The sequence below is a fragment of the Diadema antillarum genome, unplaced genomic scaffold (assembly GCF_040938485.1).
Source record: "Diadema antillarum isolate AM-2024a unplaced genomic scaffold, OU_Dant_1.0 seq00001129_RagTag, whole genome shotgun sequence".
In the NCBI taxonomy this organism is placed as follows: Eukaryota; Metazoa; Echinodermata; class Echinoidea; order Diadematoida; family Diadematidae; genus Diadema; species Diadema antillarum.
In genome coordinates, this window is record NW_027271942.1 from 1359 (window position 1) to 289716 (window position 288358).

General features: G+C 38.2%; 7 protein-coding genes and 1 long non-coding RNA gene across 8 annotated transcripts in view; 4 read left to right on the forward strand and 4 right to left on the reverse strand.

Moving 5' to 3' along the window:
• Nucleotides 1-39815: 39815 nt before the first annotated feature.
• Nucleotides 39816-45812, reverse strand: LOC139744014 (uncharacterized). The gene is made up of 7 exons (XM_071654479.1): nucleotides 45681-45812; nucleotides 44989-45078; nucleotides 43255-43442; nucleotides 42105-42258; nucleotides 41440-41547; nucleotides 40656-40774; nucleotides 39816-39819 (listed from the first exon to the last, which is right to left on the reverse strand). Exons 1-7 carry the CDS (start codon nucleotides 45810-45812, stop codon nucleotides 39816-39818), a joined length of 795 nt encoding a protein of 264 aa, XP_071510580.1.
• A 10480-nt stretch (nucleotides 45813-56292) lies between these two features.
• On the forward strand, nucleotides 56293-104220 carry LOC139744027 (reticulon-1-A-like). Its single transcript, XM_071654491.1, has 8 exons — nucleotides 56293-57007; nucleotides 60844-60879; nucleotides 92094-92301; nucleotides 93260-93398; nucleotides 94806-94875; nucleotides 97188-97234; nucleotides 99131-99189; nucleotides 101509-104220. The coding sequence occupies exons 1-8, from the start codon at nucleotides 56539-56541 to the stop codon at nucleotides 101549-101551; spliced, it is 1071 nt and encodes a 356-aa protein (XP_071510592.1). The 5' UTR covers nucleotides 56293-56538; the 3' UTR covers nucleotides 101552-104220.
• A 3785-nt stretch (nucleotides 104221-108005) lies between these two features.
• Nucleotides 108006-120629, forward strand: LOC139744015 (L-asparaginase-like). The gene is made up of 12 exons (XM_071654480.1): nucleotides 108006-108204; nucleotides 109609-109729; nucleotides 110662-110980; nucleotides 111476-111602; nucleotides 112524-112636; nucleotides 113318-113503; nucleotides 115075-115311; nucleotides 116571-116666; nucleotides 118577-118740; nucleotides 119193-119279; nucleotides 119706-119805; nucleotides 120417-120629. Exons 1-12 carry the CDS (start codon nucleotides 108006-108008, stop codon nucleotides 120627-120629), a joined length of 1962 nt encoding a protein of 653 aa, XP_071510581.1.
• Nucleotides 120630-134027: 13398 nt separating this feature from the next.
• Nucleotides 134028-135533, reverse strand: LOC139744016 (uncharacterized). The gene has a single exon (XM_071654481.1). The coding sequence runs from the start codon at nucleotides 135531-135533 to the stop codon at nucleotides 134028-134030; it is 1506 nt and encodes a 501-aa protein (XP_071510582.1).
• A 19744-nt stretch (nucleotides 135534-155277) lies between these two features.
• LOC139744028 (carbohydrate sulfotransferase 14-like) lies at nucleotides 155278-175718 on the forward strand. Its single transcript, XM_071654492.1, has 4 exons — nucleotides 155278-155501; nucleotides 170833-170954; nucleotides 171727-171761; nucleotides 172551-175718. The coding sequence occupies exons 2-4, from the start codon at nucleotides 170840-170842 to the stop codon at nucleotides 173484-173486; spliced, it is 1086 nt and encodes a 361-aa protein (XP_071510593.1). The 5' UTR covers nucleotides 155278-155501; nucleotides 170833-170839; the 3' UTR covers nucleotides 173487-175718.
• A 12295-nt stretch (nucleotides 175719-188013) lies between these two features.
• Nucleotides 188014-198655, reverse strand: LOC139744017 (degenerin del-1-like). Its single transcript, XM_071654482.1, has 9 exons — nucleotides 197679-198655; nucleotides 197141-197247; nucleotides 195367-195530; nucleotides 192934-193135; nucleotides 192145-192217; nucleotides 191467-191524; nucleotides 189948-190021; nucleotides 189088-189163; nucleotides 188014-188283 (listed from the first exon to the last, which is right to left on the reverse strand). The coding sequence occupies exons 1-9, from the start codon at nucleotides 198653-198655 to the stop codon at nucleotides 188014-188016; spliced, it is 2001 nt and encodes a 666-aa protein (XP_071510583.1).
• A 12393-nt stretch (nucleotides 198656-211048) lies between these two features.
• Nucleotides 211049-288358, forward strand: part of LOC139744019 (gamma-aminobutyric acid type B receptor subunit 2-like) — a 77966-nt gene continuing 656 nt past the window's right edge. The window contains exons 1-18 of the mRNA XM_071654483.1: nucleotides 211049-211312; nucleotides 262558-262695; nucleotides 265892-266062; nucleotides 270533-270634; nucleotides 272086-272151; nucleotides 272992-273195; nucleotides 276666-276923; nucleotides 277517-277577; nucleotides 277983-278214; nucleotides 279839-280053; nucleotides 280506-280583; nucleotides 280920-281085; nucleotides 283209-283341; nucleotides 283925-284032; nucleotides 284906-285028; nucleotides 285658-285804; nucleotides 286707-286895; nucleotides 287749-287913. Of these exons, the coding sequence (XP_071510584.1) occupies nucleotides 211049-211312; nucleotides 262558-262695; nucleotides 265892-266062; nucleotides 270533-270634; nucleotides 272086-272151; nucleotides 272992-273195; nucleotides 276666-276923; nucleotides 277517-277577; nucleotides 277983-278214; nucleotides 279839-280053; nucleotides 280506-280583; nucleotides 280920-281085; nucleotides 283209-283341; nucleotides 283925-284032; nucleotides 284906-285028; nucleotides 285658-285804; nucleotides 286707-286895; nucleotides 287749-287913 (2820 nt within the window). The remainder of the gene's footprint in view (nucleotides 211313-262557; nucleotides 262696-265891; nucleotides 266063-270532; nucleotides 270635-272085; nucleotides 272152-272991; nucleotides 273196-276665; nucleotides 276924-277516; nucleotides 277578-277982; nucleotides 278215-279838; nucleotides 280054-280505; nucleotides 280584-280919; nucleotides 281086-283208; nucleotides 283342-283924; nucleotides 284033-284905; nucleotides 285029-285657; nucleotides 285805-286706; nucleotides 286896-287748; nucleotides 287914-288358) is intronic.
• On the reverse strand, nucleotides 246983-253053 carry LOC139744021 (uncharacterized). The gene is made up of 3 exons (XR_011711797.1): nucleotides 252547-253053; nucleotides 250257-250342; nucleotides 246983-247147 (listed from the first exon to the last, which is right to left on the reverse strand). It is a non-coding gene; the product is annotated as an uncharacterized lncRNA (long non-coding RNA).

The window sequence follows — 288358 nt, forward strand, 5'->3', positions numbered from 1 at the left end:
AATTGATTTGGTCCAGAGTATGCTCAAGTACTATAACTTGTCATACATTGTTAATTATCGCACTTTTCTCAGTGTGCGATATCAAGAAGTTCCAACCAAAGAGACATGTGTTATGGGTTAGAGGAATCAAATACAAGAGACACGAAAAAGGTGAAAACGGTGACGTCAGAACTGTAACATAAATTCTATGTTAATTGGAGGTTATTTGTTACCATTGCCCATTAGGAAGAGTGCAACTTTAATATAAATTGTTAGTGTACCAATGTCACGGTCAAAGCTGCTTTCGTCATGCATCCTTGCCGCCTGCTCTCGAAAGTCTAAAGCTGCCCTTCTGCTACCCAATGGGAAATTCGGCTCGTTAATGAAAGGATTTATCGAATGGAGATTATCTCTATAGTTCTTGCCAATTCAAGACCGTGCATCTTTGGAGCTATAAAAATTTACTACTTTGCTTGGTCATATTCTGGGAAACTTATTCGTCGGAAAATTTATATTAAAAATTCTAACCCAACTGCATTAATTATCTCTTTGAAGAAACTCTAGATATCGCACATTGAGAAACGTAATATAACGGAAATACAATGCAATTCTAAGCATATTCAAGGCAGAATTGGTTTTGTTACCGTAATAATATTTTATTTACAACTTTTTCTTGTATCTAAAACGCATGTTCAGAATCACAACATACAATCATAATGATCTCATGTCAGGTAGACAACAAAATGGTAAATAGTTTATTCCTATCGCATATTGAGATTGATGTAATTCTGACAAAAGTGTCCATATTCTGGACGAAACTGACTTTGTCACCCCATGTGAAGGATTTGGGTTCCAAAAGGGTTGTGTCTCGGTAATGGTGATTTTTTTTTTTTTTTTATGCCTCCACCACGAAGTGTCGCCGGAGGCATTTAAATGTTTTCGAGTTGTCCGTCCGTCCGTTTGGAATCAATTTTGTGGACAGCGCAACTAAAAAACTGTTTGAGGTATGAGACTTGGCATGTATATTTATGAGTAGGTGAAGTTTTGCCTATCAACTTTCTGGGCGCACATGCTCAAGGGCAAAGGTCAAAAGATCAAGGTCAAATGCACAAAATTTCACTATTTCCCCCATATCTATGCAATGACTGAAGGTATTTTCTTGAAACTTTTTGTATACATGAACTACCAAATGAAGATTCCCCAGGGGGAATTTTGTGTCGTAAGATCAAAGGTCAAAGGTCAAAGTTCAAGTGAAAATGTTTAAATTTCACTTTTTTTCTCCATATCTCACAAACAGTTGAAGACATCCTCATTGAACTTATGCATGCACTGACTGGCAGTGATTATGTATGGAATGTAGGGGTCATGAGTTAAAGGTCAGGGGTCAAAAATCAAGGTCAACTCCTCAAAATTTCACTATTTGCCTCTTATTTATGAGATGCCTGCAGGATTTTTCTTGAAACTTAGTGTATGCAAGTACAGTATTACCAAATAGAGATTCTCTTGGAAGTACCTTGCCATAAGGTCAAAGGTCAAGTCAAAGTGCTAAATTGCACTTCTTACTCAGACTTACAAAATGGTCAAAAGTTAAGTAAAAATCCTCTGACAGATCTTCACAAATTTGTATAAACGTAATCACTGGCAATTCATGGCTTTCCTCTAAACGAGATGTTTCTCGTGAAAATGGTCCCAGACGCTTCAGGTGAGCCACATGGGTCTTTTCTGGCGCTTTTGACGTGGTCATAGATTTTGTGTGTTGTGTTCTAGTTTCGTAATATGTCGTGTTTTTGTTCAGTCTGTGTGTATGTGTGTGTGTGTATGTGTGTGTGCACCATCGACATAGGTTATTAGCTCGTTAATGTTATTTAATTCATCTTCACATTTCCTACATAGGCATGCATTTTAAATGGCCAGAAGTGTGTCCTTATCTACATTTGAGTTCAAAAATGTTAATCAGTATCTATGTAGACTGACATTTCATGATTGCAAAGAAATAGAATGCACCATATTCCTCTGGCGCTTTGGCATTGCAGGAATCCTTTTGTGTCGCAAATCCTCTCTTTTCCCTTTCACAGGAAATGTACCACGGACGAGTTTTCCCGTGACAGTGTGATCACCCAAGAAAATGCCAGTTGAATGTCGATGGTGCATGGCAAAAGAGATTGTTATCTTGACTGCCAATTTTATTGATATTTAGCGAACATCTTAATAGATTTAATCTGAAAATATAGAGTATTTCGAAGTGACAAAATTGCCAATGGGAGAAATATAATCAATTAAACTGTCAGAACTGACAGTCATAGTGAATATCTCGTAGACTTTATAACAGTGAAAGGTTTGCATTCGGCAGTAATTTTTGAGTAATTTCCACGTGCAGAACCCTCATGAATGTTCACATGCATGTAGTTGCTTTGACTGCTATTATTCTTTTATTTGAAGTATAAAGGTAAGATGTTATACACCTCAAAATGAATGAAAAGAATGTCAAAATACTATAATAATGTGAAAGAGAAAGGGAAATTCTGTTTTCATTGAAAGATAATCTGTATTATGCCCAGGAGAGTAGACTAGAATTCGTTCAGGCTCTGTGATGTGTTTTGATTGACACTGGTGCTCAGCCAATGAAACTTCGAGATTTGTTAACAGACAACTGTCTTTCCACAATCAAGGACTGATTTAGGCTAAAAATACGTTGCCTGCTAGACTAGGTGGTTTGCTGCTTATTCACATCTACCTTTTTTAGTTAGGCAAACTCGAAAATTGCGATGGCCCTTGCCTTCTAAAAACTTAAATATGCCTTTACAGTGATAGTTTCTATGCTGGGCACTGGTATAGCAGCGTTTTGTGCCACCTTTGCATTCGGAAAGTATCCCAATTTCCCAAATTCGAAGAAAGTTAACCTCTTCTTCAGAATCACTGAAAGCACTTCAGATATTTGTTTCAGCTATGATTCGTTGTATGCTGCTGTTCGATTGGTCCATTTATTATGCCAATAAAAAAGATTCGTCAGATTTTCCCGAATTATAACCAAGTGTTTTCACTACCGGAGACATCGTATGAATTTACTCTTTGATCTTGGTGTATTGAGCAAAAAATCTTTCATTTTGTCATTTCCAAGATTGTAGCATAATCACAGCATTCAATTTGTGCCGAGTTATAATTTTCTGAGAATTTCCACTTTAACACGAGAATTCCTAGAGTTTTTGCCATGGAAAAAAATTATCAATTTTGTCCACTTTCTATTGTAATCTTACCAACCCATGCAAAGTGGGCCTAAATCTATTTGTTCTTCTTGCCCTCAAAGGTTATGGCAACCTAGCACCGCGGACAAACTTCGGGCAGGTGTTCTGTGTCCTCTTCGCCGTCATTGGCATTCCGCTGGCCGGTGGTCTGATGTTCTCTATCGGAGAACTGCTTAAGGCCACTTGGCGACGCTACGTCAAATTCGTGCACAGGGTCAGCGAAAAGATGTACGTCAGTATCATCGGTAGAGTGGTGATCATCATCAGTTTCATCGCACCAACGTACTCTATTATGGTCTTGGTGCCCAGCGTGCTCTTCCACTTCACGCAGGACTGGACGTACACGGAAGCCCACTATTACGCCGTCATATCACTCACCACTGTGGGACTGGGCGACTTCGTGCCGAATAACGACTACCTGGGATCCTCAGCGAAAAAATGGATCTTGAGGGTAATACACTTATCTATTACATTGTATTATTACTTCCTTGGGGGGGGGGGGGGGGTTCCAAAGTAATGATCCTGACGAATTGCACAGACTGCACTGTATGTGAGTGAGTGATGAGAGATTTACAAATAAGATAAACACGAGGTATCAAATGCGGATGAAAAAGTGAAGTGGCGTAGTATAATCTGCTATGAATAATTAAGAAGCAAACTTTTTAAATGTTGACATGTCCAATGGGTATGTCGGTTTGATTGCGAATGCAAACCCGCATGTGAATTCTTTACAAGAAAGAGAGGGAAAATTAAGATGAGGTATAAGATACCGAGGAAGAAAGAAAACTCAAATTAGATTGTTGCGAGCTTTTCGTAAACTGAGACAAGAACTTCTGACTTGTCTGATAACCAAAGAGAATTAGACAACCCTTTGGACTGCTCTTCTGTCTTCTTATTCGCCTTTTTATTTCTTGGCTCAGTGATTTACAGATTTATAGACTAAAATATAATTATCACTTCTTTCGTGCTGTTTTATCTGTCACTCTTGATCTTTCATCGATATTCAGATCCATTGAAATGTCATGCCAATCTTTAATCTCCAGATTATCATGTGTGTCTACTTCTTCGCTGTTATTGGGGCACTCTCCACAATAATCAGCCAGGTGGTCAAGAAACAACAGCGCGCCACCAACAGTATCTCTAGGACAGTCGAGCAAGCCGTGCGAGTGCGAGTGCCGAGAGTTCGGCATGGTAACAGAAAGAGCCCTAAGTGCGACGATGAAATGCTTACCAAAAGGACAAGAGACGGCGCTAAAAGCAACGAGTTAGAGAAGGGTGATGCAGGAACCCCGGGGAGTTCGAAAGGCATCGACGAGGGGAAGGGACGTCATCGCCAACAGCTTTGTATGACGGTGAATCCGACAATCGCCGAAGAGTCAAACGAAGCGGCATCGGACACCAGCGCCTACACCGACAGCTACACAACCCAGGAGATTCCGCTCGAAGGAAGCGCGATAAATGAGGATGTAGCGGGAACATCAGGAATAAATTTTACTGAAATCGTCTAGACCCATTGTTTGCCCACCTATTTAGACCTTAAGTTTGTTGTGGGACCCTTAGTATAGCTACCTTTATCACTTACTCCTGCGGTTTCGGTTACTTACTGGCGAAATTGAACAGAAGTATATTGCAACTGTAGAGAGCATGCAGGACTTAAATGCAAAAATACTGAATGAAGAAATTACGGCAAATGCCACTTAATTCCCCAAATGTACCGCAATGTCATCAACTGAACGTGAAAAAAAATAATAACGGGGAAAAAAAGAAACAAACAGGCACATTTTTTATTGTCAAACTTTCACGGTGGTCGTCAGTACGTGGTTGCATAATATCGAAAGGAGTGTAGGGAACGGTGAACTTGATTCCACAAACCTGAAGATGCTGACATTAAAATCCAGCACAATTGGCCGCATATACTGGAGAGATTTTTTTTTTTTTAAATTAAGGAAATTAATGCAAAGATGTTGAATGTCGCTCATAAAGAGAACAGGACTTACAACACAATGGTGTACTAAAATAATCACTTTTGTTGTGCTGACCTTAAGAATCAAGAAACAATAAAGTTCCACGCTGTCCTTGTACAAATAGTCATTGCATGCTGTGGACCGTGGACCGCATCTTGTGACACCACATTTGCGACACCTGGGCGAGAGGTTGTGATGGTACTCATATATAATTCTGTACATGCATGTCGCAACAAAAATTGCTCAGAAACATTGTGCTCTCAGTCAAATTTCATGAAATCATTAAAGGTGATATGCATAACATGCATATCACCTATTGTATTGGTATCGGATCTTTATTTATTTTCCTTTATTTGTGTACATTCTATGTCACCGTTTTTCTCCAAAACTACTGATCCAATCCCAGTCAAATCTTTACAGTATCTTCATCTTGCAGACTTGTCTGACATTTTCTCCATTCATTTTGGTCAGTCAACCGTGACGTCATCTAGACGCCATTTTGTATTTTGACCATGAAAACATGTTATCAATGATATCTTCAATACTAATCATCAAAAATCCATGAAACTTGGTATAGTGAGGTGCCCGCACCTCGTCAGGGGCCCGAATACCGTCACCCCACTTAAAATTGTTTTGAGCGCACTAAGCAAAAAATGTATGCCCGGGACTGTGTTCTGTACGCTTGAAACTTGGCAGGGCTACCACAATCAAGCAAATTGTGGTGAAAACCGAACAGTTTTTCGCGAAAATCTGAAATTTTCATAGGGCTATAGGAATACGTGTTATAAGTCACCCTCACGCATCTTTTACGTGTATGTCTATGGGAACATCACTGTCACCCGCACACGTCTTTTACGTGCTAAGTCTATGGGAGAGCGGGTGACGAGTTGCGGGCCCCTTCCTTAGCGCGCAACTTTTTCGCATCGTTCGCGTTCGACGACGATAGCTGCAAATTTTCCATATCGATCAGTGAACTTGTGATTCCATTGGAATTTTCAGCATTTTTCCTGTATGTGAGTTGGATTTCAAATAATTTCAGTGACGAAATGTGATTCATATATGGGCAAACATTAACTATGACGAGGTGCGGGTCACCCAAGTATACTGGTAATCATCATGTCATTATCTATCAGATGATGTCACGTGACTTGGCGTACGCCCGTCAAAATTTCAAAAAATGCTCAAAATCAACTTTTGACATGTAATGAGTACGTTTCAGACCATTTTGAGCATTTCAAAAATGTCTGCGCGTAAGCGTGCGCGCGCGCGTTTCCGCGCGCACAGCACGTATACGGAAGCCAGAAACACTGTTTTCAACTGTTTTGGATTCCTGACACCATAATCTTTCAATTCACTAATTTTCAGTCATTTTATTCAAGAACAAGGCCGTATGCAAGCATTAAACGTAAACATCCGCGCGCGTCTATGGCCATATGCAGTCAAAATGTGCCAAAATGAAGCCTACTTTCGATCACTTGTAGCTACTTAGGATGCGTGGTAACCACCATTTATTGTTACAAAATCTGAAAGCATATGAGTTGTAGATATGATTTGACGCGTCAAAGTGGCCGATCAGTCATTATTTCATGTGGAGATCACCCCTTGTTTGAGAATGATGTGTAAAGGAGGAGTGGGAGATCATAGTCTTCCAGGGGCAGAAAAAACAGGTTTTTGAATTCCTTGCTTGTTTCATTTCTAATAACAATTTTGATAAGTATTTGAAAGGAAAGATCAGTGATGTATAATTATGTTTTGTAGAGTGTTTTTTTATTCCTACAACATGTGGTCAGACTATGTATTATGTTCAGGAAATTTCTGATATCATGTTTTTGTCACTCTTACTGACCAATGTTTTCATTTCAGCCACAGTACTGTTTTTTTGTTGACACTACCTTTTACGTTTTACTCCGTAATATGGAGAGTATATTTGTGTTAAAAGATGTTTGGGTTTGTATAGCAGTCTTAGAAAAGGGAAATTTGCTCAAATTATAAGGATACTGAAATAAGTAAGTAAAATTACTGGTGTGCAATATTTATGGGATGGTATCTGTAGACAGAAAATTATTAGGAAGGATGAGTATAATGATATCATGCACAAATCATCCCCTGTCTAGATAGCATGCTCGGGTGTGTGTACATGTACTTCACCACTCGCATTCTTGTTTGTGCTGTAGCCGTAGCTGTAGCTGTTACATTCTTGTATGCCCTGAACCTGGCACATTCTTGTGTGTGCTGTTTCAGCCACGTTCTCTGTGGGATGTTGTTCCATTTGTTGGGTCTCTTTAAGAAGAGTTTTATGCAGGTAGTAACTCTTTTATTCATTGTAGTGTTTCAGGTTTTTTAAGATGATATATCAGTATTTGTTTGTATGTGCTGCATCAGCCTTATTTCCCCCCCTATATTTCATTGTGTTTTACAATTGATAACTATATATATACATGTATATATAATGCCTGGACAGATATAAAAAACAAAAACAGGTGCAATGCTGGATGTCATGGATGTATATTTTGTTACTGAGTGTTAAGTTTCTCTGTGTTACTTTATATGAATTAAGGATGTGTGTTGTTGTATTTTCTGTACTCCATTCTGAAATGTGTATGTTATATATGTGTATCTATGTACATTGTATGCCACTTGAATCACAAAAAATTTCCATTTTATGGACAATAAATAAATGAAATGAAATGAAATGAAATGAAATATTGGCGTTTGAAATAAACAATTTGAATTCTCATGTGTGTATCGATTTTGTACTTCATTCGTGCTTATGTCGCTTATCCTTGGTCGATTTTCTCCCAAATTTCAGTATGTTATAGCTGAGACAATTTTTTTTCGTTACGTAACAACCATTTTGCAATTGAATGACGTCGTCATGGTCAAAAGGTTCGATTAAAGGAGACATTGCAAAATTTACCTGGTTTACGTGTTATGCCTATGGGAGGAGAATTTTTCTCAAATCTGGATCTTACATTGCATTTTTTTTTAGCTGAATCTCGGTTATCTAAGCTCGTTTTCCTTCTAAATTGTAATATGTTATGGCTGAAACCACAAGCTTTCGAAAGAAATACCTTCCATTTTTCAATCATACGTCGAGATCATGGAGTAAATTTCGATTGAAAATTGGACTTCAGAAGTAGTCAAAGCTCACGTTTTAAGTCTATGGGGGAATATTTGGTGAAGTGGTCGAGTGGTCTGCCTGTCATTTTCTCATGTGTACCCTCATAAATTTTGAACTCATCCATAAATTTGTCGCTTGTACTTGGCCACTTCTCCCCCAAATTTCACTATGTTACAACTCTTTCAGAGACATAGGATGCATTCCAAAATTCGATGACATCATGACGATGATAACATATTGCGAAATTTACATCATTTACGTGTAATATCTACGAAACGACAGCTCCTCGCAAATCTCGATGCTGCATTGCGATATTCTTCGAGCAATTTCTCAGTCATTTCAACTAAGTTCTCTCCCAACTTAATTTTTTAAATCACTTATTTCATAACTTTCATAAATATGCCCTTCAATCACAAATTATTATAATCCTACGAAATGGCTCACTTTCTTATTTCAATCGAATAAAGACACTATTTACTTAATCCAAGTTACACTGAATATACATTTTCCTCCCTACAACATAATACCACTCTTTATAATTATTTCATTTCTCATATTTCTTATTCTATTGAAATTGGGAAAAATGATGAACAATAGTATCTATTGCACAAATTGATAAAACCGTGTAGGTATTAGTCATTGAGTAAAATTATTTCTCGCTATAAAAAACACACATATCATAATCTACTTTTGAACAAACCTAAGTTGGGGAAACATCGTGTCTCTACACCCACACATATCATAGTCTACTTTTTAACAAACATATAAGTTGGGCGAATATCGTGTCTCTAATGGCAAGTTATTCCAGTGAGATACCGCTGTGCACATAAATGATCTCCTGTAAAATTCGGTATTACATCTCGGGATCTCAAGTTTGCACTGATGCGAGTTGCGTGTTACGCGTTGCGCTACTGTATCATGCATAACAAACTTATTTACTGATAAAGAGGGTGCAAGGTGGTGCAAACATTTAAATGTCAAGCATGCCATTGCTTTTGAATACAATTCATTGTAGCGGTTGCCAATTAAGTTGATTGAGCACTTGCTCGGATGGGGTTTCCCGTGAACAGCCAGTTATAATGTAAGCGGCTCGTTTGTGTAACCTGTTGATGACTTCATAATTTTGTTGTGAATTGTTGGTCCATACATTGCAACAATACAAGGCATGTGTGAGGATATAGCCCCAATAAAATAGGCTGAGATAATGAGTGTTGAACGTTCCCTTGAGCCTTCTAAGAATACCTAATTTTTGCTTTACTTGCAGGGCGACTATATGAACATGCTTAGTGAACTGTAAATTATCGTCTATCATAATTCCAAGACATTTATACTGAGAAACACATTCGATTGGAATTAATCTAATCTGTACATATAATTTGCTACCATTTAAGGTTTGGACTTTTTGCTTAGACCTAATTACCATCATTTAAGTCTTATTAATATTCAGAAGCAGTTTGTTTTGGGGGGTCCATGTGTAAACCTCATTAGGAGCATGGTTCAGTTTTGACTGAATTTCATCCATGCTTCTCCCTCGCACAAAGTCGCGTCGTCTGCGAAAAGAAACATTTCTCCATTGTGGATATTGATTTATACTCATGGGTAAATCATTAATGAATATGGAGAAAAGTAATGGCGCCAACACTGAACCCTGTGGGACTCCATGGTGTATTGCTCTGAGGTATGGTGGATGACTTTTTCCCCTTTACACATACAAATTTACTTCTACCATTTAAATAAAAAGTAAACCATCTTACACTTCTATTTGTGCAACCTACAAACTTCAATTTCAGTAACAATATTTCGTGGTTCACTGCATCAAAGGCTTTTCTCATGTCAATAAATGCAACACCATTTAAGTATCCATGATCTACATTCTGAGACCATTGATCAACCATACAAAGAGAGGCGGCTTCTCACGAATGATTTGGTCGGAAACCGAATTGTCTATCTGGTAATACCTTGTTTTTGATCAGATAATCTTGGAATGATACATTAACAACTTTTTCTAGTTTCTTAGACAATATTGATAGCAATGAGACAGGTCGATAATTGTCAACAATTGATTTACTTCCTGCTCTGTGTATGGGTTGAACTCGTGCGATTTTCCAATCTTCCAAAAATTCACCGTGATCCAGTAATAGATTGAGTATATGCGTTAATCTTTGAATTACATTCGGGGCATTGCAAGCATATTTCAATAATTTTATAGAAACGCCATCAGGACCAGCAGCCTTTTTAACTGGAATACGGTTGATTTCTTTAATAACAAATTCATCTGTTACATCAGGGAGATCAAAATATGAGATGTCAGAGGGAACATAACCGACAGCCCCTCCATTATGAAACTGATTAATGTCACAGCTATTTTCACAAATATCAAAATTTGTTGGATTAAACAACATCAACTGTATTTACAAAGTAATCATTGATTTGCTGAGCTATTTCTTCTGCATCAGACACTTCTTCACCATTTGCTTCAAGCTTAATCTGACTGTCATTCTTCGATGATGAAATAAGCTTTAATGGTTTCCACATGGCGGTCGGAGTACCAACATTTTCACTTACAATTTACATAATGATTTTTGGCTTCCTTGATTTTAGTGGAAATTTAATTCCTCAGGGATTTATTCATGAGCCAGAAATGAGAGTTTTGTGGACTGCTGACTTTTTTGACATCTTGTAGTACCAGTCACGCTTATTCATGGTGTCTATTAAGTCGCCAGTCACCCACGGACATAACTTTGACCTAAGGCGCTTCCTCTTCAGAAGAGCGTGTTCATTGACAGCTGTCACATACAAGTCATACCACATTTTAAAAGCATTATTCGGATCGGTATCATCTACAATGTCTAAAAAAAAGGAAAGTTTCGTAACATATTGACAAAATTCTCTTGTGAAAATTGTCTGTAACATTTATACTCAATTACATTTTCAAAATGTTTGGTCTCTACCTTCGTAGTACCAAAAAAAGTAAAAATCAGATAATGGTCACTTATATGTGTCTCAAAAACCCAAGTCACCTGGTGTTCTTCGGGGTTGGATGAGTATACACGTGATCGATCAATGTCTTAGAGTTAGGCGTTACGCAAGTTGGTACATCAATAAGCTGATGTACGAGATTAGTATTCATAACTGACAAAAAAACTGCGGGAAGGAGATCGCAGTTTAAATCACCAACCATTATGATTTCTCCTTCATTTTCGCTTATACAGTGAAGCATGCCTGATAATATTACAACAAAAAAAAAAACAACAACTACTGGATGAGTTTCGAGGTCGGTAGATTACACTTACAAACACTGGATTTATTCGTTTTAATTTAACTTTAATCCAGATGACCACCAAATCATTTCCCCAGATATTCATTTGGCAGAAATTTAAGCTATTTCTTACATAAAGCGCGACTCCTCCCCCATGTCTTGATCGATCTTTATATACGTATCACAATAAAATTGTCTATAAATAAATCCGTATCTGAAATTGTTGCATCACAATGAGTTTCGCTAATAGCCACAATATCAAAAGGATCATTACCTAACAACGAACTCAATTCATCTGTTTTATTCGGAAGAGAGTTTATGTTAACATGACATATTCTTAACGTAGAAGAACAAACTTTGGGAATTACACCATCAATGAGTTCGTGATAACTGTCTTTGCTATTCACAGGTTCTGTTTCATTACGTTGAATCTCTTCTATGTTCTCTTCGTTCGCGACATAATTCAGTGATTCTGCTGAACTAATAGTGTCTTCGCGGTCTGCAGGCAGTCCATCCAATCTCGCGGAAAAACCCTGCCCTTCGGAGTCTTCTTCCTGCGATGCCAGTCTTGCCGTCGGCGAAAAGGCGATGCATCGTCACTGATTGTCGACCTAATGTGTTGGACAAGGTTTTGCGCGAAGACTTTTATCCCGTGTGCGTTTAGATGTACGCCATCTACGGCGATTCGGGTATTGGTATCTATGCAGTCGTTGTCAATGATGTTCTATGCTCGCTGATTGGCCAGAAGTTTGAGGTCAGCGTCTAGCGATGGGTCTTCCAGGAAATTGTCTGCGGGGCCTGTCTACGATGGATTATCGTTGAGATTGTGATTGTCTTGAGCTCTGCAAATGACTTTTGCATGTAGTCGCAGAGTGATGCCAATTTGGTGACGATTTCATTTGGCTCGTCATCAGCTATGTTATTGGTGCCAAGATGGAAAATGATTTCCGACACGTTGTGTTTCCCAGCTAGATCTTTGGCTATTTCAAAGGCATCATCAATTCTAGCACAGGAAAAAGATCTGCACAATACCACTTTCCTTCGTGATAGTTTTTTTTTTCGAGTCTATGTATTTGACCATTGAGTCTCCAACTAGTAGGATATATGCCTTGAAGTCGCTGTTTGGTTGACGAGATGCGTCATTGTAAACTAAACCAGTCGCTTCTGTTTGGCATTCTTGAGTGGTATTGTTTGATGGATTGACAAACATTTTGATTTCGTCATCCGCCAGGGTGTTGTTTCACTTAGCAGAATTCACTGGCTTGTTTTCCGTATCTGTCTGGGGTGCCTGAACACTCAAGCGGAGATCTTCAATAGCATGAATAGGATTCGATTCCGAAATGGAACAAGAAGCCGTGAACACTTGTTTGTGTTTCCTCCTGTATTCATCCAGCTGTGAACAGAGTAACCCGTTTACGTCGTTCGTTGGAACATCGTAAGAATGGTGTGTGCGTTCCGCGACAGGTGATGATGATGGTGACGTGTGACTATGGTCATCGTCACACTCCAATTGCTCCTCATTGTGACCCGCGCAGAGCTAGGGGGGGGGGGGGGGTTCACAGTATGTTTCAGCACAGATGTAAGAGATGGCTCGATTGTGAGTATTCATGTTTTCTTGGCTAAAACTCGTCCCGCTCACACTGCGCGATTGTTGGAGATTGGAAGTCTGCTTTTGACCTGTAACGTGAAAATCAATTTGGCCAACCAGCAGACCATTTCTGCCAGTCAATGGAGAACTTTGAAGATCATCGAAGCAAAGGTGGGTGAAAAGAACAAACAATTTAAGGGACGCTAGTTGCTATCACTCCAAAACGTATCATCAATATTTTGCACAATTCTAGTTACAAAAAGTGTGAATAAATGAAGTCACGTAATCTAAGGTAATTTGCATACGTATTTGCAACTAATATTACTATAATCCATGAAAACGTGCAAAGAAACCCGTAAGAAGTTATTTCATGTCTCTAATTTTCTTAAAACAATTACTACTCTGTTTGTCTTAATTCACTTTATTTTGTGAGTCGTTTAACCTGAAAACCGTAAACATGGTGGAGTTGCACTGCAATCTGAAATAGATACATTACATTTTGTATGATCCAACAGATGACTTCTCACTAATGTATAGTATAGACTTATTCCCTGACCTGCCACTTGGTCGGAGATGACAGTAGGTGGCGGCCTTGTCCCTTTACTCAGACGACATGATTTTAACCCTAACTAGGTTGCCCCCCCCCCCCCTTGGCCCCCTCGATATTACGCGCGATACGTCGCCATTGCTAAAAGCTATCGCCGTGTGGTTTTTTACAACTTTTGTTTTTCTTTGGAGTCTTCCGCATCTTGTGGCACCAAATTTGCGACACCCGGGCGAGAGGTTGTCACGTTACTCATAAATAATTTTGCACATGCATGTCGGAATAAACATTGCTCAAAAACATCGTGCTTTCCGTCAAATTTCATGAAATCATCTTTTTTTTTCTTTTTCGTTGCTTAAAGTTAATTAATAATAAACTTTCATGATCGGAACAGCGTCGCCATAAATCATATGGAAAGAAACAATAAAAACGAAAGTAAAAAACAAAAACTAAAACAGAGAATTAGGTACCATAATATCCCGGCCTACGGTGTTGGTGTAAGATAGCTGGACTCTGGGGTACCAGCACAAATAACGATCCTTGTGCTTGTCGTAACATACAAGTCCCATCAGTACTATGGGTGTAAACATTCGGCTACGTTTAAACGAGGAAATCCTTCAGATTTTTTTCCACTAACATAATCATGCTAAGGACACCAAAAGGCATATGTAAAAAAAAAACCTGCAATTTTGGATTTTTACTGTGTTTTCTAGCAAATAGTCCAATTGCACGTATACGTAATACCTAGATAAGCATAAATTAGGTTAAATGACATTTCTTTAAAGAAGACAACCACAGCCAATGTGTGTGCAGATTTTTGTCGCGATTGCGTAAGTGACAGCCGAGATCTGGGTACCAGCACAAACAGCGAATGTGCTTGTCGTAACATACAAGTCCCATCAGTATTATAGGTGTAAACATTCGGCTACGTATAAACGAGGAAGCTTTTTGAAGCTATGTTCACAGTACGTTTCAGCACAGATGTAATAGATGGCCCGATTGTGAGTATTCATGTTTTCTTGGCTAAAACTCGTCCCGCTCACACTGCGCGATTGTTGGAGATTGGTATCGCTTTTGACCGGTAGCGAGAAAATCAATTTGGCGAATCAGCAAACCGTATTTCCTGCCCAGCCTGTCAATGGAGAACTTTGAAGATCATCGAAGCAAAGGTGGGTGAAAAGAACAAACAATTTAAAGGCTTCCATTTATGTCTGCAAAGACAACTCTGACATAACAATTATAACTGCAATGTGATATTTGCATGACATACTTAATGATATAATCGTTTGCGATCCTGTCCACCAGTTCGGCTGATGAATGAGCTTCTTTCTCATCAAGAAGGCAAGGCATCATTCAAGGAAATCAACACAGATAATTTGCCAGCCTATACCGAGTCCTGAAACATTATATTGAAATGTTGTGTTGCAAATATCCACCGCACACTTAAATCTTTCAAGAAAAAAAAAATCTGTGGGTTCAATGACATTGCATTATTAGGTCGTTGACATTGATAGTAAAAGCGATGAGGAAGATGATGAATGCTCTCGAATCAGACGAGTCTTGTAATGAGGGAACTCAGTCAATGCCCGACAAGCCGCCAACTACTACCACAAAGGAAGTCGCTAAAAAGAAAAGACGGTCGAGTGCGATATCAAGGTTGCCGATTACGGGTCCATGGGCGAAGAGCTGTATTCTCCTGTTTATCCTCATCGTCTACCTTTTCGCTGGCGCTTTTGTGTTCCGTCACCTCGAGCGTCCGATCGCTGTCAGCAATGCCGAGCGGTTTACCGACGGTCTGAAGCAGCTTATCGAGGACTATGACTGCATTAGTGAGGCCGATGTACGTGCGTTGATGGATGTCGTGACTCGTGCAATAGGCGAGGGTGGTTTCGACGCCGACCGAGCTATCGACGTCGTCATGGATGGGGGAATCAGCAATCAGACGACTATCCCCAGCACGTGGTCGTTTGAAGCCACCTATGTCTTCACATTCTCCATCGTCACTACTGTAGGTAAGGTTTTTGCCGCGATGTGTGTGATAAGTATGATTCAGAAACTACAAGTATTTTTTTTTTTTGCATGCATGTTGCATATGTTTACCCAACTCCATATTTTAAGAAAAACGAACAAAATTCGAACATTCTGGCCAGGGAGAGTCTTCACTTAATGCGATCTAATTCTCAGTTCTTAAAGGAAATGTAGGGCCTACACTGAAGTTCTTGCGAGTATCTGAGTGGCAAGCTACATATGAATATTAACAGGTTAATGTATCAATAGATTATAAAAAACACAGACATGTTTTTGTAAGATCATTAAACTGAATTAAAATATATTCGCTGATAACAAACATTGCAAAGCTAAGGTTAATGGAGTATCAAATACTGGTTGAGAGTTGTTGCAATTTCCTTATGTCAAAGGTCGTCAGGTCGAGACAGCACAACGCCATACAATATACTTCCACAGGGTGCTTCGCATGTGGTTATGCATTCAGGAAATTGTCGGAAACGAGGAATGCCGCAAACCTTTGTAATGTCAAATTCATCCAAATTATTGAAGTATGATTTGCATTTCTCATTATTCATGGTAACATTTCTTATATTTCTGTTTTATTTCTAACACGGAATGGTACATATCCAATAAAAGACATCCCATTCCTTTACATCTGACGATCGGGGAAGGGGGGTGGGATGCAAGTGTTCCTGTGTCCTTCTTTCATCGGCCATGGTTCATCAGTCACTCATAATACACTATCATTTTATGTACCCGCACAACTTGTTCATGAATAAAATATACTGTATAGTTGCATACCCTTATAATGTGTGCATGCCATATCTACAGACAATGGTATTATCACTTGACCAATTCCCAGAGATGCGAATACATATTGTAAAGTACAAGTACAACACTATTCAGTATTGGTCACTTGCGTCTCACAGAGACTCCAACTCTCCCGCCGAAAACCCATTTTTGCAAAATCTCCCGTTCTCCCGCCCTGGCTCTGTGTCTCCCGTTGGAAAGGATTTCTTACTTATTGCTATTGTATGTTGAAGAAATAAGCCTTAGATAGCACCAGAGAGCATCTACAACCCTAGGAATTTCGCGCTTCGCACACATCAACTTGGAGTCTCCCGTTTGCTAGGGGTTTCAGGCGGGAGAATCTCCAGATCAGAAGGTGCTTTGGGTTGGAGTCTCTGGTTTCAGTGTCCACATGTTGCCAACGATAGCATAGTATACGTATAATTTCCTATATACGACATGTCCTATTACTTATCTGAATGTTTCAGAGTTAACTGATCATCAGTTTATCATACTCTTATCGAGATTGATCTACATACATCCTGTAGTTAAGTTTTAAGTATGGTAATACGTGAAATCTCCATTAACCGCCTAACCATCATCGCTTTACACATGCAGCATCACACGTCAATACTAGCTCTTCGTATGTGGAGTGGGGAGGGTAATGGAGTATAAAATGTGACCATGCATCATAAAAGAAACAAAAAGTTGATGCACATGGATTTCTAGTTAAGGGCAGGTTCTGAAAGATAATGATGAATAACTCAATTCAAATGGCACTCCTTACCTATCTACATGTTGGAAGAAAAGCACACACTCTGGAAAAGTGTTTACTGAGAAAAGAGGCTCTGAATTGGATAGGGTTCTGTGCATTTGTGTTCAATGAATGTGACAGAAAACGAGATGTAAAACAGTGCCAACATTGCAACAAAAATGAAGGGATTGTAATTAATAAGTTGGAATTGATCATCTTGTGTTCTATGAACACATTTCTACTCATGACTAAACACCGCTCTACCAACTTTATCCTTTCAAAAGTTTTGACTTGATATTGGAGAGTACGTGTGATGTAAAGGAGTTTTAAGAAAAGAAAGGAGGCCTATAAGATATACCTAATCACACTATTTAACAAAAAGTGTTCTAGAAAAAAAAATACAAAATCATTATTTGTTTTACGACTGTCATGTAGCATATGAGCGTTGCATGAGCGATGTGTGAGCGTTGTACTGAAATTCAGCCGGGATAAAATGCTATACCGATGCAAAGCAAATGTAGCGCCTTTCCATTTAATCTGAATAATCTGCTATTAAAAAAAATCTACTCGTATAGTAACGACAAGCTGTCAAAAACAAAAAATGGTGAAATTTCAGGTCTCTCATGCACTTGCCCGCCCCAAACACTTTGACCAAATAACACCATCACTGGAAAGACATTATGAAGTTCAGCAAGGCCAAGCAAATGATGACAATGACTGTGGTCAAAGTGTTTGGGGCGGGTGGTTTGCTGCTTATTCACATCTACCATTTCTAGTTAGGCAAACTCGAAAATTGCGATGGCCCTTGCCTTCTAAAAACTTAAATATGCCTTTACAGCGATGGTTTCTACACTGGGCACTGGTATAGTAGCGTTCTGGGCCACTTTTGCTTTCGGAGAATATCCCAATTTCCCCTATTCGAAGTAAGTTAACATCTTCTTCAGAATCAATGAAAGCACTTCAAGATATTTTGTTTTAGCTATGACACGTCGTCTGCTGCTGTTATAGGTCCATTTATTATGTCAATAAACAATTCTTCAATTTTTCCAGAATTAACACGAAGTGTTTTCACTACCGCAGAAATCGTATGAATTTTCTCTTTGATCTTGGTGTATTGAGTAAAAGTCTTACATTTTGTCATTTCCAAGATTGTAGCATAAACACAGCATACAATTTGTGCCGAGTACATGTAGTAATTTTCTGAGAATTTCAACTTTAACACGAGAATTCCTGGAGGTTTTGCCATGAAAAAAAAAAACAAATATCAATTTTGTCCACATTCTATTGTATTAAATCTTTCCAATCCATGCAAAGGGGGCCTAAATCTATTTGTTCTTCTTGCCCGCAAAGGTTTTGGCAACCTAGCACCGCGGACAAACTTCGGGCAGGTGTTCTGTGTCCTCTTTGCCGTCATCGGCATTCCGCTGGCCGGTGGTCTAATGTTCTCTATCGGAGAACTGCTTAAGGCCACTTGGCGACGCTACGTCAAATTCGTGCACAAGGTCAGCGAAAAGACGTACGTCAGTATCATCGGTAGAGTGGTGATCATCATCAGTTTCATCGCACCAACGTACTCTATTATGGTCTTGGTACCCAGCGTGCTCTACCACTTCACGCAGAACTGGACGTACACGGAAGCCCACTATTACGCCGTCATAGCACTCACCACTGTGGGATTGGGCGACTTCGTGCCGAATAACGACTACCTGGGATCCCCAGCGAAAAAATGGATCTTCAGGGTAAAACACTTATTCATTATATTGTATTCTTGCTTCTACGTCTTCTTTTTTGCGGGGGAGGGGGTTCCAAAGTAATGATCCTGACGATCTTACACAGCTCGGGACTTTCCCCGCGTTGCGGGGACCAATGTGAACGCGGGGATAAATGATGAGAGATTTACAAATAAGATAAACACGAGCTATCCAATGCAGATGAAAGTGTGAAGTGGCGTAGAATAATCTGCTATAATAATGAACAAGCAATGTTGGCATATCCGGTGAGTAGTTTTCATTGCGAATGTAAACCCGCATATGAATTCATTAAAAGAGAGGGGAAACTTAATACGAGGTATAAGATATCGGGAAAAGAAGAAAACTCATAGGCCTATTAGATTGTTTCGAGCTTTTCGTAAATGGAGAGAAGATTTTATGATAATCAAAGAGAATTAGACAATCCTTTTGGACTGCTTTTCTGTCTCCTTATTTGCCTCTTTTTTCTTGGCTCTGTGATTTGTAGACTAAAACCTAATTATTACTTCTTTCGTGTTGTTTTGTCTGTCACTCTTGATCTTTCATCGATTTTCAGATCCATTGAAATGTCATATCAATCTTTAATCTCCAGACTATCATGTGTGTCTACTTCTTCACTGTAATTGGGGCACTCTCCACAATAATCAGCCAGGTGGTCAAGAAACAACAGCGCGCCACCAACAGTATCTCTAAGACAGTCGAGCAAGCGGTGCGAGGGAGGGTTCGACATGGCAACAGAGAGAGCCCTTCGTGTGACGATGAAATGCTCAATGAGAAGCCCAGAGACGGCGCTAAAAGCAACGAGTTTGAGAAGGGTGATGCAGGAACCCCGGGGAGTTCGAAAGGCACCGACGAGAGGAAGGGACGTCATCGCCAACAGCTTTGTATGACGGTGAATTCGACAATCGCCGAAGAGTCAAACGATGCGGCATCGGACACCAGCGCCCACACCGACAACTACACAACCCAGGAGATTCCGCTCGAGGGAGGCGCGATAAATGAGGATGTAGAGGGAACATCAGGAATAAACTTTACTGAAATCGTCTAGACCTATCGTGATTAAAAACTCTCTCTCTGCCAATGAGTCAAATGTGCAGATATTTCATTCAAAAACCTATGCGTAGGTAATTAATGTGACATACAGAGGGTTAAAGTTTGCTATGTCGACTCTGTACAATGTATAATGTAGCTACTTTTATCTCCTAGTCCTGCCGTTTTCGCTTAATTACTAGCGAAATTGAACAGAATTATTCCTTGGCACTGTAGAGGGCATGCGGGAGTTTAAATGCGAAAGTAGGGCCTACTTGTATGAAGCAACTGCGGCAAATGGCACCGCCTTCCCGAAATGTACCGCAATGTCATCAACTGAACGTGAAAAAAAAAATGACGGGGGGAAAAACAGGCACACTTTATTGTCAAACTTTCACGGTGGTCGTCAGTACGTGGTTGCATGATATCGAAAGGAGTGTAGGGAACGGTGAACTTGATTCCACAAACCTGAAGATGCTGACATTAAAATCCAGCACAATTGGCCGCATATACTGGAGAGATTTTTTTTTTTTTAATTAAGGAAATTGATGCAAAGATGTTGAATGTCGCTCATAAAGAGAACAGGACTTACAACACAATGGTGTACTAAAATAATCACTTTTGTTGTGCTGACCTTAGGAATCAAGAAACAATATTGCGTCAAAGTTCCACGCTGTCCTTGTAGTCATTGCATAATATATGCTGTGGACCGTGGGCCGCATCTTGTGACAACACATTTGCGACACCTGGGCGAGAGGTTGTGAAGTTACTCATGAATAATTCTGTACATCCATGTCGGAACAAAAATTGCTCAAAAACATGAGCTTTCAGTCAATTTTCATGAAATGATTTTTGCTTTCATTATTTAAAGTAAAATTTTCATTATTTAAAGTAAATTGATGATAAACTTTCATGATCATAACAGCGTCGCCGACAGATTTTATCCAAAAAAACAAAAACAAACCCAACAATAAAAACAAAAGTAAAAATAATGCCTCCGGCACCACTTCGTGGCGGAGGCATAACAAAACATTAAAAGAGAGATTTAGGTAGATGATAGAACCCTCCAAGCTCTATCGTTTACCAAATATCCTGACTTACCGTATAGGGTTAAGATAGCTGGACTGTGGGGTACCAGCACAGACAACGAATGCGCTTGTCATAACATGCAAGTCCCATCAGTACTATAACTATGTGTAAATATTCGGCTAGGTTCAAACGAGGAAATTCTTCAGATTTTTTCCCACTGTAACATAATGCTAAGGACACCCAAAGGCATATGTACACAAAAAATGCAATTTTGGAGTTTTACTCGGTGTTTTCTAGCAAATTTCCGATTGCACGTATACGTAATACCTAGAAACGCATACTTAATTAGGTTAAATGACATTATTTTTTAAAGAAAACAACTCAGCTTTATAGTTTGCACCGCAGCCAATGTGTGTGCCAATTTTTGTCGCGATCGCGTGAATGACAGCCGAGATCTGGGGTACCAGCCACAAACGACGAATGTGCTTGTCGTAACATATGTCCCATAAGTATTATAGGTGTAAACACGATTCGGCTATGCATAAACGAGGAAGCTTTTTAAAGCTTTGTTCACAGTACGTTTCAGCACAGATGTAAGAGATGGTTCGATTGTGAGTATTCATGTTTTCTTGGCTAAAACTCGTCCCGCTCACACTGCGCGATTGTTGGAGATTGGAATCGCTTTTGACCGGTAGCGAGAAAATCAATTTGGCGAATCAGCAAACCATATTTCCTGCCCAGCCTGTCAATGGAGAACTTTGAAGATCATCGAAGCGAAGGTGGGTGAAAAGAACAAACAATTTAAAGGCTTCGATTTATGCCTGCAAAGACAACTCTGACATAATATAACTGTAATGTGATATTTGCATGACATATGATACAAACATTATGCGATCTTGTCCACCAGTCGAGCTGATAATTGAGCTTATTTCTCTCCAAGCATGCAAAACATCATGCAAATAAATCAACACAGCTAATTTGCCGGCCAAACCGAGTCCTGAAACATTATACTGAACTGTTGTGTTACAAATACAGTGTATCCACTGCCCGCACTTAAATCTTTCAAGAAAAAATTCCATGGGTTGAACGACATTGCACTATTAGGTCGTTGACATTGATAATAAAAGCAATGAGTGCTCTCGAACCAAACGAGTCTTGCAATGAGCGAACTCAGTCAATGCCCCACAAGCCGCCAACTACTACCACAAAGCCAGTCGCTAAAAAGAGAAGACGGTCGAGTGCGATATCGAGGTTGCCGATTATGGGTCCGTGGGCGAAGAGCTGTATTCTCCTGTTTATCCTTGTCGTCTACCTTTTCGCTGGCGCTTTTGTGTTCCGTCACCTCGAGCGTCCGATCGCTGTCAGCAATGCCGAGCGGTTCACCGAGGCTCTGAAGCAGCTTATCGAGGACTATGACTGCATTGGTGAGGCTGATGTGCATGAGTTGATGGATATCGTGACTCGTGCAATAGGCGAGGGTGGTTTCGACGCCGACCGAGCTATCGACGTCGTCATGGATGGGGGAATCAGCAATCAGACGGTTATCGCCAGCACGTGGTCGTTTGAAGCCGCCTATGTCTTCACATTCTCCATCGTCACTACTGTAGGTGAGGTTTTTGTCGCGATGTGTGTGATAAGTATGATTCAGAAACCATTTTTTTTTTTGCATGCAAGTTACGAATAGTATTTGCCAAACTCCAGAAATTAAGAAAAACGAACAATAATTCGAACATTTGGTCTGGGAGAGTGTTAACTTAGTGCGATCTAATTCTCCGTTTTTAAGAAAATGCACACTGAAGTTCTTTTGAGTATCAAAGTGACAAGTACAGATTATTAAGAATTTAACGTATAGATTAAAAGAATACAAGCACATCTTTGTAAGACCATTAAATGAACATGCTTGAAACATATACTGATAACAAGCATTGCAAACTTGAGTTTAATGGAGTGTTAAATACTGGTTAGGAAGCTTGCAATAAAGGTCGTCGCTACAGCATAACGTCGTACAATACTTCCAAAGGGTTCGTCGCAGCCATGTGCCTATGCAGTCGGGATATTTCCCGAAATTGGGAAAAATACCCTCACTGGCACAAACCTTTGCAATGTCAAATTCATCCAAATGAATAGTATGATTTTCATTTCTCATTATCCATGGTTACATTTCTGACACTTCTGTTTTTTTTTTCTAAAACGGAATGGTACTTGTCCAGTAAAAGACATAGGCCTATATTTGACAATGGGGGGTGGGGGGGGGGTGTGGGGGGGGGGGGGCGCAAGTGTTCCTGTGTCTTGCTTTCATCGGCCATGGTTCGTCAGTCATAATAAACTATCATTTTATGTACCCGCACAACTTGTTCATGAATACAATATATACTGTAGTTGCATACCCTTATAATTTGAGCATGCAATATCAATATAGACAATAGTATTATTACTTGACCAATTCCCCAAGATGCGAATACACTGTACATGTAAAGGAACAAGTACAAGCACAACGCTATTCAGTAAATGTTCACTTTTGTCTCAGTGTTCTCATGTTTCCAACAATATTATACGTATGATATCCTACCCTATCCGACATGTCCTATTACTTACCTGAATGTTTCAGAGTTAACTGATCATCATTTTATTAATACCCTTACAGAGTTTGATCTACGTGTAGTTTAGTTAGAACATGCACGATGATACGAGAAATCTCCATTAACCGCCTAACCATCATCGCTATACACAGGCAGCATCACACGTCAATACTAGCTCTTCGTTTGTGGAGTGGGGAGGGTAATATTTAAGGGAGTATAAAATGTGACCATGCATCATAAAACAAACAAAAATTCTATAATATACATGGATTTCTAGTTAAGGGCAGATTCTGAAAGAGACAAACAAAAAAAAAACAACAATGAAGGGATTATCACATTAATAAGATGATATTGATCATCTTGTGTTCTATGAACACATTCTACTCATGACTAATACCGCTGTACCAATTTTATCCTTTCGAGAGTTTTGACGTGAAATTGAAGAGTAAGGGTATTTAACATTAAAAGGGCCGGGGGAAGGGGGCGGAATCCGCCCCCCCCCCCCCCTCCTCGACGTTTCGCGCTATAATTCTGTAACGCGAGAAGGCCTCGTCGCGAGGCTTCTTGACTTTGTTTGTTCAAGTCTCGCGCAACTTTTGAGACCAAATTTGCAACGTCCGCGCATATATACTTTTGCAAAGCCACGCCCATTTTTGTAACGGAATGTCGCCCCAAAACGGGCACAATTTTGTGATTTTGTGTACATTTCTAATGGGTAACAGTGCTCTGTCATGAAAGTCATAAAAACCTGATTACATGTATTTTTACAATTAATCACTTTCATTGATCAATTTTATACTAATTATGGTAGAAAAGTGGTCAGTGACAATTTCCAAAAAAAACAAAACAAAACAAAGAAAAAAACAAAAGTTGAAAAACAGAAAAACATAAGAAATTCTGAAAACAATAAAATACATAAGAATTGAAATGACTTTTGGAAGTTTTTGTGATGTACAATAGTTGAATATACTAAAACAGATTTACAGATCAAAAATTAGACTCTCAATGCTTTTTTTAGGCTAAAATATGATCTTGAGTTTAATTTGCATGAAAAATTAGAAATTGATTGTTTCAAGAAATCTTATGACACAATCTTGTAGATTATGACGTGGGTCTCACGCATGCAAAATTTCATCGCAATCGCACAACCGATGGCCGAGATCTCGGGGGAGGGGGAGGGCGGAATCTATCCCCCCCCCCCCCCCCCCCCCGGTCTTAGCATAGCCAAAAAAGCCGGCCCTTTTAGGGTTAAGAGATGAAAAAAGGCCTACAAGACATAATCTAGTCACACTATTTAACCAAAAGAAAAGTGTTCTAGAAAAAAAAAATACAATTCATCACTTGTTTTACGATCGTCATGTAGCGTATGAGCGTTGCATGAGCGTTGTACTGAATATTAGCCGGGATAAAATGCTATACCAATGTAACGTAAATCTAACACTTTTCCGTGTCATCTGAAATCTGCTATAAAAATATCTATAGTAACTGTAAGCTGTCAAAGAAAAGGTGAAATTCCAGGTTTCTCATGCACTTGCCCGCCCCGAACACTTTGGCTAAAGTCATTGTCAGCATTCGCTTGGCCTTATTGCTACACCTACATGATAATAGTATACCTTTCCAGTGATGGTGTTAAACGTTCAGCCGGACGATTTGCGGCTCATTCACATCTACCATTTCCAGGGGCGGATCCAGGAATTCTGTAAAGGGGGGCGTGACTAATATTTCTGGTGCCACTTCCGGGTTTCATTTCCATTTTTTTCTTTTTATTTCTTTTGTTTTCAACGAAAAATAAAGGGGGGGGGCGTGCGCCGGTTGCGCCCCCCTCTGGATCCGCCACTGATTTCTAGTTAGGCAGACTCGAAAATTGCGATGGCTCTTGCCTTCTGAAAACTTAAATATGCCTTTCCAGTAATGGTTTCTATACTGGGCATTGGTATAGCAGCGTTCTGTGCCACCTTTAATTTCGGAAAATACCCCAATTTCCCAAATCCAAAGTAAGTTAACCTCTTCTTCAGAATCAATGAAAGCACTTCAGGTATTTGTTTTAGCTATGACACGTCGTCTGCTGCTGTTCGATTGGTCCGTTTTTCATGTCAATTAAAAAAGATTTGTCAAATTTTTAACGAATTAACTCGAAGTGTTTTCACTACCACAGACATCGTATGAATTTACTCTTTGATCTTGGTGTATTGAGCAAAAGTCTTACATTTTGTCATTTCCAAGATTGTAGCATAAACACAGCATACAATTTGTGCCGAGTTATAATTTTCTGAGAATTTCCACTTTTACATGAGAATTCATGGAGTTTTTGCCATGGAAAAACAAATATCAATTTTGTCCACCTTCTGTTGCAATCTTACCAACCCATGCAAAGTGGGCCTAAATCTATTCGTTCTTCTTGCCCATAAAGGTTTTGGCAACCTAGCACCGCGGACAAACTTCGGGCAGGTGTTCTGTGTCCTCTTTGCCGTCATCGGCATTCCGCTGGCCGGTGGTCTGATGTTCTCTATCGGAGAACTGCTTAAGGCCACTTGGCGACGCTACGTTAAAACCGTGCACAGGGTCAGCGAAAAGATGTACGCCAGTTTCATCGGTAGAGTGGTGACCATCATCAGTTTCATCACACTGACGTACTCAATCATGGTCTTGGTACCCAGCGTGCTCTACCACTTCACGCAGAACTGGACGTACACGGAAGCCCACTACTACGCCGTCATAGCGCTCACCACTGTGGGACTGGGCGACTTCGTGCCGAATAACGACTACCTGGGATCCCCAGCGAATAAATGGATCTTGAGGGTAATACACTTATTCATTATATTGTATTCCTACTTCTTCCTCTTTTTTTTGGGGGGGGGGGGGCTTCAAATTAATTATCCTGACGAAATGCACAGACTACACTGTATGTGAGCGAGTGATGAGAGATTTACAAATAAGATAAACACGAGGTGAATGCGGATGAAAAAGTGAAGTGGCGTAGTATAATCTGCTATAAATAATTAACAAGTAAACTTTTTGAATGTTGGCATGTCCCAGTGGGTATGTCGATTTGACTGCGAATATGCAAACCCGCATATCAATTCTTAACAAGAAAGAGTGGGGGAAATTAAAATGAGGTATATAAGATACCGAGGAAGAAAGAAAACTCAAATCAGATTGTTGCGAGCTTTTTGTAAACTGAGACAAGAACTTCTGATAACCAAAGAGAATTAGACAACCCTTTGGACTGCTCTTCTGTCTTCTTATTCGCCTTTTTTTTTTCTTGGCTCGGTGTTTTACAGATTTATAGACTAAAATATAATTGAAAGAAAGATATTATTCAGAGGGGTGAAGGCTCAAGTTTGAGTTTCTTCAGTTTGTCTCCCTCTACAAATGAAAATTTGTTAAGATCGCAACTGCTGATCTGTAAATTAACAAACATGTCGGAAAAAAAGGAACCAGTGGGACTCGAACCTGTCATCTACTGCTTTCCGGGCAGCGACACTACCACCAGGCTGTCCCTGGTTGCCGGCAGTGACATGATGAACATGGAACAAATTCCCAAGCTCCGAAATTCCGACATTGTTAGTTAAGTAGTCCAAGGCGGACAAGGCATAGGATAAATGAAAGAAAGATATTACATTATTCAGAGGGGTGAATGCTCAGGTTTGAGTTTCTTCAGTTTGTCTCCCTCTACAAATGGAAATTTGTTAAGATCGCAACTGCTGAATATAATAATATATTATAATATAAAATATAATTATCACTTCTTTCGTGCTGTTTCGTCTGTCACTCTTTCATCGATATTAAGATCCATTGAAATGTCATGCCAATCTTTAATCTCCAGACTATCATGTGTGTCTACTTCTTCGCTGTTATTGGGGCACTCTCCACAATAATCAGCCAGGTGGTCAAGAAACAACAGCGCGCCACCAACAGTATCTCTAGGACAGTCGAGCAAGCCGTGCGAGTGCGAGTGCCGAGGGTTCGGCATGGCAACAGAAAGAGCCCTTCGTGCGACGATGAAATGCTTACCAAAAGGCCAAAAGATGGCGCTAAAAGCAACGAGTTCGAGAAGGGTGATGCAGGAACCCCGGGGAGTTCGAAAGGCATCAACGAGAGGAAGGGCCGTCATCGCCAACAGCTTTGTATGACGGTGAATTCGACAATCGCCGAAGAGTCAAACGATGCGGCATCGGACACCAGCGCCCACACCGACAACTACACAACCCAGGAGATTCCGCTCGAGGGAGACGCGATAAATGAGGATGTAGAGGGAACATCAGGAATAAACTTTACTGAAATCGTCTAGACCTATCTTGATTTAAAGTTGGCTGTGTCGATCTTTACCACTTACTCCTGCGGTTTTTGGTTAATTACGATCGAAATGGAACAGAAGTTTGTGCATATTGACAATAGCTGTATAAATAGATAGCATGCTAATACTGGTAATGAAGCAATACGGCAAATGCCACCGACTTCCCGAAGTGTACCGCAATGTCATCAACTGTGCGTGAAAAGGGAAAAAATAACGGGAAAACTAAAACAAACATGCACATTTATTGTCGAACTCTCACGGTGGTCGTCAGTACGTAGTTGCATTTAAAAATTGATAGTGAAAGGGGTGTAAGGGCAACGCTGAACTTGATTCAACAAACCTGAAGATGCTAAACATCTAACTCCCGCACAACTGCCTGTATATCCTGAAGAGGATAATTTCTTGAAGGAATTTGATGCAGTTATATTACCATGACCACCGCATCTGCAAAGATGATAAATGGGTTGTGATAGATTTTTGGGTTTATTTTGATGGGATGATTAAAACCAGGGTTACGATAATATGTTTATGGGTAGAATTTATGTTTGGCGTAGCGTGCAGATATTTCATGGGAGCAATTGTCGCAGGAGCAAATGTCATGGAACCCAAAATTTCCGGGCCTGGCATAATGAATTCAACGACCCCACGTACACAGATAAAGAGTACACGGTTGTCTACGAAGACCAGCTCGTCATAGCTCTACCACGGAACGTGAACTCGTAAGTTACTTGCAGATCGTTGATATTTGTATGTTCAAAGGAAACGGACATGAGAATTTAACTCATTACATCGGTGTACCAATGCATGGATACAGTCATTGCCGTTTAAAGTATTTCTTGAGATGAGAGACTCTAACATTTCATCTACAGTTATATTCTCCAAGACCTATAATTGGGCCTCATGACAAGAACGGAAGAAGCGTCACCGTTTAGCAAGCCTTTTTATTGTTTAAGGCAATGATATATATATATATACACACACACCTAAAATGGCATTAAAACGCTTTATCCTGGCGAGGAAAGCGCATGTTTTAGAAACAAGACACCAAACAGGTTAGTCATCGCATTCTTCATCAGCGACCAGGATGCGATGTGATGTCGCTGATGAAGAATATATATATATATATATTTATATATATATATATATATATACATATATACATATATGTATATACGAGGTGTGTCAAAAAAGTTCCAGGACTGGTGTCATAGCAAATTTATTTTAAACCCAAACTTCAAACTAAGAGGTTTCACCTTCAAAGTAATTTATCTTGAGTATGTAACTGTGATCTTAGCTCTCTGCAGCCATCAGAGTTTTTTACACAATTTTATATATACACATCGTATGTTTCACATCGTTCAGCAATGAGCACAGAGCAATGAACAAAGTTGAAATTTCGAGTAGGGTTGGGAACTCTGTCAAAAGCACTGAAAGTGCTGCAGCAAGCTAAGTCTACGGAAATGAGTGTCACACACATCATGTGTTTTTGAGTGGTGCAAGAGGTTTAAACAAGGATGAGAGGACAAGGAAGATGACCCCAGGAGCAGAAGGCCCTCAAAGACCAGGACAGAGATGATGACTGGCCATGACTCTTCCTAGCAAGTTTGGTTCGGTTTCAAGTTTCAAGGCGCTCGATGATGTCATGGCAAGGTTGCATGCGTCGATTCTTCTGGTCATCACTAGGGAGTTTTGACACTGTCTTTGCGCAGATTTTCCGCATGTCTGGATCTTCAGTAAGAATCTTCCAGACACTGTCCCGATTCATGCCTAGCTCATTTGCCATCATTCGAACGGTCAGCCAACAATTGCCACGCATCTGCCTCATGCGCTCAATGTTGATCTCAGTCCTGTTCGTTGAGGGCCTTCCGCTCCTATGGGGTCATCTTCCACGTTTTTCTCATCCTTCTTTAAACCTCTTGCAACACTCAAACGCATGTATGTAGGACTTCATATCACCTCCGTAGACTTGCTGCAGCACTTTCAGCACTTCTGACAGAGTTCCCTAACCCTGCTCGAAACTTCACGTTGGTTCATTGCTCTGTGCTCATTGCTGAACGACGTGAAGCAGAGGATGTGTATATAAAATTGTGTAAAAAAAAAAAATCTGATGGCTTTAGAGAGCCAAGATCACAGTTACATACTCAAGATAAATTACCTTGAATGTGAATTCTCTTAGTTTGGAGTTTTGGTTTGAAATAAATTTTCTATGATACCAGTCCTGGAACTTTTCTGACACACCTCGTACATATACATGTATATATATACATGTATACATATGTATATATTTAAAGATATCAAGTATGAAAGATTTCTCGAACCAAAAGTTATTCGAGCCAAAAGAGGTCATTCGCAGCAATGCCTCTAGAAACACACAAGATTAGAAGCAACTGCCGATTAACTTTCTAACCGTGGATGCCTTCAATAGAACAGAAGACACCAACAGAAACATTCAAAAATGCCCTTTTTGCGGACTCGTCGACAAGTATGCTTAAAAACACACACACACACACACACACACACACTGACACACACACACACATACACACACACACAAACCGTAGCTCACTCTTGGCGATGCACCTCCAGTTAAAACTCCTACCATGAGTATTTTGGAGGGAAATTACCATGTAGCAAGTATCAGTAATCCGTGAGCTAAGGTCACCACTCCTCACGTTCCGCAGTTCTGCCATCACAAGCCTTTAATTTGATCTACCCATCAAGCCAAACGGCAGCATCCACTCTTTGTAGCGACCAGATGCGATCCTTGGTGAAGTTCACGCAAAGAAAGAAAGCAACCATATAAGGGACATTCTTTATCCTCAAACTGTCAAAAAATCTTTCAGTCTCATTCAATTTTCACCAAATATGAAGTTACTCTTTAACATCACAACAGTTACTTGGATCACCATGTCCTCCTGGAAAAGTAAGATCTTGCGAAGACGCATTTTTTTTTTTCCTGTTTTGGCATGGGGGTCATATTTGATACTTGTACTTGTGATGTATTTGATGTACAGATTTAGTGCAGACCATGCTGCTATCCCGGGGCTGTGTATCTGAATCTTCCTTCATCGGCAGAAATGTGACATGAACAAAATTTGATTTTATGAGGTCTCATTTAATTCAAATTAGTACGGAAAATTTCGTCTCTGCAGACACAATTTGATACAATATTCCATTTAAAGTGATCTTTCATTGATTTTGAAATGTGCCAGGGGATGAATTTCTCTTCAGAATGATTTGGAGCATCACGGGAAATCTTCCCCATTTCATCTTTGTCTGTGGAGTTAATCCTTCATAATGCCTTTTATAAACTGATGAAGCAGATCCTAATTAAATGATTAGATGAGAGCATACACGAGACCAGGCATTCATTTTGCCTGACATATAATTTTGCAAATGACCGGTCATTAGCAAATAGCTTGTACACTTGTAATGATCGGTCAGCACTTTCATTTACATGCATGGTAAGCCTACACAAATGGGCGAGATGTCATAGATTTATTTACTTATGAAAATGGCTGGCATGCAATGTAATTTTTTCAAATGACATGGATCTGCTTTATAATTTTATAAAGCCAATAATACTCTTCATTTTGTTACGGCATTAGTATAATTACCCACATTTAGTACCTCCTAAATAGTCCAAACACCCTAGGCTTTTGCCTCAGGAGTGTTTGACTGTTATAAAAATATCTTGTGCAGTAATTCTTATTATATACCTCATTTCTAGAATCCTCTCATCTGATTGGTTAAAAGGGGAGTCATGAAAATAACTGTGCCCTATTTTTGAGTTACTGTGACCGGAGCCCGGGCACAGTTAGGAAATAGGTTTTAGAGACAGTCGCAACCCCGTACACGTAGATCGCTCATATGTACGCACCAATGATACGACCGCGCGCATTCAATCAGCGTGCTGTAAAAGAGACTAGCGGACTGGTTTGGAGACAATCGCAACCCCGTAGTACACGTAACGTACACGTAACTGTACACATCACTGTACGCACCAATGATACGACCGCCGCGCTGTCGATCAGCATTGATTACGAGTGCTGTAAAAGAGACTAGAATCTATATTTTCGGTATATAAAACAAATAATGACTGCTTGATATTCGGGGTACAGTTAAAATTACGTAGGCCCTCGGTGATGTGAAAACCGTAACCATGCCCTCAGCATCGCTTCGGGCATAGTTACGGTTTTTACATCATCTTGGGCCCATAATTTTAACTGTGCCCCTCATAGCAGTCATTATTTGTATACTAATGCCCTCACAGATGCGTATTACAACTGTATTTGCATTACATACTGTACCACACCCACCCCATGATACAAATGGATCATTCTGACTGACTCAAGAAAGAGACTTTACAATGTATAGGATTCCTCAGCTTGGCATACCACACATTTGGTGGGTGCTTCACTTGTTGCCTTTAATACTTTCGCTGCAATCATCGCATTACATGTGCCTGCTACATACATTTGTACATGAGTCTAAAACTTAAAAGACCTAGATATACAATGCACTCCCATTACAATGAAATTCAAGTTACAATGAAGTAAAATTTCAGGCCCCAGCATTAACCACTCTTATGTTTCTTGCTGTTATTTGTTTGGTTATAACAAAATTTCAATATATAATGAAAAGAAACTGCTGGTCCCAAGAATATTGTTATAACAGGAGCCAACTGTATATGCTATGACGATATTTACACAATGGATATAAACTTGGAATGCTTGAGGATGGCCTTCTTGAGAATTTCAAATGTAATAATTGCAGTCTTCAGAATATCAGTATTAGTGCAAGCATAATTGATGCTTTCACTAAGCAAAAGTATCTTATGCACAAATCTAAGCCATTTCAGTATGTGTAACATAACAAGATTGAGAGAAGAAGGAATGCATGCAATGCAATAAATATTCACCCTAATTACACACAAATAAGTATTAAATCTTATTCACTGAAGTTTCATCAAATTGCACAATTGTGTTATTTGTCTTGTCTCTTTATTAACATTAGAATTGGTAAAGTTTGACTCGTATGACCTTTGACAAGATTTGATTACATGTTTATGTACCTAATTTTACCCTTAGAGTCAACAAAATAAATTACATTTCTCTTCAATTACCCATTCATAACATAAATGTGTTATTAAAAAAAAGAAAAAGAAAGAAATACGAGGGTCACACAATGGTTAGCATGACCACTGCATTGTACACAGCACCAGTAGCAACGTGGGCAAGGGATGAATATACTGAGAATGTGGGCTCTTGGAGCTTCTCATGATCATGTAGGGTACAGCATTGGATGGATTATTTTCTTGCTGACACAGGTTCAATCAGTTATGTTTTTCTTTGTTTGGAAGTTACAAGATTCAGCTTGTTTCAGTATTTGTTTCAGTATACCCGGTGTTGTCATAGGAATCCTGCAAAACTTATTTGTAGAAAGGAAAATCTGAGCTACAGAAATTTTCTTTAACACTATTTATCATGTTATAAACTGTAAACTGTTAATTATGCAGTCAACCTTGCCTAAGTCGAATCTATTTGGAGTGAAAAAATAGCTTCAACTTAAAGAAAATTCAACTTATGAGGGATTAAATCAATAGAATATAAAACAGAAGAGGACATGAAAAGACCTTCGACTTAAAGTCCCAGTCACATAGACATGTCAGATCACCCCGGATCTGATCCGGGGAGAGATCCGTGTTGACGCCTTGGGCATCCTTGGACATCCAGGATGCCAACATGGCAACTTTTGGAGGTCATAAACATCCAGCGTCATCCAGGGACTGCCTTGTTGGCAAAGCAATCTGGGATGGTCCCTGTGGCTGCTTTGTAGCTGCCGTGTTGATCCGTGTAGCTGCCGTGTTGGTCTGTGTAGACGCCACGCTCTTCCAACATGGACAGTGTAGTTGCCGGGTGGGTCTGGCATGGTCTGTGTAAGCGCCATGCAGATGCTGTGTAGATGCCTTGCTGTTCCGGCCTCATCTGTGTAGCTGCTGTGTTGATGCTGTGTGTACAGTCATCAAAACTTGTAAATGATCCATCCAGGGCAAAACTATCCCGGAACTCCCTGGATCATCGTGTAGAACCTTGAGGTTCCGTGTTTACACGTGACTTGGGCTTTAGCGATTATTCAACTTATGCGAGGTTGACTTAAGCCAGGTTGACAGTATATCTAGTTTCCCCTGTATCACCTCTCCATATTTGACCATATGAGTATAGCTCAATCAGATATCATTAGAGGATCACTCCAAACTTTCACTGGTACTAAACATAAATTAGTACAGGTACATGTGTCTATGGACATAATCTAAACGCTTCATGTGATACTGTAAAACATGATATATTCACGGCATGAAATTTTCGCGAATTGGAGCCGACGGCCTTTTTCGTGGTATTGAATTTTCGCGAATTGCCACAAGCGTTCAATGCATATACAGTACATGCAGTGTAGACAAGAACTTTTGCATGCATTTTAATTTCACAAATCTTGGCGCTCACAAAATTTGTGAAATTGAAATGCATGCAAACATTCCTCATTTTACAGTACTCACTTTGCTATAAAAAAAGAAAAAAAATCATGCTTTGGTATTTGTTCAAAAATATCACTTAGTTACAGCTACATGTCACACACAATACCTCTCGCATTATATCTTGATATACCCGTTCAAATACTCCATAATTCACAGCTGATATTCCAACAGCTGAAGGAAATCAATCATGATATTCTAAAGTCCATTTAGGAAGTCCTTTCAGTTACTGGCAGCTCCAGACCTGAAACAATATACTAATACATGAATTGCACAAACCACTTCCCAAAAATTGCAGTCTATATCAATCACAGATGAATGTTTGAATAAAAATATGATTTCATTTGGAATAAAGTGGAATACCCTCTGTGATTATATATATATATATATATATATATATATATATATATATATATACAGTCAAACTCGGATACCTCGAAGTCGTCGGGACTGAAGAAATTGGTTCGAGGTACGCGAATTTCGAGGTACGCGTACGTCGAATTTTCTTCGACTTATCCGATTTTTGTCGATGTTCAACATGGTATCTGTTACAGTGCCTACCGATTGTTTGTATGCTTGTCAATTGGATTTGAATCTACTTTAATATGAATGAATTGAATGAAAATCGATGTTCTTCTTTCATCAGTGTTTTCTGGTGAACAATTAAATGACTTATCACCATAAAAACAAAAAGAAAATACCGGTACGTAATCGAGTGCAAGACAGGGTTGCAGAACATGCGTGCTGAATGTACATTGTCGCGTCGGCGTAGGTACCCCCTCGATCACTATTCGTTTTTCCTCCTTTTCTCTCTCTAAGTCATCATCTCTTACACAATATCCAACACAAGAATCAGTCTTAGCTTTGCAAACTATCAAAATTCCGCACAACTATGGGTGTATATGTAGCTCACCAAGACTGTTTAGAGCTACAGGGAGCGACGGCAATGTCGCACCGCTACGCACCGGTCTTCCATATGTCTACCAGCGGCACTCACAGTCAGCAAACGATACCGTTAATCATTTCCAAATGTAAAAGCAACAATCAGTAATTTATTTTAGTATGTATCATACGAGGAAGAATATTACTGTTATTCATTTCTAAATTTCCAAGCAAACATCCGACATTCGTTTTACTATACCATACGGAGCCCAATATTACTGCTGTCCACTTCCAAAAGTGAAATGAATTATCTGACAATCATTTTATCATCGAATGGAGCTGAATGTTACTGTTATTAATTTCGAAATGTATAATAGCAAATATCCGACATTTATTTTAGCATCGTATGGAGCAGAATGTTACTGCTATTCACTTCCAAATGTAAAAGCAATCATGACTGTGATATTTATTTTGGAATCTTCCGGAGCCGAATGTTCTTGCTATTTACTTTCGAAAGTAAAAGCAAACATCCGACATTTATTTAATCATCGTACGGAGTTGAATGTTATTGTTATTCATTTCCGAACATAAAAGGGATCATTCGACATTCATTTTAGCCTATTCCGGAGCTCAATGTTATCGCTATGTACTTTCGAACGTAAAAGCAAACATCCGGCATTCATATCATCATCGTACGGAGTTTAATATTATCATTTATTTCCGAACGTCAAAGCAAACATTCGAAATTTATTTTAGCATCTTCCGGAGCCGAATGTTGTTGCTATTTACTTTCGAATATATAAAAGCAAACATCATACGGAGTTGAATACTATTGTTATTCATTTCCGAAAGTCTTAGGGATCGTTCGACATTTATTTTTGTATCTTTCGGAGTCGAATGTTATCCTTGTTTATTTCCAAACGCAAAATCAAATATCTGACATTAATTTAAGCACCGTACAGAGCTGAATCTTACCGTTATTCATTTCCAAAAGTATAAGCAAACATCCGACATTTATTTTACTATCGTATGGAGTCGAATATTACTGTTATTCATTTCCAAAATCAAAAGCAATCATCCGACATTCATTGTAGCAACTTTCGGGGCCGATTGTTACCGCTGTTCATCTCCAAAAGTAAAGGCAAACATCCGACTTTTTTTGGTGGCCCGACGTGCGTTTTGGTGGCCTCGGGCCACTGTAAGTGTCGAGCCCTGAATAAGTGCAGCACTGTACATTAAGGATGGGCTACTTGAGTAGTGAGTAATATCGCAAGATCAGATTCCGGCTATGGCTTCTGAGGACAGTGCTATTGCTGTAATCATAAACATTTACCGAAGAGGATTGTTCGCATTAAAAAAAAAAGTGAAACAATCTTAGGGGGCCTTGACGATTGTGCTAGAAAAGAAAAGAAAAAAAAGTATCGAAAACTCAAAAAAGATTCAAGTCAAAACAGGGGTAAAATACATGATGATTTCTTTCTTTTTTTGTCTGAAAATCGTAAAGCGTATTATTCCGTTACTTCGAAATTTATCAGAATAAATTGTTGTTAAATCATATCTATACTATTCTTTATTATGCTAGGCCTATACTTCCAGATCATATACCACACTATGCTTCATAGTCGCATTGCTGGAAAAAAAAATATTCAGAGCTTGCGTTCTCGGGGAGAATTAATGAAACAAACTTCGTGAAAGGAAAAAAGTAAAAAAAACACACACACTAGCGGGAGATTGATGTTTGGACAGTGGACCTTGATTAATGCCAAAGATATAACTGTCAACACCTAAGCAGGTGCGCCACGACGATTAAGAAATGTACGCGCACGGCATGACTATCACGATCGCAAATCAAAACAGAGTGGTCAAAGAAAGATGATGGGCAGAGCGTATAGTGCTATTGTAAGCACTCCATTTGCACGGCTGTTATATGCATAAACCGTGTACGTGTGTAGGTACAGTAGGTGTTGGGGATGCTATATGCATACCGTGTACGTGTGTAGGTACAGTCGGTGTTGGGGATTTTCCTTGTCAGCTGTGTACCGGGTATTTCTTTGAGCGCACGATCGTTCTGGGGCTCAGAATACAGTCTGTATTTACAATCGAGTGTACTTTTGTGACATGTCTTCGCTGTCCACGCGCGCTTCATCGGAAATGCTGAGTGATGTTTGCAATTTCAATTCGAGCAACATGCTGGGAAAAACAATAAGTTAATTAAGATCGGGACATGAGATTTCCCTTCGAGGTAACCGAACTTCGAGTTATCTTTTTCGAGCTACGCGAATTTTAACACACGAAAACTCCATAGGAACAATCGGGACTTTCATTTTGCCTTCGAGGTAAGCGATATTCGGCTTATCCGAGTTCGAGGTATCCGAGGTTGACTGTATGTATATATATATATGTATATATATATATTCTTTTTAAGTAACCAGCACACACAGAAATGCACCTAAAATGAACTTGTTGGACACACCTCATCCTAAGTCCAAGACAGGAAAACTTTCTTCCTCTCTTGAAATGTAGTACATCCCCAAGCCATCCTCGTCACAGTCGTACCTGGCGATCTCAGACAAAGTCACCTTTGTTGCTGGCATGGGATGGTGCAGCATTGTTCTCCGAACTAAATCAAATACTGTGAGGGCGTCTGTGCAGTCAGTGGAGTTGGAGAGTTTCTCCTCTGATATCTCTATCTCACGATTGGTGTGCATACTCTTTCCATCATCTTCTGTCTCAGCTGCCAGTGGTGGAAGGTCATCTACTCCTGGGGCCAAGTGACCATCACTCTTGCTCTGCTCATCCTGGTATGGTGCCTGAGGAGGACACTGTGATAGTTTTTCTGCATTGCCTTGGCAACAGACCACCTCACTTTGTGCACACTTCTGGGTACTTTTCACCGTTTCTATGGCAACTGCTCCTTCAGATGAGTTTGCCAACATTTCACTATCTTTACCAGAACTCTCTTGTTTAAGCATAATACCCAACTTCTCCTCATTTTCTGACCAGTTCTCCCTGCCAGAATCGTTGGCCTCAGAATCACCACTGCTACATCCATCACTGTCCCTGGATGCAAACTTGGCATCATGGCAACCATCACTGTCTTCATCACTGGTAGGCATTGCACATTCCTCCACTATGCCAAGCTTAATGCTGTGCAGATGTCCTAGCCTTGTAACAATTCCAGCATACACTTCTGCAATCTGAAATTTTGACATACAGAAAGTGACAACTGTAAAAGGTCTATACATCTCCGAAGACCATGCATTCTAACCATCATACATTAACTGATGAGTGTGCTTCTAGTAATTTAGTAAGTTATGTGCAGAATACAAACATAAATTAAATCTCTCAGTGGAACTTGGTCATTCTATCAAAAGAAATTGTAAGTGGAGAATCATGGAAATATGCCAAGTATTCATCCAAGCAATTTAGTAAACCACATAAATACACCACAAACCTCTAACCTACACAGTCATCAATCTTTCCATTGGCACTGCCTTCTTTTTATTCAAAATCTACCATACCTGATATTTGCTGAAATATCTTCAAAGGGCAATTTATCGAGATGAATGATGTCACTGTAGACTGTTAACTTATGCTGTGACTTACATCGCTGCTTCTATGACACTCTGCACCAGATCCAAGGATTTCTTGTACATAGGGCCAAACCTCTAGGTCTTCCAGACATGGCATGCTTGACAGAATGCTGCCGATTGTCTTTGGCACGGCGCAGAGACGGAGGGTCAGCCTGGTTAAGCTTTTGATCAAATCACACACAGAAATATAGAGGTGAGAGGAGAAAGCAGGATGTAGCAGCAATATACATACAGATAGAGCGAATGCAGCAATATTAGCAGAATACATCTGTCAAGTCTGAGGAAAATCAGATAATCCGTTCAAAAGTTATTAATTTCTAAAGTTTTGGTGCTGCCACTGCTAAATGAGAAGACTACAACAGTTGGTGACACCAGAGCAGTGATAATAAAGTAAATATTAAGAGAAAAGAATTGTAAGCATAAAATTCTATTTCTCTAGCACAATGAAAGAGCAATTGACTTATCTCTTTCAGAAAGCAGGGGGAATGATATATCACCCTTGACATTACATCAGTAACAAGTAAAGGAATATGTATTTTTTTTTTTTACAAAATATAATTTTGTGGAATTATCTTCATTTTTTGTTGTTCTGCAGTGATGCCACGGTTATAGTCTTCTCATCCAGCGATGGTGTCACACAAACTTTACAAATTCACAAATTTTGAACACAATGTCTTATTTTAAGCTTCACTGATGTTTTCTTCTAATAATGCTGCATTCACTCAGGGGAAAATTCCCCTTTAATTACACATGTATTATACATAGCAGAAGTCTGCTTACCACATTTATTCCAGCAAAGGCAACTCTCTTTCAAGGCATTAATAGGACATTTTTAATCCTCTTTTCACAACATTTTCATTGAACATTTAAAGGACAAGTTCACCTTCATAAACATAAGGATTGAGAGAATGTAGCAATATTAGTAGAACACATCATTGAAAGTTTGAGGAAAATCAGACAATCCGTTCAAAAGTTATGAATTTTTGAAGTTTTTGTGCAGTACCCGCTGGATGAGAAGACTACTGCAGTGTATGAATAACTTAGATGTCACATGCGTACAACAATATAAGGAAAATATAAAGAGAATATCACAAAATTCCATCTTTTGAAAAAAGTACACATTCCCCTGACTCGTTACCGATAAATGTTATGGGTAATATTACTCCCCCTGCCTTTAGAAAGAGGCAAGTCAATTGCTCTTTTATCATACGAAAAAAGTGAAAATATGTTGAATTTTCTTTTATATTTTCTTAATACTGTTGTACGCATATGACTCACAAGCTGTAGTAGTCTCCTCATCCAGCGGTTCCAACACAAAAATTTAAAAAATGAATAACTTTTGCATCGATTGTCCAATTTTCCTCAAACTTTCACTGATGTGTTCTACTAATATTGTTGCATTTTCTCAATCCTTATGTTTATGAAGGTGAACTTGTCCTTTAACATCAAAGTGCAGCAAGACCAGCAGATGGCAAGTTATCATCTTAGCCATCCAATGGTCAGTATTCAAATAATAATAATACATTCTGCTTATATAGTGCATGTTACACTGAAGTCTCTATGCGCTTTTCAACAATTCCTATATATGATAAAAAAACAAAGAGAAAATATATATGTAATACAATACAAATAATAAGAATAAAAAGGACAGGTCCATTTGAAATACACACTGCACAGAAGCCCATTTGAAATACATGCTGCAAAGAAGGGTACACATACCTCTTCAGTTTTTGCAGCAGTAGACCAATGCATTCACAGGATTCCATGTGGCAAGAACAGTGTGCTTCCGTCAGACTCAGGGATTTCAGATTCTTCAGGCTCTGTAACTCAACATAAGTCTGAATAACAAACAATAAACAAAATACAAAATCACACATAAAAGCCAAAAGAATTACATAAACAATAAAGACAAGACAAACACACTTTAGATATCCATTCTAAAATAAGAAGATATGTAAGACTGAACAAATGTTTCATTATGCATATATTTCAATAAGGCCAAATTTTGACAGAATTAAAAGATCACTACTGAGTATTCCCTTAACTATGCAATTTCCCACAAATTTTCATCTTTGTCATTCCTATTTCCCATAATAATTTGAAGCATAATCACCTATCAAGCCTTAAACTGATATACGACAACCTGACATAAAACAGATAAACTGATATATAACAACCTGACATAAAACAGATAACACACACTCTCTCTATAAAGCTTTGGTTCCAGGCTCGCTCTCTCTTTCTCTCTGTCACAATTATCTCTGCTAGAAATTAGTCAGCATCAGTGACCATTGCACTCCTGTTATAACGAACATGATTACACCAAAATTTACAATGAAGTGAAAATTCAGGTCCCAAAATTATTGTCTGTATACCTCAATACACTTAATTGTTCAGTTTTAGTGAAATTTTAATACTATTAAAATGAAAGAGAACTGCTGTTCCTGAGGATTCATTAGAATGGAAGTCGCCTGTATCACCGAGCAAAATGCAACAACTTTACCAGCGGTATGAAATGTGAGCAGCTGCCAAGCTCAAGGTGTTCAAGGTTTTGAAGGGCTCCAAGAAACTGAACAGAGCCTGTGTCCAGGTTTTTGAAGTTTGTCAGCACCTAAAAAAGGAGTGAATTTAATGGAAAAAAAAAAAGAAAAAGACATGAATATATCACTGAACACTGTATGTAATGGTCAGACTGATGACAAGTACAACACACATATCGTATGTACCAAATAATAGCTGACACATAATCAGAATTCTGTGTACCTGATTAAACTGAAAAACAAGTGAACACAGTATGTGGAAACTAACAGCATATTTTTTTATCTTGCAGATTAAGCCTTGAAAAAGGTTATCAGTTTTTCTTCAGAGGTGACTCTTTTAACAGAAAAATGGTTTTACATGCATATTACAAACTGTAAAAGCAAATATGTAACTTCTTGTGACATTGTGAAAACTTTAAGGCTGTTTTCACACTGTAAGTATGAAAGCAAAAACCATGCCTTGTGAATGATGAAACGGGGGCATATAGTGGACCACTGCATAACAAGATACTTTTGATGTAGCCCAGCAGAAAGTCTGCTTGATATTCATTGTCAAGACTGTGGAGTCAGCTTTCGTCTAGAATAAAATCTCTATAAAATATATCCAAGAACTTCAATCATGCCTTACCAGTTTCTTCATCCTCCGTAGCTGTCCCAGGTGTTCCGTTCCCCCAGACAAGGCGATGGCGGGGAGGCTGAGAGCATAGACTGAGCTTATCTTCAGTTCCACCAGGCTCTTTAGGGCACCAAAGCAGCCAATGTCACACAGGATTTCCAGCTCCCTTTGGGGAAACGGATAAGGGTATGGAGCTGGGCAAGTTGAGGGGGATGAGAAGGTCATCACATGCGGACATAGCCAATCTTGAGTCCATTCTTTAGAAGAATGTACCCGGTAATTAAACTTGCTATATGTCTTCTTGTAATCAGTGTTTGACTTTTCTCTCTGATTAAAAATATTTCTTTTTCCATGGAAAACTAATTGTTACCACAGATGATATGGAATCATTTGTTCTTTTAAATGGAAATGTACTGCTTCAAGAAATTGACACTGGAAATGTTCTAACATAAAATTTTAAACAACAAAAAAGCATTCCTTGCTGATCAAGAGAAGTAATGTGGAAGAAATGCTCATCTATTCACCTTTCATGTAATCACTTCACACTGAGATAAATCAATTCAAAATAAAATTATTTTATGCAGATTTTCAAACATTATATCACAGTTGGTCTCTAAATTAATCACTGTAATTCTGTTCACAGAATTGACATAAGTTACACAAAAAATACCAACAAATTAAACTCATAGAAAAGGCAAGAAACATTCTGGCAATGTAGATAATAGTTACGTTCAGCTACGTATGTTACGAGGATAGCTATCTTTGAGGATAAGCTCTGGCCCCCTAACTATGACAGGCATTCACACGACGAAGCTCATCCTTGAAGGTAGCTTTCCTCAAGGATAGGCTCACTGCCCCCCCCCCCCCCCCCCCCCCCCCGTAACTACACTTATCTACAAGTTCCAATCAACAAGTTCTGTCTACACAATGCTTAACTACGAGTGGGACCCCCACATGGCTCGTTGATGGAGCACTAACCCTGAGATATCACATCTTCGAATTAACAGCAAGCTAGATATCAATGACTGCGTCTACATGGTGCTTGACTACGAACTTATCCTCAAAGACAGCTATCCTCAAGGTCAAGGATCATCGTCTGAATGTAACTAATGTTTCTGAAAGGTATGAACACTGGATGAAATGTGTTTGGGGTTTGACGTACCTTGAGGGGATTGAGGGTAATATACATGTAGCATGAAGAATTTTCAGCTGCTGCATTCCTGCCACGATGGGCCACAAATCCTGCTTTTCGATGACACCAAAGTAGAGAGCCACCACATTCTTCCTCTTGCATATGAATGGTATTGCTTTTCTCGGAGAAAAGTTGGGATCCACACATGCATGGAAATCCTAGCACGCAGAAAACAAAAGGCATCATTGCTTCAGGTGGCATATGTTTACATTTATCTATAGGCATAAATCATACAAGGTACATGTATGTACATAGAGGCTAATCATCGATAATAAAAGCTCACCCCTTAACCTTAATTAGGCCGGGCTATGGGTAGATGATAGAGCCGGGGCGGGGGCCTCCCAGGCCCCCCCCCCAGATCTCTGCCGTCGACCATGGGATCGTGACGAAAATTGGCACACACATTGCCTATGACATAATCTAAAGTACCATGAAGTTAATTTTTTTTTTAATTATCATTTATGTTAAATTATGCTAATTTATGCATAATGATGCATGAAATCAGACAATTTGGTATAAATCACTAAACAATAATGAAGGTCAAAACAGGCACATTTTTTGTGTAAATATTCTTTTTAGTGTCATTAGCAAATGTAAGAGAAAAAAATTGTGCAATCAGAAAAAATTTCTTAAGTATCTTATTGTTTTTTTGAATTTCTTATGTATTTTTCTGTTTTTTCGACGAAATTTGTCCGCGACATTGTTCCGAACAAGAAAATATGTTATTAATTGATTTTAATCAATAAAACCCCCACATAATCATGCTTTTATGAAATTTGCCAGTAAACACAGTTTGCATTGAAATTGTACACAAATTCACGTTTTTGAGCAATTTTTGGTCTGACATGCACGTACATATTTTTTCGCAACTTCGGAACCGCGTGCCCAGGCATCGCAAATTTGGAGTTAAAAGATGTGGGAGACTCGAAAGAAAAAAGTCATGAAATGTTACAGCGATAGCTTTTCGCGATAGCGATACATCGCGCGAAACGTCGAGAGGCCCCGGCCTGGTTAAACTACGAGCATCCACACAACACCCAATCTTTAAAAGTGAGAGTCTCACTTAACCCGTTGAGGACGAGTCCCGAGTATACTCGGGCAGGTGTCTATGGGAAATACGTGTTGTGTCAAAATCAGTCCGTCCTCAACGGGTTAATGACTAAACCACAGAACAAGAAGAAATACATTCATGCAGCACCACTGATAAACCCAATGATGAGCAACAATACAGAAGTGCAATTAATAGCTGTACACACTGAAGGTTGACCCAGAAGCTAAGAGAGAATGAAGTTCATTGAGAGGTTATGCTAACTTTTTATGTTTGTTTATTAATGTGTCAACACATGGGTTGTACATACATGGGTTTCAACTTGTCAAGAATATCAAAATTCATTTCCAGCAGCATTTCCATTCTATGATTTTAGTTCAAAATGCCATTTACTTTTACCCAAGCAAATAGCTTCTTCCATCGAAAGCAATGACAGAAAATATACATTTTTGAAGAAAAAAAAATTGAATAAAACGAAAACTGTTGAAAACCTAGGCTCAAATGCCAGGAAATCATCTAACAGAGTGTCCAACATGGACAGCTAGAGTCAGCCACATTGGTGATTTTGTCACTTGCAACAGAACTCTCTTGATATATTTGTTCACGACATACAATTGTAAGATACCACTACAAATTCTCTACATGTTCAAGCTCACCAGACATGTTGTCCCAAGTCTGTCCAGTTTCTTCCACAGGCTTCTAGGCAGATTATCCACTATGGTTCCCTCAAAAGACACTGTTCTCCACTGGAGTCATGGAAACAGAAACAAAAAGATCAATGCAGACAGAAAGGATGTCAAGTTCTGTTGTAAGAGGACTGCCAATTTAATATGTGAAATAAGACAATCTTGCCTATTCATTACGTTCATATCATGTTTTGAATCTGTGCTTGTTGGGTAGCCTCAGCACATGGAAAAGACAGAGCTCATAGCCACACTGTTCTGAGAGGAAGGTCAAGCCTTGGAACTGGATCTGAGCTTGGGTTTTCATGAACACTATATGACATGCATTGTGCACATGATCACAGTGGACTGTGCACATGATCACAGTGGACTGTGTCAGAAGACAATCTGGAGAGAATATATCATTTTTATGATGTATATACGACTTTGTTGTTCTACTTCCACAAGAGAATTCCAGCCTAAAATCAGTGAATTTCTGTTCTACGGGGATGCCAGTTAGAATGAAAGTGAGGGCCTGAAATGTATCTACATGAAGCTACTTTGAACACGAAAAAGCCTGAACTTTGATACTACCAGGGTCTGAAGTCAGGCTTTTGCCTGAAAACTGGCATCCCTGATTCTATTATTCAACAGACAAGGCCAAACAGTATGCTTTGGGTACTGACCAAACAAGGAGTCTTCGATAATCTTCTCCACTGCTTGCTGACACCACTAGCAGCAACAAGATCCTTGAGTGGAAGGTGTCCCAGAATGCTGAAGACAATCTCTGCTGCAAATTCCTGCAATGAGGGACCCATATTGACTCCTGTCAGTGTTGGTAGAGGTAGCACCGATGCTTCCTTTGAAGCATTGGCAATAACCTGACTGTTCACTGTGATCTGATGGAGATATGTACACACACATACACACAAACATGCAAATAAGAACAAAAGAAGAGAACAGGATCATTACTATTTTTAATTCCTTGCAGAAAGGTAGAGTCACTGGAGACAAGATAAAACACCTGCAACAATCTTCTTTGTGTGAGATCATAGTAAGTTGACAAAGTTCATTTCGGGGAAGACTTCCTTTTGCGGCAGCCATCCAATTTGAAAAAACAAAACAAAACAAAACAAAACAAAACTTAAATGATGATACCATTCACATCAGAAATTGACAGATCCTGTCAACTGCAGATTTCCTACTCGAAATTGTGGGCCCAGATCATATTCCCACGTAAGAGTTTATGAAGAATGAAATCTGTCACCAGGACAACCACTGTGGTTACAATAAGACTACCACTGAGACAGTTTTAATGGTAACTTTAGTTAAAAGTAAAACACTGAAATAATGAATACATGAATTCTAGTCAAAAGTCAAATACTGAAAAAATTAACACATATGCAAAACTGACAAGCATGCAGCCATTTAGCTATACAAAGTACTGTCACAAAATGCTGTGCAACAAAGCATGGTGCCTGGTCAGGTTAGGAAACACTTCTCTTTCAGCTCTGATCTCTCCTTTGATTAGCTTAGCATTTGATAGATACAGAAAATCTAAGTGTCATTTATCAATTACGCCAAAAGAATTAAAACACTTAAAGTCACACATCATTGTTGGTATGTTGCTACGTATATGGACCTACCTTTGTTGATTCATTCCCAAGTTGTACTTCTGCTTTCATCTCCATTGCATTTTTTGCTCTTTTTCCTTTATATGCACAGCTCCTTTATCACTGAAGTCACCTCTGCCATCTACCACAAACTAAGAGACAAAACACAAAGAAGTAGTATGAAATCATTTGATTACCAAAGGCATCCCCCACTGCAATACAGTCCTATCATCGTTTTTCAGAAACAAAAACAAACAAAATGAGTTTTGAAAGAAAAAAACAAAGAAAAGCTTCTACTTTGTGACGATTCAATTCAACAGAAAGTCATCATATTCAATGTGTGTACACTAAGTCAGGGTTAGATATGAAAACTTGAGTAAAATATTTGAGCAGTGCTTCGAATTTTTACCAACTCAAAAAGAAAGTTCCAATCCAAAGTGCTAGACAGTTTTACCTAGCCACCTGGACAAGATAGTGCACACTCCATACTGGCCCCATTATGAAGCAGGACCAGGACAATCGCATGAAATGAAGTCACACTGGATGTCTATTAAAGGACAAGTTCACCTTCATAAACATAAGGATTGAGAGAATGTAGCAATATTAGTAGAACACATCATTGAAAGTTTGAGGAAAATTGGACAATCCGTTCAAAAGTTATGAATTTTTGAAGTTTTTGTGCAGTAACCGCTGGATGAGAAGACTACTGCAGTGTGTGAATAACTTAGATGTCACATGCGTACAACAATATAAGGAAAATATAAAGAGAATTTAACAAAATTTCATCTTTTGAAAAAAGTACACATTCCCCCGATTCGTTACCGACAGATGTTATGGGTAATATTATTCCCCTTACCTTTAGAAAGAGGCAAGTCAAGTGCTCTTTTATTATGCGAAAAAAGTGAAAATATGTTGAATTTTCTTTACATTTTCTTTATACTGTTGTACGCATATGACTCACAAGCTGTAGTAGTCTCCTCATCCAGCGGTTCCAACACAAAAATTTTAAAAATTCATAACTTTTGCATCGATTGTCCAATTTTCCTCAAACTTTCACTGTGTTCTACTAATATTGTTGCATTCTCTCAATCCTTATGTTTATGAAGGTGAACTTGTCCTTTAACCAAACTAATTACAAGAGAATCTTTTATAGTTTCTCTAGAAATAAGATGTCCTCAGGAAGATCTCACTCGGGTTTTGATGACAGAATGGTTTTAGTTTATAAGTTATCATTCTATTTCAATGGCACATGTATCTGATTTTAGCCAAAACTTTAGATTGTGTATGGCTGCATCTTCAGCTACATCTAATCTGTAAAATTATGTTCCAAGTCCTTTAGCCCCCCCCCCCCCCCCATATATTCATTTGACTTCACTGGTGCTTATTAGTTAATAACACATATTTGTAAATAATAACATCTACTACATTCTACACTCACATGAACACAATTTAAAGAAAGATCACAATGATTTCATATTCAAATGAAGAAAGTGTTCTGACGTCCCCTAAAATTATAGAAATACTCAAACATTTCTTTGAAGTTTTATTGATGATGAAAGTTTAGAATCTACACTGTCCACCAAAAATCCTCAATGTTTGGTGCAATCTTTATGACATTCGACAATTTCTACCACAGCTAGAGAGCGGACGAAAAACACTCAGTAGGGACTCAAACTGTTTTAGTCAACTATGATTGCAGCTTGCAATTGGAGGACTAAAGAAGAGGTCGCAAGATGTCAGCTTAAACTCAAGCCCTGGCTGTTTTAACAGACCTTACCCTGATAACATAGGAGCAATGTTCGGAGAACAAAATCCCTTGCCTCTGGCAATAAAACTGCAGAAGAGAGCGAGAGGCACCAAAAATCTTCTCTGGCCAGGTTTCCATAAGAACCTGCCAGTTCGATCATGTACGAAGGGGGTCTCTGGTTAAGATCCATGCAAATGATCGGTTAGTGGTGTGTTTGGACTATTACACTATTGGGTGTCGAGTGTATGCAAGGAAAGTTACTTCGAGAGCATCTTGCAGAAGGGCCGTCAGAGTAATGTCGGGGTAAATTACTCTAGATGCCCACTCCCCCCCCCCCCCCCAGGCGGTCAACCATACACATAATGATATGCTTGTTCCAGATTCCTACAAATACACCCTTCAAGGAGGGAAATGGGTTAGGATTTTGACCCCCTATCACAGGCTGTTGGAAGGGGAGCCATCAAAATTACCCCCCTATTTTAAGGTTTTGGAAGGGAGGCCAGCAGAATTGCCCCCTAAACACATGCTTTTGGAAGGGAACTAATAAAATTACCCCCTAAATAAAGGAAAAAGCACTTAGATAAAGTATGTCCACAATTTCAGCACCTGCATGGACAAGAATAATATTTAGAGACATTCTTCTGCTGAATGAACCAGAGATCTACTTCCTGTAGCACTTTTCCTTCACTCAGGGTCCAGGCTGGAATTTCCACAACCCCAGGGCACTCCTTCACACAGTTCAGGCTGATCGCAGTTAGGATTTCTATAGACCGATGGTATCTGTCTCTTCAAAGTGGGCTTCTTATCCAACATTGGGACATGTACATAATGGTGAGCCCTAGGCCTGTCCCAATGTCAGATAAGAAGCCCACCGTGAAGAGACAGATACCATCGGTCTAGAATTTCTACAGATTGACATGTACGTCTGAAAGATGTTGGGGAAAGATTTGTAAACTAGGTCCTAAAAAATTAGAAATATTTCAGGGGGAAATGATAAAAGACCCCCATTCCAAGGAATTTTCAGATATTTTTCCCTCAAGCTGACCCCCAAAATATACCCCTTTCCCGAAAAATAGGGAACATGCATGCGGTATGGATGTCCATCTGAGTGGGGGTAAGAGGTTAGCGTTAGATGGCTGATGGGCGGAATTTGGCATAAGTTATGGTGACAACAATCAAGCAATTACAGAATTACATTTTCTGGGGACCGTTTTAATAGGTGGAGTAGGCCTAAAAGAGATCACCCAGATATTGTCATAGATACGGTACTTTGGTTTGAAAGGCTCTGGAATAAAAACAGGGCTTTAATAATTAAGTTGTGTTAATTGTGTCTGATCAGTGCCACCTAATCGTTAAAAAAAGGCATTAAGACTAACCAGTGGACATCTAACAAACCCTTGGGCCTGAATGCTTCACATTCTCGTTCGCGCTTTTTTTTTAGAAGGCACAGATTGGGGCATGGTGCGTATTAAACCTATGGGAAACACGGGTTTAGGGTTAGGGTTAGGTTTAGGGTTTGATGGTTAGGGTTGGGGCTAGGGTTAGGGTCCCCAATCTGTGCCGTCTAAAAAAAACACGCTTCCCGTTCGGGCCAGCAATATGAATGATTATTAGGCAATACTCTTAGTCTTAAATTCTTCAGTCTCTGCACCGTTTCCCCTAGCAGCCCTATTTAGATCCTTTGCCTGGCCACATCCTCCTGGCAATATTGATATTGAATGTTATAATCCCCCATAGGCCTATGCCATATCATAAAGAAACAAAAGTCCTCATTCGATTGCAGACAATGCTCTAACGTTACAACTCTAATCAGTACAGTCTGTAGATTCTACTTTAGACATAGAATGCTAGTATATACAAAGATTCTACCCAGTCCTTGTTGATCAAAACAAACGCAGTAGTTCTAGAGTCTAAACGGAATGCGGAATCGATCAGGACGACATTTCTATTTAGGATATTAACTGTTAACCAGTTATTAGACCTAATTAAAATACTAACGGGTTAGCTCTTTTGTCTGTGTTGCCTTTCCATGTAATAGCAGAGAGAAATCTCCCAGAACACACACTACACAGGTTATAGAAGCTGAGAGGTTGATGCAGTCTAGTGAGTGACTCTGGTCGTCCTGGAGTCGACAACTCGCCGGTCGGGCCGGGCGGTCTGTATCTGGTCGTCGGGGATATGTTCCGCGGAGACTGCGTCTGGCTTCACGGACCCCCTCTTGTCTCCGGAGGAGAGCGATAACGTCAGAAAAATAAAAGACTCCTCCGGACAGACTGATCTTTCTGTCTAGGCGGAATCCACTACCATGCCATCGAGCAGGTCCACATCCTAGATCTTTTGTCTGTCTTGCTTGTGACTTGATACAGCAGTCGAGTCACACCTCCGCAGCGAATGAAGGTGAGGTTGGAAAGGCTTGAAAGACCCGCCCGCCGCTCGTTTGATGGCCCACCATTGCCGCCGCATTGACGATGTTCTTTTCTCGTGGGCCATATGCATGCATGGTATGGGCGCTGTATATACTATCATAACCAGCAGACGCCGTGCTTTTGTCGGTCTCTGTTTTTGTTGTTGTTGGTATCGCGTTTTTCTCTTGCGCCCTCTACCGCCATGGCTGTAGAGCGGGGGCACTTGCCCCTCCCAGAATAAAATTTTTGGGGGCAAAACGAGTTTTTGCCCCCCTCCCCCCAATGCCCCCTGTGACAAATAATTAATCAATTATTTAATGACAAAAATGAACAATAAAGGCACTTTTCTTGTCTTAAAGTTATCAATTTCATAACTGAAATTCATAATACACTGATAATATAATTTATTATATCTATACACTAATATTTACTTATGAGTAAATTTAGTGTATAGATGGTAGCCTCGCGTCCTCAAGTGTCCCCTCTGAAACATATCTTTAGTAAATCTTGAATTTGTCCTTTTCTTCTATGCTTTCTAGCAATATAAGAATAATTTTCATTGCTCGAACAATACGATCACGTTTAAGCTTTTAATTAATACATTTAAGACGAATGGCAAAGTGAAAGTGACTCTCTCGCTCAGCCCGTACTTATAGTGAAATGAATAGTTTTTATAAGTTATGATCAAAGTCCTTCGCAGTAATTTTTTTTTTAATTCCATAGAAGTTTGATTTAAAATGCTCTATAAACGCGACTTTAAACTCTGTTTTACAAAGTCAAGTCCTTACCGTGGGAGGGGAGTATCCCCCTCCCACACCTTCCCCCGCTCGGTTACTTCCCTCCCTCGCCGAGGATCTCACACCGCCACATACGCCATGGTCCTCCGTAGTTTTTTTTTTTTTTTTTTTTTTTTTTTTTTTTTTTTTTTTACTGTGTTTGATTCCCTTGACATTTGATTTCAAATGTTCTATAAACGCGACTGTAATACTCTGTTTTTTGTGGGTTTTTTAAATACAAAAAGTCCCTACCGTGGGGGGGGGGGGGTATCCCATATAATCCCTCGCCGAGGATCTCACACCGTCACGTGAATATACCCCCTTATATGTTATAATCATAGTCCTTAAATATCGCACTGATTTTTTTCACTATGTTTATTTCCCTAGAAATTTGCCTTTCTCTATAAACGCGACTTTTGCACTCTGATTTTACAAGAAGTCCCTATAAGGGGGGTATCCCTCTCCCACACCCTCTCCCACACCCTCTCCCCGCTCGGTCGCTTCCCTCCCTCGCCGAGGATCTCACATTAATTAATTAATGTGAATTAATGTGCCCCCGTCGAGATTTTGCCCCCCCCCCAAAAAAAAAACACCCAACAAAACCAACAACAAAAAACAAAAACAAAACAAAACCGAAGTGTTCCGGCGCGCTTGATCGGGATGTAAATTGCGGCACAACTGAGTTTCTTCAGCCAGATGCAAACGAATGCAGATGTGCAGAATATATTTTCACTGCATGCATGCCTTCCTCATTATTCTTATCAATCTACATCAACATCAATTAGAACTTGGTGTGGAATTGTCATTCATCATGAAGAAGTTTATATGTAAGCCATGTCAAGGAACCGGGGCCCTGTTTTATGAAGAGTTATGATAATATTGATGATATCGTATGTTGCCTTATGATATGCGCAGCCTGTGTGGTAAAGAAATTTATAATCGATCATTATCTTTTGATAAAACGATAAAACGTTGAATCCCTCTTGAAATTACATGGGAGCTGGGCACCTTTGAATGTTGTTATAGATAATGTCGCTCATGTTTCATCCAATCATCATTACGTCGCGCTTTGTCAATTTTGACTGAGGATAGTAGCAGAATCGCTGGCTAATGAGTAGGAGGTGTATATGGTAGACCCTGCATATAGGTATCTCACTGAGCGACGAATGTTTGCGAACGTATATAGCGAATTTTCATTCATTCATTTTCATTCATTCATTCATTCATTTATTTTTCATTTCCAACAAAAACATATAAATATATTACAAATATCGAATACAGTACATAAATTTCATTATACAAAGTAAAGGATAAGTTTACAGAAAACTTGTAAGTATACGAAAATGTTGGAAATGGGGAGGAATGCTAAAAAGCTGAGCTTGTAGGGTGCATTCCCCCCATATATTATATGATCGATTGACTGATATACATTGAAAATGGATGAAACAAAGAAACTAAGACAAAAAGACCTATAACCAAACTTATATCCGAAACAAAAAAAAAAACTGAACAAATCCTTACACCAAGTCGCTGTCATGCCGGAAGAGAGAGGAGAGAGAGAGAGACAGAGAGGGAGAGAGAAATAGAGAGAGAATGTGTGTGTGTGTGTGTGTGTGTGTGTGTGTATGAGAGAGAGAGAGAGAGAGAGAGAGGGAAAGAAAGCAACTTATTGCGGGAGTGAAGATAAAAGACAAAAAAAAAATAGGACACGAGAGGTAAAGTGGATGGATGGAGCCGCTCAGCTGTGATTTCAACAGAATATAAAGTTGGATTTTACACTTCTTTGCAACCAATAAAGAATCAACACAATTTTTCAATTTCATAAAATTGATATACAATTAATTTTCATAATGATATTTAGATAAATTCTTGTAACTGTTCAAAATATTTTTCTTCATATTACTCTCAAAAGAACTTAAACTTGGGGATGTCCTTAATCTGTTAGAAAAGTTGTTCCAATATTTAGGTCCAGCAAATGTAAATATAGATTGTGTAAACATAGTTCTATAGTTAAAGGCAGATGGAATTCATCTGAGTGACGAGTCGGAAATGGAACGAGCGGTTTCTCGCAAACATGCTTGTGAAAACAGACGGCAGCAAATTATTAGAAAGTTTATACATAACTTGGCCAAGACAATAATAATGAATATCGGTTATCTTTAAAATTTTGTTTTCAGAAAATAAAACATCGGTGTGGGCTCTCCAAGATACATGACAAATTAAATTTTAGCGAATCTTAGGTTTCGTCAACCCAGTGTTTGTAAACAGTTGCAATCAAATTCGCAACCAGGTTTCTTGTCGGTAACAGCTTTTCTTGACGCATAGAAATTTTGAACTTGTTCAAAATTTCTTTACGTCAAATTGAGACATGGAAAATTGTTTGCGACAATGAAAACTGCTTGTGAGCTTGATTGCAACTGTTAACGAACTGGACTGCAACTTTTTACGATCCCGACGAAACCTAAAGGGGTATCTCACTGAGCGACGAATGTTTGCGAATGTAACGAATCAGTTAGGTTTCGTCCAGGATCCGTAAAAATTTCCACTTTTACGCAACAGGAACCGACCATGAAAAAACACACACACAAAAAAAAAATGATGCACTAGACTAGTCTATACAGGGAGGTGGAAAATCAACAAAATTGAAGAATACAATTAATAGCAACAGGAAAATATCTACTACGTTATTACATACAAAAAATGGATATCCATATTAGCATTTTATTGAATTTATTTGGGCATTATTCAGGGCTGCGCTACAGTTTTTGAAAGGGGGTGCATGGGTGTCTAAATCGCCTGTTCCAGTCAAGAAGAAAGGACATCAAAAGACAAGAGAAACAACAGCAAAAAAGTCTTCATAATACTTTTAAGGTCTGATTTTCCGCCGAAAGTCGGCTGACAAGCAAGAAACAAAAAACAAACAAACAAATAAAAACAAGAACAAAAAGTCTTCATATTTTTGCTGCCTCTTCCCTCCACTTTGCATGGAAAAGAGTGGGACATTTTTGATCAATGTAAAGTGTGTGTGTGTGCCGGTCCGGTTATGGGCTTGTAATCGTGGTGATGGTGGCTATCGCCGATCATTCCCACCCCCCCCCCCCCCCCCCTCCCCTCCTCAGTATACGGATTTACGCCGTTGATTCAGTGTGGTACATTCAGCAAGGCCAAAAGCACACTACTTTGGAGACGATACAACCATTGCAGCAGTATACAGGGCCGGCGCACTGTTTTCAAAAGTGTGGGGGCCCACTTCCGGGTTTCATGAGCTAACAAGCAAAAAAAAAAAAAAAAAAAAAAAGAAAACAAAGGTCCTCAGCTCATCTCTACCCGTCCACTTCCAGGTTTCTTCAGCTGACAAGCAAAAAAAAAAAAAGGTCCTCAGCTCATTCTCTGCCCCCTCCCATTGTTGTGCCTCTTACGTACTTCCGGGTTGAAAAAAGTGTGGGGGCCCAAAGTGATGACACCTTATGTATTCCTTTGTATGGTGCACAAAAAGTGTGGGGGCCCGAGCCCCCACGGCCCCCACGGCTGCACCGCCCCTGCAGTATGCCCCCATAATGGCGACCACGGTTATCTGCGAAAAATTCACAAATCCTGGCACAATCGCCCTTCATCTCCTTTCAATTTTGGCCTGCATGCGATTACACTATTGTATTAATACGCTACAGCTTCTTTACGCTAAATCTGCCCTGAAGGCGACAGTGCCACGATGATGTACGACCAGCCAGCTCAGATGGATAGGCCCGATAGAGGTCTATGGCGGCTCTTATTGAATTGATTGGTTGATCAATCGCTCGATTGTCAAGCTGAGGATATTTCATTTCATTTATTTTCATTTCCAATAGAGAATCAGCATAAAATAGCATTTAAAGGTAATAGGAGCCAATACATTATTCTGCATGCTACATCAAAACATGATAATAATAAACACAATTATTGAGTCGAGAAGGCAATGCGAATGATGCATGTTACGGTTGAAAATGTTGAACGATCGAGGGAAGCTGAAAAGCCGATCTGGTAATAAATTCCCCTCATTTGGGCCTATAGATATGCATTCATGATTAATAGGTGGACGAATGGATCATAAGATTATTTACATGTATAATGCAAAATAAATGAGGCTCTGTTACTACACACAGTGACATTGGTTATTGTAAGTAGATTGCCTACATATTTACCAGCATTTAGAATAATAACGCCCTCATTGCACTCACCTTTTATTCATCTAGTAGGCCTACTAGCTAGTATAATCATTGGATTATTAATCTATTAACTTGCTAATACACTGTATAATATTTTAAAGATATTTTACTACAACCCCTGCCCCCCCCCCCAAAAAAAAAAAAAAAAAAAGCAAACCCACACACACAAAAACATGTTCTGTGTTTAGAGAGGACTGCATCATTTTTTAGTCATGACTTTTACTTAGTTCCAGTCGCAAAAAGTAGGCCTATGTTTTCTACTTTCAACCTCGACTATTGACTACTGGTTCACGACAACGGTTACTAGTACGTTAGAATAATGCTATGGTGAATTTATCACATCCTCTATTTTCATAAACGCGCGCCACAATATCGAGGATAACGGAAATACGTCATGCACTGGGTCGCCATCTTGCTCATTCATTGCATGCTCTCCGATCCTCCATCGAGCTAAGCGCTCTGCAAGGGACACACACACCACGCTGCAGACACACACATTGCCAATCTCACTGTCATCCTTTTTCACAGCCCCTAGACGTGTGTGTTGTGCACTCTGTGTGTGTTGTGTGCACTGATCTGGCTCGGCGGCGGGGCTTCGACCTAACCTGCCTCCTTTTCCTTCCCTTTTCATCATCAGTGATATGTGGCATGCAATGCTGATCTAGGCAATCATTAACTGTATGTGACCGTTACCCGTTATCATCAGCACTACCATCAATTATCGAGTAAACTGACGTTGCTGATCTGACCCGAACAGTTTGCCAGCGTGTTACCAGCTTGTAGCCTAAGCTCCAAATCGAAATGGCGGACTTTGACCAGTTTCAACCTGACTCGTCACAACAGTTTGTCGGAGATTACGACAATGATTTCGAGCGCGTAGATGCAGACAGACCTCTCACAATGAGTGACAACCCAGAAGAGGATCGGTACGTATCTGAGCAACCAGAGGCCCATTCTCAGCCAGTCCCCACTGGAGACTTACTAGGGTCTTTCGGGGATAGTTCTGCACCAGCGACTGACTTCAACAGGCCAGCAGATACTGGTTTCGGAGATTTCGAAACAGATGCTGTCAGTGCTCCCGACTCAACGGGCGGGACCCTCGGTGACTTTGATCACCTTCAGGATTTCAAACCAGAGGAAAGAATCGAAGAGCCCCTACCAGTCTCGCAACCACCGGCACCCGAACCAGCTCCAGTCGTCACTGGCTCAACATCTGTTCCAGAGAAACCAACACCAAGTCCAAGGTCACAGCAGGTTTCACAGTCAGTAGGTGAGATAATTGATAAAAAGAAAGATGAGTAGACCCATGATCTAGATCAAAATTATTATTATTATTTTAATTTGATGATTCCAATTACCATTGACTAGTGTTTTATTTAGCTGCATAAAATCTAAAACAAAAACAAAAACTAACAACTTAACACTAGTAATCACAGTGAGTAATGTTGATCTTAATTTAAAACTACGACAACAAGGTTTCAAATTATTATCCCTGTTGTGACAGACAGGGTACTTATTTGAGGCAGGGGCAGTTTCATTCATCAATATAAACAGCTAGATTCTAGAGTATAAAAGAGTGTCAAGTGTGCTTTAATAGTCATAATACAGAATTTCTGCAAAAGCAGGAGTTACTTGCAAATGTTGTGGGAAGTGAGGGTACTCTTGCACCTGATTGGGCATTTTCATCAATGAATGAAACGGGTCCTGATCCTGCTGCAAATAGGCACCTTGTCACAGACAGGGATGATTATTTCTATATCAAGGGGCTGTGATGTGGTGAACTTCCCTCTCGGACAGCATATACATATTATATTTTGGCAAAAAGTCAGACTACCAGATTTGAATATATTTAATAAGAAAATTCAGGCGTAGAAATTTATATTTTTCTGTGTCAGTGTATCATGTTCCATAGAGCATACTGTTAGTGTTATTGTGATTGCACTGAAGTCACTCATGGGAGACAGTGAAATTGTGTCTGTTGCCATGTAGAATGTCACATGAGATATCTTTTGATTATATTTCAGGAAAAAAAATACGAGAGCTTGATATGCTTTTGTTTTACCTTGGGATTCCCAAATTGTTGATCAAAATCAGTTCACGCTTAAATCCATGTCTACGTATGTGTTGTTGTTTTTAGGGGGATGGGGAAGTTAAATAAACTGACATTTCATGTGCACAGCAGGTGAGAAACAAAATTCTGTTCTAGACAAAGCTATATCGTGTGACTGATAGTATTCCTCATGAGGTGCCCATACCCAACACAGCGCTGCACACTGGCACTGGTCCGACGATCCCTGACCAGTAAAAATCCCTGTCAGACAAGTAACTTTTTCAGCAATGGACCAGTAAAAAGTGGAAAAATTGAGTGTTCCTACTGAGTACTGGTCCAACCTGTCTGTTGGACCAGTAGAAAAAATGGGTTAGTGTGCAGCCCTGCCCAACATAATCTCTCCACTGGTGTTGTAGGCACTGATTAGCAAGGTTTAATACAGTAGCTTCAAAAAATGGAGGTATGGGCTGCATGATTTTATGTTACCTGGGGGTGTTTCACAATGAATTTACAAATTAAGTCAGTGTTAAAGTTAAGATCAACTTAAACTCATGGTATACTGTGTGTGTCTTCAGTGGTATTCACCTTCTAATAAGATACATACACAATGATATTGAAAATGTTGGAGACTTGCTCATGCAGCCATCAATGTACAAAATAAAAGAAATTATGACAAAGGAAGTTGTCTGTTAAATTTGAAATGTAATCTTAAAAACATTAAGTAAAACTGAACAGGGATGCCACTCACCTTCTAATAAAATACTGTACATACACAATGATTTTGAAAATGTTGGAGACTTGCTCATGCAGCCATCAATGTACAAAATAAAAGAAAGTATGACAAAGGAAGTTGTCTGTTAAATTTGAAGTGTAATCTTAAAAACATTAAGTAAAACTGAACAGGGATGCCACTCACCTTCTAATAAAATACATACACTATGATATTGAAAATGTTGGAGACTTGCTCATGCAGCCATCAATGTACAAAATAAAAGAAAGTATGACAAAGGAAGTTGTCTGTTAAATTTGAAATGTAATCTTAAAAACATTACATGTAAGTAAAACTGAACAGGGATACCAGTGGCATACCATAAGTTTAATTTAATCATTTAAAACTTATAATAACTACAATGTATAACATTGTAATTTATATTCTTTGTGAAACACTCACAGATCTTGTCTATACAGAATCTCTCTGATATTCAGTAAAAATGAGGCTATAAGAAAAAATGAAAGTTTAAACTCAAAGCTTAATTCTTCAAACTATAGATCTTTTAAGTGACCGAATTAACCATACTTTTTACTTTCCATCTACAGCTGTAGGCAATGGTGTTTAAGAATAAGACATTAAACCATTCAGGAAAAAATGTATTAGCATGGTGATATTTGATCATGATAGAACTCTGTATGATGAATCACAGCATGGTGACATGCAATTCTCAAAACCTTTGTATCCTGTCAGTGTATGTGTGCGTGTGTTTGTATGTTATCAGGCAGCTTAGTAAGCAAATTTTTACAATTTCTGACGTTAAGCAAATATTCCTGTGACACATGCCAGACTTACATGCCAGACTCTTCCAAAACTGAATCTTTTTGTTCTAAAAGAAAACATGAAAAGCTTCATGGAATCATTGAATAAGAACTTGGAGAATTTGCATCCAAGATCATACAAAACATGACATACTAGGGAACTGATTTTTCATGAAGTGGATATGTTGTGGATGCAAGAAGTATCACATTGAGCTACAGTGTAGAACTCTGAATGTCAGCTAAATTAACACTGCTTGAAGACATAGATATCAAAGCTGTTGGAATTAGAAATGAAAGTTGACTGTATTTTCAGTGCTGATTTCTGTCTTCCCTAAGGTCATTTCAATTTGAAATTAGGGTTTTACTTTAAAACAAAAACAAACAGAACTAAGCTCTTGAATGTTGTTCAAGGTACAGTACCCTTACCTTATCTTTCCAGACACCAACAATATCTTTTCTGCTAAATCTGTGGATCCCAGTTTGCATGTTTGTGAGACTAAAGGCATGCAGAACATTGGCAGTAAGGCACAACCCACACAACTATTACTCATTTGCCTTGATATTGTAGATTTGACAGTGCAGGGATCTGTCACACACATTAACACATCAGCATAATTTATGCCTTTTAAAGAAGTGATTTTTCAAAGGAAGAGAATCTGACAGAATTATTTCATAGCATGTTATATACACTAGAAGCATTGGTAATTAAAGATTATCTATTGATAGAACATGTGCTAGATACATTGTACATTGTATGATAACCCTTTGATACCATTGCAAACTTGTCGTGTTGACATAATGTCAATGCAATTTCATACTGTAAAAGTGGATATTTTCGCATGATTGATTTTTCACACTCAGCGGGGTAAGATGAGTTTTGCGTGTTTTTAATTCCGCAAAATCAAGAAATCAACTGCAGAAACATATGGCAAGCAAAAATTTTGCTTGCTTTTATTTTTGCGCTAGTTTCTCGTTGCGCAAAATGCATGAAAATTTCAACTCCACGAAAATTTCCACTTTTACGGTAAATGATTGCATGTGCACCATATTCACCATTCAGAGCTATTTCTAATTCTCTCTAGCTTTCACTTGCACCTCTCACATCTACGTGTATATCATGGTGGTTCACTTTTAACAAATGTAATGGAATTAATGATCTGAGTATTTGTCAGTATTCATTTTGATATTGTTTTTATAAAGCCAAGGAAGAACAAATTGTCAAATGCTTGCTGGTTTACCATTAACTGATCAAGGCAGTCTTTAGCACTCAAGTTTACAAAGGAAATCCTATTTGTATATCTTTCTTAGTGAATAATTTTCTTGAGAAATCACCATTTAGATATTGCACGTAAACCAGCAGGCCTTCTCCCAAGGGCTGTGTCAAGAAGGTTTTATTCTTTATTTTGTGTTAACGTTCAACTTCTTGTCATTGAAAGAAAAAAAAAATAAAACCAACTTTTATTATCTTTATTGCATGTCAATTATTGCCATTTCCCATTTGCATGCATGTTTCTCTCTACCGACAGGTTCCTTGATTGATCTCTCCAAGCTCGACCCAAGAGGTAGATTTATCTCACTCTCTTGTGACTGGTATTGTATTCATGCTGTTGTGTATACCCGTACATATATGTACATCATTGGATCTGCTTTTCAGTGTTTGTCTTCTTTCCAGCATGCTTGGAGAACTATGTTTTTTTGTTTGTTCATGTATAGTACACAAGTGTTCAGTGGTTGACACAATGATTTAATGTCTTTTGTCATTGTCTGTATCATTCCTTTAAATGTGTTTAACAATACATATTATATTTCAATTCATCGGCCATTACAGTAAAATGTATGCTATTTAGTTGCCACTGTTCATAAAGAAATTCAAATATATGCAAAAAAAGGGGAAAAAAAAGATGATAATCATGCTGACTGCAATGTTTACCCTCAGTGTCTGTTAAATGTATAGACCTATAAAGTATTCTTGAAGAGATTTAACTTTCATTCCTCTCTTAACCATGGATATTTAGATATTTAACACAAAGGTTGGAAGCAATTGCAGGAAAAAAAAATTAGAATAGACTTGCTCTGTGACAGATCAAAATGTTACATGTATGTCAAGTACACATGTACACTGTAAGTCCCCTAGAAGCATTCATTTGATGTTAGGCTACCCATCAAAGTCAGTGCAAGTTCATACACAATGTTCAAAATGAAATCATTCATCACCACATTGTGCAGTTTCCATAGCCTTTCACACAAAATTTCACCTGGTGCATATTGTAGAACATGTTTTAGGGTGTGGAAGTGTTTTCCTGACATGGACATTTTGTTTACAACTATGAAATATGGATTCCTCTGAAGCAAAAAAAAAAAATTGTATTTCATCTACAAAGAATTCACATCAGCATTTCAAGAGTGTGTTCTGCTGAATGACTGTCACAGTTGCTTGTGTCTTTGACTCTTCACCATACCATACAGTGCTCAGTCAGTTCCTACACCACAAGATAACCCCTCCCTTTTGAAGCAACAATGAGACTCCAGTACAAAAGATATGCTTCGATTAAGAGTCTGTTTTGTCTGTTATTTACTCTGGTATTGTAATCAAGTTATGTACATCCAATGTCAAGTTTACCATTGCATGAAGAATAGAGAGTGGGTTTTAAACATTTGTTTGTTTGTTTTTTAATTGAATCGTAAATTAAATTAAATTTTAAATGCCTCCTGGGTTACTGTGAATGGATTGACCAGAGCATTCACTATCCAGTAAATAACATTTTGCAATGTATCATACTGTAACTGTATGAAAATATGCCAAGAATGCATGCCCATAGACGTACACTGTACCAAGGCGTGTGACATTAGCAAGAGTGTTAGACGTCAGCTTTTCTCAGAGAGAAAGAAAGACGGGCTAGTGTTCTCTTGGATGGTCCGCCCACTGTATGATGCCTGAAACAGATCACTCAAGAAACCATCTCGGCGGTCTGAGAAAAGGGTGTAATTTATGCCACACATCTCTCCCGGTTTGTCATCACCTGGCAATTTTTTGAATTGGTCACCGAAGTTGAGGTTGTTTGCATCCGGACTGTAAAACTCATGGATGTTCATGTTGTATCCTTCATCCTCATTACATGAGGAGTGGAGATATGTATCTCACTTGTCATGTGCCCAACATGGCATGCATTGTTTTCTTCACTAGCATTTGAAGTCAAATTGAAAGTCCCAAATAGCAGACTGTGTAAAGATCAATTCTTCCATTCATTGAGATTAAATGTACATAGGATAATGTCAGAACATACAAGGGCATGCAAGAAAAGAAACAGTGAGCGCAAACGTCTTTATCAATCATGTCTGCTTATTGATATACAGGATTGATGATATTCTGTTACTTTAAAACATGATATATTCGCTGCACGAAATTTTCGCGAATTAGAGCCGACGGCCTTTTTCGTAGCAAGAAATTTTCGCAAATTGCCTCTTGCGTTCAATGCATATAGTGTAGATAAGAAATTTCGTGTGCATTTTAATTTCGCGAATCTTGGCGCTTGCAAAATTCGCGAAATTAAAATGCACGCGAACATTTTTCGTTTTACAGTATGTAATCTATATTATGGTGTGTTGGATAAATCACACCACCAAAATTTCATAGTGAAATCATGGAGTCCAAGAAATGTACAGCTTGTGCCGTAGAGACATTTTCAAGATTGTCCCATGGGGGGGGAGGGGGGGAGGGGGAGATTTTTAATCTGAAATCAAATTTTGATTAGTTGGCCTTGAATTTTGCAGTGCAGTTTTCTGTCTGTAGATGATAGCATTACAGTCATGGGAATTCTGAAGTGACACAATGCATAGATCTACTATTTCTTGAAATCTTGCATGATACTTTATTATCAATTTTGGCATGGACTGATGCTGCTTGAGCAAGACATTGTACTCTTGGGTCATTTGTTTAGTGGTAGCCAATTCCTTGTACCTGTGTGTGCTTGTGGTAGTGTGTGTGCACGTGTTGGGGGGGGGGGGGGGGGAGGGGGAGGCTACTTGTGAGCATGTATTCTTGAGGAACATATGACATTGAAGAAAAAAAAAGATATGTATGTTCCTACAAATGTTAGCCAATCTAAGTTTTAACTTTTTATTGTGTAATCATATTTAATCAGAATCTGATGGCACACACTTATCTGATAAAGGGAAAAGCACTGTGAGTGAAATTTTGTGACAGTACAATACACAGTTGTACAATAGTTGTTTTCCTTGGATATTTCCCTTGCTTCTACTATATGTCACAAATGTACACACTAGTAGTTATGTACACGTACATGTATGATGTACTGTATGCCTGGCTGTTTTAATGTGTATGTACACAGGTGGACCAGATTAATGGAGAACATTCTATGTGGTATACATATAGTACATACAGGCTGACCAGATCAGTGGAGAATTTTCTAGGTGGTATACAATGTAGCTATACAGTACATGCATGGAATAGGAAAAATATTATAGCTCACTCAATCTAGAATGATTTCACCCATTTCCAGAATGTTCTGGGAAGTGCTAACATATTTGGCTGAGTGAGGCACTGTCCCTGTAGCCCAATGTGATTGGTAGTTAATTTTGGTAATGATGTTTTGTACATAGTTAGGCAGTGAGTCATCCAGGTTTCCTGGAACTTGGACTGGCTAGTAGGTTGGAGAGAGTTATAGAATGTGCTAGAAGGGGGTGAATGGATAGTATATAAGCCAGAGAAATTCTGCAGTAGGCAGAGTACCCAACACCTCTGCTCTGAGAGTTACGTCACTTCTGGCTCTGAAGCGACTTGTTATAGTCAGTCCTGTGTTACCTGCTGACCTGCTATATTTGTGGAGATAAGGCCTGGGAGACATTTTGCCTGCAGATAATTAATTTGCCTACATTGAAGATAGACTCCATATTTTTATGTCAATGGACATTGCTACGGAAAAGCTGTGACGGGCTGGATTCCTAGCTGGACAATATTAAGTGAATCATCATTCAACGCATCAACTGGACGTGGTCGTCACAACATTCGGACTCTGCACGTTTCGCCGTGGACGTATATCGTGGATTTTACCCCGGATTTATACCGTGGACTATTGTAACCTGTACTTTTGGAGTTACGTCAGAGGAATCATTCATCGGTGCATCGCGGATCATTCGTTTGTGCATCGAGCATCGTATTTGGACATTTCCAGGGATATTGCGTGTAATGCGTACGTAAGTGATTCCATTACTGACTATATTTGTTTCTATTGATCATTATTGTACTGATGTGAAACCGATTACCAGTCTGTACCCACAATATCACTGTTAATAAACCGCCTGAACATCAGTTGATTGTTTCCTTTTGTGCGATCATTCTCAGAGTGATTTTGGTCGTAACAAAATTGGGGGCTTGTGTCCGAGAAGTGAATTTAAGCCAAAACTTAGAATTTGGAACGTTCCGGAATCCAGAATATTGGTACAGACAAAATACCGGTTGAGTTGATTGTTCAATTGTATATTGTGTGTATTACAGTGTGACAATGTCAATCAGTACAATGGATGTTCAGGCATTTGTTCAGAGGACAGATTTGTCACTCAAAGATTTGCAAAGGTTACGCAAATGTGATTTGACCGCTGTTGCACAGCATTTAAATGTTGATGTTCCACAAGGTGCTAGAAAGGCAGAGATTCTCGACTTAGTAGCTGGTCACATGGAGCTCAAAGAAGAAACTCATACTCCTGATCAAGCTCAAATTTCAGATCAGACACGGCTTGAGCTTGCTAAATTGCAAATGAAGGAGAAAGAAATGGAAATGGAGAAAGAGAAGATGAGATTAGAAAGAGAGAGGGAGAAAGAACAAATGGAAATGAGGAAATTTGAAATGGAGCAGCAAATGAAGTTGCGTGAGATGGAATTGACTCATGCACAGACTGTTGGAAATCGTGGAAGGGCTCCCCCTGAATTTGATTTGGCAAAGAACATTCGATTGGTGCCAAAGTTTGAAGAAAACAGAGTTGATGCATATTTTGTGTCATTTGAGAAGGTGGCTAACAGTTTGAACTGGCCACAGGAATTTTGGCCCTTGCTCCTTCAAAGTGTGTTTGTCGGCAAAGCAGCCGATGTGTACTCATCTCTCTCTGAAGAGCAATCACGTGACTATGCTACAGTCAAGAAAGCAGTGTTGAATGCTTATGAGTTGGTGCCAGAGGCGTACAGACACAAGTTCAGAAATTCGTACCGCAAACCAGGCCAGACACATGTTGAGTTTGCTCGTGAAAAAGAAATGATGTTTGATAGGTGGTACAGGTCCCTGAAAGTGGATCAGGATTTTGATAACCTACGTGAGGTTGTTCTTTTGGAAGAATTCAAAAAGAGTGTTGCTTTCAGTGTGAGGTCACATTTGGATGATCACAAAGTGACAAGTTTCCATAAAGCAGCCTTGATGGCTGATGAGTATGAGCTGACCCACAGAAATGACAACAGACCACCTTTCAGGAATTTCTCTGGAAACAAGAGAGACAAAAATCAGCCGAGCAATCCAAAGAATGCTGGTTCTGAAAAAGGCACAAATTCTGAAACTTCATCGGCACCAAAGCCTCAATCTGACAAAGGGTCCAGTACAAGTGCAAATGTCATCAAATGTTTTCACTGTAACAAGACAGGGCATGTTAAGTCACAGTGTTGGAAGTTGCAAAACAAAACAAAGAAGGACTTGGGATTTGTCATGTCAAAAAGTGTCCTACCTGAAAACAGTGTCCCGTTCAGTGAAACACAGGCCATTGAAAGTCAATCTCCCAAATTCAAAGATAGGCTGAAGCAGGTGGATGAGAGCTATCGTAGCTTTTTGTTTGATGGTGAGGTGACCCCATGTACCTCTGGTGAGGCAGGTAAGCCAGTGGTCATCCTGCGGGATACGGGGGCCTCTCAGTCGTTGATGGTGGATGGTGGTATGACTTTTCCACCAGATAGTGCAGTTAATGCAAAAGTCTTGATTCAGACTGTTGATGGCAGTTATATGTCAGTGCCACTGTATAGAGTGGATTTGAAGTGTGACCTAGTTTCTGGTCCTGTTACTGTTGGAGTTGTTCCTGAGTTGCCCATGGCAGGGATTGACTTCCTGTTGGGGAATGACTTGGCTGGGGACAAGGTGGTTGCGTCTCCAGTTGTTTCGGATAAACCAGTGGTGGTTGCTGAAACTGAGCAGTTGCAGGAGGAGTTTCCTGGGATTTTCCCAGATTGTGTTGTGACTAGGTCTCAGGCTCGTAGAGCTGTTCAAGATGATGCGGATTCTGTTGATGTGGAGGAGAATTCCGGTGTTTGGTTGGCAGAAACCTTTTTCAAGGATTTAAATGATGGGGTTGCTGTATTAGGCTCCAAGGCTAACAGTGATGGGCTGTTTAGCAAGTCTTCCTTGGTTGAAGCACAGCAGGCAGACTCTGAGTTGAAAGGCTTGTCTCAGACGGCGTGTTCTGAGGCTGAGGCTGAAAAGGTCCCTGAGTGCTATTATGTCAAAGATGGCATTTTGATGAGGAAGTGGAGACCTCCCCATAGGCCAGCTGATGAGGATTGGACGGTGGTCCGTCAAGTTGTTGTCCCTCCTAGTTACCGCGGTGAGATCTTGAGGATTGCTCACGAGTTACCTGTTGGCGGCCATTTAGGCGTCAGAAAGACAAAGGATCGGATCATGAGGCATTTTTATTGGCCAGGGTTGAATGTGGATGTGGCTGAGTTTTGCAAGACTTGTCACACATGTCAGGTGGCTGGTAAACCACAACATTCAGTGAAGCCGGCGCCATTGATTCCGATACCTGCGTTTGAAGAACCATTCAGTCGGGTTCTAGTTGACTGTGTTGGACCTTTGCCTAGGACAAGGTCAGGTCACAAGTACCTTTTGACAATCATGGATATGTCCACACGGTTTCCAGAGGCTATCCCATTGCGAAATATCACTGCAAAGACTGTGGTAGATGCTCTAGTGCAGTTTTTCACTAGGTATGGGTTGCCCAAAGAAGTGCAGTCTGACCAAGGGTCAAATTTCATGTCAGGCATATTTCAAGAGGTGATGTATCGTTTGGGTGTGAAGCAGCTGAAGTCGTCAGCTTATCATCCCCAGTCCCAAGGTGCGTTGGAGCGCTACCACCAGACCCTAAAGACAATGATTAGGGCGTTCTGTGAGGAGTATCCCGAGGATTGGGATAAGGGCATCCCTTTCCTGCTGTTCGCAACGAGGGACTCCCCAAATGAGTCGACGGGTTTCAGCCCATTTGAGTTGGTGTACGGTCATGAAGTCAGGGGCCCACTGAAGCTCATCAAAGAGAAATTCATGACTGAGGATGATGAGGTCCACCTACTTGACTACGTGTCAAAGTTTCGTGAAAGGCTTTCAAAGGCTTGTGAGGTAGCTAGGGAACACTTGAAAGTGTCACAAGACTCTATGAAGAGAAAGGCAGACAAAAATGCCAAAGCCCGAACTTTCAACCCAGGTGACAAAGTTCTTGTACTGCTGCCCATACAAGGTGAACCACTGAAAGCCAAGTTCAGTGGCCCATACAGTGTCAAAAAGAAACTCAATGATGTGAACTATGTGATCAGTACGCCAGATAGACGAAAAGATCAGAGGGTGTGTCACATAAACATGCTGAAAGAGTACTACGAGAGAAAGGCTAGTCAGCCGGTAGGCGTAGCTCAGGTGGTAGTAGAAGAAGTAGATGAAGAGGGAGAAGCTCAAGATGAGAATGGAAGTGAGCCCTCTAGTGCCAGGTTGTCTAACTCAGAGATGTTAGGGAAAGTAGATGAGGCACTGAACTACCTACCTGAAAATCAGAGGAAAGATGTGACTAGTCTGTTACACGAGTACGAAGAATTGTGTAAGGACAAGCCAGGCTGCACCCCTCTGGCTGTACATGATGTCGATGTAGGAGATGCTGACCCTATCAAGCAAAACCCTTACAGACTAAACCCAAGCAAACTGCAAAAAGTAAGGGAAGAGGTTCAATACATGCTCGACAATGACATAATAGAACCGAGTAAAAGCAGTTGGAGCTCCCCAATCGTCATGGTGCCCAAACCGGATGGGTCTCAAAGATTCTGTATAGATTACAGAAAGGTGAATGCCGTGACGAAAACAGACTCTTTCCCCATTCCCAGACTAGAAGACTGCATTGACAGGGTCGGAAATTCTGCATATGTCAGTAAGATAGACCTTCTAAAGGGATACTGGCAAGTGCCCTTGACCGACAAAGCCAGAGAGATTTCTGCCTTTGCTACGCCAGATGGCTTGTTCCAATGCAAAGTAATGCCATTCGGCATGAAAAATGCTCCAGCCACCTTCCAACGGCTGACAAACCAAATCATTGCCGGACTTGACAATTGTGTAGTATACATTGATGATATCCTAGTGTACAGTGACATGTGGGAGGAGCACATTACACACTTGCGGCAACTTTTTGATCGACTCAGGGAGGCCGGATTGGTGATTAATCTGGCAAAGAGTGAATTTGCAAAGGCCAAAGTGGTGTATCTCGGGCATGTAGTCGGTCAGGGACAAGTATTGCCAAGAGAAGCCAAGGTAGAGGCTATACTAGGCTTTCCCATTCCCCAATCCAAGAAGGAGTTGCTCAGATTTCTGGGCATGGCTGGTTTCTACAGGAAATTTGTACCGAATTTCAGCACTGTAGTCACCCCCCTAACAAACCTGCTGAAGGGCAAGGCAAAGTACACCTGGACTGATGAGTGTCAAAGAGCCTTCGAGAAACTAAAGGCAGTCCTTGCTAATGAGCCTGTTTTGGCAGCTCCTGACTTCGCAAAGCCATTCAAGGTGGCAATAGATGCTAGCGATGTGGGAGTGGGAGCGGTTTTGCTCCAAGAAGATGAAGAAGGCACTGAACGACCAGTTAGCTACTTCTCCAAAAAATTGAACACATACCAGAAGAAGTACTCCACAATTGAGAAGGAGGCTCTCAGTCTCATCCTTGCCCTCCAGCAATACGAAGTGTACTTGACAAATAGCAAAGGGGAGATCACAGTCTATACTGACCACAACCCCTTGGTCTTTTTAGACCGGTTCAAAATGAAGAACAACAGATTGTTCAGATGGAGCATGATGACGCAGCCATATGCACTCAAAATCAAACATGTGGCAGGCAAAAACAATGTAATTGCCGACGCTCTATCAAGAGTGTAACATGAAGAGAGTATCAAAGGTGAAAAGTTTTCACCGCATATCATTTCCAGTGTATGTGTTAAGCATATTCATTAATGTGTGCAAAACAGTTTGATATGATTGTATAAGCTCCGAGAATCCAAGCAATATCATTGTAAATAGTATCCATGAAAAGAGAACATGGAATTAATATAGCTATCCAACAGGCATGTGATAGTATGTGATTATTGTTGCTTGACTTGGACTTTACTTCACATTCGTTGCAAATAACAATGAGAAATTGTGAAGGTAAAAGAAACCCTTGCTACAGCAAGGCTTTCTTTTTCCCATGGGGGATGGTGTCACAAATGTACACACTAGTAGTTATGTACACGTACATGTATGATGTACTGTATGCCTGGCTGTTTTAATGTGTATGTACACAGGTGGACCAGATTAATGGAGAACATTCTATGTGGTATACATATAGTACATACAGGCTGACCAGATCAGTGGAGAATTTTCTAGGTGGTATACAATGTAGCTATACAGTACATGCATGGAATAGGAAAAATATTATAGCTCACTCAATCTAGAATGATTTCACCCATTTCCAGAATGTTCTGGGAAGTGCTAACATATTTGGCTGAGTGAGGCACTGTCCCTGTAGCCCAATGTGATTGGTAGTTAATTTTGGTAATGATGTTTTGTACATAGTTAGGCAGTGAGTCATCCAGGTTTCCTGGAACTTGGACTGGCTAGTAGGTTGGAGAGAGTTATAGAATGTGCTAGAAGGGGGTGAATGGATAGTATATAAGCCAGAGAAATTCTGCAGTAGGCAGAGTACCCAACACCTCTGCTCTGAGAGTTACGTCACTTCTGGCTCTGAAGCGACTTGTTATAGTCAGTCCTGTGTTACCTGCTGACCTGCTATATTTGTGGAGATAAGGCCTGGGAGACATTTTGCCTGCAGATAATTAATTTGCCTACATTGAAGATAGACTCCATATTTTTATGTCAATGGACATTGCTACGGAAAAGCTGTGACGGGCTGGATTCCTAGCTGGACAATATTAAGTGAATCATCATTCAACGCATCAACTGGACGTGGTCGTCACAACATTCGGACTCTGCACGTTTCGCCGTGGACGTATATCGTGGATTTTACCCCGGATTTATACCGTGGACTATTGTAACCTGTACTTTTGGAGTTACGTCAGAGGAATCATTCATCGGTGCATCGCGGATCATTCGTTTGTGCATCGAGCATCGTATTTGGACATTTCCAGGGATATTGCGTGTAATGCGTACGTAAGTGATTCCATTACTGACTATATTTGTTTCTATTGATCATTATTGTACTGATGTGAAACCGATTACCAGTCTGTACCCACAATATCACTGTTAATAAACCGCCTGAACATCAGTTGATTGTTTCCTTTTGTGCGATCATTCTCAGAGTGATTTTGGTCGTAACATATATGTGTTGAGAGTATGGTATCACTCTGCAACATGACTCAGATAATGATTCATATCATATCACATAACATGATGGTTTCAAATTCTTGTATAAATGGGTCTTCAAAACACATGAAACAATATCACTCTTAGAATAGAGAATGAATTTCAGAGGGGAAAAATAGATTAAGACTTACAATGTAGCTTGCTTTCGTGCATGTGCTTGCCCATACAGAAAGGAAGGAAGAGGAATAGAAATGGGTGGATGGGTGTGATCCTATTGAACAGCCATTATTAAATTCACAAAATACAGAACAATGGTGCTATGGGAAATCAAATCAGTGAATATGTCGTATGGAAATATATGTACGTCAACACCTGCAGTAATACATGAAAAAATGTATACCCTAATCATATCAATGATACTCATTTACCGAACACTTTCTGACTGATTCAACTCCAGGAAAAGAATGGCCAGCTAGATTTGCTATCACATTAATTGACTTGGTATGTGCCTTCCAACTATGTTAAATTTGCAGGGAAAATTGCATCAATGTTATAATGAACCTCTTTGTTCATGTAACTGAGACATATCAACAGTGCAGACCATGAACATTAGCAATAGTAGAATTCAAAATTGTCACAGTGGTTTTGTGTTGCTGTGATCAACCTCTAGAATGCCTGATGAAAGCAAGAGCTTACCGGTATTTATGATGAACTAGATACAGAGATGACTTGATTTATAATGATTCAATGTGAGAAATAAAATTGATTCCTACAATATACAGATTATGTATTCTTGAATTTTGAGTATTCCCCCCCCCCCCCCCCCCCCCCCCCCCCCCCCCGCTTCAGAACTAATGAACTAAGTTTCCACTTCATACTCTGCTACAGATGATTTTCATTTTGGCTCATTTATACAACTTTTTTCTATCAAAAAGCAGTGTAAGCGTCTGCCTGCCTTTCGGCTGTATTAGTCTATTACATTGTAGGAGGGATTAATTTTCAATGTTGTTTTCTTGCATAGCTGGGAAGTGCTATCCAATGTTCATAAGCATTATGAAAACAAAGAGATAGGTTCCTAAGTGGAATATGATGCTGTTCTGTGGCAATTGGAGCCTGCAAGTGAAATGAGTGAAAACGTTTGTGGTGTCAACTCTGGTTTTATCTGAAATGTCGAAGCTGTCAAAAATGTATAGATTACAAGATTATCATCATCAGGCACATGTTTATTTGAAAAGTGTGTTTGTTTTTATTTTTTTGATAGAAATATCATTCATCAATGTTTTTGTATGCCAACAGTACATGTATAGCAACTGTCATACAGTATACTGTCTTTGCAGACCTATTGGGGGATCGTGCTGAGAATCGAGTATGGGATACATGCCAAACTGAGAGCAGCTGTCACATTTGATTGAGAAAATATGCTGTTGATTTTTTTTTTTTTCCTAGGCTAATTTTGGTGGTGGAAATGGTGAGCTAGTGCCAGGTGGATAGCTAAATGTACAGCTGCATGCTGAGACAGAGGAAACGAGTTTACATGTGCAGTAATGTGTACTTGCCAGGTCACAGAAGATACACTCTACATGTACAATGTAGGTGAGATTTACAAGCTTTCCCCACCCACCCTACCTTTAATCCATGAAATAACTGAGTAAAGTGCTTCGTACATTTTGTTCGAGCCAGGTTGTTGACGGCTAGAGCCTGACAAAAGTTTGAGGGACAAAAAATTGGTTATGAAGATTCTTTCATATTTTATTACTTTGACATTGTCTGTGGGAAGGCAATGATAACACACAGTATAATGGGTACTGTTTCAACTGCTTTTGTTCTCGCTGTATAGGAAATTGCATCTCTAATGTTCAACATTAATTTTATGGACAGGGCATGGACTTGCATACTCACTCGTGATCAATGAAGGAGCTCATCAAATGTATGTTCTTCAGAACATGTCCCGTTGTCCAGTGGTGTTTCCATGTGTTGCTTGTGATTAAAATCATTACTCTATTATCTACATCATACAGTGACCAGTCTTAATTTCACTGTTATATTACCAGATAGTGGGCTTGTAGCTTTTCTTCTTTGATGCCAAAGATTACATGCTAATGTACAGCAAGGGCATAGAATTCTCCCTATCGTATACAGCCGATATCAAGTGATATCACCTTGCGATACCGATATCTGATCGATCGCTCTTGGGACGTACACTTCCGGTTTTGCAGTTTACCCATGTCACGTCCTTCATCTATAGATATTTTTCATAATTTCGTTGTTATGCATCATTGGCCCAGCATTCATGGGCCGCTTTGCAGAAGAATCCCATTCATCAAAAAGTTACAGATTAGAAAATAACTCTATTATTCGACAGATTAAAAGACAGAATTTAATACGAACTGTGAATACTAGTATTTCGGCATTCAATGTGCATAAAAGCGTACATTTACACATCGCACGTTCATAACCGGAAGTTTATATCCCAAGAATTAAAGGTAAAAAAATTCGAGCGCCACACGTTCAGATTTGAAGAACTATATGCAATAAGGAGAATTACATGTACATGTACGTTGGAACAGACGACATGCCTCTATCGCGAGGGGGACTAGAAGTTGCTTGTCCATGTATAATGAAACAAATGGTGAATGAAACATATACTGTATACGCTGAATATTTCGCGAGGGTTTTATTTTCGCGAATTTCGCGAGTCAGGTGCTATTCACGAAATTAAAGACATGCGAAAATATTGACTCTGATCCCGATGTGAATGTAACATACGCATTTACACTTCTCCGTTCAGTACAGGACTTCCACAATCGCGAATTTAGCCACTCGCGAAATCATTGGGAATTCCCAATTCGCGAAAATTTAAACTCGCGAAGTAAATGCCATATACATACAGTATGCCATTCTTCAGTTTGTACATGAACACATCATGCTGAAATATGATACTATTTGCAAGCCAAGTTCATATTTTTGGTATATTATGAAGGATTGTAACAAGGACTACTTAAACTTGAAATATACATCATACCATTTTTCACTGATGAATGATTCATTTCTGAGAATTGTGAGAATGCGAACTGCTAGCATCCAAGATTATATACTTAATTGTTGCATATATCATGTTTTTACATACTCAGTTCATACCTTATACAACTGTAAGTGTATTATGATACAATGTTGTAATTATTATTTTCAAGTTAGTAATTTTTCATGCTTGACTAGGTATGATGAATATCGTATGTTTTTAATTGCTTGGAATTTCCAATATTACCTGTAACAAGTGAAGAAAAAAAATCTGTGTGTTTTTATTTTAGTGCATGTTTCATGTTACAGTGTGTGAAATGCATGAAAATTTCCACTTTTACAGTTTTGTTAGTCTATTGGTACCTGCTGTACATGTGTGCCTGCATGCACGCTGACAATACTTCACTGATATCAATACAGTACTAGTAGAGCCAATAATTTAGAAGCAATGGGCATTGAACATGCACACGTCATTAAAATGCACAAACATATAAAAGTTCCGCACAGAATTTATATATTGGGTAACTTCTGTCAATGCCATTTCGAATCATTCCCTGTTTTTTTCTTCACAGATATCATCGTCATGCTCTGACATGCTTGGCATACAATGCATGTGTTTTGAAGCCAAAATACAGATGAATTATTTAGTAGACAATCTTTAGCTTGAGGGTCACCTTTTTTGAAAGCACCTTTTAGTATAAGCTTTGTATCTTTATTCTATTTTGATGCAAGGGCCCACACAGGCAGCTGATTAGGGAGAACATGTTCTGAGAAGAATGTACAGTGTAAGCTTTTTAAATGTGATAATGTCTCTGGTTTATGTGTATCTGAGTCATATTGCAGAGTAGCTTGGTCAAAGCATTCAAATTGTGTGAGGCTAATCTCGTGCGTGCATTGGCCGTCAGCACTCAATCTCTTCCCTGGACAAGTCTCCCATCAGCTTGAGAAAATAGGATGTGTACCATTAATGATGTTGCGTCATATTGCACGAAGGAGAACGTTGAACGGAAGGTTGCAGTTGCCATGAATTTCAAGGGCTTTATATCCCATAGTGTTGTACCGTGCAATACTGTTTATCTAGCACACTCTGCAAATCAGAAATGCAACTAGGCAGCTGTGTATGTATGCATGCTGAGAACATAAATGGATCACATGCATTTGAATGCAGTGTGTCCCTTGTTTCTCCGAGTTCATCTTCATGGGAATGCGTCTATAGCCCTGAGTCATAGGTGAGCTGTATGGTGCTGACCCAGAAATGAATTTAGCACCGTCCCTGTATTGCCTGGCAAGTGTGGCAGGATATTGGCCAGATGCTACTGGGCGTGATAAATACGGCCGTTTCATCATCCCCTCCTCACCTATTCTGCTCTGAATTGTCTGCGTCAGTGCTTTATATGGCCTGTCTGTTGCTCCTTAGGAGTTGAATGGGTTTTCCAGTATAAAAAGATCAATGTGAATAGCTTCAAATGCCTTCTAGAAAGCTGAATGGATACGCACATATTACTGTACAGATACAAAAAAGAAGAAGACAAAGAAGAAGAAACGTACAGGTACATAAGTCGCAAACTTGACTTCTGTAAATATGTTGCAGCTCCTTCATACATTTGTAGATAACATTTGTATTATGTTCTCAGGCAGATTTATTGGGACAGGGTCACAATCGTAGTGTCTGAATAACTGTTTGTATTGCATTCAGTAGAAGGAACAAATCATTTGCAGTAAAGTGCAAAATGTTGCTTGTACAGCTGCACCTGCTGTCTCCTATCTTGCTCATAATAAAATGCACATCCATGCTGTTCAAACCTGTTCCGATCATGTGCTTGAGATGAGGTCATGTTTTGTTCACCTTCCTCTTTGTATTGAGCGTTCAAAATGAGATGAAAACTGCAACAAAAAAAAAATCCACCTGTATAGCATGAGATTGACAGGCTTATGAATATTGTAATTTCATATTGCCAATTTAACCTAAATAGCCTTAGATTATGTACATTACTGGGGGGGGGGGGGATCCAAGGTCAGTGATACATAGTTTGATGAGATCATACGTACATTTGCATATATGAGCTAATAAGGTTTAGGCAAGAAAATACCTTAAGACTTTTTTTTTTCCGTCAGTATTCTCTCTTTTTGGAAAAATCCAATGTTCCTTTGATAATAAGTGGGACTTCATGCAGTCTACAACAGAGTATGTCATTTCTTCTCTCTTTTTTTTTTTTTTTTTTTTTTTAATATTTAGCCAATTTCTCATAAAAATGCCTTTTGGAACCAGAGTAATTTTGGGATGAAGTGATGTAACCCCCAAGGAGTCATCCTTGCAAACTGAAGGAAGTTATTTTCTGTTACAAATTTGTACATTCATGTGTAGATGAGGTTTTATTGGCTTCTCCAGAATGTCTGGTATTATGATATATATGTGAATGTTTTACTTGCAAGCTTATTTTGCCCCATGTACCCTGGCTGTTTTGAGCTTCTGAGTGAATTAAGCTTTTCTTTTCTTTACGTTTCTGTTTAAATTGATGAAATTTTGCTGGTACTGTTTTCCTTGTCCCATAGTATGCACATCTATGTGTATCATATGCATGTAATTGATATTTAGAACATATGTTACGTACTGCCTTTTCAGATTATATGTTCCCCCCCAAAAAAAAAAAAATAAATAAATAAAAAAAAAAAAAAAAAAAAGATGTGAAAGGGCTTCAATGTGTAATACGATAAAGAAAACATGCAAATTCACTGATATCATCATTTGAAAAGAACTATGACTGCAGTCTAAATAACTATAGCTCTAATCAGACACATGATGTTTTCTTGCTACAAGCCAGCATTTGATGAAAATTGGTAGATATTGGAAGCGCTGTAAAAGGGGAAGTGTAGGTCCGAGATATACTGTGATAGACTGCCAGCAGCTGGAAGGCTGTTGATTACCTTGGCTTGAACTTGATTTCCTACGACAGGAAGGCCAATTTCATTTCAAGGGAGCCACGTAGAGACGGAAGAAAACGTAAACAATTGCCTTCTTCGGATCCCTTCAGACGGCGCATTTTTCCTCCAGAGAAATGGTGTTCTGAATCATCCAAACCTGTTCTTACATGAGATCATGAGATGTAGTGGATTCTGTGTTTATACTGTATGAATCATTCCTTTGTTCAATCATTGGCCCATATGCTTCCCACGAAAGTAAATCATCTCTTTCAAATACAGTTCAATACTGTAGGATGGAGGAGGAGATGTAATGTGTGCTTGTATTGGTGTGTGTATGTACTTGGGTATGTGTTTACATGATGCATGGGAAATTGCAGTCATGCTTTGATAAATTGAGTGCATAATACTGTGTTGATTTGGAGTTCTTTTTCTTGCTTAAAGGGGATTCCAGACCAGTTCCAAGATAACCTGAAAAGAAAGAGTGAAAATTTGATCAAAATCAGATAAACGCAACTAGGGGAAGTTATGAAATTGTGAAGTTTCACTAGTTTTTACAAATTCTCTCAAAACAGTTCTTGAACATTCAACATAAATATATGCAAATGAGTGAGTTAATGATGTCATCATTTCACAACTTGTAATATACTTTGTACACAAAATCTTAAAATTTCCTCTCTTTTTTTCTGTTCAAGTGCAATAACACTCAAATCTCATAGTCTGATATTTTTATATCCTAGTGACTGATGATTATTTCAAAGTTATTCAGCCAGGAATAACATATAGTATGTTTCAGATATTTAAAGCAGAAAATTACGATTTCTTTTAGTTTTTTTTTTTTGTGTATGGTCAATGAAAAATTGTGAGGTGATGATATCATCAGCTCTCTCATTTGTACACTCATATTATCTGTTCTAAATTTTCCGCAAAAATAAGCAAAACTTCACAATTTCATAACTTCCCTAATTTTTTAAATCTGATTTTGATCAAATATTCACTATAGACTAGTGCTGTTTACTCTTTCTTTATAGACTAACATTTTACTGGTCTAGAATTCCTCTTTGGAAAGTAAATGGCAACTGTTCGAAGATACCTGAATATGTTAGGTATGAAGTGTACCTGTAATCAACTGAATATCTTAAAACACACTGAAGCCATTAGGGCATTAAGCGTTATGCACTCACAATGCATGACTCATGGTACAATGAGACTAGTGGTGTGTTGGTTAATGAACTAATTACCCAGGGGCACTGACTTGACACTCTTTTGTTGGTTCTGAATGAGTATGTGTGTGTGTGTGTGTGTGTGTGTGTGTGTGTGCAGGTCTGAGTCTGTGTACATGTACTGTATGATGTCGTGAGTCGTGTCTATGGCAGCAAAGGGTCGCAGTAATATGTAAGTGGATTCTTCTCATCATGGAAACAAGGTGTACTGTATTTGCATTAGAATGCCTCATACATATGAAATTAGTGCGCACTGGAGGGCCTGCTTTGGAGATGGGGCTTCAAATTATCTGATGCATTCACAGATTGACCCAGCTAGAGTTACAGGGGATCAATATCTTGAGTACACAGGCAAGCAGACGAGTATCAGACATCGATAATGTACATGTCGGCTAAGTGAAGAGGCAAAGAGTACACAAGGTGCACATTATGTGCGTGTATGTGTGTTTAGCCAGATCGGATTGCACATGTGTAATATCTTATAGGTTTATGCGCTGTGAGGTTGAGAAAGTGGTCAAGAGTCACACAGGATGATCATACTAAAATCTACAGGCATTTCGTGTAATTTTGCAGCCATATTTAGAAAGTCAACATATTGTTGATTTGTGCAAGAGTAGCTATGCTTTATGTCCCATCCTCTTTATTTTGCACTGTATGCCTTGAAATGTGCATGCCTGGTACACACACGTAATTGTCCAGTCACACACAATCACTCACACATTACCATCCCTGGTGTAAGCATGACAAACGTCCTTTAAGTCAACCCTGGAGTAGATTACTGAGTTACTTTGAACTACTTATTCTCTCACTGGGGAATACCTAAAATATATTTCAACCAGCAATATCTTTAAAATGAGGGAAAATACGAAGAAAAGACAGATTCTGGGAGGCTTTACTCCTGGTTTGAGCCCCCATTTTGATTGAGGCTGGGAATCAGCATTGGGATGTTGTTTCCTGTGTAGACTCGTGCTTTGAGGCTTACCTATGAGTCTTGGCCTTCTTGTTGTGTTTACTGTTCCCATTCAAATGAAGAAGGGCAAAATATCTGCATGAAACATTCTTAATGCAGGATTATTGTTCATTGGGAGGCAAGTTTGTCTTGTGTTGATGTTTTGTATTCACTTGCAAACATTACTGCATATAGATGCTAGATAATCTTGACTTCAAAGGGGATAGGGACAATGTATCTAAGAGGAGATGTGAGATCCTTAAGCACCTATCAACACCACGTATTTGATATTTGTATCAATTAGTATTAGTTTCTAGTGTTGACATGTGCACACATGTATCAATCGAAGAAAATGAATTCATCCATATTAATTGCTTCAGCTAGTGTTTTGCTTTTGCTTTGTTCAGTAAGAACATCATCGGGTTTTGAAACTGTTGATCTGTTTTAAATCAGCCTGCGGTGATGATGCTGCCTTGCCGACTGTTGCTATGGGCCTCCAAAGTTTTTGAATTCCTCCGTTGTGACTGGTGGAGGAGATGAAGGCTCTGAGAAGAATCATTCCATGGACCTGCTTGGAGCAGATGGAAATATAACTGTCTGTCCAGCTGTGTTGAAGTATCAAAACACAGTGACATGAATTCAGCCATCAAAAGGAAGTCTCTGAGAGTGTTATTGCTTTCATCATTCTGTGTTGGGGCTTAGCTATATTTAAGGCTTGAATTATTCAAGCATGTTACCGCTGTTTAGTTTCAAAGGAGAGCTCTATGCTCTCTTTCATGGATTGATATTTGAAATGACATTTGTAATTTTTCATATTGACAAACATTGGGGAGAAGGTTTTTTTTAATTTGTGACAGAGATATGTTTACTGTTATATGAAATGAAAAGGCAGTTCAGTGTGTATTTAAAAGTTCAACTACAATGGTACGCACAGCTCATAGGATGAACATTTTCTTGGGAACGTTATATGCTTTGTTCAAGATAGAAGTGAATGATAGGTACTTATACAAGAGCGAAACAACATTATTTTTTCACATTTCCAAGGTATCTTTCAATATAGACAAAAATAATATAATGGTGCATTACTGATATCGAGCTCTTGTAAATGGAATTTGAAGTTTTGTTTAGGTGGGATCTACTAGCACAAACTACTGTAGCTGTTTCTTTAGATTAATACCAATGAAGCTAAATGTGTTAATTCAATTAATATTCAAACTTGCAGGGCACCTGTTCTTTTACACTTGACAAAATTTAAAGTAATCGTTTGTTTTAAAGTTTTGTTTCTGGAATATTATTAGGAAATGAAGTGTGACGAAGGATCTCTGTTCACTGGTTCAACTGAATTGGCAGCACTGGGAATTTACTGTATTGTATGTAGGACTACAAGTATCAGAGAGGTCTTGGTTTCTGAAAATTCATGGATGTACAATGTACAGTGCACCCCCATTAAAATGCACACGGTTATACCGAAATTCCAGTTACAACAGTAAAAATTCTGGCCTCAACATTATCAGCTCTATATGTATTTTTCTTGTTTATTTGTTTGGTTAGAACAAAATTTCGATATTATATAACGAGAGAAGACTGCCAGTCCCAAGGACTTAGTAATAATGGGAGACCACTGTAGACACTTAAAACTCAGAAACTGGATGTTGTTTACATGTCACTGTGTCATAAAGAGCCTGAAACATTTCTAGGAGAGACGTCATGCCACGTTGTCTACAAAATATAAATCATCTTACAAAGATAGACCCAGGCATCATTAGCTGTGATGGAGGGCATAGGTATAAGCTTAAAGTGTCGCACCTGTGCCCCATATTGTGATGCAAGCTTGCAATTTGGTAGGCAAGTTTAACGTGCTGTAGTGAATGCAGTTGTACTGCAGTGAATACTGTACAAACTAGTCTTATTCGTTTGAGGGTTTTGTTAGGTTTGAAATTGGTACTGGTTTTGTGATTGTTGAGTTTGATAATTACTACTGGTATTGTGATTGTTACGTTTGAAAGCTACTACTGGCTTTGCGATTGGAACAACACAATAAATGGCATTATTGCCACTTCTTGACATCTGGCAACAGGCAGTGTGAGGTATAAAGTGACTTAATACATGCTAATTGAATATGCAATCATTCCTAAAAAGGGAAAAGTTAATAAGGGAGGAAAATGTTGTTCGTGAGAGATAACGTCAGGGATAAACATTGAAATGGGACTTGCTGTATAGCACAGAGAAAGAGATCTCTGAGTGGAGAGAGCCCACAAAGCTATTAGATTTGGTCTTCCATGAAAGACTTGTATTCCAGTCAAACTTTTGGTGTTGTGATGCTCTCGGCGGCCGTGAGTGCATCGTCTTCATCCCATGATGGCTACCAGTAACCGCTATCAGTGGGATGCCCGTAATGGCGGGTGATGGATGCTGAAGTTCTCCATCGATCCCCACAGAAGCTGGAGCTCAAGGTTTCCCAGGTATGAGGCCCCCTGACATTTCCAAACAAACCTCGGAGAAGCCATCCCGATGCTGTGTGCCACCCTTCACCCGCTGTCCTGCCTGTGTTTTCCTAACATCAGAAGTTGGCAGAGCAGAGCACATGGTTAAAGGTAGCGTTCTATCTCTGACCTCAGATATGAAGGAAGAGTTGAAGATGTTTGCAGTTGTAACAAGCAAACAGCTTGAAGAGCTGTACCCATAACCTGGTAAGATTTCATCAACGAGTCCATCCAAACTGTAAGCAGATCAGATGGATAGCTCATTAACCATTGAAATGCATGTAGTGAATATAACGTTTGAAGCCAAACATTTTGAATACGCTTTTCCCCACATCTTGTATCATAGGTGCTAAACATTTATTGTTTTGTCAAAGGAGTGTAAAACCAACAACCAAAATAAGGACTTTTTAAAATTCAGAACAAATCTTATGCCACTTATATTTGTATATTAGTAACAAGTAAGAACAAACAAATTTATCTAGGAAGAATGTTCTTTATCTAAAGTTCTTTTTTTTCCCTAATCAGATCAGGTTCATTGAATGAGGTTTAAGGTCAGACCACATTTTTACAGACAGAAACTTGAACAGCCAGTGCTATTTTGAAATTACTATCAATTGATAGATATGAATTGTTTGAGATTCTTGAGAGCTTTAGGCTTTACTAATCTGAATCAAGTTGTGGCACTCAAAAGAAAGACAGAACTCCATATGCACAGCAAAATAGTGGACGTGTAAGATATGTCCACGGCATTACTTTCAGGAAATGCGTAGATGAGAACTTATTTAGCCCTAGAGAGATTCTATTAACCTGCTTTAATTTCTGAGTAGTACATTCAACAATGTGAATGCTGTGGATGCATCTGTGAATTCATGCATCAGAAATCAAACCTACAATATATGAATCTTTTTTTTCTATTAATACAAGTCATATGTCATGCATTCATGCATCCTTCATTGCAATATATGGCTAATTAGTTTTTCAAGAAATTAAACCTGTGTCATCCGGTGTAAAAGTGAATGTCAGTATCACCAAATGTACATGTACATGTATTTACAGCAGAAATATCACTTTGTATTACTCATACTGAGTTCATCATTTATTAGTGTAAGTCATGTGAGACAGCAAATTATGTAGCAACTTGATACATAGCTGACATACAATTTGTAATGTATTTCATTTCATATTTTCAAAGATAAAGATACCTACATGTACCTTAAAAAAAGAATGTTCTGCATGCAAGTAATACAGTTGGTGCCCATCAATGTAAGTAACACATCGTGCAACTGCCTCAATCTCTGCACCACTCAATATGCACTCAATATATTGTTACTGTAATACTTGAGAGCTCGTCTGCATGCATTATCTCTAGGATGTGTGATAGTATATCAAATGAATGTCCGTCGTGCACAGTATCTTTTTTGGAGCAAGATAGACATATGGTTAATAATGCCCTGTCTGTATAGGCAAAGTTAATCTAACTGTGATCAGTTATGCAAATGAGACTGTGTGGACAACTGTAAGGGGTAATGGCTAATAAGCCACCCCTCCCTTCATCCATGGAAGCCTCTAGACACGCCATACATGCCCAAGTGTTTACTGCAGGCGTCTAATGGCCTAGTCTTCCTCTCAGCCCCCACATGCAATTTAACAATCGTCATAAATTCTGTGCTTGTGGGAAGTGGTACTGTTGCAAATAGCATCCTATCGAATGCATCCCATGTATAATTCATTGCGGAGCGACCCAATCTGTGTGTGCCTCGGGATATGCCTGCAGCCACTGTATGCAGTCCCCTAACGGAGAAGATAACGTTTCACATCAGATGAGGTATCATCCATGGCCAGTCAACATTGAAATTATAATGCACTTCAGTTATAAGGTACAGAATATGAAAGATATTGTCCATAAATGGAAATTCTGTTATTTTGTCCATAAGAATATGGTACATGTACATTTGTGTGATGGTGTTCCATTAATACCATGGTTCAGTAATTGGTTTTATGAAGAGTGGTTACCTCTTTTTTTATACTGTGTATCTCTTGGACCACTTTGTTTCTTTCAATATCACCATTTTTTATGTTTTTCATGATTTCACGGAATTTCACTCATAGTATTGTAGGGCATTTCACAATAGGAGTTAAGGGAAAATTCAAAACATATTCTGAGGTCATTGTAAAAGGTCAGTTTAAGAGATTCTTTAGCTTTGGTCACAATTGGACAGATACAACTGTCACACTTATGTCTGTCCATGTTACATACATTCCCCACTAAGTCTAAAAATGTATGAAATGCAGTGTCCAATCAAATTTTAGGGCTGTTATATTTTTTTCATCAATATTAGGCCATTCAGTTAAAAAACAAATATTCAGTGCACATTCATTATTTGGTATTCATGTGTTATTACATAAATGTCTGTCCAGTGTTGTATGTACGTTACCCAAGTTTTTTCATTTTGGCAAAAATTCTAATCAATTGCTTCTTTGAAACAAATTTGGGGCAAAGTGATCTTCTATTCAAGAAAATCATATTGTATGGGGGGGGGGGGGGGTGGCAGGAGGGGGTAATGACTTTGGAAACAGAAAATAACCCAACATCCCTAAAAAATACCCCTTTACCTTGGAAATGCCCAAATGTAAATTGTGTTTCATGTGTAAGTTATTTGCCATTTGTAGGTTTGTGGATTACTATAGTAGTATGAAAATCAATTAAGTTGAAATGTACAAAGTAAAAATTGAAGGTCAGGGTAAGATTATTGAGATTTAATTTGATTTCAGTTATGTATTTAACTTCCATTCATATTTCAACAATCAGATTTCAGCAATGACAAGAAATCACTCTTGTCCTGCCCACTCCATCTATGTTTGTCCTTTACATCTAGCATGCATGAATTGATCTTAGACAAGTTTGACTGATGGTGAGTTCAATTCTATTTGTCTTCTAATAATCAGAAGTAAATTTTCCTGAACAAAAAGCTACATTGGGAGTGGAAGTGTGATAAAATTACTGCTTGGCTGCACTGCAGTTGTGAACTGTCTGACCTGCCTTCAGTGGGGCATGGTTTCCATTTCTGACTTTTGTGTGGAGAACTCAGGCAATCAATAAATTTTTGATGAGTGAACTGGTTTGTATAACCACAGGAACCTCAAAAGAAGTCGTTTGACGTTACATAAATGTGAAATTAAGGTGTTTTAGGGGAGGGGGAGGGGGTGGAGGGATTGCATTATGGACCATTAGGGACCAGCTTGCAGCACAGATACAGTATTTCATCACATGGGATCAAATGAACATTTTCCATTTTGAAGAATGGGACAAATCCATGTCTGCTTTGCCTAAAGGCATCCAAAGCTTTAGGAGTTTTGCTTTGCTTTTACACATACTGAGAGTGTTTAATTTGAATGCTGAATTACAAACACGATTGCAATTACGATTGATATTATCCTTTTTCACACAAAAGAGGAAGGCATCACAGATTTTAGGGTTTCACAGACTCAAACGTATAACATGGTATTACTGTATACGCAAAGTATTTCGTGAGGTTTTTATTTTCGCGAATTTCGCGAGTCAGGTGCTAATCGCGAAATTAAAGACACGCGAAAATATTGACTCTGATCCCGATGTGAATGTGACGTACGTGTGTACACTAATCCGTTCAGTACAGGACTCCACGATCGCAAATTTAACCACTCGCAAAATTGTCAAGAATTCCCGATTCGCGAAATATATGGCATATACAGTATATATCACAAGAAAAAAAAAAGTGTGCTTTTATTTTTGTGCTAGTTTTATGCCTGGCAAATGCACAAAACTTTCCACTTTTACAGTAACTGATTGTAAAGTTATTTGTCTCAGATAAAGTGTACTTTGGTATGAAGGGGTCTTTGCTGCAGATACCATATTTTCCAAAGCAAGCAAGATCCTAGGTATGGCTGAGTTAGATATTAAGAACTGTAATTATATGTTTTCATCTCCTGTTTATATATTTTTGTGGGTTGCCATAGCAACTTGGAGGCATCTAGTGAGAGTCACATTTCACAGGATGCTTTGTTAGGTGATAGATTAATATTCAACCAATTAATGTATGAGTCGGTTAATGATTCACTGTCATAAGAGTTGAAGCTGACTTTTATCACTAGATGATTTGAAGTGCTGAGCCGCTCTACGTATGGTGGATAAACGATGCGGGAATCGTGCCCCGATGCGTCAGATGCAGGCAGTGCCCATCAAATTAGCTGGCGTTGGCAGGCAGAATTTCATTATAGCTCTCAATCGTGTGGCAAATTTAATGTAGAATGTAATGCAAACAGACTGGACGGACACATGTGTGTTCAGAGTCATGAGAGATAGAGAGTTACAAGTGTCATTTCATAGATGAATGCAAGAGAAGAAATCTTTCAAGGCAAGGAAATTTGCAGAGGTTCATGTCATATTAGAGTGGAGGACATCCCAGGATGCACACATACTTTTATCATCAGTGATTTGCTTCAGTGCAGTAAGGCAGAGTTGACTTACTGACACCTCGCTCCGTGATCTCGCTTTGTGATCTCACTTTGTGATCTCTTCCAAACCATTAGGCCGATGCAAAGTAAGGGCGGATGGCTTGACATGCATGTGTGATTTGTAGAGCCGTGTAGTGGGCAACACGTCCGTAGCGTTGGAGACAAGGCGGCCAGCTCCCGTTTCACAAAAGGCAGCGTGCACTGCTGGGCACGGGCGTGAATCGGAGTTGTGGTGGATAGAAGAGAGAGGGAAAGTGAGAGACGGAGAGATAGAGGAGAGAGTACACAGCGTTAGCTTCAGCTGGAGATGGATGGACTGGAATTACTCCGCCCTGTCCTCTGAGTGCCTGCTGTACAATATGACGCTCTCAGTGTGCATTCTCTGATGGATGTGAGGAGCTGAGGGTTGATGCGGTTTGATGCATGGACAGCTCCCCATCCTCTGGTGCTACATGCTTCACCCTGTGGAGATCAAGTGAGGATTCTCAGCCACACATATAACTACTACGAGGCTATGATCCAAGGAGGCATTCGCTAGCCCCCTACCCTGAGGAAATCGGCTCTGTGACCAACGTGGTGGCGAAACAAACTGGAATAACCCCACAATGTGTGAATGTAAGCTCTACACTGTGTGCATAATGAATGAGTTGAGTGCATCACTGTAGACCAAGCATTAAGGAGGCATGTTATTCAACATGTGCGTAGGCTCTGAGCTGCGAAGTGAACAGTGCTGCATATTTTTAGGACTAGATCAGAAACTTGATGCTGTTCTGCCGGTGATGGCATCTCGTACACTGCATTACGATGTATTGATGAGCCAGTTAGACATGTGGCATATTTGATGTATGTTGTCCAGCTTACAGATGAATATTACACAATATGCAGGATATGTGAGATACATGAGTGTATTATCTTACAATGGTCATATGAGCGGCCCAGATACAGAGAGATACAATTTGTATGTATCATAGATTTATGAGCAATGGGGATCCCATGTAAATATTGGAAATGTTACTGTCATGGATTTAGTCACTTTTCCTTACAACCAAGGGAATGCTTGGCATGAGATAGCATGATGCTGCAGATATTGCTGTCATTTCATGATACGTTTAGATGCTGTTTAAGGGATATAAGCTGTGGACAGATCAGGAGTTTAATTGTCAACTGCATGCAAACATTTGATAGGTACAGATGGATATTACATTTCGAATGGGAGTAGGTAAGGTTTGTTTTTCTTTTCTCTTTCTCAATGGACATCCTTATAACTATACTGCAAATAATGTCAGAGTTTTTAATGCAGTTTGTAGCAATAGTTTGTAAAAAAAGAGTCTTATGGATTCACCATGAAAAGACTGGCAATACATTTTTATTTGATGCTACCCCCCCCCCTTCATTTTTAGCTCACCTGAGCCAAAGGCTCAAGTGAGCTATTGCGATCGCCCTTCGTCCGGCGTCCGTCGTGCGTCGTCCGTCGTCCGTCGTCCGTCGTCCGTCGTCCGTCGTCCGTCGTCCGTCGTCCGTCGTGCGTCGTGCGTAAACTTTTTACATTTTCATCTTCTTCTTGAAAACCCCATGACCGATTTTCATCAAACTTGGTAGGTAGCATCCCTAGGGGGTTAGGAACTCAATTTGTTAAAATGGGCACCATGCCCCACCCAGGGGGCCCCCAGGGGGGCCCAAACCCCCCAAAATTAAGGAATCTGTAAAAATCTTCTTCTCTAGAACCAGAAGTGATGGAGCTAAGTTAATACTATGAGTTAGTACATTGATGACTGTAGTTTCAAGTTTGTTCATGGCAGAATCAGGGGTGCCCCCCTTGGGACCCAGGGGAGGGGGGTGGGGCAGGGTTCTAATGGGGCCTAAATTGTACATTTTCATCTTCTTCTTGAGAACTCCATGACCCATTTTCACCAAACTTGGCAGGTAGCATCCCTAGGGGTTTAGGAACTCCATTTGTTAAAATGGGCACCATGACCCACCCAGGGGGCCCCCAGGGGGCCCAAACCCCCCAAAATTAAGGAATCCGCAAAAATCTTCTTCTCTAGAACCAGAAGTGATAGAGCTAGGTTAATACTATGAGTTAGCACATTGATGACTGTAGTTTCAAGTTTGTTCATGGCAGAATCAGGGGTGCCCCCCTTGGGACCCAGGGGGGGGGGGGGGGTGAGGAGGGGTCCTAATGGGGCCTAAATTGTACATTTTTATCTTCTTCTTGAGAACCCCATGACCCATTTTCACCAAACTTGGCAGGTAGCATCCCTAGGGGGTTAGGATCTCAATTTGTTAAAATGGGCACCATGCCCTGCCCAGGGGGCCCCCAGGGGGCCCAAACCCCCCAAATGAAGGAATCTTTAAAAATCTTCTCTAGAATAGATACTCAGGTGAGCGCTAGACCCGCGGGTCTCTTGTTCTTAATTAGAATTCTGTAGTTCACTGTAAAACATTAATCATAAGATATGTGTACTCTTTATTGCACCAATGTAGAAGGCTGGATTTTATTACCGTGCATGTGCTCCTCATTCTTTGGAAATTTACCAAATAATGCTATAGATTCCATAGATAATACTAGATGTTATGCACTCTGTGTTGGTTGGTAGGAGACAGCAAAGTGAGTGGTACTGATATTTGGCATCTCCCTAGCAACCGTCCTCCCCTTCCCCATACCACCACCACCAAACATGAGAATGTGCTCTCCTCCTGTTCTGCTGCCATACAGAGAGAGAGAGAAAGAGAAGGGGGAGATAGCGACCTATTGGATGCTGGTAGAGTGTGTAGCAATGTGCGTAGAAGCTGTGATGGGGATGGATGAGGCATTGGCAAGGAATGTGTCATGATGTTGGTCTACTATTAGCTGCTTCCCCATCCTCCTCCCCCCCCCCCCCCCACCTTCACTCCAGGTTGCAGTGCACTGCATAGCAGTCATTCAGCTGGTGTCATGACATGTAGATGTGATGGATGCCTATTTTAATCTCCTTCTACTGTGACTGTTAACCAGTGCACAGACTACATGTATAGTAGTAGTGTAGCACCTTTACCGCTTCACTTTCCTGAACGTTTGAAAGCTACAAATTCCACATTTCTGAAGTTAAGTGCTGCACTATGACGTCCTGTAAAGTGCTGTGCCATCTACCCCCCCCCCCCCCATGACAAGTGATATGCAGTATGGTGTAGTTTACATGCATTGTAGCAGCAACAACATCATGCTGTAGAAGCTGATTACCGGTAGTAGATTTTCTGGTAGATGCAGTTTGTCCTTACCTCTTTGTAACTATACACAGCCCAGTCGCTGTACATGGTACGTCGCGACAGTCTTCTTCGCATAGCGTAGTAACAGCATCTGGTCGGGCTGACCTCTTTGTACCTATTTATATGTGGAACAGGGCCCAAGAATAGAGTCATGTCCGAAGCTGGATATATTAACTACAATTTGTCATGTTGATGCTGTTCATGCAATGTCTGTCTTCTCTCTTTTTGAGGGAAATTGTCACATTTTCATGACTTATCAGCTTGAAATCAATGGAGGTGGTATTAACCTCTTGCACAATAGTTCAGACCTGATGATATCGTCGCTGGGTTGACAAGACCTTGTATCTCAAATTTTTGTGAAAATAACTGTTCTGGATTAATGGTCAGATAATCAGTTAAGTGATGTCTTGTCTAAATTCCAGCTGTCTTACCCCCCCCCCCCCCCAAAACAAACAAACAAAAAAAAAAAAAAAAAAAAAAATGAAACCACCACAACATTGAACATACCAAAGGAAAGGCTATCCCATTTGATGTAGTGCTTTGACTGTTTTTTTTTTTCCTGCTCTCCTGAATGTTTTACATTTTTTAGCTATACGAGGTCTTGTCACCTCAGCGATGATAAACATGTGCGTGCAGTCATTCATGTACAGTACCTAGAAAAGTAGTATCCGTAGGTGGAGTGCTTAGTAACAGTTCCAAAAAAAAAGTTAACATCGTCCAATCAAAGTGATACTGTTAGATGTCATACATACTATAACTTACTTAAAGAGGAAAAATGAAAATGGAAATGAAACAAATTTCATAAATTTATACAGAAAGTAAAACTCATCAAAATTATACAGCTTAAAAAAAAAAAAAAAAAAAAAGGAAATAGAGAGAGGAAAAGTTGTAAGACATACAAATATATGAAGACAAGCAGTGTACTACTACAATTCTGTACAACCATAAGTGACTGAATATTACAAGACAGCCTAAGTGCAGTCCAGGCATTGTCCATATGAGAATGTATGCCCACAAATTATGTTGTGTCATTGGAAGTATGTTTGTCTTAAACGTATGTAATAGTGTTTTAGAAAGCTTTCCTCATGAATGCTCTCATTGTTATACAGTAATTCACTGATTGAAAATTTTCATGTGCTTGAGGGTCAGCTCATGATATCAACATGGAATGTAACTGCCACATGAAAAGCAAATGATATAAAAGCAGGAAATTTAAAAAAAAAATGAAAAATTGACTTTCTCTATATCAGAATTGAAGCTTGTTTCTACACGTATCTCATACAAAACAGGAAAACAGACATAAAACATGAAAATTTTCCTTTACAGCCTGGACAGGATAGTAACCAGTATTTCTTTGAAATTGAGAGCAGGTGCAAAGGATGGCTAATACCTTTAAGATTTTGCAGAGGAGCATGTTTGGGTAATCGTTAAATAAAAATGTAATCATAGAAAACCAGTTTGTAAAATGAGTTGAAAGTATGGTGCATGCATTGTATTATTAGACCATATTTTCACATTGTGTTATGTTTTTGTGATTTTCATTTTTACGTCACAGTTTTTACGTAGTGGTAACGCTTTGGGTTTTGGTTTTGAAACTGATTGTTTTTGTTTGTTTGTTTTTTCAGTTTTCATATATCTGAAGAGGAAGAATGGATTGAACATATTTATCCAGATTGTTGGCTAGCAGTCTTTTCCCTCTTTTTGTTATTTTGTTGGTTCGAAGGCTGGATTATCCATTGTGAAGAAATACAATGCAGTACCGTATACTTCATACATTTTGCAAGCATAATACTTTTTGGATCATGGCTTGAAAAACAATTTTGTGAGTGGTTATTAATGTACATTGTATTTCAAAAGCAAAGTTGATGCTTTTCGATGTTGTTACTTGTAATATTCATTGTGAGAGGCGATATTCTGAGGATGTTGTTTATTTTACAAATATCAGTTGACTGTTAAATGAAATTTGAGAAAATTCAATTGCTGCAAATTATATGTGATGTATACCGTACCATATGTGACATTTTCAGTGTTATTTTTCCTTTCATCCATTTACATCTCATTCATGTTGACAGCAGAAAATGAACAACAAATAAATACATTGTAGTAATTTGCCATGATTGTCATCGTCTAATTTCCTTCACAAAGTCATATGTCTGCCCACATTTTGTCGGTGATAAGAAATTGAGCCCTCTCAAAGATTTCAGATTTTGATACACATTTCACAGTTTGTCCACATTTTGAATTCTTTCTAATATCCAACACTGACTATTATAATAAGGAAGTGACAAATAGATTGAAGGCAATACCCTATTTTCTTCATATGTCGCCATTAACATAGGAATTAATCCTCTAGATAAATTAACATAGAACACCTTCTTATCATTGTAGTCCTTTCTGAAGGTGTTGGTTGCATTAACTCTGGAATATAGCTTGGATATCTTCATTTCTGTCTGACAACCAGACAGGATTCAAATCCATAGATTTTTGTTGAGTGTCTGTACCTGTGCATCTCCAATGTACATTGTATGTCTTCATATCTACGTTTTCATCCAAATTTCTTCGCTATGCACCCTTTATTTCTTGAGACCCCTGTCACATAACACAGTATTCCCTAACCCTCTGTGATTCACCTATAAAGCATCATTATCCTACATTTATATCATTGTCCAATCCTTCTCCCATTTCATTTTCAGCATACATTCCAAGAGGTTCACTGCCAAGGCCAAAAGGCGCTTGGCTTTTTCAGCTAGAGGACAAATCTTAAGCAACATACTGTTTGATTCCCGGGGCAAGTCACACTCAGATGTTAATTAGCTCTTCTGTTTTTTATCTCCCATTTTGCATGGGATGGAGCAGTTGTGGATCTAGTGTACTGGCGTGACATCAAGAAGTCGGGTGTGGCCTTTGGTAGCATCCTCTTCATCCTCATTGCCCTGAGTCTCTTCTCCTTCATCAGCGTGGTGGCCTACCTTCTCCTGGCCGCGCTCACGGTCACCATCAGTTTCCGCGTCTACAAGACGGTCCTGGCCGCTGTCCAGAAGAGTGACGAGGGAAGCCCATTCAAGTAAGTAGCCCCACAGGGATTAACGTCAGCCGTGGCCTGGTGGCCCAGGGCTACTAAAAATTGATGTGGGGCCATGAAATTTCCAAAAAGGTAAAAAGGCTGTCTTTTTGGTTGCCCAATCGGGCACTCACGGTTCAAAAGGGTTTGTACATGTAAGTGTTTTGGTCTATTCTGGACTACCAGAGAAAAAAAGTTAGTGTCGAGCCTTGGCCCAGTCCCCAGAGCGCTTCCATGTCACACCTTCTCCACCTTCCTTGATGTACATCAGCTTTGTAGATATCTGACTTCAAAATATCAAGGATGAGAGAGGTCAATTTTTCAACTGAATTGAGAAATTTTTTGCTCTGCTTAAAACCCACTTTTCTGACTTTATGGCATTTCAGAGTGAGGGATATTCCTAACCCGTACGATTAAAGATATGACAGTGAAATTTAAGAGATTGCAATGTAGTCATAGGCCGTAGTGGTGGATTCAACATATTTGAGTTGGCCTTTCAAGATTTTGGGTGATGAATGTTCTTGCTACATATCAAAGTAAAATTGAGATGTTTGCCTGCTGTAGAATTATAATCAAAACACGTAGATGAACTACTCATCAGGATGCAACTAAAATATCTCCTAGCACTAGCCTGAACAGCATCATCAACTCTACAGATTTTCATATGTATGTGACCCAAAAATTGCACAAAAAGCATAGATGTGACAGGACATGTAAGTTTGTGTGCCGATGTGATGTTGCACATTCATTTTATTAAAATCTATAGAGGCGATGCAAAAAAAAAAGAAGCATGTATTTTGAAAACCTGCTTTTAAAAGCATGGACAACAGGACATATAAGTTTGTATCCTGATTTGATGTTATGCATCAATTATCAAAATTCCATAGAGACAATGCAAAAAAGAAGAAAAAAAAAAGCATGTTTTTCATGAGTTTTATCTATTACAACGTCATTTTGCCAGGCCTTACTTGGAGGTTGACGTCACCCTGTCAGAGGACCAGATCGAGACTTACTGTAAGAAGGCTGTGCAGAAGGTCAATGTGTGCATCACGACCCTCCGACACCTGCTCCTTGTGGAAGACCTCGTAGACTCTATTAAGGTGGGCATATCATGTTACCTGCATCACGTCAGGATTAGTCATGCTTGTGCAATGCTTCGTACTGATGTTGATGAGAGCAGCGCAAAGAACCAGTCAGGGGAGTCTTTAGATGTTCTCATCAGAGGCAATGTTGCAAAGAGTAGAAACTATCAGATATGAAGCCAGGATGAAGAGTGAAAAAGATAGATGGTGTAATTTTCATTGAAATTGTGTGTGTGTTTGTGTGTGCAAACCTGATTGGTTCTCTATGGATACATTATAGCAGAAGTAGGTGGTATGAAATATAAAGACTAACTCTTATCAATGCCAAGTTTGCCAAAGTGTATTTTTATATAAAATGCCTGAAAATTCTATTTCCTAGTGCCATATAGTAAGAAATAGTAGAAACATAATGTGTAGCATTTATGTTTGAGATATTATGCAAAGGACCCTTCTGCATCTGAAAAAAAAAAATTTCCTTCTCTTCAAAAATAAAACATTGATTCAGTTGATACTATTGTAATTAAATGGACTTCATGTAATATGAATATAACTGTGCAAGTCAGATTTCCATGTATTTTTCATAAGCTTGCTGGAAATATGATAGCATTAGTAATATATTGGATATCACTATCAATGATTGTGACCCTTTGCTGATTGCTTGATTCAACTATAGCATGTCTTAGAACTGTATCCATGGTTAGATCTCCTCATAGTCACCTCTTGATAATCACAGCTTCTTGTCACAAGCTCAACTATCACATCACATCGTGATTTAATTTTGATTAACTGGTAATTTTACCAGTGGTAGTTTCTTCAGATTTGATATCATGTATGATATTCCCTGGCATTATCTCATTCACGGTGTTTTAGATGTTGAGAGTTCAATTGACTTTGAACATTGATCTTTGAAACATATATATCCATTAGTCCTGTTACCTAATTGCAGATGATCAGTGATATTTCGTGCTTGTTCTACCTTTGATGAGATTTTATGATGTCAAATATGCTGTTGGTGAAAAGTAGTCTAAGACTTTGACCATTACCCTTTACCTGTGGTACTCATTGTACCCTTCTTTCAGATCAGAATAAACAAATAAACCAACTCCTTTCGTTGCATGTCATACCAAAATTTATTAGAGGTTGTTCGATGCCTAATAAGTCAATATGTGAAATGTTAAGTTCAGACTTATGAGGATATTTCTTGTCCCTGGCTGACCCAGTGAACCCCTAAATGAATGAGTTGAATGCACATGAAAAGTCTCTTTTTCTAACAAAAAAACATATGAGTAGTAATCAGTAAATTGCTGTGGTTGCAAATATAATTGCACATGCATGAGATGAGGGACATCTAAAAAATATAATTCCTCGTGCATCATTATTTGTCACACTTAACATAAAGCTCTCTTTCAATTTTTCTTTGTTCAGTTTGCTGTATTCCTCTGGCTTCTGACCTTCCTCGGTGCATGGTTCAACGGTCTCACTCTTGTGATCCTAGGTAAGACCTCTATTAGTGCTGTCCAAAACAAAATATTGTTGAATCGAACAGGTCTTGTGATCTCTGTAAGTCATGTCAATTTTCTGGGTCTTTTGCAGGAATGACCAGCATTAACCAAGTATAGTTTTCAGCCATTACTAGGTACAATGTGTATACCTAAACAAACGAGTAACATCAGTCAAATGATTCATGTCAATGTTTCAAAGGATGACGATAATGATAATGATAATACATGGCTTATATTGTGTTACATCCACTCTGTAGAATGCTCAAGGCACATACATACTATTATTACCCGGGTCTCTGGATAGGCCTTCATTATTTGCAGCCAGCAGTGACAGTATAAAATGACCAGCATAGAGCAAAGTGAGCCCAGGCGCTTAACGGTAATTCCCAGGGATGACACTGGATGAACTAATTTGTAACAAGGCACTACTTTTATCTGTGGCTGATCAAGTCTGATGTTTTCTTGAACAGTACTTCTGTAAAAGTGGATATTTTCGCGTGACTAATTTTTCGCACTTGACCGGGCAAGAAGAGTTTCGCATGTTTTTAATTCCGTGGAATCAAGACATCAACTACTGGAACATACGGGCAGCAAAACTATTTGCATGCTTTTATTTTCATGCTAGTTTCTGGTTGTGCAAAATGCGCAAAAATTTCGACACCACGAAAATTGTCACTTTTACAGTATCCTCTTTGTACAGCATTTATTACAGTTTGATTTGATTTATGTGATGCATTATGGGAAGGAGGTAAGCAGTTTGTAAAGTATGTGGCGGATGGTAATTTAAGTCGCTCAGAGAAAATGAAAGGAACAGGTTGTGTTTTTCCATCTCATCTTTTCCATGCGCTTTGAATCAGTGTCAGCTGATATTTCTACAATGATTTTGTGGAAATTGGGAAAGTTTATTAAAGAAGGATACTACCTTTAATCATCATGATCGAGCTTAATTACCAGATTGTAATTGAAGATATTGCCATGAGATTTAGAAGTATTCTTTTGAAGCGTAAAATGTATCTATACATCTACTAAGCATCTTTGAGATATCATCACCGTCTTAGGTTACCAACAGGATATGCCTCTTTACAGAGTGTGAGCATTATCTGTCCTGTCCACATTGATTGTTACCATGGTAACAGAGAGGATTTGTCTGCATATAGAATGGCAAACATCATGAGCATTAGGGGAGAAATATTAGAGAGGAGCTTGCCTCGAGAATATATCCGTCAAAAAAGGAAAGGACTAAAACGACTGGTGGTGAGGAGCTTGTCTTATCTGGTTTGTTTATAGAGTGCTGGAATGATTTATGGATAGAATTCCAAGCAAGCCCTTTTCGCTTCCCTGTGATTATAGCTGGGCTCTTCGAAGGGATGGCTTGATGTATGGCATTCTTGTGTGCATGTCAAGATACTTTCTCAAGATGAGGCTCTGCTATTATTGCATCGTTTGCCCATTTCAACATTGCCAAAATGTTGCATAAGGAAAAAGGGAGAGAAAAAAATAAGAGAGAATCCTGTGGCATTAACATCCTGATGTAACAACTAGTACCGTCCTCTCATGGATGTTTAGACACAGGGAAACAAATGAGTCTGTAGAGTTACAGTCACATGTGCAGGTGATTGAGATTAACCAATTTGTTGTTCAATTCAGTTACATGGTCTAAGACGTTACATTTGGATAAGCAGCAGCAGCATACAAAATGTAGCTATTACTCAAGTGTGAAATTCTCAAAAAGAGATAAAGCAGAATGTGTAATAGTATTATATGCAGTGAGGAGTTCCGAAAGTGTAAAGTGGAATAATGACAAGTTTTCATTGCAACTGATTGACAAATTGCCCTACATCGACGTAAATAAGCACTGAATTGATCAGTATTTTAGTAGTAACCATGATAAAAAATCATGGGCATACATACTCGAGCAGGATTCGAACCTATGACCTCCTGATCACCGAAATGAAAACATCTCGACAGAAGAATTTCATGAATTTGAATAATTACGCAGTACCCGCTGCATGCTATAAGGATTAGAACCAGCACTTGCTGTCGGGCGAAAGCTCGGTGGTCTAGTGGAGATGACGCCTGTCCGGTGATCAGGAGGTCGTAGGTTTGAATCCTGCTCGAGTATGTACGCCCATGATTTTTTATCATGACTACTACTAAAACACTAATCAATTCAGTGCTTATTTACGTCGATGTAGGGCAATTTGTCAATCAGTTGCAATGAAAACATCTCGACGGAAGAATTTCATGAATTTGAATAATGACAAGTTTGTGTCTCGTCTTGTCTCATTTTTGTCAAACCCTGCAGCCTACATTGGACTCTTCTCGCTGCCCGTGGTCTACGAGAAGTACCAGGTTAGCATGATGTGAAAACCTAACATGGCTATTCATGGCCAGAGCATTATTTCTTGCCCTCTTATCAGTATAGTTGTTTATTGTAATTGACCTGCAGATAGGAGTGCATGTGGTACAGGAATTTAATTGGTACAATCTGGTCCTAGGTCACAGATTGAAGCTATCAGACAGCCCTTGTGTATACCTTTTCTATATATATAGCCCCAATGTCAATATATTTAAAGGGACTGTACAGTACTGGTTGAGGTAAGGATTCATGTTTTGAACATTCCTAAGTGAGATAATGAAAAGCCTCTTATGAAATATGAAAGAGCATGTAATTCTAAGAAGGATTCAACGTTTATTTGATGAAAATTGGTTTTCAAATGGCTGAGATATCCAAAAAAGTGCTAATAATAAAAGGCGACATGCCCCAACTTTATTAGTATTTCTTTGTTTCACTTTGTTTTTGGATATCTCAGCCATTTCAAAACCGATTTTCATGAAATGAACTTTTGATACCCCTTAGAACTGCATGCTCTTTCACATCTCATAGAGTGGTTTCTGAATATCTTACAAAACGTTAAAAGTTAAATCTTCACCTCGACCAGAACTGTACACACCCTTTAATGATGAAAATTCGATGACATTAGAGGAGAAACCCGACACTATGCTTATCCAGGATCAAGTTTAGCAAATAGTAATAAGTGTAAAGTGTTTGCTACTTACTGGCTTTTGCAAATTATTTTCTCACGTTACACTTGTTGTCCATCATTTCTGAAATTGGGGCTCGGCTCTCGGGGATAGCTCAAGTGTGAATTGCATTGGGGAACAGACAGTATGAATAGACTTGATAATTGTTGATCACATAGAAATTGTATAGGAAAGAATTTTCCTGATCTACACAGCATATGTGCACAGTTAGCTGTATTCAATGTACTGTAGATATGTATTTATGTGTTTAAATGTCCAGAGAAGTGAAAGGACAGTTTTTGTTGTTGTTTTTGTTGTTGTTTTTGTTAATTCATGATGTTTTGATGCAGTATTAGAGGATTGGAGTGGTAGAAAGTAGGATTTTATGAAAAGATTACGGCATATGGCCCTGATTGATAATAGAGCCATTGTACAGTATGTGGAAAGTACATGAAAACATGTTTTAAAGATTCCCTTTTAGTCACAGAAACATACTGTAAAGACAGAGAGAGCTCATGACTTCACAGAGATTATGTTTGTAGTTAACAATATCAGTAGTCCCATCTACTATTTGTAATGCTATTAGTCTTCAAATGTTTGTAATCATCGGCAAGTTACAATAAATGTTCTGCAAAAATGCTGGTTGGTGATTGCTCATAATGCAATTGTGTGGCTAATGCTACAAGAATCAAAATAATTTTATTGCCTGTAGTGAAGTCATATCTTTTAATATAATTGCAGAATGTGACTGGCTGCCTACTTGACTAGAATGAAATGATGTGTATTTGTGTGGACCATATAATATAACAAATGTGTGCCTTGCCTACTGTTGTAATATAACACTTGACAGTCCCTTGGGATTTATAGTTTTCCCTCAAGGCAATATTTCCCCCTTGTATTCAATGCTTCTGCAAAATATAATCTCTTTGGAAAAATATAGCTCTTGCAGGGATGTCAAGTGCTATATTATAGGGTACACCTCTCTTAAAATACAAACTCTGTGAAAGTGTAATTTTGTTTCAGGTTTGCAAGGTTGCCTATTTCTGATAACATGAGACTTTGCATAATGAATGTGAGATTATAGTTTCGCCAGCAAAACTATGTGAGAACAAGAGTTTAAAAAAAACCTCATAGATATCTCCAGCAGTACTCTTGCTTGTAGTGACGGCAGTCTCAAGTGGTTAATGGTACACCATATCATCCTAATTTCTCCTTGTCACACAGGCCCAGATCGATGAGGCTGTTGGAAAGGCACAGGAACAGATCAACACGGCTCTCAACAAGTAAGAAACTGCAAAGCAGTGATATTTTGTCTTACTGGTGACCAAGACAACCATGTATGTTCATCCTGGGCTGCCATGAAAAGGATAAATTCTTGGCCATATCTGAAAATCAAGCCTATTTTTTCGTTTTGCCCCTTAAGAATGACCGACATATATTAGACCCCCCAAAAAAGTATATGTCTGTCAGTATCAAGCTTTGACTTTGTTGTAACAGTCCATTTTGGAATTGTATGTGCCAGATTGGGCCACCAAAAGGTAATCATTTTTTGAATTTGATGGCCTGACATCAGTTTTTAATGGTCCTTGACCATGTTGAACCCACAAATGTAAAAACGCACACTAACGTAAAAACGTCCACAAATGTAAAAATATATCGCCCACAAATTAGAAATTTCAACCACAAATGTAAAAATGAACAGCGCCCACAAATGTAAAAAATGCCCACTAATGTATTAAAAAAATTCATATATCAACCACAAATGTAGAAAATTTCTACATTTGTGGTTGTTCTATGTTTGTGGACGTTAATGATTCTTTTTTGTCCATTTTTTATTTTGGGGGTCGTGAACGCACACAGGGGCTGATCCAGCTGAATTCTGTAAAGAAAGGGCCGGGGGCGCCTCCGGGCAAGCTACGGGCTTGTTGCGACCTGCCATACTTGCGTGTATTCCGTGTGACCTGCGTGAGAGCTTCAAAACCGATCCGTTTTCAGTTATGAGCGACATATGGGAATGTACCTGCGTTACAGCTGAAAGTACCTGCGTGGGAGTTGCCTGTGACTGAGGTGCTGCCGCCATGATTAAGGGCCTCCTACTGGTGTTCTGCCTGTACCTCTGCGGGCAAACCCCCGCGAATCACCTGCGGAACGAGTTTTGAGCATGCTCAAGGCCTTGTTACTGGTGTCTGGGGAAGCCTTGCGGGTTGACTTGCGGGGAAAAAAATTTGCCTCCGGAGCTCCCCGCAGTTGGCCCACACCTGACAGTAGCCCAGCGATAGCACGTATCTCGCCCGTATAGTTCCCCGGAGATGTGCATCACGCAAGTCCGATTTACCAGCAGCCAAGTTTTGAGCATGACCAAAGCTTGTTGCGGGTGATTCGCATGGAGTTTGCCCGCAGAAGGCACACGCAGAACATCAGTACAGGAGGCCCTTAAAGCGGCAGCACCTCGCAAGCAACTCACACACAGGTACTTCGCTGCTGTAACGCAAGTACAGTCCTCGTATGTCGCTTGTAAACTGAAAACGGATTGGTTTCGAAGCTCCTCACGTCTCCCAGGTCACACAGAATACACGCAAGTAGCAGGTAAGTAGCACGCTTCTAGTAGGTAAGACGCAAGTACATGTAGTGCTGACCTACGGAACTCGCCAACATCCTTGTCCGCACGCAGAAAATTGACCTGCGTGGTGGAAAATCCCTAGATCTACTGTACTCGCAACAAGCCCACGTAGCTTGCCCAGAAAGGTGTGACAAGCAGCGCACTGCAACACATTTACACGTACTAGTACCCCCCCACCGTACCCACAACATGCATAGTCGTACACATTATTTTACAAGCACAGCCCTGCTATTTAGGTAGATAAGAAGTAGGTTAAGTCAACGTAGGGGTCTATCAAGCTGACTTTTTTTAACATTTGTGGGCGATGTTTTGGAATCATTTCTACATTAGTGGGCGTTTTTTACATTTATGGGCGATGTCCAATTTCTACATTTGTGGGCAATTTTCTACATTTGTGGGTGATGTATTTTTACACTTGTGGGCATTTTTATATTTGTGGGTTCAACAGACCACCAGGCCAAGGCTAACGTCAGAGCCTTGCTAAGTTGAGGGATAGGTTTCCTGATATGTTGCACTGGGCAAATGGGTTTGTAACACTCTGGAATGCATCCTAGAAGCAATTGCATGTAAACAAAATCCTGCATGATGCAACGGCATGAGTTTTAACTATTAGGTTATCAAAGTGGCAGCATGCTGTAGTGATAAACAAGATTCAAAAGTCTTAATGATTGAGCCTACTGCAATCATGCCCCACTTCCTGAGGAAGTGATTAGCCTGCAAGCATGCATTCCTTTCAAAACCTAAGGATGCTCATACGGCTCCCAAGTTCATAATGTCTCAACTTTGTCGCCGCAAAATGAAAGCTTAAACATCTAGTTGTTGATATCAGATGCTTTGTTGCAAAGCTCACAGCTATTTTGGGTCTCAATTCTCATCTTATGTTTGTTCGTCATTATTGCTATGCCTGCTTTTTAATATGTCAAATTGAATTTAATACAGAAGATGTGCAGTTACATTGTATGTACCCAATTTTTTCTTTCAGCATCACGGCCAAGATTCCATGGCTCAAGAAGAAAGAGGACTAAGAGATGATGCCTGTCGTGCAGAAATCACGAAAATCCAAGTGTGAGAGGTTATCGGCAGAGTTCAACCTAACTTACAAAATAGCATTGTAAGTTTTAAGTGTAGCAGGGCTTTTCAAGTACACTGTAGTATTGTAACTAAAAGAAAACAAAAAACAACCAAAAAAAAAAGTCAGTTAATAAGTTTCCTGTATCGGCTTTGCTCACTGTCTTTTCCAGCCACCCTGAAATACTTTCAAGAACTTACTCGCAATCAATCTGGGCTGATGCAACTTGAGGTTAAAAAGAATAAAAGATAAGAAATTGGTGCAATGTGGATATGAAGAAAATGGTGGCAAATTGTCACTGACGCGGACATGATGTGATCAGTATTGCCCAATATTGAAACCAGTTACTTTGTACAGTAAAACTAAATGACAGTGCACAGCTAGCCATTAAAACAATACTACAGTCGGTCGTAGCACTTGTGAGAACCATCAAATCATTGTTGTGAAACTTCTACGTAACAATCAGTATTGCTGTAGGTTTTCCATTCGTCGTCATGTAAACATATGGCTTTGGACTGAGGTGTTGTGGCAGTGATGTATGTGACTGTGTAACCTATGGTATCTGTGCTCCTGATACATCTTTAATACCACTACTCTTCTCTTTTCGTGCGGTCACATAGATACAGATGTATGTATAAAAAATCTATGGACTCTATTGCTGTGATAAACCTATGAGTACAGGAAGCTAACCTGTGCAGTTATAGAACAAAACAGACAGTTGAGTGTGTATTAGCTCCTATTCCCAACAATAAGCAGCAAATTTCTGTGAACATATAAATCAACAAGCATGATATGATAGGTAAAAAAAAACCAAACAAACAAACAAACAAACAAACAAACCTGCAGAGGATGCATTACAATTACATCAGCATTGCATATTTGATACATTCAATATATCCATATTATCAGAAAGACCCAACGGAAACTAGCAAGCAAAGTCATTAGTCAGAACTTCCAGCAGGTAGATACTTCATTGATAAATAAAAAGAACAAAAGAGCAAAAAGGGATTGAGGCATATTCACTCTGTTTTGTGTTCCTAGTTACTTCCAGCCTGAATCTCATTGTACTGGTACATTACTTATGAATTGTACAGGCTTCTTTACTTAAATATTGAAATTATGTCAGACATTATAGTCTTATTTGCAGTATTCCCAAAATGGAAGTTCTTTCCATGATATACTTGTATAGTGTTTGCCATGTAGATGTCAAGAGGAAGAATTCCTCCACTGAAAGAATTTCACTGATCTCAAGGTATGGCGTACTAGAAGTGATCATATTTAACATGCCAGATGAAAGGAATGTGCTTGGTAGTTAATTTCTTCTCTTTTGTATACTTGTTTCCCGTTCCTTTTCCTTGCCAGGATTTCACAGTCACTTGAGAGTTACTAGTGCATTGTCTTCTTTCTTTTCATAATAGGAGTAATGCCGAGTTAAGAATGATTATTGGTATTTCTTTATCATGTACAGTGCAATGTAAGACAAGATGTTGAACTGTAAATTATACACAGCTTTTCAATTTGACTCTTGTGTATGCTTGGATGATGTTCTTGTAGTTTATCACTAGAAATGAAAATCACTGTAAGATATAAGCATTCAGTGTGCGTTGTTTGTTGCAGAAACCAAGACTCTAAACACATTATTGTAAAATTGGATAAGATTGTACATTGTACTGAATGTGAATGAAATAACATCAATATGGTAAATATGTATAGTGTATCACCTAGTGTTTCCATGTATTAGTTGCAGGATGTTTGTTTATGAGCCATTTTGAAACCATTTGTGCTAAAGTTTACTGTAACTGTATCAAAACTATTACATATGTGTATAATGACCCTACAATCACAGTTCAGTAGAGACTATCAAGAACCATTGATTAAAAAAAAAAGGCTTATGCTGACTCAATGGCAGTATTGTATGGTGGAATTTACACAAATGTTTACACTGCACATACATGAATAAATAATGCATGACATTTTGTCAGTATGATACTGTGGACACAGAACATATGAAATGCCCAATATGAAACTTGAATATTTAGCATGTGTTAATGTTTTAGTGAACTTCCAAAAACTTCATCCGTTTCCCCTTGTGTTCTGGAGCGTGTGTCTGGACTAATAGATATCGTCAGTAATATGGTTGATGTAAGTGTAATGATTTAGTTCTTCTATTAAAATTGAAAAGTAGCATAATGATTTTGAGAAGCTTTTCTTACCATTTTTACAGTTGATATACTGGTTGCATTGTCATAGATTGTTTATTTATGCCTTTTGTTGGACATGGACTAGGCAATGTAGGTGTACTAGATTTGATTAATGCATTAAAACAAGGGATTATTTTTTTTTTTTGTAAATAATTTAAACAAAATTGCCTATTTGGATAAACACCATGAATCACTATGGCCTCAGAAAACATATTTCTTTGAGATTATTACAATATTTGCTGAAATTGTTTTTAATTTGCTGTACAAAATCTTGAGTCAATTTCTTGCTCTAGTTGACAAATTAATTTCATTTGATTACTCCCTAGAATACAAAATCCCATGTTTGGAACAAGCGAATTGTTTGCAATGTCCAGGATGGAGAATTGCCTCAATAAAAAGCATTGCTCGTTCAATGTGCCCTAAAATACATGCATATGAGCTGTATGTATCATTCATTATATTACGATGAACAGTAGATTGTTGTGTATGCATGTATATTTGTCTTAATCTTGAAAGTCTGTGGCTGATGAAGACACTCTTCCACACACAAAAACATATACATGTAATAGCACAACACACACACACACACGCACACGCACACACACACACACACACACACACACACGCACACACACACACACACACACACACACACACATACACACACCAAACTACTATTGGCTCTTACAACAACAATAATCGTTTTCCATGGTTCTGCCCAATTTCTTTCAGTGGAAGTGAGGAGGGAGGTACGTACCATGGACCCTTTATCCTCCCACACATATGCACAAGAAAGAAGAAGAAGAAGAAACAAAAAAGTTCTGTTGCCCCTGTATTTTCAACGCCAGATGTTTCCCAAATTATAACTTTGCTACTTGGACTTCTTCTATTTTCAGTTTTGGAATAGTTATACACCCACACCTCGACCCGCCCCCCCCCCCCCAAAAACAAAAACAAAAAAACAAAAAAAAAACAAAAAAAACCGAAAGAAAGAAAAAGAAGTGTACCCCAGTTGTATAACACTCATTCAGTAAATTTCAATGGGTCATTATTGACCCATGGCCTACCAACACATGTTTTATCACACTTCGTTATCTGTATTTTGTTAATGACTTTTTGAAGTTAATGTGTGACCTATGACGGGGAAAAATGCATCACTTTTTTCTGTCACTGACTACTGAGTAAATTGCATCACATATGCTCCAGTGGCAGGCCTACATGCCAGATCATCGTTTGTGTGTGTGTGTGTGTGTATGTGTGTGTGCGTGTGTGTGCGTGCGATGTGTGTGTGTGTGTGTGTGTGTGTGTGTGTGCGCGTGTGTGTGTGTATGTGTTTGTAATGAGTTGTAATGAGGGTACTGTTAAATGGCCTCTTTGTAGACACGCTTACTTGACACCCAGCTCACCGTGCTCCCTCCACCTTCTTAATAAAAAAGTAAAGAAACACGTAGAATGTTAGATTAGAGATATAGGTTGCATTTTGATATTTAGATTTACATAAACTTGCAATGACCTTGCCACATGCAAAATGATGTGTCCTACTTCATAATGTATGTAAGTGTGTTTGTGTGTGTGTGCATGGAGTTCAGTTCTTTAGAAATATAGTGGAAGAGATGAAAATATTAGGAATATATTTTACATGAAACTGTCTACTTTGAATTCTAAGAAAATATATGAATATTTTTTAGACCATTTCAGGAAGATTATAATTAAATTTAAGATGGATGACATCAATACAATTTTGGTAAGGAAGAAATTAAGGAAATATATTTGAGAATAAGACATACAGTGATTTGTTGTAAATACAGGGAATTTCAATACAAGTTACTTCATGGTGCCTTATATTCTAAAGAACACCTTTATAGATTTGGATTTCCATCTGATAAATTATATTGCTTTTGTTAAAAAAAAAAAAGGAAGAGACATATCCACATATATTTCTGTTTTGTGAACAGTTGAAAGAATTTGGCAAGAAATGATAGATACTTGAGGGAAATAGATATCAGTGACTGGAATTTGATTTTTATGTGGATCCAAGGAAATTTTCATAGAATCAAAATGTGTGATTCTATTATTTTCATTATAAAGCATATATTTTTCAAATCAAAAAGAGTGCTTCCTTCAATGAACGAAATTTTAATGATGATTATAGATTGTAAAGATCAAGAAAAGGAATTCACTATTAAAACTGGTAAAATGGGGCTACATTGAAATGGGAAGACTTAATAAAGGGTGTGTACAGTTCTTGTTGAGGTGAGAATTTAGCTTTTAACATTTTGCGAGATATTCAAAAACCACTCAATGGGATGTCAAAGAGCATGAGATTTTATTCTAAGGGGTATCAAAAGTTTATGAGTGAAAATCGGTTTTGAAATGGCTGAGATATCCAAAAACAAGGTGAAACAAAGAGATTCTAATACAGCAAAAGGCGTGGCCTGTCGCCTTTTATTATCATCACTTCTTTGGCTATCTCGGCCATTTGAAAACCAATTTTCATGAATAAATGTTGAATCCTTCTTAAAATTACATGCTCTTTCATATTTCAAGAGGTTTTTCATTATCTCACTTAGGAATGTTCAAAGCATGAATCCCCACCTCAGCCAGTACTGTACAGTCCCTTTAAATATTTAGGGAATTTAAGCATAGTAGGGCTAACTTTAATTTTATTGAACTTCTTTATTATCTTTGTCTGGTTGAGTCGGCGGTAATTCATCGGGTTTTCGTTGTTTGTATGTTTTTCTCTACTTTCTTACACACCCATAATTGGCCCCAAGGTTTGGCCCTCAGCTTGGCAGCTACCAGTATTCTAGTTTATATTATGGTAAATGCACTTCTTGTACCATACCTTACAAGGGTATCCCTTTTAAGTAAGTATCCAGTTTGCTAATTGTGTTATCCATCAGCACTGTAACAGTTGTCTTTTTACCCAAAACCCAAACGAGCATACAAGCAACATTTTTTTTTTCTTGAAAAAAAAGTGACGTGATGAGACTTAAAAAAAGGCGAAAGAGAGCCACATTTCTTCAGATCGAACAAGGGGTGATAAAGGTACTAGTACCGGTACCTTGGATCATAGACCCTTGGGTCCATGCTTGGATAGACAAATTTGGTGGCCCCTAGTCTCTGACCACAATGGTGGGTGTGTGCGCCATAAACCCAATTGATTGGTCCATGTGTTGTACGGGCAGCTATGCCTGCCCCGTCTCATATTATCGCATAAATTATATGAAGTGGCGGGTGAAAATTGAGAAATATAGATAGATAAGTCCTGATTTCGAAAATTGTCTGCCATCTGCCATTTTTTTTTTTTTTTTTGGTGTAAACAGATCATTGTAAATAGTTCATTGATAATAAAGAATAGATTTTACATTTAGCTTTCCGTAAACCGGTATTTACGTTGCAAACTCGAAAGGCCCCGTTTTGTTGTGTGTGATCACTGAAGGCTGGTACACGAGACCACAGAACTCTCTCTGTGCACGAGACCGGCAAGCACCACTGCGTGAGCATTGGAATGTTTTCGTTCTTCGGCCTCTCCTAGCAAACAGCCTGGCCGCCGGTCCTTTGATGCATGCAGTGGTTGAAGGATGTCAACGCAGCCCTGAATTTTGTCTACCGGCCTGTACGTTGAGCTGAGTGTGTGTGTGTCATGCCATTTGGCTTGAATAGAGTTTATTCGATCTCTTTATGTCTTCAAGTCCACATGTCTCTGCATATTAAATTAGGCTGCAAGGTAATCTGACAAATTGCACGAACTATCAATCATTAACAAGTATCAATTTATGACTGCATCTCATTCAAGACTCGGAGCCCGAGCGAGTCGAGTCGAGCTGGATCCGGATTCTGTGTGGAGAAGCGTTTGTACCAGACTGTCTGGGTAGACTTAAAAGATTTAATTCTACGTAAAATACACTAAATAAATTTACTCCTTACAGTTACTACTACTAGTCAGTGCCAGTGCAGTAACGTAGCACTAACCGTTACGTGTACAGCAGAGTTGCATGCAGGGAAGGCTAAAGTAAAGTGAGGTGAGATAAGCAGGCAGTGCATTGAGAGACCTGAGTTTGACGGATGCTCAGTCAACCAGCAGCACTAGCAGAAATTTTGCCTAAGATCCTCGCACCTTGCCATCATCAATTTGATGTCAGTACGTGCAACAAACACCTACATTCTAGACCTCTATGCAGTGCAGATGACCAACCCGCCATCAAGATGATGACAACAACACCGCAAACGCCCGATGCCAAATCATCAGGGTTCACCATCAAGTTTAAACCAGAACTGGCAACTCAGCTGAAAAGTCTCAAGCGTGTAGGATCCAGGGATCTGACCCAACCTGACGATTCTTCAGAGTCCAGAGTTCTTGTAATTTATGTAGGAGGAACTATTGGGATGAAAAAGGAAAATGACGGTTAGTATACCAATAATGACTGTTTATGAGTGGAATGGACAGAATATTTCATGGGGCGGTGAAAGATGAAATGATCTAGACTCTATTTATAAATTGCAGCCGAGTTGAATGGATCAATAATTTCATCTTTCACCAGATGAAATATTCTGTTCATTGCACAAATAAAAAGCATTTATTATTTGTTAGGTACCTAAAAATAGATCCTTGTCAAAGTTGTCACTTAATGTTATGAACTTAGAAACAAGAGAGTAAGCTAAGGTGCAAGATATGAGATCAAGACAGAGAATGCCGATCGCTGTACGCTACTGCACTGTCCATCAATATGCCTGATCACATGCACACTGTAAATGCAAGCGCATTGTAATTTTCTGGCGGGCTCTCGGCGTGTGCGCAATTGGAGCAAATCGCATGGATCCAAGATTTCATGGTAAATAATAATAATAATAATGAACCATTTTTATAGAGCGCAAATTACATTCAAGTCTCTAAGCGCCACAGTTACACGAACGATGCAATGTAATAGTTAAAGAGGACAAATGATAAATATCAAAGAGCCAATCAAATGACAAGGATCTATTTGATAGGTGCTACATAGTTGATTATATTTTTTATATATAGCTCAGTAGCTGCAAAAAAAAAAAAAAAAAAAATCAAAAATTGACCAGCCATTCTGTATGTGTTCTTTGCAAGGGCAATGGAACTTTTTTTTTGGGGGGGGGGGGGGGGGGGGGGGGGTGGTTAGGGTATCAGAAGTCAATATACAATCCCTGCTCTTATGGGAAGAATCTCTGGGCAGAATTATCAAGTGTCACGTGATTTGCAATTTTTGTTCTTATTTTTCAGATTTTTCTGTTCCATTTTTATTTGAAGAGCCAAAGAAGCCTTAATTGACCTTCCAGCCCACTGGTTCAGTGACCCCTGCTTTTCAAAGTGACACTGAATAATCCAGCTAGTGCGTAAATTATGAAAGGCATCAGATTTTGTAAACAATGAGCGTGATTGTGTGCTCCCAGCTCAGAACCCACAATAATAGAATGAATTTCCTCCTTTCTGAATCAGTTAAATGAGCAAGCTCTAGGTTTTAAAATGATAGATATACGACTTGAAATTGGGCCGTGCATGCCCATTTGAAAAATGATTGAAATAAGAGAGATCGCAGTTAGGAGGTGCAGTTTCATACAAAAGGCAGAAAGGAGAATTTTAAGTTTAGAGTTACTACCAAGGCATGCTGTGCAGAAGTACATTACCAATAAAAAAAAAAAATGTTCCCGAAAAAACAACACTAATACATTGCATCTCTATTTTGGCATTGTGTCTAAGCAGCCAAATTTTGACAGCAGGCCAAAAAAAGGTTGCTCTCTCAGATAAGAAAAAAAAAAGAAGATTTTTTTTGGTTGTGCACAGTTTATTCCCCAGTGAAAGACCACATGGCTCATGTGATACGCAGCATGCCGATGCTCTATGACAAGGAGTACGCTAAGGACATTGGCCTGGACAAAGCGGAACAAAACATATTCGTTCTACCGTAAGTTTTTTTTCCTCATTGTGGAGTGAATGGTGGTGTAGTTGTCTGCATTTTATAGTGTGCAATATTGTGTTTGAAGGTCGCAAGGCCATGTGGCCTGAATTTGCCTATAAAGTTCATCGATTGGAAGATTTCACTTTCAGGCTTTTTAACAAATCATTAAACGGTTGAGGGATGCCATCAAAAGCTCTCCCGTGTAGTGTGCACTCAACTTTATCTCACCTTTTGCTTGCCGATGCCATGTGAATGGTCTGTGTCATTGTCTTCATGAAACCACAGTTGTTGTTTTTTTCTTCACAAAGTTTCGTATTCTAAATAGATCCTTTTAAAGCAGGTCAGAAGCACATTCAAAGGACTTTATGAAATAAAAACTTTCCCAAAATAGCTTAAGATAGCATAAGTAAAAGTTCAAAAGTAAGAAAAAGTAATAAACTTCAATCATCTGGTTGAGTCTGTAAATATCCATTTGCTAGCTGGTATTTTGAATCATAACAAAACCCATAAAACTGGTCTACCTCAAGTGAATTATGGTCTAAAAGGGACTTTTGACCTCACAGCAATATTAAAGAAGATATTGCAACATTGTTGTCCAGTGGCCTCATTGATTGTTTTGGTGTTTTGTGATGTCTTTTACGCTGTGGAAAGATGACATGTTATCTTCATTTCTTTTCTTTTTTTCTTGTAGGCTGTTGCAAAAACATGAATAATGTTTGTTGTTTTTTTTTGTCAGCTCAAAACGATCTTCAACCATGCTTACCCTAGCTGTTGTAGCTGTAACTCTCAACTTGAACCATTCGACATTCGTCTAAATCTGATTTTGAAAATTGAGAATAGGGAATATTGCTTCACCATATATTTCCCAGCCAAACCTGAAAGCAGCGCACGGTGTTTTAGTATACTTTACTAAATACATCTCATGATCATTGTCACAGAACTTCCAAGGACAGACGCGTCATCTACTGCCTGAAGGAATACGAGACTCTCAAGGATTCTAGCAACGTAAACGTCGGCGACTGGGTGCAGATTGCAGAGGACATTCAGGAAAGCTATCGGCAGTTTGACGGCTTTGTGATTATTCATGGCACCGACACCATGGCATACACTGCGTCTGCACTGTCTTTCATGCTGGAGAATCTTGGCAAGCCGGTAGTCCTGACCGGGTCACAGGTGCCGCTGTCTGAGCTGCGGAGTGATGGGAGAGACAACTTCCTTGGTGCTGTCTTCATGGCTGGCCATTATGTCATTCCAGAGGTAAAAGGAGACTACGAGTGTGATCAGGTGGACCCATACATATGTAATTTATTGTGATACTCAGTCTATAGAGCATTTTGTTGAAAATGCATAATATCCTCTAACTGAGATTTTCTGCAGGAGTCTATTCCGTGTCTCAAAATTAACTTTCTGAATTACAGTAGATTTGTTGAACTGCATCAGCAATGTTACACCACACAAGCACAATGTGTACTGAGAAAATGTGATTGGCATTTATGTTGTTTGCCAAGTCGTATCAAGCGGTGATGATTTTTTTTTTACCGTGTGAAAAGGAAGAGAAAACAAGTGCACTGAAATAATATTTCAGGGTAAAGGTCAGTTTCAAATTGTGATTATGATCTGTTCTGAAGCACTTCTCATCCAGTGTTGAATACAATTCCCATTGATATTTTATAGTTCTTGAATGGCTTCACGAAATGGACATAGTGGTAATTTCATCTCACCATTGCTCTATTAATCCTTACTTTGCATCAGGTGTCTCTGTTCTTCAATAACAAGCTGTATCGAGGGAACAGGTGTGTAAAAATCTCCAGTGACAGTTTCAATGCCTTTGACTCACCCAATTGTTCCCCACTGGCATCTATGGCTGTTGACGTCAGTGGTAAGTTTCATTTGTGACATTGTGTTTGTTGCTTCATGATTCATGTTTACCAACATATCGTGTTGCCATGCTCTCTTATAGCATGACACTCAGGTGCCCCCCGGCCTGAACATTAGAGAATCTTAAAAAACAAAAACAAAAACAAAAAACACATAACGCAATCTTTCTCTCAAACCAAAAATGATTGAGTCAGTGCTAAGGGTATATGCTGGTACACGAGTGAGTGTATTTCTTCTTTCTCTTTTTTTCTTTTTTTCGAACATGCAGATCCAGGGGTGCTCCCCTTGGGGCTGGAACCAAATTAGGGGCCACTTTTCAATATCAAATTTTCTACAAACTCAGCAAGATGTTATCGACAGTGTGATAGAATTATACAAATGGACACCATGCCCTGTCAGAGGCCCCCCAGAGCCTCCCAAGTTTGCCTTGTTCTTCCTACTTAATAGTTAGCAAGGATGCATGAGAGGTGAACTTGCAATACTCAGGCGAGTGTTAGCCAGCAAACCCACAGGGTATCTTGCTTGTTTTTGCATTGCAAGTAAGTCTGACAAACTTGTGATGTCCCAAGAAATGTACTAGTGCAGGAGTAAACCTAGCTTTTCTTCCTGTTCCATACTGTTACAAAAGCAAGGAGACAAAGAAGGAAAATAGAAGAAGATATCTGAATTGATGCATTAAATCTGCAATTGTTTCCTTGGTTTGTATCTACAACTAGACCAAAAGACTGATCTAGCATGATCCTATTGGTACATCTACATAATTTTAGAGGTTCACTGAAATTTGTTACCTGTGAGTCATAGACATGTAATGATTTTTTTTTAAGCTGTACTTTGTTGATAATATTTTATTGAAATGCCACACATTTCATGAGAAGTACCCCCCCAAAAAAACTCACCTTGATCCCTCTCTCATTCTCTCTAGTAAACTGGGCCAACATCTTTCGTCCAAACACCATTGAGTCATTCTGCATCAACACGAATATGAACAGAAATGTTGGATTGCTTCGTATATTCCCCAGCATCACGGCTGAAACAGTAAGCCCATCTTCATAAATGATTAGTGAAAGATTATCTTGTGTTAAGTCTTTAACCACTGGTATTCCGTATGTGACCTACTTGTGTCAGGAAAGCATATTTACTTCAAATCATGTTATTTGTAGATTTGACTCCATTTTACTCCATTGGCTCGCCACTATTGGATAAGCAGTTTTCAGCAGCTTTTTTGCTACACTGATAGAGATTGTTACAATCCTCCTGGAATATAAGGCAGTCATTTTTTTTTTAAATATTACACAATAGTATTAGTGATGTTAGTTCCATATGCACTGGAATACTGCTGTGATATATGTATATTGCTTTCACAATTTGAATCACAACAAGTAAACCACATGTTGCCAATTTGTCTGCAATTTCTAGAACTTCACCTGCAGTCCAGCAGACAAAAAAAAAAGTGCCCTTTTGACATCCGTGCATTGCATTGCTTTTGCTTATCCATTTGTGTTTTTTATGTGGAAAGAGTTGGTAAGCAGACAGTGAAAGACATAGAAATTAGTGTGAAAGAAGTACATGCTGTACTCTCAATATCATACACATGAAACACTTATTCATATTATTTTTTTTTCATATAAAATCACTGATTTCTAAGAATTTTGAGGTTACACTTTAACTGGATGAATGATAATCTACATCAGTTTGCTTACGGTGCCTTTTGTGTAGGTTAGAGCATTTCTCCAACCCCCAATGGAAGGTGCGGTTCTTCAGACGTACGGGGCAGGAAACTGCCCAGATGACCGCCTTGACCTCATCAGTGAAATCAAGGCTGCAGCAGCCAGGGGTATGATCATCATGAACTGCACTCAGTGTGCCAGTGGCAGTGTGTCTCCCTCCTACCACACAGGAAAGGTGGGTAGTATTAACACCTTGAAGCTGGTGTATTCTCAGACTGGTGTAGTGTCAGACCACTGTAGTTTCAAACTGGTATAGGCTCACACTTATGCATTGTAAGGCTGGTGAATTTCAGAACTTACCAACTAGTTTCAAACTGGTGTAGTTTCAGAATAGTGTATCCTAGACTGTATTCTAGACTGGTGAAGCTCTCAAACTGGTGTAATTTCAGACTAGTGAAGTTCCAGATAGTGTAGTCTCAACTGGTGAATTTCATAAAGACTGATATGATAGCAACTCTTGCTGGAATGGCAATTGTCAGACAAGAATCCAGTTCCTGATTGCTGTGTAGTCTCAATCTGGGCCCCATTTCATAAAAACTGGATATGATAGCAACTCTTGCTGGAATGGCAATTGTCATGGTAACGACAAGAATCCAGCTTCCTGATTGGCTGTTGCTATTGGAAATTGTCATTCCAGCAAGAGTTGCCATCCTAACATCTTTTATGAAATGGGGTCAAAAACTCCTACTTTGCTTATAAATAGCCTGCGCGGGAACTGATTCTATGCCTTAATGTCCCACTCAAATACCCCGATATCCCATAAATTGTTTAAATCCGCTATATTTCTACGGAAAAATCTTCCCCAACAATAATATTAAGTGCTCAGGGACCTAAGAAATCCTAAAATATTCACACTAGTCATAACCGGTACATACAAAAACGCATAAACTTTATAAAACGAATATATATAGAGAGAGACTGAAAAGAAACTCTTGCCGGTATCGTCTACTAATATACGGGCATGTACGCGCACCCGCGCGTGGGGATACATATATTATATTTCACTACACTGGTGTATTCTCACAATAGTATAGTCTCAGACTGGTAGCGTCTCAAGGTTGTGCATTTTCAGACAGGTGTAATCTCAGCCTGGTGTAGCCTCAGACTGCTGTAGTGTCAGACTATTAGCTCAGGAACAGAATAACTTCATGACAATTACGTGTAATGGTTTCTCATGTGCAGTTGGCATCTTTCTGCTGTGCTCAAACACATGCCCAATGGTAAAGGCACCATATTTGTCTGGTGGTCAGCTGCATATCAGTAGTTTGAATATTTCAATTACTACTTTCTTTATTTAATACAGTGCTTGGATTTTAATCCTTCCCGAGTAAAATAGATGTGAAAATAAATAGCAATACCCATTCAGCTCTCTGAAATGCATTTTCCACACATAACCAAGAATCTGCATTATAGTGTACAATATCAGAAAGGGGTACAGTGAGAAGAGGGTTCTCTTTGAAATCAACACAGCAGAAATTTTCAAACCCTTTCTTCATGGGTCAATAGATACTAATTAGCAAGGGTTCAATAATATGGTATGTGAAGTGTGGTAATGTGGGTGTGGGCAGTAGACATGGTGACACTGAGAATTTGCCAGGTTGAGAAATAGAAATGTTTCAGGATTAGGGTCATTTAAAAAAAAGAAAATAATCTTCCTGCCCAGTTGATTAAATGTGAAGAACAACAACAATCATACTTTAGTTACAAATTTTTCTATCCTGCCATTGGTATCTTTGTGGGTTTTAGGTCCTGCTGGATGCTGGGGTCATCCCTGGGTCAGACATCACACCAGAGGCTGCCCTCAGTAAGCTGAGTTACGTCCTGGGACAGGAGGGCCTCTCGCTGGAACAAAAGAGACAGCAGCTGAAGCACAACCTGAGGGGAGAGATCTCAGTGACCTTTGACAGCGGCCGATCCTTTACCCTGGATAACAGTGAATTCATCAAGGCTGTGGTGGACACACTGAAGATTGGGAGCAGCAAGGTATGACGTATGCATGCCTAGAGAGGTTTTATACACCACAGTATATGAGTAGGTACTAGAATGATGACTCGTCATACACCCTGCACAATTGTTCTGTGAGCGCATGGAGCAACATAATGCATTAGGCTTACCCCTCACGGCAGACAGTGCTCCTTGCTAGCATATGAGGAGCCAAGGAGCAGCCAAATCATGGAGTGCAGACTCGCATGTACAAATGTAAAAGTTTAAATTCGCCCTGTAAATATTCCTTGAACTTGCAGAGCACATGCTTGCAGAATGAAGACTGACATTACTTAGTAGGGCACTCCAACCCTACTTCTGTAATCACAGACATTTACAGAATTCGCCCTCTTTAGACAGTGCATACCCGTATATAGCCTCTTTGTGTATGCCTCAGGGTGACAGTTGTATGTGTCAATCGGCAGGCCACAAGGTATTGTGTAGGCTGTGGGGGTTCTGAGTCAATATATCAGTGGCAAGGTATGATAGAGGCTTGGAGGTTCTGTGTCAGTAGATGGGTGAGTGGCAGGGGGAATTGAGACTTGAAGGACATTTTGTTTTGATAGTGACTGAATTCATGATCAACAAACACTGTAACAGAATGAGCAAAATGGTATCAATTTTTAGAAGAAATCTATTGATTTTCCACCTTGGAGACAGTATATAGGGCATTTGCATTAATAGTGGCAATATTTATACCCTTGCCCAGTGCAGTATGGTCCCAAAATCAGACAAAATCCTTGCAGATGGCACTACTTCAAATTCTATTAAAATACATATGTAGGGCAAATCAAATTTGGTCCACTTGTTGAACTTGAAGCAGAGGTGTGCAGATTAAATTTTCAGGAGTAGTAGAAAGTGTATTGCCGTGATAACAGTGCATTATAGCCCCATAATCAGGCAAAAGCCTTGTAGATTGAGATTCCTGTCCAGCTTGTACATGTTTCAGAATAATTTTGGGCACACACTGTGATTGTGAGGTAAAGTTGTGCAAGACATGATATAATTCACGAGCAGCGGAAAGTATGTTCTCACAGTAGCAGCACTGTTTCTTACTCTCTCTACAGTTTAGTACGGAAGTGTGTGTGTATGTGGGGGGGGGGGGGGGAGAGTATTAATTACTGTGAGTGATATTTGGAGTTTCACATGCCCTCAGTTTTCAGATTATTAGTTGGCTCGCAAAATGTGTGAAAATTTGCTATGTGTACGCTGATGAATGAGAGCATTTATTTTTGCTTTCATTTCCATTTTTCTTTCAGGAAGTTGAAGCAGTCAGAGCTTCCCTCTTTCCTCCTCTGTTATGTGCAGCTGCAAGAAATGGTGACTTGCAATCCATCAAGTACATGCAAAAATCTGTAAGTGTTAAATTCTTTAACTTCTCGAGTGCCATCATTTACTTTGTTATGCCTCCGCCACGAAGTGTCGCCGGAGGCATTATGTTTTCGGGTTGTCCGTCCTTCCGTCCGTCCGTCCGTCCGTAATCAATTTTGTGGACAGCGTATCTAAAAAACTGTTTGAGGTATCCTTATGAAACTTGGCATGTATATGTATGAGTGGGCGAAGTTGTGCCTATCAACTTTTGGGTGCACATGCTCAAGGTCAAAGGTCAAAAGGTCAAGGTCAAATGCTCAGAATTATACTATTTCCCCTATATCTGTGCAATGCCAGGAGGTATTTTCTTGAAACTTGGTGTATACATGAACTACCAAACAAAGATTCCCCAGAGAGAGTTTTGGGTCATGAGGTCAAAGGTCAAGGGTCAAAGGTCAAGTGAAAATGTTAAAATTTCACTTTTTTCTCCATATCTCACAGATAGTTCAAGGTATCTTCATGGAACTTAGTATATATGCATGTACTGACTGGCAGTGATCAATTTAGGGGTCATGGGTCAAAGGTCAGGGGGTCAAAGGTCGAGGTCCACTCATCAAAATGCCGTTATTTCCCTCTTATCTATGCAATGCCAGCAGGATTTTTTTCTTGAAACTTAGTGTATGCATTTATTACCTAATACAGATTCTCTGGGAAGTTTCTTGTCAAAAGTCAGAGGCCAAAAGGTCAAAGGTCAAGTGAAAGTGTTAAATTTCACTTCTTCTTTAAACTTATAAAAGGGTCAAAAGTTGGGTACAAATCCCCAAATACCTGCACTCTTATTAGACAGTATAGCCATTCATCCAAATAAACCTAGTTCAAGGAAAGCGAACATTCAACGCATGTGTGACAAACCTGTCATTTTGATATTTTGCCAGTTATGTGAAACTGTCATCACACATTGTCAAGGCATTGTGCTATAGACCTATTCGGAGAACCGTGCATTATGGCGGAGGCATACCAGTCGCCATAGCGACATTTCTAGTTTTCTTTTTGTCTTTTTTTTTCAGTGAGCTGCTATTGACATTGAAGATAAAATATTTGATGGCAATGGCATTACAAAAGAAATTCTCTTTTCTTTGGAGACCTAATATTCACTTCCTAAATCATGGAGATTATGTGTCCAATTATCCAACTGTATTTTCATTTTCTAGGTAATTTGTTTCACAGTTTTTAATGGGTTTTTTTTTCACAGTGGGCAGCAAATATATAAATCTGCATTAACTGATTTTTTATTTCGTGGCTATTTCAATAGATGTGGTTAAATTCAAAGTGCAGTTCTTATATTTGACAGGTGATGAATTACCAACAATGTTTGTATGTAATTTCATGAAGGGTTGAACCCGAATTTTGTATGTGAAGTCTATATGAATGGTCAAGTTCATACCCTTATTTGTTTTTTTTAACTAATAAGTCAATTACTGTCATATCACAGAATGTAGTACCTGGCTTATATAGGACAAGAAGATTCACTACCTGATAATCAGATGTCAGGGAAGTTAAGTAATAATGAAAATGTCAGGTCTGAATATCAAAGTCTGACCCTTTACTGTTAATACAATAATCCCAGAGCTATTGAACATTATTTCACTGAAGTTGGTATATCAGCATGAATTCATTAACCTGTGCATTAATCACATGATTGGCAAAATGTGACGAGAAGTGTTATAGCATGCACCAAATCATATGTGACTGTAAACACTGAAAGGGTTCAGAAAAATGACTACGCAGCAGGCAGGAAGAGCATGCAGTCGAGTGTATGAACCGAGGTCAAAGGAAGCTCTTTAAAAAGAAACAAAATGATTACCAACTGTAACTGACAAGATTTGATTTGAAGAAGTAATCATGCAGAATATATCGACCTCAAAACCGATATTTGTATTAATCCCATCTTCAGGGTGCTGATCTTGCAGGAGCCGATTACGACGGCCGCACAGCGCTGCACTTAGCTGCCAGTGAAGGGCACACAGACATTGTCCGTTACCTTCTTGAGCATGGCTGCCCAATCTACGCAAGGGATCGTTTTGGGAACACTCCCTTTATGGACAGCATCAGGAACAAGTAAGTGTTACAAATACTTGCTTCCATTCACTGGCCTCTGTAGTTTCCATCAATGGGTCATTCCACAACAGTGTACATCTATAATATTAGTTCTGTTATGTTTACGCTTCGTTATTTGCTCTTCTATTTTCTTATTTTTTTATTAATACTCTAATTAAGTTAATGAATCGTCTGCAATCTATTTACTTTTTATCTTTGCAACTTTCCAAATTTGCTTTTTGTCTTGTAAATCATGCATATTCCATCATGGTAATCCTCTGCACATTTTCTTTACTTATATTATCCTGCAACTTTTCAAATTCACTTTTGTATAGATTCTGCCTCATTTATCATGTATATTCCATTGTGGTAATTATGCATTTAGCAATGCCCTTGGTGTTTAATACCTCAGTTGTGATGTTGATATAATGCTATTGCTGTTTGTTTCTTTTCATTGTTCCTTGACCACGCAGGAGATTTGAGATCATAGAACTGATGAAACAAGCCGGAGGTCACCTTATTCATGAAAGTCTCCATGATCTCGGTGTGCTGCTCTGCAGGTAAACTTACATTTGCATAAATATCATGATCATTACAACATGTGTGTGTGTGTCTGTGTGCGTGTGTGTGAGTGTGTGTGTGTATGTGTGTGTGTGTGTGTGTACTGTATAGCCAGACATTGTTGTGAATTGGATCTTGTGGTCTTTTTAACAGCACAAAATTTTCGCAAGTTGCCACGGGCATTCAGTGCATGAAGTGGAGACAAAAAAACCTTTGCATGCATTTAATTTCATGAATCTTGGCTCTTTGAAATTCACGAAATTAAATGCGTGGGAAATTTCTGATTTCACAATATGTATTAAACACTAATGCAGTGCTTAGGAATCTAGTCAGCTCACATTTGTTTTGCGTCACTCCATGCTTGATGATGACAGAGAGATAAAAATATGTTGTTTCTCTCTTGTTTATCATCCATTTTTTTGCAGTGCTGCAGCCATGGATGCTACTGATGGGCTGAAGGCGTTCACTCTAGCTGGGGTTGATATGTCTTGCACAGACTACAGTGGCAACACAGCTCTACATGTGGTAAGTTCATACATGGACAGTGTCCTCCTGCATGAAATATTATGAGCACCCACTAATCTCTGGTATTCTTGTTTGTTTGTTGCTGTTTTAAGAGGGGGCAATATGCTGCTGTCACCATGTTTTCCATGGGTCTTTTGTTTCTGTGTATGTCAAAGGATTTAACATACAAACTTCATAAATTTTCCTTGATATTTCATGATGTCAGGGTGTAAATATGCATTTCTAGTGTCAGTCTGTGGCATTTTGTCAGGGTACATGTTGTATTATTAAAGCATTTTGGTCAGATGTGATAGATTGCGCATGCTCTGTGTGTTGTCAAGTAATTGTATCCTTTGTCTGCAATTTGTACTATCTTACAGTGTTTTCTAATTTTTATCATTCACGATAATGAGACCTTATACTGTATTTTTTTTCCCTGACTGGATAAACATTGGCACAATAATAATAATAAAAAAGAAGAATACCAGCAGTAACTGCAAAAGGGATATCCTCTAGAGAAAAAAATACATTTTTATGAGCTTTGCCATTTGATCCACATGTGATGTAGACACAGGATGTAAAAAGAGATTTAAACATAACCTCTCTTTCTCTTCTTTTTATCTACCTTACAGGCCGCAATGAATAATCAGCTGGACTCGGTCCAGTTCCTCCTGGAATCGGGGGGAATCCCTGCCAACAAACCCAACGCCCAGGGCTTCACCGCCCTGCAGCTTGCAATGCAACACGGCCTGCACCAGGTTGGAGCTTTCATCGAAGAATTCATCTCTCGTCAGAGGCAGAAGAAGGTCGCGCCCGGTCACGGCTTCACCCTCTCCGGTAGTTAGCCAGGAGAATTTTTATATGGCTGCAAAGTGGAATAGAAACTCAGTTATCTGAAATGATATTGACAAGTAAGTTAGTTAGATAGTTGATTGTTTTATCTAATTTATTCAAGAGCTCACTGTATGCTGTTGAATGTTTCTTCACCTTGTTTGCATGGTGTGATGAGATATCCTAAAGTATGCTACAGTTTTTCAGAAAAGAATCTTCATGACATCTTTTTTCTTTTCTTTTTTTGCTTAAAACATTTCTTGAGGTTAAACAGCACTCATGTGGATTTTATTTTTTTTTTTTTTTGTCAGCTCCTCTCATAAAGTCATTCTTTCTTGAAATTTGACTTGCTGACAAATCAGGCAAATGTTGCTGTATAAATCCAGATGGGGGAGCTGTGAGTTGTTATGAAATACATGCAGTGTATTTGCTCCTCTGAAGTATATTTGCACGGGTATGCTTGTGTACAAGTGGGCTGTTAACATGAAGAAAATTTTGAAAAGATATTCTCTTGTGCTGATGTGCAGAGTTTCCTCTTAAGAGTTAATTTTGTATATTTTTGTTTGGTCTTTATGCATATCTTTATCATTTCTTTTTGCCCTCATCAACCTCCAGCTCAAAGACTTAGTGTCATGCTGAGCAGAGAGATTCATCCAATTCATTTTGTTTAAACATCAGTGATGTCACTCACAGAGTTACCCAGAATTCTGTAAGCATCGGATTGTTCTAAATGTCTGCAAACATGAGCAAATGATTTGAAAAATTGGACTGTGAAAATAACATGCTTTTGTATTTGACTCATATGACTGCATAACAAGCAATGAGCATTATAGGGAATTGAAGTATGATTGCCCTGCAATCTACTCTTCTTTCGACATGAGAATGTTATGATCAATGATTGCATAATAGCAATATTTCGTACATCCATGGGCAAATGTGTGATCGTCTCCATGTATGGATATGTGTCAAGATGGTGTGAACACAGAAGGCTGTCTAAATCACGCTGAGTCAGAGTTCAACTTGACTGGAATCTACCATGGAATAAGTGTCAAGACCATGTGATGGTGATGTCAACTCATTTTTTTATTGCTTCTTGCAAGAAGTGGAATTTAGCTTTACTCATTGGCTGAAGAAATAATGTATTTTATGACTGTGTTTTAGATATTATATAGCAAAGATGTGTGCTGTCCCCAGCCATGCATTCTGAAAGTCAAGATCAGATGTCTGTACCTTTTCTTTGTAAAAAATGTTTTGTGTTAAGCCTCTCTGTGAGCAATCAAACAGAGCTTCCCTCTATGTGTAGTATGTTTTTACAACATGTAGTATTGTTTTCTCTATCTGAAACAAGAAGATCCAGTAGCAGGGGACTTGTGCAGTGGGAATGGCTGGCCCAGTATGAATATATTGGAGAATACATGAAACAAATTGTATACAGTTTTGTCACTGAACTCTATGTAAGTACATATTATGTGCGTTTTACTTTTGTGAATTTCGCGAGAGCCAAGATTCACAAAATTAACCCTTTAGCAACTGAAGCTTCCGTACATAATGGCTTGTTGTTCCCTGAAAGGTACAGCAATATTGCTCTCATTTCGAGAACTTTGTTAATTATGGAAAAAAAAAATCACTGCATGTTTATTTTTGTCTGTTATAAGTCAGGGCTCAACACTAACGGTGACTCAGGGCCACCAAAAATGAAAGTCGGGCCACCAAATTTTTAAAAAGGGCAACCCTGGGGCCACCAAATTTTTTTTTAAAGTATGTCAATAGATTCGCAACTTTTTGCAGAACCAGAAGTGATAGAGCTAAGTTAATACTATGAGTTAGTACATTGATGACTGTAGTTTCAAGTTTGTTCATGGCAAAATTAGGGGTGCCCCCCTTGGGACCCAGGGGAGGGGGGTGGGGAGGGGTTCTAATGGGGCCTAAATTGTACATTTTCATCTTCTTCTTGAGAACCCCATTACCCATTTTCACCAAACTTGGCAGGTAGCATCCCTAGGGGGTTAGGAACTCAATTTGTTAAAATGGGCACCATGCCCCACCCAGGGGGCCCCCAGGGGGCCCAAACGCCCCAAACTTAAGGAATCTGTAAAAATCTTCTTCTCCAGAACCAGAAGTGATAGAGCGAAGTTAATACTATGAGTTTGTACATTGATGACTGTAGTTTCAAGTTTGTTCATGGCAGAATCAGGTGTGCCCCCCTTGGGACCCAGGGGAGGGGGGTGAGGAGGGGTCCTAATGGGGCCTAAATTGTACATTTTTATCTTCTTCTTGAGAACCCCATGACCCATTTTCACCAAACTTGGCAGGTAGCATCCCTAGGGAGTTAGGATTTCAATTTCTTAAAATGGGCACCATTCCCCACCCAGGGGGCCCCCAGGGGGGCCCCAAACCCCCAAAATGAAGGAATCTTTAAAAATCTTCTCTAGAATCAGAAGTTATAGAGGTAAGATAATACTATGAGTGAGTACATTAATGACTGTATTTTCAAGTTTGTTCATAGGAGGGAGATCAAGGGGTGCCCCTCTTGGGGGCAGGGGGGGGGGGGGGTTGGTTGGGAAGGTCCAAATGGGGACCTGAATTGTACATTTTCATCTTCTTCCTGAAAACCTCATGATGTATTTTCATCAAACTTGGCAGGTAGCATCCCTAGGGGGTCAGGATCTCAATTTATAAAAATGGGCACCATGCCCCACCCAGAGGGCCCCAGGGGGCCCCAATCCCCCCCCCCCCCCCCCAAAAAAAAAAAAAAATTAAGGAATCTTAAAAAATTTGGGCCCTTATTGTACAGTTTCATCTTCTACTTGAGAATGCCTGGTCAAATTTTGGTAGAGCTGTGAATAATTATACCCCCGCCAAACGAAGTTTGAAGGGGGTATATGGGAATCAGCGGACGGTCGGTCGGGCGGTCGGTCGGTCGGGCGGTCAGTCCGTTGCAAATCTTGCGTCGCGAACTACTTCCTCAGTTTTCAACCGATTCCCATAAAACTTGGCACAGATGTGTGCCTTGGGTTGTAGATGTGCAAGACGTATTTTTTGACAGTACCCAAAAGTACGTTGCCATGGTAACGGCATATTATGGGCAAAAATGGGTACAAATCTTGCGTCGCGAACTACTTCCTCAGTTTTCAGCCGATTCCCATAAAACTTGGCACAGATGTGTGCCTTGGGTTGTAGATGTGCAAGACGTATTTTTTGACAGTACCCAAAAGTATGTTGCCATGGTAACGGCATATTATGGGCAAAAATGGGTACAAATCTTGCGTCGCGAACTCCTCCCGCAGTTTTTGATCAATTTTTATGAAATTAGGTACAGATGTTTATCTGAATATGTTAATGTGCAAGACACATATTTCCGCAGTGGCAAAAAGTGCGTTGCCATGGTAACGGCATGTTATTGGTAAAATATAGGGCAAAATGCTTCATGGCAAAACTGCTTCATCAGTGTTCTTCCAATTCTCATGGAATTCATATTGAATGTTTGTCTTAGGATATAGGTCAGCATGACACATTTCTTGACAGTGACAAAAAGTATGTTGCCATGGTAACAGCTCACATATTATGAGCCAAAATGATGGAAAATTTTGTGTTGCAAACTACTTCCTCAGTTTTTGCCCAATTTCCATGAAACTTGGTACAGATGTGTGCCTTTGGTTGTAGATGTGCAAGATGCATTTTTCGACAGTACCCGAAAGTACGTTGCCATGGTAACGGCATATTAATGGCAGAAGATCAAGGAAAGATCTTGCGGATTTAACTACTTCCTCAGTTTTTTGACCAAAGTTTATCAAATGTTGTTTTGACCAAAGCTTATGAAATGTTGTTTGGCGGGGGTATAACCAGTCGCTGTAGCGACATTTTTTAGATTAGTGACTGCGTGAAAGGTGAACTTGCGATACTCAGGTGAGCGCTAGACCCGCGGGTCTCTTGTTTATTGAGGGTTTTTTTTTTTTTTTGGGGGGGGGGGGGGTGGCCACCAAATTTTTCTCTTGGGCCACCAAAAATTTGAAATTGATGATTTTGGTGGCCCCATCGGGCCACTAAAAAAAAAGTTAATGTGGAGCCTTGTTTAAGTGATGTTGATTTGAAAGCCTATTATGACTTTACCAAGAGACTTGTGTTTCACAGATATAATTCTGACATATTTTTGTTGACCTCTGACCTCTTTCAAATTACATTAATATATATTCTGTTTGAAAAGAATAAAAATAGTGAAGCATATATCTAAAAAAGGGGATGGGCGGTTTCGGGCGGTTCAGTTACTAATGGGTTAAAATGCACAAGAAAGTTCTTGTATACACTCTATGCTACGAATGCCAGCAGCAATTCGCAAAACTTGCGTGCTGTGAAAAAGGCTGTTGGCTCCAATTTACAAAAATTTCATGCTGAGAAAATATCTTGTTTGACAGTATTTATTGATGTGTAATTTATTGCAGCAGGCTGTGTTAGTCGTGGTTTTCGAATGTACCCCGGTTTGATTCAATCTGGCCACCTTCCTCTCCTCATGTCACTGGGTCTTTAAACTATTTTCCCTCCCCCCCCCCCCCTAATTTTGATTCTAGCTTGCAATGATGTGCAATTTTTCTTTCCTTTTTTTTTCTTTTACAAAAATATGATTTGTGCCTTCAGCATATGTTTTTTTACGGGTACTGTACATTGATTATGATATGATTTCAGTCTGCAAGAGGCTGACAGACCTGTGTGTGTGTACTAAAGAAAAAACGAACAAAATAAATCTTACTATTACAGTCAGACTTCGGTGAACTTAAGACCCACTGTCAACATTACTAATGTATTAAGGTTCAACTAACTGAAAAAACTCTACTATTTTCTAATGTATCATGAAAAATATTTCCTAAATCATAATATAAAGGTCTTCAAAGGCAAGAATTCTCATACCTGTGCTATTGGTGATACAAGGTTGACCACATTACTTAAGTACTGATGTAATATTTCTGATTGTATTCATGACTTTATTACTACATTTTATACAGCTGATATAACCAGTCTGTGCACTATTCCATTAATATAGCCTGAATGAAAGGATGTGATGGTTGGTATTCATATTTACATATTTTGTCCGATGATATAAAGGCTTGTTTTTATGCAGATGCTGGGTTTGTTGTTGTTATTTTTTTTTTTTGGTGTGGGACTTTTTTTTTTTTTGGGGGGGGGGGGAGGGATATTGGTTTTCAAAATCAACAGCAGCTTCAGTACAATGTATTTGCCATTTTCTCACATCATGCAGGTTTAGTCGGTGATGTTGATGTTAAAAGATTCATCAAGAGCAACAAGTGACATGTGCATTGATTTACGAAGTTTGTAATTGTCGTTACAGTTACACTTACCGGTAATAGATGAAAGGTATTGCAACTTTGTTGTCTGTCTGCCAATGCCCCCCAAAAAGCTTCCGCTATTTTTTTTTCCTTCTTCTTCTTAAGAAGTGTGACAGCATGTTTGAATTTTATTTCAAACTGCTTTTAGGTTGGGCATTGCTGTGAGGAAAATGAATCTCTGAATTTTATGTCTTTCACACATCAGTATACATGTACATGGTATGTATTCACAGGTCAGATTTTATGGCCTGAATTTACAAAGGTCTTTTAAATTCAATCCATGATTTATACAAATTTCAACTGAATGAATGCACATGATGTTTCCAAAATAACATTTCTTAATGCCAATAGACATCAAATGATAAATGGGAGGTGTCATCATGCGCATTCATGATTTTGATCAGTGAGGTGTAGAGAAGCAGTGAAATCTCTTTGCAGTTCAAAACTTAACAAAAACTATTTTAAGATTATCAACACACATATGGGTACATCATACTGTATACGTTGTTATTTTCGCGAATGAGGAGGTCATAGACATTTTCACAAGATGTTGTTGTCACGAATTAACGCCGATGCTAACGTAAATGCACTATTACCCAAGTGCATTGAGACATATTCGTGGGTTGTTAAATACGTGATCCAACTATGATTCGCAAAATTTGCGAAAATTAAACCCTTGTGAAAATGACAGCTTTTACAGTAGTACGTGGTGTTGGAGCATGCTTTTAATGTATTTATATGTGTGTTATTTAAACCTTTTGTGTACTTTGAGTGTCAATCGACACAGAAAGCCCTATAGCATTGTACACACCGTCCAAAAGTCTGTGGCACAGAAAGGGTTAAGACAGTAGAATTTCAGGTGACTGTCGGTTTGTGAACGCGGAATATTTTTATGCTTTTGAGAACCTTCACAACTAGCGGTGTATTCCGCTTTCTGTGCCACAAGTGTGCTTAAAATTCAGTTGTTTGTTTGGTGTGTGTGTGTGTGTGTGTGTGTGTGTGTGTGTGTGTGTGTGATATTTTTTTAATTGTATCAGGCTCCTTGTGTCATGATTCAGTTTTAGAAAAATCATAAAAGGGTGATTAGCAGATTGATGCCAGTCTTTTTATTGCTGTTCACACTGCTTTTGGACAGATTGGTACAGTTGTATAATGAAATGCATCAACAGTGTCAACTGGCATGAGTAGATATTGCACAAATGGTGTACTTTTCTTCACCACCTAAAACCAAAGAGATGATGTGAAGAAAATAGTACAAACTGTAGCCAGTATCACCAGTTGATAGTAAGAGTAGGCCTACATGTAGTTGAGTGCAATGAGTTAATTCTGAGCAGAGAGTAGCATGAAACTTTTGACAGTGTTCTTGAAATGGTGCTGATATTGCCTAAATACCTCTGAGAAGTGTACATGTATAACATGTGTACATTTGTGAAGAGTATATATAAGAAGCATTGACTTATTTCTGCTTTGGATACCCAGTAGTTCTTCCAGTTTACAAAAGTCTGTGTATGTGACCTTAAGAGATCCTAGTTGAAATTTTGCATGCAAAACTTTCATCTACAACTTCGGTACACTGTAAGTATGCAGCAGTGGCTGGCTGGAAATGAAATGCAGTAGAACATGAGACACATGACATTTAGAGATTGCTTGCTTACTATGATCGCATTCAAATATGATACATATGTCATATGTCTCAAGCGACCTAGATGTGCATTCTGCTGCAAATACCGCATACATCTCGTGTGTTAGGTGATGATTGATGGTTGTACAGGGTTATGGTAGTACATTAGTGGTCGTTTCTACAAATTTGTTGGTGCAACTTATTCATCTCCAGCCTTGTGTGTAATGAGGATGATTTTTTAGAAAAGTTTCACCGTATCCAAGAGGGCTAAAGACCATCACATGCTGTTATATTACCGACAAATAGAACATTGATGTGAACAATGCACTGAATTTGGCAAATGGCACACCAGGCACAAACATGTTAGTGATAAAGCAGTGGTGTGCAGGACTCGACTCCAGTTCTTGTCTGTTGTGCTGTCTTGATGCCATATCATTTTCTTGTGTCATGAAAACAAACATTACTATGAGGAAAGTTCAGGTAACAGAATATTAAACTCGGATATTGTATGTATTTTCAAGAAGAGTGTATGCCGAGGTTTGCCCAATGTCATATACTGTAATTTGAAATAAAATGGAGGTGTTAGGTATTTTTGTTTTGTTTTGGTTTGTTTGTTTTGTTTTTGGAGGGGGAGGGAAGGGTGATTTCAGCCCTTTCTAGCAGAATTTTTTTTTAATTTGGTATCAGTAGTGTCACTGTACCATAACTATGTGATGTTCCAATGCTGTCAGACATTTCTCTTGTTTTTAGAACAATATTTTCATTATGAATACGAGCATTGATGGTCTTCTTCTCTGATTCTATTTATGTTTTACCAGATTGTTGTAATAGAAAGAAATGAATATTATTGTTGCGGTTATCACATGACTAATGAAGAAAGGGGGTGGTGTAAATTTATCATGCCTCATGGATTTGTAAATTGCATACTAATGCTCTGCTTAGAGAAAATAATGATATATACACTACAACAGTATGTTTACAGAGTGATGCTCTTATCTAAAAAAGATTTTTAGGCTTGACACTTAGCTGACTTGACCTTGATGCACATATTTATATTTGACAATAAATAAGGCATTGATAATTACATATCTGTGTTCTTGTATGTTTTGTTTTCATTAGTAGATCAACATTTACATCCTATGTTTTTGTACATTTTTTGCAGCAAAGTGTTGAGAGACCACTAAGGACACATAATTCTTTTAAGACCATTCAGCAACAACAACAAAACATGGGGGCGGAGGAAATCATTCAACAAGTACTATTGAAGATATTGCATGTACAGAGCTACCAAGTCTCATGCATTCTGAGTGAGACTCACACATTTAGGGGCCATCTCACGATCTCACGCATGGCCTCCATTTTTCTCACGCATTGGGAAAAGTCTGCAACTTGGGCCTATAATAATGAGCATAGCCCAAAGGATTAAAGTGATAGTTGCAATTGAAGGTGTATTTCCCTTTTGTCTTTCAAAGTAAGTAAGAATAGTTACTTAAGTACCACCTGATCGCACCATAAGAGCTACAAATTGAAAAAGCTCCCTACTGTGGGAGGGGTAAAAGACCCCTCCCACCCTCATTTGTGCGCCGAGATGCCGAATCATGAAAATCTCGCTCATAATTTTTTTTTTTTTTAACTTGGCATCCCTGCATGTATTTCACATGTTAGAGCAAAAGAACTCCTGTAGAGACTACTGAAGTTGTACTGTGACACTTTTCAACCAATACATATGTATGTAAGACATAGATGTCAACTTTTGAACCCCTTGAGTTTTCGTTTGTTTGCTTTTTTATTAGACCCCATGATTTTTAAAGACTCCCAGGAATAATCTTTTCTAATGATTGAAATTAACCCTTTGTGTGCCTTGAGTCAAGATTGGCACAGAAAACCCTGTGGCATTGTACGCACTACTGTCCAAAATCCCTAGCACAAAATGGTTTCAATTGCAGACCGTCACACAGGGTCAGGACGATGTTTCGAAAGCCGTGTGGTCGTCTTTAAAGGACAAGTCTGTCTTATACAGAAGGATTGAGAGAATGCAGCAATATTAGTAGCACATCAGTGAAAGTTTGAGGGAAATTGGACTGCGTTGTTACAAATATTTTAAGTATCTGCACAGTCACTGCTGGAAGAGAAGACTACTACAGTGTATGATGTCACATGCTTACAACTATTATAAGGAAACTAAAAAGAGAATTTCTCTTTACAGAATAAAGTGTTCTCGACTGGCTACTGACAAGGCTGCCTTCTGAAAGAGAGAAGTCTTCTTTGGTTATGCAGAGTCAAATAATGTTGATTTTTTGTTAAGTCGGCATATTGTACTCATGTGACATCACAAGCTATTGATCCATAGCCGTGACTGAGCAGAAACTTCAAAAATTCATAAATTTTTGACGGATTGTCCGACACTCTCGTGTTCTACTCAGCTGCATTCACTCAACCCACATGTGAAGGTGAACTTGTCCTTTAATGTCTGAGATATGTAGAGTGCCCTCTGTTGTTCAATATTGTATGTGATACGTGACTATACAATCTCTTTACAGATAGTGTTCTCGACCCACAAGCTGATGAGTCATAATAAGTTATAGTCGGGGATTGTTTGAATGAACCAGATTAAGAGGTCAATCAAAATTTGAGTTACATCGGATCAGTGTGTGTGTGTGTGCATGTGTGTGTGTGTGTATGTGATACTGTTATGTTATGATGATAGAGATATAATTGATATGTAATTAATATAATATATACACTCAGCAAAAAAAGTAATAACATTTTTGGATATATCTCAAAAAGTATACGGATGTTCATAATTTGAACGAGAATGATAGGGAATTTCATTACTCATAACATGAATGGCATATCATTGCCAAGATGTATATGTATATATAATTCTTTTTATAGTTAATATGTAATCTATATAAATACATATGAAGAGGTTGATTGCAAGAAGGGTTATGCGCCATTTTAAAGATCAAGTACGTCCATCTTCAGATGGAGTGCTTACCTTTCCAATGACACCTGACTTGCTGCTGAGTTATGATTTTAAATATACCATGTTTTCTTTTAATTCTCTTTGTTTTCAGGGGCTTTTTGTAAGGTTTCATCACAAATGTCTAATATTGAGGAAATTGAAGTCGACTCGTTTTGCAATCAAACGTTTCATGTACAGTATACAGCTGTATTATGTGAAATAACCATAGAGGATTGAAAGATTTCCTTCTTCTGTATATATGTATGTGCCAGAACACAATATCTCTGAAATACCTGGAGTTAAAGTCATGAGGAAATGGCATATTCTTTCTGGAGAACATCGTAATTATCGATATTCACAGTCACAAAAGAAAGAAATAGAGAAATCATCATTATCTCTGACTGTGGCAGCTGTTCAGACTAGGTGCTCTTGTGAAGTTATGAATGGTGCACCGAAATCATTTTGTGACATAGAAATGAAAGGCTGTCGCTCTTTACGGGAGCCTTGTCTCTCTACGCAGTTTCAGCAGAAAGACTCTTTCTTTACATGGCGTCAGAACACACACACACCCATACATACACGCACGCACACACACACACACACACACACACACACACACACACATATATATATATATATATATATATATATATATATATCAACATGCACATTATATACATGTGCATTTTTTTTTTGCAGGAATTCAAGTAATGTTCATCCTTCTGGTGATGAATTATTTAACTCTACCTGGGATGATCGTACGGTGCTAGAAATGTTGCCCATAAACTTCTGATACGTATGAAATAAACGATCAATCTTTATTCAGCTCGTTTGTCGAGATTCATATTTTCAGCTACACAGACATTTTCTATTTTACTTGATCACTTCATCAATCAAATACGAGACGAACTTCACTGGACATCATCTATATGCCAGCAAGAATGTGCTCTTGTCATGCGTATACAAATGAAAACAAAAATGATATTAATTACATGAACGAAGGAGGGGGAGGGGAGGGCGGGCGCGGCAGCCTCTCCCTCCCCCTCTCCAACACACACTATTACATCTGAAAGAAGAAAATTAAAAGACAAGAAAACCCATGAACTTCGAGGTTTCCCTTTTCGACTTTCGACTTTTCCCATGGAGGAGCATTGACCCGACAAACAAAAAAAAAAAAAAAAAAAACACGTTCTGCTGGCCCTAATTAGTGTGTACGGACAAAATAACATGAGAAGCCGTTGTATATATACGTTTGGCAACATCATCACTGTTTGGCAGAATACTTTATCTCGCGAAAAAGGTTATATAGGCACTTCCTCTTTCAGTGAAATATAAACGGCATCAATTTCTTTTCGTTGTATCTACCGCGTTTAGGGTATTTGCATTTCATCTCAATATGCACTGAAGAAATTGAGAAGATGCAGTTCGTTGGCCATGAAATCAATTCTGAGCTTGAAATTATTTACAAATTTTGGTCAAAAGACTCGTGTCAAATCATTTCTCAACGAAAACGAGAAGAGAGTATCGAAAGAATTCCAGAAGGTAGTATCTGGCTAAGAAACGGAAGAAGTTTCTAAGCCAGATTTAGTGTCGGAGAAAGAAAAGAAATCTTATACCAACGAAAAATGGATGATGAATTAGATAATCAGGAAGTCCGCGCTTTTGGAGAAAGAAAAAATGACACTTCATTCATTCAATATATTAATTTCTCCTTCAAACTCCAGAATTTAAACAATTCATACTGTTTTTGTAAAATAAAGATATCTCGATTATGATGTTGCTTTGTAATACCCTGACGTATAAGAACTGCTCTAAGTTGAAAAACGAGCATCTCAAACTCAATTCGGCATGATGACAACGAAATCAACGAAACATGCTTGAGTTATTTCAAGCACGTAAGACATGTATTAACAGCGTGTTACATTCTGTCACTAGCAATGCACTTTTGATTAGTCAGTCTTGGACTCAAGACCTCTAAATTACTGAACATAATTAACCGGACTGAGAACGATTTTGCACATTGCAAAAGTATGATAAAAATGATAAAAATGATTATCTCACACGATATGTCAGTGTGAGACTTGTCAAAAGTACAATTACACATGTATTGCTTTCTGATCTATTCTTACAGATAATTCTGCAGCATTCTGTCGCATCATGTTTTTTGTAATCATATTATAAAGTTACAGAAATCCTCAATTCATAAATTCAAATTAAGTAACAAAAATGCAAAATATATTAGACAGAGTTATATCTCCTAACTATCTCGACATGCCATTTAGATACTAAGTGTAATCTAAAGTATGATTTAGCTTTCTTGGAAATGAAATGAAGACGCATTTGACAATTATATATACTACAGGTTGTTTTTTGACTGTAAGACAGAACGATCCAGTGAAATCGTGTCATGAGCAAGTTTCACTATATAATCATAGAGAAAGTAATTTTGATACCTGATAAAAATATCATGAATTATTCATTATGCACTACAATATTTATTATGGTTGTTCTGCTGGATAAGCCTTCATTGCACAGTATTTTAAAGTGTAAATGCTATCATCAAAATTAATGAACAATTTCCTTTTTAGGAAAAAACGATGTTTTTATGCAATCTTCACAGATACGAAGATAGATACCCATTACGATGTGAAGTGACAAATTCTTTCAGAATTGATAAAAGTAAAATAAGATAACATTTCTGATGTATCATGTCATGTCTGTGGACATGCTTCTATCGTCTACACAGAGGGATGGTACAGTTTTGGTTGAGATTGGTCTTCAGGTTTTCAACTTTTTTTCGTGATGATTCTTAAGATAATAAGATATCTGTTATGAAATATGAAAGAGCATATATTTTTACAAGGAATTCAAAGTTGTTTGATTAAAAAATGGTTTTGAAATGGCTGAGATATCCAGAACAAAGCAATCCTAATAAATAGTGGGACCCACCTTTTATAAGGATCGCTTTGTTTTATTTTTTGTTTTCGGATAACTCAGTCACTTAAAAACTGTTTTTCATTAAATAAAGTTTGAATTCCTCTAGAATTGTACGCTCCTCTACATTTCATGAAGTGGTTTCTAAGTATCTAGCAAGAAGTTAAGATGAATCATCACCTAAACCAATACTATACCATCCATGTAAATACACTCACAGCATTATGTTTTGAAAACTACCTCATGAGTTCTAATTTCCTACCTCGATCAAATCGGGGGCTCGTTCATGGAAGAAATCTGCTTTAATTTTAGGTAGCAGCAAGTACAAATACTCCGACAATGAATAAATGGAACGCACAAAGCTAAATTGTTATCTAGCTGGTTATCCGCAATCGATGCAAGTTACACGTAATTATGCGTTGTGTGGTAAGATGTTTTATGAAAAAGGACCCAGAGTTTGTGCTATATGTGCCTTAACTTCAGAAAATTACTTAAGGAGTTGAAATCGGGAAAAATAGTGATTCAATGTCCAGCATTGTTGTTTGATATTTCGTCACGTTTCCTCCGTGTCATCACCGTTCAGCTGAAATTGTCTCACGACGCAGATTGTTTTCGCGGCTCTGATGAACTTTTTGAGCGCGCTGCTGGGTTTCTTCCCACCGGCAGACAGTTCTCTGTTCAAGCTGGACGCAATCATGGCAACTGGGGCGCTCAATCGAGACACTCGTCTGCTCATTTTCCTCTTACTCAGGTATTCTGCTCCTTCCTTTTCGATGTCATCGCCTTCCGCAACTTCTTCTTCGGGGACCTCATCAATGACGTCGAGTTCTACGACGTCGCCTCCATTCGACGAGTTGTCGTCGCTCCCGTCGTCCAGGTCCTGTTTTGCTTGTGCCACCATCTCGCGGAACTCGTCCTCGGAGTCAAACCCGAGCCACACGTACATTTCTTCAGGCTTGTTCGCGTTGAGGAGCTCACGTGGGCGGTACGTTTTGGGATTGAAGTCGGACGACATGAAGGGGTTCTTTTCGATGTCCTCTTGCAAGAATTTCAGTGGCACCATCGCTGGTGGTAGTTTGACACCACCGCGCTTGTTAATGTTCGCTTGAGATGATTGTTGTTGCTGTGATCGTTGGTTTTGTTGAATCGGTTGTAAGATGGGACCCCGCCCGCTCGTTTGGCTAGTGTTCATATAGAATGTCCGCGCCAAGTTAAGACTCTGTGGAGTCCGATTCAACATGGCATTGTCACCTGGGTTGATAACAGGAAGTTTTGTAATCTCTCCCGTGGCAATCATCTGGCTCAAGGAGACTCTCCTTCCCATGGAGGCTTCGCGAGACTTTGGAGGACCTGGAGCAATTTCCGGGAGGGAGATGTTATGAGTTGCACAATTATTACCCTTCGATTCTTCGTTTTCCGTAAGTCTAGCTTCTCCATCGGCACCTGACCAGACAACTTTTGGCGTCTCCGTCGGCCTGTCGTCAGTCTTCAGCTGAACAGGTGGTATCTCCTTCTTTTTGGCGTTCCTCAAATCTTGCCTTAACTGTCTCAGCCTCTTTTCGCTCAACGATTCTTGAGTTCTACTTCGCTGAAATGAATCACTGAGATAACCGAGCGATCGACTCATTGCTGAAGCACCTCCTTGTTTGGGGTTTAGGGAGCTTACGAAATCTTCAAGATTTCTCCTCATCGGCAATATCGGCAAAGTATGTCTCAGGCCCTCCTCCTTTCGACTCCTACGATCCGCCGGGGCATCGGTATTGGTATCCGATACCAATTTGTCCCCACCCCCCTCCTCCATCTTCTTTCTCCTCGCTCGGTTTTCCTCGACAAGGTTTTTCAAGAAGTTCATCCGCTTGTGCATCTCTTTTTGCTGCCTTTCCAGCGTTGCCCGCGTCAAGTGACGGGCGTAGTCGAGATGGCGGAGCTCCCGCTCTGCGTCCATTCGAAAAGCATGGTTCCGCTCTCGCCCGGCGAAGGTCAATCTCGCATCCATCTTTATCATAAGCGTTCTCGGATCATCTCGCTTTAGATCTATACGATACGAACCACCCGTCATAGTGATTCACGGTATAAGTACACCACTTCCAGGAAAAAAATATGTCTGTAAAGATAGTTGGTTCTCTATTTTACCGCGTCAACATTTCCAAGATATAGCGTGACTGATCCCGCAAGAAGTAGATGTCGATAGTCATTTGATACAGTTCAACCGCAGACAATTTAGATGTTTACAAGTTCGCAGATGTAGTCCGTTATTGCTTGATTTTCTCTTAATCCCAAGATAATTTCCAGCGACTCGATATATCAGCTGACCCAGGCTTCAGGCGGCTTCTCGTTCGACGATGTTCAGCCCGAACAGAGTTCTCCTTGCAGCCTAAAGGGGAGAGAAAAAGAAAGAATAGAGAACATCAAATCACCTTGCGTGGATTAATCCCTAGCAAGCCAACTAACAACCAAAACATACCAACACATGACAAGGCCAGTAAATTCGTTACTAAGGAATCAACATTACCTTAACCTTTTTGAAGGGATATGACCGACGAGGCAGAGAAATATCATTGAGGAACAAACTCATAGCTGGAATTGTCCCTTGTATCCTAACTAAATAGCATTGCGACCTGCCACCAACATCCCTAGCAACCCGAATAACACATTGTGTGCTGGCAGCGCACTCAATGCCAGGTCGACACTGAGAGAGAAGCCGGGGTTACCCGCGGCAGAGCACCACGGGCGAAATAGCATCGATCGGATTCTCCGTGTTTATTGTTAAAGATGAAACCACATAGGAAGGGGGCTTCTGTTTGTGAACGGTAAAGGGAGAAGATCTGAAAAGAGGATTAACTCCAGAGAGCACGTCAGTAAAAGTCGATATTCCTTCTTCTAAATGGGCAGTTACGACGCTCCTTTGTCGGAGGAGAAAGACGATTAGGGTCGGGAAGGAGTGCAGGAATCAAACGTACGGAAAGGAATTACGAGCTGGTATAAGAGGCGTTTCCACTCCCGGGTCGATTCGTCATGAAAGTTTAATGAGTCTGGATTTCTCAATACCTGATTGTTGAAAAGAGTTATGATTCGAAGCTTGCTTGAATTGTTCTTGTTTTGTAACGCGCGGACGTCACGAATGTGCAATGGCTCTATAGAATAATTATGATTCATCGGAACCAAGGTTCATGTTGGACTCTCGAACAAACAGGAACTCGAGGAGCATCCATTATTTTCCATCCTCTTTTTATGTCGTCATACGTCGATGGTCATTTTAAGAAACCAACGCCATTCATTCAATATGTTACAAAGGAGAATATTGAAGTGGGTGCGTGCGTCATTTTGTCTTTACGATTGTTATTCACTACAGATATTTCTGCAAAGAATCAAAAGTTCACCATTGTGTTTAATTCGCCCTCACGAATGCTTTTAGAGTGAGACAGGGATACGTACTCAACTAACTGACTCCTCCAGGAAAGAAAACAATGAATCCACAGCGCATTCAGGTATAATGTCGTTATTATTGATAATAATAATAATAATAATAATAATAATAATAATAATAATAATAATAATAGTGGCTACTTGTATAGCGCACAGGTCCACTTTTCAGTGCTCATGGCGCTTCAAAAATGAAAAGATATCATATATTTACATGCATATACATATTCAAACATTTCAACAAATAAGAAAATGGTAAACAAAAACAAATATATACCAAATAAAGAATACAACATATACCAATTAAAAATACAATATTGATCCAATATTAATGACATACAGCGATTACAGTCCTCAGTATGAAAGGAACAGATAAGTTTTAAGTTTGGATTTGAATGACTCTGTCGATGACAGTTCCCTTAACTGAAGAGGTAACTGATTCCACAATTTTGGTCCCATAACGGAAAAAGCACGATCACCATATTCTTTATCTTATCTTATTTACAGGCGCTGCATGATAACAAATTGTGGAATATATATGATTTCGGGTCTTTTTTTAAGGCTTAGGGTTTAATGTTTCATTATATCCACATTAACTTTCGAAAATGTAAAGAACACAAACAATGTCAAAATATATAAAAATACGTTACATGCCACGGACAACAGTAACACCTAAGGGCTAGAAACACAATTTCATATTCTCCTTTTCTATCTCTATCTCTCTTTTTCTCTCTCCCCTCTCTATATCTGACACCGTGATATTCTTCATGAAATAAAGTCAATAATGTATAATTCTCATTCACATACACACGAACACACAAACAAACTAACAAATAAAAGGAAATAATCTGTCTCAAGTTATAAGAATTTCTCTATCCCTCTCTACTTCTTTTTCTTTGTAAGATACAACCCCATATAAGACCATCGATATTCAAACATCCATTCAAATTATCAAACAAAGGGAAAAGTTGAATAAAAGCAAAAGAGCCCAATACTATTCGTGCTACAGGCGTTAGTGCCTATCTAAAATGCTGGATATCTTGCTCGCTTATTTGAATGACCAGATGATTGCTGATACAACTAGATGAAAAAGGGCAATACTTGCGACAGGACCACAGGTAATCGATCATGTTATTTGTGAGTGCTCCAAGAGCTGTTGTTACTGATCGATTTCCTTATTATCCTCACTCCCAATCTTGTTGACGACGACAATATCACGAACACCGACAATGCTCGCTGTGATACTGATACGTGAACATAATATTATTACGCATGTTCTGAAAATCATGTTTCGTCTCACCTCAGTGGTATAATTATACGCAAGCCTCTCTGCACAAACACACAGACAGGCCTCCCATGTACGACACGGCCTGCCACCCCCCTTAATTTTTCTTTGAGATGATAATTATGTGCTCCAAGACGATGTTATTGTATAATGACTATGATGCCATGTTATGTAACATGATATCTACCTGCTGGTGTGCCGTGACAATGCATCATTTAGCAGACTTAAGGCTCGGTCACAAATGCCTTTACGAACTGCTACGAACGCCGTACGAACGATTTTTAGACAATTTCGTAAGATCTTCTTAGGAAGGCCGCACGAAACCAGCGTTCGTAGACCGTTCGTAAGTTCGTAGCCTGGTCGATGGTTTTGTCCAAGATTTTTTTTTTAAACTTCATACGAAACCCTCTCTTCGCAAGGCGGATGTACGAACGTCGTGCGAACATCGTAAGAACTACGCAAGATTTTGCAGGGTCGAGAGACAATTCTAAAAGCCTTAAATTCTTACGATGATTGTAATAACGCCTTAAGTCGATCGTAGAGGGCTCTTACGTCTTTCGTAAGAATGCCTTACGAACGGAGATTCTTACGGCGTTCTTACGAACAACTCTTCGAATTTGTAAGGCGTTCGTAAGGGACTCGTAAGGCGTATAGGTATACAATATTAAATTTTGTGCAACTGTTGAGTTTTGGGGGTATAAAGCCAAACGTGCGAAGTTCAAATCCTCACTTTGTTCTAGGTGTTCGACCAGAAAGCATTTCTGTTAAATATGGGACCAAAAGGGAAGGCAATCAAATGGAAAAGAGGGAAGGGGAAGAAAAGAAAAGAGGGAGATGAGGAGGAAGGAGTGAGAGGGGGAGAGTTGGAGCAACAACCTCCTCCTCCTCCTCTACTTGTAGATGCAGCTGCAGTTGTAGTCTCCTTGGCACTACTGCCATCTTGAAGTATAAAACTTTCAACTGTTACAGACTTTTTGACAGGACACGGCAGCGTCTTTTTAACAACCCGACAAAATATGCAAAAAATCGTAAATCTTCTTACGAATGACTTGAGAGTGCCGTGAGTTGCACGTACGACCATCTTACGACAAAAAATCGTAAGATGGCCGTAAGTCTGACGAAAGAATAACTCAAGGCATTCTTACAAAAAACGTACGAATTCTAGGGCCATAAATCATTTCGTTTCTCTAAAAGGTCTTAAGTTGTTCTTGCGAATTAAACAGCGTTCGTACGAAATTCGTAAGAAGGCCGTATGAGAATCTGTGCCCCATCTACGAATCTCTACGAACTCCAGAATTCGTACGAACAGTGACATTCGTACGAACGCATCGTTCGTACGAACCTTTGTGACCGTAGCTTTAGTAATTGCCGAATCATCGGCCAAAGATCCATTAAACGCAATTATTGTAAAGTTATGATAAGTATGACCAACGTAATTTTTTTTGAAAAATTCTTAGCTTAGCTCTTGAAAGGACAACTCTTACAATTAATTGTCTGTAAAAAGAAAAAAACGGAAAAAAAGAAATGTAAATAAAGAGTTCTCCAAAAATGAAACTTAATCACCGTAACTTGACTTGTGTTGTGTTGAATAGTCACATATACATCTGTTTCATCTGTTACGAGTCTAAATTAACACGAATGACATTCAATGTAAGCACAAAGTAAAACGGAATTTAAACACAGACAATTATTGCAAACAGAAGTGGCATCTACAACTACCAGATTGAATCACATGCCCTTCAGACGACGCAGGTATGTTTTATCTTGTTAGGATTATGAAGATAATGACTGGGCCGTGTGTGGCTGTGTGAGACAATGTGCTGCCACCAGAAACATTTCTTTGCTGAAAACCACTAGTTACTCTTGTGATTAACAAGTAATCAAAGTAAAGGCCTTGTGACATGTTATTCACTGAATGTGCCCATACTGTATTTACGTTTGCAGCACATTTTCTTCTTTTAAAGAATCTTGTTTGGCAGTTGTTTCAAGGTGAAGCCAGTATGGACAATTTTAGAAAATCAAATGATTTAAAACATAAGTGACGTACAGCTTTCATCAGCTTTAGGATGAAAGAGTTGAACAACACTAATGATGGTTGAATAAATCAATGTAATTTTGTTAGAATGAAACAGAAAGTAAGAAGATTTATCGCTCGCTTTTGCATGATGTTGCGCGTTGATATCACATTCATTCTTGCAACTGATTGACAAACTGCCCTTATTTGCTTTTACACCTGTCTAACAATCAGGAGGTTGTGAGTTTGAATCCCCCACTAAGGATGTATGCCTTTATTTCTATCATAGCTATTACTCTAAACAGTGAATAATAGGTGTTCATGTACATCAGTTGAGGGCATAGTTTGTTAATCCATTGGAATAAAAAAACGACTCGACGCTAGAATCATTAATCTGAACACTCATAATTTCACATCACACATTCAGTCATGTCTGTCTCCTTGGGTATTGTCAGGAGTATTTTATGATTAAAGAAACCTGATCTCGTTCTTTATTTAACAACACGAAAATTGGTGCTTATTTCAGATCCAAACTCTCCACGTCAAAGAACTCAAGATAACACTTCGTAGACGACTAAACCGCTCAAATCTTGATGGGTTGTTTTCCGCGGGATACCTCCTCTTCAGACTGAACATGATTAAAACAAACTGCATGGTAAATATGTCAATAGATTTTGCATCACTGGATCTCACTGGAATAATGCTAACAATTTCATATCGCCGCTAAAGCAATGACAGCGTGTTGTCAATTATCAAAATACAAGATGTTTCAATGATGATATCTACTTAAACTCTCCTTGAAGTATCTGGCTCGCAATTTTAGCGCAGATCCAGGAGGGGTTGTGTCCATTATTCGAAAGGTCCATTAATCCGAAAAATGCCGAAGTTTCGTTATTCCAAAACACACAAATTCCATATACTATAGATGTTAGTTAATACGAGCATTTGTGGCGTTAGTCCGAAGGTTCATTAGTCCGAAAATGAAATGAGGTGAAAAAAAATGTGCGTAGTAACCACCTTCAGAATATATAATGAATCATATTTCGTTTTTGGATTAACGAACCTTCGGAATACTGACAAACCTTCGGAAAATGAGCCTTCGGAATAACGAACCTGCGGAATAACGCTCCTTCGGAATAACAAATAACTAAATGTAATCATGCTTCCGGAGGTAAGTCAAAATTTTGGATTTGCACTTCCTTGACAGAGGAGAAAGAATCCACGATAAGAAAATTAATGCCTTGCTCAAAATATTACTGCAGTTGATGAACTGTGAAACTTTTAAAGGGAATTTTGAAAAGTCTAATCTGGTCACTTTTATGATAACGTCGTCAGCGAGAACAGCTAGTTTCAAGCAATCTAAAATCTCAATTTCCTGAAAGGTGTTTTTTCTCAAATCAAAATGTATAGTACAAGTGCGTCCAACACCATGTTAACTGATTCAGTGACTCACTTTGTTTTCAATCCTTTGCTGAGTTTTTTATTTTTATTTTTAGCACTCTGTTTCACGAACTTTATTAGTCACACAAAAAAGGAAGTTGAAACTCATTGAATTTTTGACATCAAACTGACGCAAAGTACAGAATATTTTGGATTAACATCTTTATCATATTATTTTGGCAGGCAGACAGAACGTTTTCAAGAATGGGATATTCATTTACACGGTGCTCACCTTCTACTGACTGAAGTCACGTCGGCAAGACCTTTATGTCGCCTCGATACCGGCCACCGTTCATTCAGCGGCGCCACATCATTCAATTCTTGCAGGAGCAATCGTGACGCGCATACGGTGATTCCAACGTTTGCATAGCTTTTTGTTTACCGGTGTTGCGATGTTCGTGAAAATGTATCTTCAATTATTCCTGAAGACTTCTTGAAGGATACAGCAACGTGCCTTGCGACTGTTCAAATCTACGATGTAATATTCGTGCTGTTTATGGTCGGGTTAAGATATCGACCTACAACTTCGTGTTATCTTGCCCCTTACTGGTAAACGCCCGTAGAAACTTGAGAACGATCCACAACATGAGTAAACAACGAGCTTTCTGGGCGCTCAGCCACCGTTAGCGCTGCACCAAGGAAGGGAGCAATTCAGCAGTCCCCCCTTTTTCCCGTAAAGGTTCAGTGGTCGTTTTGTCCCACCGCCTTTCTTCAGCCCCGCTTGGTTGCGACAGTCGTGGGGCGATAGAAATGAGAGATAGCAGTGGTTAGAGTGTGGGTACAGGAGCGGAACGGCTGGGAGCAGGTAACAAAGACGACGTAGCGTTTGATAACCTTGATTAGGATTTCACTCCTTTTTATTCCAGGACAAAAGGGTTTTATTTTCCCGTTAATCGGGGTTTATGGTTACCTTAGCGATGTCAAAGGCCCTACTCCGCCAATGAACGCTAAGATATTTTTTTTTTCGACGTTCTGCCTGTCAATCCCGGCTGGGAGCACTAAAAACAAAGCTAAGTTTTCCCCTTTTGTATCCCAACATGATCAAAATTGATATTAGATTTCTTAGCAAATGTATCAGGAGAACCTCACGAAACAAACAAACAAACAAACAAACACAAATCTTGCGAATGCATATCTGTGCACACATAGTTTAGGAGAGTTGGGCTGCCGCACTGATTTTGATACTTCATCGAATTATCTGGTTTTTACTTTCAATTTATTTTGATGATCATGTTGTGCATTCGTCGATTTAAAGGACAAGTCCACCTTCATATACATGAGGATTGAGAGAATGCAGCAATATTAGTAGAACACATCAGTAAAAGTTTGAGGAAAATCGGACAATCCGTTCAAAAGTTATGAATCTTTTTAAGTATCTGTGCAGTCACTGCTGGATGAGAAGACTACTTCAGTGTATGATGTCACATGCGTACAACGATATAAGGAAAACAAAAAGAGAATTTCACAAAACGTTACTTTTCTATTAAAGTGCACACTTCTTCGACTTGTTACTGATGTATATTAAGGGTAATATTCCCCCTACCTTCTGAAAGAGAGAAGTCGAGTGTTCTTTTGTTATGCAAGAAAAATGGAAAATGTTGATTTTTCCTTATTCTTTCTTTATATCGTTGTACTCATGTGACATCACGAGCTAAAGTAGTCTTTTCATCCAGCCGTGACTGAGCAGAAACTTCACAAATTCATAGCTTTTGAACGGATTGTCCGATTTTCCTCAAACTCTCACTGATGTCTTAATTCTACTATTAATGCTGCATTCACTCAACCCACATGTCTATGAAGGTGCACTTGTCCTTTAAGTGTGTGTTTGTGTTTTAGATACTGAACGTTGCTTGTTGTATGAAGAAATGCTTTGTTAGTTGCGACTATGATATTATGATTTTGAATAAATTCAACTAGTCCATATCATAATGCTATTGCAGTTCTCAAATGGCAAAAATCCCTCAACAACTAAAATGCAATTCAACACGCACAACATAGGCCCTAAAGGTTGCACTTTTGCCAACCATCAATTTTTATTCTGTGCATGCAGTCAACAGCTGCCACTTTTGCCTCATCAACACAAGACGGCGTTATTTCTTGGATGACCTTTTTTCGCTCCTTGTCATCCGCATGCATACTGGTCGTGCTGGTGGTGATGCGTGCAGGGAGGTTCAGCTCCTCTAATAAAAAACAATCGTGAAACGTTGCAGAATATCGGCTATCGTTATCAAATAGGGCCTACGAATGAAGATCTGCCGGCGAAGGTGGTTTGATGATCTAGACTACCTGTTGTATCCGATGTGATGGTCAACAATCATGAAAATTTGTCCGTACCAAAATTATAAGTTTGTATTGAAGACTGGTTCTTGCAAGAACCAGCGTTCTTAAAAAAAAAAAAAATTACTAGATGATAACCCATCGTCGTTACTTTTAAACTCAGGTAGATCAAGCACCGTGAACACCGAATTTTCCTTCAAAATCAATCAATCATCGGACTGTTTACTTTTCTACAATTTCAGGTTGTTCCTAATAGACACACACACACGCACACACACGCGCGCACACACACGCACCCCGCACACAGTATTTGCATGAATGTGTTTATTTAAAACGGTGAAATGTAAATGTCATTGTATCTTGTGTATCTTGCACTTAATCAGTTGGGCCATCGCAAGGGCCTAAGCTCGTCGTGAGTATTTAGGGATAGTTGTACAGGCAGGCAGACTGAGCCTGAGCAGTATGATTTCTTTTCTGTACGTCTCACAACTGTCAATGATTCTCCATATAAACACCTATTAAAGATGAAATGTAGAATTAGAAATTGGGTAACAATCACAAAAGATTCAATGTCTTACGTGTTTCATATCGAATGATACCAACTTGTTTCACTTAATTCAGTCATGAAGTATGGGGTGGGGTGGGTACATCAATTTCGCTTATCATTAAATAATATAGATGTTCATTTAGAAAAAAAGAAGAGGTAAACGGTTTCATCGCTAAAAATTTTACCGGTTTTCTATATAAATCTACGCCGAAACAAAATTAGAACGCAATCTAAGTAGTCCCCCTAGATTTGAAAGAAAGCACGTCAAGCCTCCAAATTAGGTGTACTTTGAAAAAGCATCCACCCTCATCGACCATACTTCATTAGTTCTGAATATGCTGCTATGGTATATTAAAAATATATATCTATATATTTTTAAATATTGTCTATAAATCCCCTTAAAACCACTAAGCTAATGCTACAATACCGGTATAGCAAACACAGAAAAGCAATTGTGTATATTCAAGAACAATAGTTTGAACGCTGTATGGAGTCATAGTACGTCTTTTAATGACATTAATATTTTTGTGACGCAAAATGAAACAGCAATGTGTCAATAAACTTTCAAATAATTACCTGTGAAGTGATTAATTTTCAAGAATTCAAACTCGTGAGAACAAAATTGAACAAAGTGTGCAAAAATCTGAACAGTGCAATGAGGGGGAACATGTTTACATAACAAGAAAATCAGAATCGAGCAGTTAATACGTCCACAACAATCAGAGCGCACTATCCACGTACTAACATCATAGGTCCAAACAATACATGAATTATTTAAATGGAATGCATCAGTTTAACAAGTCAGAAACATGAAACCTAAATGATGCGTTCCCTGAAATTTAAGGGAGGAAATTGTGTAATACTTTATCATTCGAAAGGTGAATTACTTAGCACTTCAAGTTCATTCTTCTTTGCAACATTTCAGCCAGGTCTCGCTGGTGAATACCCACTTTGTATGTACTCTGAGAGGCAAATCCGACTGTTCTCTTACGGATACATGTTTCGCAATGACATGCTTGCCTCTTCGGTATTTTATTTTAATTGTAATCTGTCTCTGTATGACACAAAACGAAAAATTGATACCATTATACTTCCAAATCTTTACCTGTGCAGTAAGCAATTTGCAAGAATTCAAACTCGTTGAAGGAAAATAAAGTGTACGAAAATCTGAACAGTGCAGTGAGGGAAACAAGATGTATACACAATAAGGAAATCAAAATCAAACGATTACAAATCTACAGACAAGAGCGTACATACAAACATCCTACAGGAGCCGACAATACGTGATTTATTTTATTAATTCAGTGTTGCAACAAACAGGTCAGAAATACGCAGTCCAAATGTGCATGTTCCTTCATCTTCGCAACATTACAGCCAGGTCTCGCTGGTGAAAACCAGATTTGCATAATCTGCAAATCGGAATTGTTTAAAGCTGTTTAAGGATGCATGTTGTGCCAGTACATGCTTGGCTCTTCGGTAATTTCTTTTGTTATCTGCTTAGATGATCATTTCGATAAATTTTTTGCATTACAGTTGAAACATACAGGTCAACGTGCCAATCCCATAATGTATATACAATATAAACGTCAAATACACAAACGAAGTAGATAAGATCAATTGTGCTTAAAAACACCAGTGTCGGTTTTATCGGAAGATATGACGGAGATACTAAACATGTATAACAAGCATCGATGACTGTAGAAAAATATGAAAAAGTATGAAAAGTCGCTTCGGTTGGCAAGAGGTTCATTGCACTATACATCTACAATCTATGTTCATGACGATGCCGCGTTAGTCCGACCCTTATATTACATTCCATCAGTTTACTCAATGTCTTCAGGTTATTCATCCTAGATATTTCCTACCATGAAAATCCTTCTCATTTGTCTTGCTATGTCTATCACCGGCTTGAAAACAATGCTCTATTTAGCCAATGATAAGTGCATCAGCTATCTGTTGACACTTTATCACAGAAAATCCGTCAACTCAAGGTTTGCTTAGATTTTCCTCTGATATTGACCAGATTTCTATTCACAAAGATTACATCACATATATAATTCCAGTGAGTGATTGGGTTAGAAAAAAAGTAAATGTCAAAGGTTGAAAGATCAGCATGATAATTTGTTCACAAAGACAAAGAGAAACTCTGCAGTTTTGATTAACCTCAATAGTCAAAAAATTCGAAGATTTGTTCCGTTCTCCAAAATGTTCACCAACCGTAAGTCACTGTCACGGCTCAGCAGAAATCCTGCAAGCGGACACTTCAGATAGAAAGAGTTTCGTTGTTGTCTCAGATTTTGATCGTTTTGATAAGGACTCTTTGTTAACTTGGATGATTTTTTTTTTTGGTCTTGTGCAAGGAAAATACTCTACAAATCTGAATGGACAAGTTCATACCAATGATGAAATAAGGGATAGTACGATTAGGATAACTGATGTCATGAAATAGGACAACAATAATCTATGTCACTCGCGTCTTTCATGACTATACGAACATTATAAATCTATATATAAATCTCTGCCATAAATATCATAATAACATATAATCACATAATTCGTCTCTCTTGGCAAGACTTGGTCCGAGTTCAGATCAGGGCAGTCGACACAACTAGTGACCAGTGAGTGTTGCAGTCGGGTGTTCAAGAGACGCACTGACGGAGAGGTAGGCTTTGCAGGCGTATTTATTGTACGCTCCCTGCGGAAGGTATGAGTGATATTCATACGTGTACTTATTATATTAGCACCAACATCTAATCTATCATCAGCCGAGTTACTCGAGTAGAGGAATCATGGATTAATTTCTATCTTCAATGCTCAACTTATAAATTAATCCCCTTTTAAATTGAAATATAACAAAACCATTATAATCCCCATACTGCCGATACACACATTCGCGAACTGTAGTTCATGCATGTGCTTATGGCATTTTGTATGGATGGGGTTGGTCGGGAGGAGAACGGTTAGGGAGGGGCATGAGATGAGGGTGTGTCATTGGGTCTTGGTTCTCGCTGATGGACTGACTAATCTCGCCAAACAACCCTCTGCCTGCTCCTCTTGTAATCACGACAGCGGGAAGGCCTTTGACAAAGACTAGTCGCTTCTATGCACGTATACATTTTAGGAAAACCATGCCTAAACAACTTCATATCTTATTCTTTCAGTTCGCCGAGCCTTAAAACATTTTTTAGCTCATATCTAAATATTTTTGACACTATCTCGGCAATATAAGATATGCATTCCCAAAATACACTCCTTAAAATCAAACAAATAAACAACAAATAAAACATTCTAAACTGCTAATAACTTACTGAATGTAATTATGAAATGACGTTCGTACAAACCTTCGAGATTGACGCCTGGATATTTTGCGCAAGGAACGTGAGTTCGTCTGCGAGTCCAACCAACTCTGCTTCGAGGTAGCGAGTTGCCAGCCTGTACCGTTTGGTCCACATCGAATCGTCACTCTCATCGTTGCCGTCACTAGCATGCTGATTAGCCACTGTACATGGATGAAATTTGAAGCAAAAGTAAAATCGTTGTAGGCAGTTCATTTGTCTATAATTATGGTTCCGAGTTACGGAGAGATATGATTATAAGAATGGTATCCAAACACTGTGTGACTTAATTTTGGTCCTCTGGACCACGTCTCTGCAATACAGGACCTTTCTCACAAGTGTTATATTCATCCATCCTCTAATTAAAAAACAGGAGAATGTGAGATCATTGAACCACAAGCAGTGGGAGGATGGGGTATATACAGGCGACCGAAACGAATCCTTTGGTAGGTATGTATAATCTGACAGTTTAACTTTAAGCAGAAATCATAAGTCAAGGTGAGAATGGAACGTGCATTAAATATCTGCATAATTCTCAACATTTCATGGATATGCTATTTCTTTTCGACTTGTCAGGTAATAGACAACTGTATAATCATGTAGGCCTATAATTTAACGAGTACAAGCAGATCGACAAACTCGTATGATCAGACGCCCTCTTCCGACAGCTGTCTTCGCAAAGTCTCAAGGCGGCAAAAAGAGCGGCAGCAGCTCGTTTGGAAGGCGGGGCGCGCTGGAATTCGAAGTCGACGAGTGCCAGATCGAGAAGGTAGTTGCAGACGTGAACAATCTGAAGAAAAAAAAAACAGTTTGGGAAGAACGTGACAAGAGGAACAGTTTCTTGTGTAATCATAAACATTCACTGGGATCGTGTTTTTCGCTCTCTACAATTTAAAATGAATAAAAATCATCAGCTATGCATATTTATATTAAAGGTAAGTGGTGCAATGATCAAGTCCAATGCACTGTTTATCCAGAAGGTGGTCTGGAGAATTCCGGGAGATTAAAAGGTTTTCTACAGAGAATGCAGGCCACTTGTGAAAAATTTCCCTCATTATGCAACAGCTACCATTAAATCTGGGTTGTGCAATTGGGCAATCGTTAAATGAATGCTCTACTAAAGCCCAACTTTTTATCACCTTAGATTTGATTCATCTGTTTATTATTGTTCATCATCACAATCCAAACTGGTGACAATAAAGAGAATGTTACATCGACAATTTACCTTTTCGTCGTCCTGCAGCTCGGTGAGTACGAGGAACAAATTAAGGAAGCCCGTAGCCGTCGGGTAGAAGAGATCGAAGCGGAACACTCGTAAGATGCGCCTCTCCATCGTCAGAATTTGACGGGGTTTGTACGCATTGGCACACAGTGCGCAGAGGGTGTCGACCTGACAGAACATACAGACGATAACTTGATTTGGCGCCAAATCGCAATCTTTCTCTATACAAACAATTCATTACTTCCAATTCACAGAGGGTGCTGTTTTTGTCACGTTCTGCGGTTGCTAAATAGGTCTCAAGAAAGCCTCACATACATTTTTTTGAGAACCTTTGCCGAATAAAGCTTCAGTAAAATAATCACCATAATTAGTTTGTAAGCACACACACACACACACACACACACACACACACACACACACTCTCGCTTACTTAGTGGGGTGGGGGAGGAGTCCAAGAATACACTGTTGTAAACAAAACAAGTCTGATATTTTCAGCAATCATTATGTAAAAATGTCTTTCTGGGTGTTAAAAAAATATCAAAGGATGATGGAGATTATATTTGTTTTCAGCTTCCTAAAATCTAGAAGGGGCACAACACTATGAGGTCTACTACTACTTAAAGTTGTTTGCATCTTCTTACGTCCGGCAAGTAGATTTCCTCGTACTTGCAGGCCACAAGCAGACACGTGATCCCAAGAAGTTGCAGGTCGTTCAGGGAGACGGGTCGCTTCCAAAGGAAGGCATCCAGGAGGGCCACGGATAGATGGAGCGTTTCTTGGCCGAGACACAGGTGGTTCTGTTTCGAAACATTCAAAACATAATCTCACATCTTGATCATAATTCCATTGTAACATCATGCTTCTTCATTCATTAGCTTCGATAATGTCACTATTCTTAACCTTACAGTTTGGGTCTTTGATGTTCATATTTGTCGATTTGGAAAATTACAATTTAGAATCATGACAAAAGTAAACAAGTGGATGGAGACTTACTGGTGTCTCCAAGATGTAATATCCCAACATTTGTATTATGATGTATTTTGATTGTGAATAGTTTCTCTTGGGCGGCATGGTGTTACCGTGATGATTTGTAGACTTATAATCCTTTCTGTGCCACACGGAATCAAATATGCACAAATTGTACACACAAACATGTTTACGAAAAGGAAATCAATGTGGCGCGCAAAATATTTTTTCCCCAACAGGAACGTCTGTCTATTAGTGTTTATAACATGATTTTTTAAGGATCACCTGTACGTCGATCAACCAGTCCACAAGGACCCTCCGATGGGCGGGATCAACGGGTGGATGGTCCCCGTAGTCCGGTAGAATGCTCTTGGTCTCGTTACTCTGTGAATACGTCGATCAAATTTACAAATTGCATATGACATTAGTATAGCTCAACAAAAGAGAGAACACAAGATTGTTGCGAAAAACAGTGGGAAGTTGTTCTTTGACTCACACATGGAAAGAATTACTTTTGGCTGTGAGGAAGAGACCAGTTTACAGGCGTATTCAAATTTCTTTAGTATTTCTGTGGAGCCCAATTCAATAGACCGAATTCTAACCTGTCATGTACCATTCGATAAAGAAATATTTCATGAATACATTTTCCCTCCAGTGCTTAGCAAATAACGGTCTATTGTTCAATAAGTCACATTCATAATGTTTAAAACATAATACTGCTAAGTTCTTGAGGGAGTACTTACGACCTATTCAATTCATTTGATACATTCGAATGCATGGATTCTAGTTTACGTGAATTAGTTGCTATGCCAAGCGATCCTCGCCGGATGTCCGATTGTTGGGTACATTCTAAGTAAACTAGTCTAGCTCATTTGTTCTTTCACAATACATAGATGTTAAGAATCCGCATTACATGCATCCCTTGTTGCTATGTCGGTGGAGCCTCGGTTGCCAGGGACATTCTTCCTGACCATGATAGTGTGATTTGAATTTACTTAAATATGTCAGTTTCGGGAATTTGTTAGACTTTGTGTCTTGTCCACAGTGAACTACGCATCGTGGACCAACAAGGGGAGGGTCCAGTGAGTAGCAAAATGGAAAGAAAATGATTTGAAGAAAAAAAAACACCTACTGATACTACTCTCACCTAATCCCCTCATACCACTCGCTATCGATGTCCAAGTCATACCTGGTAATACTCCAACACATCGATGACGTATGGTGACATCACAAGAGGGTCAAAGTTGGGCAGCAGATCTGCCAGCGTCTCTTTGGTATCGCTATCATCTTCATGGAAAGACAGCTGGTTGGTGACGAAAGCGGACAGTTCGGTCATCGTTTCATCCGAGATATGGCATCCTGAAGGAAAATGCAGTTTTCACGACCGTGTAAAAATCATGATGAGCTTAAGCATGCTCGGGGTAATAATCACATGCAGGCTGGTCATTAGCAGCCAGTGAGGTTCAATGTGAACATTTAACTTTCCCAAGGAGTTCAGCTATAGATCCTTACTAATCCACATACCTTTGTGGGATAATGCAAGATCTTGGCAAAGGGAACATGCTAATGAACTTTCATCTATGCCCTTACACAAAAAGACCAGACATGATGTGGAGAGGCCACCATGGTTTATAACAAACGACTCGTTATCACGTTGAAAATATAAGGCAATTCACGTGTATCATGTTTTCTTTAATCTCTTGAAATTATGCAGGGAGGAAAATGTTCACATCATCGACAGCAAGGCAAATTATATCGTTCGTATATTCATTTGTTTTGCTACGGACGCTTTGTTTTTCTGCAACACAATTACATGCTTTTATGAAAAGAATGACAATCTATTACATTTCTATCTATATAGGATAAAACACCTGTGATAATCTTGGTATCGTCTGAACTTATAAAATTAACAGCAGGTGCAACCAAAAATTTCGACATACCACTTTGAACCCCGATTGTGGGCGTATTGTTCGGCGCAGCCGGCAGGGTTGTAACTCTCTTAGGCACGTGCCTTGACTCATCTTCTGCAACTCGAGGTTTCCTGATTGCTTTCAGTGCTCTCTGCTTCCTGCCTGCATTCCTGCCGACGTTTCTCTCCGGAACGCGAACGGGTTTCCCGCCGCTGGGCGCCACGGAGGGGACCCCGTTCTGTCTCATCCGCAGACGTCGGCTTCTCCTGACCATCACGACTGGGTTGAGGGCCCCCTCGGCCTGGTATTCGCTGCCCATCTTCACGTCCTCCTGAGCGGGGAGTGACTTGTGTGTCGAGCAGTCGAACACCCGAAATCCTCTCTGCCTTCGTGATCTCGCGTTGTACATGATTATCAAAGCTCTGTGTGACTGAATTGAATTCATTCTTCGATGATATAGTTTTAGCCCCAACATATTTGCTTTCATTTTTTTTTTCACAAAATAGTAACTAAAGTACATGCGAGGTTCTGTTTCTATGCACCAGTACGATTCGTGAATGAATCAAAAGGATGTAATAGCCGCATGCACACAATGTCAAACCTACTAAACAACGTGTCTTTGACTTTTCTGATGCTGGCAACAAACAGGGAGGTAGTTGGAATTCCAACAATGGGGAAAGTCAATGAATGAGTGAACAGAAAACAAGGGAGAAAAGACAAAATCAGTTAGGGTCATACCCTAGCAGTAATCCGTAGTGATTGTATTTTATCTATTGGTTATAGTAATGTGTCCTGAAGAAATCTTGTTTTTTTCTTTTTTAACTGCGGCATGAGCAAACATTGGCGTAGGAACGCAAATGTGTACTGTAAATGAAAATACTTGTAAACATTGATTTCAAAGGAGTTTATCGTGACATTGATATTAGCCAAATAAGGGGAAGTTCTATAACTGTTTATCTATACTTTATTTTATACTTATAGAATACAATTTTACACTTATAGACTAGTAGAATGCAATCAATATTTTTTTTATGACGACTAATCTTTTGACAAAGGAGGTTACATCATACTGAAGTCTTGCCACTGACAATTCCTAAAAAACATTTCAACATCACATCAGATTAAGTACTTGCAGCCGTCTGCTGAGTTCACATTATGTTGAATAAATAGTGCTATTATGTCGTATAACACTCACCTGATATAAATTTAGGAGGTCTGTACTCTTATACAGCAATCTATGATCCAAGGGAGCAGAGAATCAACTACTAGATCTAATGCTGTACTTGCCGAAAGCGCGCAATATCTATATGACCAAGGAAGACGACAAGTGCCTATCCCCAGGTGTCGTGTGAGACGAATGACACTGAGCGACTTGCCTTGTGGCCCAGTTCGAATGTGGCGCCTTTCTTTTTGTCACGTGACATCCAGTTACGTAACAAGCAGGAATCTCAGGGTCAAGGCTCAAAGACCTGCTCGTCACCGCGCCTTGTGGATTCATGTATTCATAGGATTCACAGGCATTGTTAACTACAGAGTAAGCAAAACAAGTGGCCACACACTTTCATTTAAAATGGTGCAATTCTTATTTCACGGAGATTGCCATTATTGTCGTAAATATGACATGGGAATGGGTACATGGGTATTCTATCAGTGAACAAGATAAACGTGCTCACAAAATTTAGTTTTCTATAGAGGTCCTTTGGTATGGAATGCTATACCATATACAAAAAGAACTTTCTCTTCACTAAATCAATTCAAGAAGAGATACAAGTTGCATTTATTAGATTTATTTAACTTGCAATGACCTTCCCACGTGCAAAGCGATGTGTCACCTCATAATGCATGTGTGTATGCGTGTGGGTGTGTGTGTATGTGTGTGTGTATTAGTACATAAATCTGAATGAATTATTTTGTAATCAGGGTCCAACTTCATAAGATAAGGCGATAAGCCTTCGTGTTGTGCCCTTACGCTCTTATAATACATGCTCCATTTACTTCTTCTTCTTCTTCTTCTTCTTTTTTGTTCTCTGCCCTGTAAAGGGTTGTATGATCGTAAATGTGCCAAAGTGCTTTTGTGTGCAAAGATTTTATTGCGTATTATCTTATAGAATTGCTGAATAAAGAACCTGAACTTGTAATTTGTAGCCATGGAACCAGAATTTTTCCTCAGGAAAAAAAATGAAGAATTGGAAATGTTCTTCGGAAGGAAAGTGTTGGTGTTAGCTTACTGCAAACGTCATAATGATTAATGATCAATAACGTAAGTCAAGCACTCTTTCATTATGCGAGAAAGGTGAAATTATGTTGAATTTTTCTGTTCTTTATATTGTTGTCCGAAATGACGTCATGAAGTGGAGTAATCTCCTTGTCCATTGATGACTGCACCGAAGCAGGTCTTTTTTTTTTTTTTTTTTTTTTTTTTTAGCCAACCTATCCATTTCAATATACATGTAATGCCAAATGTTGCGAGTGGCCGGGGGGGGGGGGGGGGATGGAGGAGGAGGAGGGGGAGGGGAGGAGGGGAGGAGGGGAGGGGGCAGTAAAGCAGTGAGAGGTGAGCCCCAGTGTTTTAACTATTATGTTAGGTGTTATGTTAGGTTTTTGAAAGGGGCAAGTTCACTCCCAATTTGAAGTTGGGATTTGCATCAGCATTCGCTTTTAGAACATACAGCTTACCTAGTGGTTAAAACTGGCATTTTAAATCTCTTTTATCAGCGCCCCTCCCTTGCATTCCGTTTACACCATAGCAAAGATCCTTGAACCTTGACCCTTGAAGATATAATTCCGACAGCAGCTTGTCCATGAAGTTACATGTATATGAAGAATTAGATGGTTACACTTATAAAATTAGAGTATACATATATAAACGTTAAGGATACGTATACATAAATACACTCTTTGATGTTCATCATTTCTGCTTTGCACCAAGTGTACAATATGGGAATCAAGCTCATAAAAAACTTTGTTTATTGTATTTGCTTATCACGAAAATTGTGCATGCTCCGTATGCATTATTTGTGTGTACAATTATTAAGTGTATGATAATGTCTTCAAAAAGTACTTCACCGTAGTAACATGAATCAATTTTTTTTTTAGCCCATGGTTATCATCATGCTACCAAAATGATAATGATTTTAAAAAAAAACAAGTAGGGGAGCAAATAATAATGTGAAGGTGTTGGTGGCAAGTGATAGCAACAGGTGGCGTGGAGCAGCTTGGTTTGAAGCGTAGAGCAAATATGTCTTGATAAGTTGGTGGCAGTAATTCATCAAAAATTGTTTGATACGCCGCATTCGTGCTGTACGCTGAACACGATTTTTTTCTTTCCTTCTAAATAAATTTGGCCAGTGAGAATGACATGACATTTCAGCCTAGCCACTTGACGGAACCGTTTTCGAACTTGAGAATACATGTACAACGGTATCGTAGGGGCATGGTGTGAGCAAATGCTTACATTGCTTGTAGTCCACGCGTTCTGGAATGACGCCACTGGTGCCTGATTCGTGGGATTGTGAATAATATTACCGGGAAGCATCGCAGTACTCATGAGAACTTTGGTCCCATTTCAAAGTAGTATACGCTTTTACCATACAAACACGGAAAATTAGGTAAGTGAGATTAATTGTTTTCTGCTTTTTCTGCTTTGCATTCATTCATCTAGCGTACCTAGCTAGCTGAGGACTATTTTTCTTTGTCTTTTTGGAGCTATCATAACCAGCAGAATGGTACGATGTCAATTGAGATTTGTGATGCTGTTAGTGATCTTCTTCCACCAAGACTTATCGACCATTCTCCGTTCTAGCCCGTGACCTATGGGATACGGAAAGATAATCCGTGCTTCGTCGTAGGGCAGTAGCAGAAGAAACAATCATGAGCGCTCATGAATGTATTCGAACATAATATTTCTCTCCACCCCCCTTCTCGTTCTCTGAGCGTAAAGCCATTGATTTTCCACAATATATCTTAATCATTACCTATATAATTTCCATTGGAGAAGTAACCGTGGTTACAAAGTCTTCGTATACCAGTCCTTTAAATCAATTCAAATTTATGGCCATTTTTCGACAAAACCAGACATTTCACTTTGGTTGGTAACGGAGAGTAAGGGAAACAAGACAATACGAAATGAACAAAGTATCCAAATATAGCGAAACCTTGTAGTAATTACGCATTGTAATGAATATTCTAGTAATCAAAATCAAGTGAACCCTAGATATAGCAGGTCAACAAGTCTCAAACAGTGCGCCCTTTTTCGTAAAAGCTCTGGAATCATTAATTTGTTCAATGTCTAGGAACAGAAGGTGCGTGAGATATGAATACATAAGAGAAGGGAAAATTCTGAAGAAAAAAAAGGTATGTAAGGTGCACTGGAAATCTCTATGTCATGTTATCCATCTACACACGCTGAAAGTTTAAATCTCTATGTCATGTTATCCATCTACACACGCTGAAAGTTTAAATCTCTGTATGTCATGTTATCCATCTACACACGCTGAAAGTTTAAATCTCTATGTCATGTTATCCATCTACACACGCTGAAAGTTTAAATCTCTATGTCATGTCATCCATCTACACACGCTGAAAGTTTAAATCTCTATGTCATGTTATCCATCTACACACGCTGAAAGTTTAAATCTCTATGTCATGTTATCCATCTACACACGCTGAAAGTTTAAATCTCTGTCATGTTATCCATCTACACACGCTGAAAGTTTAAATCTCTATGTCATGTTATCCATCTACACACGCTGAAGTTTAAATCTCTATGTCATGTTATCCATCTACACCAACGACGTAAATCCGTACTGAGGAGTGGGGGGATGATTGGCGATAGTCACCATCACCACGATTTCAAGCCCATACCGGACCGGCGCAGCCCTGGGGGGGGGGGGGGGGGGGGGGGGGGGGCACACACACACACACTTTGCAGGGATCAAATGTCCCATTCTTTTCCATGCAAAGTGGGAGGGAAGTGGCAGCAAAAATATGACGACTTTTTGTTCTTGTTTTTGTTTGCTTGTTTGTTTTTTTCTTGTCAGCCGACTTTCCGCGGAAAATCAGACCTTAAAAGTATGAAGACTTTTTTGCTGTTGTTTCTCTTGGCTTTTGATGTTCTTTCTTCTTGACTGACAGGCGATTTTGCCCCCCCCCCCCCCTTTCAAACAAGTAGCGCAGCCCTGAATAATGCCCAAATGAATTCAATAAAATGCTAATTAGGATATCCATTTCTTGAATAACGTATAGTAGATATTTTCCTGTAGCTATTAATTGTATTCTTCGATTTTCTTGCTTTAAGTCAGTAAAGCAATCATCACAGGGGCATCGTTCCGTTTTAATGATGGGGGTAGGGGAGGGACTTTGAGTTTGAATATCTGTGCGAGGGAGCGGAGCGGCCTAGCGGGGGGGGGGGAGGGTGTGGGAGGGGGTATCCCCTCCCACACGAGAGAATTTGGCATTTTCAGACCTCAAATTCAGCGATCTGGTGCACACTTTTGGTGAAATTTGGGATTTTTTTTCCTATAAAAAACAAGTAAGAAAAAGAAATATTAATAGATAATTGAATGACTACATCGTGGTATTTCAGCTCTTGCTCCGCCTGTGCGACATCACTGTGAAGGCCTACTAAATAGTGGGGCCTATCACCGGCGTAGCCAGGATTTGATCTTCGGGGGGAGCGGTTAGATGCGAGAGAGTGATGCGAGCGAGGGGGGAGGGTGTGGGAGGGGGGTTTCCCCCTCCCACAGTGAGAACTTTTTGCATATTGATGTTGTAAATGGTGCAATTTGATTCATTTTTTTTTTTGCGTGTTCTATCGACTTGAAACAGTCCAACATGTTTAAGGTAGCAGTACATTTTATGTAGATTATTATTGAACAATTTTGCCTATAAAAATTATGGTATCATTTAGAGAAATTTTTTGTCTTAATTCTTACACTGAAGATCATGAACGCGATCATAAATTTTGACATTGTACAGTCCAAAAGCGGCCGTTTGTAGCTATATATATTTTTTTCGCTTTGGAAATTAAGGGGGGCGCACCGGGCGCATTTGCTGGCAAGTTTATACTGGCAGCAACATCAGGAGAATGACCTAACGATTAATGCAAGCGAGCGAAGCGAGCGAGCTTGACAATTTTGACATTTTACAGTCCCAAAACTGCCGTTTGTAGCTACATTTTTTTCGCTTTGAAAATTAAGGGGGGGGGGGGGCACCGGGCGCAACTGCTGGTAATTACCCGGCAGCAACATCAGGAGAATAGCATAGCGATTAAATGCGAGCGAGCGAAGCAAGCGAGCTTGAAAATTTTGACATTTTACAGCCCCAAAACGGCAGTTTGTAGCTATATTTTTTCGCTTAGGAAATTAAGGGGGTGGGGGCGCACCGGGCGCAACTGCTGACAATTACTGGCAACAACATCAGGAGAATGACCTAACGATTAAATGCGAGCGAGCTTGAAAATTTGGACATTTCACAGTCCCAAAACTGCCGTTTGTAGCTATATCTTTTTGGCTTTGAAAAAATAAGGGGGGGGGGGGGGCGCACCGGGTGCAACTGCTGGTAATTACCCGGCAGCAACTTCTGGAGAATGGCATGACGATTAAATGCGAGCGAGCGAAGCGAGCGAGCTTGAGAGCGAAGCGAGCGAGCTTGAAAATTTTGACATTTTACAGTCCAAAAACTGCCGTTTGTATAGCTGTACTTTTTTCGCTTAGGAAATTAAGGGGGTGGGGGCGCACCGGGCGCAACTGCTGGCAATGACTGGCAGCAACATCAGGAGAATGACATAACGATTAAATGCGAGCAGGGAGGTCTTTCTCTTCCCACCTCCCTGATGCGAGCGAGCTTGAAAATTTTGACATCTTACAGTCCCAAAACTGCCGTTTGTAGCTATATTTTTTTCGCTTTGAAAAATAAGGGGGAGGGGGGCGCACTGGGCGCAACTGCTGGCAATTACCCGGCAGCAACATCAGGAGAATGGCATGACGATTCAATGCGAGCGAGCGAAGCGAGCGAGCTTGAAAAATTTGACATTTTACAGTCCAAAAACTGCCGTTTGTAGCTGTACTTTTTTCGCTTTGGAAATTAATGGATGGGGGCGCACCGGGCGCAACTGCCGGCAATTACTGGCAGCAACAAATATCTCGTAAACACATTTATGATGTAGTCTGGGGAAATTTCAATCCCAGAAGTGTATACTATTTTTTTAGGGGGGGGGGGAATCCTCCGTTAAATGAAAGTATCTAGATATCTCCTCCCACCCAAGGAACATTTGCATTTCTTTAAACTGAAGTAACAGGCCTGGTGCACACTTTGTGTATTAAGTAGAAATGATTGAACGTGGAGGGTATGGGAGGGGTTAGGCCTATCCCCCTCTTACGCGAGGGAGATTTTGTATTTTCAGAATTGAAATCTAGCCATCTTTGGGTGAAATATTTAGACAGTCTTCTATCAAAAAAAGTAAGAACATTTCCACATCTCGGGAGTTACGAGGAGGAGCAAAATGATCTGTTTGTCCCCAATACTTTTATGGGGGAACCATCCCCCTCCCCCTCCATCGACGCCTCTGCATAATTATGAGGGAGCTTTTGTAAGTGAAAGATCTGCTGCACACTCTTTGATAAATATAAGGAAATAAAACGTCGATCTCAAAAGTGTACAAAGTCTATCGAAAGGGACCCAGTAGCTTTTGCATATTTATGATTGCAATTCAGCGATCCGGTGCATAATTCTGGCGGTAGTTGTCCAACTTTCCATAAAGAAAGTTCGAGATTTGTCCTCATCTCGGGAATTGCTTGGGGGACAAAATGACAAAACAATAAACATTATCAGAAACGCAAGGTTATTGATAAGGACCGTATAGGCGGAGATTGAAAACTTGAATGTTCATCTCGTATTGAAGGAAATTTTACCTTTTAACTTCAGTTACCTCACAGGAATAGATTAAGCAAACCGTACTTTAATTGAAGACAACCCAACGTTTACTAACTATAAATCTCGCAACATAGGCCTACATATCAGAGCACTTCTGAAGCCCAGGTCTATCAGATGTTTACATACTGTAGCCTTTGAAAGTTCAAACATAATTGAGCATATGATGCCGACAATTTGAATAATTTCCTGAGATCTTTTCTTAAAGAATCCATTTTTCTTTCGTGAGATGAATGTTGCATATCAATAAAATTGGCTGCGAATAAACTTGTCTTATTAATCTATTGATGTACGTTTGTTAACAGGTGAACTTTCTTGTGTTTTTTTGCACATCTCCCATGAAAACAAAAAAGAAATCTGGTTAATAGGTCTGAACCATTAATCTAAAGCAATGTTCATTAGATTAAAGGAGGTACTTGCATATGGCAAAATATGGTAATCGACACCCGTTCCTTTTGTTATTTTCTGGAGGCAAACGAATTATACTAACTGAGCAAAATCACTGCCAATATGGAGAGGGTAAATGTGTTGCAATTCCTACGACTGAAACTCGTACAAGGCTGTTAACGAACTCGTTTGTTATCTAGATCTTTGGGTAACTCATGCGGAGCTCGACGTGAGTCGTATCGCGCTCGGCATGGTGCACTCGTTCACGCCTACCAGAAGCGGATCTAGAGGGGGGGGGGGGGGGGGGGGGGGGGGTTGCAACCCCCCCCCCCCCAAAAAAAAAAAAAAAAAAAAAAATCCGGGGACCATTTTTTTAAAATCTTATCTTTTTTTTAAACTTGTAATTTTATTTTTTTCTATTTATGTATTTATTCTATTTATTATTATTATTATTATTATTGGTGTTTTAGCAAAATGCCATTTTCACACACAGATTTTCAAAAATTCTCCCCCCCTCGCTCGCTACGCTCCCTCCCATACTGCCCAACCCCCCCCCCCCCCCTTTATAAAAAGCTAGATCCGCCCCTGCCTACGTCCATGGCCCTACAGACAGTGTTGCATCAAGGAGGTGGGAAGAGCACCTCCCTGGTTGCATGCAGCTGGTTGCCATCTGGTTGTGTGGCTACAATAGTAGTTCAACATCCGAAGCATGCATTACGGTCGATATTGCTCTACATGCATTGGCGTGTGAGAGAAGTACGCGAGCGCTGCTAGCACAGCAGTATGCTCTCGTCACGAGGCGGGCGTGCGAACGTCATGGCTCATGCATTACAGTTTGTAGCCTATAACCTAGGTGGGGATGCAGCTGGTCTGATGCGACGAGACTACGAACAGTGGATGCGCGCGAATACAGTGCCTATGATCCAGTTGTTTGTCGTTGTTTTTTTTTTAATCGGTGGCAGTCTTCTCGGAAAAAAAAAAAAACTGCCACCGATCGTGGCGCCTAGCGGACGCGGTAGATGCGTCCACTGTTCGTAGTCTCGCCGCATCAGATGTATCGCTTGGCAAAGACAATCATCTCGCTGCATCATACGTTTAGCTTAACAGCAAATTACAAAGACAATAACTGCATTCTCCGCCTAGATTATAGGCTATGCAATAATCCATCATGCTGAAATCAATATCACCACATCCCTTTTTGTTTGTTTTTTGTTCCTACATCTTCTTCTTGGGAGAATTTCAGGGGGGGATATTTGTACAGGCCATCCCCCCCCCCCTCCTTCAAAAGTGGGGGGGATATATCCCCCCCATCCCCCCCGGGATTTACGCCCATGATCTACACACGCTGAAAGTTTAAATCTCTATGTCATGTCATCCATCTACACACGCTGAAAGTTTAAATCTCTATGTCATGTTATCCATCTACACACGCTGAAAGTTTAAATCTCTATGTCATGTTATCCATCTACACACGCTGAAAGTTTAAATCTCTATGTCATGTTATCCATCTACACACGCTGAAAGTTTAAATCTCTATGTCATGTTATCCATCTACACACGCTGAAAGTTTAAATCTCTATGTCATGACCAATTGTTATCCATATACACACGCTGAAAGTTTAAATCTCTATGTCATGTCATCCATCTACACACGCTGAAAGTTTAAATCTCTATGTCATGTTATCCATCTACACACGCTGAAAGTTTAAATCTCTATGTCATGTCATCCATCTACACACGCTGAAAGTTTAAATCTCTATGTCATGTTATCCATCTACACACGCTGAAAGTTTAAATCTCTATGTCATGTTATCCATCTACACACGCTGAAAGTTTAAATCTCTATGTCATGTCATCCATCTACACACGCTGAAAGTTTAAATACAAAGAACTCTCATCGCCAGCATTAAGTCTCTGGCTCGCCTGGCAATTAACCCTATAAAGCCCAAGGGGGGCACATTGTGCCCCCTACCAGATTTTCATTTGCCACTCCTTCGCCCTTAATCCGATTTCAACCAAATTTGGCGACTTGTCCTAAAATCTTATTGCAAACATTTTGCTATATAATTTAGCTATACTTGATATTGCTGGTTGCCATGGCAACCATAAACTGACAACCATGTCAGTCAGATTTTGCATCTTTTTTCTGTTCTCATTTCATTTAACAGCATATACAGTGTATGGAATGGGTGTTTCTTGGCTGAAATTTGTTGAAGGAGCAAAATTTGAAGTAATTATGGTTCTGGAAAGTTTTTCTTATTATTTCCTTTGTTTTTATGTGACAAAGGCATAAAACAATAGATATAATAGAGATAATTGAAAACAATAATATTTTCTAAAGATTGCCCTTCTAATTTGTGTTATGTTGATTCCTTCACCCAAGTTATGCCTCTAATATCAATAGTTTATCATACTATCAATTTGCAATCTCAAAATTCCACTATTATTCTTATATGAAATGTCATAACTATACATGTACCCATCCCAAACATTTCATTCTTTGTGTTGATATGAATAGTGGCCCCATGTGGTGACCTTGAGAAATTTCAACCATGACAAATAATAAGATTTCACTTGCTTATCATTTGTGGCAAATGTGAAAATGATTAGTCTATAATAAGACATACATAATGGGAATAAAGAAATTATACAGAAAAATAATGTTTTTAGCATATTTTCTATGTATTTCTTTATATTTTGGTATATAGCGCCCTCCATGGGTGACCTTGAGAAAATTCAAATGTACGGTCATGTAGAGTATGAGTTACTCTACCCATGTGCCAAATATGACGATGATACATCAAATAATAAAAAAGTTATATGGGGGGCACAATGTGAGGGGTCAAAATAGCTTGGGCTTAATAGGGTTAAATTGGCTCTTACTGGATGCAATGCGAGACGATGCTGACGAGATACTGAATATAAACAAAATATATAATTCATACAGAACTCCGCATCTTCGTCTTTTTTGCGGACACATTTACAAATCCTTACGTGGACTGTCATGACTGTTTATTTAATTTTCAGATTATAGCAAATCAGCATTCTAACTTAATTCCCAGGTATATGTGGAATGAGTGAATGCGATGCGATATAAGTAGAGCATATCAATGGAGTTTGAGGAAAATTGGATCATCCCTTCAAAGTTTTACATTTGTAAGTTTCCGCGCCGTGATTGCTAGATGAGAAGAATACCACAGTACATTTTCTAGTATGAGGAAAAACTCGTGGCTTTCCTTTTTTTCAGATTGCAGGTGGAATAGTAGGCCTATACCCTTAACATATTTTAATGCCAGTAACAAGTCGGATGAATGTATGCTTTTAATAGAATAGGATTGGAGAAATCTCTTAATATTTCTTTATTTGAATCGAATTAATCTAATCTAATCTAATTAAATCGACATGTATATGTGGTTTTTACCCCCTCTATAGTTAACTAAACCTTCAAATATATAGGAAAGAAAGGCGAAGAGTGTCATGATCTTCAGAGTTCATACTTGCGGCAGCTTACGATTGCGTAACTGAAATAAATTTCTCAGTTGTTTAAACAACAGCTGCAGGCCTTCTGCTTGGCGAAGTTCTAAAGCGTACTGTAATTGCTGTTGTATCCCTATACATTAAGAGCTTCTTATTGAGTGATGCAGAGTAAACTGGACTCCACCCTCATCAAGTGTACTTTCATGAGGGAAAATCTAGCAAACAACACATACATGTAGAAAGTGCACAGTTGTGTTTTCTTGTGTAGCTCAGCTCGTGTTGCTGAGTTTAAAATGTCAGACACCTGGGGGGTGTTTCATAAAGCTGCTCGTAAAGTTACGAACGACTTACGAGCGACTGGTGATCAGTTCTTGTGCTGAATTATGGAAATTCTGATAAGTATGACATCAGAACTGATCACCAGTCACTCGTAAGCTGTTCGTAATTTTACGAACAGCTTTATGAAACAGGGCCCTGCTGTTTATAACCATGGCCTCATGACCACGGCATTTTGTGTACGCATATATACATTACTTTACGGAAATGTGTGTTTATTATAAAATCATTCAGGCATTTGGGCTTATATCATAAGATTAATTTTAAGTTCAATATATCAATAGTGCATTTGTTTATTATCTTACAATAATGTTATTCTTTAATTTTCCCTGGTTACCTTTTATTTTGTTCAATCATTACAACGTTTATGTATACAATGCCAGTACAAACCTTGAAACATTAATTTCTGAGGGATCTGCAGTAAAAATGGAAAAAAATGCCTGAACGCAGGCATTATCATTCTGCTTATTTACTTTTGTATGAGAGTATTTTGCACACAGCGGAGCGAGCATTGGTAAGAATTACCCATATGCACGCCAGGTATCTTTGGAACAGTCTAACACACCCGAGGCGATAGCCGAAGGCGTTTGGTCTGTTTCGAAGGTGCAGTGCACTCCCTTTATAACGAGCACGGTTGTTGTAACGAAATTCCGGTTACAACGAAGTAAAAATCCAGGCTACAACATTATCCGCTCAATTCTTTTTTTATTGTTTCTAGCTTCAACGTTATCCACTCTATTATTTTAATTGTTTTTGTTCGGTTATAACGAAGACATTTCGGTACAGTGCACATTCGTTATAACTAATACTGTTATAATGAAATTCCGGTTCAACGAAGCAAAAATTCAGGCCGCAATATTTTCCGCTCTCTTTCTTTAGTGTTATTTTGTTTTTTATACTATTATTGTAACGAAATTTCGATATAACGAAAGAAAACTGCTGGTCCTGAGGATTTCGTTATAACGGGAGTCCACTGCAGGTAAATATACTACTGCCCGAAAAAAAAACCCAATGTGTATTATTTGCTTTATAAAATAATGAAGCAGATCCTATCATTGCGGGTAAATGAAACGATGGCATCTCGCCTGGTCACCATCTCTACATGAAAGTACTAATGACCGGTCATTATACTTTACTACTGACTGGTCATAAGCATATAGGCAAAATATATGCCTGGTCGCGTGTACGCTCTAAACCAATCATTTTGATAAAGATCTGTTCCATTAATATGATATAATCTACTGATACCATACCCAACATGTTTACTGAATTGTATTGGAGATTACGTTAGTAATATGTGAAGTTTGCATATGAACACAATGAAAGGAGGACCTTTTTTTTTTTCGTTTGATCGTTTGTTTGTTTTGGATTTTTTGTGGGTGATTGATAATCAACTTGACTTTACTGTCATACTCATGGCGCTCATGCTCATCGTGGGTCTTAGCACAGAGGGTTACCAATGATTATACTTCTTTGCAAGCTTTCATATAGCTTTGAAGAAGTTTGAGGATAAGTCAGTGTAAGTAATTCATATTTGGTTTATCATGCTGTATATGATCACACTTTGTAATATTCATTTTCATTTGTATAAAAATGACGGTTTTCACGAGTTAAGAAAATGCAGATCAAGAGTGTGTTACCAGGGTTCCGTTGCATAATTCCACATGGTTTCCCTATACTGCCTAAGACTGCTTAGGATATGTCTTGCTAGAATATAAGAATATCTTTAACAACATAACAATACTCAATCTCTTAATACTCTTCAATGATCTGGGAAAGCGAAAGGAACATGTCACTTCTGCTGAACCTGGAAAAAATATCGTTCTACCATCGTTTCTTTTCTTCAGAATTTTCAAAATATACCTGTATGGTATACAAATGTATGCATTGAGATTTGAATTCAACTCCACCTCGTTGGACAGGGTCCTGTTCATGATTTCCACCTTGCCGAACTATCGGTGGACTGGAGTAGAAAACGTCATTACCTGAACATTCTTGCAGCTGCTCAATGGTGGCATGTTCTGTCTGTAGCCTGACAGCAGCTGTGCAAACAGAAATTTACATGCAAATTGCAAATAATCACTATAAGCACGAGTACTTTCAGACTGTTTCTATTCACTTTTTAATTACGCGTGTATCACTTCTTATTTTGATTAACCCCGTTGTGTTTTCATACTCATTCATCTCCCCCCCCCCCCTATGGGAAGGGGGGGGGGGGGAGGAGATGGAATTGGAATGTTCAATATCGTGCGAAGTTAGCCCCAAACCTGGTTAAAAGCCGATCAAAAAACCATAGCAAGCAAGTAAACGATCTTATGTTATCAGCCTGAGAAACTCCACGATGGCTTTAAGATGCCTTCACCAATAAACTGACGTTAATACGATCACAGCCGAATTTGATCATTTTCTTTATCTTGTGTCCATCTTTACTCAACTTCGGGACGACGTGACGTCTGCATTAAAGTTCACAGATACGACAATGAAGCAACATGAAATGTTTCGCATGTCGTGCGTATATCAGCTGTATTAATGAGGTCTCCATCACCATCAAAAGATAGTTAGGATGAAAAAAAAACTCTTTAATTTTGTTCTGTCTTCACCCCCCCCCCCCTCACACCTTGTCCTCTCAAAAATCTTAAATACTTTAGAGAGTGATTTATAATCGCTAACTTAAATTTTTGAATGAATGCGATATTGCAGCTGATAATTAATTCGGGTTCCGGAAAAGCATACAACCACCCGTGCTATATATTATTACTCGTTGAGAAAGTTGCGAAAGCTATTGACACAAAGTGGCATACAGTCGGTCTGTTTCTGGACTACTCCAAGGCCTTTGACACAATAGACCACGAAATACTTTTGTACAAATTAAATCATTACGGTATTCATGGAAAGGCCTTGGAGTAGTTCAGAAGTTTCCTTCCTGGAAGAACTCACCTATCAATTTGTTACAGTGAATAATCAGGACTCTGAAATAAACTCAATTTGCTGTAGTGTTCCACAGGGCTCCCTCTTAGGTCCTCTTTTATTCATTCTATATATCAATGACTCTCGCAATTCCTCCTCTCTGCTGTCTTTTCTTCTGTTCGCAGATGACACAAGTCTTTTTTATTCTCACTCAGATCCTTATGTATTGCTCGATTCCGTGAATAATGAGTTGCAACTAACATCTGAATGGATTCAGGCGAATACATTATTGGTCAATATAAATAAGACTAATTATATGGTTTTCAGTAACACAATAAAGTCTCTTCCAGGTTTAGTATTAGTGAATGGATTGCAGTTTAATCAAATATATTCAGCAAAATTTCAGGTATTTATATTGATAGCAATCTTTGCTGGAAGGTTCATGTTGATTATATATGTAAGTTGTTGTGTAAAAATGTTGCAGTTATTCACAAATTGAAATATCTCTTCCCAAAGCCAATATTGCATTCTCTCTATTCAACTCTATCATTACCATACTTGAATTACGGGATATTGGGGGATATTGGCCTGGGGGAACTGCTCAAAGACTAAAATTGATTCGTTATTTTTAATTCAGAAAAAGGCCTTGCAGATTATAAATCGTGCACATTTTTTGGATCATACAAATGAATTGTTTGTTTCCAGTAAATTACTAAAAAGTTTCTGATTTGTATTTGTATCACGATGGAATTTTTATGTATAAATTGAATGTCGGCGAATTTCCTAGTATATTTTCTTCAATGATTGTTAAAAACAGTAAAATCCACATTAACCTACAAGACACAGTGGGTCATATCACTTTTCCCCCGTTCGTACAGTTTTAGCCCTTAAGACAATTCAATTCAATTCTATAGTTTGTTTATTTCCATCATCAAAAAAGAAAAAGAGAACATGATTCAAAGCGGTACAATTTATCAATTTGTCATTCGTCTGACAAGGGCAGATTTTTTGTCAAATATAACATAAAGTATATGCACGAATGATGTCATAAAAAAGAAACAATGCACTTTTTCATGGCAACAAAAGAGTAAGTAATCATAACGATGGAAAACAGTGTTCCACTAAAAAGCCAAGCTTGTAAGAAGTGGAACATTGGAAACAAAACAAAATACCGACAGCACCAATTTGTTATACCAATAAGATATATTCATATTAAATTCTTCAGTATACCATTGTACATTTGCTCATTGATATATGATGCTGATACTATAAAAAATACATACTATGATTTTAGAATGTAAACATTGTAAACTATATGACATAGCACATTTATGGCACAGACACCATTTGGCCGTGTATGCCAGGAAAATGTGACCAAAAAGGAAGATATACACGCAGCCAAACAAAACAATAACGACAACAACAACAATAACAACACAAAACACAGTGGTTCCGAATCGACGTATTCTCTTATTCTTTTCTTTAATCTGTACACGTTTATCTCAGTTATGTTCGGATGTACACATTGTATGTTTTATTGTTTTGAAAACAAAAAGAAATGACTGTATTTCATTTGTAATATAATATTCAATGCAGAAAATTCGAAATAGATTCATTTTGAATTGAATTGAATTGAATTGAATTGAAAAACAGAAATGAAGAAAAATGCACACACACAGTTACTGGACATCGAAGAACGAGGAAAGAGGGGCAGGGAAGAAAGGACAAAGAAAAGGAAAAGGAAAGGAATGGAAAAGGTCGATGGACACACTACAAAATATCAAGGACAAGTGAAACATGGCGGATTTTTCATAAACGGAATTAACTGGTATATATGGAAAGCAAATATTTTTAAGTTTATATTTGACTGTAATTAACTTAACAAGATTCTTTTAAATCATTATCTAAGCTATTGCTTCTACCGGCCCTTCTTTCTGGAATGAGTTAGATTAAGTTCTCTGAGTTTCTTTAAGCCAAATCTAAAAGCCAATCTTTTTTTTAAATCCTATGTTTAATTACTTGCCGTGATCACTCGATATATCTGTGCTTATTCGCAATGATGTCTCGCTCGGGTGACTACAATTGCTTGATCAAAATGTGCTATTCTTTTTAGCATTGATGCCGTGAGTTTTATCATGAACATTAACCGTCTGTTGAGAATGAGAAGGGCGTTAAGTTGTCTCGAACACTATGGGTTTTGTGAGAACTTAACGCCCTTATCATTCTCAACCGACGTCCTATTTTGTACATTCCGTAGATTTTATCATAATCTCGACATATTGAATTCTGCATGTGTTTCGTCATCTTTCGTAATTAGCATGTTGTACTAAACGCTTATATTATAACTTTGGAACCTACATCCTACAAGCTTTGCTTTTTAGAAGGTTCCTCATAGTACACATCATTATAATATGTCCTTATACATTGTGCAATTTTATCTCAAATTGTCTGTTGTGTTAAACATATTTTATTTCGAAATCAAATGGAATATGAAACCTGAATATGAAATGTGGAATATGGAATATGAACTTAAAAAAAAAAAATGTAAAAGAACGTGTTCCCCAAATAAACCGATCTTTGCTGTGGGATCACACTTGGTAACATTCGTTGCCATGACGTATCAAAGATGTGTGTTTGCATGTGGGAAATATGCAAATCAAAAGTATATTAGTACGGTTTCGTTTCAAAAGCCAAAATGGTTTCCATTGGCCATACTGGTAATAAACGTGGCGTACACACGATAATAGGCCTACATGCCGTCTGCTGCTTTTACGAACGCACATGTATGCGAGCACGTCAGTTAGGCTGCTGTGACGTCACGACATTCAATTGAATTTTGGCTCGTCAGCTCATTAGCATAACTCACATCGAAAAAGGCGCATGTTTAGAATTAAGTCACGAACTTTACTTCTGTGAAATTCTGTTCTTAGCGCAGCTTGGTCTAGTAGAATCAAGGAGGTACTAGGCTCGCCTAGTACCTTGCCTATATGTTGGTGTCGGTCTCGTGGGCCTTGTTTGCTTATAGCGTCGAACTCGTGGGCCTTTTATTTGCGTAGTGTCGAACTCATGGAGTGCATGACTCGTGGGCTGTATGATTTGTAGATGTCGAACTCGTGGCGTGTACCTATGGAGTTTGAGGGCTAAGGAAGCCGGATCGTAATACAATCATTCAAGCGGGCGGGCAAAGTATAGTAGGAGAGACCAAAGCTTAAGTTTGCCTCGCCTAGGAATAGGGGGAAGTCTGTGAATCCATTCATAAAATATATTCTTGAAAATTGCTGAATTATTGAGCTTCATGGAAATGTAATTTTGCGTCGATTCAATCTGAAATCATGATATAAACACGTGAATAGAGCATTTTTTAGTTATCCCAAAAGGTGTCCACAGAGCGTTGATTTCCTAAGTGTTTTATCAGCATAACTCTTAGCGTTTTGGATTCACGCTTACAGTTATATACCTGCCAACTCTTACAACTTCATGGAATTAAGCCGATTTCGAGGTCCTGTGTATACCATGTAGTAATGAGTTGTGCGACTTAGACCGTAGAGGTCGTTATCGACTAACTGTTGATGCACGCTTGGAACTCGTTCTGACCCATGTTTGCTGTTCTAGCAGGGAGAATCTAATTGTCTACCTTTCCATGATGTACGAGTATTGGGTATGGTGTTTGGTGTTTTTCAAACTCACTTTAATACCTTCAGGTACTAGGATACTTTCTCTGTATAGAGGACAAAATGTTCGGGGCAAAGTTGTCATCTGTGACATCAGTGGTTAGTTAGTTTTTTTATTATTCAGTTATTTTGTTACCGCAAAAAGCTGGTGTTCTCAATATCAACTATCAGATTATTCAAATCTGATCAAACTCCCACTCGTTTTCTTTGTATGTATACAACCCTGGTGAAGAACTGAAATGTTAGAGAACGTGCGGACGTGTTTCTCCGCCGGTCCCTTGGCCGTCATCATCCTGTGCGCCGTAAGTCTGGCGTACGTCCTGGCTTCGTTCGGCTCGTTGGCTTCCTTGCAAGGTAAGCGTTTGACATCATCGTGCAAACTTCTTATTCTCATGATCGCACATCCGGGTATCTAGCGGCAGATGGAGTGAAAACAAACTCACAACAGGCTTGCATTTGAGACAAAATTACAATGTGCGTATTTCCAGATGCCGATAATAATGAGAACGACAATTAACCAACTGCTTTTTCATCCCATTATGGAAACAATATCTTTTTGTTTAAAGTCGCTAATCGCTAAAATTAATGACAATATCTAATATTGAAAGAAAGATATTATTCAGAGGGGTGAAGGCTCAGGTTTGAGTTTCTTCAGTTTGTCTTCCTCTACAAATGAAAATTTGTTAAGATCGCAACTGCTGATCTGTAAATTAACAAACATGTCGGAAAAAAGGAACCAGTGGGACTCGAACCTGTCATCTACTGCTTTCTGGGCAGCGACACTGCCTAATATCTAATATTGTTAGATACTATTCTGTGTCTAAAAGTTCTCTATTCCCTCCCTTCGAGATCATCGTCAGAGATTATCCACGAAACCGAAAACTGCGATCTACGTGTGATTGGTTTGCTCCACAATCATGTAGTATTTACAAGAATGATGATAGACAAGAAGAACGATTCCTGCCATTACTTCCATAGGATTTTTACAAGATATGTTTATTTCATATCTACTACTACTGCTGTTACTGTTGTTATTGCTGTTATTACTGTTCCCATTTCTTGTAATACTCAGTAAAATCTCCAGATACTTAGGTAATGCTGATGAATTCATTCGTTTGTGTAACAGGCAGAATTCCCGTCAGAGCATCGTTTTTCCAGCAGGTGAGTACGGGAATTTCCCATATTACTTTAATATATTATATCGCCACGATATCATTTTACAGAGATTTATACATCTCCTACATTAAATTTCATGATAATTTTGTTTTGCGAATACAAGAATCATTGTTGTATGGTGTAAAGTTAATTGTCTACTTATACAACAGGTTTATCAACTTTAGATTCTGTAACTTTCAAAGAAATCTTCTGAAACGACATTAGATGTTCGTTACACCCGAAGGTTTGCTAATCCAAAAATGAAATAAGGTACCTCATTCCGAAGGTTTGCTTTTCCGAAAGACGCAAATTCCGTATACCCAGACGTTCGTTACAGTATTCCGAAAATGAAGCTGGTCAATCCGAACATAATATCGTGTATGTGGCGTTATTACGAATGGTCGTCATTCCGAAGGTTTGTTAATCCGATAAAGCAAAGAACGTGTCTTAGAACTTAATTTCGTTTTCGGATGAACGAACCTTCGAAACAACTAACCTTAACCGAAGTGGCTTACTTTCGCAATAAAAGTAACACACAAGCACACACACACACACACACACACACACAATATATATATATATATATATATATATATATATATATATCGGGGCGGATCCAGGAATTCCGTAAAGGGGAGGCTCCTTTACAAAAAAAGGGGGGGGGGGCGCCAGAGGCACCCCATTTTTTCTTTTTATTTCTTTTGTTTTAGCAAAACTCATTTGTATAACCTTTACGTTCAGTCGGTTAGGAGAGTGACTATTCCCTTTTCTCTCTCGTCTCCACGCTTCGAACAGGGCAGTGAAAAATGGAGACCACCACAACCTGCGAACTTCCAGAACGCTAGCTGGTACGCCGACATGATGGTTGAACAGACCCGGCGACGAGCACTCGTTGATCAGGCCTGCGAACACGCGAACATGTCACGCAAACTTGACCTTGGTATCGACGGCAAGAATATCTTCAAAAGTGTTGGTCACCTACTCGTTGACGACAAGTACAAGATCCTGTTCGGCTTTATCCCAAAGGTTGGCTGCACGACGTGGAAGAGGGTGATGAGTAGTCTGCGAAGAACACACAGGGGGCACCAGTCTCAAGTCAGTACGTTAAAAGGATTCCGTGACAACTTAACAGAAATAACGTACCGTCTGCAAAGTTATCGCAAGGTTCTGTTTGTCCGAGAACCCATAACACGTATGCTGTCTGGCTATCTCAGCAAACTCCGCAATTTCAGGCGATTGCAGACTACGTGGGAAAGATATATCGGCCGAGCGATCGTCAAACGTTATCGTGGGTACAATCACGAGCAGAGATACGCGGATGCAGAGGTTAAACCGTGGATGAATATCACTTTGGCGGAGTATATTCAATTCATCACCGATATCGGCAGCAATATCGCTATGGACGTTCTCAATGATCACTGGCTTCCACTGAACGTTGTTTCCAATCCATGCCAGATTCATTACGACTTTATCGGGCATTACGAGAATCTCGCTGTGGAAGCCCCCTTTGCCATCCACTGGTTGGGCGTCGATGGTCTTATCCACTTTCCAGAGGTCCACGAGTCGCACGCCTCCAATTCCCTCGTAGAAGAATACTCACAAGTGCCGATCCATTTACTGAAGAAACTCTCCACGTACTACAGTTTCGACTATAAGGCATTCGGGTATAGAATAAATGATACAATTTCGTACCTTGTCAAAGGAATTTTTGATCAGGACGAAGATTTGTAAGAAAAAGTGAGCTGGTAGGCTCTTCTCGTCGTTCCTGTTTATCCTATACATCCCAAGGTATTAGAAACAAAGACAAATACTTTCCCAAAATCTCAGTTCGTCTTGTTTCACCGTGTATCTAGCATATACAGCAAAATGATAAACAGACAGATATATTAAAAGGAGGATTGCAGCGAAGTGTATGCTGGTGGGTTTGTAAGCTTGAAGGCAGAATACTGATCTGGCGTCTATAATGCACCATATTATAGATAGCTGTCCACGATTCTTTTATCAAGTTTGACACTCACATTGGTATCATTGTGTGTGTGTGTGTGTGTGTGTGTGTGTGTGTGTGTGTGTGTGTGTGTGTGTGTGTGTGTGTTAGAGAGTGTGTATTTATGTGGATTTGAAGGCAAACTACTGATGTGTAATAAATCCTTCGGTGAAATTTTTGAGTATGTGTTCCAGGTGCATGCGTGCGTGCTTCCATGTGTGTGTATATGTGTGAGTAGGTTTGAATGTGTCCGTCAGAAACGAACTTTGATATTTTACTATTTTGTGAAATTAATGAAATCTTCTGTCTATCGGATTTTCAGTATTCAATGATTCCCCAGAAAGGAGTACCCGGTACGCAGGAATTTATATAGTGAATTCTTCGTCACTCATTTTGACGAAAGCATTTCTGAAAAGGTATGAGATTCCATGAGCACACAAAAAAAGAATGATGCTTTTTTGATGTGCTTCGAAACACTCTCTACATTCAAGAGTTATCTTCTATTAGCGTCATTTTTGACGTATCAGTTCCACTCTTTATGCTATACGACTTATCATTAAATGCTAAACCAACTAGAATTTTCATCAACGCAGAAAGCGACCCGTGTAGCACTTTTATAGATTTGTGTATATACTAGGATGTTTGTTTTGATTTTGTACTTACAGTGAGTATGCTGAACTGGCTGTATGAGTGTCATGATTGATATACAAACATGTCGGACATGTGTTTTGTGGGCCTTGATGGAAGACGCTATGTAAAGTATGGATTCATTGCCTTGAATAATAGCATAAGGCTTACTGATAGGTATATACCTTTTAGTTTTGCACTTTCGTTTAGATGTAGTGTCCCTATGGAATATAATTAAAGCCTAGATCAAGATTGTGCACCTTGTTGCAGATCATTTTGTTTTATCAGCATAACACTTTGCGTACAATAAGTCATTACTATTAAGGAAATACTCTTCTTATTTCTAAAGGGCATATAAAACCCGCCAAAAAGTCATTATATAACACGCTGCATTAGGCTAGTCCTAATTCATATGTAAGAGAAAGTGTGACTGTAAAGCTGCTTGATTCGCAATGCATTCAGCGTGCCCATGATGGTTCCATTATATTGCCTACGAACACTATTGATAGAGACGTTGCGTTCCGATCACATGACAATACAAGGCATCATACGTCATGCATAATATGGAAGAATGGCGCCGTATCATGTGATATATGATTGTCTAGATCTGACGAAGAAATCTAGCGCCTGTATCTTTACCCGTCCCTTTGTCTCCCCTGTAGTCCAGGCTCAAACCTACTTCGAAAATACACCCCTAGGCCCTCCAGCATTTGCAAAGTATATAGGGTGTGGCGCGGAGGAGGGGTGGTTGAGATGGCGGTAACGCAGTGTGCTTATTTTGGGATAGTATGTAGAGGGTATACAGTAGTTGGCATATATCAGGGTCTGTATACAGTACATAAAAAGAAACGACTAAATGTAAGACCAGCTTAAGGACGTTTCTTTCTTCAGTCTGTAGGGTTTGTTTGCATTTACCTTAGGCCTACCTATTTTGGCAGAGCAAATGCCAGCGGAGATTTTAAACAAAAACATCAACCTGAGTGTATGCCTAATTCATCTTAATTGATGACGGCAGACGTCGTTTTGGTAATATGGAGTGTGTGTTGTGTGTGGGCATTGGTATTGCACATGCTCATACTACAACTCCGCCGAATCTTTGCCAGTGCACTGTTTACACTCTTAAAACATCCGAGTCAGAACTGACCCGGAACTGGGTCCGTTGGGGTCACACACCGTTCTTGGTCAGAAATGACAAGGAATGGGGTCAGATATGACCCATTCAGAGTCATGAATTGGGTCAGGGTGACCCAATTCGGGGTCTTCATGACCAAATTTCAAGTCATTTTTTTTTACCCTGAACGGTGTGTGACCCCAACGGACCCAGTTCCGGGTCAGTTCTGACTCGGATGTTTTAAGAGTGTATACGCTCATGCACACGTGCAAGTGTGTGTGTGTGTGTGTGTGTGTGTGTGTGTGTGTGTGTGTGTGTGAGTGTGTGTGTGTGTTTTTATGCATATTTTTTGTCTGGTTTACAAAATTTATGTTGCTTAGAAATTAGAGACGGCCTAAAAAAAAAAGGTTTGAGAGTTATTTCTATGAAACCTATAGAATTTCAACGCTTATTTGAGATCTTAGAGAACTTCAATTTTTAAGATTACTTCATGGAGCGGTTTATACTATAAGGATCACTTATTAAAATGTGGTTTTGTTGCTGATAACTTATGTTCTTTTGTAATCAAATTTCAGAAACTTACTCGCATTTATTTCGGAATTGCGTTAAAATCAAAGAATTTTGGCAGGAAACATGATTGAGTACTTTGTAATAGCAGAATTAAGAATGAAGATTGGCAAGATATACAAGTGGGCATTGAAGGGAATTCTCATAAAGTAAAAGGGTGCAATACAGTTATTTTGATAACCAAATTTATTATAAGGCAGGGTTACAAATGAAATTACCGTCATTAGCAGATTTGAATGAATGCACTCCCGTTATAACGAACACGGCTATGACGAAGTTCCAGTTATAACGAAGTAAAAATTCAGGCCGCAGCTTTATCCACTCTATGTATTTTTTATTGTTCCTTTGTTCGGTTATAACGAAATTTCGATACATTGTATAAGTAAACGAAAGAAAACCGTTGGTCCCGAGGACTTCGTTATAACGGTATGATAGTCCACTGTACATTAGGTACATATTGTGAGGAAGAAAAGAAAATCTCAATTAGAAGAAATAAATTGGGTTTACTTTATTGAAATGGGAGTGTGTTGAACATTACAAATAATAGCTTAGATGTATCCCCCCCCCCGACAGGCAGGCAGGTGTTTTTGTGTCCCCCTTTTATGTTTTTAACAACGGCGATATTTAAGTGGTAAAATTGTATATGGGTATAGGGTGGGAAGGAAAGGATGGGTAATTATCTATGGGCGGAGTGGGGTTTCCCTTTATTTTTTTTTCTCTTTTTTTTTTTTGGGGGGGGGGGGTAGTGTAAAGTAGATTAGTAAATTATATGGTTAGGAAGGGTAGTGATGTTACTTTATAGGAGGATGTGTTTTATGAAGATATAATATGCTTCCATTTTTTTTCTTCCGTCATTGCTGTACTATTGCCATTTTATTTGTCATATTGAAACATTAAAATGTATAATTATTTCAGTTATCTTTACAAGAATTATTCCCTTATGTTTGTACAGTAATACCAACGAGTATTGATGTATATTGTATTATTTGATTGGAAGTGTGTGTGTGTGTGTGTGTGTGTGTGTGTGTGTGTGTTGTATGTATTCTTTACTTTAGCTTCAATATCAGATTTATCAACTGATGTTGTTACATCGAAAGCTTCTGTCCAGGGAGGTGCTAGAGAAGGAGAGGTAACTAAAGCTTTCCTTTGAAGTCATGCGCGGCACCGCCGAGAAGTTATGCGTTCAACTACAGGTGTTACCCATGTGCTTTGACAAAAGAGAGCATCAATAATCGGGACTAGCGCTCTCACATCTAGAAATATTTGCTCCTACTGCAATTCGCTCTCTCTTTCAATGTGATGGCAACAATGAATTTGTGTACCTTGAATTGGAGCAGCGAATCAAAATGCAGTGTAAAACTCACAATTTTAAGAGCAAATAGTTTAAAAACACGCTGGAACACGCTTTAACGGAGTACTTTATTTGAAAGATCAAAATATCCCCTTATGAACAGATAGAAAATGAACATGCGGAAATGTGCGCATTATAGAAAAAAAAAAATTAGTTTTTTTTTTTAAGAGGGCCTAATTTTCATTTCCTTTCGTTTTGCGTTTTTGCGAAGTACATGTTGATAATATTGAATTCTTTCCTAAACTAGTCTAAATCAATTCCAGTATTTCATTTAAAATTTTGCGGTGAAATATAGCTTGTAATTCAACGAAAGGTGAAATGCGTTCTTCGTCTCCGAACTTCGTCTTGCAACTAGAGCGGTGCCGAGCATGACTTCAAAGCGTAATGGAATGCTAGACATCCCATTGTAACGCCTTGAACCCAAACATGTGTTCGCATGAATTACGAAGAGTTGCCACTCCATCCCTATAACACCTCCCTGTTCTGTCTAAACCTTAGCCACTCTTTATACATGTACTATAGGTACTTGACATGCTGGACAAGCCTTTGTACCCATTAATATACAGCAGTTGAAACACACACAGATAGATTGTATGCTCTTTTGCAGGATATAAACAAGCCGCAAATTGACTCTAAGAAGGAATGAACTGATGGTAGACATATGAATTATGTTTATAACATTTACGAGTCCATTGAGAATGAAATCGTGTATAGACAATTACCATCTATGATCTTTACATGTATTTTTTAAAGGGTACGAAGCACCACGCACGCTCTCTCTCACACACACGCATACATCCAACAATATGTATACTGTATGTACTGCAGGGTACTTATCATACAAGCCCTAAACTCACTGGCTCAAATCTGATGGTTACATATTTTTTTTTTTTTTTACATCTTACTTGCCCATTGAGGATGAAATCGTCGATTTATAGTATCGATACCTGTATTATTTCATGTGTGCAGTTTCTATTTCTTCATTTTCTGTATGATCGATGATAACCTATAACCGTACAAACTATACATTATACTAGTATCAAGTCAGTAAGAAAAAAAAATACATGGTACAATACATGTAATTAAGACGTATATCATAAGCGTAAATTCTTGAAGAGCCGGATTCTGGTGTCGATTATTTACAAACTGACCATTACGAACGGAGGCATACTGGACGTATAGCTCCAACCATATTCACTGTTGTCAGTTGTTGTCAGTTGGGACCCCCCCCCCCCCCGATCGATTTATCATGGTAACAGCTGGCCCGAGTGCAATATGAGACAAGGAATATACGTCAGCTCTCTCAAACATACCACAGTTTTCTCTACGCCCATAAAGAATGATTAATAATGAGGATGAAAAGAGACCGACTTAAAGTCGAGAAAATACTTGATAGGCAAGAGCTATAATATACACCTATGGCAGGAAGATTTAATGTATTGTCAAAAAAAATTAGAGGAAATTGAAGATGATATAAATCGATTTGTATCGATTTAGTATCAAATTTCATATCGCTTTCAAAATACAAGGAATATTGAACTCGAAGTTCAATCCCCCAATACAAACTTTTGTAAAAACAACACGCTATGCAGTTATACGTGGCTCAATCATTTAACAATTTACCAGAGAAAATCATTTAAGAATAAAGTCTCGACCTCCCCCCCCCCCAAAAAAAAAAGAAAAATTAGTCCCACCCCTACCCCCTTTTTTTATTTCTGAAGTGGCTGATATCATTTTTCCCATGTCAGAGCTATGCTTGTTTTCATTCTGTAATTTTCTTTTACGTTTCACTATTTTTATGATTTTTGTTATCGTATGTCTTTCCCATATTATTAACTGCATAATCATTATTCCCTATTAGATATGATTATAAGACCGTAATATATAATTCAGACTAAGTTTAACTACATATATTTTTGTACACAATATTTGCTTCGTTGAGCTTCGCTACAATTAGCTTTCATGGTTGGTTTATACGACCCTTGTCTATGCATGCATGGTGTAAATTCGGGACTGTTGAAAAACAGACTCAAAGCTGACTCGAGTAATTTTATCTACGTTTAAGAAAATTAGGCAAAATAAAAAGCAGAATAAATAGAAAGATAAATAGATGAATAAATAAATACATAAATAAATAAATAAATAAATAAATAAATAAATAAATAAGTAAATTAACTGAATAACCAACAGATATCATACCTGCGTCGGCAAATGTTTGCTCTGTGTGTGTGTTAATAGGTAGTAATGACCATCAATTTGCCTTGATGTTGCTCTACGCACGTATTAGAAATAATCAGCAGCATGATCAATGGCGCTACTGAATTATCACGTCTTGTGCCTCATTTGATTACCATGATTATTACGAAAAAAATTATCCTCTTTTGTTGTTAGTTCGGATCTGCATCAAAGGATGCGTTTATATGCTCCATTTGCGATCCAAAACACTGATTAAAAACTTCGTTCATTTTAATTTTTCCGAGCTCGAGAAAGAGCCGATTTCCGTGAACATGCACTGTGCATTGTTGGTATGTAAACTGTACGTGATTTGAGAGAATCGCCGATCGGCAAAGCGCACCTTTATGTTCGTTTTGAATCGGCGTTTTGAAACAGCGTTTACATTATAATATATCAAAGAGAGTGGTTATACGCAACAAATGACCAAATCACATTTCAAATCGCTGACTATGGCCCAAAAGAGTAACGCACCTTTTCACACACACAGAAACACACACTTATGTCTCACTCTTTCTGTGCCTATAAAATATATATTATTCAAACCAGGGAGTTGGGAAGAGATTCTCTTCCCACCTCCCTGTTCAAACTGTATCTCTCCCTGCATGACACTATTGTGATCTCAATAGTTTGCTTGTTTGCTTTTGTTGTTGTTAATGTCGCGCACAGTATAGACCGGGGGCCTAGAAGATTTATTCAGCTGAAAAGGGTCACACTTTTTAATGGTCTCATTGTATAAGGATGTGGCTAAGGGTCAATAAAATGAATTGCTGGCAAGTCACATCCTGTACCGTAAGCCTAGGGACCACAAAAAGGGACCCCGAAAAATGGATTTATTCAGCCGAAGGGGGTCACGGACAAAAGTTGGTGGATATTGTTCCTTTGGGTGTACTTATCATGAAAGCAGCAATGCCAGCTATTTCATCCTGTACGGGGCCCCAGACAGTAGCCCCAAAGGGCCCCACAAATATGGTGTTATTCAGCTGAAAAGGGTCACGGCTAATTTCTTTTGCAATGGAAGTAGTTCCCATCAGAGTTATCCAAAACACCAATGCCAGCTATTTTTTATCCTGTACGGGGCCCCAGACAGTAGCCCCAAAGTGCCCCACCCCCATAGGCCATACGTACAAACACACACAAACATTAACTTTATTCGTACAGCTGAGAAGAGTCACGGCTAATTTCTTTTCAGAGATATCCAAAATACCAAAGCCAGTTATTTTATCCTGTACGGGGGCCCCAGACAGTAGCCCCAAACACGGGTACAATTCTTCTTTTGCGCTGGAAGAAGAAGTACCTATCAGAGATATCAACACACCGAAGGCCAGTTATTTTATCCTGTACAGAGCCCCAGACAGTTAGCTCCACAGTGTCCCATCCATTATACATGTACTGTGAATCAGCTGAAAATGGTCTTACAAATTCTTTTTGTAACGTAAATATCATGGCCTACCTGAACAGAGATATCACAAATCACCAAAGCAAGTCATCTTATCCTGTATACGGGGTCCTATAGGTTACAGTAGCAAAACACCCAAGAAATTTGCAAAGGAAGCATAGTTCTGTATAGTGCACAACCGAGATGACCATATTACGAAAACCAGTCATTTCATCCTGTACTGGGCCCAGTACAGTAGCCATAAAGTGCCCCTCCCCCACATGATTATTATGACAACATTTAGCTGAAAAGAGTCATAGTTGTTTTTCTCTACAATCGAAGTAGGCCTTAGTTTACATCAAAGATACCCAAAACATCAAAGCCAGTTAGGTTTTCCCAGCCAATTTCGCACTTTTGTCTGTTCATCATGCTTGATAGAAGGTTCGAATTCGTAAATGGGTATTCAAATTGGCTGGTACCCCTACGTTCATTCAAATTCACCTTGACTTGCCGAAAAAGGGTATTTCAGTCATTACATTTCGCGAAAGACAGTCAAATTCCAAACGTGTTCATTCAAATTCAAATCATGCTATTTCTTTGTTTCAGATCATTTTAACGTGTCTTTCTATGTGTGTTTTCGTTTCATCTATAAATTACTGTTATAAAGGCAGTAAAGTATCATATTTCTTATCTAGTATAACTGGATTTGGTTGTTCTGTAACGCTCCTTCTCTTTCATTTATACATGTCATTATAGGCATATACGTGTACCAGTAATGCAGATTAACTTCATTTTTTTACAGTCATGACAGCACAATAGATACAGACGTATAGCTCTCTAGAAAACATAGAAAGAATTATTAAAAAAAAAATTGAGGATCAGTAACCTTGGACTTCCTGGAACTGGCCGACCCGCTTCGTAATAAAGCGCTCGTAACGGCCAGATAATTTGTGGCTTCTTACTTCTTCGGATTTAAAAAGCACGTTAAAAAAAAAAAAACTGCTGTCAAAGTCTCTTAAACGAATACGAAAACATGAAATGTTATGACTGCTTACAAAACAATAACTACGATGAAAGAAAATAAGGAAAGAGGTCAAGCATGAACATATCTGTTTAATAGACTGCAGAACATGTTAAATAAGAAGGCCAGAAATTGATTTGAATGAACGAGCGCAGCATGTGATCACGTGACTATATCATTATGAATTTATGAATGAACAGATAGTGGAATGGTGCTTGTCTTATATATGGATTTCAGTTGAAAAAAGTGTTATTTAGAATAAGGTTAGAGGTAATGTGAATGTTTCAAAATGAATTTGAATGAAGAGATTATGAAATTGAACTACCATGTCATCTAGGCGAAATTTGTGCTAAATTTAATTCAACATTAAAGAACTCGATTAAAAGAGGTGCGAAATTGGCCCGGATGCAGGGCCCTTGACAGGTATAGCCCCAAGGTATTCCCACCCCATATGAATTAAGTGTTTTTAGTTGAAAAGAGTTATGTATGCATATTTTCCTTGGCAGTGGAATTATCAGCTGAGATACGTAAAACACAAGACCCATCCAGTTATTTTCATTCTTTAAGGGGCCCCCAGCCAGTAGCTGGAAATTGCTGCCGTATTATTTTATTCTAAGTGAAAAGAATCACTGCTATAATTTCTTGTGCAATGGAAGTACCTTGGTACTCAACGATGTATCAAAAACACCGAAACCAGTTATATAGCTGTACGGGGCCCCACGAAGTGTTCCTAAAGTGTCCCCACATGTAATTCCACCTATCAAGATCTGCATCCCGATCTATTCCATCTGTCACATCGGGAGAGAGCGGCAAAATGGTACTGGGACCCGGGAGCATCGTAGCAGCAGCGTTTGGGTGATGGGGTGGGATCTGGCAATTTTACAGATCGGGAAGAAATTTTGAACTGGTTCAAAATTTCTTCCCCATCTCCCCATCAAGATTGACCTATTTTGAATCGTAGCTCAAACGGGGAGAGAGCAGTGACAGTGTAAATACCGTAGATGAGCGTAGACAATTCCAGGTTTTTCTGAACGTAGTAACAGCGGCACAAGAACGGGAAGTAGTCTAAACTAGACACCGACGACATGGTCCCGCTGCTGCGCCGCTTAGTCTTGATCAAAGCACGACCTTCCCACTTTAACGACGCTCTCACTATAGTTCCCTACTCTCGTATAAAATCAAGGCCTGTTCCTACGACGCTTCATTCCTGCTTCGATAACGCTGTTGGCCGCTTTAGCTACGCTGTTCCGACAATTTCCCAGACTCAATTACGCATGTCTTCCGCTCTCGCCGCTCTAAAATCGAACGTAGCCGATACGCTGGAAAATGTTTGCCAGAACAGCAAAACTGATGATGATGAGGAGGACGTTGTCGTTGTCGCGAAAATGAAGACGAAGGAGAGCATATTTAAAAAGAAGAAGAGATGCAAACAATAAAGAGAATAAAGCAAAACACTTTGGAGCTACTGTCTGGGGCCCCGTGAAGGATGAAATATCTGACTTTGGTATTTTGGATATCAGATGGGTACTACTTCCATTGCAAAGGAAATTAGCCGTGACCCTTTTTGGCTGAATGAAACCAATGTGTGTGTGTGTGTGTGTGTGTGTGTGTGTGTGTGTGTGTGTGTGTGTGTGTGTGTGTAGGGGCACTTTGGGGCTACTGTCTGGGGCCCCGTACAGGATAAAAATAACTGGCTTTAGTGCTTTGGATATCTCTGATGAGTACTCACTTCCGATTACAAAAGAAAGTAGCCGTAACCATTGCAACACAGATATCAAAAACACCAAATTGCAACACAGCCAGGGAAACATGTGGTCTCCGGCATAAATTCTCTTTGCAGGATAAAACCGGTTGAGAGGTGCGATTCCTGGGAGAATCCGTGGTGATGTTGACACTTATTACAGGGGATAAGTGTGAAACTTGAACCTGTCTCCTTTTTTCTTCCACACCCCTCCCCCCCCCGCCCCACACACCACGCACCCTCTCTCTCTCTCTCTTCTCTCTCTCTCTCTCTCTCTCTCTCTTCTCATTACATGTGGAAAGTTTGCTATTTATATTTTATTTTGTATTTTCATCCAGTTACCATGATGTCCCTATCCCAAATGCTGTGATTATCTCAGGGTCAGTTGTATGTACTACAAACTTCATTTTAACACTTCCAACAAACAAATAAATCACACAAAAGGTAGCAACATGAGCATCTGTAACAATGACACCCTATTGCAACCCCTCCCATCACTATAGCATACCAGCCGGTAATGCATTATTCTCTTCTTATTCTTTTTTTTCATTTTTTGAAAAAAAAATGATAATTAAGGTCTATTCAGATATCCAGTGGAACGGATGAAACATCTGTGTGCTATTCTCATGGCTAGCTTTTTATGTGATATTTAATAATGCTATAACAAGTAAAACCCACACAAATCATCATCAAAAACTGGGATACAGAATTGAAACAAAAATGATATGTATTTTAAGCAACAGCTGGCTGTCTGCTTATTACTATAATACATCATCTAACTGCGGAGGTTACATATACATGTCCATGTACCTCTTGATCTAAACACACCCTTTACAAGTCACTGTAAAGCTAGATATTTTCACAGTATGAAATTTTTGTGAATCGCCACTAGCACTCAATGCATATAATGTAGATATTAAAGAACTTTCGCATGGGTATTCTAATTTCCCAAAACTTGGCTGTCTCTAAATTCACGACATTAAAATGCACATGAACATTTCTGTTTCTACAGTATTTAAAATACTTATCTTGGTTCTCTGACTGAAACATAGTTCCTTGTATGTAGTACCCCCTATAGACTTTGTTTAGTAAATAACTGGCATAGATTGTTTTTACATGACTTTGCATTAACAGGGTACATTCTGATGGTTTGCGTAAGAATAAACATTCCTATTCAATGAAAAAGGAAACATTTAGTTTTTGTTTGCACTTTTCACAAAAGTATTAGATTGTTTTCATTGATACAAAATTGTCATAAAATCATACATGATTTTATACATGAACTTTTTGAATGTGGTTACTTGAACAGTATTTTAGATATCAGAAAAAAACTGCTGAAGAATTAAAAAAGCTATAATAGGTACGTTTAGAAGGACATTACGAATGTCTATCTGCATGTGTGTGTGTGTGTGTGTGTGTGTGTGTGTGTGTGTGTGTGTGTGTGTGTGTGTAGGGGCACTTTGAGGCTACTGTCTGGGGCCCCGTACAGGATAAAATAACCGGCTTTAGTGCTTTGGATATCTCTGATGAGTACTACTTCCGATTACAAAAGAAAGCAGCCGTAACCCTTATCAGCTGAATAAAATCAATGTGTGTGTGTGTGTGGGGGGGGGGGGTGGAGAAGGGGGTAAGGGGGCAATTTGGGGCTACTGTCTGGGGCCCCGTGCAGGATAAAATATCTGGCTTTGGTATTTTGGATTTCTCTGATGGGTACTACTTCCATTGCAAAAGAAATTAGCCGTGACCCTTTTCAGCTGAATGAAACTCTTGTGTGAGTATGTGTGTGTGTGTGTGGGGGGGGGGGCACTTTGGGGCTACTGTCTGGGGCCCCGTACAGGATAAAATAGCTGGCTTTGGTGTTTTGTATATCTCTGATGGGTACTACTTCCATTGCAAAATGAATTAGCCGTGACCCTTTTCAGCTGAATAACACCATATTTGTGGGGCCCTTTGGGGCTACTGTCTGGGGCCCCGTACAGGATGAAATAGCTGGCATTGCTGTTTTCATGATAAGTACACCCAAAGGAACAATATCCACCAACTTTTGTCCGTGACCCCCTTCGGCTGAATAAATCCATTTTTCGGGGTCCCTTTTTGTGGCCCCTAGGCTTACGGTACAGGATGTGACTTGCCAGCAATTCATTTTATTGACCCTTAGCCACATCCTTATATGATGAGACCATCAAAAAGTGTGACCCTTTTCAGCTGAATAAATGCTCTGGGCCCCCGGTCTAGTATGTCATAGTGTTTATAGTACTTACAACATTTTGTTAAGTTCTAAATGTAGAAAACAATCAAAATGATTTTCTTATGAAACGGGAAAATAATAAAATCATATGAATGTGTAAAATGTCAGTATGTCCACTGGTCCACTGGTCACTTCACACTCGTTGTGTCCATCCACAACTGAAAGAAGACTTTAATAACTGACAAAAACAATGCGCTTGAAGGGCCAAATATAAGGATTCTCATACTTTTACTATACATTGATAAGTCTCGTTGTATGCTAAACCTCTATGACCGAGTAAAGCAACACACAATCTGCGAACACTATAAAAATGGTAGGTCACTGGCTTATAAGTCGAGGTGTAAGACAATATACCAAGTCTAGAATATACAAGTACGAAATTGTTGACAATTAATGGATGTCAAACGGTAAATAACAGCGCAAAGCAATTTTAACTCGCTTAAGTGGCTTAACATCTCATTACATAAGGGATATTGATGGTCTATACGTGTTGAAGAAAAAGCAAGGCCATCGTAATACGGTAGAGGTCGTGATTGAATAGGTGCCTATATCTCAGTCCACGTAGAAATGTTATTGTGCCGTTGTTGATTACATCCAATTCAAAGAGGGTGTCATGATAATAACCATACGAGAAGTTTTCACAATAAAAGTCCTTAAAACCTAGGAATCAGTAAGTACACAAACACACTCATCTAAACACGCAGGCAGAGTGTTTCAATTATCAATGTATTATGTACACTAAAACATGCAATATCCGTCTTCAGTGTTTAATGTGGCTGTCAGGTACGGGGTATATCATTTTACTTCAATGTTCACATCTTAACGCAATGTAGACTATTGATATCAACTCAAAATCCAATTCAAACAGCTTAGAATCTCAAACTTATCAATTGCTCTTAGTCACATCATAAGCCACTCAATGAATAGAAGCGACCAAACTTTTAGTGTACTGTACCAAGGAGGTAGTAGGCGTTGATGTTTAGTACAAAGTAGACTATATCTACTCACAAACACAAAACATTGCAAAGATTGAAGTTAAATATCATTTAGTGCATCGGCAAGCTATCTTCTAGAATATCATACGATATTTATTTAGTTCGATTTCTATTTTGCCGTTATATAGGCCTACATGCATATTTCCTTTAACGAAACTGCAGCACAACTCATTGATACAGACGATGAATTTATGTAAAGTCTTTAGTTCTACGGTTTATTAGCGCCATTTCCACTGTGTTATTGTCAACTTCTGCTCCAACTCGCCAGCTTTGACATACAGGGTTGCACTACCACTGAAATACCATTTAAAACGAAAAGAGCAAAAGAGCTCAGGGCATATTATCAGTGTGTTAGAAGACTGTGTCTGTATATCATAAACTTTTATTGACATCGAGAATGGGAGTTATCGATCACAGTAGCACTGAGTATAATAGTATATCAATATTCCTACGTCGAAAACAAGTAATTAATCACCGGAGACAAACGATCAAATACATACAATCTGTTTGTGGATCGTGAATGGAATCAAAAGAAAAAATGATGCAATGTTGGACAATGCTGACAAAGATACGCTTTCAAACAGAGCTGAAAATCTCACGTCTATAAGGCAAAATGATTAGTGCATTTTTATAGCAATAAAACTGGAACTTGGGCTCGTCATGTTACCGTATTATGTGAGAAAGAAACATGATGTATCAAACACATGTTTGTTTGTTTTTTGTGATCCCAGTAAGAGTTTCGAAAGCTGAGCAAAAAGATGCAGAGTGTGAGCTGTGGCAGTACAGTCTGTATTCACCGAATTAGGAAAAGAGTTCGAAGAAGAGAGAGATGGAGGGAGAGAAAGACAGAGAGATAAGAAAGAGAGAGGGAGAGGGAGAGATCAGCCTTGCATCATCAAATGGCGTTTCTCTTTTCTTCGGGATTACATGGAACATAAAACAGATGATACACTTGGCAAGCGACAATCATGTCAGCTCTCACGTTGACTCTTGTTGCCAATGGTTACAGGTCAACCCTTGGACAGTCGTCATCATCTCCACGTCCACTTCGACGAATTGGCCGATTGCTCAGAGCCAACGTGAGGCGGCGCCCCATTTTTCCGATCCTAGTTTCATGGGGGACGCCCTCTTCAGCCTCAACTGGTTCAGTGAGCTTTCCCACCAGCAAGCCAGCAAGTTGTATAATGAAACCGGTCAGTTCGAAGAGGGTGATCAATGACATGCCAGCGAAGAAGCCCATGATTCCTCCGATGCCTCCTATTAGGCCCTCAAACTAATTTGAATACAGATGAAAAAGAAAAAGGATAAAAAACACCGAAATCACATCCTCAAAAACCGTGTGAACGACCATTGCTTTAAATGAGAATTCCGAATCAGTTAAAAGTTGTCTGAAAAGAAAACGTGAAATTTTGCAAGCAAAACAGCTAAAATTTTTACAAAACTGGATAAGATTATGACAGTTAGGAAATTTTGAAGTTTCGATAGTTTTTGCAAAAGAGTTATCAAACAGTTCAAGCCCCTTCCTAACATTCAAATATGAAAAAAAAAAGCTTTAGTCCTTCAAAATAGTTCTAAATGTGAGTTGGGGATAAATATAACCAATATGAAAATGTTTATCAGTACAATCAATGTTAAGCATTGTTAGATATAGAAAATGTGAACAATAGTTTCATCAAATGGCATTTCTACATTACGCCGTCACCATAACGGTTTATTGAGATTTATCTCCTTATATTTGCGGCTTTATTGCGAAATCTTTGTACGGTATAGGGTGTTTTGTGATACAACTGAACTATACATAATATGCATCAAATGTGATAGTTCGGATATTTTTTAATCACTGCTCCCAATGTTGATTCATTATTACAATGATGAAAACCACAAAAGGATAAAGTTTATTGTTTTTTTTTAATAGTACCGGTATATTATGGCTATGGCTCTTGATTTTAGCACATATATACTTGTAAACCCTCAATTCATAGAAAAATAAACCATCTGTCCAACAGCAATAACAAGGATACAAACAGACACTTATATCTTCTTTCAAAAAATATATGAAGATCTAGTGTTGTCTTACTGTGTACTTCGCTACTTGCTTGTACGATTCGTAGTTCAGCTTTTCGTAGAAGATTTCCAGTCGTACCATATTTTTCCTTTGAAGTGAAACGTGAAATATAGTGAAAATTTAATAACATTTGTAGCAATAACTGTCTCTTGTTATTGTCCCATCTACGTCTTTGTTTCCCACGAGCGTCTCTGCGCCTGTGTGTGTGCTTCCGTTCCTTTACGCTTTTTGTATTTCTACTGTAAGTTCAATTATTGAGTGGACCACATCTCTAAAAGTTGGTCTTTTACGTGGACCTCTCTTTTCCATAAATACAATTATTTTGAACAAATGGTTTTATACATGTATAAGTATACATTTATGTTGTTGTAATACATTGTTCGTTTGTTTCCCTTTGAGTTGAATCGAAATCAGTATGTAATATTGGAAATGAATTTAATTTGAATAAAAAAACACACGTCATTTCAAACCTCAGAAACAGAAGTGCATCGCTTTCAAATAGCTGATAACTTAAAACATAGGCCTATATTAACTGAGGGATCCTCTGCCCTGTACTCACAACAAAATACGCACTTTGCCTATAAACAAGACATAATCACACCAGGAAATCCCTTCATTGTATAAGTGTGCATGATTATGTCTATTTAATTAGGACAATTCTCAGGACTGGGGTAAAACAAAGCGTATCAGCCTAGAGTGTTGTCATGGTTGTGCTAGCAAATTATACGATCACATGTAATGGAAAACATTTGTATTGGATGATCATTAACGATGACGTTAGGATCATGATATCCTGAAATCAAATCAAAGTTTTTACTCTTGCCATTTCTAGTGAGTCTCTCTCAAAGAAATAATAAAATAAAAAATTATACCTCCTGAATGCCGTATCCATTGTCATATTCCCCATCTTTCGGGTTTTCTTGTTCAGTTTCTTCCTCAAATGGCGCTAGATTCAACATAAATTGATTTTAAAAAAAAGAGAGAAAAAGACAAGAGACATGGAATGTATAATGAGTACATAATTTCCAATCAATGCGTGTATATGTGATTGTAACCATGTATATCACAACATGTCACTTGCGTTGAAAATTTTACTCGCTTTATTTTTTATTGACAAAATAAAGATAAAGAAATCTCAAGAGTCTGTTTTTGTAAGTATAGTATATCACTATCTTCTTCTTTTATTTCTGAATTTATAGGTGACAATTATGAATTGATGATATAAATTGTCAACTAAATTGGAGTAGCACTGTCAATACTTTTGTCATTTATGTAGTTGATACAATTCCGACCGTCTCAAATGATCTGAGTCAGCGACCATTAAGTTTGCTGCATGTGAGTACAAATAAATGACAATCTAAACAGAAGGAATATGAATTGATTCTTGCCATCATAGTAAAAGGGATCGTATAGTTTTGGTTGAGATCTAATTTCAGGTTTCTAACATTTTTTGGTGAGATAATGAGAAACCTCTTATGAAATATGAAAGAGCATGTAATTCTATGAAGAATTCAACGTTTATTTGATGAAAATTGGTTTTGAAATGGCTGAGATCGTATCCAAAAAAGAGCAATTCTAATAAAGTGTGGGACCCACACTTTATTACGATCGCTTTTTTTTACTCTGTTTTTGGATGTTTCAGTCATTCCAAACCCGATTTTCATCAAATAAACTTTGAATTCCTCTTAAACTGGTATGTTCTGTACTATATCATAAGTGTTTTCTTAGTATCTCGCAAAAAGTGAAAAGCCCAATTCTCATCTCCACCAGTACTGTACAGTCCCTTTAACATACGGGTGGGGGAAGCCGATATGAAAGGCGTGTACTCGATGAACTTTCAGCACCACGGAGCTAAGAAACTGGGGTGCACAGCACGAGTTCCGCACCCGCGAATCATACAGCCATTTCTATGTCATATATTTCATTTACACAAATTATAATAAAGCATGACATTTGAAGATACATAATCAAACGAAATCAAAGAGGCTCATTTTTTTAAAAGAGAAAACGTATAGTGTAATGAAATAAATCGTATAATGCGACTTTACTGCATATAAAACAAACGTAGGTAGAAATGGAGGGGACTGCTGAAAGCTTGGCTTGCAAAGTACAGTCCCCTCATGAACAATAACTAATCAAGATAATAATGTACTGAACTAGCGAAACTGAAATGAGGTAAAATGCCTGAAATTAAAAAGAAAAAGAAAAAGTGAAAAAAAAATAAATAAGGAGAAAAACAATAAAAACAATGAGGCCAGTAATTAACGTTTGCATTATGGTGAGCATGTTTAGATATTGTTACTTTTTTGTACATTTCAGTATCATGTTACTCGGTCTTTAAACAATGTTTGGCTATAAAAAGTGACAAACAAACTTAAAAATAGAACTCACGTCTGCACTGTCGGTTGGCCACTTGGAGAACGAGGCAAACCTATCGTAGTCTATTTCCCTGCATAAAGAAAAAGTATTTTCTTCTTACTCAAAGAAAACAGCAGTTTAAGGGAAGTTTCACCTAGGCCGGTGTAAGCGTATGCTGATTCGGCAAAATTATCAATGCAGAAAATTCAGTATAACACATCAATCAAATTTGGGAGAAACGTAAGCTATCCATGAAAAAGTTTTTCATGTGCAGCCCTCTACAGATGGAAAATCTGTTAACACTGTTGTTTACGATGTCACAACAGAACAAGGATATCAAGAAACTTGCAGGCACCTTCGACTTCTTCATGATATTGCAAAAACGAGATTGTTGCCGACACGTAATATTCTTGAAGCTATATTCAGCCAAAACCTCTTAATATGTAGCAAGTCCGTGCACTCGACAGTGCGATCTGTCTCAAATGAATTTACTTGCACAATTATTTGTTTATATCAAATTCTGAGTATCCTCTCTAAATATCACTATCTTTCCAACCTCAATTTGTGCTCATTAATTATAATGTTTGATTAATCGATTAATTGACAACAAAGCTCTGTCACAGAGCCCTACTGTATACATGAAATGGCTGTATGCGTTCTTATATCGCTACTCAGATATTGCAAGATATTCGAATTTCTGTCACAGTTTACCTGCATGGGGTTGGACAGTCACACTTCAGCTCACTTTCCATTGCCATCCGATCGATTTCATGTAGACAAGATTCTATTTGCAGACGAAAAAGAAATGAAAAGAGTGATAAAAAGAGCTCTCTGTTATCTGCCGTTAAAGACTTAGGGATTTTACGCCATTAAATTTACATTTCGCATGATGCTTATTACTTATGACAATATAGGAATGAACAAAAATGCAAATGCAAGAAGCAAGCGACAGCCCATCCTTTTTCTCTATCTCCTCATAAAGGGAATCACAAAAATAAAAGTAAAGACACTTTTTACTTGATATCGAAGTGAGAATTACACACCTGTTTTCAGTTTGAACAATATATACTTGCTGTCAATGTATGTGTATATAAAAAGTCGAGGATTCAGATGGTCGACTTACATTTAAAGTTGCGAAGTAGTTTAAAATGGGAAATCATTCCTCTCTAGAGATCCAACAAGGCACGGGATGTCTTAGTCGACATTGCTTCCATTCACATGATAGATTTAATTTGTTATATTGGACCAAACACTCATCTCTGTCACGACAGCAAGGAGTGTTAGTGGTTATCATTCTGATGTCGCGCCGTATTAATGGACTATATAAGCGATGTTGCCGCTTACGCCATTTTCACTACCAATGTTGTGACCTATGCAATCATCACCATCATCATCACCACCACCACCACCATTCTTATCTACCACACACACACACACACACACACACACACACACACACACACACACACAGACGGCATGACGTCACGTGACACTGATCACCTTGATATGAGTCCAAGGTGCTGCACTGAGTGGTATCGGCCATGACGTCACTCGCGCAGCCGCACTCGTATCGCAGCTTCTTCTGGTAGCAGGCATTGAGGCAGGCCCGAATGGTGTAGTCAAAACCATCGATGGAGGACTGCGAAGGATCCGAAGTGTCCCGACATTTTCCGAACTTGTTGCCGAGTCGAGTGATGTTCCGCTTGTCGGAGATACAACGAGGACTTGAATTTTAATTCAAGTTATTCAACATACAGTTCATGGATTCCCTACCGACGACGATACTTAACATTAAGTGAAACAAGAAGCACTAGTGTTGTTGTTTTTTTAGTTTCACTGCGTATCTGTTTTTCCACTTTGTCGTATTTTTTTTTCGTGAGACAAGATCACACACGCATTTATGACAACAAAGGTTGACAAACAGTACAACGCAAACGAAGATACGACGTCGCTAAATCTACGAGTGCTAAAAGATAGAAAATCACGAAATTTTCACAAATCAAGTCAATATACGTGATGTCAGGTCTCCTACATTCTCCTACATAGCTGCACATAATATTCTCCTATCTCCAGATAAGCGAAATTAGACATATAATAATAATAATAATAAGGTCTTATTTATCCAGGCTAGCCTCTTCAGTGTTGCCACTGCTCTACCAGAGGGCCCTGCCATTATCATTACCCTAGCGTTGCCAAGTACCCATTTATACACCTGGGTCGAGAGGGACATTGTGGGTAAAATCATCTTGTCCAAGGACGTAAGCGCTGAGCGGAACTCGAACTCGGGTCCTCCGATCGGAAGTCGGGAGTCTTATCCACTATGCCACAGCGCCCCCCCCCCCCCATATATAATAAATCACATTCGATGGCATCTTCATGTCATCTAAAATCCATATGCGGATATTTCCAGTATCATTGCTTCCATTATATTATCATTTGATTCAGTTTTATCTATCCAAAATGATGATAGCAATCCAAATAATGCAACATTATGATGTACGGGGCGTGGTAGCCTTGATTGGTTTATTAGTTACTTATCAAATAGATATCAATTTACTGTTCACGACGCTCATTCATCTACTTTGCTTCCGTTAACATGTGGTGTCCCCCAGGGATCTATTGTAGGTCCGCTCTTATTCCTAATCTAAATGATTTGGTTAATGTGTCAGATTCATTGCAATATATTCTATCTGCCGATGATACGAACCTATTCTTTTCCAAAGCTGATTACAATTTTCTCATTTTGAAACTGAATACCAAACTACCAAAATTCTCACTTTGGTTTCAGAGCAATGTGCTGTCCCTGAACTTTTCGAAAACAAGTTTCATTCACTTTAAAAGTTAAAGATTAACAAGTCATGATCCAGAAAATGTTTGATTCATAGATGATATTGCAATTGAACAAAGAACATGTATCAAATTTTTGGGTGTGGTTATGAATGAATATTTAAATTTGTCTGATCATGTTAGATATAATTATATCTATACACAAGTTTCCATAGGTTAAGCAGAAAAATCGTATGTATACGGACACAACACGTGGTGAAAAAAAATAAATGCGACTTTAATGAACAAAGGAGCAAGCAGGGCTTGCAGACATGGAGAGGAGTTAACTATACCTACCAAGAAATGCTAATAAAATTAGCTGATTAATGCAGATAAAAAGTACTTATAACTCAGACAAAGTCTTACAGGTGACGACTACGTCGAACTGAGAAGGAGGGGAGGGGAAAGCTGAATGTACACAAGATGTCATATCACGTGGTCTGTGCAGCGTAGCCCCCTCTTAGAATTTAGGCCAGTGTTGATTTACCCAGGTGATATAAACATGTGTAAGAAAGGCTGAGCAATGTACTTTCTAGCGAAGATTGTTCGGGTAGGCGGAAGTGAAATGTATCTTTCTGTCAAGTAGAATAGGTATGAAATGGACTATATCTTCTGATTATGATGGATATGAATAGAATTCGTTGAAAGGCAATTTATACATACAAATGCGCATACTGTAAGGAAGCGAGTATGACAATTTCAACATTATATCATGAAAGAATTAATTCGTTTGTGTGGTAAATAAAACGACGGGGTCAATTATCCTTATTTTGGTGAATGTTTTTAAATTGACTTGATTGAAGAGAGTACAATAATTCAAACAAACAGAATCAGAATTTATAGATTTTTTGTGAAAACAAGTTAATATTTATACCACACTTCATCAATGATGTCATGTAATTTCATTTTCTCAGTTTCATTTCCAGCAATAAAGAATATAGGTGTGCAAAACATTATTCATAAAAAAAAAATCAAAAGAATCAGTTTAACATTTTGAAGGGTAGGCCTACTTTAATATTGTTTTTATGATTTTACTGTATATGCTGAATTGTGTTCGAACCTGGAGGGAAATCTGAAGTCTAAAATACAAAATATGGGTTTCCTTACCTGACGAAGTCCGATAGACGTAAGCGTGCCTGTCGATGCTGTGATACCATCGTCTTCGGGAAATGGTCGTACATTGGGCTGGTGAATAGCCACCCGCACGCCGGACTGATGAGTGAGTAACCCGATGTATTCCGACTCTTCCGTAAATAAAGTGAGGTGTAAACCTGCACGAGTATAACGAAAGAGATGAAATCTCAGCTCTCTGTTTCACCTGCTAAATATTACGAACATATATATATATATATATATATATATTTATAAATATATGTACAATATATATGTATATATATTTATATGTATATATACATATAATATACATATATATAATATATATATATATATAATATGTATACATATATATAATATATATAAATATCAGATATACTGTATATATATCATATATATATATATATATATATATAATTCTAGTTAACACCCTTTTATCAATTACGTATAGGCGCGTAAGTTGTTTGTTTACCTTTCCTCACATGTGGGTGAGTTCATTTTCCCAACACTTTACCAGTTTACACAGTAGTAATCAAATACACACACACACACACACGCAGATTATACGCACGGATTTTCGTGTGTTTTTCCTTGATGTTTGTGGATTTCACTCAAATCGTTCATGAATAATTAACCCATTCTGTGCAAAACATCAAGAAAGTAGTACAAATACAATTAAAAAACACAAACAAATCAATTTTAAATATATACTGCAAATAATTTCTCCCTTCAGAATGGATAATAACTCAGTTATGTATCTATACTACTGGTAAATTCTTCACGAGAAAATATTGACATAATTTTATGCCAACATAACTATATAAATATTGAATAATCATATTGGATCGTATATTTCACGTATAAGAGTATATGTGTTTGTTTTCATGTATAACAAAAATAAACATACATTAAATCTGGAATGAAATCATTCATATTATAAGCCCAACATACACACACACGCTCACATCACCCACACACACGCGCGCACACACGCGCAAACGCACAAAGTTCTCTAATAGTAATTACACCCGTCAAATGCGGATATCATTAATAGTTGTCCTCCAACACTCTCTATAGGATAGAACAAACCTTGTTTTAAAAATTAATTCGAGTTCGTACCATCATACGAGATCATCTATTACACAGAAATGAGAATAGGATCTTATTAGGTAATGAGTAAGTCTCATTTTTGTCAAAACTAGATAAGAAAAGTGAAGAAACAAAAATATCAAACTGGTCGATTTTCTTGATATTCATCGGTGTGACATAACATATACGATTGAAGATATAGTAAATACGGGTGTTGCAAAAAATAATCCATCGATCAACAGCAATGATTCAATCATTAAATAAGAAAGCTAATCAAACAATTACAACCAAATGCAGGATTAATACATTATATGGATCACTCTTCTCCCAAGGGGCCATGTTTATAAAATGTGTTGGTGTGTCCAAAGTAATTTAAAGGGCATTCAGTAGTATTGTCAGTTGTTAATCGAATAGTCATGACACAGAAGAGAAAAGACCATACAAAACTTATCGCAATTACCACAAGCAGATGACAAGGGCGCAGCATTCAAACCCAATTTCTAAAAGCTCACGTTCCGTTAATGATCCCATTTTAAAGCACGTTTGAAAATGCGTGTACATGGAAAAAGCACTACATGTATATAAAATTAACGTATTTCAATATGTTACCTCTTGTATATTATTACACATCTAAAAATACGACGTTTTACTTTTCTTCGGAGGACATTATGAGTCTTACCGTACTGAGATCCTGTTTTTCCCGTTTCCAAAACCGATTTGTTTACATCTGGTCGATTAAATGTGTAGCAATTTCCATACTGCATAGTGTAGAATCTGCTGAAATTCCTGGCAAAGGTTATGAGTGAAAAAGGAAGAAAGTCATAGGAGGGGTCTGTCAAAAAAAGAAAAGAAATTACATCAAATATCACCATGGAAGTTTATGGGGTAAAGGCGTCTTCATTTGTATCTACCTATGCCCTGTTGTTATTGCTTTTGGTCATATTTTTCTTTCATATTGGCAACAAATTTGTTAAGACGTGGTTTGTTACTCACCCAATAACTGCGGCAATGCCAAAATACGTTTGTGTACTTTGGATAGAGTAATATGGTTTTTGATTGAGGTATAACTGTTATAGGAGATACTGGGAGTGATAATTTAGTGATGTGTTGTATACATAATGAATTCCACAACATAATTACATAAGCTCAACGCCCGTCATCTTATTCGTCTTTCAAAATGATCTAGAAAAAAAAAAACTGATTGCCACAACTCATACCTGTAGTCGCATTGGAGCTGATTGAATGAACACTGGATTATAAAGTCTTCGGCCTGGTGGCCGAGCACGGAGAGTTCTCTTCGGGATGGGTTCACGGAGCCGATGAAGTCCCGGTAGTCATCCGTGGCGGAGAGCTCGAAGAGCCGCCCCCAGTTCGAGTGATCACTCTCGGGATCGGCGCCAATGAGGGGAATGTAGATTGAAGGAAGGCCGGGGGCAGCAACCACATGACGGTGTGCTCCGGTCTTTCCATACGAGGTGGATTTGGGAGGATCTGCGACTTGCCGTTTGCGACGAGGCCCGGATGTAGAGGGTTGAACTTCGTCATCAGGAAGATTAGCAGATAATGGATCTACCGTCGTGTTACCTGCATTCTCTTGAAGAGTGGTACCAGTGGTGCCATCATCTGTTGTACCATTGGTGGTCAATCCTACCTCCACAGTGCCCTCCGTTGTCGGTGATACTGTCTGATCAGGGGCGATTGTTGTGCTCGGCCTTCTAGGGCGTGGTCGCTTCGTTTTACCACCGCTCCCTGTCTCCTCTGGGATCTCGTCTTCGAGACCAAGATTGTAGAGAGACACCTGTCGATCTAAGTCTAGCAGCTCCTGGAAACGTGTTCCTGGAAGCTTCGATCTGCGAAGCCTGTTCATGTTACACACAGTGACGGCGGGAAACTGGAGTTTGGTGTTTGTCACCAGCTGGATGTGAGTAGTCGACGGGTGATTGGTGTACTCATCAACCAGGAGAACCGCCTGCCACAGGAGGATACATAGAAAGCCTAATACGGTGACAAACCAAAGGAGCCTAAAAGTTATGCGAGTGGAGTCAACCAGTCGGCTCACTCCATGCATGGTAGTGGACTGACAGAACCGCTGGACCACGGTTTGCCACGACTTCACCAGATTATTAGTCGGAGGCTCACGAGTTTGTGGAGCCGCTTTTTCAATCTCTGTTGCAGAATTTGAATTCTCCTCCATTGTGAAGAACAAGTTTGAACAACTCAATCGCAGAATTGATGGGGGAAAAGGTTATTCAAAATTCCTGCTTTGAAACATAGACATGCACACTACACCATCACAAATTGCTTATACACTGTCCATGATTGTGAGAACAGAACGTTTGAAATGTAAATGGTAGTACCTTGGCAGAGACAATCCCCAACCCAAGGACTGAGAACATCAGATGAACTTCCATCCAAAGTGGTGAAAGGCGTGTACTCGAGCGATATTCAGCGTCACGGAGGAGAATATTACCTTGATTGCTTCCCCTTTCCGCGCGTGTGCGAGAGCTTCTGGTACGAAAAACCGAAGATGCGGGACACCCTATTAAGGTCAGATATGTCATGATTCGGTCGTTTTATCAATTTCACGCTAATCAAACTCACGAGCATTATCATCAATCTGCCCTGTCATCAAATGAGGAGGGTAAATTGAACTCTTCTATAATGAACTCTTCTTCAGACCTTCTTGCGACTGCTGTATGTTAGTCATAAGCCGATTCAGCTCTTTCTGCATACTCATCTATGGGGAAAAGTACATTGATTTCGTTTAATTTCTGCGCACTGTGTTGTACGGCATGATTCACTTTTCTTTTGGTACATCCGCAGATGCATTATTATAATTCAAAACAAGAGATTGAACTTAATCAAATAGATTTATGTCATCTCATATTTTGGTATAACTTTTGAAGGAAGGTCAGATTAAAATAGATGCACTTCAAACAGAACGTGCAATCAGGGAGGTGCACCTCCCTGGTGCAATCATCCACAAATGGACGACGCACCAAGTGGCACATGTAACTCAACTTTGATGCTGCAATAATTGAATTAAACTACTCAATGACTGCTGAAGACTATTTGCGTTATTTCCCGGCAAATTTCTGTATGTTGTAATGAGTGCATGATACGAGTGGTGAGTGTGATGGCTATATTGCATATTATGATCGGTGTATGTTATTGCGCCAGACTCCTTTAGTGGTGTTGTTCAATGAACATGGAAATACTACATTTGCATTTCGTTGGCACAAACTTCATCAAAGACAAAACAAAATCATCAAAGTGAACATTTCATTCTTTTGTCGGACGTATCGAGTGATTCTATAGATTTATCTCTTATAAAACCTAGTCGACGTTTTCGAACAAGAAAGAGGTATCAAATGATAAATACTTATTGGAGACGAACGACATGATAACGAATCATGTAGTATAAAATAATGTACCACACTACTGCATTCATGGACATGATGAGATAGCTAATGAAAACAAAAATAAATAAGAATACTGTCAGTGATGACGGTAAATCGACGCCCCCAGCGACTGAAATGGTGAACGTCAAATAGGCAATATCTGCTACTGCTGCTGAACCAGGCGAAAATTTGTTCCCCCTTATAATTGGCCCACAGCTGATATAATAGCGTGGTTTTTATCTGCAATCACAGACGATTAGAAAAACAAGGCTAACTATATAGGGGTGAACGTCATGAAACGCAATGATCATTGTTCTTTATAATGATAATGAATCTACCCATTATAATAAGGTCTTATCCAGGGTAGCCTCGTCAATGTTGCCACTGCTCTACCAGAGGGCCCTGCCATTATTATTACCCCAGCGTTGCCAGGTATAAGCATGAAGTTCCTTGGTATAACCCATTTATACACCTGGGTCGAGAGGGACATTGTGGGTATAAACATCTTGTCCAAGGACGTAAGCACTGGGCAGGATTCGAACTCGGGTCCTCCGATCGGGAGTCGAGAGTCTTATCCACTATGCCACAGCTCCCCCACTACGAGTGTTCTTTATTTTTCATCAATCAATTCTACTACTTTATTTAGACATGAAACCATTGGTAACCAGTTTTTAATCAGCAGGGTGATATTTTTGAAGGACACAACCTCGGTGATTTATGTGAATTATTTTGGTGATTTATGAAGGAGTGAGTTCACATGCTATAATAAGGAGCTTGGACAAGGAGACAGTGGGCAGCGTCGTGTAAAACCCATCATCCTGAGGGAAACGTGAACTTTATTGTTTACGTCCCTTTAGCTCAATTACCCCAACCGATGGAATTAAACCAGACAATCAATTGACAATAATTTTGAAATGCATTAGCTATAAAATGTGAAGGTCATCAGTGCGCTGTCTGTGTTTCACGGTACATGCATTGTGCTGATACACGTCGCACTGTGGTGATGTGTTACAGGAGATAGGACTCAGGGTTGTAAATAGAAAGTTTAGGTTCGACTCCTGCCTCATCCTTGGACAATTTGCTTTTATCAACAATGTCCTTCTTGACCTAAGCGTGTAAGTGGATACCTGGAAATTTTGGGGTAAAGATGGGCAAGACTTATACGGAAGAGGCTGATCTCTTTCTAAAGCAAGACCATATTAGAATCTTTTATTATGATTTCTTACCATTTACAACACTTTCATTGCGATTGCTATTGATAGTAATCATTATTTTATCACCATTATTACAAACATCATCAGATACAATCCTATTATTGTTGTTGTTGTTGTTGTTGCTATCATCGATTCTCATTTCAGCATATAGAGGGGATTAGGTGTTGCTGAAATGATATTGTCAACCTGTTGGTGTAAGTCATACATCCTGACAAATAACTTTATCTCAACGCTTTCAACATTATGATAGATTTCTGGATGCCAAAGAGAGCAAAACACAAAAGTAAAAGAAAAATGCTCTTCCTCATGATTAATCTAAGCGATTGGTAATCATCAACACGCATTCAATAAACAGTGGTCACCCTGCTGCTGACTTTGAACCTCTGCATATCCATGCAGCTTCTTAGGGGATCGACTGTTGTACATGTGTGGTGATATACCATATTGAACACTGTTGAATTGCATCCATGTTTTGTTGAGACTTATGTGATTCAAAGTTCCTTAAAATATCATGTACTCACGTAAGCGTTATGTATATTGCTTTCTATTACTCTATGTAGAAATAAAGTCACCTGACATAATTGATTGATATACTAGTACCTCCATCATAGCGCTATACCGGGCAAGGAAAATGATAGACGCGGAATATGTCATGTTGTAGTAGGCGGATGTATTCAAGAGGCTCAGTGTTTCTGTAACGCCATCGAGGGCCCACAAGGCAAATTATAGCAGGAATGGAGTGTCTAAAGTGGCTTAATATCTATTACCTACACGAGCTCATCGGATTCGGATTGTAAACCAAATAGTCGATCCACTGTCGTTACTGGACTGGATTTTTTGTTTGTTTGCTTGCTTAACGTTTTGATAACATATAGGACGAATGGTGGGGATATCCAACCAGCATGAAACTTGATTTGGGATGAGGTCAAATTCGTGATGCGATCAGAAGTGCGTGCAACTTATTGGAGAATACGCGATGTGCACAGGGGAGACAGATAGTGGGCTTGTCCACTTGAAAATTAGCCGCTAAATCAATTCCAGAAATATTACGGGCTGTGGTAGCAGTGCAGAAACGTATTTAACGTTTACATGATATGTATAATCTTATCAAACCGTTGAGTTATGGAACGATAAGGGAATGGTCCCTTAAAGTGATGACGATTAATAAATCACCACCTGTTGAAACAAAAAGTGTTAGCAACGGGAGTGTTTTAATTCAAATGCTACAAGGGACACCAAATCAAACTTCATTTGCTTGGTCTTGTTGGTGGAACGCCAGAACTCCCTATATACTGGTCATGGTGTACATCAGATATTGTGGCCAGATGTCGACTTTGCACTCTTTCCTTCAAGCAATTGTTTAGACATGATATACCGTCATCTAGTTTAAAGAAAATGCCACTATCACAGTAAAGAATATTCTAAGCTACAACAGATTGACATCGCAAACTCAGATAAAAGAGTATACAGTTCAACGAACACATTCAATAGTATGCAACATAATAAACAATATTGAATATCAACCAAATAGAAACCTATTGCATGATGATTACAGGAAATCTTTCCTATTAAATTGCCATAAACTATAGAAACGGCCTTGTTTCTAATGAACAACGAGGGAGTAATAATCACGATATTCTATTATTCCTGCAACACTCAATGTCATCGACGTCTCACTTTTAAAACCACCGTGAATTCGAGGACCTATGCAAAGTCAAATACATGTAGTACTAAACGTGAAAACACGAACAGCCTTGCTCATTGTATTGAGGAAACTTGTACGGAAATATAAACTGCATGCAGGTGTGCCTGAAAGATAGATTAATTGCCTTTGAACAAAGTCCTGAAAACACCCGTCTATTCTCTCGTATATTTAAAACAGAATGCAGTCAAACTGAAACAGAAACTGAAACTATCCTTTGTTAACTGGCTGTTGTAGATACTCGGAAAAACTCTGTGTGATTGTGAAAAGGTTAAAGGATTGTCTTTCTTCATATTAATATGACGAGCGCAATAGAAAGACGAACTGGTTTCTGTGCTTGTAAATTTGCCGATATTCTTCTAGATCCGTTCGCCATTGCCAGTGTTGAAGTTTTAAAATCTTTCCTCATTGTTCCATTGCAGATAATTAGTTACAGCAGAATGTTGAGGGCGCTGCTTTTCTTGTGATTTTGCCAGCAGTTTGGCGAGAAGCTGAGCAGCGGAAAACGTAGAGGTACGTCCCGCATCTTGCACGGACCAGTCACCACAACCAGTAGCAGATCGGACGTCAGACCGTCTACCGTAGACGTACATTTATATATTTGAATTGAAATAATGTTATAAGGTTTTGGAACCCTGGCGTAACAAATCCGCCATTTTATTGAAAAATTATCATTATCTCTAGCGCAGTACCTTGAGATACCATCGCCCCCAGAAAAAAATGGATGACTGTAATTTTGAGTACTTTATGGAAGACAACTTTGTTGCAACTATGAGCTCAGCAGTGCAGCAGCATCGTAAAACCAGCGACTCATCATTCACTACACCAGTATAGTGTCATACACATACATCAGCACCGCACTATGCGACACCAGTCCACGCCCAGGGGAAGACGGAAAAGAAGTGATCATGGGCAAGTTCGTTGATTGAAATGATCTCATCCTAAATTACTGTCCAAAATTGTAAGAGCATATGTGGAGAAAAAAACACAATCAAAAGGTGCTATCATTATTGAAATAATGTTCAACAGTGCTGAACTGACATCGGGATCATTATGGCCGACTGCTAAAATCTGGCACCAAATGAAAATGTATTTGCAAATCTTACGAAGATATTAAGATAGCACTACACAACGCCATAACCCGGACAGTATCACGAGGTACGGCATGGTGCATCACGTATAAAGCATATTCCCTTATACGATGCAACTCGATACAATATAGTAGCATAGGTTAATAGTACATTAAACTATGAAGGCTTTGGTTGTACGCATACTTATTGTTGTTGTTTTTCTAAAAGATTAAGGTACAAAATGAAAGTATGAGAAACAATGATACGGAAAAATAATGTTAAATATGTTAAATGCATGGTATTTCGAGACCAGTTATATCCACAGTCATTTAGAATAGTCAAAGTGGTGCCAATAGAAGAAAGATGATCCCTATAGAATATATTCCATTCCACCCTAATTTTGCTAGGTTCTCAACGAAACTTGAAAAATCGTGAAACAACGGAGTTGATAGTGTTTTGTTTTTATTCACACGCAATAAATCACTTAATTCTGGTCAATATAGTTTTCGTATAAAACAGTACATGCACTGATGCTGCAATCTTAAGACTATACGCCAGAGTGTCGAGCCCCTTGGCGGACCATAAGCACGTGATCGGTGTGTTTATGGATCTCGGCAAGGCGTTTGATACTCTGGATCATAATATCTTACTTTGAAATTGCATCACTAAAGTGTAATGGGTGTCGCTCTTGATTGGTTTATTAGTTACACTGTAAAAACATCGGTGTTAAATCTAACACCGATCAAACTTCAATAGAGGACCACACCCACAGGTGTAGAAAATGTATTGTGACGGTGTTAAAAAGTGTTCGCCTGGCACTTCGTGGTGTTAATTTGACACTGTGGCTGGTAATATTTTTGACACTGCGTTAGAGTTAATTCAATAATGACACCGCATGGTGTTGATTTGATATTGGTGGTGTTAATTTCAATGGTATAACACCCGTCCAGCTTCAATAGGGGACCACACCAACTGGTGTTACTGTGGTGTAAATGTGTTTTCACATTTTTTTCAAAAATCAAGTACTTTATCGGAAAATTCTTTATCGTCTTTTTGAAGTTCTAAATTAACAAGAAGTGCAGTAATTAAGAAACTATTCAAAAAACACTTTTAAATTTTAAAATGACACCCGGAGGTGTTAATCTAACACCATGAATGAACACCGGAAATTTCACACCAGCTCGGTGTTTCATATTTAACACCGGACTTTTTGCAGTGTACTTGTCTAGACATCAATATACTGTTTGCGCTTCTTACTCATCTGCTTTGCTCCAGGTATAAACATGTGCTGTCCCCCAGGGATCCATTTTTGGTTCCCTTTTATTCCCAGTATAATTACGAAAACAATTTGGTTAACGTCTCAGATTCGTTGCAGTATATTCTATTTGATGATGATACGAGCGTACTCTTTCTCATGTCGATTAGAACTCTGTTACTATGGAGGGTTCAAAATTCTTAATAAAAGGCTTTCTGAGGAAGTATCACCCACAGCCTTAGGTAGGAACTTGATGTTCAAAATAATTATGTTCAATCTTCGAGGGAAACGAGGGACCGCAGCAACCCAGCAGCAACGGCCGAGCAGGCGCAGTGTGGAAGGGCGTAGTCCCAAGCCCTCCCACAACGGAGCTTTTGCGTTTTAAGAATAAAAAATTAACGACCTGGTGCACACTTGGGTTGCATATGTATAAAATTGTCAAAGAAAACAAAGACGATATGTTGGTATTCATTTAGATTGCAACAAACAAACACCCCAACCAAACTGAACTCTGTAATTGTTGTGTGATTTTTTTTTCTTCATTGATTGCTCAATTGATGTATACAAAAAAACGACCGAGCAGGGACGGGTGTTGGATTGGGTACCCCATAGTTTCTGGCCTGATATACATACTTATATATATATATATATATATATATATATATATATATATATATGATCATCATTATATGCAGACGGGAATATTAACGAAGACATTGGGAGAAAAAAATGGATAAGAGGCTGAGGTGATGAACGCGTATAGGCAAGAGAAACCCCCGTTATATAATCTAATTTTGTCTTTAATTTGTCGAGTATTATCAGCTGCAGCATGGGTCAGTGAGTGGTCACTCTCGGATGTCCACTAAACCACCTGTGCCTGGATCAATGGCCATCAACAAACAAAAGGTGGTGTTGCGTCAACGCGCTGTCGCGCTCCGCGGAAGAATGGGACACCAGTTGAAAAATTAATGGCACGCTGCATGGGAGACAAGTCAAATTAACGTTGGATGCTCCGTCATACAGTATACCAACGTTTAATGTATGCAGAATGATTCATGGACGCGTAGCTCCATGAATGATCTCAGCGCAGTATTTTACACAAAAAGCACAAGCACCGTAGCACGGTCAATTTCCTTAATGAGTGCAGAAAGCGTTGAAGTAAAATTTGCAGGGAAGGTCATGTCCATCTAGAACCTCAGGTGTGAGCGTTATCTTTGCTGATAAGACAATGACAGAAAGGAAAGGACTCTTAAAATGAAATTACATTAACTTTATTAGAAGAAGAACTGCAGGACAAATAGATAATGATATAAACTTAGGATGAAGTAAATGACGATAACAGTTTAACTGTACATAGGCTTGGACGACTAGAGTGGCGCATGTCAGGAGCAAGTTACTTACGAAAGGTGATCTTAGAACCGGCAGTGAGAGTACCTTAATAAAGGCATAAGTTACTTTTGCAGATGAAACAAAAACCCAGCTTTAGTGCTTCAAAATAGTTCTTAAATGTGCGTTAGGGATAGAAACAACCAATGTAAAAATTTGAATCAGTATAATCAATGTTAAGTATTGTTAAATATACGAAATGTGAACAACAGTTGCAATAAAATTGTATAGACTAATCCGTCTACAGTCATGGTTTAATGCGAAACACATATCTCCCTATATTCTAGGTTTTATTGCAAAAATTTCATATGATAGGATGTTTTGTGATACACCTGACCTACATATATGCATCAAATGTGATAACTTGAAAATTTTTAAAATCACTGTTCCCAAAGGTAAACTGTACCTTTAAATCACCCTGAAGTCAATTTTAAAAATCTATTAATTGGTTATACTGTGTACAGAGCCTTAGAATAATTGTATTTATAGTGATTGTGAAGAGGGATAAGAATGTTCAATTCAATTCACTTCAAGTAAATTTAGATTTATTCCCGTTTTTAGACAATAACATAATATACATCTTGCTTGCCTTTACTGACAGAAACCATTGCTTTCAGCATTCGTAAAAAAATCACACTGTGAATTCACAGGATGATGGCATAGCAGCTTCACATCGGAATGCATGATTGCATGCTCAAGGAAGCAGAACAAAAGAAGAAAGCATTAATTTATTCTATACATATGCAGGTGAAGTTATAAAGCAAGTGGTAATGGAATTACTGTGCTCCATTACTGGAATATGTGAGCCTCCTTTGTCATCATCCCTGTTCGTTGCAATTTGTTGTTGATTTTTTTCAGAGCATTGGTTTGTCTACTCAGGGGCCACAATATATCCTCCAATTTACTCAGGGCACTATCGATTTATGTACTAAATGATGTGAAATCACAAAAATCGTCTGGAATTCCATGTTAATGTACACCACACCTCCTCAGGGGTGTGAAAGTAAACATTGTGCAGGCTATTGATGTTTGAAGTGTATCCCTACTGGTAGCCACAGGGTTAACAGTACGGTGAAATGGACTCCATGGGGTTATGTCTCTGGATGTAGTCTGACAGACTGAAAAACCTCTTATCTGACCTTCTTTCCTTCTTGTTATCTAGACAATGAAAGAAAAAAAAAGTAGGTCAGCATCACTTAATCTGATTACACCTCTATTTACTCAGAAAAAAAAAAATCTGCTGTCTATATAGTCCCTCACATCAAATGTGATCAAAAAAGTGCCTGGTAATCTTGATACAACCATTCATAAAGTCCTCAGAGTAAAAGGCCAACGTGTTTAAATGGTAGAAATATAGTTTTCACACACGTCTCGCTTATGACACGAAACACGAACATTCTTCTTCTTTTTTTTTTTTTTTTTTTGCTAAAGCTTTAATCTATATGATTGAAGCTGGTACTCTATCTTCCCTCCCTCTCTCCTTCTTTCAGCCCTCTATCTCTCTCCCCTCCCTCTCCCACCTCTCTATCTCTCTCCCTCTCTTTCCCTTGTTCATTTCCTCTCATTTTGAGAAACTTCCATTAATGAGCTATGAGAGTATGATGAATATGCATGGTAAAGGATGCTCACATGCATGTATGTAATTATCATTTCTTTTGGAGAATTTATCGAACAGTAATTAAATTCACTTTGAATGACAGAAGTTAAACATGAACCAAAGCTCAGTAAGAAAAAAAAAAACTCCGAAAAAACTAAAGATACAGTGAATGTGTAGGCATCTACAGGGAGGGGATACGAACGCATCTCTCTGGTATCAACAAGTCCATTACACCTGTGTCCTTGAAGCCTCGGTAGATGGCGCCGCAGTAACACTACTGTGACGTAGGCATATCTCCCATAGTGACGTATAATTTGAGAGCCTTACCCCTGATCCATCATAAATTTATGCCATGGCTGATTCCGCGAATACTCTCGAGATTATTATGATGAAGATTAGAATTCATACACTTATCTCATCGATAGAATTGGATTATGTTGCAGAAAGATTCTAATGACAAAAACAATACTTTGTTTTGTATATACGAGACATCACTTCTTATAACAGTCATTTCTCATTTTGTTTAGGTTCGTTTGTGAATCATCCTTTGCTGAAGTATATAGTGCAAACTAATTGCACATGATTTCAGTCATACGGTTCGGAAAGTAGGAAAAATAATTCAATTTGTAAGCCCTAATTTCAAACGTCTTTCAATAAACGATGGTGTTTAAATCAAATTAAAAAAAAAATCAAGATTGTGCAAACAAATTAAGTAAATTAGTGAGACGCAAAATACAATAGATTATTGCATATTCTCTTTCACGACATGTTCCATAATGCAGGCGTCGCGCCGTCGCAATAAACAAACATAATATTGTTTGTGAGATGACAGCCTTTTCCTAACAAAACGACTGAAAACTGTTCTCAGGATTTACATACAAAGATAGAGTAAAAAATGCGAGTGCGGGGGGGGGGGGATGATTCACAAATGGCCTGAATTAGTTGTACTGAAGAAAATAATGATTATATAATTATAATTCAATTTTGATTTAATTCAATGGTTCATTTATTTCCATTAAAAAAAGTACATGATAGAAGACGGTGCCTACATGTGTCAATTCGATTTTTATCCAGTTGGTTATTGTGGTTATGCTTAAAATAATAATGCATTTTTTTTAACATGATTATATGTTTCTATTTTAGTTGTTGTGTAATATACTGCACTGTGTTTTGACATTGTTTTCATTGGTTTGAGTTTCATTCAAAAGACAAAAATCGACTACCCATCATCCTTTCCATCTAAAAGAAAAATGTAAATTGCTTTAGGTGGTTAGGGAGAGCATTCCATACATCAGGTCCATAACGTCTTAAGCACTGATTTCGTGAACCAATAGTATTCTTGGGTTGATGTCATTGCTGTGTTGGATATAATGTTTTGTTGTATCTTTGTTGTATGAAAAACAGTCGTTGGAAGCTTAATGTCGCAAGTTTTTCGTATATTTGATTATGAATATGAAGTTATTGTTATGAAGTTTGCAAGACATGTATATCGTCTAATTCAAGAACTTTTACTTTGGGAAATAAAGGATCTGTATGTCTTACAGTAATACAAAGGAAGAATTTGTACAAATTCTTACAGCCTTCTTTTGTAAGACGAAAATGCCTTTCAATTTGGATTTACAGCAGTCTGAGAATTATTGCTCTTTCGTTAAAGCACATGAAAATTCAAGATTAAGCAGCTGTCATATTTTGGTCTGATTATAGTAAAACTATTATATTGTTTTGCTTATTCAAATCTAATCTTTTCCTACACATGCTATTATTTATCTCAAATATTGAATTGAGTTTCTATTTCAACAATAAGAAGAATGTTGTTAGGCTAGTCACAAGACCCAGGACAATGTTGCAGTTATTGCTGTAAGGATTGTCTTCATAGTCACTTGGAATGCAATCTGCAACAGGTTTATCAAAATCATCACGATGAATAATGATTTTTAAAAGATATGATTTCCCTCTGCCGACCCCCTTTGAGGAAATGATGTGAAGCCAAAATGACCAGCACGACTGGTTAATATCTTTTAAACTTGTTGCTGTCTCCGCATATCCCAGCCCCCACCCCCCACACGCACACACAAACACCCAACGCCCAACACAAGTGCGTGACCCTTGGTACAACACTGTAATCACGCACAATCAGTTGCATTGAATTGCTAGATAAACGGAGATTTGACGTACAGCTACCATTTTACCTCGTCTTCTTTGAGCTCGCTGGGCGAACTTTGACTCTTTTTTGATAAAACTGCAAGAGCGATCATTATTTGAAAAATACATGAAAAGAGACACGTACATCTTCCTCCTGTTGGCTTTCATTCCTGCCCCCCCCCCCCAAAAAAAAAGAGAGACTACCGATATTACGCATTATACCCATGGACAGTTCCGCATGAATGCTGTCGATGAATGGAAACATATTAATCCTACAACACTGCGCATGAGATATGCACAATGACTTCAGGGACTTGGAAACCAAGAGTCGCTCAAATGCATTGAACAACGAGGAAATAAATATGGACGAGAGATTGTGGATAACGACGCCGGCGCAACATCAAAACATTGAGTGTGGCGAACAGGTGGTGGTAGTTTACGCCAATGTGCCAGTGAACGCTGAGTGCGTGTGGACCTGCGCAATTAACCATTTTATGTGTCTCCATACCATTATTATATACCTGTCGTTGGTAGCAAAATCTGAGTGCTTTGCTCAGTTCAAGGGCTGACGCTACTGCGGGATGGGCATGCAGAATTAGTTCCTTGGAAGTTTGAATAGGTTCTAACAGGTTCTAACGGCTAGAGAAAACATTCACGTACGTTTTTGCTTCGCAAATTTGCGATTTTCATTGTGATGTATACTCGAGATCCTTCAAACGTCTGCATGGGAGGAAGCCTTTTTATTCTTCTCACAATTTCGACCGTGCTACGCGCTTCGACAACGTCGCCGACAACGGAATCGAGAGATGATTCCTCTACCATGCCAAGCCCTGTCGATGATGCCGATGTCACGGCGGTCTTGCTCGAAAGTACCGTCATCAATGAGCAGGATAGACTGACAGAGTCCCCAGGTGGAGCTAGCGGGGAAAAGATTCCCCTGTATCTGGCGGGATTCTTTTCAGTAAGTGGTGGATGGGACGCAAGTGGTGTTCTCCCTGCCGTCGAGATGGCGCTTGATCACGTCAATGAGCGACCTGACATCCTGCCCGACTACGAAATCAAAATGGTCTGGAATGATACACAGGTGAGATTTTATTGTGTAGATTATGCAACGATGATTCTCAGAGCTTCTCCGTTCCTGGGTGACTTACTTGGTTTTATCAAATGTTTATTTACAATAACAATTAATACCAGAGGACATTCTCCTAAGAACCTGACATTCAGCAGCAGTAGGAGTGATTATTATATTATGGCCCGTATGAATATATACGTATATCAGCCGGTGATCTTTACATGAACTTATTTTCTGGTCACCCACTCTTTTTTCTTTCTTCACACATAATCAGTATACACTCACACGTATCCGAAAACACTATATCACGACACGCGAATATAGGTACACCACGGTCTGATGAACAGCATATTGTCGGAAAGCGTGAGCGAAGTTATTCAGTTTGTCGCCTTCCTGCATATTGCCCTTGAGTAGCAGTATATTTCATTTTCCTGGATTTATTTTCAGAATGTCATTGTGATTGATTGACATAGTGAAGTCGACCGTGTAATTTCAAATGACGAAAAAAAAAAGGAGAGAAAGAAGGAGAAGTAGAGTGTATCATTTATTTCTCCTTTTTGTGGTTCCAATAGTCTCACTGGTATTGTTTGTTTACATTTTGAAAGAAGCTAGAGAAGAAGTGGGCGAAAAGAGTTAGGTCTGCGAGCTAGCAGTAGGCGAGAATCTGAGAATCCTTATGGCTAATATGGTTCATCCTGTGTCTCATTTCATAAAGGCTGTGGGAAAGGTTGTTGGGATAGCAGTTCTTGGTAGAAAAGGAACTTCTCGTAAGCAACAGCCAATCAGAAAGCAGGATTCGCGTCGTTACCGTGACACTCTTGTCATCACAGCAGGAGTTGATATTATAGCAACTTTCTCTAAAGTTGAGATTTGTCCCTCAAAACAATCAATATCTGTGTTCTTATTGCATCGTAATTGCCTATTCTAAAATAAACCATATATTTGTGTATGTGATGTACATAAACACAACATAAATGATTGGTTCGACGAACGAGATGATATCGAACTAAATGACTGAATAATTGAGAAGGAGCATGAGAAATAAGTCTTTATTTGTGTGTGTATGTGTATGAGTGTATGTGTTTGTGTGTGTGTGTGTGTGTGTGTGTGTGTGTGTGTGTGTGTGTGTGTGTGTGTGTGTGTGTGTGTGTGAACCTACTGGAATTTGATGCAGTGCAGTTTGATGCAATCTTTACCGTCTGCTTCTAATTAAGATAGAGTGTAGAGAACAGAATGATGGCGTGAGATGACAGGTGTGATGATACTGCTCATCCATTAGGCTAATAGTACCGGACGTCACAATGGCGCTTCCCCCTCCCTTGAATGTTAAGCTATTAACCCTCCATTATACGAATTCCCATCCTAGACATGAAACAAATGAATCAAATAGAAAATGATGCGATGTTAGGTGTCATTGGCTTGTCATCTCGACTACGATGATTCTCAATCACTACACATTCTCAAGTTCGTACCATTCTAGCGAAATGCAGTTACAAGAAATGACAACTTGTGGAACGACATATCATAAAACAAACACACGCACGCACGCACACACACACATTTTTCACATTGTTTTTGTTTGTCAGTAATCTTTATTTGATTTGTATACATGTAATTTCACACGACAAAAATATTCACCTTAAATGTGTAAACACAATATACAATCAGGAATGTTTGATCAATTAAAAAAGATTTAAAAGAAATCAATCGGTGCGTGACCCGAAATACATACAGCTTACATTAAACACATATACTTTAAACACATACAGACATTAAACACACACACACACACACACACACACACATACGTGTGCACGCATTACAAGTGGTGACAGTGCATAAAAACTATTCAAGTGGTGACTGAATCAGATTATGTTTTAATCCATAAAACATATCCGAAATGAGATATTTTTGACAACCAATTAAAAAAAGAGATAAGTTTTAATGAAAAAAGGCTTGATTTTCCTTATTTCATTGAACCTGCCCATATACTATACAAACGGTGACTGACCGTTATTTTGGTGCGTAAGGTGCGTAAGGCATGTGTGTGCTCAGTTGGAATGTGTCAATCGCGTAAGGTTTGTGTGTCCTCAGTTGGAATGTGTCAATCGCGTAAAGTTTGTGTGTCCTCAGTTGGAATGTGTCAATCGCGTAAGGTTTGTGTGTCCTCAGTTGGAATGAGCCAATCGCATAAGGTTTGTGTGTCCTCAGTTGGAATGTGTAAATCGCGTAAGGTTTGTGTGTCCTCAGTTGGAATGTGTCAATCGCGTAAAGTTTGTGTGTCCTCAGTTGGAATGTGTAAATCGCGTAAGGTTTGTGTGTCCTCAGTTGGAATGTGTCAATCGCGTAAAGTTTGTGTGTCCTCAGTTGGAATGTGTCAATCGCGTAAGGTTTGTGTGTCCTCAGTTGGAATGAGCCAATCGCGTAAGGTTTGTGTGTCCTCAGTTGGAATGTGTCAATCGCGTAAGGTTTGTGTGTGCTCAGTTGGAATGTGCCAATCGCGTAAGGTTTGTGTGTCCTCAGTTGGAATGTGTCAATCGCGTTAGGTTTGTGTGTCCTCAGTTGGAATGTGCCAATCGCGATATGTCACAAATGATTACACACTCGTTGGACCCGTTTATGTCTTCATTTGCTGAACTCTATAAAGCCCGGGAGGGGAGAGGGGCACATTTTGTCCCCTACCACATTTTCAATTGCCACTCCCACACCCTTAACCCAATTCTAACCAAATATGGTGACTTTTAAAAACTTTTTGCGAGATACCAAGAAACCACTTATGAAATAGTACGGAACATAAGATTCTGAGAGGAATTTACAATTCATTTGATAAAAAAAACAAAGTAAAACAAAGTGATTGTAAAAACATGTGTCACACACTTTATTAGAAGTGCTCTGTATTAAATATCTCGGCCATTTCAAAACCAATTTTCATCAAAAAAAACCGTTGAATTCCTCATGGAATTACATGCTTTTTCATATCGTAATATACGTTAATATTTTAAGAGGTTTCTCATTATCTCACAAAGAACAAAAAAAGAAAAATTAGAAACCTGAAATAAGGTCTCGACCAAAACTATACAATCCCTTTGAAAGTTTCTATGTATTAGAACGACCAAAACTATACAATCCCTTTAAAAGTTTCTATGTATTAGAATGTCAACACATTAACAGTTTAAAAGTATACACACACATACATTCCATTATTTGCAATCTTCTTGTACAATATCACCACTCTTACATTTCAAAACCATGCATACATAAACACACAAACATAAAGCCTTTATGTGACATTGTCATACATAAACTTTGCTATATACTCACACACTCACACACACCATCATTTGCAATCTTCTTGTACAAAATCACCAATCTTACATTCCAAAACCATGCATAAAAAAACACACACATATTGAAATGTTGATGTATTAGAATGTCATCACTTTAACAGTTTAAAAGTATATATACCAACCCACACCATTATTTGCAATCTTGTTGTACGATGTCACCACTCTTACTTTTCAAAACCATGCATACACGTACATAAACATACAAACAAAAAAGTTTATATGTATTACAAAGTCATCACTTTAATAGTTTAAAAGTATACATACACACACATTACAAAGTCATCACTTTAATGGTTTAAAAGTATAATACACACACACACACACACATTACAAAGTCATCACTTTAATGGTTTAAAAGTACACAAACACACACACACACATTACAAAGTCATCACTTCAATAATTTAAAAGTATACACACACACACATTACAAAGTCATCACTTTAATATATTAAAAGTATACACACACATTACAAAGTCATCACTTTAATAATTTAAAAGTATACACATACACACACATTACAAAGTCATCACTTTAATAGTTTGAAAGTATACACACACACATTACAAAGTCATCACTTCAATAATTTAAAAGTATACACACACACATTACAAAGTCATCACTTTCATGGTTTAAAAGTACACAAAAACACACACACACATTACAAAGTCATCACTTCAATAATTTAAAAGTATACACACACACACATTACAAAGTCATCACTTTAATAGATTAAAAGTATACACACACATTACAAAGTCATCACTTTAATAATTTAAAAGTATACACATACACACACACACATTACAAAGTCATCACTTTAATAGTTTGAAAGTATACACACACACATTACAAAGTCATCACTTTAATGGTTTAAAAGTATACACACATTACAAAGTCATCACTTTAATAGTTTAAAAGTATACACACACACATTACCAAGTCATCACTTTAATGGTTTAAAAGTATACACATACACACACACACATTACAAAGTCATCACTTTAATAGATTAAAAGTATACACACACATTACAAAGTCATCACTTTAATAGTTTAAAAGTATATACACACACACATTACAAAGTCATCACTTTCATAGATTAAAAGTATACACACACATTACAAAGTCATCACTTTAATAGTTTAAAAGTATATACACACACATTACAAAGTCATCACTTTAATAGTTTGAAAGTATACACACACACATTACAAAGTCATCACTTTAATGGTTTAAAAGTATACACACACACACATTACAAAGTCATCACTTTAATAGTTTAAAAGTATACACACCCACATTACAAAGTCATCACTTTAATGGTTTAAAAGTATACACACACACACACACATTACAAAGTTTCATCAGTTTCAAGTTTATTTAACCAATTCATTAAACATTTGACATTTTACAAAAGGATACAGCATTAAGAATAATGAATGGTTTGGGACCCCAAAAAAGGGTGTGTACAGTTCTGGTCGAGGTGAAGATTTAGCTTTTAACGTTTTGTGAGATATTCAGAAAGCACTCTATCAGATGTCAAAGAACATGCAGTTCTAAGGGGTATCAAAAGTTTATTCGATGAAAATCGGTTTTGAAATGGCTGAGATATCCAAAAAACAAGGTGAAACAAAGAGATACTAATAAAGTTGGGGCATGACGCCTTTTATTATTAGCACTTTTGGGGATATCTCAGCCATTTGAATACCAATTTTCATCAAATAAACGTTGAATCCTTCTTAAAATTACATGCTCTTTCATATTTCATAAGAGGCTTTTCATTATCTCACTTAGGAATGTTCAAAACATGAATCCCTACCTCAACCAGTACTGTACAGTCCCTTTAATAATTTAAAAGTATATATATATACAAAGTCATCACACACACACACATTACAAAGTCATCACTTTAATAGTTTAAAGTATATACACACACACATACAACCACACCCATGCATCATTATTTGCAATCTTCATTAAATTATGTACAAATCCTTGTCTTAGGCTGACGGAGGATTAATTGAAAAAGAAAATAAAGGTTCTTCATATGTGATCGTGCACCACAAAACGAACAAAAAGTCGCACATAGTGATTTTGTGTGAGGCCTGAAAATAGCTGAAATGGGTCAACCTAACCAATCTTATTTATTTATTTATTTTTATTTATTTATTTATTTATTTATTTATGTCTAGTCTTTTGTCATAGTCCATTCAATAAATAGTGGTCTTCCATGGAGTCGAGGGGGGCGTTTCATCAACGAGTTCGTCGGAGGTTTTCACCGACGAATTTGCTATCAGCCAATCAGACGCAAGGATTTACACTGACAACTGTTAAAAGCTAATGAAATCCTTGCGTCTGAATAATATTGATGAACATATGTACATTACATAGCAAAACATATATACAGAAGATGACATATACAGTGTAGATACTTACCAGCATACTGTACATTGCAAAGTAACATAAAAAAATACATGCCACAGCAAGAGTTCACCAGAATGCCAAAATAACAATTAAAACGCTATTATACAGGAATGATAAAGCCCAGAATGAATTTCGTGTGTTACTTACAAATAGCAACTTTGCTTAAACAATCTCTTAAATGAATATATGGAAGAAGCTGATCTAATTGAATAATCTAGCCTGTTCCATTCAAGTAAAGAAGATACGATTGGAATGCACTTGTGACAATCAGAGCGAAATCTTGGAACACGTAGATTTCCACTGTCTATCAGCCTTGTATGATGTTCATGTACATCACTAGGCTTAACTACGTGCACCTGAAGGTACGAAGGTGCTAAGTTATGGACGCATTTATACATCATCATAACGCGGCTGAAATCAAAACGTTTGTCTAGTGTCATCCATTTAAGACTTTTGAATAAATCAGCCGACGGTGTGTCATATGGTTTGTCCAAAATTATTCTTGCTGCCCTCTTTTGAATTTTCTCTAGCTTAGTTGTATGGGATTGAAATCTGTTTGACCAAACAACAGAACAGTAATCAAATTGTGGTAACACTAGACTATTATAAAGTAATTTTAGGGATTGTTGGGGCAAAAAGGCCTTTGCTCTCTTTATCATGCATACACTTCTTTGGGTACATTTACATACATTTTCGATTTGTTTAGACCATTTCAGTTCTTCATCTATTAAAACACCTAAACATTTAGTGAACTGAACTCTTTTAATCCGACTACCCTCTAATGAAATACTGAAATTTTCGATTTTCCCGAGATTAGCATGGGAGCCGATAATCATGACAGAAGTTTTGTCAGTGTTAAGGACGAGCCGATTTTTCTTAATTCACCCCATTACTTTATTTAGTGCAACAGTTATCTTTTCTTCTAAAACTGTTGCGTCATTAGCACTGACAGTGAGGGTCGTATCGTCAGCATACATATCTATAACACCTTCTGAAGTACACTCGGGTAGACTGTTGACATAAATTGAAAATAAAAGGGGACCAAGAATTGACCCTTGAGGTACACCCAATTTAATAGTTGAAGGGTGGGACTTGGCTCCTTTGAATTGCGTCACTTGCTGTCTGTCACTTAAAGAGGATTTGAACCAATCTGTATACAGTCGTCTTGTTACACCCTATACACTTTAATTTATGAAAAGTAGGTCATGATCTACAGTGTCAAATGCCTTCCGAAGATCTACGAAGGCAACTCCAGAAATTTGATTATTATCTATATTCAAAGACCACTGATTCAAAAGTTTTGCAAGAGCAGTTGATGTGGAATGAAATGGTCTAAAAACAGATTGATTAGGGTGTAGTAAATCATTCGCATTCATGAATTCGCTCAGTTGTTGATGTACGGTCCTTTCGATAATTTTACTCACTGTTGGTAAGATTGAAATGGGGCGGTAGTTATTCAACGAAGAAATATCTCCTGCTTTAAATATTGGTACTACCCGAGCCTTTTTCCATTCACGTGGAACAATTCCCGTAGACAGGGATTTGTTGATAATATCGCAAAGAGATTCTGCAATAACATTCTTTGTCATCTTTAAAAGTTTGCAGCCGATGTGATCTTCTCCGGTTGCTTTATCTATGCCAAGAAGCTCTATCTGTCTCAATACAAAATCTCTCGTTATCATATTTAAGTTAAATTGAGAATGAGATGGAACAAAGCCTTTGCCTTCATCTAATATCATTTGAGAAGTATTCCTCTGCAGATCTTTTGTAATTTTAGTTGCATTAGATATGAAAAAATTGTTGAATGCTTCAGCAATACTTGAGTTGTTCATATTTTCTGAAAGAGCAAGTCTTTTTCTATATTAATATCAAAGTTTGGGATCATAAAACAAACGGGAACTTGTGTTTTCAGCAGTGTTTCTCGAACACTTTTTGATGGAATAGTGTAATTAGTTGTTTTTCATAGAACCCTCTTCCCATTTCTCAAAAACCCTGTCCATACACTTCACTTTCAACTCCAATAACTTTGAAGAGAATGCTGCTACTGCATTGAAAGTTAACATTAATCATGTACAGAATGTACTAATGTAGCATGCTCAATTTCACCTTAATCTGATAATCCCTTCATTGTTGTTGCTCCAGTGGTCAACATCCTGTTTTTTGTTCATTTCATCCCACACCTAGCACAGCTTGGTAAAGATTAAACGCTTGAATACACCATGTACTTCAGAGCCTGTTTTCTCAGTTCACTCTTTCCAGAGTGTGTCCTTTCTTTCCAATATTTAGATAGGTTAGGAGAGTCCATTTGAATTGAGTTATACATTTTAAAGCTTAGAGTCTGCTCTTTCAGAATCCACTCTTAACTAAAAATCCATGTCTGGCGACTTCTTGTTTGTTTTGTGGTGCTGGGTCACATATAACAGTTCTGTACACATAGAGTTAATGCTGATAAATGACTCGAAATTGTGCTCATTCAGCCACACAGTAATGGATGTCTCATATTTGTTGAGTCCATCAGAATAATAAAATGTCTCATGTGCATGTGATTCCCACAACAGAATATATCCTTCACAGTGGATATCTAAAGAAAACATAAAACTTTCATTTAGTCACACAAAAACTGGAAGGTGGCAAACTGTAAAGCTTTCTCATAAATTAACTGCAACTGTACCAAAGGGAAATGCTTACAATTATACAATCCATACCATAAGAATTACCAAACGAGTTTTGACCTCTTACATGTAGAAGCAGAAGAGATCTGCAATCAAATTGATCAACTGTACAACAGATCAGCTGTCCTATCAGCTGTCAACACGTAAACTGCAGTCAATTTGTGATTGCAGTATCATGTCCAGTATGTGGATGTTGTACCATTTTCAATTAAAAATATGTTCATGATTTAAACCTCAACTGCATAGAGTCCCCAGTTGTTTAATGTATTTAAATTGTATTCATCATTTCTATGCAATAATTAAGCTATACTTGTATTGATGTCTATAGCATGCTATACAGTGTCAGTAAAAAGAAAAGAAAACCCATGTTTGACACCATGTTCCTTTACAGATCATACAATAAAGGCCAACTCCAGTAGTATGATCTTGTAGCCCTTTAATATTTTTTTAACTTGGCACGTTGATTAAGGTTTATTTACAGATAACTCGGCAAAGCCAAAGGAGTTGAGTTAACATATTGAGGTTCTAAAATAAAAACAAAACTTTTGAATGCAAATTAGCAATGTTTTACAAGATCAAAAGAAATGGGTGCTTCATAGAGTCCAAATAAATTGAACATTCAGAAGCTTCTGATAATCACCAAACCCAAAACTTGGGTAACTCTGATTTTGACATGGCATAGGAAAGAGACCAGTGTTTCGTCATCTGTAATTGTATTTGCAAATTTGAACTTCCATATTAAAGGGAAATTTTGATACTGATACAATTACACATTTTCCTTCTTATCGACTCAAACTGTGTTCAATCTATCAATGACTGTAAACTGAATGACTGCAAATACAATGTAAAATGCATCCATTATACTTTTCACTCCCTTAATATGCAATTACCATTGATATGAGGTGAGGATAAATTGCCATAATCTTTTATGGACCTAATCTAATATCTGTGAACAAAATCAGAATCAGGGCATCAATGAAATGGCTTTGCAATTGCCTCATTTCATTTTATGATGCTCTCCTGAACGTGTCAAGAGTAACACTACAGCCCGAATTCACAAATGAGGTTTAAACAATCTCCTGGGGTTTCTAAGCATATTAAACTCTGAATAAATAACTGCATATTGCCCATGTGCACGCTTTATAAGAAATACATAATTGGATCACATTCAGTGTGTGCGTACACTCGAAAAACCTTAAGAGGGTGTTTAAACCAGGTGGGGATTTAAACCTCCTTTGATAATTCGGGCCTACAGGTTTGAACGTTTCCTTGTTCTAATTTGGTTCTTGATTTGTCTCTCTCTCGCTCTCTCTCTCTCTCTATTGCATAACATAAGATACTTGCTGAACTGGGATTTTTGTGCTGAAATTCAAAACATGTATAGAAAACATTATCACAAAAACACTTTTCTATCAGCAAACTAATAAACACTCAATGAATATTAAAAAAACAAGCACTTAATGCATACTGCTTTATGACATATAGGCCCTACCAATGCAGAGTGCAAGTCTTTCATTGTAGATTATCTACTTACACTGTGTTGTCAAATTAAAGGACCATTACATAGATGGGCACTTATCAAAAATGAGTTCCATTGCAAACTTTCAAATAAAGAAGTAAATTTGTCAAAAAAGAATAGTATCATGTATTAATAGGTATTAATGCATGAGCAAACAAAAGGCAAAGTGGAAAGAAATTTTACTGTTACACAACACACTACACAATGGTAATCATTTGGAAATTCAATCTTCACTGGTAAACAGAATTATTTACCAGGTAAACTTGATCATCTTAATGTTTAAGAGTCTTTAACAATCTTTTTACCTGCAACCTTTCTTTTGCTTTGGCATGTGCACGCTTAAAGAAATACATAAGTATATATCACATTCAGTGTGCGTGTACACTTAAAAAATGTATGAGGGTTGTTAGAAAAGGAGAGACAACTCCTGCTCTCCTTTGAAGCCATGCGCGGCACCGCTGAGAAGTTACGCGCTTAACTACAGGTGGAAATCAGGTGCTTTGACAAAAGAGAGCATCAAAAATTGGGACTAGCGCTCTCACTTCTAGAAATACTTGCCCTTACTGCATTTCGCTCTCTCTCTTTCAATGTGATGGCAACAATGAACTTGTGTACCTTGAATTGGAGCAGCGAATCAAAGTGCAGCGTAAAACTGACAATTTAACAGCAAATAGTTTAAAAGCACGCTGGTGCACGCTTTAGCGGAGTACTTTATTTGAAAAATCAAAATATCCCAGATATAAGGATAGAAAACTAACATGCGGAAATGTGCGCATCAAAAATATGAGGTTTTTAAGATGGCCTAATTTTCATTTCATTTCAATTTGCGCATTAGGAAGAAACTAGAAATACATGTTTATAATATTGAATTCTTTCCTAAACTACTCTTAATCAATTCGAGTATTTCATTTAAAATTTTACGGGGAAATAAAGCTCGTAATTCAACAAAAGGTGAAATGCGTTCTTTGTCTCCGAACTTTGCCATGCAACTAGAGCAGTGCAGCGCATGACTTCAAAGCGTATAGTGGAATGCCAGACATCCCATTTAACGCTTTGAACCAAAACATGTGTTTGCATGAATTACGAAGAGTTGTCTCTCCTTTTCTAACACCTCCCTGGTTTAAACCAGGTCCAGGTTTAAACCTCCTTTGATAATTCGATCCTATGGGTTGAACTTACCATATCTCTGTCATTTAAAGTTTGTGTTACTTAGATGCCGACTACAACTTATTCGATTTGATATAATGCTAAAATATTCAGCCTTATTTTCAATCATTTGTTGCTGTTATATAGAAAGTCAATTTAAAGATCCAGTAACACTACACTCTTTGTTAATTTTCATGAATACGAATAGGAATGCACCAATCAGAAGGTGGGTAACTCTTTACACCAACACCAAGATGGGGGGGGGGGGGGCACATTTTGTTTGCCAAAATTTCATAAGCAACAATGAAATGCCTGATTGGAAACTATTGAACTATTAACATTTTTACAGAACAGAATGATATCCAATAACCATCCTACTATGGTATGAAAACATTAACATCTGCAACAACTGCATTGGGTACGCCAGCACAATTATGCACTTTAAACAAAGAGTATGAGAAAGTTAGCTTTTATTGTTTTGGTCTTTGATTTTACGAAAATAAGTGTCCTACACTTTCTGACATATCTGACACCCATCCTAGCCTGAATCAAAAACATGATTGACACTAAGCTCTAAACAAAGATTATGAAACAATTCTTTATTACACTTTGGTTCTTGATTTGTCCCTCTCTCTGTCTATTGCATACCATAAGATCATTGCTGAACAGGAAATTTTTGTGTTAAATTCCAAATGTGTATAGAAAATACTATTAAAAAAAAGACTTTTCTATCACTTAACTAATAAACACTCAAAGAATATTAAAAAAAAACAAGCACTTAATGCATACTGCTTGATGATATAAACAATGTTGTGTGCAAGTCTTTCATTGTAGATGTTTAAAGAGAAGTCTACAGGTTGTTTTTTTTACCTGCAGGCTATGTTTTGCTTGAAACTGTTGAGAATGTAATCTTTGATATTATGCCAGGTTCTGTCACGCAAGATGGGCTCCTCTTTTAGGCACTGCTCAATTTGTGATTGACCAGGAAGAGTGTTGGTCAAAATAAGTTGACGGAAGTGACGTTGTACTGCTGCTTTTTCACCTGGACACCACTGCTGCCATTTCCTGATATTCCGATTCCTTGTCTTAGGTGGGTGTTTTCTCTTTGTACTTCTCACTGGAGCCACCGAAGACTCTGCATCCAGACACGGAAAATGTCAAAATGAAAAAGTGAAACAACTTGCTAATATGATGTGACAACAATAATAAGAAGACAAATCAGAAACACAGGCAAAACCACTACAGAAACAGGTGTCAAGTAGGAACAAAGGGGATTACAGTTAGGGACAGTGAAATGAAAATCCCTTATTGAAGAGTAGGTAGGAAGAGGAGAAGCAGAAGAAGGATTTGGCATATGAGGGGCAGGAGAAGAAGTAAGAGTATGAGAAGCAGAAGCAGAAGGAGAACAAGGAGAAGAAGGAGGAAGTGAAGTGTTAAGGGAAGAAAAGGATGAGGATGATGAGGACAGCAAAGACACCGACAGCAAAGAAGAAAGGAAGATAGCAGGAGTGGGTTGAGGAGGAATAGAAGGATGACTATCTAACCACTTGATCCGCTTCATTTTCTTTAGCCGTGGGGTGTCGATAGTGGAAGATGAAAGGGATTATGCTAGGATATATGTTGTCATTGACAGTAAGGATTTTGGGATTCAGTTCAATGTTTAAAGGGTATGTACAGTTCTGGTCGAGGTGAAGATTTAGCATTTAACGTTTTGAGAGATATTCAGAAACCACTCTATGACATGTGAAAGAGCATGCAGTTCTAAGGGGTATCAAAAGTTTATTCAATGAAAATCGGTTTTGAAATGGCTGAGATATCCAAAAACAAGGTGAAACAAAGAGATACTAATAAAGTTGGGGCATGTTGCCTTTTATTATTAGCACTTTTTTGGATATCTCAGCCATTTGAAAACCAATTTTCATCAAATAAACGTTGAATCCTTCTTAAAATTACATGCTCTTTCATATTTCATAAGAGGCTTTTCATTATCTCACTTCAAGGAATGTTCAAAACATGAATCCTTACTTCAACCAGTACTGTACAGTCCCTTTAAAGGATATTGATGCTTTTATAGCATTCAGAAATCATTAATTAACAACAGCCATTTTATGATTAAGTCTGATGTCAAGGATTGGTATATGCCTACCCACATGATACACTCTTAAAAAGAAAAGAGTAAATCAACATCAAAAGTGGCGAGGAGTGACAGCATTTTTACAGGTTGCATTCACCCTTTTATCTAGCTGAATCCAACAGTTAGATGTGCTAGATACAGCAAGAAAAGGAGAGAACACAACATCTTTAAAACGCTGTCACTCCTCGCCCCTTTTAAAATGCTGATTACTTACTCTTTTCTGTTAGTGTAGCTAAGTAGAACTAGTACAGAATACCATCCCAAAGATAATTAGTGCAGCCATTAAGCATCTGTTCAATTCATGATCAACTGCTGAACTTTTATTGTTTAGTTCAAAGTAATTGGCCTCTTCAGACTTATTGTGATGACAAGCGTTAAGAAAATTCCACATTTTTATTGTTGCTTCGTCACTACAAAGCTGCACTTTTAGTAAGACCAACATGATAGTAATTACTACTCCTTTTTTGGCAAAAATGCTAAAATACATGTAGAAAAAGAAAAGGAGTCACAGTCCTTTCCAACTCAGAGTAAGTTCATCGTCCTACATTCATGCATGCTGGGGGCATCACTAGACCATTTTGAAGGTGGGGGGGGGTGTTATTAGACCAAATTTCAAGACATCAAATGAAGAAACATAACAATTTTTGTGACAACCCCCCCCCCAAAAAAAAAAAAAAAAAAAAAATCATCAACTTTTTGAGCTTTGCTGATAGCTTATTAAAATTGAAAATTTGCTGACAAAATATTTGAATGGGGGCGGTGGTGTCACAGCCCCCCCCCCCCCCCCCCGCAACGCTGCTAGTTAAATTCAATCCAATTTTTTCAATTCAATACTTTAAAGTTCAGCAGTTTAAAGTTGATTCCTTAAAATGGTGCAGAAGTTAGGACATTCACTAGTTTTGAATGGACAAACAGATGAACAAGCATAATGTAGGCAAGCAGACAAACCTGAAAAAAAATTGATGGAAAACCCCCAAAATTCAGCAAGAGAAAGTATTTCACAGAAAATTTTGTTAAAATACATTGCAAGCAGCCCTACTCAAGAAGTCAGACATCTACATGCAACTACTCTACAACATAAATGAAGCAGAAAATACTCAAATCAAAACCAAGGAATCAGTAGGTCTTGTAAAGATATTTCCTTAACATAGAAAGAAAATCATTTTAATAATCTACCATGGGAGTATAATAACTAGTAGCTGCTTGGCGGAGGTCTGCACTCTCAGAGTGCTTTCTAGTTTGTAATCTTCTTGTACAATGTCACCACTCTTATATTTCGAAACCATCATAAACACACAAAGTTGCATTCAAAAATGCTCGTTTCCTATGGAGGATGTCACCACACTTTTTGTAATGTATGTATTAGAATATCATCACTTTTAGAGTTAGCAAACCCCAAACACACATCATTACTGCATTTCCAATCTGTATGTCACCACTCTTAATGCATAATTATATGCTAAGACAAAAAAAAAAACACACACATATGAAGTTTCTACGTATCAGAATGTCATCACTTTAACATTTTACATTTATATACACACACACATCATTATTATATGCAATCTTCTTGTACATGTACAATGTTACCACTAAAACCATGCACACATAAACACACAAAGTTTTTTTTATATGTTAAGATGTCACCACTTTAACAGTTTAAAAGTATATATACACACACTCACTATTATCTGCAATCTTCTTGTACAAGGTCATGACTCTTACATTTCAAAACCATATACATAAACACACAAACAAAAAGTTTCTATTTACAGTTCGACCTCGATTATCCGGCCATGTCGGGACCAGCGCTCATCCGGATAAGCGAATTGGCTGAAGGCGTCCCGATAATAGAGTTTTCCCAATAAAAGGAAGCCGGATAATCCAGGTCGAACTGTATTAGAATGTCATCACTTTAATAGCGTAAAATATACACAAATCCACACCATGATTTGCAATCTTCATGTATAATGTCACCACTCTTACATTTCAAAACCATGCAAACATCAATGCACAAAAATTTATAAAGTTTCTATGTATTAGAATGCCATTACTTTAGGAGTTAGCAGCTATACCACAAACACACACTAGATTATTTCCTATAATATATTTATATCTATACACTAGATTATTAACAGATTGTATCATTAACATATAAATACACACACACTATTGATTCCAATCTCCTTTTACAATGTCACCACTCTTACATTTCAATACCACGCATAAACACACAAAGTTTTTATGTAAAATGTCACCACTTTAACAGTTTAAACGTATACATACACACACACCATGCATATGCTTGAACACAAAACATTTGAAGTTTTTATAGTATTACAATGTCATCAATTTAACACTTTACATGTCTACACACACACACCATTATTTGCAATCTTCTTGTACAATGTCACCACTCTTAATTTCTAAACCATGCACACATAAGCACACAAACATTTATAGAGTTTCTAAGTATTACAATGTCACAACTTCATAAGAATTTAAAAGTATTGTATCTACACACCCACACCATTATTTGCAATCTTCTTAGATACAATGTCACCACTCTTATATATCAAAATCATGTCTACACACAGACATTTGTAAAGTTTCTGTGTATTATGCAATCACTTTAGGAGTTAGAAAGTTATACAATACAAAAACATGCCATCATTTGCAATCATATATAGTGACCACTTTTTCCTTTCAAAACCATGCATTTAAAACAAACATTTGTAAAGTTTCTAATATGTATTAGAATATCATCACTTTTAGAGTTAGCAAACCACAAACACACACCAGTATTTCCAATCTGCACATCACCACTCTTACATTTAAAAAATGCATATATCTTTTCAACAGGCGTTTCAAAAAGGTGAATGGGATCTTGACCATTTTAATTTCTATCTCCATGATAATATCATCCATCAACTCCATTTTTTCAGTTTGATGATGACCCTTACATGGAATGGCTGATCAGTGATTGCTGTTCTGTGACCATGATCATTGCATTTGATAGCTATGAGGATATCAGGCATAGTCCATGTGCAAAAGAATGTTTAAAAGCCTTTTTTTCCCCTTTTTATATTTTATGTTGTAATCTAACCATCATGCCATCACATAGTCTATTTTCTATCCCATTCTCATCAACAGCTGAAATTGATTTCACATACTCTACAATTGTGATGGGTGATTTACATGTTTGTCAATATAACATCCCACAAACTGTCCTTAATAAATACAAATAAAGCCAGCAAACATTATCTTTGCATTAAGTCTAGCTGCAGTTCGAACTCATTGAAAGGTATTCTTTCTGCATTATGGTGAAAAGTTTGACAAATGCATACAGCTATACATGTGTGTAGCCTACTCATCTTCTGCATTCCCAAAGTCATGGATATACATGCAAATATACAACTGAGCATAAAGATTTGAAAACCATATTTTTCTTTGTCTCTTAACATAATTTATGTTGGAATTTTTTTCTGCATACAAATACATACTATTTTACATGTTACATTGTTAGTTAATTGGAAACAATCAGTTGCACTAATGTACTTATTATCACATTAAAATGGACATTTTTTGCATGTTAACACTTACGATAGGCCTCCGAAACATGTGTTGCTGCTAACTTTAAGCCACCAAAAAAGGTGTTCCTAATCAGTGTACCTTTATCGCTACTGTTGTAGTTTCCTTTGAATCATATTGCCATATATGTAATGTCATAAATTCAAACTGAGCATCACTCAAAGTGTGCACAGTTTGTTATTCACTTTTGGGGAAGCCAATTTCATAATAATAATAGGTATGAAGAGTAAACATTATGCACTGCCATAAGATGTACATCTGTATACTGTTATTTACATTTTATTGATGCCCTGTTGTTATTCTAGCATGTTGTTATAGTTGCTTTACTGTAGTTTTCTTATTGTAAGTGAATACAGGACTAAAACTTTGTGTTAACAGTTTTGAATCCTCCGAAACACACTAGTTTGTTAACTGAAGCCTCCAAAACACACAAGTCTGAAAATTTCAACTTTGTTAAAAATAATCGAATTTCTTTGGGATTTGGATTGATAAATGTTTGTTACCAAGAGATTATTTGAGGCTATGTTTAGAGTGGCTCTTGCTTCTAGAACATTCTTTTAACTTAAAAATAGTTTGTCAGGTGCCATTTTTACCTTGGAATTTGAAGTTCACATCTAAATAATTGCAAGAGCGAATATCTGTCGGGGGAAAAAAGTGTTTTGATATTTCAAAGATATGTTCACAGCAAATGAAAAGTTGCATTGCACCTACCATTAATCTTCATTTGGTTGCTGTGGGTGACCAAAACATTCATGTTGTTTTTACCTAAATTTATCTAAAATTCCATATTAGTCACTTAATGTTTCACATTTAGCCTAAGAATTAAGCTCTGGAATTAAAAAATGTTGAAAATGTAGACATTCCTATATAAAATAAAGGCAAAGATAAATATGGAAACATAACTTTATTTTTTTACCCTTGCCACATCAAAGTTGCACCCTTTACTGTGAAACTGACCATATCAGAGTATTGACATTGTACAAGGAGATTCCTAATAATGGTGTGTGTATGTGTACATGTACAGTTTGTATACTTTTAAACTGTTAAAGTGGTGACATTTTTATACATAAAAACTGTGTGTTTATGTATGCATGGTTTTGAAATGGAAGAGTAGTGACATTGTACAAGAAGACTGCATATAATGGTCTGTGTTTGTACATACAAGTGTTGAAGTGATGACATTCTCATAGAAACTTCATGTTTTGTGTTTAAGCATATGCATGGTGTGTATGTGTGTGTATGTATAGAATTAAACTGTTTAAGTGGTGACATTGTAATACATTAATCTTTACATTAATCTGTATGTTTATGTGTTCATGTATGCATGGTTTTGATATGTAAGAGTGGTGACATTGCACAAGGAGATTACTAATAATGGTGAGTTTGTGTGTATATATACTTTTAAACTGTTAAAGGGATTGTACAGTATTGGTGGAGATGAGATTTGGGCTCTTAACTTTCAATACGAGATACCAAGAAAACACTTAAAGGATATAGTACAAAGCATACCCTTGAATTCAAAGTTTATTTGATGAAAATCGGGTTTGGAATGAATGAAACATCCAAAAACAAAGTAAAACAACGCGATCGTAATAAAGTGTGGGTCACACGTTTTATCAGAATCACTTTTTTTTTGATATCTCAGCCATTTCAAAACCAATTTTCATCAAATAAACATTGAATTCCTCATAGAATTACATGCTCTTACATATTTCATAAGAGGTTTCTCATTATCTCACCAAAAAAATTCAGAAACCTAAAAATTATGTCTCAATCAAAACTGTGCAATCCCTTTAAGTGGTAACATTTTAATTCATAAAAACTGTGTGTGTTTATGTATGCATGGTTTGGAAATGTAAGAGTGGTGACATTGTAAAAGGAGATTGCAATTAATGGTGTGTGTGTGTGTATGTGTGTGTGTCATGTGTGTAATTGTATATTTACTCTGTATATGTGCTTATACCATTAAACTGTGCAAGTGATTCTAAAACAGAGACTATAAATATTTGTGTGTTTATGTATGCATGGGTTTGGCATGTAAGAGTGGTGACATTTTACGAGAAGATTGCAACTAATGGTGTACCTGTATGTATGTATATAGAATTAAACTGTTAAAGTGGTGACATTTTAATACATTTATCTTGATACATTAGTGTTTATGTAGCATGGTTTTGAAATATCACGAGTAGTGACATTGTACATTGTACCCTTATAATTGTACCTTTACCTGTACATTGTACCCTAATAATGGTGTGTGTATAAATGTGTACCGGTATGTACTTTTAAACGGTTAAAATGGTGACATTTTGATACGAAAAAACTTTGTGTGTTTATGTATGCATGGTTTTGAAATGTAAGAGTGGTGACATTGTACAAATAGATTGCAGATAATGGTGTGTGTGTGTATGCGGGGTAAATACTTTTAAACTGTTAAAGTGGTGACATCTTGATACATAAAAACTTTGTGTGTTTATGTATGCATGGTTTTGAAATGGAAGAGTGATGACATTGTACAAGAAGATTTCAAATAATGGTCTGTGTTTGTGGTGTATGGATACTTTCTATCCCTTAAAGTGATGACAATACAAAGAAAGTTTATAAATATTTGTGCATTTTTGTATGCATGGTTTTGAAATGTACTAAAGAGAGGTGACATTGTACAAGAAGATTGGAAATAATGGTGTGTATACCCGTGTGTATACATACAGTGTTAAAGTGATGACATTCTAATTCATAGAAATGTCATATGTTCGTGTGTTGAAGCATATGCATGGTTTTGAAATATTAGAGTGGTGATAGGTAGATTGGAAATAATCTAGTGTGTTTGTGGTAAAATATGTTAACACCTAAAGTAATGGCATTCTAATTCATAGAAACTTTATAATTTTTTTGTGCATTGATGTATGCATGGTTTTGAAATGTAAGAGTGGTGACATTATACAAGAAGATTGCAAATCATGGTGTGGATGTTGGTATATTTTATGCTATTAAAGTGATGACATTCTAATACAGTTCGACCTTGATTATCCGGCCTCCTTATATTCGGAAAACTCTTATTATCCCGACGCGTTCAGGCAGTGAAGGACTTTTTTTTTTTCATCCAAAAATTGAGAAGAAACAGTGACTTTAACATCTTTTCATGGATCTATTTCACTAATTGCATAAGATAAGAATGATAGGTTTCTCAATATCTAATGAGGTAAAACATGTGTGATTTTCACATAAAGATATAACATACTTTATTTTTGTGAAGACGTTAACGATACAATTTTGTGCTGGCAAGCATAGATTACACCAACGTTGTGGGGTACACTACCTGCCTACCTGCCTAGCTGCCAGTGCACTGGGACAGCAGCTTGGATGGCAGCTACATTAACACTGTGTCTCCCATATCCAGCCAATTCGCTTATCCGGATGAGCGCCGGTCCCGACATGGCCGGATAATCGAGGTCGAACTGTACATAGAAACTTTTTGTTTAAGTGTGTTTATGTATATGGTTTTGAAATGTAAGAGTCATGACATTGTACAAGAAGATTGCAGATAATGGTGTGTGTGTGATACTTTTAAACTGTTAAAGTGGTGACATCTTCATACACTTTGTGTGTTAATGTGTGCATGGTTTTAGTGGTAACATTGTACAAGAAGATTGCATAGAGTGTGTGTGTGTATAATAATGATAATAGTGAGACTCTTATAAAGTGCTCATATCTACCTAAAAAAGATACTCAAGGCGCTATAGAATAGAGTACATATTGTGTCACGTTGCAACAGTATCACAGAAAATAATAAGACACTAAACCAAGAGACAATAGGCCTATGTATACGTACACATACTATACATACAGGTATACAATACTGTGTGTTGACATGGAAAGTGTTAAAGTGATGACATTCTGATACGTAGAAACTTCATAATGTTTGTTTTGGTTTTTTGTTTAAGCATATAGCTTAATTCTTAGGCCTAAATATGAAAAAATGAAGTGACTATTATGGAATTTGAGATAAATTTAGGTAAAAAACAACATGAATGTTTTGGTCACGCCACAGCAACCAAATGAAAATAAATGGTGGATGTAATGCAACTTTTCATTTGCTGTGAACATATATTTGAAATATCAAAACACTTTTTCCCCCAACAGATATTCACTCTTGCAATTATTTGGATGTGAAACTTCAAATTCCAGCAAGGTAAAAATGGTACCTGACAAACTATTTTTAAGTTAAAAGAATGTTCTAGAAGCAAGAGCCACTCTAAACATAGCCCCAAATTATCTCTTGGTAACAAAACATTTATCAATCCAAATCCCAAAGAATTTCAATTATTTTCAACAAAGTTGAAATTTTCAGATTTCTGTGTTTCGGAGGCTTCGGTTAACAAAGTAGTGTGTCTCGGAGGCTTCAAAACTGTTAACACAAAGTTCTAGTCCTGTATTCACTTAAAATAATAAAACTACAGTAAGCAACTATCACAACACCAGTGCTAGAATAACAACAGGGCATCAATAAAATGTGAATAACAGTATACAGATGTACATTTTATGGCAGTACATACTGTCAACTCTTCATACTTATTATCATTAGGAAATTGGCTTCCACAAAAGGTCAATACCACAATCAGGATATGCAAATGTGTAACAGTGCAAAAATGAAAAAAACTTGGTGAAAATGTTTTTTTTTGTCGTTGTTTGTTGTAGCTGAGTGTTCAAATTTTCATTTCATGTAAAGAAAGAGTCAAAATTTTGCATTAAACTGCGCATAAATTAGCATTTAAATTAGGGGTGTCGAATTACATTGAAATGACTAATATATTGGAAAAAATTCATTTAAAAAAAAAGAGAATGTTTTTTTTCATCTGATATTGCTGTTAGATATTCCTGATAAATATCCCTTTCATTCACCACCAGCACATAGCTATGACATATCACAAAATATGTTTTCACTTCTCAAAATGGATGATCAATTTTGTAGGCATTATTTTGAATTCAAATAAAACCACTTTTACATATTTTATCATATTTCACTTTTGCCAAAGAGTGAAGAGGCGAAACTTCAGGAATAGGTAACAGACATATAGTGGCCATTATTACAAATTTTTATGAAATTAGGGCTGGTACTTTGGAAGATATCATATTTTTCATCAAAAAATTATCTGTACAGTTTGACCTTGAATGTGCGCACAGTGTTTGGATCAATTCTCATATTTGTAAACACAGATAGAAGAATGAATGTGAGATTTATGATGACTTGAGTTGATATCCAAGCTGTGACACTCAAACAATGACATATTAAAGCCAAAATACTATGTTTTTTGCTTATGATATCTTTAGAAATTGAACAAGCATTGAAATATGAACACTGAACCCCTTATCATATGACCTTCATGCAGTATAACATGGGCGTGTATCGCACTTTTTTATGCTTAGCAATTTGTAAAAATATAGAAAAATAAGTTCCTATTTTTCAAATTTGCTAAAATTTTCACACAATAGATTTCTACATATGTACAATTCATGGTTAAAAAAAAACAAGGATATTCAATAAGGGGAAAAGATTCTTTTAAGTAGTCAAATTAGGATATACCTCACTGAAAATACTGAAAAATGGCTGCACTTATTTTACTCAGCATTTGAAAAATGGCTCAAAAACTCAAAACTGGCTGAACATTTATTGGCAAACAGCGCACCATATTGTAGTGTGTCTTCAGTACTTTAAGGAAAAGCAAAGCTGTTTCTCCATGTATAGCTGTACAGCATGGGTTAAAAGGTCACAATGTCACAAAAATAAGCCAGCATTACACTCCTACCAGGATGGGACTTCAGACCTTATAACTTTCTCCAGCTGAAAGAACCACTGTTTTTTATTGCATGCAAGCAATGCCAGGAAAAAAATCCATTAATTTGATACCAAACACATAGGGGTAGACTTAAAAATATGGACCTCAAATCTTGATTTTACGTAAGTTGTAAAACGCTTTTTTTTTGACGCAATACGTGGGTTTTGGGGGACTTTTTGGTAATTAATCTTTGATAATTAACAGTAAATGAGAAGAAATTAGCTATTGTCTTACCACATGTGATTACTGATGTCTTAGCATGCTGCATGTGAATTTTTAAGTCAGTTGGTGCATTCTTTTAGAAGTTACAATTTTTTTAAAGTGAGAAAGTCATGATTGCATAACCTGATTGTGCTTATCACCAAAAGTGAATAACAATCTGTGTACACTTTGAGCGATTCTCAGTTCGAATTTATGACATTACGTGTACATGTGGCAATATGATTCTAAAGGAAACTGCAACAGTAGCAATAAAGGTAACACTGATTAGGAACATCTTTTTTTGGCGGCTTGAAGTTAGCAGCAACACATGTTTCGGAGGCTTCATCATGTAACTGTTAACATGCAAAAAATGGTCCATTTTAATGTGATATGAAGTACATTAATGCAGCTGATTGTTTCCAAATAACTAACAATGTTGTAACATGTGAAATAGTATAATATGTATGCAGAAAAAAGACTTTCCATCATTTGTTAAGAGACAAAGAAAATTATTATTTTAAATCTTTAAGCTCAGTTGTATATTTGCATGTGTACATGTACATTGTATATGACTGTGGCAGTGCAGAACATGAGTAGGCTACACACATGTACAGCTGTATGCATTTGTCAAACTTTTCACCATAATACAAAAAGAGTTACTTTCAATGAGTTTGAACTGCAGCTAGACTTAATGCAAAGATTATGTTTGCTTGCTTTATTTGCATTTTATAAGGACAGTTTGTGGGATGTACAACCACCCCATCATAATTGTAGATCACATGTGAAATCGATTTCAGCTGTTGATGAGAATGGGATGTATAGAAAATAGACTATGTGATGGCATGACAGTTAGAATACAACATAGTCTTGTAAAATATAAAAAATGGGTAAAGGCTTTTAAACATTCTTTTGCATATGGACCATGCCTAATATCCTCATACGTATAGCTATCAATTGCAATGATCATGGTCATAGAACAGCAATCTAAAATGCTGATTAGCCATTCCATGTAAGGGTTATCATCAAACTGAAAAAAATGGAGTTGAAATAATTATATGGGTGATATTATCATGGAGATAAAAGTTGAAATGGTCAAGATCCCATTCATCTTTTTGAATTACCTGTTGAAAAGATACATACCCTATCGTATACCCATGACTGTGTATGAATTTTGAATTTAAAAAAATGTTGACCAAAATGTATAGTTCCCTATATGATAGGTAGAATTTTGCTTTCTTTTTTCTGTGGTATACAAGTCACCTCTGTTTCATATCATTTCTCTTATTTTTTACGCTTCAAAGGCTTCTTTTTTTATAGTTATTGTATAAAATTCCAGTTTGTGTGACTCCTGTGACAGGTACGAGGTCTGTTTTTGAAGGTAACACTAGTAAAACATTGAGAAACTTGCAAACAGAACTTTTACTGTTTCTAAAATGACAACCTTTTAGCAAAAGCAGATTAAAAAGGAGCAAATGTGATTAAATATCTGAGATTGTTTTAGAATATAAGCCCACAGACTACAGTTTTAACCCTTTGAATTTCAAAATACACTTAGGGGGTTGTAACTTTTTTCCAGAAAAGCCAGGACTAAACAGACTATGAAGATTTCAATCATTTCAATATTGTTCTTCATGAACATAACTTCTCCAGTCACCCACCCATGTAAACTACATGTACCCCATGGCAACAGTCTATAAGTAGAGGTATATTATGTCATTTTAAACAATCCTATCCCAACCATTACTGTCCATATACTGCACCGAGAACTACATCCGCAAACATGTCATAGAGTGTCACACTGCTGTCACACATGTATGATAAGAGATGTTTCGTAACACAAGTTACATTTTGTTTACTCAAAAATACTCAAGTGGTTACTGCCAGCATGACAAAATATGGAAAATAGAGTATAGTATCAAGATTGTGTTGCACCTACCATGCATCAGATCTGACAATACATAATTGTACAGATTGATATGAAAACCTGTCTGAATGAAGTAATCAAATGTCAAAATTCCAAAACAATACCCTGTGATGCACGTCACACCACAGAAATGATAATCTGCAGGATGTTAGCTATTTTCTATCCAATCACAAATTTATTGGTTACTTTCCTGCAAATAAGTATTGGAGATGAAAGCCAAAGAACTTGTTAGGAAATGGAAAGCTGAAAAAGGTCAGATTTTAGTATGGCAAAAACAAATGCCATGTGAGTAACAATGGAATGGATTTGTCAATATGTTAAAATGGACATGTAGAAGATTGTGTTTTGAAACTATTACACTCAGATGGTAGTGAGTCGAAAGTTTGCTTTTGATCATGCATAAATGGTACAACCTATTCAAAAGTAATATATTTCTTAGTTTTGTGTATGCTTCCCTTTTGAATAACCCTCTATTAAAATCCTTGAATCTTCAGGCCAGGAAGAATGTTCAGTTAAAAAAAAAAGGGGAAAAAAAGTATATTTAATACTAAATAATCAAGTAATTATTTGGTCTTCATTTTTTAAGTCTGACCAGTCGAAAGAGTGATAAAAAAATGGTATACAAAACTTCATCTTCTCTCAAGAGTAAAAATGAGATATCCAACTTAATAAGAACATTGATGTGTCCACAACTATTTTGCTTTGTTGCACTACTGTTGCATGATGTAGGCAAGCACACTAGCTGGAAGTCATTTTCATTTCTCACAATATCTAGCCTATTCCGTTGTTTCAAAAGGAAACCTACAAAATAAATGCTTTTCACACATTTAAACAACTGTGTAAACCTTATTTGATGAACCAACAATTTTTATTCAGTCCAAACAGTTATTTAATAGACTTAGAATGGATCAAAACATTCCATGAACATGCTGTTAACATGAAATGAAGCCTCCAAAACATCTGGAAAATTCATTTGGTATGCCTTAGGTTTTTATGAAAATCATCATGTTATGTAGAAAGTGATGGGTAAATTTGTGTCTTTTTTGGTTGATATACACTGTTTTAAACATATTTGTGGGGCAACATCCTCATCTGCCAATATTTCATTACTGAATGAAAAGGTGAGTTGATGTATGACACGTCTGTGCTGTTAAAGAAAAATAGGTAAATTGATAGTAAATCTATATTGGTGAGTAAACAAAGGAGCCAGAAAACTGAATGTGATAAAATATCTTTTAGATATGTCATAAATGATCATTGGGTGGATGAACAATGAATGTAATTTAATTTTGTCTAGAGAAAATCACGAAAATGCAGTGTTAACATCCTTCTGAAGCCTCCGAAACCACTTTTTCTCTATAAAGTGTATTGGCTCAAAAAATTATTGCAGTATCACAATGTTTTAATTATTTTTGTTGTCTGCCCATGGCTGTTGATGATTTCATGGCATAATTTGAGGCAGACACTCAAAGAATTTATCAGAAATGTCAAATTAGATGTTTCTGCTGTTTCGGAGGCTTCAATGTGTTTCGGAGGCTTCACATGTTAACGGAAAATGTGTACTGTCTCCTATTTTCAGAGAGTTTGGCAGATCTTAACTATTTTTGGTTTATTAGGTTAGGGCCCCATTTCCTACATTTGACATATATAGATTGGGTCTCTTCTCTCATCTGTATTCATATCATTTGACTAAACACTTTGTTTCGGAGGCTTCAAAACTGCTAACGGAAATTTCTCTCGATGAAGTAAAATCATCACAAAATTTCAAAGAGCCCTAGAACCAAGTAAACTTTGATGTAAGTCTAAAGTTTAGCTGTACCTTAATATTTTCAGCATAAAAGAAAGTAACCAAAACACATCCACTGATCATTACTGTCCGTCAAAGTTTGCTCACAATTGTTAACGGAAAATGAAACCTCCGAAACCTCAAATTTGAAGACATAGTATTCTAAAATATGGGGCCAGCTACCAACCAAACTAATTTGGTCTTTTCAATTGACCATACAACTGTAGATGCTTTTAACATAACAAATTAGATCTCTGCAGTTGCTGTAGAAATGTGTTCATGTATGCATGGTTTTGACAATTGAAAAGTGGTGACATTGTACAAAAGAGATTACTCATAATGGCGAGTTTGTGTGTATATATACCTTTAAACTGTTAAAGTGGTGACATTTTGATACATAAAAACTTTGTGTGTTTATGTATGCGTGGTTTGGAATTGTAAGAGTGGTGACATTGTACAAGGAGATTGCAATTAATGGTGTGTGTGTGTGTATGTGTGTATTTAAATATATAAACTCTTTATGTGCCACAGTGGAAACCCCCTGTGCGCCACATTGTTCTGAGACACCAATGTGGTCATATGTTGAGAAAACAATCTATTTTCCAAATCTATAAAACCTTTATATATCTCTGTTAAAGTGGATACAAACTGAGCCAAATTGTCGAGAAAATACCAAGCTTTGCTTTGATTGTAAATTCTATGACAAATCTATAATTGCTTTTCTTTCAAATGCCCTGTAGCTACAATGTACATTTCTGTAAATGCATGACTTTTGCACAAAAAGCAGTGACAGAGACTTAGAATTTGCACACAAATTGAGTATGAAACACTGCTAGTTAGTCAATCACCGCATTAAATGCAAGTTATAGACAAAAGGAACGGAATTGTGAGAAACGCTATCATTCGCATGTGTCACATTTAAATTTTGAGTACAATTTATGTTAAAATGGTGACATCTTAATACATAAAATCTTTGTGTGTTAAAGATGTATGCATGATTTTGAAATGGAAGAGTGGTGACATTGTACAAGAAGATTTCAAATAATTGCTTGTGTGTGTATACATACTTGTAAAGTGTGAAAGTTATGACATTCTAATACCAGGTACACAAAAACCTCATACCAGCTTTAATACATGGTTTTGAAATATGTTATCAGAGCGGTGATATGCAGATTGGAAATAATTGTGTGTGTTTGTGGTATGTGCCTTCCATCTCTTAAAGTGATGACACAACAAAGTATTACTTTATAAATTTATGTCTAACAGGTGCATTTATGTATGCATTGTATGTTTTGACATGTACAAAGAGTGGTGACATTTTCAAGAAAATGTAAATAATGGTTTGGGTGTGTGTATAACTACCTTTAAACTGTTAAAGTGGTGACATTTTAATACAGAAAAACTTTGTGTGTTTATGTGTGCATGGTTTTGAAATGTAAGAGTGGTGACATTGTACAAGAAGATTGCATATAAATGGTGTGTGTGTGTACATCTTGTACGTACATGTAAATTGTCAAAGTGATGACATTCTGATAGAAACTTCATATGTTTTTGTGTTTAAAGGACAAGTTCACCTTCATATGTATGTGGATTGAGTGAATGCCACAATATTACACATTATTACATTATATTATACATTATATTATATATATTACATTATATATATTATATTATATATTACATTATTAGAACACATAAGAGAAAGTTTGGGGAAAATCGGACAATCTGTTCAAAAGTTATGAATTTTTAAAGTATCTGCACAGTCACTGCTGGATGAGAAGACTACTACAGTGTATGATGTCATATGTGTACAACGATATAAAGAAAATAAAAAGAGAATTTCACAAAACTTCACTTTTTGAATAAAGTGCACATTTCTTCGACATGTTACTGACATATGTTAAGGGTAGTATTATTCCCCCTGCCTTCTGAAAAAGAGAAGTCAAGTGTTCTTTTGTTATGCGAGAAAAGTGAAAATATGTTGAATTTTCTTTATTCTTTCTTGATATCGTTGTACTCATGCGACATCACAAGCTACATTGTATACTAAGTAGTCTTCTCATCCAGCCTTGAGTGAGGAGAAACTTCAAAAATTCATAACTTTTGAACGGGTTGTCCATTTCTCCTCAAACTCTCACTGATGTGTTCTACTAATATTGCTCCATGCACTCAACCCACATGTCTATGAAGGTGAACTTGTCTTTTAAGCAAATGCATGGTTTTGAAATGTAAGAGTGGTAATGAGGGGATTGGAAATGATGGTGAGTGTTTGTGGTATTTATACTTATGTATTCTTGCTAACTCTAAATATGTGATGATTTTCTTATACATAGAAGCTTTATATTTATAAATTCTTGTTTTGTATGCATGGTTTTGAACGGAAAGAGGGGTGACTTTACACTACACACACCATTATCAGGAATCTCCTTGTACAATGTCACCACTCTTACATTTCAAAACCATGCATGCATAAACACATTTAGATGAATATGTCACCACTTTAACAGTTTAATTCTATATATTATAGACACACTCACACACACACACACACCATAAGTTGGAATCTTCTTGTACAATGTCACCACTCTTGTATGCCAAATCCATGCATACATCAACACACAAATATCTATAGTCTCTGTTTTAGATTATATTAATAATGCACATCCACACACCATTATTTGCAATCTCCTTTTACAATGTCACCACTCTTTAATATTTCAAGACCATGCATACATAAACACATAAACATAAAGATTAATGTATAATATAGATTAATGTATTACAATGTCACCACTTAATGTATGATATAGATTAATGTAACAATGTCACCACTTGAACAGTTTAATTCTATACATGATACACACACACCATGCATATGCTTTTAAAAAACACAAAAACATGAAGTTTCTATCAGAATGTCATCACTTCAACACTTTACATGTATAACAAACACACACTATTATGTGCGATCTTCTTGTACAATGTCACCACTCTTCCATTTCAAAACCATGCATACATAAACACACAAAGTTTTTATGTATTAAGATGTCACCACTTTAACAGTTTAAAAGTATACACACACCATTACTAGGAATCTTCTCGTACAATGTCACCACTCTTACATTTCAAAACCATGCATGCTTTTACACATTTAGATTTATGTATTAATGTCACCTCCTTAACAGTTTAATAGACACACACACACACACACACACACCATAAGTTGCAATCTTCTTGTACAATGTCACCACTCTTGTATGCCCAAACCATGCATACATACATAAACACACTTGTAAACATCTATAGTCTCTGTTTTAGATTGTATTATTAATAATACACATATATATCCACACTATTATTTGTATTTCCTTTTACAATGTCACCACTCTTATTTCAAGACCATGCATACATTTAAACACATACAATTTTTATGCATCAAATGTCACCACTTTAACAGTTTAAAAGTATATACACAAACACACACCATTATTAGGAATATCCTTGTACAATGTCACCATTCTGATACATTTCAAAACCATGCATACATAAACACATAAACATAAAGATTAATTAATGTATAAAGATAAATGTATTACAATGTCACCACTTCATCAGTTTAATTCTTTTTATACACTCACACACACACACAAACACACACCATAAGTTGCAATCTTCTTGTACAATGTCACCACTCTTCATATGTCAAAACCATGCATACATGAACACATAAACATAAGATTAATGTGTAATATAGGTTAAAGTATTACAATGTCACCACTTCAACAGTTTAATTCTATACATTCACACACACACCATGCATATGCTTAAACACAAAAACATGAAGTTTCTATCAGAATGTCATCACTTCAACACTTTACATGTATAACAAACACACACCATTATATGCAATCTTCTTGTACAATGTCACCACTCTTACATTTCAAAACCATGCATCATAAACACACAAAGTTTTTATGTATTAAGATGTCACCACTTTAACAGTTTAAAAGTATATACAGATACACACACCATTGTTAGGAATCTCCTTGTACAATGTCACCACTCTTACATTTCAAAACCATGCATACATAAACACATAAACATAAAGATTACTTGTATAAAGATAACTGTACTTATGTCCCCATTTTATCAGTTATGTATATACACACACACACAAACACCCACTATAAGTTGCAATCGTCTTGTACAATGTCACCACTCATTATATGTCAAAACCATGCATACATGAACACATAAACATAAAGATTAATGTTATAATATAGATTAGTAATGTATTACAATGTCACCACTTAACAACATATATACACACACACACACACACCATGCACATGCTTAAACACAAAAACATGAAGTTTCTATCAGAGTGTCATCACTTCAACACTTTAACAAACACACACCATTATATGCAATCTTCTTGTACATTGTCACCACTCTTCCATTTCAAAACCATGCATCATAAACACACAAAGTTTTTATGTATTAAGATGTCACCACTTTAACAGTTTAAAAATACTCTTACATCACTGGCGTAGCCAGGGGGGGGGGGGCGATGCCCCCCCCTAAGATTTGGACCGGGGATTTGGGAGGCGGAAAAAAAAAATGCGTGTATACTGTAGCTTTATGCATGCACATGAAGCGGGTCTCCTTTGCAACCTTTCATCAAATAAGATATTTTTTGAATATTTCACTCAAAGTGTGCACCAGATCGTTGAATTTCAATTCAAAATATGCAAAATCTCTCGTGCTTGGGAGGGGGATACCCCCTCCCAAACCCTCCCCCTCTGTGCCTCTTTCCCTAGCTTAGTACACTTTTTAGATTTACAAAAAATTATGAATAATTTTGAGTGCACAAGACTTATCACTTATATTCCGAAAACTCAAGGTTCCCTCATGTATAAGGGGAATTTCCCCTTTTAATCGACTTTTTCCTCCCTCAGCCCCCCCCCCTAATCAGTTTTGTGTGTGTGTGTGTGTGTGATTTCCCAAATGTTGATTCCATCAAAAATGCGTAGATGAGATATCTCAATTTCAACCTTAAAAAGGCAAAAGCTCGATCGGAAGGGAAGGGTGGGGATAACACTCGCCCACGCCTTCTCCCTGCTCCCCCGCCCCTCCCCCCTTCCACCATGCATAAGAAGTATAGACTGTGGCTTTATACCCAGATCGCTTTATTTCAATTCTAAAAACGCAAAAGCTCCGCGAGCGGGAGGAGGAATCCCCCTTCCTCTATATACCTCACTAGACTTTATACATACACACAGATGGTGCACATTCGGAATAAGAGCTAATTTCCGTGATTTTATCACTTCGATGAAAAAGTATTGCACCAAAAATTTGCAACAGATCGCTGAATTTCAGGTCTGAAAACGCAAAATCACCTTCGTGTGGGAGGGGATATGCCGGCCCTATGAGTTCTACACCCTCGTGTGCATGCTTTTTCTGTTTGACTGCTGAACAGACCGTGTTCATGATATTCAGTGAAAAGAATTGATACAAGAAGTGTATTCAAATTATACCATTATATAGGCAAATTGTTCAATGATAGTCTACATCAAAATATACTGCAACCTTAAACAAGTGGGACTTTTTCATCACGTTAAAACACGCAAAAACATGTATCAAATTGCACCATTTGCAACATCAAAATGCAAAAAGTTCTCACCGTGGGAGGGGGGACACCCCCTCCCCTCCCCCCTCGCTCGCTCTGCTCGCTAGGGTTCAGTCGCGTTCATGATATTCAGTGAAAAGAATCGATACAAGAAGTGTATTCAAATTATACCATTATATAGGCAAATTGTTCAATGATAGTCTACATCAAAATATACTGCAACCTTAAACAAGTTAAACAAGTGGGACTGTTTCACGTCGATAAAACGCGCAAAAACATGCATCTAATTGCACCATTTACAACATCAAAATGCAAAAAGTTCTCACCGTGGGAGGGGGTACACCCCCCTCCCACACCCTCCCCTCCCCCCTCGCTCTCTCCGCTCTCTCGGGGTCAGTCGCGTTCATGATATTCAGTGAAAAGAAGTAATACAAGAAGCGTATTTAAATGATAGCATTTTATAGGCAAATTGTTCAATGATAATCTACATCAAAATATACTGCAACCTTAAACAAGTGGGACTGTTTCACGTCGATAAAACGCGCAAAAACATGCATCTAATTGCACCATTTGCAACATCACAATGCAAAAAGTTCTTACCGTGGGAGGGGGACACCCCCTCCCACACCCTCCCCTCCCCCCTCGCTTGCTCCGCTTGCTCGGGTTCAGTCGCGTTCATGATATTCAGTGAAAAGAAGTAATACAAGAAGTGTATTTAAAATCATACCATATTATAGGCAAATTATTCAATGATAATCTACATTAAAATATACTGCAACTTTAAACAAGTGGGACTGTTTTGACTCGTTAAAACGCGCAAAAACATGCATCAAATTGCACCATTTGCAACATCAAAATGCAAAAAGTTCTCACCGTGGAGGGGCACACCCCCCTCCCACACCCTCCCCTCCCCCTTCACTCGCTCCGCTCTCTCGGGTTCAGTCGCGTTCATGATATTCAGTGAAAAGAGTTAATACAAGAAGTGTATTTATCTTATAGCATTTTAAAGGCAAATTGTTCAATAATAATCTACATCAAAATAAACTGCTACCTTAAACAAGTGGGACTGTTTCACGTCGATATAACGCGCAAAAACATGCATCAAATTGCACCATTTACAACATCAAAATGCAAAAAGTTCTCACCGTGGGAGGGGGACACCCCCCTCCCACACCCTCCCCTCCCCCCTTCACTCGCTCCGCTCTCTCGGCCCCTCCCCTCCCCCCTTCGCTCTCTCCGCTCTCTCGGGTTCAGTCGCGTTCATGATATTCAGTGAAAAGAGTTAATACAAGAAGTGTATTTAACTTATAGCATTTTAAAGGCAAATTGTTCAATAATAATCTACATCAAAATAAACTGCTACCTTAAACAAGTGGGACTGTTTCACGTTGATATAACGCGCAAAAACATGCATCAAATTGCACCATTTACAACATCAAAATGCAAAAAGTTCTTACCGAGGGAGGGGGGACACCCCCCTCCCACACCCTCCCCCCCTCCCGCTCCGCTCGCTCGAGCTCGGTTGCTTCGCTCCCTCGCAGACTAACCGCCCCCCCTAAGATGAAATCCTGGCTACGCCGTTCTCTTACATTTCAAAAACATGCATACATAAACACATAAACATAAAGATTAATGCATTTAGAAATAAAATGTCACCACTTTAACAGTTTAATTCTTTATATTATAGACACACACACACACACATGTATACACACCATAAGTTGTTATCTTCTTGTACAATGTCACCACTCTTGTATGCCAAAACCATGCATACATAAACACACAAACATCTATAGTCTCTGTTTGAGAATGTCATCACTTGCACAGTTTAAAAGTATATAATATGCACGCACCCACACAATATATATCTTCTTGTACAATATCACCACTCTTACATTTCAAAACCATGCATACAAAAACACCAACATTTGTAAAATGTCAATGTATTGTTATCACTTTAAGAGTTAGAAAGATATGATATTCAAATGCACACCATTATTTGCAATCTTCAAGTCACCACTCTTTCTGTTCAAAACCATGCATACAAAACAAGCATTTATAGAGCTTCTTTGTATTTATAAGAAAATCATCTTATTTCGAGTTAGCAAGTATACATATTCACTACCACAAACACTCACCATTATTTCCAATCTGCACATCACCACTCTTACATTTCAAAACCATGCATATGCTTAAACACAAAAACATTAAGTTTCTATCAGAATGTCATCGCTTCAACACTTTACATACACACACCATTTATATATGTAATCTTCTTGTACAATGTCACCACTCTTACATTTCAAAACCATGCAAACAATGTACATAAACACTCACAGTTTGCTATAAAAATGTCACCCCTTTCACAGTTACAAATATATACACACATCATTAGATGCAATCTTCTTGTACAATGTCACCACTCTCACATTTCAAAACCATGCATAAAAATGTATGCACAAATACATACACGTATATAGATGAAGTTTCTTTGATCAGAATATACATTCAAACAATTTTGTTCTAGCAGAAAGGTATGTGCATTTTTTACGCACAATGTGAATGGTAAAATTGTTGCCATAACATCACACTTTCATCACATAAAAATATATTTTCCTGTGCAAAGAGCAAAAGAAGTCGCTTCTTTATATTTTAAACACAAAAAAGTAACCCCCAATAAAAATGACATACCTTTTTAATGAAAAATTGTTGAGTGAAATAACCGAGCAGAAGTGTTTCCATACTTGACTAGTTTTTCAATTAAAATGAGATTGTTCTGTTTAGTCATGCATGAGTTAGAACACATTAAATGCAAAAATGTCACATTTCAGAAATCGAAAGAGTATTTTTTGTTTTGTTTTTAAGGGCACAAGTGTAAGTTGTGTGCTCATTCATGTAACACTCAATTTCACACAGAAGTTAGTAAATACTAGTAGGTATAGAAACAATCCTGCCAAGTTTTTTTGTTTTTTTTTTTTACAACAATGTTTCATTAAAACCTGATGCCATTTTCCTCAGGGTTGACGGGAGTTATTTTTTTTTTTTTTTGTTGTGTTGATATTGCATCTTCTTTAAAGAGCACACATATTCTGTTCAGATGGTACAAACAATGGGAATCCTGTGAGACCTGAGACAATAATGGCAGATTTGTGAGCCGGCTCATCTTCAATGTACATTATGTAGCTTGTAGCTTCCATTTATAAGTGCAACCATTCTTTGTTTTTTGTTTTGCGCACTTGACGAAAAAGTTACAAGGGTGTATTCCATGGCAACCATTTACCATTGAGAGTGCGCAAAAGAAAACTGCGCATCTATTACATTTTGCTAGATAAAAATCACTGAAATATTTTTAGAGATAATGAATAAAGGCTAGGGGGAACTTACTTCTTTGAGGAGAGTACAGAAAGATTTCATATTATGTAAACAGTATGTTATTACATAGGGTATAGAACATATGTATTTGTACTCACTTTCTCCACTTCCTACATATTGTATGAAATCACAAAACTAATACAATTTGACTTATCTAGAAGGAATACTGATTGCTTACTGTGTCTTTCGTCTAATCAGGTGCCTCGTCATCAATGTCTATGTGTGAAGATGCCTGTCCCTCTCTTCTGTGACAGTATCCATGGGCTGTACGACAATTGGATAAATTATATGACAAAGTTTCGACAGGTCATCATTGGTTTTGAGAGCTAGCATAATGTGCAATGCTTAAGCCTACGCAAAACAACAACAACAAAACAAACAATGTCAGTACCCACTGGACCGACAAGAAAATTGAGCATGTATTACCTTTTGCTATTGCTAGCTAAAAATCACCATTTGATATTTGTAGAGATATATCATAAATAAAGGCTGGGGGGAGAGAACTTACTTCTTTGAGGAGTGTATACACAATACAAAAAGATTTGACATTTACTTGAACAGGAAGTATATTATTACATAGGGTATAGTACTAACTACACGCAACCGCACGTCTACCCTCTTGTAGATGTTGTCATTTTCAGCGGTGGGTGTACGTTTCCTTTATGAATATCTTTATTCATTGTAGAAAACTGAAATATTTAGATAAGGAATCCCCATAGTTTATGATAGTCATTCAATAATCAGTATGCGTTTTTTTTTTTACTACGTCAAAAACCCACCGAAATCCGTGATTAAAATCAGGTCTGTAAGCATCCGTATTGCTGCACTCCTCATCTTCTGCGTGTTATTTGAATGGCAATCACTCTCGTATACTACAACGTAGCGAGTCAGAAAAGTTCATATGACCTAGTCGAGGCGGAAGTGATGACCTTGTCGGAGCGAAGGGATGCAGCAAAGGTCAGATCATGAGAGCAGCGCACGCTGAAATACATGTACGTAGCAGACAACAAGCTTTACGTAACACACAAAACGCAAGGGCGTACGTAAAATGTTACCACGGTGCTTCCGGTTGAGAGTTCGTGGTAGTTCGTTGATTTTGTGAATCATCGCACAATCTACTCCGAAAAATTCAACAATAAGGTCTGGATACCAACAAAACACCAAATTCAACTCAATCATCAGCAAAATATGATGTAGGTGAGTGGTAAAAATTATCTTACTGTTAAAATCAAACAAAATAAAAGACATTTTATGTGATTTTGCCGTCAAAAGCGACGATCGTTTACAACATTAATAAACACTATATGTCAGACTGCTGTGCGAAGCACAGCGGTTTGGTTAGGCTAGATAGTACATGTATTTGTACTCAGTTTCTCCACTTCCTACTGGTACATACTGTATTAAATCACATGTTGTGCATAATTATGCAATGTCACCACTCTAAATACAATTTAAAGTTACATGTACATGCATATTATGCTTAGACATACAAACATGTACATGAAGTTTCTATGTATTAGAATGGCATCACTCGTTCTCTATCATTGTTTTTTCCCCAACGCTTAGAAATATGATATTAAGTGCTTTATAAACGTTATGTATTATTATTATTATTATTATTATCATTATTTAACAGATCACAAGTATAAATACACACACACTTGCTTTTTGCAATCTTCTTGTCATTGTAACCACTCGTGCACTCTTACATTTCAAAGCCATTATGCCTACTTATAAACAGCTGTGGAGTGTGGTACTTTGCTAGTGGAAGAAGATAAGGAGAAGGATAAAAAGGAGAATGAATAGTACACTATACCCATAACAAACCAGAACAGGAAGGAGGATTAGTAGCTGTAGCACCCGAGTGCAAAGAAAGCTGCTGAAAAGACAGATGGTCGGAATGAACAGGAGAGAAATTGAAGACTAAGGTAACAGAACATGAAAAGCATGACAATGATGTAACTGTTAGAGGAGGAAGGGAACAAAGGAGAATTAATGGTGAAACAGATGATGGAACTAGAACTAGAAAAGGATAGCATGAAGAAGGGGAAGAAAATGGTTAATGGCTGACTACCGTATTATCATTATTGTTATTATTTCATTCATAAAAATTTGTGCATGATAGCAGAACAGAACACTTTGTTCATATCACTGCAAAATGCGTCAGAATTCTAGCCTGCTCTACGCTAGGCACTTTCTTCTGTAGAACCAGTATACGGCAGCATCTCTACGTGATCTGGTGTCTGGTGATTTGCACATTTTTGGTGCGGTGAGCTGAGAGGCGGCGTGCAAGAAGAGGCCAGGTAGGCCATTGAGGAGTGGTCACCTACTACAATTTGTTATGTATGGGACTGAAGACTGGTTTGTCAGCTTGTCGCGCACAAGTTTGCAGGATTCAATCTCCCCAAACTTCCCAAACAGAGACTTCATCTCATCCTGGGCCATGTTCTGTGGCAAGTAGTTGACGATAAGATTCGTCTTGCTGTCTTCGTCAGGAACGTTTGTCACTACCGGCTTCATGATCCCACCATTTTGCATCGCAGGATCGACAACCGTCTAGTTCTGCCGTCGCGACGTTATGTTATCATCTCTCTCTTTGCTTTCTCACGCGGAGTTGGAGGTTAATGTAGACTCGATCCCTCAACGCTGACCGACCGAATACTCCTCCACGTTTGCCCCATCAGCGTATGGTCGAGGATATTTGCTTCGAAGTCAAAAGGATTTATTCTCTTCCTTCCATCGCTAATGACCCATCCAGCTACAGAGGAATCTCGCTGACCCCAACACTGTCTAAGCTTCTGGAAACAACTCTGAAGCCGAAGATAGAAGACTCTTTAACAGGAGTCAGTATCCCAGACGAACTCCAGTTTGGATTCCAAGCGACCAGATCCTGTGTGCTTACATCAATCACCCTTCAGCTGATCCTAGAACTCAACTCTGTCCGAAAAAAACCAACATACCTAGCCCTCCTAGATGCAGCCAAAGCCTTTGACTGTGTATGGCATTCTGGCTTATTCCAGAAGCTCTCCACCACACCAATCCCATCTGAAGTCCAACGCACTCTTGCCGAAATGTACAAAGGAGCAGCTAGTCGGGTCCTGTGGAAAGGTGAAGTCAGCTCCACTTTCCCACTCCAGAAAGGAGTTCGACAAGGAGGAATCCTCTCCCCCCTTCTATACAACACCTTCATAGATGGGCTCATAAAGGTGCTGAGAGGAGAGTACAGAAAGATTTCATATTACGTAAACAGTATGTTATTACATAGGGTATAGAACATATGTATTTGTACTCACTTTCTCCACTTCCTACATATTGTATGAAATCACAAAACTAATACAATTTGACTTATCTAGAAGAAATACTGATTGCTTACTGTGTCTTTCGTCTAATCAGGTGCCTCGTCATCAATGTCTATGTGTGAAGATGCCTGTCCCTCTCTTCTGTGACAGTATCCATGGGCTGTACGACAATTGGATAAATTATATGACAAAGTTTCGACAGGTCATCATTGGTTTTGAGAGCTAGCATAATGTGCAATGCTTAAGCCTACGCAAAACAACAACAACAAAACAAACAATGTCAGTACCCACTGGACCGACAAGAAAATTGAGCATGTATTACCTTTTGCTATTGCTAGCTAAAAATCACCATTTGATATTTGTAGAGATATATCATAAATAAAGGCTGGGGGGAGAGAGCTTACTTCTTTGAGGAGTGTATACACAATACAAAAAGATTTGACATTTACTTGAACAGTAAGTATATTATTACATAGGGTATAGTACTAACTACACGCAACCGCACGTCTACCCTCTTGTAGATGTTGTCATTTTCAGCGGTGGGTGTACGTTTCCTTTATGAATATCTTTATTCATTGTAGAAAACTGAAATATTTAGATAAGGAATCCCCATAGTTTATGACAGTCATTCAATAATCAGTATGCGTTTTTTTTTTATTACGTCAAAAACCCACCGAAATCTGTGATTAAAATCAGGTCTGTAAGCATCCGTATTGCTGCACTCATCTTCTGCGTGTTATTTGAATGGCAATCACTCTCGTATACTACAACGTAGCGAGTCAGAAAAGTTCATATGACCTAGTCGAGGCGGAAGTGATGACCTTGTCGGAGCGAAGGGATGCAGCAAAGGTCAGATCATGAGAGCAGCACACGCTGAAATACATGTACGTAGCAGACAACAAGCTTTACGTAACACACAAAACGCAAGGGCGTACGTAAAATGTTACCACGGTGCTTCCGGTTGAGAGTTCGTGGTAGTTCGTTGATTTTGTGAATCATCGCACAATCTACTCCGAAAAATTCAACAATAAGGTCTGGATACCAACAAAACACCAAATTCAACTCAATCATCAGCAAAATATGATGTAGGTGAGTGGTAAAAATTATCTTACTGTTAAAATCAAACAAAATAAAAGACATTTTATGTGATTTTGCCGTCAAAAGCGACGATCGTTTACAACATTAATAAACACTATATGTCAGACTGCTGTGCGAAGCACAGCGGTTTGGTTAGGCTAGATAGTACATGTATTTGTACTCAGTTTCTCCACTTCCTACTGGTACATACTGTATTAAATCACATGTTGTGCATAATTATGCAATGTCACCACTCTTACAATTCAAAGTTACATGTATGCATATTATGCTTAGACATACAAACATGTACATGAAGTTTCTATGTATTAGAATGGCATCACTCGTTCTCTATCATTATTTTTTCCCCAACGCTTAGAAATATGATATTAAGTGCTTTATAAACGTTATGTATTATTATTATTATTATTATCATTATTTAACAGATCACAAGTATAAATACACACACACTTGCTTTTTGCAATCTTCTTGTCATTGTAACCACTCGTGCACTCTTACATTTCAAAGCCATTATGCCTACTTATAAACAGCTGTGGAGTGTGGTACTTTGCTAGTGGAAGAAGATAAGGAGAAGGATAAAAAGGAGAATGAATAGTACACTATACCCATAACAAACCAGAACAGGAAGGAGGATTAGTAGCTGTAGCACCCGAGTGCAAAGAAAGCTGCTGAAAAGACAGATGGTCGGAATGAACAGGGGAGAAATTGAAGACTGTCTAAGGTAACAGAACATGAAAAGCATGACAATGATGTAACTGGTAGAGGAGGAAGGGAACAAAGGAGAATTAATGGTGAAACAGATGATGGAACTAGAACTAGAAAAGGATAGCATGAAGAAGGGGAAGAAAATGGTTAATGGCTGACTACGGTATTATCATTATTGTTATTATTTCATTCATAAAAATTTGTGCATGATAGCAGAACAGAACACTTCGTTCATATCACTGCAAAATGCGTCAGAATTCTAGCCTGCTCTACGCTAGGCACTTTCTTCTGTAGAACCAGTATACGGCAGCATTTCTACGTGATCTGGTGTCTGGTGATTTGCACATTTTTGGTGCGGTGAGCTGAGAGGCGGCGTGCAAGAAGAGGCCAGGTAGGCCATTGAGGAGTGGTCACAGAGGCCTACTACAATTTGTTATGTATGGGACTGAAGATTTGCCGTCGTTGCTACAATACGGACACGCAGTGGTGTTGCCTATTTCACGAGTATATCTTACCTTAAAAAAAATAAAATTTAGGCCTATCCAGTAGTCATCACTAACTTACCTTTTCCTTCCGAAGACACAGCAGATGAACAATGTCTCGTGCGAGTTGAGAGAGACGTCTACGTCTAGCTAGCTTCACACCTCCCCAGCAGTCAATTTTCTTCGTCATGTTAGCTAAGACTAGCGATCGCCGGGTCGCCCAGCGATATTTGCGAGATGACGTCACGCGGCGTACGCGTACGCGTAGGTAGAGCTCCACATAACTGGTGACATCTCCGACGGAAAATTTATGGGGAATACCCGGGTGTAAGTGAGAGATGGCGCTGTTCAATTTTTCTCCTCTGTCGGGGTATTTGCTTGTTCCTATCCAATTGATGACTATGCTCAGAAAACAGTATGATTTGAAAATTGACTCCATAGGGGGTTCCTCTTCGTAAATTTATGCTCAGTTACAACCGATGACGTCACCAGTTGTCTGTGTGTCACCAGTTTGAAGGTGTGTATCTATATGCATGTCATCGGTTGTAATGGGTGCACAAGTGCACACACACACACACACACACACACACACACACACATCAGGCCTCGACACTTTTTTCCCTTCCGGTAAATATCGCTAACTACAGGAGTGCGTTCTCTGTGACCCAACCTTAATAGACGTTAATTGAAAACCAATACTCTTTGTCTTGCAAAGGCCTTGCCTTTTCATGGGTTGTAATCATCAGTGCAATATTGATTGACGCTGTTGGCTGTTGGTGCAAGACAGAAGGTAGCAGGTAGAGAATTTCGATAATGACCCTTCCGACAGTATCCACTTCACAACTGACCAGTGTTTCCTCCAGTTAGATGATTTTGATTTTGCATAAATGATGTATATAGTATGACAATGAAATGCTCATAAAGCCATTTGTTTGTTATTTTCTTTATACTATGTTATAGATACATGTGCATTGTACTATCATTTCTGGGCACTTTATTGTTCCGCGGAGGAATATGTAATTAAAGAGTTCGACAAGATGACCGACATCGACCAAACACCTTGTTTGAGAGTCTGGGTATTTTTGGTGGTTATATGATGGTTCGTTAGTCCAAGTTAACCTTTGTAACAACTACGAGGACGCAATCAATAATGACAATAATGATTATGTTCACATAGTGCCTAGAGCGAGAGTGACAATATTTACGAAATGATAGCTATCACATTACATATACGTATAGTCATTACGTGCATATCCATTAAAAACAAATGAGACTAATCTTGCTGTTGTATGAAAAAAGAGGAAACGGAACTCTAAAAGTATCATATTAGAATTCATAAGAGCTACATTTTTCTCTCAGGAAACCCAATTGGGGGAAAAAAGTTTTGGTTTTATTTTGATATTTTCTAGACAAAGTAGGTAGGCAACAGAATCTACTTGAATCCAGAAAGATACAATGAGCATTACCTCCTTACCACAGACTTGATCACTATTGTGAAAAGCAAGAATGACAACATGGATACTGTTGTCATAATAAACGATTACATTAAAATGATTACTGAGCAACCGAAGCAAGGGTATCCTGGTTCGCTTTGGGATGAATATTTGTACATCACATTCCGCCTTTATTAATGTAACACACACGTTAATGTAACACACACACACACACACGCGCGCGCGCGCACACACACACACACACACATGTTACTGTAACACACACGTTCGCTTGGGTATGGATATTTGTACACATTCCGCCTTAAATGTGACTCATACACCAATGTAACACACAAATTTAAGCGCAATCATCAATTATTTTAACACTATATAATTCACATACTTCTGATGAATTAAGGATTAATTCTTAAGTAAATGCCAGGGCCACCGCTCTCTTTTTCTTCCAAAAATCAAAATTCTTTGTTCAGTCTTACTTACATTTCTCCAACTGTAATACATTAAAAAGGAGAAGGGTGAGATGGGAGTGGGGATAAAAAGAAGAAAATATCAAGCGATCTTAACACTTTCCAAATTTTGCGAATGTAATCTTAGCTTACTATCTTCGAGAACTACATTGTATTTCTTTTCCTCTTCCCTATGTATGTTTAAAAAGTGTTTTGTCCAATGAGTGACGGAAGAGCTTCCCCTTTACAAGTATAAAGTTTGCTTAACCATGAATATATGATTTCATCCTGGTATACCAACGTGAATATTAGTCTTCATTAATTCATTCATTCATCTATTCATTTTTTTCCATCTCCAACTAAACGTCTAACTTGTCAAAATACATTTTTTTTAAACAGAAGTGCATGATAATAATGTGACATTACAGAGTATAATAAGTGAAATTGCCATTTGCAAGGAAAGTAAAAAAAAGAACTACAAAAACTATTTGAAAATATGAATATGCTGGAGATTGGGAGGAATGACTGTAGCGTCTATTCGAAGAAAAAAAAAACAATTACGTAACGTAATTGACCTGCTATTTATATGAATGAAAAGCGGGGTCGCAAAACCAAATGACATAAACTAAGAATACAAACCTAGGAACCAGCCCTAAAGAAACACCCGGACAAATTTCAACACTAAGTCGCTGTCATGCAGAAAAGAAATTAGGAAAGAAGGGGAAGAAGAGGATAAGAGAAAGAGACGAAGAAAAGCTGATAACACGGTGTAAAATAAAAAAGGTTGATGGAGAAGACAAAAAGTGAAGGATGAATAAGAAGCTACTGAGCTATCTAAGCTTAATGTTTAAGAATTGCAGTTAAAAGTTCTTTTGCAACCATTGACAAATCAGCACATTTTAAAAATAATTTGAATGTATAAAACAATTTATTCAAAAATAAAGATCAGATGCATGTTTGTTGATATCTACAAAAGAAAATATTATACTTTGAATCAATTTTGAAAGAGTTTGAACCTTGGACCACTTTAGAGCTACAACAGTGGCTATTCCTAAATTTTGGTCCAACAAATGTAAACGTATAAATTGAGTAAAAATAGTCCTAGTTAAAGGCAAATGAAATTCATTAGCCGTGGCGGATCCAGAGGGGGGCGCCTCTCTCTCTCTATTTTTGTTAAAACAAAAGAAATAAAAAGAAAAATGAGGGGGGAGGACGTGTGTCTCCCTTTTAATTTTGTAAAGGAGCCTCCCCTTTACGCGGAATTCCTGGATCCGCCCCTGATTAGAGTGATGGGTTGGGTATCTGTGAAAGGAGTTATTTTCAAGATGCACCCGTGAAGGTGGGAGGTGTTAAGTTACTGCTGAGTTTATATAATAAGTTGACCAAGATGATAATCATAATAATGAAGATAAGTTTTCTTTAAAAACTTATTTTCGGAAAATAAAACGCCAGTACGAGATCTCCAAGATACATTTCAAATTATTTGAAGGACTTTTTATTTCTTGGAGACGTATAATACAGTCTATCAAGATAGATTGAATGAATGTTTCCCCAAGCTATGATACCGTTATTAAGATAAGGCAGAATCAAAGTTGAGTATAACAGTATAGCATTAAAAGAGCGGGGGTGGGAAAACAAAACTTAACTTCGTTGATGACACCAATATTTCGAGATACTGTAACACCATCAATATGTGGCTTCCATGCACGAAAGTTTGTCGATTGTCAGACCTAAGAATTTGGTTAATGTGGCTACATCTATTACTATGTCATCTAATACTAGGCCTATATTATTAAGAAGATTATTTAAAGAATTACTGGAAAACATACACTTGTTTTTGAAAAGGTTTCTGTTTGAACTTGTTCAATGAATTAACTTTTGAAGTTCTAGATTTAAGGTTTCCAACCAAAGTGTTGGGATATGAGAGAAATACGCTTGAGCTGTCTTCCCAATCTATATCTTCCAATTCAAATAATTTTGACTTATCTATATCTTACTGCCATAATACTTTCACTTTTACACAATCTCAGAATAAATGCAAATGTGTTTCTATCCCTTGCTTACAAGAAAAACATGCATTATTCGTCACAAAGTCAAACTGAAAAAAATGTTCCTTACTCTATACAACTCCATTAAGAAATTTAAATTAACATAATTGTGTTTACTGCTTTCCAGGGTACAAAATTTAAACTTTGCTTCATGCATTATGATGCGAAAACCTGAACATTACGAGTTAAAGTTCAAAATGTGACACTGACATACCGTCCTGGGTTATGACTTTTGACTGTCGTTTATCCTTCAATCATTTTCGTTGGCAGTCTTGTTTTTCGTGTGTATTGTTAAAGTAAATGGTTAGGAAATAATGTGTAACGATACAGTTTACGAGAGAAAGTAAAAATATGTCGGCTTAAAGTTAGTTAACCATCAAAATAAAGAATCGACAATATCTGACTAATTTTAATGAAAAATTCATGAAATTGTGCGAACAAAGACGAATTTGATCTTCACATTCTGCAATCCGTCAGCGGGAGGGACGAATTTGAATGACAATTGATGATTCTGAATGCTATGTCTTCGAATATGTTTGACGAAAAACGAATTACAATGACAATTGACGAAATTGAAGTTAGGATTTGAGTTCCACGTGCTTCTCGGGACGAAATTGAATAATAAATCTTTGAAATTGAATGACAAAAGTGCGAAAATGGATGGGAAAACCTATAGTATCGTGACATTAGTCTATACGAAAGCATGAAACAATGGTCCCAATGCTGTAAAAAGGAACTGAGGAGAAATGGATTTTTCTTTAAATCTACAACTATCAATAAACTATTAAGATCTTACTGCTTGTTTATCACTGTTTCCACAAAATTGCTCCTTCTTACCTTTCAGAGCTCCTTGTAAAATATGAGCCTATGAGAGTTTTTAGGTCATCACGGGAGGATCTATATGTGATACCCTCCATTTCAATTATACTACTATGGCAAACGTAGTTTCAGGCATGCCCCCCCCCCCCCAGAACTGTGGAACAACATCCCAAGCGATATAAAACATGCGAGTTCCATCAATAAGTTCAAAACGCATTTAAAAACGTATCTGCTCAGAAAGTAACACAGTGATTGTAGATAATGATTTATGCAGCATTTTATTGTTTCTGTAATATCTTTTTCTGTTTATCTCTTTGTTTCCCCTCTAAAGCGCATAGAGACCTTGCCAAAGGTATTACGCGCTATATAAGAATGGTGATAATAATAATGATAATGATAATATTTATATCTTTGCTTAAACAGGAAATACCATGATAATCGTCTATCATTCGAATGGCTTCGCTAATATTCCGGTTTTTCCTTTTACCCCACTTGATCTGAGTTAATTATTTATCTTTCATTCTATTTGCTAAAAGTTTAGAAAAAATATATAGTTTCCATTCAATAAAGTAATTAGTCTGTAATTATGTCTATTCCTAGGATCTTTAATAACCTTTCCTGTTAAGGTTATCACACCTTATCTCTTAGATGAAGAGAGCCCCCTACACCCCTCCCATCGCGAACATCAACTAAAATTCCCCTTACAATAAAAGTTTCAAGCACACAAATACAGCTTCATTGCACAACATTGGGCACTTCTTTGCATACCCTCTGTTTACATATTCATTTACAGGTGGGACTGCAATAGTTCTTCGCTGTTGAGATAAAATGTAAAGTTGGAATGACATGAAATGGGATGAGCAAACTGATTGCTCTAATGCAATGTGGTATATAAGTTGTGCATTGACGAAGGTTGGTTTAAACTAAGCATATAGAATCGTCAACAGAAACCTAAGTCGCAATGAATATGACAATAAGTGCCTCTAATAACATACATTCAATCAGGTGGCAGTTATTGCCTTTTAGTCCCTGTCTGTACCCGTCAGGATAAAATAAGGCATACCCAAATGACTTTATTCGCCACCGTCCATGTTTAATGGTAATGACGCTCAATGCATGGCACATCTGAATCTGGGAAATCCCACGGATTTAACTGAGTTGGAGGATACGGCATTATTCAGTGCACATTATAACGACCAACCTCAATATTGGTTCGATTAGCAGAGAGACTCCACGGGGAAGGAGTTATCTTGCGCTAATTTAGATATTTTCCCTTCTCTTGATTGAATAATCGGAGGATAGAGAAAAACTGCTCGATCAAATAGCCACCTCATTTCATTTCATTTTATAATTCATTTGTCTTTCGCATATCATTTTGTTATGTATGCCTGGAAAAAAAAAAGTATTTTGTTGATGGAAATGAAACAAAATTCACTTAAGTTCAAGTCACGTATTTGTATGGTAAGCGATCTCATTCGACGGAATTTTATGTAGGCTTCTACAAAACAAAATGGAATGGAAATCAGTTCACTTTGGAATTCAAGAAACATGTTATGGCCATTTGATGTCTTTTTGTGTCGTTGTTGTTGCAATAATGCTTCTTGTAATATTGATGGACAAATCTCATTTGAACAGCCAGGCCAGATGATGAGAGCAAAAAATATTTGACATCAATGTTCTCTCAAATACTATACAAGGTCATTATTTTGACGCTGTCTCATTAACTCGAAAACAAATCTATTTGTGATATCTATACATGTCTGCATAGCTTCCATTATTTTGAGTTGACATCGGCTATTCCGTCTTTTTTCTTCCTTTTTTTCTTTCTTTCTGGGATATAGTAACTAAAATGCGAGGAAAAGTAGAACGTGTAAAATATTAGTGTCTATTTAAACTTGCTTAGTCATGGTATGATTTCACGATAAAGATCTTAGTGGAGTTAAGGTTTCCTAGAGCGAGGGAAAAAATCGATACTTTTTTTTTTTTTTTTTTTTTTGCCGGCAGTATGGTTTGCACAAAATAATGGGTTCTGGAGTTACTCATCAGAAAGATAAAATGTATTCCATGTAACCATCAGCGGATGCTAAATGCGTACGAGATTATGAAGCCCGAATCGACATATTGTTAACAATACTTTGAATAACTCGCACATCAGTTCCTATCAAACGCTGATGAAGTAAATGTGTCTACTCTCACACCAAAAGAGATGTTATACGCACTACATCGGCACTTTATAAAGCTGTTGCCAAAGAAGTGACGGCATTTATGTAACTTAGACGTAATCTAGTTAACGCATCCTTCAATACTATCGAAAAGAAGCGAAGGGTAGGATATTGTTCATCATAGCATGACAGTGTTTTTGTAAAGCAAATTGAACGATAAATGCAGTTCCTGAGGACTGCACGCCAATTTGAATTATTCTATTGAATTTACACTTCCTTATTTCTCGCGGAATAACCAATACGGAAAGGAATCATGGGGTTTACGTGGGACTTCGGATTTTCGACTCAGTTGACATTCTCTGAAACAAGATTAAAGCACTCCTCTTCCAATTTTCTGCAGTTCATTGAGGATGGGATAAAGGATCCAAAAACTTCCCTAAATCGTATCGCCAAGCATTTCACGCGTAAATAGTGTTTAATTTCGCTTGCTATATTAGTATAGTCTGTTGTTACTTTGGGTAGAGAGCAGATTAATTGCTACCGACTCATTGGCGTCCTCGCGCTCCATGTATCTAGCGGGACTCGTCCGAACGCGTTCATCCTGTTCAAAAGTCGCATCTCATCCGTCGCCGCTAATTTTCACCCGAGAATAATCAATGAGCAGGTTGGAGTCGTTAATGACGATCACGTTGCAAACGCGCCATTAACGGATGGAAGCGCTGAAATGCCACCAACTGACTGAGGCGGTGGTGGCAATAACAATTCTACTCTGCTTTATGCTGCCTGCATCGCAACAGTTATATGCCACGGCATGTAAATTGAATTAGAATCCTAATAAGATGATGCATTAAAAGCTACCTGCGTGAAGGCCTGATACACCAGGTTCCCTCCAGTATATACCAAGTGGTGCTAAAGGTATTATCACCATCACAATGAGGGCAGTCTATCGAGAAGCGGAAGTTTGAGCCTGAAATATCTTATTTTATGCTTCTACACTCAATTATGTATCATACCTGCCTACTGGAATGTACGAGCTAACGTGATATGAGGGCCGAAGTTTGCTTCTTTTTTTCTCTTTCTCTCTAGAAAACTAATGGCGGTGCAAGGATTTTTAGCTCATGTTATAGAACATACTTGTATAGATACATCTTTGTCAGGAAACGGAGGAGTGGGGTAGAGTGATAAACGTTAAAGAGTTCTCAATATTCTTCTCGCCTGCATTCGTATAGTTTGAGGGAATTTTGTGCGCCAAAATGTCAACAGTCCTTCACTATGTAACCAGGGCTCTGAACCTACACACACAATTATGGAGTTACTCACAGCATGTTGTTATTGTCTTGGTGCGTATATGTGTTTATATAATATTTTGTTGGTAGGTTGGTTGGTCTATTTAGTTCCGTATACACGCACAAACGTGCGTGACGGTTGTGTCGTTGCTTTTTCGTCTTGATACGTCAAATGTCACATATTTACGGCGAATGTACATAATTTGGAATATACTTTATTTCTTTTTGCTTTTCCCCTTTTCCCTTTTAAAACATAAATGTAGAGGCCTACCAGCTTTTTTTATACATATAATATTATTCTCGAAAGGTTGATCAAAAAGGTAGAAAATGCAATTTTTCTATGAAAAATGAAAATGAAGTTTCGAAAATGAATGAGAAAAGACGGACCCCAAAATTTATTCATATGTTTGTTTGTGTGTTTGTTTTTATTTATTTATTTATTTATTTATTCATTTATTTATTTATTCATTTATCTGTTTATTTATTCATTTACTTGTTTATTTATTTGGTCATTTATTCGGTCTTCTTTAAATTCACAGGGTAGTCTGATTCAGGACTGAGGGGCCTGCTTTACAATAAAGCCCTGTGACGTTAAAATACATCGCACAATAATAGGTTTCAGAAGTAAAAACAAGAACAATGAACGCCATATAAAACACTAAGAGAGAGAGAGAGAGAGAGAGAGAGAGAGATAAAGAGAGAGAGAGATAAGAGAGAGAGAGATAAAGAGAGAGAGAGAGAGAGAGAGAGAGAGAGCGTTGAAACATAAAATATTGCAGCAACCAGAAAAAAAAAAAACAAACAAACAACCCAGTTAATCCTTAAAATGTTGTAAGCATATAAGACCACTATATTAAAAAAAAAAAAACACTCACATAATCGGGGTAAAAATATTGCAAATAATTAGCTTTAAAATCCTGAGTATGATAAACAAAAACGAACAAATTAACCAAAAAAATACAAAGAGCCACGTTTCAATAAAACTGCATACCAAACACGAAACACAACACAACACAATAAACATTTCTTCCTTAATGTAAAGCTAATAGTGTTTGTGTAAAAAGTAAGTGTAAAAATATGACAAAGCGAGACACAGTACAAGATAAAAAGAAACAATAGAAGTTACTATCATTAAAAAACATGAATTGAATATTGAGTCTACGAATTTGTCTGTGAATATTGAATATTTACTGGCAGTTTGTTTAAAAGCGAGCATGCGAAATATGAAAAAGATCGTTTCTTAAAATCAAATTGTATTTTTGAAGTATAAAATAGATTATTCATATCGCGTATCTGGAGTTATATATATTGCACGTGGCGATTGGAAACAATGTAGTCCCGATATGACGGTGCAAGCACATTCCTGGTTTTGAAAATCGCAACACAGTACTGATACTTAATTCTTTGTTTAACCGTCTTCCATTTAGTGAGGAGCATCAAGACATCTTTTGATGTGTCCAAATCAGCGTTTAGCACTTATTGGGCGAACTTATTCTAACTTCTCTGAAGCCTTAACATCAAAGTTTTGGAACAAGTGCCCCAAATGATACAAAATGATACAATCGTAATCAATATGAGGTAATATCATATTATAATATAACTGTTTCAAAATTTTATTTCACACAGTACAGTGAGCTAACACTAACAGAAGCTCGAGATATTTTTGAATGATTGAATTTGTGTATATATATTTATTAGTGGGATAATCGTGTAATTGAGAGATATGTGTTCTCCTTGGTGTTCTAAGATAAACATTTCAACATCAACATACAGAAATTTTTTTTATTTGATCAGGGGTGTGTGACGAAATTTGATTATAATCTGTGTAAAGATTAGAGGAAAAAGAAACTAACATTAGTTGTTTTGTCTCTTGTTCTATAGTGTGAAGCTGGTCTTGGTACCCGTGTCCTTTTCAACCACCTGTTCCACACTCCGCAGAAGATAATCATCATTGGTCCAGCGTGCTCCACAGCGGCGCAGGCTGTAGCCGCCACCGCCTACCATTGGAACCTAGTCACAGTAAGGATGCCTTTTACCCTCAACATTGCCTTATCATTACAGACACTCCGCCCACACCCAAGTACTCAATTGTAGCGGAACCGAGGGGTATCGTAAGATACTTGCCCCTTCTCCCAGCCCCTTAAAGATAAAGATTTGCAAAGCTGCCTCCTTTCTGAGTAGAACATGCTCTTCTTGGTTTGCGCCCGTACTGGGTGCAAGGACAGTTTATGGTTTTTGACGTAGACCTACACGCTTCTTTTGCTCGGTCGCCATAATTAGTGATTGTCATTGTCTTTGCGCCCGTGTCGGGTGGACACAAGGAAGACATATTGATCAAAAAGATCGTGCCTTCCTTGAAGGTACTTCCTATCTTCCTCGGTCAAGAGATACCAGAAATGAACACATATAAATATAACAAGTTTTTCTTCTCTCGCTCTGGCTCAGTAAAGGTATGTACAAAAGCGTTTGATATCAGTTAATGAATATGCTTAGATCTATATCAAAATGTTAACATTTCACTTAAATTCAGCTGAAAGTTAATAGACAGCTTTATTGCTAATACCGTACTGTCATATTATTTGGGTTTATGTGATCCAAATTGCTTTTTCGTCTCACTATTTTGTTCCAATAAATGATTGATTTTTATTATTTTGTATTTTAAACTCTGAAGAAGACCCGTTTTTAAGTCGAATGCTTGGCAAGTACAGGTATAAAGTGAACAAATCCGCAACGTCCCTCTGGCTCTTTTGATAGTCACAATTACATACACATAGTGTTATGTTATGTCTACCACTGTTCATTAATTGCATACAGTGCCTGTGTTTTGTACGAACAATGGAAACCTCCAGCCGTCCTTGCATCCCTTTTATTTTCCATTTTCACACGTTAGGGTATGTAACCTTAATTCCTTTGCCTTCTGCATCGATACCTTAATGCATCTTTCTTTCCCACAAATCCTTGTGTATGAGTGAGTAAGCCTTAATAGTGAGTGTGTGTGGGTGTGGGTATGTGTGCCTGTAGTGGGGGCGCAAAGAGGATGCATTATGAACCACTGAGTTTTGAGTGTGCTTGCCCGCGCAACCATGCCTTCCGTCTAGCAACGCAACACCAAACTGCAGCACAGAGCTTTCTACGCGTCACGGATTGCGATGTCTCCAAAAACCAGAAGACGAAGACGAAGAAGAAGAAGAAAAGAAGAAGAAGAAGAAGAAGAAGAAGAAGAAGAAGAAGAAGAAGAAGAAGAACTATACTATCAGTACTACTAGGGTCATCCCACTAGACCGACACCCACGAGTCATACAGCCCGCGAGTTCGACATTGAAACATGTCCATTGGTCCATGAGTCATACAGCTCACGAGTCATACTGCCCATAAGTTCGACACTGGGTAAAAACTGCCCACGAGTTCGACAGATGCAACACGGGGGTTAATGGGTCGGTCTCCGTGGGTCTTATTAGCTTGGCGTCCAACTCATGGGCTGTATGACTCGTAAGCTGTATGACTCGTGGGTGTCGGTCTCTTGACGTGCACCCCTACAGGTTACTACGTCTACTATTTCTACTAGTACTAGTACTATTACTGCTACTATTACTCGCTAAGAGAAATAGGTTCGAGTTTCCCCTTTTAGAGCTGCAAACCAATGTGACACTGGGGGCACCTTACGGGTGCAACTTTGCACCTTTCAGATCAGAAAGGTACAAAGTTGCACCTTCAAATATGCTCCCATTGTGACACTGGCATATAAGGTGCCAAGTTGCACCCGTAAAGGTGCAAACCAAATTTCCGTAGAGTGTACAACTAAACAACTACTATACTTCTACTGCTGCTGCCATTCGTGAATCATCATTGACGGAAAACACGACTCAATGCTTTGAGGAATTATAGATTTTTAACGTTGCACTTGATGGCGTAGGATCGCATGTGAGGTACAAGGATCATATGATATACTAATAACGCCCTATTCACAGAGAAAAGCATGCATGCGTTAAAGCTTGCAATCAAAGCTGATTGAATGGTATTGTTTGCTTCAAATTGCAAAGACAATTAATTGCCGGGAAATTTTCCCGCCCCCATCAAACGAGACATCTCTGCATGTCATGATACGAACAAAGGATTGTCTCAAAAGAATTTAATATGGCCCACACACATTCCTGTCCTTCATTTTGTTTGCTACTTTTTGTCTTTGATTATTGAATCGTGATACATGTTTATATTAATATTATTTCCTTATACGGCTGCATGGTTTATCGAGAGCAACATTATATCAGGAATATACCGCATTCATATTCCAAATTAAATGTCTGCACTCATTTCCGCGTACAATCAATGGAATATCTGCTGACATATTCATTCCACCTTCTTTAAAAGCAGGTTTGGTCCACTTACAGCAACAAAGGCCTGCTTTACAAGGGAGTCTTGCGTCAAAATACATTACAAAGTGTGCACAAAAAAAGAACTTAAACGAGCATAAATAGATACAGTTAACGGACAATCGATTTGTAAGAATATAACAAAATTTCTCAGCGACTACGGGATGGGGAATGCTCCTGTTCAATAGAAAGATGAAGAGATAAGGGAGAAGTGATAAGAAAGAAGAGATATGAGATAAAAAGACAGATCATAACCGTGACAACACCAGCCTACGGCGACGATGATTCATTATGTCTCTATCCTCTCTTTTCTTGTTTTTTTCTTTTCTAGCTTTCTTCCATCTTAAGATTTCATACGTTAATGAGGTTGGGATTTAACACAATCACGAACAAAAGTATAATAGATGCTGACTGTGCACACACAAAATAATGCGTCACCCAGTGACATGGGGTTAAATGCAACAAATACTAGTACATACAATGAGCATTTCAAAACTATACATGATTGCATCTTCGTGTTTACCTGTAGGTGAGTAAACGTGCAAATGTGACTGTCAGCATTTAGAACTTTGGGCCAATATTTAATTCTGCGAGATCTGTTTTTTTTTTTCGGTGTTTACAAAAGATATCTCACTATATTGACAGACATCCATTAGCCAAATATATAACAACAGAAAATACATATTGTAGGTACTGATCTAATGCAAAATAATTTCACGCACTAGCAGGACACACTGTAAGATTGAGGAAAATGCTCCCAAGATGTATAGATTTTCCCACGAAACGAATTTCTCCGCCAGATTCATAATGATGTTATTCTTTTTCGCGCTAAAATTGTGCCATAGGTGTCTTACTCGGCTGCCTCTCCAGAGCTCTCCGACCGGAGCAAGTACCCGTACTTCTTCCGACTGACGTCTGACGACAAGATCCTCAACGCCCCGAGACTTCGTCTCCTCCAGCGCTACGGCTGGAGCCGGGTGGCGACCATCCACGAAAACCATGAACTCTTCTCCCTGGTAAGTTTGATCTGAATTAAGGAATTTGCTCTCCTGCGCATATACCATCACCATCACTACTTAAACGTTATTATCTCCTTCGATGTCATTCTCACGACTTTTGATAAGTATATAATCACTATCATTACAGTCATAAGTATTGTTATCACCATTGTCCTCATCATTTTCCTCAACTTCTTCATTCGTCGTCACCATCGACAATCATTCGTCATCATATTGTTTCATTTTTTCACCTTCTCATTTATTTACTTACTTACTTCAATGTTTTCTTAGCAGTACCCCTTTCAATTGGTTATTTACTGTTCTACCAAGGGGCCTCGCTCACACATATACAGATTGAAATGTCATGAATATCTTGAACTTGAACTTGAACTTGAACTTTATTCTGTTTCATTTAAAAAAATATATAATTTGTACAATGACAAACTGAGGACAGGAAACGAGTACACGAACATGCATACGTAACATAATAACAACTATAAATGAAACATGGAAGCTACAAAAGACCGGAGTCTTGTCAGGGTAGTTCCCAACAGAACAGAATAATAGGAAATAATATTGCATTACGATCAAGATATAGGACAGGTGAAAATATCACAAAAAAACAAACAAACAAACAAACAGACAAACATACACAAAAAATATGTTATCATTAATGAAATTATAGTGTTTAGTCATATCACCCCTAGAAAACAAAAACCATAAAATTATCTATAATCATAGTGTATTTCATAATAACAACTCTAACTTTCTAACAAGTGTCTTTTCAGATTTTTCTTTAAAATATCTGTAGTTGGAGAATTTATAACTGTATCTGGTAAAGAATTCCACAATGAGGGTCCAGTGTGTCTAAGTGCGTGCATTACATACATCTTATCTACCTTAAATAAATGATATTTATTACTAATGCGAGTATTATAACTATGAATTTGATAATTAGATCTAAACATACCAGAAATCATCTCAGGTAACAAATTCATTCTATACTTGAACATATACATAAGAATATTAAACTTATTCAATTGATATATATTCATAATATTCATTTTCAGAAACAGAGGCATTGACGGTGCTTTATAATGGGAGTTTGTACAGAGTCGAATTGTTCTTTTTTGAAGGATAAAAGTGTCATGTAAATTTGATTGAGAAGTATTCGCCCATACAGCATTACAATAATTCAAATGAGATAAGATCAAACTGTTATATAACAAAATCAAAACCTTTGCTGGTAAAATACCTTTTAACCTATTTATTACTCCAATATTTCTCGAAATTCTTTTATTCATTATTGTTATATGTTTTTTTCCAGTTCAAATTACAATCAATATAAACCCCTAAAAATTGTGTATATTCCACTCGAAATAATTTTACATCATTCATTTTTACATCATAATTCAAATGATTTATCACCACATTCAAGTCAGAATGAGAAATCAATAAAGAAGAATCATCAGCATATAAAACAAATTTAACCACACGTGAAGTATTACACATATCATTAATAAATATCAAAAATAACAATGGACCTAAAATGGAACCCTTGGGGACTCCACGTAAAATATCACATGTATCCGATAAAGTATCTTTATATAATGTAACTTGTGTCCGATTGTTCAAATAACTTCTAAACCACTTTAATGGATGACCTCTAATACCATAACAATCAAGCTTTTTAATCAATATTAAGTTCATGATTTATCAGATCAAAAGCTTTAGACAAATCAAGAAAACTCCAATAACATGCAAATTATCATTTAACGCAGTAAGAATACTATCTTGCAGATCTACATGAGCCATTTCAGTTGAAAAATTAGAACGAAATCCATATTGAAAATTACATGAAATATTGTTGTATGACAAAAATACATGCAAACGGTTATATACAATCTTTTTAAGGATTTTTGAAAAACATGGTAATATTGATATTGGTCGATAATTTCTAACAAAATGCTTATCTTCTTTCTTAAATACTGGAATAACTTTAGCAACATTCAATTTCACTGGAACAATTCCTGTTACTAATGACATATTAAATATATGAGTTAAAGGCTTCAACAATAAAAATATAACTTGATTAATCAAAATTATCGATGAATTATCGATTCCGGTGCTTGCAGAATTTTTCATCTCTTTAACTGTATCATATATCTCATGATCTTTGACAGGAAAAAAGAAAAAAACAATTGTTTGACTGATGAGAAACAAAAGTCAATGGATCTGAAAGATAACCATATTCATCTTCATTTACAATATTTCCTATATTAACAAAATAATCATTAAAACAATTTGCAATTTCTCTTTCATGTGTTATTTGCCGACCATTATGTAATACATATGAAGGATAACTTGACCTTTTCTTCCCTAACAATCCATTTATGACGGACCATGTTTTTCTTAAATCATTTGAATATTTGTGAAGTCTATCATGATAATTTTTTTTCTTGGCATTTCTCAACAAAATAGTTACCTTATATCTCACTTCTCTATACTTCCTATTTACATTCTCATTATCATCTTTAATACTTTTCTTTAATAATCTGTGTTTTTAATTAATAAGGGACAATAGTACAAATGAAATCCATGGTTTCCTAATACTACTACTATGCTTCTTTCTCTTAAAGGAATGTCTTGTAGACATTACTGTTTTGTTAGTACAAAAAAGAAGAAGAAGAAGTTCTGTGTTGTGACATTAACACCTGTCTCTTCGGAGTCAGTGAACTTCACCAGTTGTATGAGCAAAATATCAAAACAAAATACAAACAATGAAATAACCTACACTACAAATCAACGTCCGATAGTCAAAAAAAAAGAGAAGAAAACTCAACTATCTTGACAATTGCAACTTGGCAGGGCAATCACGAAAGTATTGTCACTTTACCTACCCCCTACAAACTTACATTTCCCTTCTTCAACTCATTCTTCATCCTCATCCTCCTCCCCCCCTTTTTTTTTGGGGGGGGGGGGGGGTGGTGGGGGTGGGGTAGTTTCCTTGCTCCCTTGCTTTTCCGGGTCCATCAATGACCAGCTATCGTGAGGATGTTTCTCAGAATCTGTGCATATTGTAATATTACATACATAATTATATATGTCTTGTAGACATTACTGTTTTGTTAGTACAAAAAAAAAAAGAAGAAGTTCTGTGTTGTGGCATTGACACCTGCCTCTTAGGAGTCAGTGAACTTTACCAGTTGTCTGAGCAAATTGATGAGTCACGTGACATGATCACGTGGTTCAGAATCTAATGGCATGGGCTTGTGGTTACGATAAGCTCGCAACGAGGAAAAAAAGGAAATTGTCAACAACGGTGCTGAAGCACTTAATGGTATACAGTACATTTTTCTTCCTTTGGGAAAGTGAGAAATTAATTTCACAATTGTATACTCTCATTTCTTCGTTTCTGTAAGTTCATAAAGTACACGCAACAGCCAGAAATGAGTAAACTATTGATATGCAAACTACTTTCAAAGGACGTAGTTGTAAAAAATAATCTGATCATTCGGGATTAATGGTTAATGTACAGCGGTGCCAACGAGACCACCCCTGCCGCATTCTGTGATTTGTATTTTTATTCTATCTCACAATATACAATAATTATTCATCACGCTATACACACTTGATTATACACCTGAGCCGTTTCCTTCACGTGGTTGGAGTTTTTCCTCTTTGTAAGGTTTTTAAACTTGACAATCAAGTCTCCAGTAGTCTTCTCACATGCATTCCTTTAGAATCAAATTCATGACATAATTATACATATACATATATATATATATATATATATATATATATATATGTATACATATATATATATATATATATATATATATATATATATATATATACAACGTATATATATATATATATATATATATATACGAAAGAACAGAACTCAAGAAATGTGTCATGCTGTCAATACCAACAGTTTATTTCAAGAACACACAATTTTCTGGCTCCCTGCCCTTTGTCAAGTGATTTTGAATCTGAGAGAACTGCAGTACCATCCCAGCGCATCCTTTGTGTTGCGGTTGTAGTATTGTTAACTGTTATCGTTCTCTCAGAATCAAAATCACTTGGCAAAGGGAAGGCAGTCCAAAATGTGTGTGTTCTTCAAATAAACTTTTGATATTGACAACATAATTCATTTCCTGTGTTCTGTTCTATTTTTTATATCACTGTACCAACACGTTCACTACGAATTACTTAACAAACACACACACGCACACGCACACTCGCACACGCACACACACATACATTATATATATATACATATACGTAAAATATACAAAATGAAATGAGAGTATTACCTTCCCTCGAGGGAGAGAAGCACGGATTGGGGATGTTCTCCCGCAGTAAAGATTACTGTAGAAAAATGGGGGTAAAGTACTTTTGTTAAGCCTGTTCCCTCGGGCGCAAATGCATGCATACTATGAATGACTAATAACATCATGCATTCAATCTCTTACGTACACGCAGGCCATTGACCATATTCTGACTCTGCTGAAGGAAGCCAATATTACAATCATCGCCTCGGAGAGTTTCTCGGAAAGTCCGCGAAACCAAGTTGCCAATTTGAAGGTATAACTATGAATCATAGTATCACATAGCAAAAAGAAAAAATATTAAAAGAGATAAATTAATCAGTCTATTGTGACGAAAGGAAGAATTAGAACATGATAGCCGTAATCTGTTTCATATTTTTTTATAGTAAAGATACTAAGAGAGGTATGTGTGCTCTACGCAATCTTAAGTTACGCGAATTCACGCAAACTCCACCCGGGCGTTGTATACACAACAAAAAAGTAACTCCCCCCCCCCCCCTTGATAAAAATAGACCAAATTTTTAAAGGTTTTGAGCAAAATAATTTGCCATGAATATTTCTACATTTATTGACTGACTTCTGTAAAATCATTGAATCTGCCGCGTTATGCATGTTTATACACATATAAAAGACAAAATAGTCGCTTTTCAAAAGTCACAAAAGTAACTTTTGATGATCTGTGCTGTTACAGGTTGGTATACAATATGTGATGTCAATTCTTTCAATAAACTAAATGGATGTTGCAGTTTTTCATAATGGTTGAGCACAGCCTATTCCTCTAAGATTGTTCTCACCTTACACTAAAGGAAGTAAATACCTGAAAATGACTAAAAAGTGTCAGGATAGTTGTGAGGGGGTCAAAACGATGGCTGATAAAACAACAACAGCACTTAAACACTCACGAGATACAGAATGTTTCGAAGACTCTCCAAAATGACTCTTTTGACGTTTGAAATGTGACCATTTTATAAATGCTCATTCATGCATGACTCAATATACCACCATCATGCTCATTCCTACACAGAAGTTAGTCATTACGTATAGACGATTCTACAGAATTCAAAACAGATAGAATCCATTTGACCCCACTGAGTGCAAAAAAAAAAACACCCTTTTTTTGGCTTAAACTTTTTTGTTAAAAAGTTGCCTTGTTTTGATCAAATGAGAGTCTTTTTTTTGTCACTGTTGTGTTTAGATACTTCATGTAAAAGTAATTAGGAGTTAAACAACATATCTTTGAGGCCAAGGACTTTATTTTGCTACAGAATATTGATCGCGCAGTATACATTTCATCCTAAAGTTTGGGTTAAAATGTTGCTATGCTCATGCTATATTGTCATCTCAAATTCATCCATTTAGATGAAATTTGTAGGAATTAGAAGCCCCTATATACTGAGAATGGCTAATTCCACTGGGTCACAAAACATCCATGTTGATCTTTTCCTTAATAGACATTAAAAGGGCTTCTAAATGAGGTGGGCTAATGGCAATAGGGTTTCATAATTATCTAAAGAATTACCAAGCAGTATGGAAACAAACTAATGGGAGTGTAATGTATCTTCCTTCAACGATACTCAGGACTCAATGGATGACAATTTTGGTGTGCTATTCTATATACATCACATATCAATTGAATGTCTGATAATCATATATTAATGTTCTATCTCTTTCTTTGTTGTGCCCAATTTTTCATTTTGCCAAACACAGTTGCAGGATACAAAAATTATCATCGCAAACATGTATGAAAGCCCCGCCAGACGCTTACTTTGCGAGGCAAGTACAGGTGTATTGTAATTAGTTAGCTTCAGTCAGCCGTTCATTGTTTTTGTATGTGATGTAAAGCGCTACAGTATGCTACCCTAGCGCTGTAATGGCTGCATCGCCTACATCAATTATCAAATTATATACGGGATGCATGGAATTGGTAATTTATTATTGAACTGCCTACGATGTTGCAAAGTTGTTGTTGTTTTTCATTTCTCCCTTTCCCTTTCTCTTTCTCTCTGGAAATTACTGTTAATGATATCAATTCCATTCGATATCAGTCACCTATAGAAGTACATCACACTCGCCGAAAATGATATCCGTAGAATATTGATTATTTGCTGGGCTCGTATGGTGCTTTTATACTCTGCGTTCGTACAACTTCACATGCGGCAAAGAGGAGAGCAATTTTGGGCTTGAAAGTGCAATATAGCTAATGATGATTCGAAGACTAATCCATCTTGAATGAGCGTAACACCTATAAATCTGAAGAAAAAAACTGCAACGGTAAAAAATAACAACAAACGAACACGACAAACACAATAAAACCAAACAGAAAGACAACTAAACAAAAACACAACGTAGGTGCTGAACACAAGGGAAATAGTTTAGGCAGTTGATAATAAATAAATCAATATGAAATAAAATTTGGAGGGAATCTTTACGGCTGCAGATACCCTATAAGATGACTTAATAATATTGTAAAGAAAGAAACAAAAAGCGATTCATGAACATCAAAAGGATTTGAAGGTCCATACGACGACGACAACAACAAAAGCTATAAGTAGACAAAAACCATATCAAGAGCATGATTGTGACGTAAATCTCGTAACTGACGTGTTATATCAGGCTTGGCTGCAAGGCATGACGGGAAGGGACCACGTGTGGTTCATGATCGGCTGGTACACGGACGGATGGTACCTGCAGCGGGATGACACTTTGGATACCCGATGCACCCCGGAGAGAATGAAGGAGGCTGTGGAGAACGTTACATACATCTCCGTAGAAGGCATCAATCTCGGCAATGACCACGATCTCACTATCTCTGGCTTGGTGAGAAGACGGAACTCTTTTCTTTTCTCATCCATGAAACCTGGTTTTTTTTTCTCTCTCTCTCATTCGGATATATATATATATTTCTCTTACGGCCTGCTAAAATATTTAAATATGAAACTTTGGTGGTTCGAAATAAAAATAAACATAACAATCCAAAAAGATAATCTTTTTTTTTTTGGAAAGTTGGAGGCCCGACATCAATTTTAGTGGTCACAGGCTGCCGTCAATGTAGTGCCATTAAAAGTGATGTTGTGCTGCGCACTCAATGTCCAGAAGGCTATCTTTTGGTGGCCCGATTGTGATCGGGCACACAAGATTAAAAATGGATTGTAATGTTTCCTTTTATTTGGGGCCACTACTATTCATAATTAAAGTTGATAGTTGCCAGAAAGGGCCTCCAGAGAAATAGTCCAAAGTCGAGCCCTGTAAAAAAGAAAAAGAAAAAAATATATATATACATAATTTTACATATACATATACATATACATATACATATACATATACATATACATATACATATACATATACATATACATATACATATACATATACATATACATATACATATACATATGCATATACATATACATATACATACCCGTTAGTAAGCTCTCATTTGCAAGAATAGTCATGCGTATGCTGATTTAAATGATCAAATAATTGCCATCTTTCCTTCTGATCACAACATTAAAATGAAAGCAAAAAAAAAAAAAAATGTCACTTGCTACCTGTAGATGACTGCTGGGTACCAAATCTTGTGTTTTCACGAGGTTGATTCGTTCGATTACTGTAATGTCTGTGCAGCGGTTGACTGTTATTGTCACATTTTCATTTCGCTATTCTCAAATAGAATAATTGTATTTCTGAGTGACTGGATAGTGCATCAAACTTCTGACTCAGTTAATCCTTCTTTCGTTATAATCATGTTGTTATTGTCATTTGGGAGCCATAACAATTAGTTTGATGTATTTTTGATAAATGGCATCCAGGGATGTATGACATTGAAGTCAGTGATACGGATCGTGACTGAATATCTGATAAGATGAGGGCACTTTGCCCTGGTGTGGAAACAAGCGATGACATCATTGCATATTCCTTGTCGTGTCTGTAATTTGTCCCCGCCGAACGAGTTCGAGCAGGGGACTATGAAACGGGCTCCGTACGTGTGTGTGTCCGTCCGTGTGTCCGTCCGTCCGTGTGTGCGTCCGTGTGTGATCAAAATGTTCAAAATGCTACTCCTTCGCCATTTCTAACCCGATTTTGATTCTGTTTGCTTTATATGATAGCACTACATGGGAGCTTTGAAACTTCTATACAGAATTTCAATTGTGACCTTTGACCTTGACCTTTGACCTATATTGTACATTTTGCTTCAAAATGCTACTCCTTCGCCATTTCTAACCCGATTTTGATTCCGTTTGCTTTATATGATGGCACTAGGTGAGGGCTTCAAAACTTCTACACAGAATTTTGACCTTTGACTTCTTTGACCTTTGACCTTGATTTTTGACCTATATTGTACATTTTGCTACAAAATGCTACTCCTTCGCCATTTGTAACCCGATTTCAATTCCGTTTGCTTTAAGTGATGGCACTAGGTGAGGGCTTCAAAACTTCTACACAGAATTTTGACCTTTGACTTCTTTGACCTTTGACCTTGATTTTTGACCTATATTGTACATTGCCTACAAAAAGCTACTCCTTCGCCATTTCTAACCCGATTTTGATTCCGTTTGCTTTATGTGATGGCACTAGGTGAGGGCTTCAAAACTTCTACACAGCATTTTGACCTTTGACTTCTTTGACCTTTGACCTTGATTTTTGACCTATATTGTACATTTTGCTACAAAATGCTACTCCTTCGCCATTTGTAACCCGATTTCAATTCCGTTTGCTTTAAGTGATGGCACTAGGTGAGGGCTTCAAAACTGCTACACAGAATTTTGACCTTTGACTTCTTTGACCTTTGACCTTGATTTTTGACCTATATTGTACATTGCCTACAAAATGCTACTCCTTCGCCATTTCTAACCCGATTTTGATTCCGTTTGCTTTATGTGATGGCACTAGGTGAGGGCTTCAAAACTTCTACACAGAATTTTGACCTTTGACTTCTTTGACGTTTGACCTTGATTTTTGACCTATATTGTACATTTTGCTACAAAATGCTACTCCTTTGCCATTTGTAACCCGATTTCAATTCCATTTGCTTTAAGTGATGGCACTAGGTGAGGGCTTCAAAACTTCTACATAGAATTTTGACCTTTGACTTCTTTGACCTTTGACCTTCATCTTTTTACCTATTAAATGCTACTTCCGGCGGGGACATATATTACGCACCGCGTAATTTCTACTTTTCCTTGTTTGTTTACACACACACCATCGCACACCCCATCACCCACGGACAAACGGGTGCACGTCACGAGTTCCACGAGTCATAAAGATCACGAGTCATGCAGTCGATGAACCATACAACCCACCAGTCATGAAGCCCATGAGCTAGACACTAAGTGAACAAGGCCCGTTAGCTTGACGTCAAGTAAAATAGGCCACAGAGCCATACGGTCCACCAGCTCGACACTAGGCAAATATAAGGTCTGTGAGCTCGACACTAGGCAAGCAAGGCCCATGAGTCCGACATTAGGCAAAAAGGCCCACCAGACCGATATAATATCACGGGACCAAATGTATGCAGTGTCGGTCTCAGGTGGGCCTTTTTGCCTAATGTCGGCTCATGGCTTGTGCCTAGTGTCGAGCTCATAGACCTTATTTGCCTAGTGTCGAGCTGGTGGGTCTCTTGTGCGTAGTGCGGATTACGGGCTGTGTGACTCGTGGGCTGTATGACTCATGGATTTTTTTTTCAATGTCGAGCTCGTGGGCTGCATGACTCGTGGATGTCGGGCTTAGGGGATAACCCCGACACAAACACACACACACACACACACACACACACGTCATCAAAATTATATGCGCAGTTATTCTTCCTATTGATTCTCACCCTTGTACAAAGAAAATGCTGGGGCACTAACACAACGCACCACTATGACGTGTCATTACGTAGGCATTAGGTAAAAACATGATAGACTTATTGATGCAATGCTGTACCAATTACATGTATTTCACAATGTTCATTGATTCTTTCTGGGGGGTTTTGTTTTTGTTTTTGTTTTGTCTACGAAGCGATTTGGTAATCCTGGAGAATGTGAAATTAATTGTACTGGAACTACCCATCATCATTATCATCATGGAAAAAGAACAGAAACTTTTTAACGGATTAGGCTTATTTCCATATTGTATCCGAGTGATAAAGCTGGTTTTTTTATTATCAAAAGAAATACACGAATTGATGGCGACTTTATTTACTCCTTGTCGTCCCATCCATCTATTTTCCACCCATCCAACGCCATCCAACGTCATCCAACAACAACCACACACTGCCGAGCCACAACCACCTGTGTTCCTATCAGACGGCGAAGAGCTACGAGCAGGCCTATTACGCGAGATTTAATCTGCCAGAGAACAGAGGGAAGACCCCGAGCCTATACGGTGCTCCCGCCTACGATGCAGTATGGGCCATCGCCCTCATGCTGAATCGGACCGCATCAGCCCTCCAGACCAGCTCGTCTGACCGCTGGAAGCGACTGGAAGATTTCAACTACGACGACAATGAACTTGGAAGACTTTTCTTCGACAACCTTAACACCACAGAATTCAGAGGTGTAACGGTAACTGTCGACGCCCAGGGTTTGATTGCTTGTTTGTCTATCTATTTTTATTGCTCTTGGCTTTCATTCATGTATCTCCTTTACTTAATAGTTGTCGTGCTTATCTGGCAGCGAAAGTTTTTGTCAAGTTGGTAGGGTTTAGGAGATTTAACTTAAATTGTTATTTGCCAATTAGTTAGTCAAATATAACCAGTATATGATATCGTCAACACATTGAAAACTTTTGTCCTACAGTTTCCATTATGATATTAAAGGTTGTGATACTTGACGAGAATTACTCTAAGAAAGTCAGAAGAAACAATGAACATTTGGAAAAGTAATGCAGCAGATGCTGTATAGTGTATCTTTTTTCCCTATAAATTGATATCAAAGGGTGTAATGTCTAACGAGAATTACTCTAAGGACCACACACACAAATACATGTTTGGAAAGGTACATGCAGCAGATGTCGTTGTTTTTCTGTATTTCTCACTGTACTGTATCTTTTAAATCTAAAGATATTACGAAACGAAATTTTTTTCATTCAAGTTTGTCGAAGTCCACAATATTGATATCGTCACCTTATTCTTATTGTCGTTCCTTTGAAACACCAGGGAACGGTTACGTTTAAAGATGGAGACAGAATCACGGATTGTGCCATCAAGCAGCTTAAACGTGAGCTATAAGCTTTTACGTCCATTCTTCTCGCATTGTTACTGGTACAGTACCTAAGTACGTTGTTTTTTGTTTGTTTATTTGTTTGTTTTCTTTTTTAAAGTCACACCAAAATAATATGTACGTATGCCTATATGTAGAAAGCATGCAGATAATTGAAGCGGGGAGGGCGAAATCAGTGAATTGCATGCTCATCTGTGGAGTGGAACTGCTTTCGTTTCGGGAGTTTAAGTAATAACAATATGCGTAGAAAATATGACAGAAATCTAATGTTAAGTTGAAATCGATGAATGACATTCTCAACTTTCAAGTATTGAATTATTTGCTCCAAGGCCATTCGCACGAAAATAAAAGGCCCTAGACACAAATTTCTCTTATCTACTGTTGCTCTTTACCTTGCACTAGTTGGCTGTAAGCAGCATCGAGAGGAGCTTAACGAGGAAGCGTTCCTAAGCGGTTCCATGTGCATAAGATTTGTGAACCAAATCAGGACCTGGTCTGAGGCTAGAATCGCATGTCTCTATGATCACGGTGAAGGGTTGATATTGGCTCCAATGTACGAGCGGGTGGACATCGAACTGATGGTGAAGACAGTCATGGAAGAACGACCAGATGACATCGCCTTGTACAGTCGATGGTAAAATAGGTTCCTGGCTTTAATATTAAATCAACGAGGCCATCCCACGAGACCGACACCCACGAGCCACACGGCACACAAGTTCGACAATATAAAAAGGTCCATGAGACACACATCCCACGAGTCATACAGCCCATGTGTTCGACACTTGGCAAATAAGGTCCATGAGTTCGACACTAGGTATAAACAGTTCGACGTTACAACATGCACGGGCCTCATGTGTCGGTCTCGTGGGCCTTGTTTGCTTAACAGTGTCGAACTCACGGGCTGTATGACTCGTGGGCTGTATAACTCTTGGGCTGTATGACTCATGGGCTGTATGACTCGTGGGTGTCGGTCTCATGACGTGCACCCAATTCAAAGTCAGGAAAAGCTAGATCTCACTTATATCCTTCGACTTCAAATTTCATGTATTGTCGTACACGCTACGGCACACTGTCAGCGTTTGTCTGTAGTTTGATAGTATTGAATAGAAAAAAAAAACCATCATAAAATGATGAAGCAGATTTTAATTAGATGATTAGGTGACAGGGTAAAGGTGACCATGCAGGCATTTATTCTGCACTATATACCTACCTTTTCTTGCGACCTGCCATACGTATAAGTACGATGAGGTGTCATTAGCACTTTCCCTACGCGATGGTTATCGGGCGAGATTTCATCCTTTTATTTTCTCGCGAAAGTGACTGCTGTGGAATTTAGACCGACTACATTTGAAATCATATTGGAGTCAGACCCATTGTGTTATCTTGCCTGGTTTAAGATCCAACGTTACATCTACGTTACATGTAGATCTACTGACCTATGAACTTTGATATGAGTTGGATTTATCAGACGACAAGGATCTGCTTTATAGTTTATAAAACAAATAATGCACAACATTTAATTCTGGCATTAGTATAATCACTCACACTCAATACCTTTAAAACAGCCCAAACAACATCGGCTATCCGATTCGCCTCAAGTGTGTTAAACTTTTAAAAAGGTACATTGTGTGAGTAATTCTTACTAGCTCTTCCCACCTCCCGCTCTTAGTAATACTGTATACTGTTGGTACAGGACGTATTTAAAATGATCTTTCTCTTTCCCTGCACGATGGTGACCGGGTGAGATTTCATCATTTTATTTTGTCGCGAAAATGACTGCTGTGGAATTTAGACCGACTATTATACATTTGAAATCATAGTGAAATCAGACCCATTTTGTCATCTTGCCTGTTATAAGATGTAACGTTTTGGGATCTAAGTTAGATGTAGATCTACTAATTATGAACTTTGAGATGAGTGTAATTTATCAGACGACAAGTATCTGCTTCATAATTTATAAAACAAATAATGCACAACATTTAGTTCTGGCATTAGTATAATCACTCACACTCGATACCTTCAAAACAGTCAAAACAACATCGGCTATCGCTTCAAGTGTGTTAAACTTTTAAAAAGGTAGTAATTCTTATACCAGCTCTTCCCACCTCCCTGTTCTTCCTAATACTGTACTGTTGGTACAGGACGCATTAGAAAATGAAATGGCATATGAGAGCAAGAACAGTGATGGCGTAGACGGGAAACACTTTACCAATGGGTTAGGAGGGAAGTGGTCATTTCAGTTCAATTTGTATCCTCAGGTGGCTGGGGCTTTACGTGAACACCAGTGGAGAGGTGTGGCGAACCAGCTTGTCTGGCGAGGAGAAACTCTCCGAGGTGAATTTGAGCGATACGTGGACGTCAATTTCGTCGCCGTCAGCCCCAGGGTGCGTCGTCGTCGATCTCAACCAGGGCGTGGATCTCTTGGTCGTTGACTGCAGCAAAATGTACCCCTACATTTGTTCGCGCCAAGCCGGTGAGGAATAAATCACTGGAATGCCAATCCTTACTCTTTCATGTGCAGCATTTGGTTCTATAGTATTAATGTTGATGTACAGCCTGTGTTTTCTTCCCGAGCTACTTTAGTATTGTCCATTTCACTTTAATTTGCAATAAACCTGAGGTGACTCAAATCAAGTGAATTATTTTGTTGAAATATGTATGGAAAGAGGATGGGGTCTAACTTTCCCTCAATACATTAAGGAACAGAAGCATGCAAGTAGATATTTTGCCCTCCGGAGAGAGAGAAAAAAAAATGAAGACTCAACAGTTGCTCCGTTTCCGGTCAGATATGATATCAATAAAGATAATCATAGTAGTCTTGCCTTCAAAAGTCTTTGATTAGGTCTTCCTAACCTCTGAAGAGACACGATAAGATCTCTTGATTATTTATGACGGATTGTTCCATAATTCTTTCTTTGGTTCCAGAATATAGCCAACAACGAATTGGGCGATATTATACTCTGGACGACGACCTGCGGATTGACACTGAAGTACTCTTCCCCGGTATGTACAAACACCAACATCGCATGTCGATCGCATGTTCTTAATCACTTCTATCAATCTGTTAAAGAGAACACAGCAATGTTTTATGAAAGTTATTAGAATTATATAGCGCTAAAAAGTGATCATAGGGCCAAATATCCTGTGCCTTTTACAACTAAGAAAGTTGTAATTAAAATATAAGAAGCAAAAACAAAAAGAAAAGAAAACCGTTTTCACAACGCGTCTAGGTATGGCTTTATGAGGTAAAGGTCATGCATTTGAAATGTTCTCCAAAGAGTGTATTTTGTGACAGACTGAAAGTTCGAGTCTTTCTCTTTCCTCCAATGATATCCACAGGAGGCGTGATTCCCCCGGACAGAACCCCCGAGGTCATTCGGGTGGTCAACGAGATGTACTTGGGCATCACACTCCGTCTCTACATCGTGATGGCGTCTGTTGCTTTCCTCGGCATCGTTATGGCGGTCGTCTTTTTCTGCTTTAACGTCAGGTTTAGGGATCAAAAGTGAGTGAAGGCCGCAACTGTGTGGAAATTAGCACACCGTCAGTTTGCAAACAAGCAACTAAACAGACAATAAACAAATTAACGAGGAACGGTCATTCAAGAAAAAAACAAACAAAATAGTCTTGCAAATCAGAACACGAGCTCAGAACCAAACGCTCGAAAGAACACATGGTATTTCATATGTATATTTTTTCAGGGATTGAATAACGCAACAGGTAATCTATAATTAGAAAGAAAGTGGCGCACGTTATATTTTTTTCCCGAACGGATGCAACCGAAGGAAAATGAAGCTGCTATGGGGCGTATCAGCTTGAACATTCTGCGACATCTTGAAGAAAACGGAATGACAAGACGGCCTTTTTACCCCATTTGCCGAAAGCAATTGAAGCTCTGATATTACTGGGCAGCTCAAACTGCAATTCCCAATCATGATCAAAGTTGACTTCCATATATCATTTAGTAAAATTAAAAGAACACCCAACTGTGATATTGGTCACATGGACAAGATGTCATTACCTCGTAATTTTTCAATCGTGGTTTCTTCACAAAAGTACCATGATTTTTTCAGAAATTTATGGCTAGCAACTCTTTCCCCTAAATACCAGAGTTGCAGGGCCATTACACGATTATGATAATATCAGGCGAAGGATGCAACTTATTTTCCTGACATCATGTAAAAAAAAAAAAAATGGGGATAGATGTGTATGTCAAGGGACATTTTGTTAGATAGCAATATCAATCATCACCTCCCCAATTTGCTGAGGTAGTTTTTCCTCTATTGACACTTGAAGACGCGTGCAACTCGTTTGGTAACATCCCTTCTTTCAGTCCGATTTTGATGTTTGTGTGACTTTATCTATCTAATTCAACGTGAAGCATAAAGTGAAAATGCACGACGAATATGCACACATTATCACAGAATAATGTGTTGCATGTGTCAATGAATCCAATGGTGTCAACTTGGAACTTAACCCCCTCTTCCTTTCAAACCCCTCGGGAGTTTTTATTCTTATTTTTCAGGGTAACTCTTTCAATATTAAATGAGTAAGTTAATTTCATAATTTACTCTCCATACTTTTCAATCAATTTGACAAAAAAGTGCATGAGCTTCAACTTTTGTTTGCTTTCCGGGTGAATTATCGGTGAAATTGTTTAAAATGCTGCCGATTGCTGAGTCATTCGAAATCGGTATTGCCTCTATTTGGCCATGAAATCAATTTACACAGTGTGTGCACATCAGATTGTTATCAATTGCGAAAAATGTTTGGGTGTGCACGCGAGTTTTTTTTTTAATTCTTATTGACAGCTTATCTGAAAGAGTGTGTACCCTTTACCATACAATATTGCATGGGTCTATTCTGCTCTCGCTAAAGCCGAATTTACATTTCAGCACAGCATCCAGCATCCCACAATGTTCGGATGAGATAACAACGAACTGATCAATTTACTTTATAGCCTTTTGGACGGGGTTAGTTATTCCATTCACTTGCTTTCTAAAAGCATGATGAATACTGCGATTCTTTGTTTGCAGCGTAATATAATGGACATTACATTATAGCTGATTGCATAGCTGTCTTTACTTGTTTTTTTCCTACATCAATGCGTTTGCTCATGTGTGTGTGTGTGTGTGTGTGTGTTTCATGTAACTTTGTGCCACATGTACCTAGGAAAATGGCACAATTTGACAAGGAATGGACGTTTGGTAGTCAAACACACATTCTGCTTATCTTGCGTGATAGGCAGGCCCACAAGTGATGTAATATCATCTTCGATTAAAAATTCTATAATTTTGGTTTTGCTTAAAAGTAGGTTGATCCAGAAGCTTTAGCAAATCGGTGGAACTCGCTGAGGGACAGTGAGAGAGAGAAATGAGGAAGGCGGATTTCACAAAGTTGTCTAATTATAGGCGCCTTCCTTGAGAATTAAAGATATGCCTTGATGCATTGGCGAGTGTAGATGAGTCGCCTTCTCATTCTGAAATAGGCGCCTATATAAAGCGGGTTCCAACAAACCTTGTCGCTAAACCTTGAGAGTCTCCATTTATAGGATCTCTGGCTGTGCAACGCTCTGTTAAATCGTGTCACAACACAATCATGTGGTTTGGCTTGTCATGTTGTCTGTAGGTTCGTCAAGTTATCCAGCCCAAACCTGAACAACCTCATCATCCTGGGTAGCGTCATGGCCTATGCTTGGATCTTCGTCTACGGACTGGACAAAAACATCATTGGTTCTGAGGGCAGCGAAAAGATTTGCATGGTACACTTTCAGCTATGAAGTCTCAAGAAAAAATTCGCGTCTAGCAATGAAAGACTGAAATATTTTGTTCCTAAAGTGGATTTCGTAAACTCTAATATAACCCAATCGTTCAAGTGTACAGTCAAACTTAAGCTCATATCTCATGTTTTGTCAAAACAATGCCTATTTGAGGAATTGTATATCCGCCTCATGTAGACTAATGACCCTATTTAATGAAGTTTTAGTGAAGAAAAATGGGATTTCTTCCTATTTCCGTCGCTGCCTACAAAGTTATGAAATAAATTGGGAACATATTTCTTTTTTATTCCGTTTGCTGGCTTACAGCAGCTTTCGTGTGATCATGTTGGACACTTCATGATTAGATAAGGCCTGAAAGTTGAAAACAAACAGTTTGCTTGAAAGGTTCCATTGACTTCTGCTTCACGGCAGTGTTATTCAATAACAATAGAGTACAGTCCACTTTTTATCATGTCCACTTGAGTGGCATTCAGAAACATGGGTGACACTAACTGCGAGAAACATAATCTTTGTTAGTAAAATGCCACCTCATGATAGTTCCATATCGGGTTTTTTTTTCTGACAGGCGAGAAACTGGATTATTTCGCTGGGTTTTGTGTCGGCGTTTGGCGCCATGTTCAGCAAGACATGGAGAGTGCATCGGGTAGCCTCGTTCAAGACGCCAAAACGGAGGGTTCGTGCACACCTTATATCGCTCTGTATAGACAATATCTAATTTACCTCTTTTTTTTGTGGGCGTGAATAATGTCTGCATTCGCATTAGACCGGTGCAATTCACAACATTACATTACGAGTTTCTAACATTGTGCCTTGTTCAGAATCAAAGTTTTGCTTTGTAATACATGACTGTATCACAATCGTGTGGACAAACTGAAACTTTGTACCACAAGAATGTCGACGCAACTAAAAGTAATTGCACACATTGTCAAAGGAAATAGCTTTTTGCTGCTCATCATGCAGAAACATATTTACACAGTAAACTGTGGATGATTTCCGAGATAATAGTCCGAATCTGATCTCCACGTTGCAGTAGCCCTCCATCACCATGACAAAGTTAGATATGTTATGATGGTTTGGTGTGTTCAGGTTTTTTCTTCTTAACTTTAAGTAACACCGTTTTGGACTCTGTTTTCATTACACCTATTTCATTGATCTCACAACATATGAGATCTCTGTTTTTGTTTTGTTTTGTTTGTTTGTTTGTTTTTTGCAAGTTGACACAGACTGACAATCTTTGATTTCATCACGTCGGCCACTAATAACGTATAGTTATGCAGTCAAATAAAAAGAAAATTCAGCTTGTAACCTTTTCAGTTTTTCTCCCCCCTTTTTTTTTTGTCCTGGAAATTTCAAGTATCAAACATGCTGCACATATTAAATGAACTCAATATCACATAAAAATCCACCATTTCGAATCCTGAAAAAAAAGACCAAATAAATAAAAGATACTTTCCCAGATGAAATCAATGCTGGGTTGAAACAGTAACGTTTCTTTTCTGTACTTATTGTGACTACAATGATTTCCATTCATCCTTCCGTCTCCCAGATCGTCCGTGACGAGCACCTCTACCTCATGGTATTCGTTCTCGTCATCATCGACTTCGGCATTCTTCTCTCCTGGCAGATCTTAGACCCAATGGATCTCCATCGAAAGATGCTCTACTCTGTGGTAATTTTTTGTTTTTATTTTTCAGTAGAGGATCAGGGGTAAAGATGGAAGAATTCCCTTGTATTGCCGGGTGCAAGTCACGAGACCGACACCCACGAGTCGTACACCCCACGAGGCAAAGAGCTTACGAGTCTTACAGCCCATGACTTGTGAGCTGTATGACTCATGGACCTCTTTTCAATGTCGAACACGTGGGCTGTATGACTCGTGGGTGTCGGTCTTGTGGGATGACCCCGTATATCCATGGCAACAGGTGGCCCAGTGATTCCCTGGATCCTATACCCTTTCCCCTAACAACAAGAACAACAACAACAACAACAACAACAACAACAACAAAACCACCACCACCCCAAGTCCCAAACAATATATACCATATACCCTTCATCCCTGTTTTTGGTATATCCTACTTATCTGATATTCTAAAGGTGTAATCATTCCGATGTGTTCCTCCAAATAATTATATCCTCTTAGCTGCATGTTTCTGCAAATTTACACGATCTTATAAAGATGTGTTATGACTTGGCCTGCTTGTACAGACCGAAATCTGGTAAAGCTGTATACGAGTATACGATGAGAGACAGTCATTGATTCAGAAAATATTGTTATTTACTTTTGTTTTCTTATGCCAGGTGGATCCTCACGACCATTTGTCTGACATCCAACCCTACATCGAATACTGCAGCTCGGTCTACATAAACTACTGGATGATAGCTATCTACTGCTACAAGGGGCTACTCTTGGTGTTCGGGGCATTCCTGGCTTGGGAGACGAGAAAGGTGGGGTGATGTGAGAGTCTTAGGTCGACTCTACTCCAAGTCTATGCGCACGATCTGCACTGCAAGAATTTTTGTACAATCTGTCTATCATTTCTGGGCCCATTTGCAAGAATAGTTGAAATCAAGCATAAGTCAGAAAGTCAAACATAAGTCTCTGGATTCTTAATTCTGATTGGCCGATATACCTGACTTATGTTTGATTTGTTCTTTTCTCTGATTTCTCGGTTATCTTTTCCCTCCCACTTTCTGCTGTGCTTTAAAATTCCTTTCAGTGAATAAGGTACAACATCGATTCTATCCAAATCAGAACAGCTACGGAAGGAACCACAGCACGCTGTTCTGTTGTGTAATTCGTACCAATATCTGAATTACAGGCACACAGACACAGAACGGAAAACGCACACAACGGGAAACCAACACAAACAATAATGAAAGCTCAATTGAAATACCTCTTTCAGAAAGCAGGAAAAAATGTTGTACCCGTAACATTATGTCAGTAACAAGAAAAAGAAATTTGTTCTTTTCGCAAAGAATGACAGTTTTGAAATTATCTTTATATCATTGTTCTGTATTGACGTTACAAACTATAGTAGTCTTCTCATCCAGCAATGGCGGCACTGAAACTTGAAATATTCATCTTAACTTTTGAATGGATCGTCCGATATTCTTCAAACTTCACTGATGTCTTCTAGTAATATTTCTGCATTCACTGAATTCACCTGCATATTTTGAGAAACTTTCCCTTTAAGGTATAAAGTGTTTTATTGCTATTAGTGTGTTCTTACTGTCATCTACTAACAGGTGACTGTCCAAACCCTAAACGGCAGTTAGCTAATTTGGAACATGAAACTTCCCTTTAAACTGAAGTGTTAGTCTATGTTATCGCTGTTATCTACAAACAGGTAACTATCCCAGCCCTAAACGACAGTAAGCTGATAGGAATATGCGTCTACAACGTGGTCATTCTCTCCTGCATCGGGGTCGGGGTCAGCTTCGCGCTCATCGACGACCGCGCCTCGCTCTTCATCTTTCTCTCCCTCATCGTTATTTTCTGTACGACCATCACCCTCCTCGTCGTCTTCGTTCCCAAGGTAAGAGTGTAGATCGACTACTTTTTCTTCATTATTAACGGATGACATTTCCTAGTTATTCGTGGTATTCATGCCCTTGTGTTGACATTAAAACACTTCACCCGCAAGCTACAGTACCCATATAGCCAATAGCTCACCTTCTTAATCTGAAGGGATGATAACATCTGTAGTATTAATGTACATAGGCCTACATCGCCACCAATGATCCAGAAGATGAGAGCACAGGTAATTTTCATCGTATATACTCAAATAAAAGACATATGCTTTCATGGAGGCAATTATTATTCCATGAAGACAATAAATCATGAGCTTCCCCGTGAAGATCTATATCAACATTATCATAAATTTAAATAGTATTTTCGTTTGATCTGTTTGTAATATCGTGTGATTTGATATAACTAATGACTGAGGCAAATCATATTCAATAGGGCCGCAGTTTTTCCCATGAACAACAACAACATGCTTTCACTGTTGTATTTTCATTGGACTGTAATATTAATATGGACATCATTTCTGTCTATATTTTCAAATCCACCACACAACCCGTATAACTTGCATGAAATAGTCTCTACAAAATTAGTCAATGAGGACTCCAAAAATTGCTTGGTACCGCTGTTCTTGAAACCTTTTTATCTTTATACCTGTGATTGTGTGAGTCAATAATGTCAACATCGTTGATACTGAATTGAAATAAAAAAGTGTTAACATATTATGTTATACATGTTCCTATGTTGGCATTTAATATGATCCACAGATGAATGAGATGGACGTGATCACTGTAATTAGTATTTAAAATGTCAGTAGATTGAATCGGAAATTAGTAAGACTACTAGTATTTTGTTTTATTTTCTAGATGATTTCCGTCTACAAAGACCCTGCTGGAGAAAATGCCACGGGGAAGAAACCCGGTGGTCGTGGTGTATCATCACTGGTGAACATCGGAGGGACTTTGGGTAGTGAAAGAGCCTCTCAAAACCAGGCAGAAGTTATTCAAAACCTCAAGGAAAAGATTAAAGTGGTAACGATTTCTGATTATTAGTTACTTTACCATTCATTATCAATGATACCCTTTTTGGTTTGGACACGCATCTGTGTCGATATAGTGTGTTTTCATTATGCTGTGTTGTGGAGTAGAACTTCCTTTCTGCTATTTATGTAAATTACTATATACATACGAATAATTTTAATATAATTTCATATATAATAATACAAAAAATGAACGCATTACTATACGATTATATCCAAACTGGAAGAATTAAATTTATTTGTATTTAGCATTGGGACCGCATGCTTTGTCATTTTGAAATAAAATACCGGTAATAACAATTCGAAAGGTCAGATGTGCATTGTTTCGTAGTAAAAAACAAACAAACAAAACAAAACAAAAAACAGCCCACCAGCAAACTCTTCTTTCACTCACTTTAACTTGAACGGTGATTTCACTTTGTTTGCGACTTTTTTTT

Bases quoted from the DNA above. Each gene is read 5' to 3' on its own strand.
- LOC139744028 (XM_071654492.1), top strand. From the start codon at position 170,840: ATGTTAGAGAACGTGCGGACGTGTTTCTCCGCCGGTCCCTTGGCCGTC. The intron at 170,955-171,726 runs GTAAGCGTTTGA...TTTGTGTAACAG, and splicing joins CTCGTTGGCTTCCTTGCAAG to GCAGAATTCCCGTCAGAGCA. The intron at 171,762-172,550 runs GTGAGTACGGGA...CGCTTCGAACAG, and splicing joins GAGCATCGTTTTTCCAGCAG to GGCAGTGAAAAATGGAGACC.
- LOC139744027 (XM_071654491.1), top strand. From the start codon at position 56,539: ATGGCGGACTTTGACCAGTTTCAACCTGACTCGTCACAACAGTTTGTC. The intron at 93,399-94,805 runs GTGGGCATATCA...TTCTTTGTTCAG, and splicing joins ACCTCGTAGACTCTATTAAG to TTTGCTGTATTCCTCTGGCT. The intron at 94,876-97,187 runs GTAAGACCTCTA...CAAACCCTGCAG, and splicing joins TCTCACTCTTGTGATCCTAG to CCTACATTGGACTCTTCTCG.
- LOC139744015 (XM_071654480.1), top strand. From the start codon at position 108,006: ATGATGACAACAACACCGCAAACGCCCGATGCCAAATCATCAGGGTTC. The intron at 110,981-111,475 runs GTAAAAGGAGAC...ACTTTGCATCAG, and splicing joins GCCATTATGTCATTCCAGAG to GTGTCTCTGTTCTTCAATAA. The intron at 116,667-118,576 runs GTAAGTGTTAAA...TCCCATCTTCAG, and splicing joins TCAAGTACATGCAAAAATCT to GGTGCTGATCTTGCAGGAGC.
- LOC139744017 (XM_071654482.1), bottom strand. From the start codon at position 198,655: ATGGAGGAGAATTCAAATTCTGCAACAGAGATTGAAAAAGCGGCTCCA. The intron at 191,525-192,144 runs GTAAACTGTGAC...TTCTTTATGCAG, and splicing joins GACTGTCCAACCCCATGCAG to GGAAATAGACTACGATAGGT. The intron at 190,022-191,466 runs GTGAGTTCTATT...TGTTGAATCTAG, and splicing joins GGCCAACCGACAGTGCAGAC to CGCCATTTGAGGAAGAAACT.
- LOC139744016 (XM_071654481.1), bottom strand. From the start codon at position 135,533: ATGACGGGTGGTTCGTATCGTATAGATCTAAAGCGAGATGATCCGAGA.
- LOC139744014 (XM_071654479.1), bottom strand. From the start codon at position 45,812: ATGGGTCCCTCATTGCAGGAATTTGCAGCAGAGATTGTCTTCAGCATT. The intron at 45,079-45,680 runs GTCAGTACCCAA...CCATGACTCCAG, and splicing joins TATCGAAGACTCCTTGTTTG to TGGAGAACAGTGTCTTTTGA. The intron at 42,259-43,254 runs GTACGTCAAACC...GTTTCCCCAAAG, and splicing joins TTACCCTCAATCCCCTCAAG to GGAGCTGGAAATCCTGTGTG.